Source organism: Symphalangus syndactylus, chromosome 8 (genome assembly GCF_028878055.3).
Source record: "Symphalangus syndactylus isolate Jambi chromosome 8, NHGRI_mSymSyn1-v2.1_pri, whole genome shotgun sequence".
NCBI lineage: Eukaryota > Metazoa > Chordata > Mammalia > Primates > Hylobatidae > Symphalangus > Symphalangus syndactylus.
The window spans coordinates 57866051-58132068 of NC_072430.2; the positions used below are offsets into that span (position 1 = coordinate 57866051).

At 39.8% G+C, this 266018-nt stretch overlaps 1 protein-coding gene, 1 long non-coding RNA gene and 1 pseudogene across 5 annotated transcripts; 2 read left to right on the top strand and 1 right to left on the bottom strand.

Annotated features, from left to right (window-relative positions):
• Positions 1 to 1551: 1551 nt before the first annotated feature.
• Positions 1552 to 184774, bottom strand: DAAM1 (dishevelled associated activator of morphogenesis 1). Of its 4 annotated transcripts, none has more exons than XM_055289210.2 (26): positions 184632 to 184746; positions 110647 to 110866; positions 83191 to 83280; positions 59112 to 59183; positions 53853 to 53947; positions 51200 to 51533; positions 50184 to 50294; positions 49968 to 50071; positions 48685 to 48751; positions 48343 to 48460; positions 47771 to 47909; positions 47427 to 47485; positions 43723 to 43910; positions 42904 to 43203; positions 42491 to 42598; positions 35989 to 36018; positions 34207 to 34313; positions 26457 to 26541; positions 20498 to 20604; positions 19130 to 19218; positions 17766 to 17934; positions 13696 to 13803; positions 12338 to 12398; positions 9429 to 9560; positions 5356 to 5526; positions 1552 to 4288 (listed from the first exon to the last, which is right to left on the bottom strand). In XM_055289210.2, the coding sequence occupies exons 2-26, from the start codon at positions 110827 to 110829 to the stop codon at positions 4079 to 4081; spliced, it is 3237 nt and encodes a 1078-aa protein (XP_055145185.1). In that variant the 5' UTR covers positions 110830 to 110866; positions 184632 to 184746; the 3' UTR covers positions 1552 to 4078. The 4 variants fall into 4 exon arrangements, with proteins under 4 accessions (XP_055145185.1, XP_055145184.1, XP_055145186.1 ...); XM_055289209.2 differs by having other exon boundaries at positions 184486 to 184734; XM_055289211.2 differs by lacking the exon at positions 35989 to 36018 and having other exon boundaries at positions 184632 to 184774.
• Positions 112915 to 117878, top strand: LOC134737401 (uncharacterized). The gene is made up of 3 exons (XR_010122288.1): positions 112915 to 113036; positions 114690 to 114795; positions 117673 to 117878. It is a non-coding gene; the product is annotated as an uncharacterized lncRNA (long non-coding RNA).
• Positions 184775 to 237750: 52976 nt separating the features above from the next.
• Positions 237751 to 238646, top strand: LOC129487822 (aldo-keto reductase family 1 member B1-like; annotated as a pseudogene).
• The last annotated feature ends 27372 nt before the right edge of the window (positions 238647 to 266018 follow it).

Here is a 266018-nt window from a genome sequence, read left to right on the forward strand (position 1 = left end):
AGAAAATACCTTTGTACAGCTGTGTTTTAAGGTTATTATAAATCAAAACATTAAGTAATAAAGTAAAAGTTATAGTAAGCTAAGTTTTATTAAAGAATTTAAAAAATAAATTTAGTCTAGCATAGATGTACAATGTTGATAAAGCCCACAGTAGCGTATGTCCTAGGCCTTCACATTCACTCACCACTCACTGACTAACCTGGAGCAACTTCTAGTTCTGCAAGCTCCATTCATGGTAAGTGCCCCATATAGATGCACCATCTTCAATGTTTTATATGGTATTTTTACTGTATCTTTTCTATAGATATGTTTAGATACACAAATATCATTGTTAAAATTGCCTATGCTATTCAGTGCAGTAACATGCTGTGTAGTTTGTAGCCTAGGAGCAATAGGCTTTGTATACCATATAGCCTAGGTGTGTAGTTGGCTATGCTATCTAGATTTGTGTAAGTATACTCTATGATGTATGCACAACAATGAAATCACCTATTGGCACAATTTCTCAGAATGTGTCCTTGTTAAATGACACGACTGTAATTGTGTCGAAAGCACAGTATTTTAATAAAGGTTATCCCTTGCCTAACAAAAAACCCACATTAGGTTATAGAAAAGAGGCAAAGTTCTAGATGGATCACGTAACTTCACACCTCTGTCAGAAGCACATTTCCTTCAGTGATCATTGTTTTGGGGAAACTGAAGACACTGAAGCATATGATCTGAAAATTTCACATTTCCCCCCCTTTCTATTAATACACCAAGGTCAACTGAGGATCTAGGTGGTTCTGTACATAATTCCATACCCAAATATACAAATAGGCAGTGGCTGAGTTTGTGGGTGGTAATGTAACATTTGTCTAACATGCAGAAGGGTCTCTCCTATCTGAGTGTCAGCTCCACAGAACGTTGTTACTATAAAGTCATGCAGTGACTTGATAAAAAAACAAGATGGTCAGCTATTACAAGAACATCATGAGTTCATTCCAAAGATAAGAAGAATTAGTGTTTGGACTGCTTGGGTATTTTATCAGTCACTGGGGCAGTTTTTTTCCAACGTGAACTTAAATTGAGCTAAGGATGACTAGGCAGCAAATGTGATGTAGGACAAAGGGAAAGTTTCAACTTTCAGAGGATACTGATAAACAAATTTCTTGATCTGTATGGGTGCCATTTCCCATACTGACCCATATCAAATTAATTTTTAATAAGAAAAAAATGCCTCAAAACAAAAAAGGTTTTGATTCTAGAGACCAGAGATTATTTTCTCTACTCCAGTTGAATAATTTCACCAGTAGCCCTACCACACGAGTTACCACAAGAAATTGTATAACTCATACATAAACCAAGTATAGAAAGAGGTGGCATATGATAACTTGAACATACTGAATGCTGCCATAATAGAAAACTATATTCTTCTAGGTCCAGTAAGTACAAGTTTAAAAACAGGTATATATTTCTGATTCAGTGAACAATTTGCAAAATTGAAATTCAACGGTGGAAACTGCAAAGAAGTTTGATGACACTGTTTTAATAATTCATAGAAAGCATATATGTACACCCAATGAATTCATCTCTTTATTGCATATTGCTATTTTTAAAAAAATGTACAGTCTCATAACACATACATTTTTTTTTTCTCAGTACTATCTAACAACAGTCTTGCACCTAAAGACTAAGTGGTTCCAACTACTAAGCTAATAAGATACAAGACATATAATTAAGTTTACAAATTACGCATTTTCTTTTTGGCATTAATTTAAAAAAACAAACAAAAAAAGTTTAAAATACACACCCAAGAGAGAAAAGTGGCTACTTACACCAGCACCAATCTAAAAAGTAGTTTTTTTTTTTGTTTTGTTTTTTCTTTTCAACAATGGCACATGGAATTACCTGCACACAGTTTTTGGGGAAAGAAACCAAAAATGGAAATGGCAAAAGAGGCCCACCAGGATGGCCATATCAAAGGAGGATGATTAAAAGAAGGGGCAAAAGGGACAGCTACACAAACTTGCTCCTTTATGTGACTTGCCCTCCACCTGTCTATTCCTTAAACTGTAAGACAAAGCCATTTTCAAAATACAGTTCCAAAACTGAGCCAGACCAAATTTATCCTGCTACAAATAGAAAAGAATATACATAGAGGCACTTTAGTTAAGGAACAGACAAAACCATCATTATATTCCAATCTTCCTCATCTCCAAGCCTTTTTGAGCCAAGTCTCTATCTGCACCTTTAAAATGGTGTTATTGCAGACCTGGGTTAACTCGGGATTGGGGGAGTGCAACCTCTGCTTTGTATTTATGACTGTTTTATTTGCTAGTCATTTATTTCCATATAGCGTGTAGAAAGTCACTAAATTTGCAATGAGGAAAAGATGTAAAACCACAGCTCTTGACAACTCTTAGAGCACTATTTCACAGCTTTCACATAGCGCAGATACCTCGCCATCTGTGCTAAGCATTATAGTTTATACAAATTATTTTTAAATAGTATGATTCCTGTACAGTGCACACATTGGTATTCTATTCATCCCTTAATATCCCCATTAGAATATAAACTCTTTGGGGGCAGGGACTGTCTTGCTTACCATTGTAGCCCTACTATGCCTGGTACATAGTAGGAACTTAATAAATATTTGTTAATTGACTGAAAAACTCAATTTAGTGAGTAATGTTCTAGTGCAACAGGACAAACTACTCTCTCCACAGGAAACCCAACCACAACAGGATCGATAGAAAGAAAAGAGAAAACATTAGCCCCCAACTACAAATAAATAAAGCAAAGCCAAAAAAAAAAAAAAAAAGTAAAAAAGTAACAGTCCTCTTTATATATCACATAATTTAAGGATATTAAGAGTTGGTAGGTTAATGGTAAGCATCTATATTTTATTTTCTAATGTTCATTGTTTTTATTCATGTCTCCCTGAGAGCTTTATTTTTTTGGACTGAAATTTTACAGGTAGCTTTACTGACACACAATTTTAAAATGACAACATATAAACAGCAATCACTTCAAATATACTTAGAGATAAATAGATCTGGGCATCTCTGCTGATGTTGACATTTTGTGCATTCTTTATGTATCCTTTAGTCCAGACCTATATTTACAGAAAATGCAGCTTGTCCTACAAAACAGAAAATAGAAAGTATAACAAAAAGGCACCCCATTAATTTTTTTTTTTTTTTTAAGTAATCTTTATCCCTTCAGAGAATTCTTCCTTTAAGTCTTGGGTGAGATATTTTATTTTTAAGGTTTATATATCTATATTGTTAGAACAAGCATACTCTGGCAATGTTGTTCTTTAAAAAAAGCATGGATTGCATTTATATAGTGTTTTTTTTTCCAAAAATCTGAAGAAATTATCAAGAGCACTTGGCAGAGATAACTTGATGAAATCAGGGGAAAAAATTGATGTCCAACTTTTAAATATACAAACAATTCTGATTGACATTCTACATAATTCAAATTGTGTGCAAGATGTTCTCAATAAACACTTACAGACTGTATCCCCATATCAATGTCAGAAATTCGAAGCTGGTCCTATTACTGATGTGATACATCAACATCACAATGTCAGCTATCAAAAACCATTTTAAATCTATATTTTTCCAACTCCAGTTCCATCAATGAAAATAATTTCAAAGGATATCGAGCTTGGAAACCATAAAATATTTTGCAAGCTTTTTTTTTGTTTTTTTTCTTCTGTTTTTCCTTTGAATCTAGGGAATGTCTCTGTCATCTCTTTCAGGAGATAGTATTGTGCTTCTGAACAGTCATGGCGTTCGGGGAAAGAAAATTGGCCACACTCAATGTGAATATATACACGAAAGGTTTTGGAGCACATACATTAACATAAATCTTTTTAACCATACGTATAGGTCTCCAGACAACACTCAGACATCTATATACATTTTTTAATATATACACACATACATTTACATACACACACATTCACGCATTCACTCACAGATGAAGGAAAAAATTGCCACTGTTTGCATTGCAAGGCAGTGTAATGAAACGTTCTAGTCACTTCAGAGGGCCGCTAATGAGCTTTCTAAAAAAAAGTATTCATGGAAAATTAGAAATTAAGTTTTGTGATTGGTCTCTCTCTGCTGCTGTCAGTCATCTGGTTGGTAATGCGTTTGCGATTCCGTTTCAATTTAGAAAGGTCTTTATCAAACACTTCTCCTGAGCGTAAAGCCGAAACAAGGTCATCAAACTCTCCGCTTTCTTCACTATTCTCTTTAGCTTTTCTCATTTTACGTTCCCTTTCACGTTGTTCTTTGAGCTGCAAATAGAAAGAAATAACCTCTTCAAGACATGTCAAAATGTTGCATTTTGTTTTCAGTAGAGGCGAATTCTGTGAAATATGGTAATGCTCCAGACACCAAGCTATGCTCATCCTATAACCCCTCTGGATATCACAAGAAAGGGGTAATTGGAACATGGGGTCTCCATTGCAGGAGCAATGGACAACAAACAACCACCACTCCCTTGTGGTTAGACCCTCACCACCTAGATTCTAGGTAAACTGCATGATATTCTAGTTAAAATAAGAGCAATTGAGGCAATTTGTGTTTTTGCTAATGAAAATTAAAAAAAGGTATCACTAGTACATAGACCCCAAATAACTAAAGCAAATGGTCATCAGGCCATTTTCCTTATATCAAAGGCTTAGCTTGTGTCTACTGTGGAAGCCTGAAACCTGATACACAACAGTTACTGTTATTAAAAGCCAACTAATACATACACATGGTAGACAATTTGGATAATTCAGATAAAAGGAAGGTGGGGGAAACATCTTTAATTCTACTACTGTGAACTTTTTAGATAGAGGGTTATCACACCACTATTATTTTCTATATGTATTAACACATCTTAAAAAACAAAACAGAAAAAGATTTCATGTAGAAATCACTTTGTAAACTTTTCTGTATCATTATTCTTTGAATACATGTCTTTTAAGGACTGCATTAATATTCCATTATATAGCTGTTATATCATTTAGAACTCATGCCCTATTGGGAAACATTTAGGTTGTCTTTAGCTTGGTGCTATTATAAAGAATGCTGCCCTTTTTTGTGTAAATTTATGATTATTTCTTTAAAATAATTGCTAAGAAATGGAATTCCAGAGCAAAGGATGTGGATAGATTTTTTTTTTTTTTTAAGGCTTTGAATATACACTGTTAAATAGCCCAAGAGAAACAACAGCAATGTAAAGTCCCACAGCATTCTAGAGGGTACACTGAAGCCTTCCTTCCTGCCAGGTCGGAGTGCTCTCTAAATACCTTTGGCTGGGCTGCAGCCATAGAACTTCTAGGAAGTGGAATTGATCAATTAATCATCCTCTCACCTGAGCTTCCATGCGAGCTCGACGTTCTTCTTCCTCCTTTTTCTTTCTCATATTTTCGTTTTCTTGTTTGGCTTCTGACACAGCTTGAAGAAATTGATCAAAAATGCCAAAGAACTCATCTGGTTGTATTTTGCCAGCCTCTTCCCCAAAGTGCTTCACTGCTTTAGTAAACTAGGAAAAAGACGGTTTTAAGAAGTCAATGTTTCATGAGAATTCCATAATCAATCAAATATAAATAACTTTAGAAAGACTAAAGCCCAGATTGAGTCAAACATAAGTTTTGTTTGCTCATTTATTTTTATTTATTTTTTTTTTTGGAGATGGAGTTTCACTATCACCCAGGCTGGAGTGCAGTGGCATGATCCCAGCTCACTGCAACCTCTGCCTCTTGGGTTCAAGCGATTCTCCAGCCTCAACCTCCCAAGTAGCTGGGATTACAGGCACATACCACCATGCCTGGCTTATTTCTGTATTTTTAGTAGAGTCAGGATTTTACCATGTTGGCCAGGCTGGTCTCAAACTCCTGACCTCAGGTGATCTGCCCACCTTGGCCTCCCAAAGTACTGGGATTACAGGTGTGAGCCACCACACTCGGCAGTTTTTTTTTTGTTTTATTTTTGTTTTTGTTTTAATAGATGGGGTCTTACCTGTTACCCAAGCTGGAGTTTAGTGGCTATTCAAAGGTATGATCACAGCAAAATACAGCCTCAAACTCCTGGGCAATCCTTCCTTTTAAGCCTCACAAGTAGCTGGGACTATAGGCATGTGCTGCTGTACCCGGCTGAGTCAAATATAACTGATGGATTTTTATCTTCAGCTACTGAACATGTCTATTAATCTTTTTTTTTTTTCTTTTTTGAGACGGAGTCTCGCTCTGTCGCCCAGGCTGGAGTGCAGTGGCGCGATCTCGGCTCACTGCAAGCTCCGCCTCCCGGGTTCACGCCATTCTCCTGCCTCAGCCTCCGGAGTAGCTGGGACCACAGGCGCCCGCCACCACGCCCAACTAATTTTTTGTATTTTTAGTAGAGACGGGGTTTCACCGTGGTCTCGATCTCCTGACCTCGTGATCCACCCGCCTCGGCCTCCCAAAGTGCTGGGATTACAGGCGTGAGCCACCGTGCCCAGCCGTCTATTAATCATTTCTAAAGTAAAAATTGTAATACTCCTCAGCTTTTGAAACCACTTATTCCTGTCTACCTCATTTGAGCTTAACATATATGATGACCTCCTATGACTTCTTATTAACTAAACAGTAGTAAAAACAAAATATTGTAGGGCACAGCACCCTAGACGTAAAACTAATAGCAAACTCAGCAGGGGGAGGGAAACTTGTACTTTTAACTTTTCTTTGAAGTAGTTTAATGTCATTTACTGGTGCCATATGGTAAATATAGAAAGCAAATGGAAGCCAGTGCCTCTTAGCTGCTTTTCCCAATCATAAATAATGCTGCTATTGTTCAGATATTTTCAGGGTCTCAACGAGAAAACAGCAACTGAGTATGGAATCTTTAATGCAACCCAAAGTGTATGACTGAGAATACAATTTTATTCCAAATTCTTTGCTTTAGAACTCCTTTCAATGCCAATCTTTAAAAAAGTTTTTTTTTTTTTTTTAAAAGATATGGGGTATTGCAATGTTACATTGCCCAGGCTGGACTCAAACACCTAGGCACAAGTGATCCTCCTGCCACAGCCTCCTGAGTAGCTGGGATTATAGGTACATGCCACCATGCCCCAGTGTCAATCTTTTTAAATGGCCAAAATGCAAAATACCAAGAAATTTTTAAAGTTAGATAAAAATATATGTATACAGTAACAATAGTGTATCCAGTCTCTTTTTAGTTCTTCCAGGGGTTATCTCCATAACTGAAGATAGTATGTTTTCAATAGTCTTAGCATTATTATAACTACCCAAATAATATCCAAATTGTTTGTTAAAATTATACTTCCTTCTGTAAGAATCTAATGCTATTACTCCTAAGCTACTAAGGATAGTGTTCCTAGCTTCACAGTCAAATACATTTTTCCCTACACCCAATCAACTACTTAACGTTTTCCAGATTTTAAGTTTTCTTCGTATTTAGACCATGATGTGTTTACGCAGTGCCCCCAAACAGCTTATAACTGGTTTTATTTTTATTGCTTTACTTGCCTTTGTTATATTGTTAGGTTCTTCTGATATCTCAGTAATACTATCTACCTTAAATATTTTCAACATTTATTTTTAAATAAAACAAGTACTGGCTTATATTTATATATATGTTACAGTTACTATTTCATATCTTTAAACTTGTAATAAGAGTGTCCTTTTTACCATTTCTGTCTTCATGAGGAGTTGTTTTCAATGTTTTACTTATTTAGAAATATTCTATTAGAAAAGAGTTCTTTGGGCAAAAACCTAACATTCTTCAGACGCCATATATAGTGCTCTAGCTTGCTCCATGGTTTTATACGCTAACTTATAAAAGTTCTGGTATGAACAAAATAGCAATAGACAGTCTACAATTGGATTTCTAAAACATTCTAGCAAGACAGTCTACAATTGGATTTCTAAAACATTCAAGTTCACGTACTTCAAGCCATCCCGAGTGATCTTTTTATCAAGGAATTCTATCAAAATCTTAGAAATCTAAAGAAAACTAGGCCCAGATTAAAGTTCCATCCCCTACACACACACACACCCCAGTCAGTGTGCAAGGGGGAAATTTACCAGGTCTTTATGTTCTGCTAGAAGATCTTCAACATCAGAGAAGCGTGACGCTGGCTACTGTGATGAACAAGCTGACAATAGCCAGTTCACACACAAAAATGTTTGAGCCCCTTGATGAAGTAGGTGCTATATTGCTCAGGTGGGATATCAGAACAGGGGGAGTCTCTTCCTTTATGAAGCACAAACTCTAAAGTGGTGAGGCATACATAAAACATGGATGGGGGCTCTTTCACAGTGGAGGTCTGAATGATGGTTGCTGACATCAGTTGACTGATTTCCACTGTGGGATATCAGAGGTTGGACCTCTGACAGCAGCCATTTGAACATAGATGGCCATTTATTTTATAAGGTTAGAGAGAAGGTTTAATGCTGAGATTAGCTAATGCATGTGAACAGCCTACTTCTGAACTTTAACTGGTATGTGTGTACATTTACATAAACAATCATCCATATCTACAACCAAACAGGTGACCAGAGAAAAATAACATCCATTTACAGAAGTTTCGAAACAAAAGACTCAAGTAAAAGCAAAAGAGTGTTGTGGCAACTGAGAGGTGGGTAGAGTAAAAGAACCAATGGGGTGGGGAAGAGTGTTAATATCATTTATAAAGAACGAGAAGAGGAGAGAAAATGAGAGACTGTGTACGTCTTGTATATGAATGTGAATGCATTTTGGAAGAGGAAACAACCTGAGATAGAGAGGAGTGAGGTGAAGCTGAGGAGCTAAGAGGTCATGGTTATTAACCAGCAAAAATTTCTCTCTGAGGGAACACAAAATGTGAAATAGCAGAAATCATAAAAATGTCTTACTAAAAAAAAGTACCTCTTGTAATGAGACTCTGAATTAAAATGCATCTCTTTTAGCAAGTTCTGCTGGAGATTTATACAGGTAGTATCCTGTCCTCCAAGGCTGTATCTCAGATGAGCATATTACAACATAGAGGTAATTTAGGCACATGGCTTTAGTAACACCTGATTGCACATTTGATTCTGCCCCTGGTTTTCATCATCTACTCTTTTCTGGTTCCCAGAGATAAGTACTTCAAGCCAATTTCAACCAAGAGAAAACTGTCAAAGTATTTGCTGGTCTTACACCATTCAGAGCCTTCAAGGAAGGCAACATAGGCCAGTCAGACAAAAAGGGTGTGTTCAGATTAATCAGTCTTGGAAATGAAAATACACCTATGTCATACAAAACAATGGAATCTGGAAAGTAATTATCTACTTTATTTCCCGCACCACGAAGTTTGGATCTCACTCCTGCTATTCCCCTCCCCCTCCCTCCCCCACAGAATAATAACAAAGTATCACGCTGAAGCCCAGTCCGGTCAAACAACACCCAGTGCACAAGGGGAAAACTCACCAGGTCTTTAGCTTCTGCTAGAAGGTCTTCAACATCAGAGAAGCTGAAGCTGGCTACTGTGATGAATTGGCTGACAACAGACACAAACTTATCTCCGGGCTGTGGGGGCTGAGACTTCTGATATTCCAGCTCCTTAAACACAGGAAATGAATAATGTCAGTGCAGGCTTCAAATACAGACATGAGACACACCTTGTCTCGTATTTCACATGCCTTAAATTTAATAAATCAGAATGGCAAACACATCAAAACTTGTTCTAAAACATTTTGTTATACTCTAGTGTCCCTGCCCTTCCTCCCACCATGCCAAAGCCATGCCCATGTGCACACGCATATTTGCGAATAGCAATTTACCAACAATCTAAGTACCTGATCTATGTGATTTCTCTTTCAGGCTTTAGAAAGCAAGCAGATTTGGATTTGGATAAAATTAATAGAAGTTAAACACATAATGGGGGCAAACTGAATTCTAAGGGTTTGTGAGTGAAAAGAAGAGACTCTACTTGTCAATATTCCATGCTTAGAATTCTGGTGCCTTGATTTTTTTCTTTCCCTCTCAGCCAAGTCTATTTACTTCTTAAACTGTGGGATATGGGTCAGTAGAATTTTGGCTGTAACATTTGGCACCATAATCTTCTACCATTTTTCTCTTGTCCATAACATATTGGTTTTTGTGAACAGGCCTGTAGGGGAATTAGTCTCTTGTTAATTATCCATATTCCCCATTATTACAGCAATGAACACAGATGATTCAAATCTAATGTTAATAGTTAATTTAATCATTGCCAGATGCACATTCTTATTTAAAGCTCACAACATCCCTATGAGTGAGGGATCACTATTCCCATTATACAAACATATAAATTAAGGTTTGGAGGGATATATTACTTGCCCTGAAGTAGTGCTGACCAGTGACAGAGCCAGAATTTGAACTCAGACCTGCCTGACTCCAGAGTCTTGGTAATAACTATGTTGTATACCAATTGACTTAAACTAGATTCTCCCTTATTTTCTTGCACTGGCAGAGATGTTCACAAGCAGGCGCGTAGTCGTCACAGTTTATGGGTTCTGACTCAGCTCTACCACTGATTTGCTTCTTAACCATGGCATGTTGCTCTGGACCTCAGTTTATTGATTTTTTTTTTTTGTAAGAGGGCAATATCTACATCATCACTACACTCAAATGAAATAACAGAAGTGAAAACTCATCAATTATGGAGCTGGCACTGATTGGAAGAAATTGCCATGATTCCAGTACTTTAGCCTGGAAAGTGAGTGTATCTGTGTTCAGTGTGGGGACCGGAAAGGCATGTGAAAGTGTTTCATTAATGTATAATTTCATAAATATTCATCTTTGATACCTTCAAACAATATAATTAATTTGTGTAAAGCACAATTAGAACACATATATATTTGGCCAGGCGAAGCTCTGCCCCCCACTATTTCCTTACAATATTACATCACCTCCAAGGGTAGGGGAGGCTTCTATAGCCCCTCTCCTATAAAAAGTGTGACACAGTGTATATGACCCAAGGGATAGAGTGATTTCAGCAAAACTATCCTTTAATAAAGCAACAACACAAAATTTCCCTGGAAGCCCCCACCCCAGGCCTTGCTCTGACCTGGCTCAGAAGCAGGGGTCAGAGCCAGGCTTTAGGGCCATCATAATGACCATGGACCCTCTGGGGCTGGGAGAAAAAGTTCAATCAGTAGATTTTTTTTTTTTAATACTGCCCCCTACTCCCTACATTAAAAAAAAAAAAGAAAAAAAAAAACCTCACATGCTCCTTAATTTATTGAAAACAAAAAATTAGACATTGTGACTTTAATTTTTATTAGAGGTATGTCTTTAATTAATTAATTCAACTACTTTCTATGGCAGTATTGTGATTAAAAAAAAGAAGGGAGAGTCCTCACAGCATTACTGATAAATGATCTGAAAGATACTTATGAGAGGCACCTTTCCAAGCTGTCTGCAAATCCGTCTCCTTCACCCAGAGCAGGCCCGAGCTATGTCTGCTCTGAGCACAGTCACCAGGGATGCTACTCTGCCAGCCTGTTCTCATCCCTGCCCCCTCTCTCGCTGGCAGCTACATCTGCACAGTACCCACAGGGCACTGTGCCAACAGGCACGTTTCATCTTACCAGGTCCAGTCCGCCAGCCTGACTGGTTTTCCTTCCTCAGAGGCCTGGGCCCAGGTTGTCTTGTATGCCTGGGATAACCTCCCTCTATGCACCTAAGTTTACCCCACCCTCTTAAGCCATAGCTCAAACAACTTCTTTTCCAAAAGAGAAGCTTCCTCTAATAGGGGCCAATTGTTCCTCATGCCTCCAAAGCACCCTCAACCCACTGCCTTCCTTAAGGTACCTCTGTAATCACTCTGCTTATCTGGATGCGGCCAGGCTGAGGGAAGTGGCTGCACCGATTATTGCAACACCTGGAGGACAAGGATTCTGAGTCATCGTGACCCTCAGCTAGAGCATGTACTACAGTGTCTGCTTAGTAAATACTCCCCAAAGGACCAAGTCAAAAACAACAGAGAAGTTCGATTGGTCTACCGAAAGTGAACACCCTATATTAGCAGCACTTGGAAACTGAGAGCATCCCTGAAGATCATCTAGTCCAGCCCACTCATCCTTATGAATCCTGCCTTACAGATAAATTGGTGGCACACTAGGTCCAGTTTCCAGTTCCTGCTGCAGTGACTCACCCACGACCCCTGCTGCCTGCAATCAAGTTGCCAGGCTGAACATAACCTGCCTTTGCTTCTTGTGGTGGTGGTTCTTATTTTTTAATCAATAAATGTTTATCCTGGGCATAGCACATGCCAACACAACCCAGCTGCTGAAAACCACCAGCACTAGAGATAGTGAAGAGACCAGGAATTAGAACAACAAAAAAATACTCACTGTCTCTACTGCTTTCAAGCCACTTCTCAAGGTACTTATTTCTTTGTCCAGCTCAGTCATGCTGTTGTAAATAGCAATGTTTTAGCAATCAACATGTGACTTACACATATTAAATATAAGATGGGTTTAAATATTTCACGCTTGGAAGTCCATACTAGTTTAATTTAAATGTTTAAAATTCCCTTCCATGCTCAGATCTCAAAGAAAGACAACAGTATTTTAAACTCATGAAATGTAGGTATAAAATTATGTTTGTTTTCTGTAGCCAGCAGGTATATTTTACAGGTTAAAAATAGCAGAATAGAAATATCTTCCATCTGTACAAAAATATTTTATGTTTCAAACTCAAAAAAATCTCACTTCAGCAAATTACTCCATGTAGAAATAAATCTCTTGCCATACTTGGCTCCCTTTGAAAACAGAAAACAAGTTCATCTGCAATCATGTTCACATTGTACTCTGTATAATCAGTGTTCTGCTTTTCACTAAGGCCCCAATAATATGAATATTACAAGGTTAATGGCTTAAGTTGCAATAAAAAATGATTTTTCTTCAAGTTGTATTAACTAGTTTTTATTTTCATCTTTTTTTAATAGAGAAAGGTTCTTGGGCTGCTCCCATACACAACACTTTCTATTTCATGGCTTTTAAACATTAGAGATTGAAACTTAATTCTCCCAGATAATTTACAACATATAAAGAAACTCACCAATACTTCATTTAATTTCATGCCTTATATAGTATATTTCCACCAGATTCCATGAACAGAGAGAAAAAATGAGCCTGCTCATTACACTTTTCAAATTCACTGCAAAAAGATGCAGTTTATGTTTTAAAAAAAGAGCCAAAAGAGGGAGGGAAAAACAGCAAGGAAAATTGCCTGCTTCTCAGTCTCTGAAATGTGGTGTGAAGTTTGTGGTAAAAGTTTGGCAACTTTCCATTTTATTTTTAGTTTCTTCATTTGCTTAAAGACTGCTTCCCATTAAAGAGCTGCCTTGGTTTCTGGGAGTATGTGTGCATATGTGAAAATTATTGCAATGTTCTGACACTTAGGTCTTCTATTTGCTTAGCCATGCATCTTTATTTAACTAAGGTGCTCCTACCTGTATTTAAAAAACCTGCCCTTTAAAAGTATGAAAGTTAAAAATTGCATGCAGTATTCCAAAGAAGCTAGAACAAACATATATTCAAAACCTTGTAATACATTTGAGTGATCTGGATGAGATTCAAACTTTATTTCATACAATGTTCAGGTGAAAACAAATAGAAGGACTGACTTCATGCAGTGCAAACTACCTCAATGGCTAACACACAATCCAAGTGATTTAAGAAACAAACACCCACTGTAAAGTACTTACTTTACTTTCGCAGCTTGAGGAATATCTCGCAATTCTTCATTTAGATTGAGAACACTGGGGTACTTATTTTCCACAATAGTGATGAGATAGTGCAAAAGGGTAATGTTTCTACAATTGAAGAAGGGGAGAGTATTAAACATTCAAATTATTTTCATTTAAACTACATAAATATATGAATAGTTAATATCTGCATATGATTTATATGCTCAAATGGCAGAACCCACAATAATGCTATATTACCTGCATTAACTTCAAAATTTGGAGGGTCATGTAAGGCAAGGATTCTCAAGAGACAGGAATAATGGGAGAGCCTCCATGGGGATTACATAGATATATGTCAAAAAGAAGCACACAATTTCTAAAAAGAGGATAAGAATTACATTTTTGGCCCATAATGTGCATCTTTCAAAATTCTGGGTAATGTGACGGGTGATCTAAGTGAATCTGAACCACTGCCAGTGGAGATAAGCTCAAGTTTACCTTCCCAGTGGATCCACCCTAAAATGGGGTGTGCAGGTTTATAACTAGTAGGCTTGGGTGGAGTGGAGTGGGGTGGGGTGGAGAGTGAGGGATGTTTATCCCACTGAAAAGGGCAGCTATTCTTAAGTCTAAAGTACAGAGCAGCAACTCACTGATGACAATTATTGATACTTTTTTTTTTTTTTTTTAATTGAGATGGAGTCTGTTGCCCAGGCTGGAGTGCAGTGGTGCAATCTCAGCTCACTGCAACCTCCACCTCCTGGGTTCAAGTGATTATCCTGCCTCAGTCTCCCGAGTAGCTGGGATTACAGGCACCAGCCACCATGCCCGGCTAATTTTCGTATTTTCAGTACAGACAGGGTTTCACCATGTTGGTCAGGTTGGTCTCCAACTCCTGACCTCAGGTGATCCACCCGCCTCAGCCTCCCAAAGTGCTGGGTGGGTGTGAGCCACTGTGTCTGGCCTATTGATAGTTTTTAATAAGGTTTCGGCCAAAGGGTGGTCAGAAAGTTAGAAAGCCCCCTTTCTCAGGGCTGAACCTGGAAGTGGGCCATAACTGCCACCATGTGATATCCTTGCAGCCTTGAATCCACTTCCTAATTTAGCAACACTTCACCTCCTAACTGCATAACTCAGTAGTTAAAACAGTTGGTTGTGCCAGCTCCCTCTCTGGTGGTGACAGGGCTGAACTCTGACTGACCTGGATGGAAAAGACCAGCGTGCAGGATAACAGTATCTTATTAGGCAACACTGTGTTGGTCTGATCCCATTGTCACTGACTGCTACACATTACAATCACCTGGACTCCAGATGCCTGGGCTAACCCCAGAGATTCATTTAATTGGAATGAGGTGGAGTCAGGCATGGGCATTCTTTAAAACTCCCTGTTGATTTTATCAAGCAGCCAGGATCAAGAACTACTTATCTGTTGAAGTTAGAATTAGGAGGGTAAAAATACATTCCTTTAAAAAACATTTCCATAATTTCGGCAGTTTGCTAATTCACAATGCTAAACCCCAGTATTCCAACTCACCTCTAACCAAAATGATCAGTTTTCAAACAATTTTCTTTACCTTGCATTTCATAGAAACAATGCAATCCTATAAATCCATATTTTTCTCACTCTCAGTCTCTCAATAATTAGAAAACAATTGCCCACCAAAGCAAAACAGTGGCCAATGATTTTGGCCACTTATTTTTCATATGTTCAGCTGCATCCTTCCATTTCATTTTTTTTTTTTTCTCTTTTGAGATGGAGTCTCGCTCTGTCACCCAGGCTGGAGTGCAGTGGTGTGATCTTGGCTCACGGCAACCTCTGCCTTCTGGGTTCAAGCGATTCTCCTGCTCCAGCCTCCTGAGTAGCTGGGACTACAAGCGCATGACACCACGCCCAGACAACTTTTTCTATTTGTAGTAGAGACGAGGTTTCACCGTGTTAGCCAGGATGGCCTCCATCTCCTGACCTCATGATCCTCTGGCCTTGGCCTCCCAAAGTGCTGGGATTACAGGTGTGAGCCACTGCACCCAGCCTCCATTTCAATTTTGCTCTTCACAGAACCTACCTGTCTGCCCATGTGATTCTTACCTAAGGGGCACAAGGAGTGAGCAAAATGCCAGCCACCATCACAGGAAAGAGTAAGGCTATTTTTTTCATTTTTTAAAAGAAATGCTTTGCTATTGAGAGACATTTCAATTAATTTCATTAACCATACACATCTTTCTTGCTATAGAAAGGTTTAAAACCACATCTGATCTTCATTTGCTTGTGATCCAAATAATACCTCATTTGACTAAATGCAAATTCTTAAAAGAAAGAACAACAACAGCCACACATTTGATTCTTCCCTGCTCATTACCAGGAACTCAGCCTTCAATGCTGAGTGAATGCACCCTTCCTGCTGACTGTCCCACCACCTACACTATCTGATTAGATTCAACTGAACAATGTTCATGGGTGACTGCTTACAGGCAAAGCACTGTGCTAGGCATGCAGGTGTATAAAGGCGTGGGCACTGCATTTGGGGACCAAATATTAAAGGCAGAAAAAAAAGAGGAAAAAGAAAGATCAGAAATAGTTGTAGATTGTTCTTTTGAAAAGGCTTGTACTTTATATAAATTCTGTAGTAACCTCAGTAAATAAGCAGATAATCACGTAAGTGCCAGGTTATTGGTAAGTATTGGGGATGGGTGATTGCTTTTGTGTGTGTATAGTTGAAGGGAATGCCCTTCCTTAAAAAGGTAGCTGGCTCTTTAGACAAAAATAAGATCTGCCATTCCCTACTACAACCTCCAAATAAGATCCTTCTGTTGCTAATAGAGCTGTGGATGGACCAACAACGCAGGTGTCAAATACCTGTAAGGCCAAATACCTTGCTTGTTGTAACCATAGGCAAGCTGAATGAGCCACCTGACCCTGAGTCAGTTTCTTACCTGACAACAGGTGACAACAGTATTTGGCTTGTGTACTTCACAGGCTAGTGGGACAATCAAATGTGAAAGTGCTCTGAAAAGGATCAAGTGTTTACATTAAAAATAAGGTGGCAGGGCTATAACAACAGCTGCTCTTCATTAATCTATCTCTACACGATGCAAAAACAACAAATTAACACATTGCTTATTTCTTCTTGGATGGATTTAAGGTTGCCAGAATACTATGCTTCACGAACCCTATAGAAAATATAGGGTAAAAGCCCCTATTAGTTAGAAATAATTAGGGTGAACAGCCCATATTTCTCAAAAGAATTTGGGTATGAAGAAGCTTACCTTAGAAACAATTGTGCAAGTTCCTTTGAAGTCAGTGAGAATCTCAGAGAAACAAAGCTCTCAAGGAAACTCAAGTTAATATGCCTAATGACCCTATCCTGTTAATGACACAAGAACGTTTTCACATCTTGGTGTCTTTAATGAGAATCTGTTCACCTAATATGCAGCATTGAACACTTTCTAGGAAGCATTTTAATGAGACCTGCAATGAGCAACTAAGTGTCAATAGCCAAAATGCATTTATACCTAAGTTTTTAATATAGTTGCTACCACTGTACAAATAAAAACATAACCTAAAAACCCCAAAAGCTTCATATTCTAGCACCAACTATCAGTTTTTTTCTTTTCTGTGGAAAACTGTTTTCTGTAGAGGGGTCATGGGGAGATGTCGAGTGTTGGTAGCATCCTGTCCTTGGTCTGGGTGCTGGTTATGCAGGTGTGTTTAATTTGTGAAAAATCATCAAGCCCAACATTTGTGATGACTGACCTCTTCTTAGTATATTACACTATAATAAAAAGTTTACAAAAAATAATTTTTTAAAAAGGCAAGACAAAACAAAAACAACAGCAAAACAGAACAGATGATGTCCCTGTGGACCAAAAATGGATGAAGGATAATTGGTCAAACAGGAATGTGGGAGATGCCTGTGGTCATGAGAGAGGTTTAGAGAAGAGTCAGTGCCAGAGAAGGGAAGAAAGTAGTGAGAAAGAGAAATTCCACCTGAAGAATGCAGTGTCATGAAGGCTGAGGAGGACCAGAGAGGCATAAATCTGAGCCTGGACCTACACACCTGGCTCCCCCAAATGTTGGAAGATCTCATACTTACTTGTCAATGCTGGATTTTGTGTCAGCAATTTTGTTTAGGCTAGATATCTTGAATCCATATGCATTCCCTCTTTGACCTTTATTCATATAATTTCCAAATGCCAAAACCACCTCCAGCAACTGCTTGAGGGCACCACTCCTAAACACCTCTTCTGAGCCAGAACGAATTGCTTCAAAACAAAACACATAAAAACACGATTACCAAGTGTTTTGTTGTTTGAAATCAAGACGTTTCAGTGATACCCATTCTAAATTCACACACTTAATAACAGATATTGAAGATGTAAGACTGAGTTATTGGGTTACCGAGAGCACTTTCAAAACGCTTACACCAGAAGCAAAGAACAAGGACAGGGAGAGCCAACTCAAGTTGTTACCAACACCCATAGACGGCTGCAAAATCCTATCCTTTCTCAGGCCTTTCTTGGCTGACTCATCAGTCATAAGCACTGAGGAATATCTAGAACAGCAATCCCATCTCCAAGATTTCTTTACAAACATTTACTTGTCTGGTGTGAGTCAAGTTAACAGGATTATTGATCAATTCCACTGACAGAAAACCGGTTAAATGTGTTACACGTTATAGCTTGCAGGTGTCATAACACAGATCAGAGCTTAGGCAGATGCCTGATTCCAGCCTGCGTTCCGTGGCTGTGCTCTTCAGTTGCCTTGCCCACATTTCAAACATTTACAAATTTTAAAAATCAAACGATACAATAGCCTCAAATCTTCCCTTTAAAAAATCTACTAAGGCTCTGTTGTGACGAAGCTAATTACAGGTTTAATGCTAGTAGCAGTGAGATTAACTCCCCACCAACACCCTCACAGTCACAAGCCCAACCCTGTAGAGGAGCCCAGGAGGCGTGCTGTGAGCTCCGAGACTAGGGCAGGGCATCAAGCACTGACCTTAAGTAATCACCTCTCAGAATTTTAAAAGATTTTGAGCCAAAAAATAAAATAAAAAATTACCAGGCCAGGCGCAGTGGCTCATGCCTGTAATCCCAGCACTTTGGGAGGCCGAGGTGGGCAGATCACGAGGTCAGGAGATCGAGATCATCCTGGCTAACACGGTGAAGCCCCATCTCGACTAAAAGTACAAAAAATTAGCCAGGCGTGGTGGCGGGCACCTGTAGTCCCAGCAACTCAGGAAGCTGAGGCAGGAGAATGGCATGAACCCGGGAGGCGGAGCTTGCACTAAGCCAAGATCGCGCCACTGCACTCCGGCCTGGGCAACTGTGCAAGACTGTCTCAAAAAAAAAAAAAAAAATCACCAAGGGGATCTTGTTTACTATATGCACTTGGATTGCACTTTTAAATGGGTTGTAATGATGAACATCATTTCCAATCTAGGCAGCTTGACTTTACCTTCCACTTTAGGTTTCACTTCTGCCACACGCTCTGCAAACTTCTTTTTGAAGTACAGCGACTGCAACCTTTGCTGATAGTGATTAATTCTGTAAGAGCAAACATGTACTAATTGATATTCATTTAATATATCTAGGTTCACTTGATAACAAATATGGAGGTGGAGGTGCCTAGAAGCACCTCCCCCAATACCCACCCACTCCCCCGACACACATACATTAGTTGTTCTCATGGACAGGAACACAGGACATTAAGCCAGCTTTGCCTGGAGAGCCCATTTTGGTCTGACCTACAGGGGCTATTTGGCCAACTGCAGCAAAGTCCTTAGCGCCAATCAAGGCAACTGCTAAAAGAAAGTGGGAGCCTGCTGCTGCTGCTGTTGACTGAAGCCCATCTCTCCTCCCTCAGAGTCCCAGGAACTCTTTTGAGCATAGAAGAGATAAAAGGGAATGAAAATGTAAAGAACACCCTACTGCAAATAAAGGACAGTTCCCTACACTTCTCCCAAATTCCAAATTTCTTAACTTTTCATTTTACTTTCCAAAGTAAAAACTGGTCTCCAACACCCGCTTCCCACATTGTCCTCTCCTCACTCCCATCTGCAAACCTCTCTCTGTCTTCACAGTGAGCACCCTCTCTGCTCCCCTAAAGGAGAAAGCTGTGCCCTGAGGTTCACTGAGAGTTTCAGGACCACTGGTCCTTCTCTAATGCGGAATCAATTTTCTAGGCCTGAGATAGCAGATCGACTTAGCTCATATGTCCAAACCCAATTTCAAAGCTGTGGCTGCCTCAGGGATTTCTGGAGAAGGGTTCAGAGAGCTTGCCAAGGCTTCGTGGGAAGAGTGCCATGATTGATTAGTGATGTCTGCATGTGTCATGATCTGACATCTAGAACCTGGTTGTTCAGTTATGTGGGCTTGAGGCTGACATTGTCAGAGTCTGTCCATATATATATATATATATATATATATATATATATATATATTTTTTTTTTTTTTTTTTTCTGTTTTACAACCACCTTGCCATGCTAAGCTACTTGGAAGCATGAGACACTATCCCAAAAAAACAAACTGGTAAGGAGAATAATACTGACTGCAATCAAGAAAAGTTATTACTTGATAAGGCCAAAGGGGCCCAGAAATACAGATAATTTTGAAAAAACCCTCACCCTGGCTCATCCATAGGCAAGAACTGATATAAACAGAACAATCAAATTCCACATCACTCAGACTTGAGAAGATTTTTAGAATGAAAAAGCTTTCAAATTAAGCCAGGTTAATTAGCCCAAACAATTCAACATGAATTGAAAATTCACGAAGCTTAGAAAGGGAAGGGACATCTTCACATTCCAAGCATTTTCAAACTCACCGGCTCATCTCAAAAAGGAACCTGTCAGCCTTGGCCATCCGATCCAGTTCGTGTTTATGTTCCTCCAATAGGTCAATGTCACTTTTTTCAGGAACAAATTTCAAGAGCTGAAAAGTACACATGAATATTAAAACTGAGGTTTATCACTTAAATCCATGTAGTAATTTTTCATCCTTTCAGTTAATTTGTCCCAAGATAAAATGTTAACTCTTGTTGAATGTATAAGCTCTGCTCACAGGTTAAGATACAATAGAAATGATTAAATCTTTTCATTTTTACTTAAAAGTAGTTAAATGGGTATAAGATTCATTCCTGGCACCTTTCTGTTCTCTACTGCCTCTCAAATCAGAATTGTGGGAGTTCTCTACTGGAACCTCTTTTTCACAGACCACTAGAAGGACCTTAGAGAGTCAATGCTCTCATCAGCAGATGATACAACTGGGGTCCAGGGAGAGTAAGCCACTCACCCAGGATTACAAAGCAAGTTTGGGTAGTCATTAGAAATAGAACCTAGGTCTCCTGACTCCCAGCTCTATGCCTTTTTCTGTTACATCATGCTGGAATGAATAATTCCATTTGTAGTTTCCATTCCATTTTCTTATTTTTCTGGTGTATCTAATTCAATCTTTTTTTTTTTCCCTTCCATGTAGAGCTGGGTGCAAGGAACACAGTGGGATTTGATGTTTTTAATTTCATATTTTATTTTGAAGGAAGAAATGAGCATGGGATGTGGAAGAAATAGTAACAATATTTAACACTGCACTGAAACAGTGCTACTGTACGTGTCTGATTTCCTTTCAAGGTACGCACGTTTTGGATGTGTATGCAAGACCTGTGGACTCATGCTGTTTTCTAGATCAAATGCCCTTTTTTTTTTTTTTTATTGTACTTTAAGTTTTAGGGTACATGTGCACAATGTGCAGGTTTGTTACATATGTATCCATGTGCCATGTTGGTGTGCTGCACCCAGTAACTCGTCATTTAGCATTAGGTATAACTCCTAATGCTATCCCTCCCCCCTACCCCCACCCCACAACAGTCCCCAGAGTGTGATGTTCCCCTTCCTGTGTCCATGAGTTCTCATTGTTCAATTCCCAACTATGAGTGAGAACATGCGGTGTTTGGTTTTTTGTCCTTGCGATAGTTTACTGAGAATGATGTTTTCCAATTTCATCCATGTCCCTACAAAGGACATGAACTCATCATTTTTTATGGCTGCATAGTATTCCATGGGGTATAGGTGCCACATTTTCTTAATCCAGTCTATCGTTGTTGGACATTTGGGTTGGTTCCAAGTCTTTGCTATTGTGAATAGTGCCGCAAAAAACATACGTGTGCATGTGTCTTTATAGCAGCATGATTTATAGTCCTTTGGGTATATACCCAGTAATGGGATTGCTGGGTCAAATGGTATTTCTAGTTCTAGATCCCTGAGGAATCGCCACACTGACTTCCACAATGGTTGAACTAGTTTACAGTCCCACCAACAGTGTAAAAGTGTTCCTATTTCTCCACATCCTCTCCAGCACCTGTTGTTTCCTGACTTTTTAATGATGGCCATTCTAACTGGTATGAGATGGTATCTCACTGTGGTTTTGATTTGCATTTCTCTGATGGCCAGTGATGATGAGCATTTTTGCATGTGTTTTTTGGCTGCATAAATGTCTTCTTTTGAGAAGTGTCTGTTCATGTCTTTCGCCCACTTTTTGATGGGGTTGTTTTTTTCTTGTAAATTTGTTTGAGTTCATTGTAGATTCTGGATATTAGCCCTTTGTCAGATGAGTAGGTTGCAAAAATTTTCTCCCATTTTGTAGGTTGCCTGTTCACTCTGATGACTTTCTTGACTTTGAGGCTTTCCCCAGAATTTGATGCTGGAATTAGATGATCCACTTAGTAGGTTTTCAAATGTTTGTTGGATTTAACTGAGGGACCTCAGAAAAGGCAGTTAGTCTGGGTGTCATCAGCAGAGAGAGGGAATTGGAATTACAGGCAGGTGTTGTGTGAGGCTGGAATACATTCCAGGCAGAGTGTATACTATGTGCCGGGGTCTGGAACAGGCAGGATAGCACTTATGCAGGTGGAAGGGCAGTGGTAACATCAGTGGAAGAGGGCAGGGCAGGGTAGGCAAAGGCAGGGAGTAGCAAGGCCTTATAAGAAGTTCTGTCTTTACTTTGGGGGCGCTGGGACATACCTTAAAAATCTCATGTAGGAGAGTGAGTTTACATTTTTTAAAAAAATCGCCGTGCTTGCAGGATGGAAAAAGAATTAGAAGAGATTAAAAATGAGAGGGGGTCATGATTAGATAGTGGTATAGTAAGTAATCTAGGTGAGAGATGATGGTGGCCTGGATAGGGTGGAGCTAGTGGATAGATTCTAGAGCTATTTATGAGACTAAAATGGAACTGGCCTGCCTTGATGGATTGTGGTATATGAGGGAGGAAGAGTCAAAGATGACACCGGGGCTTCTGGCTTAGACAACAACGTAACAGGGAACATGAATTGAAGGAAGAGAAGGCTGGAGGTAGGGTGGGCCAGGATGGGGAGGAGAAGGTGAGTTTAATGTTCAAAATGTTTGCATGGAACCAAGTAATGATTTCTAGTAGGCAGTTGGACAAATGGGTCTGAAGCCCTAGGAAGATATGTTTGGAAGCTGAAGCATGGCATTGGTTTTAACAGGTAGGTTACTGAAGGTGCGGGTGTCAGTGAGATTTGGAGAGGTGCCATCAAGAGAAAAAAAGCAGGGCTGAAGAGAACCAGCATTCAAGGGGCCAGGACAAGAAAAGGAAAAACCTTCAAAAGGAGGCCAAGGAGATGGCAGCCAGAGAGGCCTGCGTGGCTCACAGGGCCATGGGAAGACAGCATTTCAGCATGCAGCCATGGGTGCCAACACCCCAAAGAAACTAAGAAAAATGAGGGCCCCACAGTGTCCCCTGGCTCTGACACCAGGGAAGTTGCAAGTGCCCCTGAGAAGAGCTCTAGGGAGGGGAGGAGGACAGTGCAGCAGAGTGGGTAGAAAGTGAGTGTGGATGGCTTTCAAGACTCTGGCTGCGTGAGAGAGAAGACAGTAGCTAAATGGGGATGTGGAGTCTTGAGAGGGGCATGTGCATAAGACTGTGTGTGTGTGTAAGGGGTGTGTGCATGAGGGTGTGCATGCAGGGGATGTGTGCACACTGTGTGTGTAGGGTGTGTATGTGTGGTATATGTGTGTAGAGGCTGTATGTAGGGGTGTGTTTATGTGCTAAAGGCTGACACTTGAATGAGCTAAGAGTAGAGAGGGTGAGGTTGCAGATCTAGAGAAGGGGGCAGTCAATCCAGCTGGGATCCTGACTAGAAGGAAGGAATGGGGCCAGAGCGAAGGGAAGGGACATCCCCTCCATCCTAATGGGACGGAAGTGGGGGAAGATGGAAGTAGATGCCAGGGAGTTCATAGGTCTGGGGGCCTGATAGCTTCTAGGCATTTCTGTTCCTGAGTTCAAACGGTGCCACTGTTCAGGATGTATCTTGTTCTTTCTCAGTGCAGGGAAGTAAGGGAGGAAGGCAAGAAGAAGGGAAGAAAAAGAGAGAGGAAAGCATCACCCCAGCCTCCCTCAGCTTGGATTTTTTCACATTGGGCAAGGAAACTGAGTTCTAGCCTCAGGGATCCTTTCACTAATTTGCTCAGTCCCCTCTCTCCCTGCAAACTTGTGCTGAGCCCACTTGTCCTCTCTTCAGAATAACACAGTCACTACATCTCTTTTGTTACCTAAAAGCACACAGTAGGAGCCACACTAAAAACTCAGTCCCTGATCAAAGGAGAGTTGTGTAAAGGACCGTGCGTGGGTAGTTTTAACAGAGGATCGGGAGTCAGGCAAATATCTGGGAATAAGGATAAAGATATGTGTTCCAAGAAAGAAGAGCATATAGCTCTCATCTGAGATCAGAGCTCAGCAGCTGCAAGCAGCAAGAGAGGAGGGGATGAAAGCAGCCACCAGGCACATCCTAAATTGGAGTAAGGAAATGCTGGCATCAACACTTGTCTGGGAAGAGTGTTGTATAGAGGAAACGGAAGTAAAGAACAAATAGTAAAATGCGGAGGAAAAGAAAGAGCGTGGGAGATGACCAGAGAGCAAGACACACACAGAATTATCAGGACAGGCCAGGTCAAAAAATATCCTACTTGGCCAGATTCTGCTTCAGTAGACTGGTTTTCTTTCTTGCATTTATTTGAAGTACACTGTATTTGCACTGCAGGCCCTTTTGGCAAGATTTTGAAATCCTTTCCCTCAAGGAGGAATTTTGCTGGATGCAATTCTACAGTAAACAGATCTTGTGGAATTTTAAAACATACGACCTTGTCAATAGGAGCTGAAGGCAGGAGGACTAAAGTGGCTTTATACATAGTCCTTCACTTTGGGTTAGCACATTGGGTGCAGCAACTCGAAGGAAGGGTCACCTGGGAGGGGCAGAGCACTGCCTAGAGCTCCACTGTCCCAGAGCAAAGACTGTGTGTGACTGGTCTACAGCAAGGGAGGGAAGGGTATGTGAAGGAGCTAGAAAATGCTCTCAAAATAAATTTTGGGTTCAGGAGATACTTTTAAACCGTTCATACACAGAGCTCCCCAAGAGACTTGAGAACATAATCATTAACTATTTTGATAATTAAATAAAACCTTTAAAGGACAGCATGAAGAGTTTTTCCATGGCAAATGTGAGGGATTTCCCCCAGGACTATTCCAGCCGCAGAGGTTGCAGGGAGGGGGCAGGTCCATTAGGGAGTGTCTCTGCAAACATCATTCCTCCCTGCGTGGTGTCTGAGACCTTTGAGGACATCGTGAGAACCATGGAAAACACACTTGCAGATAGACAGGCACTCTACCCAGAGCAACTTCACCACTCAGGATTACTGTTAACAACACAAAATACCCTTATTCTCTGCTCTTGGAGCAGGGCACACCTACAGATGCAACCTGGAGTTCAGTCTAGAATCACAGTTGCTTGTGCCCACAGCTGAACTTAGGTAGACTTGGCTCTAACAAACGTGGACTTATTGACCAAAACCACTCAAAATGTGAGCCCATCCCCAGAACAATGAGACAGAAGGATGGAACGATCTTATAGCATTCTGAGACTATCACCACAGAGCACAGAAAAGTTAAGGCCCAGACCAAGGGGCAGGGGGCAGAGACAGGTGAAAATCCCTAGAATATGTGCGAGATCAACAACATTGTTATTTGGGGACAACTAGACAAAGATGCCAAACAGCCCATGACCCAGTTGGAGAGGCTACAAAGAAATGCTATAGAAATACTGGCTGCTTGGTCATGGATAATAAAAATTATATCAAGATACCATGGGCAAAGATGTATACTGACTGGGTGTAAATACCATTCTTGCTACCCCTGGCATTTAAATTTACTGCTATTTATGACACAAGAGGGTGCTGTACAATGTATGGAGGTTAAGACTTAGCCCCAAGACGTTTACAACCTGCCTTGTGACACATATGTGTATTTAGATACAGATGGCAGTGTTAGGCGTTTAAAGGTCATTTTCATGGTTGTGGGTCTGGTGACCAAGACACAAATTATATTTAGAGTTTAGTAATCAATCAGTTTTTGTAGTATAATTTGCAATCTCACAGTGCTAGTGAGATTCTCGATATTCCTGTGAAACACAGATTTTCTTCTAGAGCTAGATTTATATGATTTACTGAGGTATAATGACTTAATTGCAGCTTGAGGGATGCTGTGGGTCCCAGGCATTTGACAAACTTGATCTTCTTTCTCACCCATCAGTTTGGGAGGCAATGAGAGAATAAGGTCATTAAGTTTCCTAACAGAGTCACATGGGAACTTGGTTCAGCCTCCTCAATTCATAGATGAGGAAATGATCCACTGGCAACAACTGGATGTTCTCAACATCCCTCTCCCTGTTGATGGTCGCTTTTCACTTCTGCTCTCAGATACATCTGGTAGCTTACCTGTTCCAACATGTCCTTGGGCAGATCTTCCTGTTCGTCCATTGTTAGAATTGCCCGTTTGATTTCATCATTGGATAATTTCAACCTGGAGAAAGAATATTTTGTTATTAACTATATTGGTTTGAGTATTAAAATTTAACATAATTCATTTTGCTACCCCAGCTGCTGATTTTCAAGTACTTTTTTCTCAAAATCTCTCAGTGAAAGCTTATTTCCTGACAATATTGCACCTAAAAATAGGACTTTAAAACTGCTTTAACATTCTTTCAGGGCTTTGTAATGCTCTGCTGACACAGAGCACAAAGCTGCTATGTTCTACGATTTAGTTTCCTTAAGCAAGGGATTGGAAGATTAGAATTAGGGAAAATACCCATACACAATTGTTTTCTTTCACATTTAGGATCCATGAATTGCAGGCGGGAGGACAGAATTAAGTTTCTGACCTGTTTATACGTCAGGAGTGTTTAAAGTTTGCTATCAAGTAAAGAATGGATTTTGAGAAGTTTAGAAACTACATGTTATTGTTAAAAAGTTGAGCAACAGATAATATGCAAAGTAAAATCTGCAAGTACTTCATAGTTAAGGCATTTTTTTAATAGATGGAGAAACTGGGGCCCAGAATGGCCAAGTGATTTGTCCAAGGTCAAACGTAAAAAACGACAGTAACCACAAACCCACGACTCTTGATTGCTAATCTCAAACTCTTTATACAAATATTCCTTATCTAGTTAATGTCTCATAGGGAAAGATTTAAGCAAAAATACAAATCTGTTTTCTCTTTTTCTGTCTACCATCAACATAAATGATTTACTAATTTAATCAGGAATATGTGTCTTGATTGTCAGAACAACAAAGTATTGACTGTAAAATATAAAATATAATGTTAAAATGTATTTTTATTAGATATAACAATAGTCTTACCCAGGGGAAAAAATCTTGATCACATTATTAGCTGCAACAAGAGAATCACTCCTTTGTTTAATTTGTAAGCATCAGACCCAGACTTTTCCTTTTCTTTGACAGAAATGGGGTCTCACTATGCTGCCCAGGTTGGTCTTGAATTCCAGGCCTCAAGTAATCCTCCTACCTTAGCCTCCCAAAGTGCTGGGATTACAGGCGTGAGCCACCATGCCTGGTCTAGACTTATTTTTAAAATCTTACTTCCTTATAGCCTATAACTAATGTGGCATATTAACATGATTTGTTCTTTTAGTCTATGCTCTTGAAAAAGCACATATTTAAGACTGGAGATAAAGATGTAAACACACAAATATAGAGCAAGATGTGCACATGTCACATGCAACTTTTGAAGTAGGGGCTTTGGTGTGAGACAGGTTGGGCCCCAGTCCTGTCTCCGATACTTCCTGGTCAGTGTGACTAGGGCAAAAAATTTTTATTAAGCCTCAGTTTCCTCATCTGTAAAACAAGGATAGTAATAACTACATAACTGCATCCCTCCAGGCCCTATGCCCCACCAAAAAAAAGGGATTGTGTTTGTATGTGTGCACATGAGGATTAAGCAAATGAATGCACGTAAAGTGCTTAGCAAAGTTCCTGGCCATAGAAAGAACACAATAAACTATATGTACGTTCTACAAGGCAGACTTTTTTATACTAGAAAAACAAAGTAGCAGTACCTTTGTATCCTTAATGTTCATATGCAGCTAAGAACCCATTAAACAGTGCTTAGTATGGTAATTATGATCACTTTCCAAAGCACTGTCATACCCACTATTTCACCAGTGTTTCCTCTCTGTGTATGACACCCATGAGGCCTGGGAGTACTAAGAAGGAAATAGAAGATGAGGTCCTTATTTTAACAGTGATTACAGTCATTGGGAGAACCAGATGATAAGCCGAAATCCTCAAGACACAAAGGTGTGTAAAGCACACACTCACCTATGGGCTTGCAGATGAAGATGAGGGCTGAACAAGTGAAAGCGTGCACTCAAAGGCAGCGAAAGAGAAGGGAAGCCCCAGGTGAAGCTGGATCCCCACCAAGGATGCCTCTGGCTTGTCTTTTTCTCTAGATTTGGGACCTGATTATGTTAAAACCATCCATCTTGCTATTTAAACTGAATGTTATTTCATGTGCCATTAAGTAGGGAAGAGAAGGAAAAAATTTGGGAATCTTACTGTACTAATACCATTCTCTCCTATTTCATGTTCTCAAACCCAAATAAAGCATCTAGGCAAAGTGCATAATTGTTTAAGCTGACAAATTAAGGCCCGTTTTGTCACCTCATCTGAGCTGTGGTGCCATTATAACCTCTATGCCGTTACAGCAGCCCTTGCCCTGGCAGACTTCTTCAGATGGTTTTCGTCATTCTTGGGACAATCATTGCCTCATGAACATGTTCCCAGAATATCGTGTTAGAAAATTCCCCCTACTTAAATGGAACAATTTAGCTAAGTTGTCACGGGTAAAGTATACAACAGGGAAACCCAACTCGCAGCATCAGGGCCTCAACTGAGTAGCCCTAGACTCCAGGACACTAGAGGCCCTTGAGCCAATTTAAGTCCAAACACCATTGTGTGGCCATGCAAGGCCAAGGAACAGTAACAATAGGGAGGGCTGAAACTGCCACTAATGAAAACCAACTGGCTGTGAAAACATCTATAATCACGAGGAGAGCTCTGCTTATAAGAAAAAAAATAAATTAGTTCTGTGTCCTTTTCACACCGAGTTGAAGAAACCATTTTATGGTGTAGTTCTGCTGAGTCCTTCTGTTTTGCATTTAAAAGAAAAGGAGTTGAAAATCAGAGTGAGAACAATACTTGAAGTATCAGATTTACATTTCATTAGCTCCCCATATGGAGCACAGAACTTCTTGCTTTTGAAATTGTATATATTTATGCTCCTCAACCCCCAGAGGCTGTCTGGACTAAACACTAGCTCTAATTCAAAACAATTTTGGTTTCTCTTAATGTGGCCCACAAAGAGACTGGAGACTTAAATGGCTAGTACTTAAGAAAATCTACCTGTCAACATAATGCCATGCATGCGACCTGTTGGATCAAAGAAACCCTACCTTAAGGGAAAGGGGAGACAGGTACCCCACCCTCAGGGATGGTTCTATAGGTTGCAGAGTTCTTAGTATCATCTGTCATCCACAGAATCATTCTCTAATCTCTGTAATTAATTGCTTTTAAAGCTTGGCAGTGTTCTGAAGTGCTAGAGGGTGGCAACTTTTGAGATATCTACTCCAACTTTCTTTACAAGGCAGGAAACAAACCAGCCATCTTAAAACAGTATTCAACGCCAGGTTGCTCTATTCAAGTATTTCAAAAATTTGCCAAGAGAATTGGAACATCCAGGCGTAATTAAAATAAGTTAAGAATGGATGGCTAGATCAGCCTTAGCTCTGCTTCAGTGGATTTAGGCCAAATCCCCCTACTTTAGAGTAGCTTTTTGTGGTTTACTACACCCAGGCTGCTGTGCTAAGTGAGCATCTGGAAAAAAAGAACGGCAGAACACTTCATAAAATCGTGTTTTAGGTGGGTTCATTTTGCAATATAAACCTGCTTCCAAGTTTCTGTCTCCCCTGCCGCCACCCCCAGGCCTTTGGCAGAGAGGTCTGTTTTAGGGAATAAAACAGAGTAAATTTTAAATTGCTACATGTCACCCATACACACATACACAGTAGAAAAGTTGCTTATTCCCTGAGGACCTGAGGAATGTCTCTAAGATGTGCCCATTCTACTCTCTTCCCATGAAAGGTATGGTCCCTGGTGCCCTGGAGCTCCCCATTCAAATGCACACCTTTTAGGCCATCTCTTTCTGAGAGCTTCGAATGATTTGGTCACTCATGCTGCAAATATCCTACTCACTCAGGCATGGGGAGTGCTGGCGCCTCCTCCCTGCCTTGGCCTCTTTCCAACTGCCTGCTTGGCTCCAGACAAAGCTGTGGCAGGTGCCCCTGATCAAAAGGTCCACTGACATTTGTAAAATACGAAGAAGACCTTTAAGGTATAATCTTAAATACTGTGAACACAAGTGTTCATTAAAATATAGCCCATGGAATACGCTACAGGCTTTCACTGTGGTGAACTTTGGTGTAATGATGGCATTGCCAGGAAATAAATCCCTAGACAGCAAGATAAGAAATAGAGAAGTTCACCAGCCTCTGGGAATGAACTAATCAGGAAAGAAAGATAGTGTGAGAAGGTAGGAAATGCTGACATAGAAACATTCTTATTTATTGTTCCCAAGCACAAAATCAGCCTTCAAGGGCTTCTTCATCTCTCTCGAGGCTGTCGGCTGTCGTTAGTCATCAGGTCTCACCTGGACAACAGAGGCCCTTATCTGATGGCTGCCCTGGTCCAGCTGTTAACCCCTTCTAACCTGTCCTGCGAAACCAAAAGACCAAACTAAAAAACCTTGTTAAACAAACACACAGTGTCCTCCTACTGAACAAATGGCACCAGTTCTGATCCCATGGATACATAAATAGGACACTGACTGGGCAGCTCCCATGCAGGCACCCTTCCCGGGGCTGCACACATCCTAGGAGGAATTCTCACAAGCCGCTGCAGGGCTGCTACCCTCATGATCTTCATTTTATAGATGAGGAGGTTATGAAGTGATCCTGGGCTGACTCATGCCCTTATAAGCGCACAATGCCTGAATCTCAGGCTCTCCTGCCTGGTTTCATTCGATCCAATTGATAATTCTCTGCCGGGATTGCAGGGCTCTCTTTACTAGCTGTGCTTATGTCCTGCCCACATCTTTGCTGCTGCACGCCTCCTTGACACCACCTTCCCGGCCCCCCTTCTTGTCATATAACAGTCCTCGCCTCTGAGGACCACTTTCTACAATAAGCCCTGCTGGTGCCCCTCCTACATGGCTGAGCTCCGTGTCCTTCAGTCAGACCAGTGTAAGCCCTGAATTGCGCACGAATTTTCTCACAGGTGTCATTTTTCTTCTCCAATTAGCCATGTGCTTTCAAAGGCAGCAATGTTATCTTAACTTTTGGTATACATCCTATGGCACTCAGCACAGTGCTGGGCAAAAAAATGCTCCAAAGTGGTGACTAAGAGAAAAAGTATTGAACATGTTTTCCTATTTCTTTCTCCTTTTATGTCCCCAGCTCCTTTTGTGCATAGTAATAAATTGCCAACAAAAAGAGAAGAATGAAAAGTAAACTGCTGATTGGTTAAAAAACTAAATAAAATACAAATTATAATTAAATCTGCTTAATTTTTTCACTTTTACCACAACATTTAACATGTCATTCTGTGCTTTCCTGATGAGAGAGTAAAACAACTGACCAGTGAGCACAAAAGGACGGGGCACTGAATCATCCATGGGAGAGAGGGCTTCAGATCCTGATCAATGCAGCCCAATGGCCAGCAGGTCAAACGGGACTCAAAATTACTTTGTCACACACACTTTTAAATTGTGCTCACTGTAATAACACTTATACACTAAACTTGATTTTAACTGATAATCTGACAGATACAAGGCCAGTTCTTAAAACTATCTTAAGATAGTTTAGATACATTCAAGTTCTAAGTCACCTCGAAAGTGTCAGGGCCTAAGGCAACAAGGAGATTTACATACCACAAATATGAACTAATTCCCTCAATAACAGACTGAGAAATTTGCCAGAAAGAGATGTAACCTTATCTATATCTAGTGTAATTACCCTGGTTGGTACTTAGTACTACTGAATCATCTGTCAATAAGGAACGAGGTCACAGTTTTTACTCTAAAGGCATTTCAACGCTATAGAAATCCTGTGACAGCTCCCTTTGTCAAGTGTTTTAAAGCATTCGTCTGGATGGCACGAGCATAAAATATAGAGAGAAATTCTAGGATGTAAAAAAAACTCCACAACTTTCCCCAAGTTAATTTAATTTTGCTACTAGGGATACTACTTATAAAAAGGTAACAAAACAGATTGTTTACACTGTATAGCAGTCTTCCCTTACTGGAGGGGAATATGTTCCATGACCCCCCAGTGGATGCCTGAAACTGTGGATAGTATTGATCCTTACATAGACTATGTTTCTTTTTCTATACATACATACCTAGGGTAAAGTTTAACTTATAAATCAGGCACAGTGAGAGATCAACAATAACTAAAAATAAAATAGAACAATTAAAACAATATATTGTAATAAAAGTTATGTGGATGCAGTTTACCTCCAAATATCTTGTTGTAGTGGACTGTGAGTAACTGAAAATGCAGAAAGGGAAACTGTGGATGGGGGGGACTACTGTAGAAGAAAAATAAGTAGACCTTCAAGTTATTTTAAGTGGTGGCTTCCGGAGGCAGATATTTTATCTAACCTGAGCATAGTTCATGGAACAAAAGTCAGAATAAATACAGGGTATGGCCATTTACACAGTTTTCAGCCAGAGGCAGAAATAAAATGCTAACAGGATGGTTCAGGTTACCTTACTAGTTGCATTAAAATTCAAAGTTCTCACTAAGGTTAAATTTCTCTTCACTAAAAAAAACATTTGCTCCCTGAAGTAATACATATCTGGCTAAGAATCAACTTCCATGAAAACCAAGCACCAGCTCTTTGTGTTATAAGAAATTCATCTAAGAACATCTAAATAATAGGACTACTGCTTTCCCTCTCTTCGTAGTCCCTGAAAAAGAAGTCACCTTATACTAGCCTCAATGCATATACAACATTCCTTCCAGAATGTAACTTATCTTTAAAGCCCCAACACTCAGGATTCTTTACATCTTCACTCACTCCATAAGCATTAGGTGTCTTTGCCTAATGTGAAAGTTCCTTTTACAGAAAAGAAGAAATTAGATACAGAAAAGCTATCTGAGGCCGGGCGCGGTGGCTCACGCCTGTAATCCCAGCACTTTGGGAGGCCGAGGCGGGCGGATCACGAGGTCAGGAGATCGAGACCATCCTGGCTAACACGGTGAAACCCCATCTCTACTAAAAATACAAAAAATTAGCCGGGCGAGGTGGCAGGCGCCTGTAGTCCCAGCTACGTGGGAGGCTGAGGCAGGAGAATGGCGGAACCCCAGGGGGCGGAGCCTGCAGTGAGCCGAGATCGCGCCACTGCACTCCAGCCTGGGTGAAAGAGCGAGACTCCGTCTCGAAAAAAAAAAAAAAAAAAAAAAAAGAAAAGCTATCTGAAATGCCCAGAACAACCTGACAACATTGCCTGAAGCTGCAATCAGATTCCAGGCTCCCAAATTTCCTTTCCTCTTTTCAAGTTCCAAGGCTGTGATGGTTCACTAATTATGAGAAAGATTTCTGAACAGGGCTGAACAGGATAAATTAGCATTTCACAGAGGTTTGAGATTTACATATCCTTTTAGCTATAAAAATGCTCAAAAAGAGCATGAAATCATATAACCTTGAAATGAAAAAAGGTGACATTAGAAAGCAAAATAAAACAGTCTTCATCTGTTGGTCCTGATTCTGTGACAGTGCTACTAAATGACCAAAATATCTCTAAGGCCAAGAAGTGTAAATAAAAGTCAAGTCCATTTTACAGGCTTTCTGGGAAGAAAAGATTGACTTAGGGTGTTCTGCCTTTACATTTAGAGGTCTGTGGAAATTAAACTTTGAGAAAGAAGGCATCCAGCTCTGATATGTTCCACTAGGGAAAGTAAGCACCAAGAGCTGTTCTCATTTTAACAGAAGGGGATCCAAAGAACTGTACCTCAGCAGAGTACAATTAAAACAAAATCACTAACATGTGGTTTTGAGCCACAGAATGGAAATGTTGGTCCTACTAGAAATGTTTATTCAACATCAACAATACCTCGATAGAAGGATGTTGCAATTCTGAGCTCTCCGACCATCAATCACCGAAAGCTCTTTGACTTTAAGTTTGGAACTCAGAGTGTCATCAATGGCATCTGCTTCTTTCTGTAAAGAGCACGAAAGAAATCCATCAAAGTCCAACAGGGACATTCAGACTTCAGAAACACACTTTCCTTTACATTGTTGTTCATACACACATACACACACTCGTATACACATGGGCAAGGCTGAGATGGTGAGGTGGGGAGTGTGGAGAATGGTGGAATTGAAACAAAGGCTACAGTCTAGTTGGTAAATAATAAGAAAAGCTGACCACCCACATTTGAAAAAGCATTATTTGGAAGAACAAAGTGCTTCTAAGTTGAAGATGCTAAGTGTGCATAAATTATCAGTGAGTGGTGCCCTCCTTTTGTCCCCCAAATTCCTATGGATTGCAGACAGAAGAACTGTCACTATGAATCAGGCTCAGCTGAGGCTTGCCATTGCCGGTCCAGCCACTTGGAAGGCCCAGCCACTTGCAAGGCCCATTCACCCCAGAACCATTTGCATCGTGAGCACTCAAAAAAGCTAAACGATAAAACCTCCCAAACATCTTCATGTACAACAGGAAGCTCCCAAAGCCAGATGGCACCTTTCATTACTCTGGAGCCTGATGGACAATGGGAAGGGGCAGTTTGAGGCATGAGTTCAGTTATCTGAACTAACAATCAAAGGCTACTTGCATATTCAGTATAGAAATCCGTAAGCTATGATGGCCAGTTATAATTTCAGGTGGAACAGACAAAAAATATGTATAATATACTTTTAGAGTGAACTGAGCATCAGGAGTATTGGTAATAATAAAAAGTTCAAGGCTAACTTGATAAATAGCAAGTTTGATTTCATTAGCAGTGAGAATCAATTAAAAAGGTTACAGTGTTTTAAAAATGTAAGAAAACTGATTATTAAGTAGCTCTTTCTTTTGCAAAGTTGTATCTACATTTTACACAAAGATAAAGAATCTTAGCTGAATTATTCATTCAACTTACCTACAGAGTTTCCTCATTTGATGAGGGGGCTGAATTAAAGTAGTACCTCTAAAGTCTGTTTAAGTTCTAAAAATTCTACGTACTTTCCTACTAAGCCTCGTGAATTTATAGAGAACATCAAACATTATCAGTTCTACGAACTACAAAATCTTGGATCAGACTGCTGTTTTTAACATGAGTCTGTACTACTGTTTAAATTTTGCAGCTTAAAGAGAAAATGAATTTGTAGTGACATGACTGCAATCTGGCTTGCTCAGACACTAAGCATATCAAGCATCTAAATTCAACTGCAGCCTATGCAATCTATAAAAAGTACTTGATAATTATCAGAAGACAATACTCCAAATCTTATATACACCATCAAGCCTTTTTCAAATATTTCCCACTCAGGAATTAGGAGGAAAAAAACAAACAATTATGTAAATTATTATACCAATAACGGTAGCATTAAAAAAAAAAGTAAAGAAACCAAAGAACTCTAGAACTGTGTAACAGTTTAGAAAACAAAGGCAATATGGAATTTATAATATGAGGCACTAGGTGATCAAATGTCAACTGTCTCATGCTAAAATTTCAGGTGAACCTCTAGATACTCATTTAAGAGTTGAAATCCAAAGTGGAGTTACCTAGGCATTAGATTACACTATGTAAAAAATAAAAACAAAAACAAAACCCTGGGTAATGAAGAGATCTCAAGCTTACAGTGAGCCAAGGAGTTATATTAAGCAAGCTTTAGGTAGTAGCTCACTTACCTGCTTGGAGTTACTGTTCACAAAGAAATCCTACAGCCATGGCAGAGGCATGGAAAAGGCAAATCAGATATATGCAGTTCAGAAGTCACAGCAACAAATGGGCAAAAGTCAAAGCAGTCAAGGAAACAAGTGATGTAGGGTAAGAGATGATTTATGCCCCTGGGATCATCAATGAGAGTTGATGAAGATGAGAAAATTTGGCTGAATACCATGAAGAGCACAATACTAAGCATTGAGGGTAGAGAAAGACGATGACATCTGCTGTACCCAATTTTCAATGGTGGAAAATCAAATTCAGAAAAGACAGGGCTTAAAACACCTGAGAAAGACCCAAGCTGGGAAAGGAACAAATCCTCTTTGAAATGACCACTGGCTCCATTTATTCAACATGATGATTTTACTTGAAGCAGGAGAATATCAATCAATCCCATCAACTTGAGGAAACTATTCCTACTGTTAATAGGAAAACCAAAAATACATAAATAAATAAATAAACTTTTTTTTTTGATGGAAATAACCTCCTGTCATCTTGTGTTATAAGGAAGGATTGAGAAAAGACAGGTTGAACAACTCAAGTCAGTAATATTAACCCTCAGCACCCCTATAAAGTGCAAATAATGCCTGTAGGTGCTACAGGTAGGTATGAGGAAAAAGAACATGCAATTAAGAGAAAATCAGTGATATGTGTGTTGTGCAGCCATTCGTGGCCCTGTCCTAACTGCCCCAGGACTGTTCAAGCATACAAGGTCAACAGTCTCTTCTGGAAATAGTTTTTAGAAAAGACTTGGAGTGAAAAAGGGAATGAGGAAGAGGTAACTGACATGCTGTGAGAAAGTTACAGCATATGTTGCATATTTTTGCAATGCTGAAATGAATAAGGCTTTGGTGTGCAAAACACGCCCCAGTTTTCGGGCCAACAGCTTGCACAACCAGCATTTGCTCAGCAGATTCCTTAAGGTCTCATTGGTCTCAGCAGCATTGCCAAGGCCAATTTTACACAGATGAGCTGTTTCACATAATTCCTCTAGTGGGAAACAGAATGTGTCCTCCCCTTGCTCTAGCCATACAAGGGGGGACTGCTTTTCTAGAATGGCATTTAAAAAACAATGGATACTCCTCTGATATCCCAGTTTTCTTTTGTCTCTGTTATAACTGCCAAGTTGTCTACTCTGAAGCTCCTTAGGACTTTTCCTGTAAAAGCAGTTTCCTTTCAAGGGCAAAAGACTATGGCGAAGTGAACTCCATGAAGTCATCTTAACCTATTTTTTTTCTCTTAAAGAGAGAGTTGCTAGTTGAACTTAGATTCTGCTCTTACTGTCTGACTCTCAAAGAAGAAACTTTTTTGAAGTTCACTGGCAACTCATCCTATTTTATGAGTTCCCAGTGTCAGGAAATTAAGACTTCTGACCTCTAGTGTAGAGGCCTGTGGAATCAGGCAACTGTTATTTACCGGGTGTGTGGCTTGGGGCTCAGTCTATCTGTCTGTAAAATGTGGTTAACAAACAACTGATTGGTATGAAGATTAAACATGACAATCATGTAATGCGTTGTGTATAGTACCTGACACATAGGTATCTGACACATATATATGAGCTCTGTACTTGGAAGCTACAATAATACAATTATTTCAGCTTTCAAGCTGATGATCAAGTCCACTTATTCCCCTTTTGCTCTGCTTTCAGTTGAGCTGAAAAAACAGCTGGTCAAGATCTCCAATTTGTGACCACCATCAGCAATAAGTGTAATAGTTAATAACTATGTAATACATTTTCTTTCTAGAGGTGAGGATGAAGAATGCCAAGCAAGAGTTTCTTCAATTATTACCCTAAAGATTCCACTTCTTTAAAAGTCCTTTACTTGGCACATCAGAAATAAAATCATAAAGCTTATGAGTTTCATTCAAAGGGGCATGTTAGAAATAATGATGCTTCCAGGCCTATTTCAAGTAGGTGAACATTCTTTTTGAAAGCTTATTCACTGAAAAATCAGAGAGAAGTAACAAAAGATACTTCTAATTGGCTTGGGTCAAATGTGGTAGAATCACTTATATTTGGCTTCACCTAACAGGATGTCTAGTTTTTCCAGGCAATTTCTGGCATAAAGCTTAGGGCTTGGAGTATAAATAGGAAGTTGGGACTTGCATTTTCAGGAAGCAGTGCTGATAGTGCTACAGATTGAATTCCACAATGGGATAATGACTCAACACTTCACAGATAATCATAACTTTTACATGAATGGTTTTTAATCTTTTGGAGACTTTTGTAAATCTGGTAAAAATTACGAATCTCTATCCAGGAAAATTCATACACTATATTTATATAAAAACCTGCATCTGATTAACTCTTAACCATGAAGCTCAGTTACAGAACTTATATTTGGTCTTAAGAAAAAGAAAAAAAACCACCACTATTTATATTTCTCTCCTCTGTTTTCATGTGCCATGGCTAAGGATCAAGCCTACTGAAATAAATATCTTAAATCATAACATTTTTCAATGTGAAAATTATATCTATAGAATAAAAACTGTAAAGAGAATAAAAAAGGAAAATTCTTTGATAAGTTATAAAAAATCAGAAGATATCACTGAATGCTCTAAATGGAGCCCCCAAAATGTCTTGTGTATTACATATAAGCAGGAGAGGTTGGATCCTGGAGCCTGAGACCACAGTTATTCTTTGTTCCTAACCCAGAGTAGAGGCTTTGAAAAGTTTTACAATGTGATGACAATAGGATCCTTAAGGAAGGGCTGTCCTCAAGCAAAGACCAGGGGGAAGGAAGAGATAGTGAGCTGTGAATTTGTTGCTACAGAGATATGACTCCCTTTAGGTAAATGTAGTGCCTTTAGCTCATTTCCCCTCTATTCAATTGTATGGATAGAGAGAAATGAATTTATAGCATCCAGGGATGAAAATTTCCCATAAAACGGAGATGAATATTGTTTCATTGTACCTGAAAAGTACTGCTATGCAATGTGCTACCATTTAAATCAGTCTTTTGTGGCTGAGCTGGAAATCATGTATAATATAGTTTCAATGAGAAAAAGAGGACCTGAGATTCAAGACATTGACTTTCAAATGAACTTTTGGAATGTGAGTGGAGAAATAACTGCCTGATATTAGATCCCATTTCATGTGGCACATAAGCTTACATAATCAGCTCTGCACACCTTTGATAGTTACACTGAAAAAAATTCTGAATAGGAGTAGTCTTGTTCTTAAAGCTGGAGTTATAGAAAATCCTATACAAAGTCCGACATTTATAATGAATAAAAACCATGGGGAAGAACAAAGTGAAATTGGGAATTATGTCCCTTTGGAGTTACTAAATACACACCAAGCCATGTTTTTATTATCTATAAAATACAAATATCTACTCATAGAGTTGGGGGTGAGCATTAAGGAAGAAAATAAGTATAAGAGCTCCTTGAGAACTAAATCTTAAGGTTGATGAGATTGGGAACTGTGCATATCATACTTGGCATCAGGAATGTAATGGATGCTTGATGTTATCATCTTGTAGTCCATATTATAGTTATTTACAGCTTTTTCTCATCTCTGCTTTTATATTATAAGTTACACTGTGGGCCTGTGCAAAAATTGAACACATTTTCATCCTTTGAAGTACTTTGTATACAAAGCAGACAATATAAGTTCTGATTTTAATGATTCCTCAAATCAACTGGATATATTTTATGCAGATATGTGTAAGCGTATATGTGTGTGCATATACATGTATGTTTGTATATATCCCCTAAGTGTCATTTCTCAGTATTCATCTAAATTATACTAATCCGATATTACTGAGATTTTTCCAAAATCTTACTCTGTGCAGGGTTCCTGTTGCATGCATACAGGTAATGGTATTCACGCCACTACCTTTGTAATGTTCCTTTGCCTCTCTGAGAATTTTATCTAGCCAAACAACTGGCTGAAGTCCAGAGAGTTTGAACAGGGTGTCATGACTCTGGAGGGAGGAAAGACGAGACATCATGGAAAAAAAAAAGATCCCCAGTATTCATTTGGGAGTAGAAAAGAGGGCAGTTCAAGTGAATTATATAATGCACTGCCAAGACTGAAATGAAAATGCATAGGTCTTGAGTATTTCCATTGGTCATGAGATAAGGGGACATTCAATGACAGGCACCCCATTTCCTTTACTGTGTCCTATATATTCCAACTAAAGTGTCCACATCTTTGGATTTTCTATCAGAATTCAGTAATTTCAATAAAATGGCTCAAATTATCCTTATTTAGAAAATACATTTACAGTTTAAAAATTCTCATTTCAAATTCTTGCACCAAAAGGGAAAACCTACTTGAATTACTCAAGCTGATCAGGTATGCTGAAATTTTTCTCCAGGAAGTGCTATTGAAAATATGGTCACAACTGATTCTACTTACTGGTCTACTTAGTGTTAAGTATAACTGAAATGTTCTGGACTCTCCTGACTGGAATGCCTACTGATTACTTAAACAGTGTTGGTTGCTAGGAGACAATTACCCAATTGCTAGGCTTTCTGCAATCTTGTCTCCCAGAGCTCTTGAGAACTGTCCACATATCTGTCCCAGAGCATTTTGGCAGTATCCTTCTGCACCTTCTGCTGAAAGCCAGTTAATTATGAGTCTTGTAAACTTAGGTCTTTCAACCACCTGCCTTTATAATAAATGCAACCCACATGCTCAGACTTGAATAGCATCATTTGGAACAACTGCTGCTTTTCCTTCCTTTAATTTACTTCTCTACGTTCTCAAATCTTCATATTAGGCAACCAGCATGGAAAAGTATCAGTGATCAAAACTGAAGTGGGAAAGCAATGGGACATGTAGCCAGGTAAGAAGATTATTTGAATTATCAGGAAATTTGCTAAAATGGCTCAAGATTCCATGTCAACACCAAGGAGACACCTTCTCAGGACAGCAGACAGAGAAAGAGGCAGCATGTTGCAGCCAATCAGGAATGAGTCTGGTCACAGTCCCTGCCACGTGACGACTCTAAAGACAACTTTTGTCCTTTGAAAGATAAATTGTTTTGCTTTCTATTGGCCAATGCCTTATCTTCATTGTGTTTTTTTCATTTTCCCTTATTTGGTGTGCCTAACATTGCCCAAGTTTGCCTTTCTACTTACAGTATGGGTGGGCAGCTGAGGGCTCCTGTCGTAAGGGTTCATGTCACTATGGCAGGCAACGGCCTCTATTTTTGTATTTTATTAAACTAGCATAAAAGGCATTGCAGAAGAGCTTTCCCTTTCTTAAGGAAAAATATTCATTTAAATACTGGCTTTTTTTTTCGCCCCATTTCGGATGTATCAAAGGCCATTTTGAAAAACAAAACAAAATGAAACAAAAAACCCTTAGTTTTTGTTTCTCCCCCTTGCCTGAGTCCATCTACTCTTTTGGTGCTCAGTATTTCTTTTCTGATACACTCTTTCTTGGGGACTAAGCCAAGGAAACCAACTAGGAAGTCTGCTGCTTGTTTAAGGATGCTCCACCCATGATTCATCTGGGAGTTAAGGGCCTCTCAGTAAAGCCCAAGGAAAGCCCCGTAAGAGGCCCAGCATTCGTGTGTTCCTGTTTAGGACGAACTCTGTTCTCTCCATCATTCCACTTCTTCAGTCATACTTAAGAATCTTTCTTCTCACACTACTGGACTCAAGTTTTCTCTTCTCAAGGCTTTGATTATTTGGGATCCTACTCCACCTTTTCTTTTTTCTTCTGAAACTCTCCAGACCTGGCCACCTTGCTATGTTCTTCTGGTCTAACTTTAAGAGGCTCTATCATGATGCCCTCTTGAAGAGCAAGAGGTACCACACAGATGTGACTGGGGCTCACATAGTGATGCCTTGTCAATGTTGAGTGCCAGCAGGCACCAAATCACATGTTTTTGCTACCATTACAAAAGCTTTGCTCACTTTTCAGTAGCATCTCTGGTCATATTTGCACCATTGCCATCTCCCCACTTGCTCGGTCTTTACAACCCCACTTCTTTTCATGACATATAGTAAAAACTCCTAAGTTCCATCTACTGGCCAAATTATAGTCACTTAAAAACCTCCGTACTTCTAAAAATTCCATCCATTTCACAAAGAATTCTGCTTCAAATGGTAACCATTTGATATGTATTTTTAAAAAATTCAGATGAACCAAAATAGCTTTAGATACAAACATTGTGGGGTGACAATTTAAGTTATTTAACTCTTCTACTTTCTCCTGGTGAACCATTTTGACTAAATACAAGTGACAGCATACAAAACTCTTTACACCAATAGAGACAAGGTCTTAGACATATACCAGATATGAAACTCCCTAACAAGGAGCTTATATACCTTCAACTGTTCACATACAACTGACAGGCACTTGGACGGGGACATGGACATGCACAGGGTAGATCCAACAGCCTAGAATTCACATGCCTGTCACATCACGGCCATGCCTCAAGGGCCAGGGATCATGCATACGACATGATTTTTCTACCTTTTTGGTGTCTGGAGGGCATATGCTGTTACCTGCTGTCTTTGATAGGCAGAGAAGGTTCTTTCCAGGTCTTCAAGATCTAGAATTTTGAAGACTTTTGTATCATCAATTTCGGTCCATACTGTTCCTTCCAGTTTGTTCTAGAAACATCAATGTAATAAGTGCTATAGTTTACAGTTATAAATAAAAAGAACAGGCATGGTTATTTAAAAAGTGCTTCTATCCCAAATTTTTCAGTCTACCAGACACTCAAAGTGAGCGGGTTTCAAACAATGTGTCATTTATTTCAGAAGCTTTATCAGTTAAATATCTGAGCTAGTGAGAACTCTGGGTCCACACTAGAAAATGAAATCATTTAACAGCCAGGGCTGTTTTCCCTTTCAGTGATAACACAATGAGCTGCTAATGCTATCCATTAGAGGGAAAACTGGAACAAATGGCTCACCTCGGGCAGTTTAGACCAGTTGAAGGATTTCAGGGCATTTGTGGGCTGAGGAATGCTTTTCTTCTTGAGTGCCAGGCCCATTGGAGCACCAGGAGGTGGCATGATTGCCCCTAAGGGAGGAGGCCCTGGGGGAGGAGGAGGGCCACCTGGAGGGAGGGGAGGTGGTGGAGGGGGAAGCATCCCACCTGGTAGAGGTGGGGGTGGTGGGGGAGGAAGGAGAGATCCAGGCATAGAGGAAGGAAAGGGCCCTCCCGGTGCTCCAGGCGAGGGTCCACCTGGGATTGAAGCACAGACAGCCCTCTGAAAAGATAAAAATAGGAAAAGAAAGATCAATGGAAGAAGTAAATTCATTGAATGATTTAAGAGTCTATAACTTTGCCTAAAATGTATATTATTGAGAAATTCACCCTTCTGAGAATGTTTAAAGGACCGGTAAAGTCGAATGGACTCTTTTGGGCCTTCATGGACTCCATTGCATCAACCTTTGTACCTGACACTCAAGTACTTGTCTGGGATGCATTCATATCTCTCTCACTTCTTGCACAATCACAGAGAGTCTGGTTTTCATGAAGTCAGTTTTCACTTTAAGAAGCTAATGCAATTTCCTTTGCTCTTAGAGTCGTACAGTATTTAAAAATGCACCCCCAAACAGCCTCTGCTGCCTACATGATAGCAGAGGGAGTGAGTCTCCTAATTGTGATGAATCATGAGCCATTTCAGATTTTATTCCCCCAGTATGAAGTTGTCTACTTAAGGGTGAGGGGCTCTAGGGTCAGTGAGGCCTTGGCAGCTGCCCGTCAGCTGAGCGGAAGACCTCACCCTGCTGAGCTCATGGAGCTGTGCTGTGAGGTCCGCCACCTGCTGCTTGACTTGCTTATGCTCAGTAGTCTCCTTTTCAAGTTTCTCTTTCATTTTATTTAAGGTCTGCATCATCTCTTCCTTCTCTTGAGTCTTGGCATCACATTCTCGTTCTTTCTTTTCCAGTTTCTGTTGTAGCTCATTGTGCTCTACACATGAAAACAATTGGACATGAAAACAGGAGAGTCTTCAAAGCTGAAGCATTTTCTCTAAAAAAAAAATTGACTGAGGATGATGGCAGAGATTATGAGGATCTTTATTAGGTAAATATTATTCCTCTTCTCCATCAAAGGGAGCAACTCAAATGCTAAATGATGTTTGTGCTTGGAGTGGGCTTCGGATGAACAATGTTATTAACTACGTTCTGTAAGAGACTGAAGAAGAGAGCCTACGCTCACAGTTCTAAATACAGAACAAAAGTTTGAGTGACTTCTTGTGGAGGAGAATGGTACCTGTTTGGTAGTTGATTCAGAATCTTGTCATTAAAATGGTCCTTTAGCAACATGAGGAAAAAAATAAATATTCAAATGGCCTCTTTTCACAAATTAGAAATGAGACAAAGAGTAGTTCGGCTTTTATGAGTTAGGTTTGCCAGCTCATGTCCAACCAGCCGAAGGGCTGGAAGGGAGGGTCTCACCTGTGAGGAAGAGCTGCTGTCAGACCCAGGGTTTGTCCCCAGAGGGAATCACTTCTCCCATCTCCCCTCAGAAGGCTACTTGAAGTATTTTATGCTTTCAGTAAACAATTATTAAGGCATATGAAAGCAAATGTTATCATCTCAGTATTAAATATCTTAAGGGGAGTGGGGTCAGTAGAATGCGAAAATCATGGTAAAACAGGGGAGAAAAATATTGACTCTCAGCTGTAGTTTTACTGACTTCCTCAATCCTGCTATAATAAAGCAGGGCATCCAATTCAGCATAATGCATATTCACATTGCCAGTGAATATAAGCTTGCTGAAAGGAGTGATGAGTTTTGGAAAAGAGAATTAACGAAGTTTAGGCTGCGGATTTTTATTTCAAATACATGGCCCCAATTCCTATTCTTTTTATATCAATAAATCCACTAGAGGTATAACCCACTGGGACAGAGCTATACTAATAGAGCTGGTCTCTATTTCTGAATTTGGTAACACATTTAAATTCTTGTTTTCTCTCTCACCTTCTCTCTCCTGAGTTCCCCCAAATTAGAGTTTACAGAGAGGAGTTCAAGCCACTAAAATCCCTGGATTTTGTCAGCAATCCACTTCTACCACTCTGTTGTTGCCTCCTTAACTTCTCCAGAAATATATCTAAAAATGACCTCTCTATATCCCATTTTCCTTCTTTTATCTCCATTTCGTTCTTCTTTCACAATTTCAGGACTAGAAACTTGCCTTCCTCTCACTGGTCATTAGCTTTTGATGAAGCTGGCTGTGTCTCAGAATTATCTGAGAAGCTTCAGCATTTCAAGATTCCCCAGACACTATTCCAGGAAGTCTATTTTGTAGGTAGACTACAGGGCTTAGATGATCCTGATGTATGCCAGGTTTGGGAAGCTCCAGCCTAAATGACTCTCTCCACAAATGGTATCTATTTACCACTCAGTCACTAAGCTTTTATTGAGCACTTCCTGGGTGTGCTGCCCTAAAGAGAATTCTCCCCAAATATTCTCTACCTTTTAGGTCCATAGAACTTCTGTCTCCTTATCACTTCTACCCTTGGACTATTTTATTAAAATATGCCCTCTTTAATACAATTTTGTCACCTGAAGCTTCTAGAAAAAAAACTAACGTTTAACTATAATCTTTCCTCTTTTAGACTCTACCCATCATTTCATTTTAAAACACTAAAACAACGTGTTCCTCCCACTGACATTGGTGATTTTCTTTTGCACCATCTCAGCCACCTAAATCCTGCAACAGTGGCTATCATTTATTGTGCAACTAGCATGTGCCAGACACTATGCTAATGTTCTTATATTTGTTTTGTCATTTAATCTTCACAACCACGCTGTGAGTCAGGATTAATCCTCAGGTTGCAAAGGTCGAGACTGAGGGAGAAGAGAGGAAATGACTTAGCCCATTCACACAGTGAGAAAGGGGGAGAGTTGAGACTCAGACCCAGGGCTCAGCACAGTGCCTGACACATAACAGGCATTCAACAGGTATTCACTAAATGAATGAATGAATGAATGACTCAAAAGCTTACATCCTAAGTGCTCTCCTCAACCTGCACACTTGAGTCTCCATGCTCTAGAGTGTATTCCTAAAATATCCACTCATTGACGATTTTCTCTTTGGTTTAATCTCTTTACCCTGACTTTTAGTCAATGTTTCTATTATTTTTGTAGCAGTTTCTGAAATTTATTTTTTAAAATGCATGTGCAATATCACTTATTTGAGAGCAATCTGAATACATATGAGGAACTCATAACATAACAGGAGTTAGTTCACAATTGGTATTTTCTGATATCAGTTATGGCCCTGCTTTTCTGCTCAGTGGAAATGTGATGAGAGAAAAGGAAATGCTTAGGCATCTCCTGAACCTGCTTTTCAGCACATTAAATACTGGGGTGAATGCTATTTATTTCACTGGCTGTCAGTGAATAACTTGGACAAGGAAAAGGAAGTCAGTTAACCAGTATGGTGAGAGCATGGTGGCTGGCAGTATGATTATTTCTACAAAGAGGCCAACTTCAATTTGCTAATATTTTAAAACAGGAAAGAAAATTATATACATTTCTCTGTATGGCTGGTACACTGATGGACATAAATGTCTCTCCTATCATTTGATACTAAGAGATAATATCAAAGACATATTCAGATACACACTAATAGCTGGCCAGCTAATGTTTCATAACACATATCTCAGCAACGGTCACTGCTTTTCTGAATGACTTCTCTTTTTATAACTGGTACCAAATCAAGGTCATGGACAGAATTGGGTTATTGAAACCAAGTAGGCCGGGTGCGGTGGCTCACGCCTGTAAGCCCAGCACTTTGGGAGGCTGAGGCAGGTGGATCACAAGGTCAGGAGATCGAGACCATCCTGGCTAACATGGTGAAACCCCATCTCTACTAAAAATACAAAAAATTAGCCGGATGTGATGGCGGGCGCCGGTAGTCCCAGCTACTCGGGAGGTTGAGGCAGGAGAATGACGTGAACCCAGGAGGCGGAGCTTGCAGTGAGCCAAGATGGCGCCACTGACTCCAGCCTGGGTGACAAGGCAAGACTCCATCTCAAAAAAAAAAAAAAAAAAAAAAAAAAGAAACCAAGTGACCTGTTCTTCTCTTTTAAAATTTTGGATAATTCCTCAAGTCCCTTATTATATTTCTTAAAACCCAGTCTGATTTAAAGAGCCATGACGGAGTAGGGGAAAGGTTTGAATTATTAGTAGTTAAGAAAATTTGATTTAAGGAATACTGAACAGCAAATTCTATAAGCTTTTCAAAACATTTACATGATTATAATAAAAGGATAAAATATTTGAGAATCAGTATGACAACTAAAATAGCTCAATTTAAGAAACTCAGTGCAAAATGCCCTTAAAAGATGGAAACAGAAAGGCTGCTTGCACCAAGCTAACAAGAAACATCAATGTAAATTTCCGAAATATATGGAAATCAAGGTCATCCAATAACCAATAACACAGCCTCTTCTCTTATCAGGGCCTCATTATTTACCTTTTCTCATTTTTTCCGCTTGTTCTTTCCACTGCTTAACTTCATTTTCATTAACCAACCTGTGTAAGAGTTCAAGGAGCATTTATTACAAAAAATATAAAAGGTCCACTGCTAACTGCATTCTCCCTAGGTAAAAAAATAGTCTACCGCAGAGAAAATCCTCAGTGCATGCTTGAAATCCATTTAAGACCAGATGTTACTTAGATATAGTGCATGTGTACAGTAACTCATATTTGACCCCTAGAACATTTCAGCTCTCCCAGCTGTTACTCTGAAGTAGGATAAAATAAATATCTTACATTGTCACCATTATCTCACAGGCAGCAGAATAAGAAGAGACTTACATTCGTACGACATTCTTAATATTAAAGTTTTCCAAAGGTGTGGAGTCAGGGTCCTGTCCTTTGTCATTCTGGATAACTATCTGCTGTATAATTCTATCTAGTAGTAGCCAGTACTGAACAGTGTTGCCACTCCTCTTGTCTAAAAAAGAAAAGAATAGTGAAAAAAATCTTCAAGTTGTTTCTAAGCTAGGATGAATATTTGTCAATGGTGGTCACCCTTTAGAGCCACCAAACCAGAGAGATGTTTATAACATCTGCACCAATGCTTCCCAAAGTTATGGAATTTTGACATGCAATGATCATTTATTTGATTGAGAGGTACCCTCTACCCCTTTCTGAACAGGTTGTAAGGCATATTTTTTATTTTTAAAATCAAAATTTTAATTTGTTTCATTTAAAAAATGTTGTAACACCCCTTAAGCCATGTAGACACACATACTTGGCTGTCATAAAACCAAGGCTTGGAATCCCTAGTGTGCACCCAATGTAATCAGCACTGTGCAGGAGCCAGAACCCATCTGGACAATGTCCAAACATTCAGAAGCACACATGTGAGTCACAAACACACTTACAAGGCATTTGGAGGCAGTGGTGCAGGATGGACATGAAATGCGGGTAAGCTTCACTATGTGTCAGCCTCTTCCTGGTCAGCTCAAACATTTGAGTTGCACTTTTTGTGTCTATGTGAACCTATTTTATAGGAAAACGAAATCAAATCAAACATCTAAGTTCCTCAATTTCCCCAGTGTAAACTCAAAGCAAACAGAAGCTAATCCTGCCACTTAGGAAACAAAATAGAGCTTTAAGTTTGCTTTTAGGTTGCCCTAAAGTCCATGTGGACTCTACAACACATATTACAAACAGAAATAATGTGAACTGATGAATCAAACCAGAATAATTGTAAGCATACGTACCAGTTCAAATCTTTTGGCAAATTCTAGTTCATCTTCATTTCGGAGCATTTCAAAAAAGTCTAAATGCCTGAAAAATAATGAAAGAAAAGTTATTAAGTAGAACATACTACAAACACAGGTGCATAAGACTGAGGACATTAATATCATGGTTTTTCCTGACTTTTCAGAGATATCTCAAAAAGAAACAATGTAACAAAATTTGAAAGCTTCAACTTTGTTCTAAGAAAAAAAGACATCACCTGAGTGAAACAGATCACAATATGAGAAAAATTTAAAAGTCTAGGATGCCTAGCATACAGTAGGCAATTATTAAATTAAAACTAAATCTAAAAACAATCAAGTTCAGATTCCACTATGGATTCCCTTTACGGAAAAACATGCCCATATACCTACACTTAACTTCCAGCTGAATTAAAGATCACAAAATACATGATCATGCCATTCATTTATTCAGTCACATATTTATTGAGCTCCTACTATGTATTCTACACACCCAGGATACATTTTATGAAGACAAACACATCAGGGTAAAGGAAATAGAAAATGATGGCAGATGAGGTTAATAATGTACACACAGTGGTTAGAACAGGTCTCTCTCCAGGGAATTAGAGAACAAACAATTTGGACATCTGTGAAAGATCTTTCGAAGCTGAGGAAATAGCAAATGCAAAGGTCCTGATGCAAGAGTGTTTTTGACATGTTCATAGAATATCAAGGAGGAGAGCATGCTGGAGTATATGAATATACAGGAGAGGAGAGCCGTGGTAGAGAAAAGCTCTGAAAGCAAGTTGGGATAGCTTAGACACAGTGAAATGATAGCAAACGAGGAAATGAACAGGCACTGGAAATTAACATTCACAGAATGCCTATCAAAGGGGCTAAGTAATTCCACAGGTTTTATAGTCAATTTTTACAACATTCCTGGAAAATCACTGTCATTATCATCACCACCACCAGCACTATCTTTTGCAGTTATAAAAACAGCAAAATTCAGAAAAATTGAGTAAGTTCACCAGGATACACAGGAATAAGAGGCAGGACTAGGATAGGATATGAATTCAGGTCTAATGCTAAAACCCACATTAAGTTCTCTACATAATGTGCTGCTTCCCTCATCAACAAAGTCTTACTATAAAAACATCATTAGCTGAACTAACATTCTGATACAAGCTCTTTATGTTACAGACAGGGCACAAGTAACCACAGGCCAGCACTTGATGAAGTATTGCATTACACAGATGGAAAACACAGAAACTTTCTCACATCATAACAGTCTGACTTACCTATCTAATGTTGAATTTTCGTGTTCCCTTAATTTATCTATTACAGGTTGAATTCCTAACATCAGAAATTCATAGCGAAGATGAAGTCTAAAGTCCAAACTCTCCTGAAAGTAAAATGGCAATAAAATACATATTTGTGGTTTTTAGACTACATAATAATCACTTTTTATAAATTATTATTTACTAATATATTTTTAATTTGTAGAAGGTTCTTACCACTCCTGCACCTTGGCTGAGCACTGCATTAATGAAGGACATGATGGCAGTCTTGAGACTCACTTCATCTCGATACCGCCCAGTGCTTTTATCCAAGTCGTTAATTAATGTCTATCAAAAATATAAAAACAAAGGACTGAAACATTACTAACCTCATGCTCATTTTATGAATTTTTTTATACTCAAAAGTTAACATTTTTTTTTTTTTTTGAGACAGAGTCTTGCTCTGTCACCCAGGCTGGAGTGCGGTGGCATGATCTCAGCTTACTGCAACCTCCACCTCCCGGGTTCACACCATTCTCCTGCCTCAGCCTCCCAAGTAGCTGGGACTACAGGCGCCCGCCACCATGCCCAGCTAATTTTTTGTATTTTTAGTACAGATCGTGTTTCACCGTGTTAGCCAGGATGGTCTCGATCTCCTGACCTTGTGATCCGCCTGCCTCGGCCTCCCAAAGTGCTGGGATTACACGTGTGAGCCACCAAAAAGTTAACTTTTAAAATCTTACGTTTAGTCAGGATTACATTGACCCATAGAAAGCCATCCTTTTTCTCCTTAAGAACAGTCCTAAAAACTCTAATTTCAAAATTCTTACATCATACATACATGTATACAAAAGCCTTTGCTTCATTATCTCTGCTTGCTTTTTACATCTGAGTAATATAGTGAAATATGAAAAATTATTCATATTGATCCTAATTCAAGAATGGCAAGCTGTAAAATTTTCAGGGAACACCCAGTTTGGTGGGTTCAAAAGATGTGTGCTGTATGACATATAGGATACAAGACCACATTTTCAAGTTCTGCAAATCTAAAGGCCCAGATTCATCAACTATTGAAAGTATACTCTGTTCTCTGGTTCTTAAACCTAAGAAGAAGGGAATGTTTAAAGTCACACTGTGAGTAATCACCACAAGAGGACATCTCAAGTAACATTTCCCTTTCAGGGACACGAAAAGCATGTGTTTGAGCAGACTTTAAAGAAGGGGTGAGTGAAGAAGGCTGAGGGAACACCCACCTGAAAGCGGGTCCTTTCGCTGGCATACTTCTGGTAGTGCAGCATGGCCTGCAGAACCTTCTTGTGGCCCCCGGGAACCAGGCACACGGCGCCCAAGATTTCCAGCACGGCTACCTTCGTTTTAATGTTCTCTGTGCTCAGACTCTGAGCAATTACATTAATACTCTCAGAATGAGCCAGGACGTGAGCCCGGCCTTGAGAGTTGTTCATTAACGCCTTTATACAGCCAATGAGAGAAGTATGTATTCGAGACTCTGAGGTCTCGTAGTCCATGGTCTTTAGAAAGTTGAGGATACATGATAGGCCATCCAAATCGATGAATCTGGTTACAAACCTGTCACGAAGAAAAATGCACCACACTTAAGTGCCTTTGGGGTTTTATAATAGCCACAATATAAAAGTCTGGAGGGCGGGGGAAAGAAAGATTTAGTTCCTAAAGTGCCAAAAGGCTTACATTGATGAAGTCTTTTTAATTCTTTGCCTCTTCCTTGGCACAGACCCAATGGTCAGGTCTAACCAAAAGTGTGAAAAAAAAAAAAACAAACCCTCCATTTGTGATAAACATATCTCAGTGGGTACAAACAACAGATCATATATTCATAAAAAATTAGAAGCAAGAGAATACTCGGAATACATATCTTGTCCTAGATTAAAATCATCTGCTGCTCCTGTGTTATTTAGCATATAGTTCCCATGCCCCCTCCCCCCAATCCTTTTTTTTTTTTTTTTTTTTTAAGAGAGACAGGGTCTTGCTCTGTCATAGCTCACTGCAGCCTTGAACTCCTGGGCTCAAGTGATCCTTCCACCCCAGCCTCCCAAGTAGCTGGGACTACAGGTGCATGCCACCATTCCCAGTCAATTTTTTCTTTTTAACTTTTTTTTTTTTAAGAGACGGAGACTTGCTATGTTGCCCAGACTGGTGTTGAACTCGTGGCCTCAAGCAAACCTCCTGTCTCAGCCTCCCAAGTAGCTGGGATAGTGACTGACCATGTCTGGCCCATGCGCTTTTATATGTTGATTGCTGACGCACTTTTAAGTGCTGATCACTGACCCAAACACCCCAACAATGAAAGTCAAAAGCTTCCTTAAATTCCAGGATATTTGCTTGTTGAACAAATGATAATCTACATCCCTAAGGTTTTGTAACAAAACTCTTCTATGACATGCTACATGGAATCTCAATATTCCATGTACACTGAATACAATAATAAAGCAATATTTTATTGTTGCATATTAATGTTATTAATATTTCTTACACTTAAGTTAATCAATGAGATGAACTCACAATGCACATGTACATATTAAAGCCACCGAAAAGTTCAGAAGTAACATAACCTGTTTATGTGATAAATTTTCCAAACTTATTTAGGCTTGGATATCGATTAACATCTGAGAGTGCAGAACATATTGAGAGAAATGCTGATACAGTTAGGATAGTCTAGATCTCTGTCATATAACTACACAGTATTTTTCATGAATCAGACTTTTCTTAGTTTGCATTTTATAGTCATATAAAGAAAGGGAATCTTTATTTTCTAGCCTTTTCACTCAACCACATGACCCAGATATAGCCAAGCTCGTTAAACCAGCTGGCTTCATTCACAGCACCTGTGCTCATGTAATGTACTTATAAGAACCTCAACATCTCAGCAAATCCTAGAGGCATTAAAGGAATGAAAGTGCAGGAGGCACAACATAGAAGCTGATTATCAGAGAGGAAATGAATCACTATTGCCAGAAAGTCTACCCATCTTTTAAAAAAAGTAATAGTTATATTGAGAAATAATTCACATGCCATAAAATTCACCCTTTTAAAGTGTACAATTCAGTAGTTTTTAGTATATTCACAGAGCTGTGTGACCAACAACACTAGCTAATTTTAGAACAGTTTAATCACCCAAAGAGAACATTTTCCCCCACTTCCTCAGCTCCTGGCAACCACTAATCTGCTTTCTGTTTCTATGGATTGGCCTATTCTGGAAATTTCTTATAAATAGAATCATACAGTATGTGGTCTCTTTTGTTACTGGCTTCTCCCACTTAGCATATTTCAAGGTCATTTCATGTTGTAGCGTGTATCAGTACTTCATTCCTTTTTTTGTAGCCAAATTATATTCCATTATGTGGATATATAACATTTTATTTATCCATTCATCAGCTGATCAATATACAGGTTATTTCCACTTCTTGGCTATCATGAATAATGCCAATATGAACATTTGCATACATGTTTTTGGGAGACATGTCTTCATTTCCCTTGGCTACATTCCGAGGAGCAGAATTATTGAGTCATATGGCAACACTATATTTAACATTCTGAGAAACTGTTAAAACCCTTTTCCAAAGTGGCTTCACAATTTTACATTCCTAGCAGCAATGAACGAGGGTCCCAATTTTTCGTAGAAAAATTCTTGCCTACTAACTTACCATTGTTAAAGTCTCTCTTTTTTTTTTTTTTTTTTAAGCCATCCTAGTGGCTGCCTACATACCTTTTCACAGAAGAAAATAACTTTATTAAATGTTAATGATTAAAGTATGTTATGGTTTAATTTTATGGTTTTAACTTAAGACTTCCTAGAAGGTCTGACTATTGCAAAAAAAAGGAAGGAAGAAGGAGAGAAAAAAAAAAGCATGCCATCCAGGTGAAAATTACCTCATTGGTTTTGTCCTCAGTGCTGTCTTTAAACTCTCTATAGTTTTACTTCTTTCTTCTTCTTCTTCCTTCTCTAAAGCCAGCAGAGATTTTCTCTATGCAAAGAAAACAGAAGTTACTTCTTCAAATTCTATTTTTTAATTACAGTACAAACAAGACAAACCTACAGATTATTTGCTACTATCACTTTAAATATAAACAACAAATCTATGATTAAGTAAGCTAAGTCTTTCAAATTTTAAATAAAGCTTTAGGTAAAAGTTTAGAAATCTTAGTAGAGATGACGTTGCCCAAATGCTTGTATAACTATTCTGTAATTACATTTTGATGTAGATACTACTATTTGTATTTGATAGAAGTAAGACTGAACCTGTAGCTGAATACAACATTCTGGCAATTAAAGATAATAATACCATCACATTATCAAAAACAGGAGGTGGGCAGCCGTCCTCCCATGCTACCATTCCTATTCCTCAGCCAAAAAGTGTAATCAAGACCAAAGGGATTTTGTTACATCTGATTATTTTTTAAGAGGAACAATTAATTTGGAGCTATTACTAGGATAGACAATTCCTTCAGAGTAAATGCGTAACTTCTAGAAATTATTCAACACCATTTAGAAATCAGGATATGGAGTGAGTGTGAGTGTGTGTGTGTGTGTGTGTGTGTGTGTGTGTGTTTCTTGTTTCTACCCAGGGATCTGCTAGAGCAGTGCTTCTCAAACTTTAATGTGGATATGAAAATCACCTGAGGATAGTGTTAAACTATGGAGCCTGGTTTGGTATGTCTGGGGTAAGGTCTGAGATGTTGCATTCCTGACAAATTTCTAGGCAATGCTGATGCCGCAGAAGCAAGGTTCTATGTAAGATTGCAGTTGTTACTATAAAATTGTGAATGCCAGTAAGGTGTCTAGTCCTTTCCATTCCCTTTCACTCTGTGATCACCTGGTTGCACTAAAGTACCCCAAGTCTTATGACTCCAGGATCCTCCACCCATGGAGCTCCTGGTCCCTTTTCTTCATCCTATTCTGAACACATGCTTGTCTAGTTTAATCTTTTTACCTATTACAAATTCCGACAGAAATGCTTGGCTGTGAAACAGATTGGGGTGACTGTATTGAAAAAGAAAAGCCTGACTCATATCCATGGGTCTCAATGACCCAGCCTCAGCCTTTCTTTCAGGACCATAAATCATCAAGGATGACAATCAATAGTATCAGCATTAAGTAACTAAATGTTAACTAAAACCTAAATATGATTTCATAATGAGAAGGGTAAAGATCAAAGCAAAATAAATATAATACATCAGTATCATTTATGGCAACTGAAATAAAACCCACTAGTTTTCTCGGTTTTTAAAATCTTGTTATTGTTTCTGCAAAGTTGTCCTCTTGCTGGTGATGCTCACAGACAGCTGTCACCAGGGGATGGTGAGGAAGGAAGCTGGGTGCAGAGACAGCCAATGAATTCTCCCAAAGCTCCCTGAGACCCATCCCCTGGAAAATTCACACAAATCCAGCCAAGAACGTTTAATCTCCAGTGACATAGCTGAACTCGTTTGGACTCTTATGCAATCACTTTGAATCTGTAGCTCAGAATCCAGCCTTTTATGAAGATCATTCCTTGTTCCTAAGCTTAATGACACAAAACTATCCCGAAATTAATGACTACACATTTTACTGTGGGTCACTGGTACAAATAAAACTGCATGTATTTATCCTTTTAAAAATCTTGGAGAGGGTGGCACATTTGAATAGCAGCAGTCTATAGTAAGTTTCTTCATACTAGAGTTGGGAGATTTATGAAATGTCAAAGAAAATTAAATTGGAAATTCCTTTCCCAATACTGTGTAAGGAACATAACCTTTCAAAACAGAAGAGACTACAACATTTTCTATGTGTGATTTTTTCAGATTTGATTCTGAGATTATATTTATCGTGCTGAGGTAACTGAGGATATGTAGCTGAACTTGATGTTCTAAATGTGACTTTTCAAAATGAAATAATTTCTACAAAGTTTAAAGCTTTCAAGCCTCACATTTAGGAAGAAGGTTTAATTTGCAACTTTTAGTAGATAAGGGAGATGCCTAGATTTCTGAAGATGACTACTATGCCAAATATCTAGTATGCATAGGCCTTGTGGAGGCTTTTTAAATGCTCTATGCACTTACTAAATACCTGCTCACATGAGAAGCAGACAAAGGACAAAGCGCATCCTTGCAGAGGGTCTTTCTGTCAAAGCTGCTAAGGTGTGCATTGGAACATGTGGGTCTGACAGAGAGGCACAAATGTGGCCCAGAAGTCATTCCTGCTGGGAGTCTGAAACTTAGCTCCCGTTTGAATCGTTTCTTTGGTGGGAAATCAATAAGCCAGCCCACTAAGCATACTGAACTTCACCTCACAGTCTTCCTCCTTGAGAAAGCATGGAGAAACCGCATATAAAGAAAGCCCAGGTCCTTCTAGATGTTAGGCCACACTCTTTATTATACTATTTTTCACTCTTTAAAAGCCAACAGATCACTCAGGGGTCCTTTAAAGAACAAAGCATTCTTGTAATGAGGCTTACATAAAGTAATTGAACTTGTTCCACAAAAGGCTGGCTTCACAGACTAGTAAGTGCTGCAGTTCTCCACCTGGACTGTTTATCAGACTCTTAAGACATTAAAGAAAACAGATGCCTATCCCATCTCAGAAAAATCAGCCTTGCTAGGCCTGGGGGCGGGGAGAAGGTGGAATAACCAGGGCTCTTTCACATGCCACAGGGTTTCAAAATCTGAATTAGTGAGAGGCAAATTGGAAAGGAGTCTTTGGGCTTAGACGGATACGTTTAAATTCCCAATTAGATGACCACCTCCTAATTAGATAACCTTGGGCAAGCTAACCTTTCTAGAGTCTCAGACTCCTTATCTATAAATAGCACTTACAGCATAGGATGCTGGTGGGACCACAAACAACATATGAAGTGCCTGTTACCCTGCTTGTCATGTAGTAGTTGCTGCTGATTCTGCAGACAATGGGTGATGACAATGTGGACAAACACTCCTTCAAGAATGCCCTAAGCAGAGAACCAAAGAGTCTAGCTGCTGGGCCATGAAAGGATTTGGAGAACTTGTCCGCCTTTCCACTGCTCCAGGTACAATATCTCAGGATTTCTGCTGTGTGTTATCAAGAATTCTCCAGTACAGACATCATAGTGATTAGCCAGAACTACGCAAGGCAGTGGTGGCAATCAGAATGTTGAGAAAACAGAAAACCAGGCATAGGGTTTCTGGTCTCATCAGATCTCCTTATTCTCTGAATTATGCAGGAATTTTGAGGCCTCACTAATTCATGGACTATTAATGCCTTTTACTTTTGACCCTGGAAAGATGTTGGCTCAGTCCTAAAAGGAACATTAGAAAGCTTTCTTAGGTGTTTGACACAAAAAGTTATAGCAAAGTCACTGACAATTTAATAGACTTGTGGTGCTCTTGGGAAGGCTTTTGGATTGGGAACCAAACACACAACAGTTAAAATGTAGATCACTCAAGAATGTGGCAAAGAATTGTCCAAGAGCTGGATGGAGGAGAGAGGAGGCCCTTAAAGAAGGGCCACATGTTGGCATATCACAGACCCTGTAGCACACAAATGAGCCAGGTCTACTTCAGACAAGGCAGGGATTAAGTCACTAAAGGACAAATTAATCTAACTGTCCTATACTTGAAGAAAGGAAAAATCCATACAGTACTTAGTATTTCCCCATTTATAGAAGGGAATTCATTAACAAATAAGCAACTTCTCTTGTTAGATAAACAATGCAGATTTAATTAGAAAGAGAAACAATTCTTTTTTTCCTAATGGCCAGGAGCAAGAATTCAGAAAATAGCTTTATATGCAGGAAATATAAATGGCTCCAAATTATTATTGCTTAGGCAGATGCACAGAAAATCCCTGGTGGTCATCACAAATCTCACATTTTGTTAGCATATTCATACAAATGCTGAGATCACCCTTTTCTCATCTTTGGCATTGTGTGAAATGCCTTGAATAAGAAGGATTTGGTGGTTATTTTCTGTCCATTTCTGCTATGCTTTTAGACTAGAAACCCTTGGGGAAAAACTAATGTAGTTTCTTCTATAATTTATATATAAATTATAGGCTGTTTATTATTCATTGTATGACAACAGAAGAAGCATCTTGAAGAAAAAAGCTAAAAAAGAGGAAGTTACTAAAAGTCAAGACCTCTAAAAGTTTAGGAAGCGTGTGAATGACTCACATATTCTAATCAGTTTTTAACTATTCCAGCAGCAGGAAAATGTTATGAGATCATTTAAAATGCTTGTTTTGAGTGATAAGAAATTTATTTTCCATAAAGAGAGAAGGCAGGAAGGAGGTAGAAGAAAGTATTCTAGAAGCTATCATCTACTTGCATCTTATAAACATGAATATAACAGATTGACTCTTAAAACCATGAGTGTGCCCACTGAGACAAAGACTGCATTCTACTATGGGCAACCTCTAATTCTTATCAACAGGGATGGGTAAGCTACTAAGGCTCAAAGGTTGATGACTTATTTTCTGCTGTGAATTTTAGCTGTGATGAATAGGTGTCCCTCTCAAGCTGCTGGCAATGCTGACATCACAGACATCCATGTGATTAGAATTCATATTTTAGGCATTGAGAATATATATTAAGCAATTACTGAACCAACAATCCATGTACTAAAGATTTTCCAAGGACATCTCAGCACTATTATTATGATGCCTTTTCATTAAACCACTTACTTCATGAATTCCTGATCTATTATATGAGTAAAGAGTACTTGGTCCCCTGCAAAATCACGATGCCAGGAAATAACCAAGTTCTCAGTAAGAAAGAGAATGGGAGGGATATAGTAAAGAAATCGCTTAATCATATTATTTTAAAATGGTATTAACTTTTAAAATAGTGCTGCCATAACCAAGCTCCGAGTGACTGGTAAGAGCAATTGCAAGTTAAAGTTGAACACAAGCCAGATTTCAAACTACATTTTCACTTACAACATTAAACTCAATTATATTTTAGTGTGTGCTGATTTTATTTAAAACATAGTGGAAAAATCACTTTGCCAAGTATCCCTCCTATGCTCTTTCCTTTCCCCAGCATTGAATGTTTAGGATGCAGTTTGGAAAGGTACTGACATTTGGTAGGTCATACTCAATCGAATTTATTGTGCAACTGTGTACTTTGTACTACACTTGCATTTTAAACAGTGTGTCAAAGAACATAAAAGTCTACTTACAGCAGCCATGGAATTGAGCTGATCAATGTAGAATTCAGGCCAACTTGTAGCTCCCTTGTTTTCTTCCTGGTCCTAAAAAGGGGGGAAAAAAGGTGACATACCACCCAACATACACATACAGCACCTAGAAACACATCTGACTTCCAGAGCACCCAGACAATGACCCACTCAAGCCTTTAGAAGACATGAAGGTAGGACGTATTTATTTTTAAATGTTGGCTTTAAATGATCAGACTGCCTACTTGACTAGGGTGCTCTTCCCAGCTCAATTTCCACAGAGAATGCTGAAGTGTGAGTTAGGTATAACAAGGGGATATTTTCTGAAGCGTGGATCAAGAAGAATTTAAGTGGTGTAAAGTTGTTTTCCTTCAGGGGCTATGTCACACTGGACAGTACTGTTAGACTACACACCTGGATGGAATCCATAAGAGAAGGAAACTTGCCTTAGGTGACCATAGGATTCAGCCAGTTATTAATCAAATTTTTTCAGTTAGTGTATTCAGACTCCATCAGACAGTAAAAACTTAAAGAAGGGTTTCATTTGATGTGGCAAAAATTAAGTACTGCTTCAGATGAAGAGGTAGAAGAATAAAGCCTGACATTGAATGGAAGGTAGTAAAATGAACTCACATTAGTTCCAGGCGCAGCCCTCATGCTGTGACAGCTCAGGAGTTTTGATAGAAATAGTAGTGCCTCTGAGTGGAAAAGAATTGAAACCCAAAGAATTCAGGCACCAATTCTTAAACTGTCCCAGCCAGCCTTGCCTCTTATAGAGCAGGGTGACCTGGAGCCAGCCCCTAAGCCCCCCCAGGGCTTCTGTGGATGGGAGATCTGTGCCAACCTGAAGCCAAATCTCAAAAAAAAAAAAAAACAAAATCAGTTATCAGTTGGCTGTGGCCTCTGCTCCACCTGCACACTGAGCCCAGCAGAAGATGGCACTGTGGTCAGGAATTTCTATGCGTGTTTGCACATCTATGTGGCTGTGAGTCACTTGTGTGATCAAACAGACCAGAAAAGGAAAATTTTGGTTCTTTAGCTTCACATTCAAAGACCACCTGAGGACAATCAATATCCCATCCTAGTGGAGAAGATGTTATGCCATGTACACACAGCTACTGTCTCATAATGAAGCAGTGACTACCTACTAGGTTTTAACATCTCTTTTAGTAGAGCTCTATATCCTGATGTCAGAATCCCAACCCTCAGGAGAGTGGTTTCAAGGTGGGGCATTTAATTTCAGTCCTATACTGTGCCTCGAAAAAACACTTTCTGTAAGCAGATCTTTCCAGACAGGTCTACACAGGTGGAATAAAAGAAATGTAATTTCCAAACTATTTTTTAAGTAGTCACAACAAGGGGGCAAAGTAACTATTGCTTACAGTGCCTTAAAAGCTGGCAGTAACTGATACCTCAACCAAGGCAGTTGTGTGAATTTCCTCTGGAGATTGAACAAGCCAGATGATGGGGACTAAGGCTAAAGCAGAGGCTTTGAAGTTAGACTGGGTTACACTCCCATAGTTTCACAACGTTTAGGAAATCTGATGAGTTTTTAGAAACAGGCCTTGGTTATACTTTAACATGTTAATAAAATAGCTGTAGTGGTAGTATAAATGCTAAACCCTTCTTTCCTCTTAAAAGGGAGTATTAAAATTAGCAAAACCCCACTCTTACCAATGTATTAAACAAGCCAAAACTCACAGTGATATTCAATGGTATTTGAACCTATAAAATGAAGCAGAAGGTGTCAGATCTCTCCATCCCCCAAAGTAGGGCAAATTTCCAAAACTAAAACCAAATCAAGTCCCATGACTGAGGTCCCACAAGAGCCTGTCTGTTGTAAGCTTAATATTTAACAGTTACAGAAGAGAGACCATTCTTGAAACTGAAGATTGGTACACAGAGAGAAGTCTTTACAGTTTGGAAATGTTTTAATAATGCAAATAGATTAACAGCACACGTAGATATTGTCATCACAATAAGGGGAAGAAGGCTTCATTTTTATTTCACATGACTCAGTGCTGAGAAGACCAAACAAGCTAAAGTATGTGAAAGTTTCTTGTAAATGTACTAACGTGATCCTCAGAGTTCTTAATTTGGGCAATGTATCTCCAGTTTCCCCTGTGCAATACTGGTCCCTGCATGCAGATGTGTGCTGCAGGAGCCATGTGAAACTCCCATCTCTGAACCAAAACTCTCTCTCCTCCTCCTTTGTGAGGCATTAAGAGTCTGTTGCTCTGTGGAAACATAGGCCAGAAGGAGATGAATGCAATTGTTCTCTGGCAGGAGGAGAGGGGGGATCTGAACATTAATTTTATTATTTCTCTAATCCAACTCTTCCCTTTTCCTTAGGAGGTTGATAGACATCTATAAGAGAATATTCATGGACAAGATTTCCTGCTGGATGGAATTCACCTTGACACTTCTTGCTCTCAGCCTGCACTGACTACTGTTTTAACTTCTGTTCTAGATTGTATACTTTACTCCATTATCCCAAATTCTGTGGATGGGAGAGCCCTTCGCTAGAAAAGAGAACTTGTACAGTACAAAGTGCCTTCAGGAACACTGACTTTTGCTTTTTTAAACATCCAACTCTTTTAAAAGATAAAGAAATATACAATCTTTCTAGTTTCACCTCATTTCCAAATAGCACATTTTTCATTCCAAATTTCTGGTCAGCGGCTAGTAAAAAATTCTAAGAGATCCTCTCCCATCCTCTTTAAATGTACAAGGACGCATTTATTTTTCTCAACATCACTTTGTTGAGAAGAAATTTTACATTGTTTCTTCGTTCTCCGTCTTACTGAGGTAGACATTCGCAGCTATATCTGGGACTTCACTATCACCTCTATTCACCTCGAAGATGACTGTGATACACTTCTCTCACCACCAACAGCATTTGAATCCTCAGTCTCTCACTAGCTACGTGACTCTTAAGTAACCTCTTTGTGACTCAGTTTTCGTTTCCTTACCTGTGAAATAGGTGCCTGCCTCCTCATAGCATCTTTGTGAGAACTTAAAAAGTTGATACAAATAAAGCAAGCTCTGGGAAGAGTATACACAAACCACGCTCAATAAATGCTAGCTCTGACAATAATGATACTGTTCCAGAGTCTCCAGTTATGTCCATTCAGTGTCCTTGTAACTGGGACTGTAAAAATTACAGCAACCAGTTTGGAAGTAAATTTTGGTAGTAATTGTTCACATTTAAAATCCAGATAGCCTTTGACCCTGTAAGTTTACTTTCAGGAATTTAGCCTATAATTACATGTTCACACTTGCACAGATATATAATCACGAAAATTTTTCACTACAGTACTGTTTGAATTAACAAACAATACAAAGGAGAATAAATATATATAGAGGGGCTAAGTGCAGTGGCTCACACCTGTAATCCTGGCACTTTGGGAGGCCAAGGTGGGAGGATCACTTGAGGCCAGGAGTTCAAGATCAGCCTGGGCAACATAGCCAGACCCCATCTCTCCAAAATAAATAAATAAATAAAACAATTAGCCAGGCTTGTTGACACATGCCTATAGCCCTAGCTACTCAGGAGGCTGAGGTGGGAGGATCGCTTGAGCCTAGAAGTTCACCAGCCAGGGTGACATAGCAAGATCCCATCCCACACACAATAAAGAAAAGACAAGCAAATATATTGTTGGGGAGACAATGCTTCAGAATATCATCTTTCCCATCTGTAGGGAAAAATATGTATACACTACACACAAACATTTCCAGAAATATAAATAAAACTTAACAATGGCTACCTCTGGATAGCAGAAGGGAAGGTTTTCTTTTTTTTAACTTATAAACTTCTATACCATGCAAATTTTTATTTTACCAAGAACATACACTATTTTTACAATTAAAATAGAAGTTAAGTTCTAAAGTATTATGTATTGTCAGGAAAAGAGCTTTGCTTTGTCTGACGTTTGAGGGGACATGGAATGCATCAAGACCCTTTGGCATCTGGAATGTCTCTGTCCTCCACTCCTGGGGCACCCCTCCACCTCCCACAGCAAATAATTTAAACCATTTCTCTCCTAATTGTCTTCTCTTACTGGATTTCTATTTTTAAAACTCACCATAACCTCAATATCAGCTGTTTATGCAGAGAGAGAATCTCTGATTTGGGACAAGATTTGTATACCCAAAGCATGTTAATTTTCAAAATTTCTATACTCATATATTTAGAAATTTGTGTGACAAACAATTTCTTGGTAGCAGCTGAAGTCTTCTGTTGATATAGGTGAGACTGAAAATGCAGTTAGAAAATTAAGTCTTTAAGGAAGAATAACTTCTTCTGAAGTTAGCACAGGACACTTTCTTAAAGCACAGGACACTTTCTTAATAGGATCATTTCCCAAATAATAATACATAAGTATGTCAGAGTTTTTTTGTTTTTTTTTTTTTTAGTTTAAGATGTTCTTAGTAAGGCCCAAAATAAGCTATGCAAAAGGTCAATCAATTGTAAAGTCATGCTCTGCGGTTGTTCGCTAGACCACAAATCACAGGCTGAAGCAACATTCATTTAGTCAGCTAAAGCCATAAATCTCTATGTGTGCTGTTACGAATCGAGGAGGTTCTTAGATAATATCTGTCAAGGAAGAAAGACACACTCTTTAACTGTCTAGACTGGCTGAAACTCTTCTAGCAATGTATAATAATACCATCATCTCAAATATAGTGGAGATATAGTAAGGCTTAACCAAACAAATGTCAACAGCAGAAGAATACTGTTTCAGTATGACACAATGTAAATTTTATTGTGATCATTTTCATTACAGGGGAAAGGCAAATAATTGCTAATAAAAACCTGCTCTCTTTGCAAAGAACCTGCTTTTAGAAATTTCAAGTGAACTGTAATCACATATAGAATGAAAAAATTCTATCCATTGTTAATAAGCAAAATAGTCACCTTGTTCATTAATTTGTCACTACTGGCCAGGCATGGTGGCTCACACCTGTAATCCCAGCACTTTGGAAGACTGAGGTGGGTGGATCACTTGAGGCCAGGAGTTCAATACCAGCCTGGTCAATATGGTGAAACCCCATCTCTACTAAAAATAAAAATAAAATAATAATAATAATAATAATAAAAAAGTTAGCCGGGCATGGCGGCGCATGCCTGTAATCCCAGCTACTCAGGAGGCTGAGGCATGAGAATCGCTCGAACCGGGAGGCGGAGGTTGCAGTGAACCGAGATCGCACCACTGCACTCCAGCCTGGGCCACAGAGCAAGACCCTGTCTCAAAAAAAAAAAAAAAAAGGAAAAAATTTGTCACTACTATTCTAAGTAACACCAGTCCAATCCCATACACTAATGAATACAACAAACATTAAATAAATTCACTCTACACCTAAAATTTATACAGAAACCTAGGCAGAAAAGGGCAGATAGGCCAAAATAGTTTATTCTGTTAGGTTATATCTCCATGATGTGTGGCATCTAAAAGAACTCTTATGTTAGAGAATAGGTGCCAAAATGAGACCAGGTCCAAGCAACAGAGAAAGAGGAGCAGAGAGGATGAAGATGTAAAAATATTTGTGGGCGGCCTTGCTAGTAATTTCTGCTAACTTCCCCCTCTGGCTCATAACAGTGTAAACAGCATCTTCTCAAAGATGGCTATGATAAAGTGTGGAACAATCTGAAACAACCAAGAGTCGCAAACTTTTCCTGTAAAGAGCCAGACAGGAAATATTTTAGGCTTTGCAGACCACACAGTCTGTTGTAGCTACTCAGCTCTGCTGTTGTGTAGTACGAAATTAGCCACAGAGAACACTTGAATGAATAGGCAATGCCACATTTCAAAAACACTTTATTTACTAAAACAAGTGACTGGCCAAATTAGCCCATGGGCCATAGTTTGTCAACCCCTGTGTGCTAGATTAAGCTTGGCTCTCAAGAGGGCTGGATTACATCAAAATCCTAACTTGGTCACCAACTATTTTTCATGCATCAAGCTGCCGCTATAAATTAAGATAAGCTCATAAAGTGTTTAGAATTTGCCCAGTAACCTGAACTTTTTCTAGAGAAGCAGTGACCTACCATGCCTGTGAAGTGTACCTTCTTGCCAAGCTCACTGCTCCCTGAATCTATATTTAATCCTACTTTTTGAAAATAGCATAGCATCATTAGGTCCTTTAAATCCTGATATTTGCCCCCAACTCTTTCCATCTGGCTCTTCCTTTCTGGGGGCAAAAAAGTAGTAGGAGATTTAAAACTTGGAGTTTGGAGATTGTTGCTTTCCTCATTCCCTCCAATACCTAACTTTAACCCCTGGTGGTGAGCAAAACTATATTCTATATCTGAAGCTTGCCAAAAGAAAGGCAATTGGTTTCAGAAAATAATTCCTGTGTTGTCACATTCCAAGATAGCCATGTGGTCCCTGGGACTGCCAATCCCGGTTACATTTTTTGGCTACTGCCACAATTATATATCAAGTACATCTGTTGCCAAAATCCGGTTGGGCCCACACAAAGAATGATTACAGAACAGTGGCTTCTTCATCTGCAAGGAAATCCAACACCTCCTCCTAAGTCTCAGAATGTCAGTCATTTTTCTGGAAAGACTGAATGATGACTTGCAATAACAGTGGCTTTCACATGTAGCAGGAGAAATTATGGAAGAAAGAGTAAACCTTCTCCATTTTTCCTAATGTTTTAATAAAACATGTGCATGTTTTTAACCAAAGCCATCATAGGATTATAAAACTGGTCTTTGACCCTAGAGACAACCTGGGCTGAGTTTCCTCTCACAGGGGTCCCTTATAAGGTTACCAGCAGGTGATCCATCATCTGCTCTTGAGAAGGCTTCCAGAGGTCCACAATCTTCTGGAACTAGCACTCTCATGAGCTGTTAAAAAATTCACCGGACATTGAATAGACAGATGTCTCCCTGTAACTTCAAGCACTTGTTGGCTTTAGTTTGGTCCCTGGGAACTGCATGGAATAAGTTTAATCTCTCCTATGAACAATGACCCAGCAAATATTTAAACAGTTTGAAGCAAGTGATTATATCCTCCCCAAATCTTCCCTTTTACAAGCCAGAAATTCTCTACTGGCCATATAACACAAGTTTATCTTCCTCAATTCAGAAACAAATCTCACATTTTCCATAAGCTCATCATACCCTCATGTCCATTAATTGCAGGGATAACTTTAACAAACATAACTAAGCTCCTATAAAAGGACTATTTTCACATATTTGTATTAGTCATTCACAGTTCTATACAGACTCTACTGAGAGGGAAGATTTCTGTCCAAAATGTCTCTCCAAGAAGAAACAGAACAAGCTCTTACTCTCCTGACAGTTCTCACAGATAACATTTATGACTTAGAATAGAAGATACGTCATATTAAGTGGAGGGAAACTTGTATAGTCCTTGCTTTATTAAGTATACATATTTTAACAAAGTTGGCCATAAACTAAATAGCAAAATGGGTTTTCTCATTATAAGACTGAGGATGCTTCACATCTAAAACATAAATCTAAGTTAACAAAATTGAAACTACATGAATAGGACCTTGACTTGCCAGCTGTCAAGAAATTTGGGGGGACATTTAAGTCCCTTTAGAGCATTGTTTTTTACACCTCCAGATGACTTCTGCTATCTCCGCTATTCTTCTGTATAACCATCCGTTCACATATCATAGGAATTTTTTCCATGTATGCATATGACACCTGATACCTCCTCTGACCCCCCAGGGCTCTGCTCCTTCCTTTTCTTTGGTTTATGCAGGTAGAAAGACTAGCTAAGCCAATACAAAATGCCACGTTTGCCCAGAGAAAGCCCCTTGCTACCGTATCACGTATTCAAAAATAAAATATACTTGAAGATTTCAGATCACTTAGAATCAGTTAGCTCCCTCTTTATCAATTCTCTAAGTTTAAAATTCTGTATTGGTAAAGAATAATTTTTTAAAAGCATGGCATGAATCCATGTCAAATATTTTTTACTAAGCTTGCCAATAAATGAGAGAACTAGGAAGATGTTACAACTGGTTCAAAGGAGAACCCAAAGAGTAGACTTATGATAAGCATCATGATGTTTGAAAGAGTTTACAAACAGATGCAAAACTGGCCAAGAGGGCAACAGTCAATTGTATCAGACTCAATTTGCATTTCATGGATAAGAACCATTGGAAGTGCTATCAGGTTTTTAAAAAAATAATTTACAGATTTGTGAAATAAGCTTAAGACAAAAGTAGAGATGACGCTTAAGAGTGCTATAGACAGGATATTTAGTCTATCTGATATTTACTCCATTTCACTATAACTGCGGCTTAGCAAAACAAAAGAGGCATGACTAGTACTTCCTGGTTGAAGAAAACACAATCTATAAAGGTATAATGCAGAGGCCACACTGCATGACTAACACTCTGCTCCAGGCTCCTCGCATCTAAATTACCTAAATGCCCAGGCTTGCCCAAAGCTCTTACTCAAGAACATCTACCCCATTCTGACCATTACACCACAATTCTGTGTATTTCTGTTGCCCTGCCTAGGCTGCATGGTATGGTTTCTATCTGTGCATCACTGAGTCTCAAACTTCAGACCGCTGAGCTCCTGACCATTCCATTCCACCTCCCTTGGAAGGGAGCACTTGGTCCTCTATCCCCCTCAGGAATTTGTTGGTTAAGTATTTAGGGTATTACTAAATCTTCCTGCACTATTGATTAAAAAAAAAAAAAAAGCTGTGAACTCAGTGAGGTTAGACCCTCCAGCCAGAAAAGATGCTATACTCAACTGCTGCTCCCTAACAGTTTGGTCTAGAGCTGGATGCCATGTTAGAGTAACACACAGTCTACTAAATCTCCCAAAGACACAGCAGCATTTTAAAATCTAAATACTTGTGTAGACAGCCAAACTCTGTGACAGCATTAATACTATACTGCTAAACATAAGGCTTCTCAAGGACAGGATAGGAGCAGAATTGTTTTCACTAAGCCCATATCTACAATGCTGAATGGAATCTAAAAAGGCATTTGCTTTCCTTCTCATTCCTTTACTCATCTAACAAATATTTATTGAATTCTATTATATAATGAGCTAAGCACTATTCTGGGTGTTGGAATACATGAATAAAAGAACAAAGTTCCCTGCTCTCCTTGTGAGTGATACCTGAGACAGATTTAGCAGTTCCTAGACTTATACATTTCTGAACTTTAGAGGTGAGAGGTTCTGAGAAGATTCCAAGTTTACTCCAACAATAGGTTCTAAGTCTTTGCAAGTATAGCTACAAAAAAGTATGCCTATTTAAATACTTCACTCTCTCTGGTCATCATGTTTAAAAAAAAAAAAAAAAAAAAAAAAACAGTCAAGTGTTCATTAACTCTCCTGCCTTTTAACTAAGCCCTGGTTTTTATCAATTGATCTTCTAACTTCAAAGTAAAGATACAGTGCAAGCATTCCTGAACTCCCCTGGGAAAAAATCCTTTGACACATTTCCTTGAGAGCACAAAATGTCACATTAATATTTTCCATATATCACAAACTTTATTTACACTGGTAAAAATCATCAGAGTTTCTGAATGGCCTGAATGAAATAGCACATAGCTATTATTTTTGTTCTCCCCAAAATCACACACCCAGAAAAGCAAGAAAAGAGTGCCACTTTACAGAGACATAGTCACTCTGTGGGGAAGAGCAGCAAAGAAAAGAGCAACAATATCACCACATTTCTGTAAGAGTTCAGGAGCCCTCTGCTCCAACACCCTCTTCTTTCCTGAACAAGCCTCAGCTAACTTTGCAAGGAGCTGGGGGGTGGTTAGAGGGGATGTGGGGGAATACATTTTATGTGCACCTGGTATATCTAAGAAAGCAGCCACAACACTTACCTAGAACTAAGAACTGGGATTTTACAGTCCACTTCCCAAACTATGAGGCACTTACTTTATTTATTTTAACAAGTCATTATTTTGGCAAAGCACTTCACAGCATGGCATATGACTGAAGCCTAAAATTCTCAATCAGTACAACTCCAACATCTGAAACCAATTTATATGACAACTCCCCCTCAGTTTCATGGCAAAGAAAAAGAAATATTCTCCAATTATTAGTTTCAGAAATGATACAACCCCACATTCCCCTGCAGGCAGGCACTGTGCCTATGACACAACAGTGTGCAATGACATAAAACAAATTATTCCTACATAGCTTGTTAAGAGCCAAGTCTTTGATCCACATGTCACCATGGAGTGCTACAGACCCAAGTACAATGTGGTCCAGTTGGTTTGTAAATTAACGTATTTGGAGACACATCGCTAAACCCTTATGTAGCGTGCAAATTCAATCAGTGGTGTCAATGGCCTTTGCCGCCTCACATCTTGCTACCACATTTGTAGCTACCAGACCCACCTTTCAGAATGTCATAAAGCAGGTTTTGATGTTCTGTAACCAGCCCTTGGGAAAACAATCAAAGTGTGTTTATGATTTGCAATATAATGTTTAACACAAGGCTATAACAAGAGAGGACCCTTTGGAAAAGAGTAATTAAGCTAAAAGGAGAATCGGGGTAACAGCAAGCACATAAAGGCATATTCGCATCCTCAGAGTGAGAAAAAAGTGCTAATGCAAGGTTAACTGTCCCTGAGGACAGTCAGAACTGTATTCCTAATTTTAGACCACCATAAACTCTATAATGTACTCCTGAATTAATGACATCATTTTTGGCAAAAGAAAGAAAAGCACTAGTTAGAAGATATCACTGTATCAGAAACATCTCAATATGGAGACATAGGGAAGTACCTCTCAGAAATTGAAAAAACAAAATGCTTTTCCTTATGTATGGGGACAGATAAAAGGATACTGCACAAGTCAGTGTTGCTCTGTACCACGCTGAAGAATAACAGAATTTAAGACACTGTAACTTAAGGGTGGTATTCTTTGGTAGACTCTACTGTAACCCATTTCTAGTGCCACAAGTTACCAGGTTCCTAAAGTGTTAAGGAATTTTGAGAATCCCAAATTATTAGTGGCACATTCTAACATACTAGAAGCTCAAAGCTTCTCCCTACCCTACAAAGAGGAGAAATTCTGAAATGCACCAAGAATGGAATGATTCAATAGTATTAGGTGTGCTGGAGCTATTAGTGAAAAAATATATATAGGAAAGACACAGGAAACGTGTTTTTTGTTCCTCTTTGATACATCTTCTGAAGGGGCCATTTCTTTCCATATTGATGTCTTTCATAATCCTATCTTCTGGAGTTGGCGTTGGTGAAGTCAGGCAGCCTTGGGGCAGTCTTTCTGTGAAAGTATGGGCCATACCATTTGGATAGTCAGCCAAGAACCAGAAAGAAGCTCAAAGGAAAGACAGCATGGAATATGCTACTTGAATCTGACTATAATCTAGTGGCAAGAGGAGCTTTCAAGGACAGGGATAGCAAATATTTCCCACGTAAGCCACATTCTCCATCATGTGTCATGGCAGATGCTGCTATTTATTTTATTTTATTTTATTTATTTTATTTTTGAGACATAGTTTCACTCTGTCACCTAGGCTGGAGTACAGTGGTGCAATTTTGGCTCACTGCAACCTCCGCCTCCTGGGTTCAAGCAATTCTCGTGCCTCAGCCTCTTGAGTAGCTGGGATTACAGGCACACGCCACCATGCCCAGCTAATTTTTGTATTTTTAGTAGAGATGGGGTTTTGCCATGTTGGGTCCCAGGCTGGTTTCAAACTCCTGACCTCAAATGATCCACCCACCTTGGCCCCCGAAAGTGCTGGGATTACAGGCGTTAGCCATCGCACCTGGCCCTATTTCTTTTTGAGATCATTCATAACCTCTGAATGCTTCCCAAAGTGCTCCAGGCATCTACCCCCAATTGTTCAGAGCTAGCAATCAAAATAAACCTTTATGCCAGTTTTGCTTGAGGTTATTAGTACTCCATTGCTAACCAGGGCAAGAAGCCACAGTTCTAAGGAATGCTGTAACAAAAGGTATGCATCAGTCTAGCAAGTCTACTGTGTTGTATGTCCCTCGGGGGACCACTGGGGTGGTGGTAACCAAAATGAATAGCTACTTATGGATTCTCAGACGTGAGATACACACCAGAGACTATTTACTCAGATTACTGAAACTATTCGCTCAGACTCTATAAAGAAACTCACTCTGAGTTTCACAGGACACTATAGGAGTCCATTTTCATGCCTAGTGAAATTCTGCATTTGCAGATTGAAGAATTTTGGAAATGAAATGGAGCTATGCCCTTGTTCCTTAACACACACAGGCAAGGGGTTCAAAGGGCCTCACAGTCACATTTAGAATCTTGGTTCCACCATAGCACTGTTGATAAACATTCTGTGACAACCATGGAGGGCTCAAAGATAGTCACAGACTCCTACCTCGGCAACTGACACACAGCCAAATTTGTCCTGCACCAGAGCTGTTAAAATGAACCTGCTTAAGAATAACTTAGAGGCTGGCTGGGCACGGTGGCTCATGCCTGTAATCCTAGCACTTTGGGAGGCCAAGGCTGGTGGATCACCTGAGGTCAGGAGTTCGAGACCAACCTGACCAACATGGTGAAACCCCATCTCTACTAAAAATACAAAAATTAGCCAGGCGTGGTGGTGGACACCTGTAATCCCACCTACTCGGGAGGCTGAGGCAGGAGAATTACATGAACCCAGAAGGTGGAGTTTCCAGTGAGCGGAGATTGTGCCATTGCACTCCAGTGTGGGTGACAGAGTAAGACTCCATCTCAAAAATAAAAAATAAAGAATAATTTGGGGGCCAAAGATTGCTGTTCTGTGGCAGTCGAGAACCACTGTCCTCCAGGACTGCCATTCAGAGCTTATGTTCCAAGTCTACTCCAGGCATTGGAGCCAAGACAGGAGCATTCTTTCCATGGTGCAGCACCAATGCAGGCATGAGTGACAAGCCCTGAGTGAATGCTGAGGGAGTTGCCTCTCTAACCCCCACTTGAGAGGGAAAAAGAGAGCTCCACAGGACACACTACCTTCATGCTCCCCATGATTCCCCATTAATTGGGTTGTCCAACCAATCTGTCTTACTTTTTCTCAGCTGTATATTGCTAACTTATTTTTGTTATTGTTGGATTACAAGTGAACACAAACACAAGGACATTCTCTTCTACTCTCTTCCAGCCCGGTGTTCCCCAGTTATAGGGAGTGCAAGACCTTCAGTAAAAGGGTGTTACTCACTAAAGAAATGCAAGTTTGGGTTAACTAAAGTGCTTGGATATTCCAGAATTGTTTCAAATTTTGGATTTTTTTCTTTCAGATTTTGGAATATTTGCAGTATACCTACCTGTTCATCTTTCCTAATCCAAAAATCTGAAAATCTAAAATCCAAAATGCTCCAATGAGCATTTCTTTTGAGAGTCATGTTGACTCTCTCTTTAAAGGTTTAGATTTTAAAGTTTCAGATATGGGATACTCAACATGTATTAGAAAGCACAAGGAGAGATGGTATCCACAAAGCACACACATTTTTCACTGCTTTTACAATTCTGTGAAGAACAAAGTATTTTCAGGCTAAGGAATCAACAAACCCCAAATCCATAAATTGACTTGTCTGTAGAAACGAGCTCAAAATTTAGGAATGGGGGATAGACAGCAAGTTAGACCTCTCAACTTCTGAATATCCAAAGGAATCAAGGAAGAGGAGAGAGTCTCAAAATTTTTATAAAGAAATGCTCGAAATAAAGTTGCTTTGGCTAGAGGAAGAAGGGGCCGATTGCGTGAGCCCCAGCAACAGTCCATCTGCTTGCTTGTGCAGATGTGCTGATTCTGCACCTGCACTTTAGTCACCAACCAGGGAAGTGGCAAATGCCTCAGAGGAACTTCCTGTGTTCAGTGATGGCAAATATCAGTCAAGAGCTTGCTAAAGATGGAAACACAATTTGCCTGGTCTGGAAATCAGGGTGCAAAGAGTTCTAGATGAAAGGAAGAGTGTACTGTACACAGAGCAAACCAAATAAATATTGAGCAAAATGTTCATTTGAACAATATGAACAATTCACTCAATATTTATTTGGTTTGCTCTGTGTAGGGTTCACTCATCTAGACCTCAATATACTTCTAATATTTTGTACTTTTGTATGGCTTTGTGTATTTGAATAGAATACTTTTCATTTTCTAAACCTTGAGTTTTTGTTTTTAATGAGCACTTTATATTACAGTAATTTTTACGTCAATTTGATTTGTGAGACATATGGGAAAAAACTGAAAAATTTTAATGACAGTTTCTTATACTGGAAACATTTCAACTTTCATAAAATGATTGATCAGAGCAATGAGATATTAGTTTCCTTCCCTCAGACAGTATCAACTCTTCACATGGTTGACAACTAATTCACTGCAGGTATAAGTTATTATAACCACTTTGAAGAGCAATTAAAGGTGAAAATGTTCATATCAAACAACTCAATAACTACATGTCTAGGTGTCTATTCTAGATAAACTCTTGAACATAGGCACAAACATGTTCATCACAATATTTTTTAAATAGTAAGAAAAACTGAAAATAAGTATGGTCTAATGGGGATAAAAATAATTAAACTGTGGCATGTTCATAAAATGGAATACTATACACCAGTTAAAATGGAGAAACAGTATATATTGTTTAGAAATAAATGCGCATGGAGTTAGGCTATAAATATATGGGTAAGTAAAAGACAGAAACACAAACCACCTTCAGAAGAGCAGTCACCTTTGGGCTTCAACTATATTTATGTTTTATTTCTTTTTTAAAAAAAATATGAGGTGAATATGGTAAAATGTTATTAGCATTTGTTAAATATGGGTATTTATTATATTCTGTACTTTTTTGTATATTTAACGTTTTCACAATAAAAATTAATCAAATAGAAAGCAATAGTTTATCTCACGACTTGAGAGGAAAGTTATCAGAGGTTAGATCTTTCTTTTAGAAATTTTGAGTGTCAACTGATTGGAACCTAGAATGATTGCTCTGGTAATTAGGTTTAAGACTTCTAATAATACCATTATCTGCAAATGTGCTGAAATGTTATTTTATTATCTTTGCATCACTGAAGTTTTGTTTTGTTCACTTCAGAAATAACACAGCTAGAATGCTCTATTGAATTACAATGCTGCAACTTTGAGCAAATTTTGTGGCTTAACGGCATTTGTAAATCTGGCTCACTCCAACCTAATAACTTACTTATTTGTAAAAATTGGCTTACTTAATGAATTCTCTTTGTGTCGGTCCTATAAAGGGATTTTCCCCCATTGCAAACAACAGCAGCAGTAATGTTTTCATCAAAAAATACTCTCACTTCAAAACTTAAGATATTCATCAACCACCTACCTACCTTTTCTAGGCAGCAGAGTAGGAATTTAATTTTTATTTAAAAAGTAGCTAAACTCACACATACCCACTTTCCAGACTTGACTTCAGTTGGTATTGACAACTGCTTGCCAAGCAAACCCACTCGTGTGAGCTCCTCCATGGGCTACACCTGGTCAGTAGCATGCTGAAGCACTGTGGAGGGCACGTAGCTAAGAGGAAAAAAAGTGTGGTGCAGGCTGACTTTCTCTGAACCGGAGACTTCCCAGATATAAATTAAGGGTGTTCCTTAATTCTGGAAATCAGGTCCAGGGTCCCACCCAGAAGCCAACGGACTGCATTTTGTTCACCACTGCCCTAGACCTTTTGCCAAATGAGTCCTCCTTTTACCAGCTTCTGGTGCTGAGCATAGTGACTTTCTCAGTCTCTTCCCTTATCTGTAATAGAACCTCCTAACTTACTATTTCTGCCTCTGAAATATCCTGCAGTTCAACACTTTTGAAATTATCACTATTATTCTGAGAAAACCAGACATCAACATCACTCAAGAAAATGGAGATTAATCCCAGGCCAGCATACGGGTGAACAAGCAGAAACTCAGTTCATACTATTGTAAGCATAGTCATCATTGTTCCCATTGAGTATGACAACAGCTAATGTTACCATATGCCTCCAAGCTCTCCGGTAAGTACTAAACCATATTATTACATTTAATTTTCACTACAACCCCATAAAGTTAATCTCATTTTACAGAGGAGCGAGAAACTAGAAAGGTTAACATGCCCCAGGTCATACAACTAGTAAATGGTATCCTCCCTTCTAAGATTACCTTTTAGATGGCTTTTAACTATGCAAAGTATTTATTTGGCTTCTATTTACCTTAGAAAAAACTGTATTACACATACATCATACTATAGTTTGGAACAATTATGAGGGACAAACGTAATTCAGGAAAGCTACATGCAGATACCTAGATTGAAAGGCTTTTGGAGAAGATCCATCCCTAAGGAGGACTCTACAGAACCAGAATGTTACACCCCAACAGATGGCTCCAAGAGTTTGTCCACAATATTGCAGATTTATTCAATTCTCCAAGCACCAAAGAGAAAAGACAGCTAATGTTTTGGTTCAACCTATGAGTACATTCACTTACTGCTGCCTCGTTAAGGAGAATGGGCATCTACTGAGAAGCGACATTTATGAAAATGCATACTGTGAGCACAAGACCATTCTGGATACACAAGGCAGGGGTGGTTGTAGGGACACAGCTGGAATGACCCAAGTGGTAAAGCTGACAGGAAAACAAAAATAATACCCAACACTGATATCATTAAACAAAGGAATTAGAGGAAGAGGAGGCAAATAAATATTCAAAAACCAACTGCCTTTTGTTAGACTATAACCTAACATTGATTTGACTGTCAGAGGCAGAGGATCTTTGAATGAACAGTATTTCACACTTCAAATCTAAAATTTGGTGTTCATTTTAATAGTGCTGACTTTTGCAATAGAAAGGAAATGGATCACTAGCTTTGAGATTATAGCACTTAGGAATGCAAGGACAATGAGAAACATGCCCTCAGTGGGTTTCTGGGCAGAAAATCGAGGGCATCTCATCAGGGCCATATCACTATGTTTTCAGAGTCATTGCCTAAACAGGTAAACGGTGCTAAAAAAAACTGGGTGGTTTATGGATTAATCTTTGTTTTACTCCCTCTGGGGAAGAGTAAAAAGTGAGAGACAATGAGAAAGAGAGATTGAGCTGGACAAAGAAAAAATATGCCAACATTGTCTTGACAACACAAGCACTGGCTGCATTTTAAATATTTATTTTTTCCTCCTAATTTTAATGGAAATATGTGGTGGCTTTGTAAGGTTCAAGTTGGTTAAGCTGAACCACATCCGTTGAGACAGAGAGAAACAGACCATGTCCCAGTAGTCCCGCTTCTCTGGCTAAAACCTAATATAAAATACACTGCATGAATTTTTAAACAGAGCAATTTTATTTTTTGCAACCAGAAAAAACTATTTTAACGTAAGAGGGAGAATAACGTGCTTCATAAAATTTGGAATCACCCACAATCCAACCTCACAAGTATTTTTCTGTCCACCTACCTCTTTATATACACTTTGGCAGACATTTGATTATACTAATTACAAAGTTTTACACAGTAGTTCCCCCTTATCTATGGGGGATACATTCTAAGACCCCCAGTAGATGCCCGAAACTTCAGATTGGATAGTGCTGAACCCTATATACACTGTTTTTTCCATACATACATACCTATGATAAAATTTAATTTATAAATTAGGCACAGTAAGAGATTATCAACAACAATAATAATAGAGAACAATAATGACAATAGACTTTAATACAAGTTATGTGAGTATGGTCTCTCTCTTTGTCAAAATATCTTATTGTCCTGTAATCACCTATTTTTGGACCTCAGTGGACTGCAGATAAGTGAAACCATGGAAAGCAAAACCATGGAGGGAGGGGAGGAGGCTACTGTATCTTTTTAAAAATCTTGCCATTACATACTGAGCAGATTCCCATGTCATTAAAATTTCTTTAGAAACATGACTTTTCACTGGCTGCAAGATGCTCTGCTGTCTGCACGCACAGTATGACTATGGCTATAGGGTAGCTATCCTCCTCTAAGTTGTTTACAGTCATTGGCTTTTAGAGACAACATTGCCAAAAACATTCTCGCACATAATTCCTCTTCTGCATCTCTTATCACTTTCTAGAACAGGAATGTTCCAAGCTCTGGACACACGTTACCAAATGGCTTTGGTAAACATCTGCAGGTCAATGTTCAAAATGTTGGTCAACCGGTATAACAAGGGCATCCATGAATAAGAACCAGTGATGCAATGTGGGAATAGGGCAGCAAAGTTCCTGGCTGTGCCATGCCAGGAGTTAGCCCTTCAGTTCTAGAATCATGGGGGAAGAATGGTGGGCCCTTGGGAGAAGGGCCAGATTGGCAGGGTGGTTTTTACTGGGAGGGCTTGGGGCAGCTCCTGTTGACCAACTGGAATTTGGTAATATTTTGACCAGTAATACAGTTTCACTGCAGCATATCCACTGAAAATCAGCCAGTGTTGGAGTTTCCATCTTACTCTCTCTTTCTCAGACTAAACAAGCCTCAATTATTTTAGTCTTCCCCTGCACTGACTTCATTGTTCAAAAGTTCAAGCCTTTTACAGATTTCCTAACAGGCTCTACAAATTGTGTTTAGTAAAGATTAGATTTGGTCCATAGTCCAAACTTGACCTTTTAAGCAATGGCAAAAGGGACAGAAACAAAATAGAAATCAAAGAGGAAAGTGTACAGTGCATGTGAACACAGCTCAAATGTTGAAAAAGGAGCCAGTTTCTAGACCACGGGATCAAAGCACAACATCAACTCTCACTGCTGTAACCAATGGTGGGTCAAAGTGGTAAAAGAATGGTTGTCTCAGTCAAACACACACACCCCTAGAGGTTGGCTTCTCCTTCCTCTGTGCCCCAGAGCCTGTCTGCTTACCCTTTTATGGAGTTTATGACAACATTTGATTACTATTTGATTCTATCTGCTTCTCCTACCAGGACCATCCACTCCAAGAAATTTGGCTTATTTTTTTAATCATCCTCAGAATCTAACCAAGAGTCTAGATTCTCTGTCTAGTTTTCTCTGCCCCAGAGAAGATATTCAATACACATAAAACAAATCACACACTAACTTGCCTTGCCCTTCACCAACTGCATTGCTTTGGTGAGTGAAACACCAGATACTCCAAGCTTGTTATTTCTTACTGTTTCAATCTGGGCTTATACACAAATCCTCATCTCTCAATGCCAGGGACTATGTAGATAAGACAGATAATTTCAGAGCCTGCAGAGTCTAGAAAGCTGGTTGTCCTGCAGCTACTGTGCTTCCCTTATATAGTCTTTAGAGAGGTAGGGAGGAAAGGCAGACAAATTTCTTTCTAATCATTGCTACTTCTGACACTTTCTGTAAGCTCTTATCACATAAGAGCACAAATGCCAGTTTGAACCCATCACTGGAGTTGAAAACTCAATTGCAGAAGACTAAACCAGGTACTTCTGAAGAAGTCTAGTAATACTGTCACTGAAGTCTAGTTTTTTCACTTTTACTGGTTCCCTCTCCCAAATCTTAACACCTAGCAAAGTGGACACCTGGAAATCCAATGCTCACTCTACTGTATATTTAATCAACCACAGTAAAAGAAAGAAGAGGACATCTAACTTCTCTTCCCTCTCACATCTTCAGGCCCAGTGCTCAGCCACTGCTTCCCTTCCCAGTTTACCCCTTTTCTCATAAAGATATTGGGAAGAACTAGAAGACTGATGTCTCATCTTGTCTCCTCGTTTTCCAGCTACTTTGTGTAGAAAATGGATGGTTTCTTTTGACTTTAATTCCACTACTTTAACATGTGTTTCTTTAAATCTGTGTAAATCTGTGTTTTGATCAAGCTACTGCCTCTCTAGCACTGGAAACACAGGAGGGCTTCAGCTCTCCAGGAACTGAAAGAACTGCATCCCAATGGCCACACACAATACAACTTTAATCTTTTTGTACGTGTGGTGAACGAATTTCTTTTTGTGGGGAAGAGTCAGGAATTGATCCAATCAGGGTATACAAACCAAATTAAGGAATAAATGAAAAGTACTAGCTGAACTTTCAGCCACTTTCCCTAGATGTCTTCAGCATGTACCTAGCACCAGATCAACAGTTTGCAGAAATCATGATAGCTGAGCTGCAGCCAGGACAGGCAAGATTACTGAATGATTTAATTAAGTTAGAATCAAACACACACTCGGCAGCAGAGTAAAAATTCACCTTCCCCAAAGTAGACCTCAAAACATACAGAAATGTAATATGGACAATCTAATACCATTTACTTAAGCTTTGGCTTTAGAGATCAGAAACAAAGCAGGAAAAATTAGGCACAATCATCAAATCCTGATCTTTGCCTCAAATATCTGCTGTCATCACAGCTAGCAGTGTCTATATTCCCATTTACTTACTTGGCAAACTCTGAAGCCCAAGAAGGGGTACAAGTATTTTTCTGGATACTAATAAGGACTGGTTAAGTGATACAACTTGTACATTTGCTTCTGAGCAGAACAGCAATTAAAGATGATTTCTTCCTGTGCTGATAAGATTGCTGTCAGCATAATACATGTATACACCCACTTTATTTTCTCCTCTCTGAAGACTTACTCCTTACTGTTCCCAGGATTTAAAAATCATGTTAACAATAAGCAAATACAGAGTGGCCAGATGCCTTTTTGTGGTCAGATGGTTCATTGTTTAAAAAGCTTCAGTTTAAAATCCAAAAGATTGTTAACAGATGCAGTTTCTGGCTAGAGACTGGGAAAAACCTCATTTAAACAAAAGAGTATGTTGTGATTGGAACTAAAAAGGGAATTACCTTTAAAGATAAGAACCACAAACATTTCCTATTTGAAAATACCCCATCACAACTAACAAACCCTTTTTAGACCTTTCATGAAAGTTTACAAAAAAAAAAATGACAGTGGATTGCTGTCTATGACAAAGCAAGGATGACCAACCAGTCTGGTAAGTTTTAGATCTGTTTGGACTTTCAACAAGGCCTCAACATCCATCTCTTATGCTCCCCCGAGATTACTCAATTAGACAAAATTCCAATTAACTTCTTTTGAATCATTTTAGTCTAAGAAATATTTTCTGCTTTGATTTTGGCTCTGGAAATAGGTTTTCAACCAGAGACATAGATAGAGAAGTTTCATAAATGAACACTGAGCTTGATAAGCAGATAGCTGCTGCCGGGACTCAAGTCGCTGTTGGACAGGGAAACAGACACTGGGCTGAGCCAAGCTTGGCCCTGTCTTTAGGTCCCAGGCTCACTGGCCTTCACAACTTCTGTTCATTTTTACATGGAAAGTCTGCTTTTCACCAATTCACGCCATCTGTTTCGGTTGGCTTCAGTGGCCCCTTACTCTATGACTTTACTATGTGTGAGAATGTCTGTAATGCCCTGTGTTCTAATCTTGAAAGACGGGAAATGTGACAGAGCCCTGGGAGTGTAGCTTTCCTCCAGCCTGAGAAATGGATGTGGCTTGGCTTGCTGGTGATAAGCCTGATTTGAAAAGGCTAAGCAAGAGATGTTCCAAGGAAAATAACCTGTTCTTAATATTAAGGATGGCCACTACAGGGCTCTATTCTGAGAATGGGCAACCTGTCCTTCAAGAAATTACATTCTCTGAAGAGAGGTAAACATAATATCCTCCTGCTGGTTCAGTTTTCGTGTTCTCATATTCATTGTGTATTTCCCAATTTATTGCAGTGCCCAAAAAGTTCAGTTTCAGACCAAAGGCACAGTAGAGTTTTAACAGTGTTAGAAGCTCAAATTAAAATCTTTGGTGAAGCAATGCTACCACCCATTTTAAAGTGAGGCAAATCTAGAACCCATGGGATTCCCTAAAGAGTCAAAATGGCTTTCCCACTGATTGCTAAGTCATATAAGGAAGCCAAGCTGTTGGAATGAAGCTAGTAGGAGAAGTGCATTCTCAAAGGTCTGTGCAATCCAGCCAGGTACTAATAAGAAAGGCCCAGCCGTCAAAAAGTGGGATTCTGAAGCCAGTGACCACATCCATATCCATCCTCCTATAAGAAGCAAATCCCCCATCATGCACACTTGAGATGAGGTTTTCAAGGGGATTTGATAGGTGTGGAAATTGAAAAATGAGCAGCAGCTGCAAGCCCGAGGTCATTACTATTCTCCAGGGTTTGCCTTTTCTAATCTAAGGGGCAGTAGTTTCCATGATTAACTTGCTATTGCTGTCAAGGGTGTAATAAAATCTGGGAAAGAAGAAAACTTTCCCCTCAGTAAGCTGCTCCTATTTTCCTGCCCTTTTCTTTCCTCTAGTGAACATTCTCAATCCCTCCTTTGTATTGTTTCCTTATTTTCAGAAAGAATCTACACTAGAATGAGCCAAAATAGACAATGTCCTCTGTGTGTACCCGCAACTAGAGGATTTCTCTTTCTCGGTTCTAGCAGCAGATTTTTAAGATGGCAGTGCGAAAAGTTTCCTTGTTTCCAAAGGCTATATAATACCAGTTTCAGAACTGAGCACATTTTATTCCATTTTAAAATTCTTTCTCAGTGTATTATATTTGTTTCTTGAGCCATGACAATCAGTTCAATAAAAAAGAGGTTTTCTAGTTGGTTCAATGTATACAAAGAGAAACGGCAGAAGAGGAGAGGAAGACATTTATTTCACAATGACATTTTACTGGTTACTACTGGATTAAGAACTCTTAAGGCTTTAGTTTGGAAATAATCTGACAGAGGCTCAGAGATCATACTGAGGGGTTAAGGCTGACCACATTTCTCAGAAAAGGCCACCAGAACCGAATCTGACACATAGTTCTACCAATTACAATTGCCCAGCTGGAAAATTAATGTGCTTTAAATTTTTTGACAGTATTCAGTGTAACACTAATGACAATGCAGTGATTCCGTCATCATGCATTTATTTCAAAGTATCAGATGCTGGAGTTACAAAGATGGATAAGATATGGTGCCTCTTCATCAGAGGCATAAAGTCAGGTGGAGAGCCACTCACATAGGCTCACTGCTAGAGAGAGTCCCTTTACTGAGTAATGTAAGATGCTCCCAGGAGAGTGGCACAGGGCAATTACACAAGATAGCAAAGGGGGGCAGATGTGCTGAGAGATGCCACATGGGCAAATGGAGGTCCCAAGCTGCATATTGGTTTCACCTAGTAAAAGGCTTCCCTGACAGTGGTGTCTTGAAAAAATATTGGATTATTGTATAGTTTGTTCCTGTTTCCCTGGGTTGGGAGCAAGTCATCAAAGTGTCCACTAACTGATGGAGAGCTAAGTGCTATCCTTGACCTTCCCACTACCCCATCCTGGTTTAAATCTCTGTTGGAACAGAAGGGAAAGTGGCAAAAGGTGGCCATGAACAGAATTAGTCCCAAAAATGTGTGTAGGAATATCCTCAGAATCTGCTACAGGGTTTAAAAGATGGCACAGTGCACTCTGTTTCAGGAGATACAGTCACCATGGAGTGATGCCTGGTGCCACAGATACTAGGCAATAAGAAGAGCTTTGGTGTTTCACTGTCCCCTATATCCATTCTCCCCATCTCTTGAGGTAATAGAACCCCTAGATCTTAAATGGGAAGTGACTGCCCAGAATAAAGACTTTAGTCCTTTCAGTGGATGTGGCCATGCAACCAGCAGTGGGATATGAGAGAGAGTCAGCCATATAACTCCAGGAATGTGTCCCTCAAAGTGGGAGTGGAGGAGCCTGTGCTTCCTTTCCTTTCTTCCATTGTTGGTTTGGAACATGAAGGGGCTGGAGAGTTACCTTGGTGCATGGGATGGGGCTACACCAGAGAGATGAAGAAATGGAAAGTTGTTAGAAGGTGGTCGTAGAGGGCTGTGACCCCATACCTGGCTCTAGACCACCTGTATACAGACTGCTGTGTAAAGAGCAGGGTTGGGGGGAATTTGTCTTGTGTAAGCAAACGTTATTTTGGGTCTCAGTTACACATGATTATGAATGATGGTTACAGGTGGAAAAGAGCCCAATGAAGTACTGACAAAAACAACATCCAGAGAATTGACACTGGCTACATGTAGCACCACAGCCACAACATAACATATTCAATCTGGTTTTCACATTACAAAGAGCTGTCCAATTCTAGTGGTGAAATGAAAGAGCAAATGGAATCAATGATTATTTTCCAGTTAACCATAATCACAATGAAAATCTTACCTTTTTCTTGCTACAGTATATTTGCCATTTTTTCTCAGCTGGAAGTGCAAACATGGCTTCTCTGTGTTTGTCTGTGAGGTCCAGTTCATCCTGAGAAGACAGAAAATAATTAGTGTTTCATAGGATAAACATTATTCCTGTAGGGAACGTTATCAGTATCATCAAGGAAGAAAAAAACAAAAACACCAACACATATTTAAATGAACTTGAAAAAGATCAAGAAGCTAAGTTAGGTATGTTTTTCCATCACGAAGAAAGCATGTCTCTGGCAGGGGGCTAGGCATGAGGCACAGCAAGAGGGATGAGGCACAGCCCTACAGTCACAAAGGTCGGGAAGAGTGGACCAAGCACGGGCAGAATTATCCTGAGCTACTGTCTACTGCTGAGTATGGTCCATTGAGCAGCAAAAGCTGTCAAACTTCAGGAGTTTAGAAATATTGGTCATGTTAAAGATGAGGATTTGCTGGGGATGGCTTCACAAACACTAACAGGCTGGGCCCTGAGAAGGACTTGGACATGAGGAGGGGAGAAACAGACAAAGGCTGAGTGTGGTGACAGACAGTGTGTATGTGGGACAATGGTCAGCTTAAAGGAAGCACTGGGTTTCTGCAAAGGATCATCAGTTTAAAGGTTGGAGAGGTAGGGAGTGAACAGCGGAAAGCTTTAAATGCCAGAGTAAGGAGGTTATTTTCTTGAATGAATTGAGGCAATGAAGTTTTGGGCAAGGCAGTGACTCTCTCATTGCATAAACACTAACTGATATTTACTCAGTACATTATGTGCAGGCATGTTCTCATTTACTGTAGTTCTCACAACAACCCCAAGTGGTCTACTCATTACTACATCCACACTGATACAGCTTGCAAAAATTTAGGCTGAAGATTGGCCACATCAGCTATTCAAGACTGCACACCTAGCAAATAGTGGAGTCGTGTTTTAAGCTTAGAACTGTTGAACTCCAGAGTCCAGATGTTTAGCCTTTCAGATCAGTGTTTGGAAACGTTAACTTTATAGTGGCATACTGCTTAGACTGAACCCTAAAGGAAGGTAATTTATAAATGTTAATAACTAATGGATAACAATAACAGAATCATGAATATAAAGAGCTTAGAAAAAAGTTATTGGTGTTTAACAAGAACTTAATTCACAGTCTTTTATTTTTTTTCTACTTTTACTTTAGGTTCAGGGGTACATGTGCAGGTTTGTTACATAGGTAACTTGCATGTCACTGAGGCTCTGTGTACAAATGATCCCATCACCAAGGTAGTGAGCACAGTACCTGAAAGGTAGCATTCCTGCCAACACCCCCACCACCTTCCCTGTTCAAGTCCCTAGGTTCTATTTTTCCCATCTTTGTGTCCACGTGTCTTCAAAGTTTAGCTCTTACTTATAAGTGAGAACATGTGATATTTCGTTTTCTGTTCCTGGGCTGGTTCACTAAGGATGCTGGCCTCCAGTGGCATACGTGTTGCTGCAAGGGACATGATCTTGTTCCTTTTATGATTGCATAGCATTCCATTATATATATCACATTTTCTTGATCCAGTCCACTGTTGATGAACATCTTGGTTAATTCCATGTCTTTGCTATTGTGAATAGTGCTGCAATGAACATACAAGTGCGTATGTCTTTTTGGGAGAACAATTTATTTTGCTTTGTATATATACCCAATAGTGGGATTGTTGGGTCAAATGCTAGTTCTATTTTAAATTCTTTGAGAAATCTTCACACGGCTTTTCACAGTAGCTGAACTAATTTGCATTCTTACCAACAGTGTATAACTGATCCCTCTTCTCTGTAACCTCACTAGCATCTGTTGTTCTTTGACTTTTAAATAATAGCCATTCTGATGGTATAACATCTCATTGTGGTTTTGATTTGCATTTCTCTAATAATTAGTAATTGATATGATTGGGCTCTGCAACCCCACCCAAATCTCATGTCGAACTGTAATCCCCATGTGTCAGGGGAGGGGCCTGGTGGGAAGTTATTGATTATGGGGGTGGATTCCCCCTCACTGTTTTTGTGATGAGTGAGTTCCTATTAGATCTGATGGTTTAAAAGTGTGTGGTTGGGCCGGGTGTGGTGGCTCATGCCTGTAATCCCAGAATTTTAGGAGGCCGAGGCGGGCAGATCAGGACGTCAGGAGATCAAGACCAGCCTGGACAACATGGTGAAACTCTGTCTCTACTAAAAATACAAAAGATTAGCCGGGTGTGGTGGCACACTCCTGTAGTCCCAGCTACTCAGGAGGCTGAGGGAGGAGAATCGCTTGAACCTGGAAGGTGGAGGTTGCAGTGAGCTGAGATCGTGCCACTGCACTCCAGCCTGGGTGACAGAGCGAGGCTCCATCTCAAAAACAAAAACAAAACAAAACAAAACAAACAAACAAAACAACAGTGTGTGGTACTGCCCCCTTTGCTCTCTCTCTCTCTCTCCTATCATAGGAAAATGTGCTTGCTTCCCCTTCTGCCATGATTGTAAGTTCCCTGAGGCCTCCCAGTCATGCTTCCTGTTAAGCCTGCAGAACTGTGAGTCAATTAAACCTCTTTTCTTAGTAAATTGCCCAGTCTCAGGTAGTTCTTTGCAGTGGTATGAAAACAGAGCAGTACAGTGATTAGCATTTTTTCATATTGGTTGCATGCATGCCTTCTTTTCAGAAGTGTCTCTTAATGTCTTTTGCCCATTTTTTCATTGGGTTGTTTTTTGCTTGTTGATTTCTTGTAGATTCTAGATATTACAACTTTGTCAGATGCATACTTTGCAAATATTTTCTCTGATTCTGTAGGGTGTCTATTTACTCTCTTGACAGTTTCTTTTGCTGTGGAGAAACTGTTTAATCAGGTCCCACTTGTCAATTTTTGTTTTTGTTCCCATTTCTTTTAGAGACTTAGTCAGAAATTCTTTGCTAAAGCTGATGTGCAGAATGGTATTTCCTAGGTTTTCCTCTAGGGTTTTCATTGTTTTAGGTCTTACAGTTAAGTCTTCAATCTATCTTGAGTTAATTTTTGCTTATGTGAAAGAAAGGGGTCCAGTTTCAATCTTCTGCCTATGGCTAGCCAGTTATCCTACCACCATTTATTGAATAGGATGTCCTTTCTCTACTGTTTGTTATTGTCAACTTTGTTAGAGATCAGGTGGTTGTAGGTGTGTGGCTTCATTTCTGGGTTCTCCATGCTGTTCCATTGGTTTATGTGTCTGTTTTTGTACCAGGACCATGATGTTTTGGTTTTTGTAGCCTTGCTGTATAGTTTGAAGTTGGTTGGTGTGATGCCTCTGGCTTTGTTCTTTTTGCTTAGGATTGCTTTGATGGTCCATGCTCCTTTCTGGTTCTATATGAATTTTAGGTTACTTTTTTCTAATTCTGTGAAAAATGACATTGGCAGTTTGACAGGAATAGCATTGACTCTGTAAATTGCTTTGGGCAGTATGGTCATTTTAACAATATTGATTCTTCCTATCCATGAGCAGGGAATGTTTTTCCATTTGTTTATGTTGGCTCTGATTTCTTTCTGCAGTGTAATTCTCATTGTAGAGATCTTTCACTTCCTTGATAAGCATATTCCTAGGTATTTTATTCTTTTTGAAGCTATTGTAAGTGGAATTTTGTTCTTTATGTAGGTCTGAACTCGAATGTTATTGGTGTATAAAATGCTACTGATTTTTTCACATTGGTTTTGCATCCTGTAACTGTACTAAAGTTGTTTATCAGTTCTAGAAACCTTCTGGCAGAGTCTATGGGGTTTTCTAGGTATAGAAACACATCATAAAGAGACACAGTTTGACTTCCTCTCTTATTTTGATGCCTTTTATTTCTTTCTCTTGCTTATTTGCCCTGGCTAGCAATTCCAGTACCATGTTGCATAGAAGTGGTGAGAATGGGCATTCTTGTCTTATTCCAGTTCTCAAAGGGAAGGCTTCCAGCTTTTGTCCATTCAGTATGATGCTGGCTGTGGGTTTGTCATAGATGGCTCTTGCTATTTTGAGGTATGTTCCTTTGATGCCTAATTTGTTGAGGATTTTTTTTAACATGACGGGATGCTGAATTTTATCAAAGGCCTCTTCTGCATCTATAGAGATGATCATAAGGTTTTTATTATTCTGTTTATGTGGTGAATCACATTTATTGATTGGCATATGTTAAACCAACTTTGCATATCAGAAATAAAGCCTACTTGATTGTGGTGAATTAACTTTTTGATGTGCTGCTGGATTTGGTTAGCTAGTACTTTGCTGAGGATTCTTGCATCTGTCTTCATCAGAGATATTAGCCTGAAGTTTTCTTTTTTTTCTTGTGTCTCTGCCAGTCTTTGGTACCAGGGTGATGTTGGTTTTAGAAAGTTAGGGAGGAGTCCCTTCTCCTTGAATTTTTGGAATAATTTCAGTAGGATTGGTACTAGCTCTTCTTCATATATCTGGTAGAATTCAGCTGTGAATCTATCTAGTCCAGGGATTTTTTGGTTGGTAGGTATTTTTTTGTATTACTGATTTAATTTCAGAACTCATTATTGGTCTGTTCGTGACTTAAATTTCTTCCTGGTTCAATCTTGGGAGGCTGTGTGTTTCTAGGAATGTATCCATTTCTTCAACACCTTGTTTGTGTGCGCAGAGGTGTTCGTAGCAGTCTCTAAGGATTTTTTTGTTTGTTTCTGTGGGGTCAGTTGTAATGTTACCTTTGTCATTTCTGACTGTGTTTATTTAGATTTTCTCTGCTTTTTCCTTTATTAATCTAGCTAGCAGTCTATAAATCTTGTTTAATCTTTCCAAGAAACAACTTTTCGTTTTGCTGACTTTTTGTATGAATTTTCACGTCTCAATTTCACTCAGTTTAGCTCTGATTTTGGTTATTTCTTTTCTTCTGCTAGCTTTGGAGTTGGCTTGCTCTTGTTTTTCTAGTTCCTGTAGGTGCATCATTAGGTTAATTTGGATCTAACTTTTTGATGTAGGTGTTTAGCACAACAGACTTTCTTCTTAACACTGCTTTAGCTATGTCCCAAAAATTCTGGTATATTTTGTCTTTGTTGTCATTAATTTCAAGGATTAAAAGAAATTTTTTTAAACTTTTGCCTTAATTTCATTCTTTACCCAAAAGTCTTTCAGGAGCAGGTTGTTTAACTTCCATGTGATTTTTATGGTTTTCATAGATCTTCTTGGTATTGATTTCCATTTTTATTCCATTGTGGTCAAAGAGTGTGATTGGTATGATTTTGATTTTTCTGAATTTGCTGAGATTTGTTTTATGGCTGAATATGTGGTTGATCTTAGAGTATGTGCCATGTGAGATAAGCAAAATATATATTCTGTTGTTGTTGGATGGAGTGTTCTGTAGATGTCTATTAGGTCCAATTGGCCAAGCATTGAGTTTAAGTCTAGAATATCTCTGTTAGTTTTCTGCCTCAATGATCTGTTTAACACTGTTGGTAGGGTGTTGAAGTCCCCCAGTATCACTGTTTGGTTCTCTAAATCTCTTTGTAGGTCTCTAAAATCCTGTTTTATGAATCTGGGTGCTCCAATATTGGGTATGTATATATTTAGGATAGTTAAGTCTTCTTGTTGGATTGGGCCCTTTATCATTATGTAATGCCTTTCTTTGTCCTTTTTGATTATTGTTGGTTTAAAATCTGTTTTATCAGATACAAGAATAGCAACCCCTGTTCTTTTTTGTTTTCCACTTTCCTGACACTTCTTTTACTTTGAGCCTATCAGCACCATTACTTGTGAGATGGGTCTCTTGAAGGCAGCAGACAGTGGGTCTTGGTTCTTTATCCAAATTGTACTCCATGCCTTTTGAGCGGGACATTTAGCCTGTTTACATTCAGAATCCATATTAATATGTGAGGATTTGATCCTTTCATTGTGTTATTAGCTGGTTGTTATGTAGACTTGATTGTATGTGCATATGTAGACTTCATTATCATGGCAGGTATTGTTTTTCATTTCCATATTTAGCACTCCCTTTAGTAGATCTTGTAAGGCAGGTCTAATTGCAACAAGTTCCCTTAGCATTTGCTTGTCTGAAAAGGATTTTGTTTCTCCTTCACTTTATGAAACTTAGTTTTGGCAGGATATGAAATTCTTGGTTGGAATTTCTTTTCTTTAAGGATATTGAAAATAGTCCCCGAATCTCTTCTGGCTTATAAGGTTTCTGCTGAAAGGTCCACTGTTAGCCTGATGGGGTTTCCTTTGTAAGTGACCTTCCCCTTCTCTCTAGCTGCCTTTAAGATTTTTTCTTTTTCATTGACCTTGGAGAATCTGATGACTATGTGTCTTAGGGATGGTTACCCTGCACAGTTTCTCATAGGAGTTCTCTGAATTTCTTCAATTTGCATGTCAACCCCTCTAGTGAGACTGGGGAAATTTTTGTTGACTACATCCTCAAATATATTTTCCAAGTTGCTTGATCTCTCTTTTCTTTCTGAAATGCCAATAAATATAGGCATTCACATAATCCCATATTTTTGAAGTTTCATTCTTTTTTACATTCTTTCATTCTTTATTTTTGTCTGCCTGCGTTACTTCAAAGGAATGGTATTCAAGCTCTGAGATTCCTTCCTCAAATTGGTCTATTCTGTTGTTAATGCTTCCAATTGTATTTTGAAATTCCTGTAGTGATTTTTTTATCTCCAGAAGTTTAGTTTGGTTCTTTCTTAAAAATGATTATTTCATCTTTCAACTCCAGGATCATTTTACTGTTTTCCTTGGATTGGGTTTCAACCTTTTCTTGTATCTAAATGAGCTTCCTTGCCAACAGATTGTGAAATTCTACATCTGACATTTTGGCCATTTCAATAAAATATGTAAATTAAACACAGTAGGATTTAGATCTCCAAGGAATATTTTAAAAGTCCTCCTCTGAATGGCTCTTGCATATATCTGCAGTTCTATAATACTCATGGACATGTAGGCTTAGGATACTGACTTCACATCTTATATTCCTACCTCTATTTAGTCATCAAGTCTTGTTATTTCTTCCCTGAAAAACCTCATTTTTTCCCCTTTGATTTTCCCTTTCATTCTCACTGAAACCACGAACACTTATGTCCTAATAACCTCTCCTTGGCTTCTGGCTATAGCCTCCCAGTGTTCCTCTTTGTCTTTCCAATTCTTCCTGCTGAACATGGCCAGATTTCTCCTAAAGAAGTGGTTCTCAAACATGAGCAAGCATCAGAATCACCAGGACGGTTCCTTAAATCACTTATCCAGCATTTAGGATTGAACAGGGAGGAAAAGGTACAAGAAACTGCATTTTCAGTAAGTTCCCAGGTGTTGCTGCTGGTCCTAATACCACATTTTAGAACCACTGCCTTAAAAATAAAGCACCTGTGCTGTTTTGAGCTCCCAGTTCAAAAAAACTTTATTAGTTCCACATTGCCTGCAAAATTAATTCTCCACTCCTCAGCCTGCCTTTGATGTCTTCCATTTATAATCCCAACTGAGTTTGCCAGGCTTGCTTCTAGTTATCACCTTACACAGTATCTTGTTAACACCCACACCTCCAGTGCCTAGCCATGGCCTAAAATATGTTAGTTCCTTTGGGAAGTTCATGATCTTTTTAAGCCTCTATATCCTCATCTCCAGGAGAGGTACATCATTTCTCTTGCAAGGCTGTTGTGAGGATTGGCAAAATCAACTAAGCATGCAGTAATGCCTGACACAGAGGTGGCAACTGTACTGTTGTTATTTCATCATTTAAACACAAATCAATTGCTACTTTCAAGGGCAAGATAAACAGTTATGTCACTAAAACACACACAGACAGTATTACTCCCTAACCACAAAAACTAGCTATTAAGAATTTCAACACAATGAACAACCAGAGAAGTAATGAGGGATTTTTATAGAAAATTCCATTATGAGGGAACATGTTTAAAATGTTAGAATTTTGGCATACAGCTATTATATATGTGAAGTAATTATTTTTCTTCCTTTTTAATTTCCTGTTATTCATACCTGCACTTAACTATTGATGAATGGGAAAATAATGGTGACATAAATCACTTCTCAACAATCAGGTCAATTATTCAAACAGCTCAATAGTAACTTGCTTAGTTTGGGGGGTAACGTTTGGTTTGTGTGAGAGAGAACTGTGCTATTAGGAGTGCATCCTTTACTCCACTACAGCACAGTTTTTGTTAACTGAGCAGAGGTGTGAAGAAACATGTGATTCCTAAAACCTAGAAATTCAAAGCAAAGGGTTTTAATATTATATGTTTTGCTGTCGCAGGTAGATAACTTCTGCTTCTGCTGAGATGCAGAAATGACCAATTCTGAATTGAAAGAACACATATGAACTAGGAATTAGGGGCAGTTATTTCATGCAGGAAGATAATTTTCATTGAGCAAAAAAAAAATTACTGTAGGGTCTCTGCATATAATTTTGGATTACAGTAAGAAAATGGAAAGGAATAAATGGGTACTGCTAATAGTAATAGCTAACAATTATTGAGCACTTTCTGTGTTCTTAATAGTAGTGTTTTATATTGATGAATATACTGTATCCTTACAACAATCCTATAAAGTAGGTCATATCATTATACTATTTTCTAGAAAACTGATTCAGAGAGGATTAAGTAGCTTGCTCAAGGCAACAAAGCTGGTAAACAGTGGAGGAGGAACTCGAGTCTAGACCGTCTGGTTACACAGCCTGTGTTCTTAACCACAACACTGTTCATTCTGTCAACACAGGTAGGCAAAATCACGACACTGATACAAACATCAAAATGCATCCATCTACTGAGTGTCTCTTAGCAAAAAGAGTGGTGCTTGTTGTCAGATATTCCTGAGTTCCACATCTGGCTTTATGACTTATGTAACCTTGCACAAGTGACTCAGCCTCTGAACTTCAATTTCTTCATCTGAAGACAGAATAGTCATATATTCCTGATAGTCATCTATCAAAAAAATGTTGAATATCTATCCATTAAATTCCAGGCATTGTGATATGTACAGGTTCAAAAAGCTATCATGGAGCTCAATCCTCATGCAGACGGAGGGGAAATCAAACAGTCACACTAACTCAAGAATGATCAACACAATGAACAATCAGGGAAGCAATGAGGGTTTTTTACGGAAAATTCCATTATGAGGGAACATGTTACACACTAAGTTGAGTTCTGAGAGCCCACTTGTTATGGGGAAAGGTGGGACAGTGAAGGCTTTCCCCAGGAAATGTACAGAGCTTAGAGGTAAATAGGAAGTAAAGAGGTAGAAAGCACTGCAGACAATGAATAGCAGCCTTAAAAGCCACTGTGGACTTCTTTATCCTACGAGCAATCTGGATTAGTGGATTCTGAGCAAGGAGAGTTACACAGATTAAATTCGATAATAACTGGGAGAGCCTAGGCACAATGACCAGGGTATAATAATAAGATCCCTATCCCTCCATTCCAAAAGTATCTCTGCTCTGACTCATTTTGATTTCATAATATGGCTGAATCAAGCATGCAAGATTCTAAGAAACTATCACAGCCTTACGAGATCAATCAACACTTACTCACTGTCCTACCCATTCCAGGACCAGGGCCAGACATTATAAAGAATACAAAGATGAATAACAGATCCTGATTTCAAGGAATTTATAATCTAGTTAGGAAGACAAGATGATAGAAAGCTTTACAGGTTCCCATTCTTTCCAAGATAAAGTCCAAATTCCTTAGCAGGTAAAGGCCCCTTCATGACATGGCTTTTGCTGACCTTCCCACCTCCCCTCCTCCTCCTCCTCCTCCAACAGCAGCACCTTCTAGTGATCTGAAAAGCAGGTTAATTTCTCACTGCATGCAAAGTCCAATTAACAAGAGTGAGGTCTGATACAAGGCAAGTGAATTTACTCCAAAGCTAGCTTGGGGAAGGGGCACAAGGTGTCCTGCCTTTAAATATGCCACTTCACCTTTGGAGCAGAAAGCGGACACCTTTATAAGGTAAGGGGGTAGTGAGCAAGGGGTCCCCCTGCTAGCCTGGTGTCTTATCTACCGAACAGTTGAGTTGGTGCCTTTCTGAGCAGAAATAAGTTGTAAAAGTGGCCAAGCCAGCATACTTTTGATATGTCCTCCTGGTAGATGAAAGTCCTAAGGCAATCCCCCAAGGGTGGAAGATCTAACGCTATTCCCTAGAGGTGAACGTTCGATAGCAAGTATGTTTTGGTTTGCAAGTCGACTGTCAACTCTTGCAGAGAAATCTGTCTTGGGGCAGACAGTAGGAAGAACTCATCCTGCAGGAAATGTCTGGTGAGGGGAAGGTGACAGGTTATATTTGCGTTCTGAAGGGCTAATAGGAAACAGGGAACAGAGGGAAAGGGCAGAGGAGGAGAGAAAATAAAAAAAAAATAGTAACTCATGCCCTTTTTCTTAGAAAAAATGATAGCACTTAAAACTATTACCTCTGATCACAAGTTGCCAATTTCTGAAAGTTTGCACATGCTGTTCCCCTTTTCCAAGGGCCCACCATGTCTAAGAGGCAATCCTATTGATACAAGCTTTTACAAGGCATCAGCTATTCCCTCCAGGTAGCCTATCCTGCCTTTCTGGGGATGAGTAGCTCCTCTGTACTTTGTGGAATTTATCACATTGCTATATGTTATTGGTATGTCTGACTCTCATTGTGAACTCATTCCCAAAAGACACGAATTCAATTTGTTCTATTCATCTTTGCATTAGTTGCCAGTACTTAAAAGCAGTCTGGCATAGCAGGAATGAAAAAAAAGGGAAGGTGTGCAGAAAGTAGAGAAGATGGGGAAGCTGGGAGGGAGGAAGGGAAGGGATATTTCAAGATATAGTGAGGATTATTTGATTATTTTATTGCTTAGAGATAGGGTCTCTCTCTGTCATCCAGGCTGGAGTGCAGTGGTGTGATCATAGCTCACTGTAACCTTGACCTCCTGTGCTCAAGCCATCCTCCAACCTCAGCCTCCCAAAGTGCTGAGATTACAGGCATGGGCCACGGCACATGCCGAATGCATTTTAAAGATTAAAACCTATTATTTGAGGTGAAATGCACATACAGTGAAATGCACAGATGTTAGATATACAGTTTTTGAGTTTGGCAAAGGTATACATTGAAGTGATTGTAACACTTAACACCTTAGAATCTAGTGGTACCATCTTATACTCATGTCAGCAATACATGGCAGTTCCAGTTACTCCACATTCTGATCAACACTTGGTGCTGTTTTTTTAAATTTTAGCTTTTCTAGTTTCTGTTAAGTATGATCTCAATGCAGTTTTAGTTTACATTTTCCTAATGACAACTGGTGCTAAATATAACTTTTCACATGTTTACTGGCCATTCATACATGTTCTTTTGTGAAATATCTGTTCAACTCTTTTGCCCATTTTTATTGAGTTACCTGTCTTATTTTTACTGATTTAAAGGAATTCTTTATATATCCTGGAAACATGTCCTTTGTCAGAGGTATATATTAAGAATATTTCTCCTAGTCTGTGGCTTGCCTTCTCATTTTGTTAATATTTTGATCACCACGTGTTTTTTTAAATTTTAATGAAGTCTAATCTATCAATTTTTAAAATATAGTTAATGATTGTAAATCTTCTCTAAGAAATTCTACAACTTACAGGTAAAAAAAAAATTGTATGGTTTCTTCTGGAAGCTGTACGGTTTTAGTTTTAGCTTCTATGTTTGAATCTCCAGTCCCTCTCACAGACCCTACTTCTGGATAACACACAGTATTTCTTTAGTTACAAAACAGCTTGATTGTTTTTGCCTTGTCTCTTCTTACTATGCATATTCATTTAGATAGGCTGCCGGGCAAGAAGAGCAATGAAACCAAAGTTGATGCGAGAAGGAAAAAATAATGGATACAAAACAATTTGAAAATCATTCTTCAAATTACTTCAAGGTCATATTTCAGGAGATTTTTCATTTTGGTAATTAAATACTAAGGGAAGCATTCATGAAAAATAACGCAATTAGTATCACTGTATCTCAATAGTATCTCTTTATATGAATTTCTTAGAAAAAGTAGATCTACAGAGGCAGAAAGCGGATGATTGTCTGGGGCTAGAGGCAAGGGCAGGGATGACTGCAAATGGGCACAAGGGGAGATTGGGTGCTGGAAGTGTTATAAACTGGCGGTGCTGGTTAACAACTATAAACATTTATTAAAATTCAAACTGTACAATTACAAGAGGTGAATTCTAAAACATATAAATTATCCCTCAATAAAGCTGTCAAAAAAAAAAAAAAATCAAGCCTGCTTGTTGGAGCCCCAGGAAAACAAACAAAAAATTCTATATAGACAAAGTAGAAAAAATACAGCCTTGTACATACATAGTAAGAAAAGAAAATTCTGTTTGAACATTAGATAAACCAAGGAGTTGGCTTAAAAGAGAAACTGATTGGAAAGAAGTGTATGAAGAAGGAGGAAAGAAAACTGGGTACCCCTTTAAAGTAAGTAGCTCAATCTGGGAAATGTTACAGTTTCAGACACAGCATTCCTTTGAAATTAAAGATCACTTCCTTAAAATATCCTTATCCTTTCTTTGAAAGTTACATAAATTATATTAGTGTGTATTCCATTTAGGCCAAGCAACAGGCAATGTTTCTCCCAAGGTCCCTTAGTAATTAAGTGATATGTTAATATTAACAAGAAGTCCTTAAGAACCTTTTCAGTTTTTTCTGTTTTTCCCAATACTGGCTCTACAGAAAAGTATAGTAGTGCCCTCTTATTCTCTGAATTCTGAATTCGCTTTCTGCCATTTCAGTTCCCTCTAGCCAACTGTGGTCCAAAAGTATAAATTAAGAATTCTAAAAGAATAAATTCCAGAAATAAAAAATTTCGAAGTTTAAAATTGTGTGTCATTCTGGGTATTGTGATGAAATCTCACTTAGTCCTGCGCAGGCCATGAATCACCCTTTGTCCAGCATATTCGGGCTGTATACATTCCTTGCTTGTTAGTCACGAATATCTAACCATCAGCATCCTCATGGTTCCATGATCTAGGTTCACCCGCAGCAGATGATCTTCCTCCTGACATTTCATCTCCAGGTCAATAGTAGGCTAACACTACCTCGTGATGCCTATGTCATTCACCTCACTTCATCTGATCACACAGGCATTTTATCATTTCACATCATCACCAAAAGAAGGGTGAGTACAGTAAGACATTTTAAGAGAGGGGGAGACCACATTCACATTAACATTTATTACAGCCTATTGTTACAACTGTTCTATTTTATTATTAGTTATTGTTGTTAATCCCTTACTATGCCTAATTTATAAAGTTTAACATAGATATGTATGTATAGGAAAAAAAAACATAGTATATATAGAGTTCAGTACTATCTGTGGTTTCAGGCATCCACAGGGGAGGGGAGGGTTTTAGATGGGCCATATCCCCTGCTCGTAAGGGAGGACTACTATGCCAGATCATCTGTGAGTTAACAGCCAGGTTTTTCACTATGATTACAAACAGATGTAATTACTCAAACCCCAGGAAGCACCCTAGTTGAGTGTAGAATCTAAATCTTACTACATCTTAGACTTGGGTGGCCGAGCTCCTTTCATTGGTCACAGAATTTTTTTTTCATGTTATTCTTTATGGATAGTTTTAAAAGTCAAAGGAAAATGATTAAGCAAGAGATAAAAGGAGAAATCTTTGCATCAAGCATCATGCCTCTCCAGAGAAAGTTTTAGTTTCTCAAAAACTAAAACCAACAGATTAAAAGGCTTTTCTTCTTGGAGATGATATTAATTATACTTTTATATATTTATATATTTTACATATTTATAATATTTTGGAGAAAAGATTTTTATTATTAAGAAGAAAGGACCTCTGAGGGAAGCCCAGCTGTGGGAACTAAAGTTCTAGGCTTCATCCGTAACAAAGTGCATTATTAAGCTCCACTTCTAAGAGATTCTGTACAAAGAAACCTTACCAATTCCACACTGTAGAATAAGCAGGCAGGTCTATAGAGAAACCTACATAAATTAGAAAACAATTGGCATGGTACAAATCAATCGAAGGAAATTGATTCATTTGCTAGATAAAGCAAGGGAAGGAATTTTGAAATAATATACAATAAGGGTCTTGAATGAGTTTAAAGACTAACACTTTGGAAGAAAAAGCTCTTTTCAGAGATTTTAGCTAAACTGAAATATGGGATCATTTATAAAACCTCTAAAGCAATATCTAAAGCATTTATTATTTGAAAATCTACCTAATCAATAGATTTCAATGAGATAAAATACAAGTTTTTGGCTAATAAGAGAAGTCACTAAGAAATTCAGGATATCTATTTCTAATGAGTTAACTAACTCTTTACATACATACAAATATATATTTAGATAAGGTCTGAGGACACTCAAATAATGTTTGAGGTGGGGGAATGGGCAGGGGGACTAAGAAAAACGAGAGAAAGCAGCTAAGACAGGCCCTTGAGGTTAGCCTGCCAATCAACTTGCTATTTGTATGTGACTGTGTTTGGGGGTTTAGTTTTTTGTTTTCTTTTGTTTTGCTTTTTAATGGTCCTTGATAAGGTACCTGTCCATCTGACTCAATGTACAGAGTTCACAGAATTACCAACCATTTTCTTACTCAGACAAGTCTAACTTTTATTTTTCATATTAGATACCTCTGATATTTGTCCAGAATAAACAGGCCCAATTCACCTATCCTAACTCCACCCAGAAAGCGTTTCCCACAAGCCCAGCAGGCCGCAAGCCTTCAGTTCATCTCAAGGATACACTCAACATTAGCAGTGCCTTTTCTGAGTTTAACCCTCTCCTCCCACCCCACAACTCAACACTACCAGAAATAAGTTAAGCCCCTGGAGAGGCACCTGAGCAGACCTCAAGTCACATGACATGGTGATAGTACAACATCAAGGGGAAGAAGCTGTGACCTAAAGACACATGACGTGGTGATAAGTACAACACGAAAAGGAAGAAGCTAATGGCAGATTGAAGGGTGATGCTTTGGCAGCAAACAAACAGAAAACGTTTTTATAAAGTGCATGGAGAAAATGTACTATTAAGCTATGATAATTCATTAAATATATAAACATCCAGCCCCATTACAGCAAATGACCATCTCATCTGGGAATCATGAATTGCCAAAGAAGCACTTAAAATTTAACCACAATGACCCTGAGAATAATATTTTAGTATGATGGTGGTTAGAAATCTGAAAGCTAGATAAGATTTTTGTCAGTTTCCATAGAGGTGCATTCAGTGAATTATTACCTGCTCCCAACCAGTCAGGAAAAACAGAAATGGAAAACAAGAGAGAGCTTTAAGCCCTAAAAGGGATTGGTAAACACAGAGAACAAACCTTGGAGGTTTTCAGCCTGTAAAATTTCTGCCAATATTCTTAGTCATTACATGAAATACCACAATATGACTCACCACCACCTACACAGTAATATTCTCTGTGTCTGATAGACATGTTTTCATTCGATACATAAAAATAAGTGAGAAACACCACAAGCAAAGGCTAATAGAAATAATTTCTAGTTTCTCACTACCAATGGTTAAGTGTTTTTTACACTATTTCCTTTTTTCTCTTAATAGCAAGCAATGCAAACTATATTCAGTTGGCTAGACAAAGTCTGCAGCTAAACACATAGGCTTTTTATTCAGCTTTTTTACTGTTAAACTAGAAACTCATTAGAGTGACTTCAAGTTTTAATAGTCTGCATCACCAGCAGTTTTCTGGTAATCTAAAATAAACTTTTTTCTAAACATGTTAGAATCATCTCCAAATATCCACCCAAATTTCCAGTATTTACACCTATAATCTAGTACAACTTCAGTTGACAAGTCTTACTAAATTTTTTTTTTTAACTTTTAAGTTCAGGGGTACACGTGCAGGTTTGTTGTATAGGTAAACTTGTATTACAGGGTTTGTTGTACAGATGATTTCATCACCCAGCTATTAAACCTAGTACCCATAGTTATTTTTTCTGATCCTCTCCCTCCTCCCACCCTCCACCTTCTGACAAGCCCCAGTGTCTGTTGTTCCTGAAAGAGAGAATTTCTAAGCGTGTTTTCCTAATTGAATGGAAGTATTTCATCTCCAGGGATACAGCACCAGCTGTAAAGTGACAGACAAGAAAGGTACCCTAAGTCCCTGTGGGCGACCAACCACGAAGCCAAGTTCCACACATGGCCACCTCCTTCGATAGCACCAGCACTGTGCTCTTGCCGGCCCAGGCCCCTCCCACACCCTCAAGAGGCTTGTTTGGCTGCTCATCTGACACTTTAAAGCTTTAATTGGGTCAAAAGACAATCTAGCACAATAAGTCTTCCCACATTGGAGCTATTTATTTTACCACGTAATATACAGTACAGAGACTTTTAAAGAGAAAGAATTATTTCTTAAACATTATCACTCTTATCCTTTTAATCTGCTAACTTTCATGCCAGCCACTTTGATGTCCCCATTGTAACTAACATTTTAATGAGAAGGAAGAGTAAAACAGGATGACAGCAGGTGGATAGGGTGCAGGCAGAATATAAGAATCAGCCCAAACTTATCACCACTATGAGAATATTAAAATACAAACCCAACTGCTGCAGGATTCCAGTTATTAATTCATGCATGCATGCATACATTCACTCAAATACTTATTGTGCATCTCATGTGTTATGCTTCAGTAATCAGTTATACATCCATTAATTCAGGCCACAAACATTCATTGAGCACCTACTCTGGACCAAGCACTGCCCTAGGCCCCCAGGATCCTAAATGTGAGAAAGTCAGATATAATACCTGAGCCATTCTGCTCTCTGAAGGTGCAAAGGTGCATATATATATAGTGGATTAACACAATGAGTTATTCATATGAGAAAAAACTCAAACTATCTGATTGTTGAAAAGATGGCAAAAGATTCTGACTTCTCCTTCTACATCCAAGAAAAGCCCATTTTTCCTGAAAACAACTCATATTTATGTTATATATATATATATATATAACATAAATATATATCAAATATATATACATGTCACATATATATTCTGAGTTTTGAGTTATTTGGCTTAATTTAGTTCTTAAATATTGCACTGAGTAATGAAATAAACAGCTAACTGCTTTTGGATCTTGCCAACAAATTCATTTAAAACTGAACACAAGAAAAATATTGCAACTTTTTTAGGAATCTGGTTTGCCAAGGAACAAAAATTCTAGCTGTTCATCCATAAGCCCGAAAATCATAACTAAAAGATATAGCTGGTCACTGAGCTCTTGTAACACGCACCAAGAACAGCTTGAAATTCCAGAGGAATTCTGGGAATTGAAGGTTGGGGTGGGGAAGATTCCAGACACAGCGAGTAAAAATATTCAAGGACTGTTCAGACCTGAAAAACACCATCCATGGTATTGAGCAATTACCTCCCAAAGGCCATGTTACGTGTGTTTTCTGAGAGCAAACGATGGTGACTAGATAATTCCCAGAGCATCAAGATATATTCTTATGTACAGTTAATTGCACAAACTACCAGATCCTTCTAGCCATTACTGAAACACATTTTTTAAATTACGCTTAAAAGCTCGCCTAAACCACACTACTTATAAAGATCAAATTATTCCTCTAGCCTTTTGACACCTGTATTGGCTTATATGAGGACACATAGAGAATGGGAATGTCAGTATACTATATCGACTTTGTATAATTTGTACATGGTAGTATAAGGACTAAGTTAAATAGTCAGATTTTAAATTGTAGCCAAAAGCTAAGTAGGTCCATACTATCCAGGGTCTCTTTGGGATTCATTTTAATAAAAATCATCAGGACCAAGAGGATCCATAGCCATTTTGTCAACAGCATTATTAATTCAGAGATAGTTTTATAGTATAGTATTTCTATTTAAAAACAACGTTTTCATGTTTCTTTCCTCCACCTCTTCATGCCCCCACATTTCAGTCTCCTTGATCTAATATTAAGATATAAGAAGCATCCAGAAATAAATGATAATTGAAATGGTAACAAAATATTTAATATGAAGTTGAAGTCCAAATTTAACAGCCTGTAGGAAAGGACATTTGGAATGATCTTGGTAAGATAAAATATACATTTAGAATTAGAAGGAATAAAATGGTTTTATGGTCATACCTTAAGCTTTACTGGATGTGTTTAATGAATCAGAGGATTAGAAGGAAACTTAAGAAATCATATTGACCATTTTACTGTCTCTAAGCAGACGGGACTTCAACCAGTACAAAGAAATGTATAATGCCACTGAAATGAGAGTCTACTGCCAACCCTACTGTTTTAGGAACAAAGCAATGTTCTATTCAGAAGTACAGTAGATATCAGCAAGCAAAACCACTTATGTCAACATCAGCCTACATCATAAACCATCAGTTGTTCTCAGGGCCAAAATAACTGATCAAGTCCTGGATATGAGATCATTTTCTGTCACCTTTAAATTGACTGTATCTTGGCAGCAGTTCACATTTACTCCATAGGAATTTTAGCACTGCACACCTTTAAGCCCATATCTACATTCCAACTATTCTTTGTGATATACTGCATATCTTCCAACTGTTCTGAGCATTTTCCTACAGCATCATCAAAAAATGCTACACTGTCAAAGGAAGATCTCTCTCCCTCCCTCTCTCCTACATACATACACACATACATATGTGTGTGTGTGTGTGTGTGTGTCTGTGTATATATATATATATTTTTTTTTTGAGACAGTCTTGCTCTGCTGCCCAGGCTGGAGTGCAGTGGCCCATCCTCAGCTCACTGCAACCTCCACCTCCCAAGGTTCAAACGATTCTCGTGCCTCAGCCTCCTGAGTAGCTGGGGTTACAGGCATGTGCCACCACATCTGGCTAATTTTATTAACAGTAAAGATGGGGTTTCACCGTGTTGGCCAGGCTGGTCTCAAACTCCTGGCCTCAAGTCATCTGCCCGCCTTAGTCTCCCAAAGTGCTGGGATTACAGGTGTGAGCCACTGTGCCTGGCCAGCCACTGCACGCAGCCAATATATTTTAATTCTCTGTCAACTGATTGTTTCCTTTAGCTAAACAAAACTTTTCTCTTTTTAAGCTTTATAGGTTTGTCAAATAAAACCAACTTTTAATCTCATGGAAACAGAACAATTTTAGTATCAATTCCCTCAAATTTTGGCTTCCAGATAACTGAATACTTTGACACTATTGTAGACATGTATCTTTGAAGTCTTATACAGTCTGATTTTCTCTGCGTTAACTACAGAGCAATCCTTTATACTCTAATAAAGAAACAATAGATTAAAACTACGACTCTTTACAACCAGTTTTTTTTTTTTCCTTCCATCAGTTTATAATGGAATGTTCCTATTAACGCAATTCTTTTGTCTTTCTTGGGGACAAGCAACTGAATAGCTCCTGTAGGTTACTTTCTATTGTTAGTCATGGTCTTCACTTATAAGGCAAGTTTTAAAAATAAAGAGATAAAAAATGTTGAAACTTTTCATTGATTTTGGTAACAATAGACGTACTTTATTCTTAAAGGCAGCTTAAAATAAGCCTCTGTCATAAGAGAAATTATGCTGACAGCCTGAGAAAAGGAGTAACAATTCACAAGGCTGGTAGAAGAACAAAATGTGTACCCTGGTAAATCCTTAGGACTCATTTGGGTTCCTGTAGCTCCTTTCATATCAAAATGACTTCAGAATATATGAAAAATGAAGAGATTACTGATGTAGGTTCCCAAGTGAATTCATTTGGCACAACTTACCTTGACTGTGAATTTATCTAAATCTGACATATCATCTAAATTCTCTCATTTCTACTATCTTCATTTCTCAAATTCTATGCTGATGATTAATCCTGCGAAAGTCCTCAGTACTTAATAATATAGGCCTATAGTAATTATATTTATGATTATATTTTGATGGTATAAATCTTATCCTACAGTATCCACCATCACTACCTTCTCATTGGGATTTTAGTTTTCCTTTTAAATTTTCTCGGTAGTATAAATAGTGGTTTTCTGACTAGTGATGAATTTCACAACAAGTTTCTTCAAAATATTTTACATTTCCTGGAAGGCACAGCACTCTATTATCCTCAAACATTAGACCCACTGGCCTAATAAATGGAAGTCTGAGAATTGGATTTGAAAGAAGGCAGATTAACCAGAAAATAGTATAAAATGGAATTGGAAACATTTCAGGCTTAGAAAAACTTGGGTTCATACTGCATATTATTTCCAACTAGCCACAAATTCACAGTGATGTAATGTATTAGAAATGAAAGCTCTCCTCTAAAACTATGAAATGGATTCCAAATATGTGTGCTGTAAGAGGTGAGACTGACTATAATACACTTCAAAAATAATAACCAGACTTGTTTTAAACCTGGATTTTTTACCTAAAATCTCACACAGGAAAATCAGTTGGACATTTTGCATGTTTCACCCATTAAAAAAGCTGATGGTCACAGAAACAGAAACTGTGAGAAAGACACCCCAATTCCAATACCACTGTTGCTGTGAAATATTCTGTAGGAAACTCTTATTCTTGGGGTATGCAGAAGTCTATTGCAGGGGGGCTCCTGGTAATTCTCTTTGTCCTATTCTATTTCAAAATTCAAGTAGCCAGAGGAGGTGCATGTTGTAACAAAGAGGCACCTCACCTCAACTACTGAGCTCAAAGGAAAACATATTCAGAATTGCTATGGTTCGGATGTGTGTTCCCCTCCAAATCTCATGTTGAAATCTGATCCCCAATATTGGAGGTGGGGCCTAACGGGAAGTGTTTGGGTCATGGGGGAGGATCCCTCATAAATAGATTAATTTCCTCTCTCCAGGTTACTGAGTTCTAGCTCCATTAGTTCCCTGAAGAGCTGGTTGTTAAAAAGAGCCTAGCACCTGCCATCCCACCACCATTGCTTCTCTGGCCACGTGATCTCTGCACATGCAGGCTCTTCTTTGCCTCCACCATGAGTGGAAGCAGGCTGAGGCCCTCACCAGATGCAGATGCTCAATCTTGGGCCTTCCAACCATGAGAACAATGAGCCATAATTTTTTTCTTTATAAATTACCCAGCCTCAGGTATTCCCTTTAGCAACATAAAATGGATTAAGATAAGAATCTACCCAGGGATACATGACACCTATCACGAAACTTACCAACACCTCACAAATACTGAACAGAACCATGGTTATTTCTGTAAATTTAACCAGATAGCAAAATATTTTGATGTACTTCACTGTATTTGGTTCACTGAAAAAATCTGTAAGCAAACAGAGGCACTTTTCTCTGGTTCAAGGAATAATTTGATATATATGTTTAAGTCAACAATATAACCATCCCCAGCACACCTTTCCCAGGCTCGTCTCTCAGAATCTCCAATCCCTCTAGCTTCCTGTTTTTTATGCGTCATCTAAACTGAACTTCTTTCAGTTACCTGAGCCTTCCATGCCTTCTCTCACTCTCTAGCACTTATACATGCTCTTCTCACTGTCTGTAACACTCTTTTCTTTCCTTTGTGCCTGCATGATTCCTTCTTGTTTTTCATGTCTCACATTAAATGTCACTTCCCTGAGGAAGCCTTCCAAGACCCTTCACACTAGGTTAGGTAATCATGGGGGTAGGTGTTAGTGAACAGCACCCTCCTTCCCCAGCAAGACTAGAATTCACTGAGACCTAAGCTAAGGAATCAAGCCAATAGAAATCAAAATGCCCTTCGTTTTACTCATGTAAGCTGCGCTGGAGAACCCAACTTTCATCTGCAGATAAGTGGGGTCTGCAGAAATTTAATGCTGAGTTATGTAGATGTTTATCCACTGTCCCACGGGGCAGCTGGACAACTGCAGAGCTCCCCAAAGGGTCTCATTCCTGTATAATGTATGGCACCAAGAAACACAATGTGTTTTCTCAAAGCACGTTGACTGTTTACAGAGAGGGACTGAGCTGTGCATGTTCCCAAGAGGAGTAAGGAGCTGGAAGAGAGGCCGGGAATGTGATTCCAATGAAATCTCCCTCCTCATGAAAAAGGGAATAAAGCTTCCTCCCAGACAAAATGTACTGCTTGAGCGGCACTCCCATAGCACTTGATCACTAGATTGCACATTTAGTTGCCTGTCTTTTCTGCTAGACCTTCAGCTCCACAACATCATCAAGGACAGGACCATGTGTCTTTCGCTCACCAGTTACCTCAGGATTAGCAGACACAGGCTCTTAACATGCACACATCAAAATAAACGATCAGTCGATTAATGACTCATTCTTCTGTTCATTCCAAGGGAAATCGTCTATTGCTAATATAAAAAAGTTCCTTGAATAAAGACGATTTATAGAGTTGTCATGCTTAGGACTCTTTGGATAGGTTGGTTGAGATAATTTAAGACTTTTAAAAACCTGTAGAAAAGAATATTACTGAATCTGTTTTCAATAGGTGAGTGTTATTCATATTGGTTATATTTCTTTATTTTGACTGAGGCAGAGAGCACAGAGGAAGACTGGGAGAGGGGAGGAGGTAGAGGTGAGAGGGAGAGGAAAAAGTAAAAAAGAATTGATTCTCAAAAGGTATAAAATATATGGTTAGCAGAGATTAAACAGACTCTTAACTTAGGTTTTATTTGTAAATATCCCAAATAACTTAAAAATTGTTAGCAGGGAGACTATTTCTATTTGACAACTCACACACACACAATTCCCGAGTTATTTTGTCCTCAGTTCTTCAGGAGCTATAGAACAGCTTTAAAAGCAGTTGTCTTATCAGTTGGTAGGGGGTGAATAAGAACAAGTGTTGGCAAAGATGTGGAGAAACTGGAACCCTCATACACTGCTGGTGGAGATGTAAAATGGTGCAGTCACTTTGAAACAGTCTGAAAGTTTCTCAAAAGTTCAACACAGTGTTACCATATGACCCAGTTAATTCCGCTCCTACATATATACTCGCAAGAATTAAAACATGTATCGATGCAAAACTTACATATGGATATTTATAGCAGCTTTATTCACAGGAGCCAAAAACTGGCAACAGCCCAAATGTCCATCAATGATGAATGGATAAAATGATGAATGGATAAAAAATGTGGCAGGGGCCAGGCGCGGTGGCTCACGCCTGTCATCCCAGCACTTTGGGAGGCTGAGGTGGGTGGATCACAAGGTCAGGAGTTCGAGACCAGCCTGACCAACATGGCAAAACCTCATCTCTAAAAAAAAAAATACAAAAATAGCTGGGCACATTGGTGCGTGCTCGTAGTCCCAGCTACTCGGGAGGCTGAGGCAAAATAATCGCTTGAACCTGGGAAGCGGAGGTTGCAGTGAGCCGAGATCGCACCACTGCACTCCAGCCTGGGTAACAGAATGAGACTCTGTCTAAAAAAAAAAAAAAAAAAAAAAAAAAAAAAGGGTATATCCACATAATGGAATATTATTAGGCAAGAAAAAGGAATGAAGTACTGGTACATGCTCTAAGGATGAACCTTGAAAACACTCTGTGAAGTCAAAGAAGCCAGTCACAGAGGACCACATATTGTATACTTCCATTTATATGAGCTATCCAGAGTAGCCAAATTCTCAGAGACACAAAGAAGATTATTGTTTGCTAGGGGATGTTGGGGTTAGGCATGAATGAGGAGTGATGGTTTATGGATTTGGAGGTTACATGCTAGGGTGATTGCTAAAAGTGATTTTGGTAATGGTTGCACGATTCTATTAATATACTAAAAGCCACTGAATTGCACACTTTACATAGGTGAATTATATATGAATTATTTCTCAATAAAGCTGTTTTTGTTTTTTGTTTTTTTAAGTTAAGCAGGATGAGACTAGAAAGACAATGCTAAGTCCTGAGGTAGGACTAATTCTGATTCCCCTGCCTACAGCAGGGAGCCTACTAGAGAACAAGGTGCTCCATGCCGCCCACCTTCTTTAAAGATTCACGTGGCTGACCTCCTATTGAGGCTTGCTTTATTAATGAGGTGATACAGTTGCAGTAATCAATTCTGAAAGAAATCTACTTGGTATCACTTTTAAAAACATCACATGAGTGACTCATCAGATGAGGCAAAGGAAACTAGCTTACAACAACTAGCTCTGATGAGATGCTTTCTAACAGATACAGAGGTAAGATGGTCTGCAAGTTAGGATCCACAGTGGCCCGCTCATACCAGGGCAGATTTACTTTCAAGAAAAGGAAAAACTGAAATATTTGCTTAGAGTGTTGTGTCTAGAAGACACTAGAATTATCTCTCATCCCTCTTGCAGTATTAGTCTGTGGGGTGTAAATCATCTATTAGGTGCCAGACTTTTTAAAGTTTATCTTCTTTCACCTCTACACCAACCCTATCAGCAAGATGGTATTACCTCCATTTTATAGGTAAGGAAACAACTAAAATTCAAACAGAAATAATCTTAAAGGGAGATTTCCTAGGCTACAGAGCTGGCATTTGGGAAAAGTATTTGACTCCAGAGACCAGGCACTGTCCACCACCACATGTGGCCTCCCTCTGCTGTACCAGACCAGAGGCAGAATTGCTTCAGCTACTACTCAAGAGAACCTGGGGAAGAGGCTTGCAGCAGCTTTGAGCCTACCTCTCTTGGCCAGGCCACCCCTGACAATTGGATAGATTTGTGGTCTTAGTCCTTGAAGTCAAGAGTAGACAAAAATTCATCCTTCACTTACCAGGACAGATACAAACCTCAAGATAATTTGTTTTCCAATGGTTTCAGCTTAAAGTTCTGGTTTGGCATTGGCTTTCTCACAACTAGCAGCTGTAGGCAATTTTCACACAGAATAGAGACATCAATAAGGCAGAGAGAGTAGAATTTTCTCCCTTATGGATACAGAACAATGAGCTGTCTTCAAGATGTACATGAAGCTGCCACCACACGGGCTCCTCGTTCTCATTTTGGGAGACTGACAGAATATGACTGAAAGGACTGTAGATGTGGAATGCTTTGAGGGTGCCAGCTCTGCCTACCAGCTCTACTACCACTGAGGGCAGTCATTAGCTATCAGCAACACCTATGTCCTTTGGTTGACTTTTTTTTTCCTTTTTTAATCCAAACACCAACTTGAACCAGAGACTTTCAGTTTTAAAACATTTTAAGTAGGAAACCCTGCCTGTCAATGCATCATTATTGCCCTTCTTGATTGCTGTCTTGGGAGATGATTCACTGCCCCTCCCTAGAAGAGGACTATGTGTCATCTGCCTGCCCTATGACCTCAGGCTTGGCCACATGACTTGTGGTACCAGTCTCTACAGAAGAATGATGCCTCCTTACATGCAAACTCAGGTGTGGCCATGTGATCTGCACTGGCCAATGAAATGTGGGCACAAGTGACACCTGTTATTTCCAAGCATAAGCTTAGAGCCTATGAGTGGTTTGCCGGGTTTGCCTTTCCTCCTCCACCCTGCCTGGGTATTGGACAGAAGACAGGAAGGAACAGAACTACAGCAGACCCACAGTAGACACACAGCACAGCAAGCAATAAGCCTCCGCTGTTGTAACCACTGGGGTTTTGCTATCACAGCATAACCTAGTTTAAGATGACTGAGACAGTCATTAACATGGATCCCCCCAACTTTTCTTCTCACCTTCAATTCCTGCTGACAGCTCACTTCCTCCATAAAGTCTTCCCTAACCACCTTCCTCATCTCCTTGACCCACACTGCACAACACATATTACACACACAGGTAATTTGTGATTATTCTTTTGGTGCCATTATACCTTCTTCATAATGGATCTCCTTCTACTACTGTCAGATCTTTGGGGGGCAGGTTCTGGATTTCTATTTCAAACTTCCTTGTTAACACCTGCAACAGAGTTCTTCATGCAGTGGAGATTAGGGAAGGAAGAGATTCCTTAAACACTGAAAATATTCAAGATCATAAAGTGTAAGTACACTGGTAGGAGTCATCTTTCCATTTTCCCTACCAACTCTGGTTGGTAATAGGCCCATCGCTCCATGCAGGAGACCAGAAATCAAACATCAGCTTCATAACCTCTCTCATATTGGCTTATCTTTCTGCTTTATAAATGAATTCTGGTCTATAAGAGTTGGAGTGACATGATCAGTTCAGATATTACCCAAGGAGAACACTAACGCAGCCTACAGTATGTCCTTGACCAAAGAATCATGCAAAATGAATAGTATTCTCTAGTGTCTGTTGAACAATATAAATGGTCCGTTTAGAACTAACTCCATTACAAATGAGATCATGTCCTTTACAGGAACATGGATGGAGCTGGAAGCCGTTATCCTCAGCAAACTAATGCACGAACAGAAAACCAAACACCACGTGTTCTCACCAATAAGTGGGAGCTGAATGATGAGAACACATGGACACATGGGGGGAAGAAACAGACACTGGGGCATGTGGCAGGAGGCAGGGGGATGGTGGAGTGGGGAGAGTATCAGGAAGAACAGCTAATGGACGCCGGGCCTAATACCTAGGTGATGGGATGGATGATCTGTGCAGCAAACCACCATGGCACACGTTCACTTATGTAACAAACCTGCACATCCTGCATATGTACCCCAGAACTTAAAATAAAAGTTGAAGAAAAAAAAAATTAGAACTAATTCCATTACAAAATGCCAGTGGTGATCAAGGCAGGATACAGTATTCATGTAACATTTATTAAGCATGTTTAAAGGCCAGGGAGTAGGCCACTCCCACTCTGTACTGTTCTCACTGAAACATTGTATCAAACCTAGAAGAAGATGTTTTTTTCCTTCAGAAAACAGGAACAGAGAAATAACATGATTTTTTACAATTATGAAGATAAAGTCAAAGCAGTGATTTGAACAAAAGTCTTCCTAATTCCTATGCTAACACCCCTTTAAACTATGCCATAATATCTTCTGAAATACAGAATAGAAACACCACTTGATGCTTGAAAAGCTAAGCTGAAGAGTGTACTTACATCTCTTGATGAATGGGTCCTGCACTAGATGCATCCTTCATTTCAGTATACTTGATTCTAAAATATGATAGTATCTATAAAAAGATTCCCACAGAAGTTATTATTCTAATCCTATCATTAGGCTAAATAATGATGCTGTACTGAAGTAACAATGTCTTTCACCAAAGGATCAATGACAGGATGGGAAGTATGACTAATTTTTTAAAAATACATTAATACTGTACATTTGGTGTGGGGGTAGGGGAGCATTAGGGAATCCCAATAGGTGTGAAGTAAATGAAGGAATTATTTAGCATAATGTATAGACTAAGGATTGGGACGGAGACAAATTAGGACGGGCAACTTAAGATGCAGTACTGTCACATATTTGAAGAACTGAAGGTCTAAATCCCTCCACCCACTTAAAGCACCAGCAAAGCACTTGGATGTAGTAATACTACCCTCTTCTAACTCTTCCTTCTCCACAGGTTTAGTGCTGACAGTGAGGGTGCAGACATAAAGGTGAATGGGGGCCATTTCACTGAAAAGGAAGAGTCCATGTCAAACCAAACCAACTCATTCACATCCTCTCCTCTTCTCCTTCCCTGGCTCCCCACCAATGCCAGGATAGAAAACTGGGACTCACCACCAGTTCACTGAACATGACATCCAGCTCCTCCACAGGGGGCATGGGCAATGCTGGCTCCATGGTCTGAAGCGCAAAGTTGCTATCGTTTCGCAGCCGATACGTGATTTCTGGGTGATCATTATTTCGGAAACAGCAAAAGATGAATGAAATACCTCTTCCACCTCTCTTTCTTGGGGCCATGGCTGAATTCTGTTCTATTTCTTGATGTGACTAAACTCTGCAAAAAGAGGATATGACATGGTTAAGAGTACAGGAACAGACAAAATGATTTTTAAAAGGCCAGACCAACTCAAGAAACAGCTCCGTGTGCTGAAGGCATTGTGTGCGCCCTGCAGGGCACAGAGAGAACAACACCGAGTGGGTTTGGAGTCCACTTGGAAAGAGAACACACACCCTTCTATTCATTTGTTGACTGTTTCCTGCAATAACTGCTGAGCGAACAGGACAACTCCAGCCACTCTCCCGACAACATACACTCTAATTACACTGAGCTACTGTCTGTTCTTTGTACATCACATTCCCTTTCCTGCCGACCTAGTTTGTTCTTGTTACTCTTCTTGGAAGAGTGACCTTCTCTTCCTTGCCCCCTAGGAGATCTCTTCCTTATCTTTTAAAGTCTGATTCCAGATTGATTTAAAAGTCTCTTCCCTAAACAGAATGACATATATGCTATGACATATATATCCACTTTAGCATGATCACATTCTAAGCTCTTTATGAGTGTGTCTTCCTGTTAGACTGTGGTAACTGAAGTGAGGGGAAGCGGCTGTGCATCAAGTATTTTGTGGGCCTAGTGCCCTGCACAATCCCAGGAAGAGAGAAGGCACTCCATAAATGTTCACTGTATTAACTAATTTAAATTTACAATAAAGCCAGGACTTGAGCTAGATGGGCCAGAGATTTTCAAACTGAAAAGAGAAAATGAATTCACCAGTAAGGAAAGGAAATGGTTAAATTACACACACACACACACACACACACACACACACACACACACACACACTCTCTCTCTCTCTCATCTAGTAGAATATTATGCACTCATTTAAAAGAACCAAGGCATTTGTATATGTAGAAATGGGAAAATGTTGAAAATGCTACAGGAGTACATGATTTGAAGAATGTATGTATTTATAAACATATGAAAGAAACTATTAATAGCAGTGATCCTCAAAATAAAAACAGAGGGTTGGAGAACTATTCATTTTCACCCTTTTGAATCCACGTTTTCACCACAAAAATATGTTTTTAATGATGATAGAGGGTATGTTTTAAGTTCCAACTGTATATATTGCCTTGGAAAGATTTCCAGTTGATACTGTCTATTTAAAAAACCAAGTCAAAGAAGAACAATAGGCATAGCATGATGCCATTGTGTCTTTTTAAAAACGTCATACAAAAAGCCATACATGTAAATTTATTTCCACCAAATGGTCCAGAAGGATAGACAGCAAATCCCTAATTCCTCTCTTCTGAGAGTGGAATAAGATTAGAAAAAGGCAAGAAAAAGAATGTTCTTTTCATGCTTTTTTAAGAATACTGGACACATTTAGATGTATAACTGTTATAAGTCTTCAATGTTTAAAAAGAGATGAGGTTAAAAGAAAAAAAGAAGGTGGGATGAGAATTGGTCCTTCAAGAGATGGAAGGGCAGGGGAGGAGAAACATATCTTGGTCAGGGAAGGTGGTAGAACAAGGCTGTGAATGCATTATTTATACACTTAAATATAAAAGTATACACATAGAAGAAAGACTAGGGTCAAGTTTGTCAACATTTAACACATGTGGACAGTGAGAAAATAGATGCCTTCTTTGAACTTTTTTTTGTTCTTAAGTTTTAAAAGTAAACTCCAACCCATCGACTTACGGCATCTTCCAGATCAGATAATCCAACTCCAAAATCTGTACCCAATTTCTTGATTTTGTAATTAACAATACTACGTAAATAAGTAAATGCCCTCATGAACAACTATAATTTCCAGAGACTTCCACAGTCTAGTCCTCAGCTGACTTGAAGGCCAAGTGGTCTCTACAGTCAGGAACTGGGAGGTTCTGTGACGGGAAGGAAGGGAAAGTTTAAAAGCAGGGTGTCTATCACGGAGTCCACAATGATGCTCCAACTGGCTCTTAAATAAAGACTAAGCCAAACATCCAACATCCTGTTCTGTTGAAGCATATGTCTCCTGGCCTAGGGTGTACTTGTGCAAGGTCATACTGAGACATATGTCATAATTGGGATTCCTTTGGCAAATGTGCATTAATACCCACTATGCACCAGGAATGACAGTAGTCGCCTAAGCATATGGAAATGAACAGGTCACTCACCAGAAGCTCATAATCTAGTGAGAGACAGTAGTTCACCAGATAGTTATAATAAAGGTAATATGCCGGTAAGTGCCATGTAAACTGAGCAGGAATTACCTAAGAATCTGGGGGTGGTCCCTGATGGATGAGTGGAGTTTTGACAGAATATGGAAAACAGGGTCTTTAGGCAGAGGGAACAGTACAAGCAAAGGCATGAGGTAGGAAGGGGCATGAAGGGTACAGGGAATGAGTGGTATAGTACAGACTGTGCTGTATATACCACCATCTTCTCAGAGCAGAGCCCTGGCTCTCATCTCCCTGCTGAAAAATCTGCCAATGGCTCCCCAATACCATTCTAAATTGGCTTTCAGTGGATTTCAGCTCAACTTTTCTGTCTTTCCTACTTCCTCAAAAATATCCTACACTTAACTCAACAGGCCATTTTCCATGCCCCATAAACATCTTACACTCCTCTCACCTTCCACCCAAGTAGACTACTCACTCCTTCTCACTCTTGCCTTTGTCTAGCAACATCCTCCCACCCTGAAAGTACCAATCCTGAGAGTACACTCACTGCTACTGATAGCTGAAATTCAGTTCTACATTTCTGAAGGGCAATTCATCAAAGTCTTAAAATGGTCACACATTTTGACCTAGTATTTCTACTTCTGAAAATGTATGCTTAGGAAATATTCAGAGATATTATCAAAAATGTTTTCACAGAAATTTCCAAAGCATTATCTGCAAGAGCAAATAAGGGCACAGAATAAGTGCTTGTAATGAAGGACTGTACATAAAAGGTAAATAAATTATGGTACAACTAGATAACAGACTACCAAGCAGCCCTTTGTAAAATAATATTTAATGACATGCAAACACATAAAGAATAAACAATACAGTGTCCCATTTTTGTGAAAAAAAATTTATATATATGAGCAGGATAAAAGGACAAAATAAATATAACAAAATGCAGGCAGTAGTTAGTTCTGTGACAAATGTAGAGATTACCTTGTTTGTTTTAACAAACAAAAAGACTCTTCTGCACTTCCTAAGTTGGCATATTGAAGACATACTATTTTCACAATTAATAAAGTGAGATTTTAAAAACCCATTGATATGATTATCTGCTTATATTGGAGGGGGAAATGAGTATGAGTATGCAAAAATGTTCCTATCAAAAATATCCAAGTTAGGTTAACCTACAAACCAGCTTTTCAAACTATCTGTGGTAAAGGACTAGTTGTTTTCATCCAATCTGTTATAAACTGAAAGGTCTCAGCAATGTCAAATTGCTATAAAAGTTTAAATGCTTAATTTCAATTTTTTTTTTTTTTTTTTTTTTTTTGAGATGGAGTCTTGCTCTGTCGCCCAGGCCAGAGTGCAGTGGCGCAATCTCGGCTCACTGCAAGCTCCACCTCGCGGGTTCACGCCATTCTCCTGCCTCAGCCTCCCTAGTAGCTGGGACTACAGATGCCCGCCACCACGTCCAGCTAAGTTTTTGTATTTTTAGTAGAGATGGGGTTTCACCATGTTAGCCAGGATGGTCTCGATCTCCTGACCTCGTGATCTGCCTGCCTTGGCCTCCCAAAGTGCTGGGATTACAGGTGTGAGCCACCACGCCCGGCCTAATCTCAATTCTTGTACCCAACACAGGTAGGCAGCAGCAGCGCTGATGTACATTAGGACATAGGAGTCATTACTTATCTTATTAAAATCTAACTGTTAATATTTGTCTCCAGTATGTGTCCTCAGGGCAGGGACCACATCCCACTCAGAAGCCAGGCCAGCGTCCCAAATCTTATCCTTGGTAAGCTGAAGAGAGATCATTCTGGGACTACCAACAAGGTCTGTATGACTGTGGGAGATGGGGATGTGTTCCCCAGGAAGACAGGGCAGGAAGGCAGTGTTCAGGCTACTGGGAAATGAGGGCAAGAAAATAAAGTAGGCTAAAATAGGCAAGGACCAGCTCATGGAGAGTCCTACGGCCCACATTCAGCCTTCAAAGCTCATTTCCAGCTTTCTCTTTCAGGCAGTCTTGCTAATCTGCCTAACTAGATATGGTCTGGGCTCTCTTAGCATTTTGTGACCTCCATCATGTACAGCCAACAGTTAACTGTAAATCGAGGTCTGGGTCTTTATTCCCTCATTGAAGAATCGGGAGGAAAAGTGACATGGCACATGTCATTTAGTGTTTTGCACATAGAGGTACAATCAAAGTATTTACGGAATAAATAAACATAGCAATAGTTTTCCTTTTGCATGTTACAAGTTTCACTTAAACCCAAGTTATATTACATTCTGGTTGTACTGAGGAGGGGCGAGAAGTCGGGGGTAATGTTAAGATCTAAAAATCAGTCCAAAGCATTTTTCAAGTCTTAAAAAGAAAATCCCAACAGTTCTATAAACAAAAGAATATGAAGTTCTTGGCTAGTTTCGAAGATGGGTAATAAGACACAGAGTCTACTATATTTAAGAACCTAATTGAAATCCTTTCAATACGTACCAAAATATTGCCTTTGACAGGTAATTTGTATGTGAAAGCCTCAGTGAAACCCAAAGGCCAAGTTTTTATGTTGGCTCCTCCACAGATCCCCAAATACAAGGTCCTTTATTAAACCCATCCCTAAACTCTAGATGATGGCATGTGTTGGAGATTTCCAACAGGCATCCATTTTTTCCCCATATATGGAGCTCCACTATTCAGAGCCTAGTCTTTTAGAAACAGACCAAAACAGGAAACAAAAGGAATCATTCTGCTGGACCCCTCAGAAGCACCTGCCCACCTTAACTTCCCTAGCACTTCACTGACTAGTGATCCCAACAACTGCCCAGTATATATGATTTAATACGCATATTCGCACCCATCACTTCATCATCCCCATTTCACAGGTAAGACTTAAGAGGAGACCCATCACTTAATTTCATCATGCCTATTTCACAGGTGAGATTTAAGATGGAAGGAGGTGGGCCATCAGGAAGACAGAAGTTTGAGGGGCCACACACTGGAGAGGTCTCTGCACTGGCCCTTAACAACTTGATTTTCCAGCCCTCATCTCCCAATACCCTGAATGCTGCCCATGCCCATACACACTTGATTTGCTGGTAAAGGTAGAGATGTTTATGCGGAGAAGCCCATACAGCATAAAAGTAACAACAGCTGCCCTAGCCCATCATATCCATCCATTTCATCATTAAGTCAAATGTTTATCAAGTAAAAATTATGAGCCAAATATTCCAAACACTGTGCTGGGCACTAAGGGAAGAGGGATGAAAATGAGAAAAGATGCCTGTGTGCTTTGGGGAAGGCAGGAAAAAAATCAAGAAAACTAAAACATTATTCCTGAAGTTGGCTCATGTTACAGGGGATGCAAGGAAGAAAGTGAAGGGCAATGGTGGTAGTGGTGGGAGGGCAGCTCCTTCAGATAGTATGATCAGGGACCGCCTCTCCTGACCACAGGCATTTAAGCTGAGACCTGATGGATAAAATGGGACCAGCCCTGCAAAGTGTTGGGGAAGAGGATTCCAGGTTAAAGGAGGTGTGTGTGAAGACCAGGGCGGGTGGGGAGCCGACATGTTTTAGTCACTAGGGAAGACCAATGTGGCTGAAGCCTAATGAGCCATGGTGGATGCTGAGTCGCAGGGGCGCTAGGAAGGAAGAGGCTGAGGATGGCAGGGCCCAGATCAGAGGAATTACGTGCTGGAAGGAGGTCTCTGCCCTGACCCTTGCCAACTTTATTTTCCAGCCCACATCTCCCAATACCCTAAACATGCCTCATACGCAGGCACGTGCGTGCACTCATCAGACCCCGGCAATGGTCGCACTTTTCAGCCCACATGTCTACAGTGTCCTCAGCCTGCAGTGTCTTCCTTATCTGGCTCTCTTCCACTCACCATTCAAGTTTCTGCTCAAATACTGCTGCTTTGTAGGCCCTCAGTTTCCGAGGACAGTTACACATTTCTTTCTACACCTCTAGCATGATATACATACTTGAGTGCCTTTTTTTTTTTTTTTTTTAATGTCCATTTCCCCCACTAGACTATGAGATCCTGAAGGCAGGGATGAAGTTTTAGTCAATCCCTGGCACGTAGTATATTCTCAACAAATGTTTGTTGAATGCAAAAGTATAAATGCCTAAGTGAACAGATGGTCTCACCTCTGAATGTCAGAGATACATGACTGGGTGTTCTTCCCATAGTTGTCTGCAGATCTGTTTTCAAACCCACCAAGACATTTGAAGCCAATCAGATCATCAAGTTCTCCTTAGGCACTTGTCAAGCTTTCTGATGCTGACAGAAGCCTCATAAATGAATTCCATCCTTGGGATATTTGCAGCTTTCCAGCTTCCCAAGAGCGAGGAGTTTCTGGCCAAACTAGCTGGTGTGTGGTTTTTCAACTCATTCCCAAGTAAGTGCCATTGAGAAGAGACTCACTGATAAAATCTTTTAGACATTTCCCCAATATCTTATATTCAGTCAACATTTTGCCCAACAAAATATTCACTTACTCGGCCATCATGATCTGAACTTCCTCAATACACCCACAGAGTGTTAGGTACTGGAGACACAGACGAAGAAAACTCAAAATGCCATTTGGGGAGATCATAGTCTAGTGCAGACATACAGCAGGGAGGGGAGTTGGTCCTTTTCCTGTCCGATGAAGAAGGAATGCATAGCTTCTGAAACTAGGGACCTAGGTTTCCACATCGGTCTCTTTTTAATCAGATCAGCCTGAGGAAGAGGACTAATTCCACCATGACAGCTGGGCCCTGAACCAGAGCACATCTTCTAATCTCAGCTTCTGGCACTGTTGCAGAGGAAGAAGTCACTTCTGGGACATCCAAACTGCAATCCATCTATAACATTACAGATGACTATTGCTATGCTGTGCACAAGGAAACAATTAAAAAAGCTTCTTAAGATTCTGGAGCAGGTGCATTTTCCTTAGCAAAGAGTAAGAAATTCAATCCATCTGTGGCCTAGCTAGAAGTCAGAGTCATTTGTACTGCTCTTCAACAAAACAAGCAAGACTCTCAATGTAGCAACAGTCAAAAACTGAGGCCAAATTTTAGGGAATGTGGATGATGATAATTATGATGATAAAACACTGGAGAACAACCTACAGTCCACAAGAAAACCCTCCCTAACACTTTCCCTTTGATAATGCCAAGTCACAATATATGTGATATGTAAAGTTTGTTTTCCACAAAGCAAGGCACAATCAGTATTTAATACATGAGTGAAATGTTAAGGTTGTCATAAACAAAACAGATTTTCGCTGATACGCAGACCGTTTTAATTGGTTCGTCAGGACTTCTGCCACACGTTTATAAGATGACTGTCCAGACTGAGGAATCCAATTGCCAAGGTCTTCCTTTAGCCGGAGGGGTTTAGGGGAAATGGCAGTCAAGATATGCTGGAGGAAGGGAGGGAGGGACAATGAGTTCCTGAGAGCCACCAAATTGTTTAGAAGTTGCAAGAGTTTTTACATCCACTTGCAAAGTGCAGTGGGGACCATAATTGTTCTTTCCCACTTCTATTATATGAATCAAGATAGACAGCATTTGACATTGAATTTTCCTAAGAATTATAATCTCAACACTAAAATATAGTCATTGTTCTGGTACTATAAATGGTCTCTGGAATTTCTGAAACAATAGAATTCATGTCACAACCATAAAAAGAAGGACAAGAAAACAGAGTTATGCAATAAGAGCAACTTTAAAGAGAAAAGGTTGGGGGACCCTCCACTTTAGTTGCCACACCCATGTTTTCAGAACTGCAGTTTACCTCACATTTTGCAATTTTCCAGAGGGCCCTGATGTGTAATTTGCATTGCAACAACACAATAATGTTAACCCAAATTGTCTTATCAAGAAAAATGTGAAAGGAAAAAAACTGCTTTGCTTCTCTCCTTGGCCATCCCTCTCCTCTCTCACATTCCTCATGTCTGGTTTCATTTCCCAAATACACCAGATGCCAAATACTATCTGGAGCTTAAAAAAAAAAAATCACGGGATATAGTCTAAAGCTTATAGGAGAAACATCTGAAAGGGAATTGTGTGTTCCCCGCAGGTTTCAACATCCTCTCCATCAGGAAACGGAAAGGGCGTTTCTCAGTCAGTGCATCCAGTGAAGGGACAGCCCTGCCCATACACTTGGTCCCAAAAAGATGTTCTAACAGGGCACTTCTTGGAGTAGCTCCTACTTCACCCAGCAGTCGGTCCTCTCGACCCAGTAACTTTTCTGAGGCAAGAGGAAAACAATGAGAGCATCTATGCACAGGGAAATCAATATGCAAATGTCCAAAAAAGCCGTTAGCACCCTGAAAACACTTTCTACTTCTGTCTGCTTTCTCTGCCTCGGCATAGGCAGGGGACACAGAGTGGAAGCCAGAACTACCCACTTCCCTCCCCACTTTCTCCCTAGATAAGGGAGAAGGGCACCCAGGTGAAGTCTGTGCATACCCTCAGGCCAAACCAGGCGTCAACCAGCACGTAATTAACAGTCTTTCTCCAAGCCCTGCCAGTAACACTATGCCCAACCCCGCATGTAAGAAGCAAAGAAGAGGCCCTCCAAGTTTTGATCCTAAAAAGCTGGCAACAACTGTTCTGTGTCACATAATACCATAACCATGGGTTTAGGGTATAAATCCCTAAAGCCAATATAACAAGGTTCTCGAGTTAGGAAGTTTGTGCTGTTCACGTGACAGAAACCAGAGTCTGGAAGCCAAGACATCTCGTCTAGATCATCTGGGAGAGGAGCCAAACCCAAAGTGTCCTTGGAGCACCCGAAGACATCACAGCTCACAGAGAGCTGTGCCCTCCCCCTGCTGACCTGTTGCTAGTCTGTGAGTTAAGTCAATAAACAAATGTAAGCTGAAGTCAAAAGAAATGCAAATAATTTTCTCCCTCTGGGTTCCAATCTGCCTCTAAGGGATCCACTCAGATACTGTACAAAGACAAATTTAAATTGTGGAGGCTACAAAAACATAAAACATTACAACTCCACAGCCAGCTTTGTCACATCAAAGTGCTCTCTCTCATCTAAGAGGCCAAGTTTTATATTATATTAGCAAATTTTATATTTATATTTATTAGCATTTTTAACTTCCTCACAATTGAAATAATGCAGGCGAATTTTGAGAGATGCGAAGTTGAATAGATATATACTTAATTTCAACAATTATGTTTACCATATCTTGAAGCAAAGTTTACTATGGATTAAAGAAGATACTGGAGGTACTCTGGGCTGAGGGCTCACGGTCACACTAAGTCCCTCTCCCTGGTGAGGCCTAGACAGGGTCCCCTGGGGAAGTGAGTACTGCTCCCAGTTCTCACAGCCCCAAGCCAGATGCTGTTCAATATTGTTCCTTCTCAAATATTATAACTGTATTTTATCATGGAGGCATTTTATTGCCAAGGAGGTATAATTTTTATTTCTACACAGGCTTCTGTGGAGAAAAATGGCTCTTGGCATACTTGGTAAATGACAGTTTGCTGAACTGAAAATAAAGAAAAAAAATTTTGCCCAGAGGTCTTTATATGTTCATGTTTATACTGAAAGCAAGTTTTAAAACTCACTAATTACCTTCCTCTTTTTATGTTCTCCTACTTTTATGCCAAGATTAATACAATTTCAACAGGAGAAAATGAAACATCACAAAGAACAAAGATTCTTGGTTAAAATTAGCCTCACTCTCTGGTAACAATTAAAAAACCTCCAACTTTCTCACGCAGATGCCTGTGCTTTCCAGTTAGGGAAAAACTGATAGACACAATATCACATAGACAGCCGCAGAATTGCAACACAAGTTCAAATAAGAGCTCCACCACTTCTTTCTTGGAATGACTTTAGGAAAGACACTTACATCCTCTGAAACTCAGTTTTATCATCTGTAAAAATAAAGTTGTACATATTTTCGCCTCCCCTCTGTTGTAAGAAAGTGAATTAAGATGGTTTGCAATGAAAACACAATGAGACCAAAATTTCAACACAGAATGAAACACAGAAAGTCAAGGTGGGAGAAACCCAGGGGGCTGTACATGAAAAAAATCTAAGACTAGGTAAGCTAGAGCACAACACTTTGGTGTGAGCTTCCAAGCAGCCTATGCAAAAAAAGAAAATGGATGGATCATGTAGCTGTTACCCACTAATTAAAAGAAACATGCCAATTCGTGTTTCATGCCAAGGGGAAGATTCCTTCTTAGCCCAGGGAGAAACTGTTCACAGGCATAGTCTAAAGGCTAAATGAGATGCTCTGTCTCCTCACACCATCTAGCACCCCGAAGTACTCAAGAAATGTTTGATGGCTTTTGAGTGGACACTATAAAGGGAAGTGGGGACTACATTAAAAAGTTGGGGGTGAGGATTTATTTGTTAACTACTGTTTGGTGGAAATATGTTAACCAGATTCCTTTCTCTGACATTCCTGTGTGTATCAGCAGAGTAAATTCCTGGCATGAGACTGGTTTAATCTCTATAGCGCAGTTGTCATCACTAAATCAAGGGCTCTGCAGGTTGGTCAGCTTACCTGCAAATTGTGGGAAATTCTCTGAGGGTTTCTGAGCAGGATGGGAAAAGGCATTTTTTTAAAAAAAGCTTTCCTGTATATTTTGAAGAATTCAGCAGGTTTAATATTCCAATCCAAACAACTGTACAAAAACTCCCACATTTGCATACCAAATTTAGTTACTGCAAGGACACTGACATTTGCAATACTGATATGATTCCCCTTGATATCCTCAGTCACTGATCACATCTACTTATCGTTCTACTTTCTAAGTCTGAAGGTATCTTCTCTGGCCAAGAAGTGATGGTGAACTGATTACCAAGATAGAAAATCTACTGCAAACCCTCAAGATATAAGCACCCAGGGCCGCTGGCTTTCACACTTTTTCCTCAGAAAGATCATTCTGAACACATGTGGACACTGCCACAATTTGCCATTACAAATGTAAAAAAATGTTTAGAGAGAGCTAAGTATATGGTGAGTCCTGAGTTTAAAACTACAGTGTGGCAAGCTGTTTATTAGAGCTTGAGTCTCTCCACAATGCCTGCTGCTCAGAGGGGCTCATTTGGGGCAGCACGCTGAGCTTTGCGTCATGGCCAGCACTACACCACACCTCAGCTCCGGCTTTTCTTAATGCGTCCTGCTGATGATGCGGCAAGGAGAAGCCACCCAGAAACAATGACGGAATCACATTATAAAAACTGGAACTCCCTTCAAAAGCAGCACCCTGCCCTTCGTAAAAATTCTACTTACAAATTTTACATAATGGATGTTCAAAAGAGGCATATGGAAAGATGATGAACGCTTCAACTGTATGCAAGATGAAGTATAGAAATAAAGCAGTAGAGAGGACAGTCACCTCTAACACTGTCCTGTTTCAGGTGCTGTGTGGCTCAAGGAGGTATTGCTACACATCTTCTCTGATGATTAAAGTAAAGGCATTAAGTTGGTATGTCAGCTATAAAACTTCATTCCAAAGACACGACATTAAAAAGACTTAGAGAAATAACGCCTTGACACAGAACTTGCCCAACCTCCCTTCATGTTGAGAACTTTCATATGCATTTAGATATACAACCCTCTAAAAATACAACAAACTTAAAGGAAAAAAAAAAAAACATGGCGGAGTGAAAGATGACTGAGGGAAGAACCTCAGCCCCACAATGGGCAATCTCGTAACCTGTGGATGGGAAAGTCAATTGCACCACCTCAGTGGATGGCAATCTGACAGCGTCTGTTATTATTTTAATGCACGGGCCCTTTGATCCACATCTTACACTTTCTAGATTGCATATCTAAGAATTTGACCTATAGATACATTCATACACAGGCACCAAGATGTATCAACGAAGGTGTTCATTATGACCGTGAAATAGAAAACAGGTTTCCTAACTTGTAATAGAGAATCATGTGTCTTTTAGTAGGGGAAATGTTTTAATAAATGTTGTCTCATACTTCAATAACAATGCTGTACCACACACCAATAAAATCGGAATCTCTGATGTTGGGGCCCAGGCGTGGGTATTTTTCCAAGCCCCACAGGTGATTCCAATGTGCAGCCAAGTTTGAGAAATAGTGCTAAAGAACCCTATGCCCAGGGTTACAAAGAAAGTACTAGGTCCACAGGACTGACATGAAAAAAATGAACATATTCAGAATAAAAGACAGAGAAGAAGAAAGGTTTATAACAATATATATGTAGCACCATTATGTTTAAAAACTGTATTTGTAGCAATATGTATGTACATACCTCTATATGGGATGCATATACTTCCAGAATTGTTTCAAGTATTAACTGAAAGAAGGCTAAGGTATTTAACCAAGTGCTTAGCACACACAAGATGCTCAATAAATGTTAACTATTATTTCCATATGTACCTAAGTTTGTCTCTGTGGAATCTATATGGATTTTCAAGTGGCTAATGAACTCTCCTGAGTGCATGATGCAGGTGACAGTATCCTACTGAAAAAAGGATGTTTGCAAGCCTTCTCAATAACCCCATTAAAACTCTAAGTATACACCTCAATAACTCCTTAGTTGTTATATTGACTCTTTCATTTAAAATTACAGCTTGCTTTTTGTGCATACTTGAAACCCATGTCCATAAATGCAGACAGTTTCACTGTCAGTATTTTACTCATTTGTACATCCACAAAAATGGTCCATTTAAAAGTTTTTCTGTTAGCCAACAAATTTAAAAACTTCAATGTAATGTTAGATGCAAACTTGATGAAACAGAGAGAGGAAGAATGTTCCCCAAGGTTGCAGGGACCAGCTACAGGGATAACAATGGGACAAAGTTTTAAACAATGATTTGTTGTTTTAAATTCTGTATGTTCCAAGATGTAATTTTAAGAGACTGTCTAGTTCACTGAAGCCGTTATGTCAGAAGTTCTTCAAATGGTCTCAGGGCCAGTTAGAAGAGAACATGGGGAGTTCTACTAATTTTTTCCTTTTATTGGACTTTGTTTCAATTATAGTTCTATTGTGGATCAGAAATCATAGGGGTATCACAAATATACCCAAGAACAAGAGATTTTAGTATGTTCATAAATGAATGAAACTTACTACTTGGTACATTTTAAAGATGCAATCAAATATATTTAAAGTTTATATTTTTATAAGACTGAATTCAATATAATTTCCAAAACTCTCCTCTACTTCCAGGTACTGTAAAAAAAAGTGCATATAAGCCACATTTCATCCTACTTAGACACTGAATGTGTGGCTGCAGCAATTTTAAAGCTGGTTTCCAGTAATTTTCTCAAGTACATGCTCCTGAAGTTCTATCTTTAAAGGGTAAAATGTTTGGGGTCCTCCTTATCAATGAATAAAAAAGTCGTCACACTGTTTATAGAATAAAATGAAAAATGGTGACTGAACTTACAAGGGGAAAGAGATGGTCTTGAGAATGAGAATGAAGTTATGATTTTTATCAAGAAATATTATGAAATTGAGGTCTGAATGCTGACAATAGTCCTATAAGATCTCTAATTACTTCCTAAATACACTTCCCAAGTTTACTTAGTTGCAACCTAATTCCCTCAAATATGGCCACTTAATATTCATTACAGACAGCTGGAAAAGAAATCAATGATTTTGAGAACAGCAAAATGATTAGCAGTTTCATGGTATCAGTCCCAATGAAATAAAATTGCCATTATTTTGGAAGCAAATATCCACTGGAAAAGAACAATGGATTTTTCTGAAACTGTTACAAACTTCTAGAACATAAGTACACAGGGCTCCCAGGACAAGGATGCCAATGGAACATGCCTATCAAGCTTTGGGAAAATACCTAAGATGCCAGGAATTTGTTCTGCTGTGTTAATAGGCTCCTTTGGCAATTGAATTACAAGTGACTTCCGGAATGACCTAGAAGAACTGGCTAATGTCGTCATTTCCAGGTAAGAGGAAGCCACACAAAAGTAGAACCTTGAAGAAGTACAAAACTGAGGGATGGGCCAGGCGCGGTGGCTCACGCCTATAATCTTAGCACTTTCGGAGGCCGAGGCAGGCGGATCACGAGGTCAGGAGATCGAGACCATCCTGGCTAACACGGTGAAACCCCGTCTCTACTAAAAATACAAAAAATTAGCTGGGCGTGGTGGCGGGCGCCTATAGTCCCAGCTACTCGGGAGGCTGAGGCAGGAGAATGGCGTGAACCCAGGAGGCAGGCGGAAGTTGCAGTGAGCCGAGATCGCACCACTGCACTCCAGCCTGGGCAACAGAGCAAGACTCCATCTCAAAACAAAACAAAACAAACAAAACAAAACAAAAACATGAGGGATGTACTCTCAGGAAAACAAAGGAATTTCCTTTTAATCTGCACTTTAAACCTGCCTGCCCTATACAAAATAAAAATAATGCACAGACCTTGAGGATGGAGAAGGGGTAGAGCAAATTATAAGACTAGCAGCCAAAAACACAAAAGCACATGTGTTGAGTGTGTAAACTGGTCACATATATAATCTCTTTTCATTAAACAAAGCTAATCATCAACCAAAATAGAAATTACCAGCGGCGGCAAGAAAGAGTGTGTTTTCTCACTGGGGATTCCTCTCCATGTGCTAAATATCCTTGGGAAGTTATTCACATAGCTAAACAAACACTTCTGAAGCTGCAGGAGACAAACAATAAGCAAAGAAAGATCTTTACTGAATTTTAATTACTGTAAGTGGATTATTACTCTCTTTACTTAAGGCTGAGTCAAACAAAACAAAACATCATTCCACAGTCATCAAGAGGGAAATGTGAAGGAAGCTGATACTACCCAACATGTCCTCTCCACCCAACTCTGTCATTTTCTAAATAATTAGGTGTGAACACTAATTGCTTTATTGGATAATTCAAGACAACTAAACACTAAAGAGACTGCCTCTCTTGCAAAATTTTTTCTAAGTGAAATAACATGGAAAGTTCTATTTTAAATTATTACTCCTACTCACTTACCAAGCCAGAGTATTTGGACAGAAGTTAATATTTAGACTTCAGATTCTGAGGAATATTGTTAAACAGGCAAAAGTCATCAGTGGCTAAATACGGGAAGCTTTCAATACAGTACTGCTTAAATGATTTAGGGTACACTCAATTAAAAAATCTTTTCTGGTATGTTAAAGGAGTAACAATATTAAATAACCGTCCAAGTTGCATAACATTGTATATGATAAATGTAAAATGGATATACTTGTTTAAACATGTAAAGAAATTATTTAGCACGTGATAAAATAAGATACCAAAACCCATTAAGAGTGGCTCCTTCTAGAGAAGGAAATGGGAATTACTTTCATTGTAATTCCTTGTTTTTTTTAACATGAGCTTGGATTACATTTTTTCTCTTTAATTATCAACCTGTCTCTGAAAGTTTAGAGTGGTTTAGCTATTATTTGTTTGTAAAACTAGTCTTTTTAAAAATTAAATTAACTTCCTTCGACCAAGAAGGTGAAAAGCTTGTACACTGAAAACTAAAAAAACATTTCTGAAAGTAATTAAAGAAGACACAAATAACATCCCATGTTCATAGACTGGAAGACAATATTGTTACGATGACAACACTATCTAAAGCAATCTACAGATTGAAAGCAATCCCTATCAAAATCCCAACGACATCTTTGGCAGAAACAGAAAAATCCATCCAGGAAGCCATATGGAATCTCAAGGATTTTGAATAGCCAAAACAATCTTGAAAAAGAAGAAGAAAGCTGGAGGTCTTGTACTTTATGATTTCAAAACAGTACAAAAGTACAGTAATAAAAACAGCATGGTACTGGCATAAAGACAGACATAGAGACCAATGGAATAGAACAGAGAGCCCAGAAATAAACTCTCAAATATATGATTAAATGATCTTTGACAAGGGAGACTAGACCATTTAATGGGGAAAGGGGTCTCTTCAACAAATGGTGCTGGGAAACCTGAATATCCGCATGCAATAGAATGAGGCTGGACCCTTATCCTACATCATACATAAAAATTAACTTAAAATAGATTAAAGACTTAAACATAAGACCCCAAACTATGAAACTTACGGAAGAAAATATAAATAAACATTTTATGACATTGGATTTGAAAATTATTTCTGCTAAGGAATTAATATCCAGAACCCCTACAATCCAACAACAGAAAACCAAATAACTCCATTAAAAAATGAGCAAAGGACTTGAATAGACATTTCTCCAAAGATGACATACAAATGACCAACATGCATATAAAAAGACACTCAGCATTACTAATCATTAGAGCAACGCAAGTCAAAACCACAATAATATATCATCTCACATCCATTAAGATGACTACTATCAAAACAAAAAACCAGAAAATAACAAGCATTGGCAAGGATGTGGAGAAACTGGAACCCTGTACAGTTGGTGGGATTATGAAGTGGAACAACCATTATGGAAAACAGTATGGTGGTTTCTCAAAAAATTAATAATATAATTCTGCACGGTCCAGCAATCATACTTCTGGGAATACATCCAAAAGAATTAAAAGCAGGGTTTTGAAGAGATATTTGCATGCCCATGTTTATCACAGCATTATTCACAATAGCAGAGAGGTGGAAGGAACCCAAATGTCATCAACAGATAAATAAATAAAATGTGGCATATACATACAACGGGATATTATTCAGCCTTAAAAAGGAAGGAAATCTTGTCACATGCTACATGGGTAAATGTTGAAGACATTATGCTGAGTGAAATAAGCCAGACACAAAAAGACAAATACCGTATGATTCCATTTATATGAGATATCTAAAGTAGTCAAATACACAGAAACAAAGTAGAGTGGTGGTTACCAGGGGATGGCGGAGCAGGAAATGGGGAGTTTTTGTTTAGTGGGTATGGAGTTTCAGTTTTGCAAGATGAAAAATTCTCAAGGTATGTTTCACAACAATGTGAATATGCTTTGAACTGTACACATAAAAATGGCTAAATGGTAAATTTGAAAAATAATTTAAATAACTTTATCAACCCTCTTTAACATGCTAGGTACTTTCAATGCACTTTAAGTCCATTAATTATCTCAATTAATCAGAGATAAGCAATGAGTTCTTCAGCATCTCATTTTGTCTTTCTAGAAACACAGGCCACTGTTAATGAATAGCTATGCTCTGAAAGTAATTAAAGAATGGTTTATAGCATGCTTTCATTTCTGCAATTTTCTACTTTACTACACTCAACTCTACAATTGTTAGTCCTCAAAATGAAAACAATCTGTTCAACTGTACAACACTAATATGAGCAATGACTTTCTTCTTTTAAATTTGTCATCAATTCACAGTGGGGCGATGGGGGAAAAGCTACCAGACCATTCACTAGAGACAATTCTGTACATTAATGTCACCCCAATTCATTGCTTAGTGACAGAATGCTAGCTGCTCACTTTCACCTAAATGGTATAATTTAGAATTTTCTTAAATTCATCATATTTTTTTGCTACAGAAGTAGATATTACTATCCTTACCTTTAGAACATCTACTTGCTGGGTGGTGGCCCCAGGAATATTATATAAAAGACTAAAAATGTCTAATTAGGTAATATTTTGTTGGATATTTATTAGAAAGTTTGACTCCACAGGAATAAATTCACTTGGTAATCTCAAGGTCCTGCTTCCTAAAGACAGATTCTAAAGCTACTGAAATAGCAATACATTGTATCCTGTCACATTCATGGCTTCTGACCCAAACTTAAACAAGCAAGCAATACAGTAATGAAAGTATAAATTACAAAAGGGCACCAAATGGAAACACAGCAGCTGATCACAAACGATAAAGGCAAAGGACATGAAAGTTAATGCCAAAATAAGAGGTGGTATGACAATAAAAGAGACCCCAAAATAACAAAGGGAGGAAAATTAGTCTTTGCATTTCAAGGATGCATTTGATCTACGTGAAGACACAGAAGAAAAAATGTTTAACTCCTATACATTCATTTCATGATTTCTACATACATCAGCTTTCCCCTGGCCCCCCCCTTCTTTTTCCTTTCCCTGAGATCATCAGTTATCTTACAGGTGCCACTTTCCATTCCACAAAAATCACCAACCAGGACTGTCGGTCTTCACTGGGTCTCCTCCTACTCATCACCAGCAAGCAGAGCCGTGACAAATGTTCTTGCTAACCTGGTTGCTAGCCTTTACGGATACTCCTCTTAAAAACACTGCCCCACCTCACTGGGTAGTGTCATGTAAAAGCCAGTCCCTTTGTGGAAAAACATGCTGTTAACAACTGTACTTGCTCATACTGGAAAAGCAACCAGGACAGTGATGCCAGATACTTCACCAACCTAAATACACACACACACCACACGCACACATTCACACAGCTGTCAAACTGGTTTTTCCTCAAAGGTACAATTGACAGGCAGTTAAGAATCTCTCCCTGTGCCCAACACACACTCCCAGATTCACAAGTCTGCATGTGTGTACTAATTTGTATATTTCCATTCATTCATTCAAGAAGCCAGTGGTGTCCACTCCCCTGTTCATTCTTGGGATATAAGGATGAACAAAAGAGATGTGTGCTTTGCCCTCACAGAGCTTATAATCAGTTCACATCCACATACACCCCTGGCTTCTCAAGCCATCTCAGCATTCCAGGTGCTATGTGAGAAAAGAAACCGCGTGGGAGTGAGTGTATGTTGTAGAGGGGGTGGTCTGTTTTTCCATCTCATCTTCAACAAGCAAGAGCAAATATTCTGCTTGCTTCAAATAGTGTACTAGTCTGTTTTCTGGCTGCTGATAAAGACATAACCAAGACTGGGCAATTTATTTAAAAAAAAAAAAAAAAAAAAGAGGTTTAGTATACTCACAGTGCCACATAGCTGGGGAGGCCTCACAATCATGGCAGAAGATGAAAGGCATGTCTTACATGGTGGCGGGCAAGAGAGAACTAGAGAGCCAAGTGAAAGGGGAAATCGCCCCCCATGGTTCAATTATCTCCCACTGGGACCCTCCCCCAACACATGGGAACTATGGGAGCTACAATTCAAGATGACATTTGAGTGGGGACACAGCCAAACCATATCAAATAGCAATTTAGTCTACCAGTAACTTCCATGTTCCCTTAAATAGGGAGCATCAAATAGAAAGAAGTAAAAGGAAGCAGAGGGTGATATCTGAGCTCTTGAGAAACAGGGACATACAGGTATCCCTGGGATGCTAATGTTTGGAACTTCAAACAAGATGCCAGACTTCCACTTCCATTCCATGAAGGACTAACTACTATAGGAATTGCTCTCCCACTACAAATAATTAATAAACAGGCAAAATATATGAAACAGCTGTATTCAGTCACTGGACAAACGTACTACAGACCAGTGATTGCTGAGAGAAAGGAAACATCCAGTAAGGCAAGCCCTAGGATTGCCCTTACTCCAGGCTGTTGTGCAGAAATTGGAAATCCAAACCAAGTTCAAGGGTCTTGTTGAATTGAGGGATCAGAGATAAAAGTTCAGAGAATCAGAGGCAGCCATAGCTCTTGGTATCTGTAAAGGAGTCACACCTCAAATTATAGGCTGAGTACTGATCTGCACATGGATGTGGGGCTCACTCAGGGCTGGAAATGACTGGCATTTCCACCAGCCTGAGTAGAAGAACCTTGTAATACATAAACATTAGGAAGAGTATTCAAAAGGGTCCTAGACTCAGGCTGCTCTAGAAAAAGCTTAAAGGCAGTCTAAAAGGATCTGTGCACCAGAACAAAGTCCAACACTCTTTAAAGAAAGTTCTTCAGGCAGAAAGAAATTGAGACCAAACAGAAATCTGGACCTACACAAAGCAGTGAAGAAAGCTGGAATGGCTGATCTGTGGGTAAATACAAAACCAGATACTGCCTGGACTCTGAATTTCCCTAGCCACTCACCTTTTGGATGTGCTTTTATAGGAATCCACCAATGACACTAACGAGGTCACAGCCCAGGATCAAAGTAGTTCCCAGCCCTACCACTAACTATCCCCCTAACTTTGGTGAGTCTCCTTAAACTCTCTGAGCTGCGGTTTCCTCAGAAAAATACCATCCCTTATTGTCATCACATTATATAATGAATATGAAAGTGCTTTGAACTTCAAGGATTCGTTCTTTCATCAAATATTTACTGAGTACTTCTACATGTATTTCTAGGCTCTATATTCTGGCAGCCCAATTTTCTCATCTGTAAAATGAAAATAATAATAGTACCCAGCGGCTGGGTGCAGTGGCTCACACCTGTAATCCCAGCACTTTGGGAGGCTGAGGCGGGCAGATCACGAGGTCAGGAGATCGAGACCATCCTGGCTAACACGATGAAACCCCATCTCTACTAAAAATGCAAAAACTTAGCCAGGCGTGGTGGCGGGCGCCTGTAGTCCCAGCTACTCAGGAGGCTGAGGCAGGAGAATGGCGTGAACCCGGGAGGCGGAGCTTGCAGTGAGCCGAGATTGCGCCACTGCACTCCAGCCTGGGCGATAGAGCAAGACTCTGTCCCAAAAAAATAATAATAACAGTACCCAGCACACAGCGTTTTTGTTCAGATTAAATAAATATCTGTAAAGTATAAATAATAATGTCTGGCCACAGTAAGCTCTTCTATAAGAGATCAGTCACTGTCCAGGGGATGGAGTGACTTGACTGGCAAAGCCAATGCCATTTGCCCATCTCTGGTTGTGACATGTGCCCATGTCTGTTGTTGTTGTTGTTACTATTGTTATTATTCTACCCCTGCTGCTGCTTCTAACACTGCTACTAGGCATATAATAATGGAAAAGACCAATTTGGTTCTTGCCTTTAGAGAGATTATATTTGAGATCTATCATAAAGAAAATAAAGCTGTTGGGATATTTGTTAAATTTTTTCCTGAGAAGATGTGGGATAGCTGGAAAAAAATATTACTAGTCTAAAGGGAAACCTAGGCTCTAGTCCCATCTCTGTTCCTCTTAGTAGCTTTGTGACTTTAGTTAAGATACATAGCCTGTTTGAACCTGTTTATCCTTAAAGATGCAGGATGAAAATCTTCAAGGTCTCTTCCAGTTTTAACACCTAATGAAATAAAAGATAATCCATTTTAGAAGCACATTGTTCCTGCCTTGATTTGAGCAATTTAATCCTTACAGCATCAAATCCTTGTATAGGTAACAACTAATTTTGAGGAAGAGGGGGAAAAAAAGAGAGAGAGAGAGACAGTTTGTGATTTAAGAAAGCCAGAAGAAATAAGCCCCAGATCTAGGATTAGTATAAATGTCTACATGTAACTCCCAAGTCTAGAACAAAGGTCACATAATTTATCCCTCTTAAAACAAAGAGTGCCATAGCCCATTTGTTTCTATCCAGTGCTGAGTAAACCAATTTGATCTTTGATAAGTTAAATAATATAATTAGAAGACACAGGGAAGCTCTTCCTTCTGCTTCCGATGTTTGAATTGGGTGCAGTAAAGCAGAATTAAGGGGCAAAATGGCAGTACACAGTAGAAGTTCCTCATGCAGAAGAAATAACAAGAAATATGTAAACAGCTAGTTTCTTCTACCCTTTGTTTATACTAGCATGCACCACAACTGGTAAGCTATCAACTACAAACACAAAAGCTCCCACAAAAGTAATTAGTTCAAATTTTAAAAAACACAGATAATTTTAGCCAAGTCTCAAAAACCAATGTTTTCCTTTTCACTCTACTTAATTCAGAAAGAGGTCCCACTGGAAGAAATAGGAAGTATCTGAACCATACGGCTGATGTTCCAAAAATAGTTGTGAAAGGACCTTTTCTAAAGTTTTCCCAACACTTTGCAGAAGACAAGCCAGACCTTGCAGAATTTTATAAAGTAAAAATCCCCTAGTAATTTTATTGGAGAGAACATGTTGTATAACATTAACTCAAAAAAATTTTTTTCCTGTACATGCATACAAAATGCAGTATATGATTTTAGGAAGTTCTCATTCCCCCTGCAGTACACCACAGGCCTCAGCAGAAGCACACTGAGATTAAAGTAATACACAACCATAACATACTGAAGACATCTTTGAAGCATATATGCATGTACACACATATACACACACACTGTAAAATGTTACAGCCAGCTGTATCTGTCTTTGGGAACTCTGATCACTAGCTCTAATGGACATGTCTCTTACCTATTTGCCTACTTTGCATACCTATGGGAACTAGTCCATCTCCTTCACCATGTGATTCTAATAAAGTGGTTAACCAAATGTTTCTGCCTCTCCATCCAGAGATGGACACATGGCATTGGCTTCACCAATCAAGTCACTCCATCCCCTGGATAGTGACTGATCTAGGGATGGCACACAACACAAAGACGACCAGAGGTCTTTATGTGGCTGGATGCCGCAGATGAGAGGGTGCTTCTTTTTTGCCTGGAATCATGACATATAAGCACCATATAACACCAGAAATTTACAATAGTTGCTTTTTCCACCATGTGTTAGAAGCTACCCCAAAATGAAGCCAGCATAGATAAAAGCAGAACTGAGAGATGGGACAAGGGAGGTGGGGAGTGAGGAGGTTTTGATGACATCATTTAACTACTAGATATACTGGGCCTCAGTCAAATACCCCTTGAACTTTCCATTGAGTGATTCAATGAACTTTTTTCCCCTTTAAGCCAATTTCGATGGGACTTCTGGCCCATAAAGATTTGAAGAACCCTGATTCATGGTCCACTTGACTAAATGAGATGGGAACTAACATTTACTGAGTACCTCTCAAAGGTCAGAGACTACATGGGACCTTCAACAAGCATCATTTCAGCTCATTTGTATATGCATGATAGGAAGATATCATAGTTTTACAATAAAGAAAGATCTTGAGAGATGAAGTAATAATAAAAATCCATAGAACTAGGAGTGGTCAGCAAGGACATAAACCCTACCTGTCTCATCTCAAGCCATACCCCCCTCTAGCCACAATCTCACATCTTTCAAGCTACAGCATTATTATTTTCCAAGAATCAAATTAACAGTGAACTGAAAAATTGAGCCATAAATCCAAACACAAATGTCTTGTTTTACAGAAGGCTGTATTGGTTTTACTGTTCACAAATTGACAGGAGTAATGTAACACCTCCTTTCTCAAAGGGTTCCCATTTTGGAAACAAATTTTGCCAGATTGACTTTCCAGGAGGCTTAAATAAGCCTATCAGGGAATCATTCCTTGGAGCTTGGAAGTAATTCAAGTTTCGGTATGTATGGTGCTAAAAAGATAAAGAAAAGTTGCTAGAATGTAAAAGTCATTATTGTTGCTGAGCAGGGAGCTTTTAGAAATAACATTACTCCCCGTCCTGGCCCCCGCCCTGTCATTTTCTCAAAGATGGCCACAATCTGAAACTTTTAGCCATTCATGTCCAACTCCATCCACAGCAGAATTTGAGGGAGACAGACTGTGTGGTAGGGAAGGAATATAACAAGGACGGGGGTGGGCGCACGGTGGGGAAGCATACAACAAAACACAACGTAAGAAAATGTCAAGAATCTAAAAATTCTACCATTGAATTTGTCAAAGAAAAAGTGCACAGGTAAAAGAATCAAGCTAGTTGGGGCAGGGGAGGAAGAAACCGATGGAGAACCTGAACTAGGTAAGAGTGTGGTGAATAAAACAGAGTGTTCTGCTCTTGACTTAAAATTCACTAGCTACACCTCTCTGTTTTTCCATCTAGAAAAAAGCTAGCGTGACAATAAGGAGACTGTGTTTAAGTATTATTATCATTTTTTGCAAGATTTGGGTGTGACAGGTGGAACTTGAGGCCCTATTTGGGTAACAGCCAATTGTCCTAATTATAGGTTGGATTACTTATTTTATATAATCACAAAAAAACTAAGTGTTAGCACCATAGGGCATTACCCTATTTCACAACAGCGTAATAGTATATTACCTTCATAAAGTAATTTATGGGTTTCTAAGTGCTTTTGTATGCACAGTATCATTTTATTTTCCCAACAACCCTGAGAGGAAAAGAGAGAGGCACAGGCAATCAGATATTGCTTTTATTTCTACTTTACAGCTGAGTAACTATCTGAGCACTTATGTGACCTGCATAGGGTCACCCACTCCTAAGCAGCAGAGCAGGGACAAATTCATGCTGTCCTGTTTTCGATATTCTGCATTGCCTGCCAGCCGGCCCATCTTAGAATTATCTAATAAAGGGTAGCCTTAGGCTCCTTCTCTGAAAGTCTCTGATGCAAGAATACCATTCAAATTATGTTTGAAATAAATGATTACCATGTGTCAGTGATACATTTAATGGTTTTAAGAACAATATGTTATACTTCCAGGAGGTGTCTAGAGAAGCAAAAAAAATATTCAAAAGTAATATTATAGTGTTTCATTAGGTCAGTTACAGCTTTACTCACTCTGTTCATCTGAACAGTCAGTAAGCCGCTATATGACGTGAAGGGTTAGGAATACAAAATTGAATAAGCTATACTCTGTTCCTTTCAAAAATCAAGAACATAAGAAGAGGCTGACCTGCCCCTGATCACAGTAAGTACAAGTGCTATGGGAACACAGAGGAAGGAGGAACTGATGCTATCCACAACTGTCTCCAGAGGGTGGGAAACAAAAGAAATCACACTTGGTTTCAGTTACTGTGGAGCTGACGCCCTAGCTGAGGAGAGACTAATGAACAAGGCCACCATACAGAGCAGTAACTACAAATGCCACAAAAGAGTGTTCAGTACCATAAGCGTTCAGAGGACATAAGGGCACTTCCAATTAGGATGATCTCAGAAGGTTTTTTTGAAAAGGGGGAAATATGAATGAGGCTTTACAGGACTGCTAGGTCTTAGTGGAGCGGAAGGCAAGGGATTTGAAAAGCCACAGAGCCAACCAGCCACTCCCTATCTCTACTGAGAAACATCCTGAGAAATTCTTGAGTTGTCTGTGGATCTGGGACAGACGTTTACCTCGGTCCGCTTGAACTTTCTCTCATTTACAAGGTCATGAAGACATCTCATTTAAAAAAAACACAAAACACAGATGAAAGACATCCAAGACACTCATTTTACCATGACCTGAGCCATTACAGTAACCTGAATCATTTGTGCCTCTACTATTTCTCTCTAAATGGCTTCAATGATGGAAAGATCTGAGGGAGCAAATATCCTGCTCTTCAAAATTATCATTTATATCCCCAAGAGCCATTCTAAATAGAATATTTAATTTTGAAGGAGAAGCAAGTTATGAATATATCATCTAAAAACATGCTAAGAGCTTCAAAGGAATATATGGGACTCAATGGAAAAGTAAGTCCAGAGACTGTTCTCACTGACCTACTGGCTCCTGCTTTGGTGAGTGTTGTGGAAAGTAGGGAGAAGATCCAGGGACTAACAGTTTTTTTGGCTAACAGGAAAGCTCAGACATGTGGTAGTGTCTTATTAGAGGCAATAAGGCCTATATCAATCCTGGCACAAAATATTTTATAAATTCAAGTTTTCAAATGTAGGCCCAATAGCATAAATATCCTTGAGTTTATTCTTCCTTCATTAGAAAAAGTATATGACAAAATGCTCTATGAGGTCAGATCACTTCATTTTCTGAATTCACTGCTTATGTAAATTATTCCACATTAGCCTAAATGCAATCCTGTATTGCTTAGCTTGCTCAGGGGTGGTCAAAATACACTTTTTCAACTTTCAGTTCTTAGAATTATTTCTCTTGTTATTTCCACAATCCTGCAGTACTTATAAGTGCTTGATCAGTATTTAATTTTTCAACAGCCTCTAATATGTATTCCACCACCTGCGGGATATCTCTCTTTTGGAATGTTTCTATCTCCATCATGCTACAAATAGTTTTCACTACACATTCTCTTCTGACAGAACAAGAATAGATGTTCACATTTCCCTAGCTGAAAACTAAATGAACTGAGCTTGTAATCAAGACAACCACTCTTCCAATCCACCCTTTCCAAATATATTCCACGATGTGTAGGTTAAAACTGACTCTATGCTAGGGGTGTGCAAATTGCAGGCCAAGGGCTAAATGCTAAGTGCCCCCTCACCAACAGTTTTGGTAAATACAGTTTTATGGATAACAGCTAGGCTCCTGTTTACATATTGTCTGTGACTGCTTTCCAAGTAGTTGTCTCAGAGATCTTTTAGCCCCCAAAGCCTAATAAATGTACTACATAGCCCCTTACAGAAAAAAATTGCTGATTCCCACTCTCCATTAAGTACATGAAACGAGAAGTTTGGGAAAGTTTTCAAAACCACTTATATTACAAATAAATTAGTTAATTTATTCTACAAACATACACTGAACACCTTTGGGCACTGTTCTAGGTGTTGGAGGCCCAGCAATGAACCAGACAGATGAGCGCTCCCCACCCTAAGTCATCACAGAGGTCACAGTTTAGTGAGAGGAGACAGACAAAGATAATCACTCTAATTTCAGATGTATAAAACAGGATATTTAGAGAGCTTGGCCAGAGATGCTAAAGGAAGAGTGATTCTTTAGAAAATGCAAAGTCATGAAGATAACATCTGGGAAGATGGCACCGAAAATAATATTTAAACGACGACAAGAAGACAGCCATGCAAAAATCTAAGAAAAGAGTGTTCCAGCCAGAGAGCAAATGCTTGAAGGGAGAAAAGGTGAGGGATGCTCAAAAACAAAAAGGCAGCGAATGTATCTGAAGCACAGTGGACAACAGGAAGAGGCATGAAGCCAGGTCACAGGGCTTGGCAAGAGCCAGACCATGTGTGATGAGTAGCAGAGAGCATTATAATTCTAATGATTTCCCATCTTCAGGTCCTTAGTTATTAAACAAAACAAAACAACACCTACTAGATAGAAAACTAGTCATTCTGCTACAACTTCTTCCCTTTGATCTGCTAAAAATTACCTGAAGATTCAAAATGCCTAGCAGCTCAAGAAAGAACACTATTAATGACACTTCATACTAAAGAGGCAATTCTCCAAAAGTAAATAAATTAATAAATAAATAAGTAAATAAATAAATAAAATGGGTTGGGGGGAACAAAATTTAGGGCTCTTCTCATTATAAAGCCATGGAGTAACCATTTAATATGGGATTTTTTTTAAGAAAGGGAATTTCCCATTATTAAGCATATCAAGTCTACTTTCCTAAGTATACCAAGCTATTCATTTGACGAAGTGAGGTCTGTCTCCACTCCACCTCTATGCACCAGCTGCATGCGTGTTCCACCATAACTCTTTCAAAGCAATTGGCTGGTTTGGATGAAATGCAATATATTCACATACCAGAATCTTGGGGACACAGCTAAAGCAGTGTTAAAAGGGAAGTTTATATAACTAAATGCCCACATCAGAGAGCTAGAAAGATCTAAAATCAACACCCTAACATCACAATTAAAAGAACTAGAGAAGCAAGAGCAAAGAAATTCAAAAACTAGCAGAAAACAAAAAATAACTAAGATCAGAGCAAAACTGAAGGAGACAGAGACATGAAAAACCCTTCAAAAAAATCAATGAATCCAGAAGCTGGTTTTTCGAAAAAACTTAAAAAATAGATAGACCACTAGCTAGACTAATAAAGAAGAGAGAAGAATCAAATACACACAATAAAAAATAATAAAGGGGATATCACCACTGATCCCACAGAAATACAAACTACCATTAGAGAATACTATAAACACCTCTATGCAAATAAACTAGAAAACCTAGAAGAAATGGATAAATTCCTGGACACATACACCCTCCCAAGACTAAACCAGGAAGAAGTCGAATCCCTGAATAGACCAATAACAAGTTCTGAAACTGAGGTAGTAATTAATGGCCTACCAACCAAAAAAAGCTCAGGACCAGATGGATTCACAGCTGAATTCTACCAGAGGTACAAAGACGAGCTGGTGCCATTCCTTCTGAAACTATTCCAAACAACTGAAAAGGAGGGACTCCTCCCTAACTCATTCTATGGGGCCCACATCATCCTGATACCAAAACCTGGCAGAGACACAACAAAAAAAAGAAAACTTCAGGCCAATATCCCTGATGAACATCGATACAAAAATCCTCAATAACATACTGGCAAACCAAATCCAGCAGCACATCAAAAAGCTTATCCACCATGATCAAGTCGACCTCATCCCTGGGATGCAAGGTTGGTTCAACATACACAAATCAATAAATGTAACCCAACACATAAACAGAACCAACGGAAAAAACCACATGATTATCTCAATAGATGCAGAAAAGGCCTCTGATAAAATTCAACATCCATTCATGCTAAAAACTCTCAATAAGGCTAAAAACTCTCAATAAACCAGGTATTGATGGAACATATCTCAAAATAATAACAGCTATTTATGACAAACCCATACCAATATACTGAATGGGCAAAAGCTAGAAGCTTCCCTTTGAAAACCGGCACAAGCCAAGGATGCCCTCTCTCACCACTCCCGTTTAACACAGTATTGGGAGTTCTGGCCATGGCAACCAGGCAAGAGAAAGAAATAAAGGGTATTCAAATAGGAAGAGAGGAAGTCAAATTGTCTCTGTTTGCAGATGACATGATTCTATATTTAGAAAACCCCACTATCTCAGCCCAAAAACTAAGCTGATAAGCAACTTCAGCAAAGTCTCAGGATACAAAATCAATGTGCAAAAATCACAAGCATTCCTATACACCAATAGACAAGCAGAGAGCCAAATCATGAATAAACTGCCATTCACAATTGCTACAAAGAGAATAAAATACCTAGGAATACAGCTTACAAAGGACATGAAGGACTTCTTCAAGGAGAACTACAAACCACTCTGCTCAAGGAAATGAGAGGACACAAACAAAAGGGAAAACATTCCATGCTCATGGATAGGAAGAATCAACATGAAAATGGCCATACTGCCCAAAGTAATTTATAGATTCAATGCTATTCCCATCAAACTACCATTGACATTCTTCACAGAATTAGAAAAAAACTACTTTAAAGTTCATATGGAACCAAAAAAGAGCCCATACAGCCAAGACAATCCTAAGCAAGAAGAACAAAGCTGGAGGCATCATGCCACCTGACCTCAAACTACATTTCAAGGCTACAGTAACCAAAACAGCACAGTACTGGCACCAAAACAGACATATAGATCAATGGAACAGAACAGAGACCTCAGAAATAACGCCACACATCTACAACCATCTGATCTTCAACAAACTGGACAAAAACAAGCAATGGGAAAAGGATTCTCTATTTAATAAATTGTGCTGGGAAAACCGGCTAGCCATATGCAGAAAACTGAAACTGGACCCCTTTCTTACATCTTATACAAAAATTAAGATGGAGTAAAGACTTAAATGTAAAACTCAAAACCATAAAAACCCTAGAAGAATACCTAGGCAATGCCATTTAGGACATAGGCATGAGCAAAGACTTCATGATTAAAACACCAAAAGCAACTGCAACAAAAGCCAAAATTGACAAATGGGATCTAATTAAACTAAAGAGCTTCTGCATAGCAAAAATTACTAGCCTCAGAATGAACAGGCAACCTACAGAATGAGAGAAAATGTTTGCAATCTACCCATTTGACAAAGGTCTAATATCCAGAAAATACAAGGAACTTAAACAAATTTACAAGAAAAACACAAACGACCCCATCAAAAAGTGGGCAAAGGATATGAACAGACACTTCTCAGAAGAAGACATTCATGCAGTCAACAAATAGAGGAAAAAAATCTCGTCATCACTGATCATTAGAGAAATGCAAATCAAACCCACAATGAGATACCATCTCATGCCAGTTAGAATGGCGATTATTAAAAAATCAGGAAACAATAGATGCTGGCGAGGCTGAGGAGAAATAGGAACGCTTTTACAGTGTTAGTGGAAATATAAATTAGTTCAACCATTGTGGAATACAGCATGGCGATTCCTCAAGGATCTAGAACCAGAAATACCGTTTGACCCAGCAATCCCATTAATGGGTATATATCCACAGGAATATAAATCATTCTACTATAAAGACACAGGCACATGTATGTTTATTGCAGCACCATTTACAATACCAAAGACATGGAACCAACCCTAATGCCCATCAATAATAGACTGGATAAAGAAAATGTGGTACATACACACCATGGAATACTATGCAGCCATAAAAAAGAATGAGCTCATGTCCTTTGCAGGGACATGGATGAAGCCAGAAGCCATCATCCTCAACAAACTAACACAGGAACAGAAAACCAAACACCACGTGTTCTCACTCATAAGTGGGAGCTGAACAATGAGAATACATGACACGGGGAGGGGAACAATATACACCAGGGCCTGTTGTGGGGTGAGGGGCAAGGGGAGGGAGAGCATTTGGACAAACACTAGTGCATGCAGGACTCAAAACCTAGATGACGGGTTGATAGGTGCAGCAAACCACCATGGCACATGTATACCTATGTAACAAACCTGTGCATTCTGCACATGTATCCCAGAACTTAAAAGAAAAAAAAAGAGAAAAATTAAAAAAAAAAGAAATGCAATATATTCCTCTAAAGCCTGTAGAGATACACTACATGGCTTATTTTATCATTCCGAACTAACCAGGAGACTGTTTCAGGGTACACAATTTCAACATGTTGGTGAAGAACCACCGTATCCATCTCCTTTGTTAATGTCCTTGCCCCTCTGATTTTTTAGGGCATTTCTGAATCTGAAAAGACAACTCTGCATTTTTAGATTCAAGAATAAAAGAAGTCAAAGGTCTACTGCAGGAAGGCTAAGACAGAGGTTCTCTGATAAAACCATGACTCTCAGTGACCAGTATACATTTAGGAAGAACCAGTAGTTTCGATATTCTCTGGAGGTGTGACATCCAGCTGGCCTTGACAATGCTTGGATCTGCAGAACAAGCTCTCTTCATGGTAAATGCTGTGTGGTGACAGGTATGAGTGTTTATAACCAGACCTGAATAGGCTATAGAAAAACAAGGTGAGAAATATGCTGAAGTGCCAACCTTTAAGCAGCAGCACTGCTGGAGAAATCCAGCGCACAATTCCCAAGAGAATTAACTTGCTATCGGTTTCCTCTCTGTAAAGTGGGGTAAAATAGTACTAGCTCTCAGGCTGGAGCATACTTCACTAAGTTTTCAATAAATAGTATATTTCTCAAATGTGCCCACCACTTCACATGCTGAGTCCTCATAAAATTACCTCCCAAAGACTCCACCTCCAAATACCATCACACTGGGATTAGGATTTTGACACAGACATTTTGAAAGGACACATTTAGTCCACTGCAGAGGTCCACTTACATGCTTTGGTAGACCTGCTTGGTGTTGATCAACAATATAGTAGCTAAAGTTTGTTAAGCGCGTACTGTATGCCGGGCACTGAGTTCTTCTAACGGATTCCTCATCAAGTTCCCTACATCCGGTGATGTGAGTTTTATTACTGGCGTGTTATACAGTGAGGATCTGAGGCCCAAAGATTAAGTATACTGCCAAGGTTGCACAGATAATGAATGGTACAACTGAGATCTGAACCCTGGCTGTCTGACTCTAGAGCCAACGTCTTAATCACTAAACAAAATACTTCCCTTAAAAAATGTGTTCTTAAATGTGGTTTTATTAATTGCCAAATAGCTAGACTTCCATTCGCAAGCATCAACAAATCTGATGCTGAGTTTGCCATGGTCCCCACTACTCCCTACCCTTTCTTAACCTCAAGGGTAGGGGTCATTCACCATTTTTCATCATTATTGTTTGCACTTTTCCTACTTAGAAAAATTAGAAGTAAAATATTTCTTGTGCTTGCATTTGTATCAAAGGTGGGGAAATATAAGATGGTATGCCACATGTTAGTTTGATTTAATCATTCTAGATTGTATACATATATCAAAACATCATATTGAACCCCATAAATATATACAATTATGATTTGTCAATTAAAAATATTAAGTGGGAAAATAATATGCTGTGCCATATGTTTGAAGAAAAAGTAAGTGGAAATGAATATATTCTTGTGTGTTTAATAAACAAAGTAATATGTACTTTCCTTCCCATGCTCCGTACATCACCTGCCTGCTTGAAATATCTCAATTTGATCTGTCTTAGTGTCTACATAATTTTAAGCAGCAAAAGACATTGACAGCAAGTGCACAGTTGTTCAACAGAGAACATTTTTAATTCTGGCAACAAAGATAACAGAACGAATCCCACATGCCATATAACAATGCTTACAAACTTTTTTATTTTTAATTTTTGTGGGTACATAGGTGTACATATCTGTGAGGTGCATTAGATGTTTTGATACAGGCATGCACTGTGAAATAATCACATCATGAAGAATGGAGTACCCCTCCCACACCTCCCCTCAAGCATTTATCCTTTGTGTTACAAACAATTCAATTACATTCTTTCAGTTATTTTAAAATGTACAATTAAGTTATTATTGACTACAGTCACCCTGTTATGCTGTCAAATAGTAGGTCTCATTCATTCTGAGTTTTTCTGTACCCATTAACTTTCTCCACTCCCTCCAAGCCCCCCACTACCCTTCCCAGCCTCTGGTAATCATCCTTCTACTACTTTCTAAGTCCATGAATTCAACTGTTTTGATTTTTAGATCCCACAAATAAGAGAGAACTTGCAATGAATAATGCTTTTTCTATTTACATAACTTAGTAGTCTCTGGTGAATTTAATTAATATCTGTTATATGTTTTAAGCACTTAATTTGTTTGGATAGAAAGAAACCCAGCCCAGGAAGAGACTCCATGTTAACCCCATGGCACACCAATGTCTCCTGGGTAAGGGAATCCTAGCTTGTGGAAAAAAAAAAAAAAAAAAAGCCTCTAAGCATCACCCCCTCGGCTGCAGTGTTTGCTTCCAGTTACAGGAGTCTCTGTGCTGCCCCAATCAGACTTCCAAGTAACAAAGGCTACTGGGAGTCTAGTTCCATTGCAGCCACCTGAGGGGACCCATTTGTAAGGAAGTGGTAAGAGGCACACCCAGGTACCTGCTGTTTCACAAAGAGAAATGACGGATCTGTTGTGTGGTCTGTCTCAACTACACCATAGCTGAAATTCAATTTGCAAGGGTAAGAGAGTTAATAGTGGGCCTTAAATTTAAAATCAGCTAAGGTTTATGCTGGTAGGTTGACAGTGCTAAATTTATTTACCCTTATCACTCTTCCATTATCTCAAACATTCTACTATTAAGATGGGTGGTGGTGGGAGAAGCTTATTTGGCATTCATTTCAACCTGGTGAACAGTTATTTATAGACAGGAAAATAGCCATGGCCACCTATCAGGATGGAAACCACCAGCCAGAGTCACGCCTTCACTGAAGTGCCTCTGAGGGCTTGCTAAAAGCAGAAACTAACCCACAAGGTGGGATTAAGCCTCCTTCTACTTAATTTCAACCAAGAAGTTTAATCAACCAGGTTTTACACTACTTTATTTACTCTTACCATGTTTTTAGAACTTAGGACTCCACTGTTGGCCCTCTCTTAGGAAGTAAAGAAAGAAGAAATCTTTCTACTGGATTTACTTCAAAAATGAGAGCAGAATAAATACACAAAGGGCCAGGACAGATAGTAAGTCAATGTGGGTCTTCATTTTAATCTTGTTTGTATGTTTATTCTTGGTTTTACCCACACCTTCTCTTAAGAGCAATGTGAAGTGAATTTATAAATCAAGAGTATTATATAGGCTTTTAAAAGATATCAGTATGTCATAAAGACAAATTAGTAAATACCTGACATGCAATGCTACATCATTTAGGGTGATGCTTAGGGTTAAATGCTTGCTCGATGAAGTCACAGTTTAGGACTAAAGAGGTAACAACTCACAAAAATCAAAAGCCAAATGATACACTGGCCTCAAGGAAGATCTCCTCTAACCATAATGAAAAACACACTACAAAATGCATCATTCGCTCAATGAAAAGTGGGAGTGTCTTTGGTAAAAACATACTAAATCAATATCTTCCACTGCTGACATGTAGGGCTGCGCAAAATGGCACACATGGAAGAAACACCCTGCGAGGAGTCTTCGAAATCAGCCCATTAAATGCTTTTTAGTTTAATACCTGCTTGCTAATCAGAACTACAATATTCACAACCAAATCCTCATTAAAAGGAATTTGTTAGACTATTTCTCTAACATTTTCTAATATAATGTAACTTAAAAGTCAATCAAAAATTAAAGTGTTTTAGAACTCAGGGAAAAGATGGAGACAGTATTCATTCTACCAATGGACTGCCACTAGAATCCAGGTGAAATAAATTATTTCAAACCATAGCTAAGTCCAAAACAAAGTAATCTTTTGATCTACAACACTTGGAGGAAAGGCAGAGGGAAAAGGTAGGCAAGGAAAATACATGATTTATTCAGATTATAAATGGACATGTGGACTGAGTGTGCTGGCCTCCAGGTGGTTCTGAGTGGAGAATAGGAAAAAGCCATCAAGCACAGAACACACAAATACGACTCTGGCCCTGAGGGAAAAGAATCTGAGTGATGAAACCCAAATATATGAGTGAAATCTAAAAATAGCCCTGTTTCTACAGAGGTATTTTCCTTTTAACATTCATTCAAAATGTGTGGGAAGACAAAGCAGTTGGAGTTAAGTGAATTTCCAGATTTCATTAAAAGTCAAGTGATACTCCGAACCATTTTCAACCAATAGTAAAAATACAATTTCCCCTTCCTTTAGTTTTTTTCTTGGAAGTTGGGGAGCAGAGGAGGGAGACACGATACTGGGCAAGAGTATCATTTCTAAATTTTCTGAGAAGCTGATATTACCTATAGGTTACACATCTTTAACATCTAACTTATGTCATGGGAAACAATTAGATCCTTGGAACTTTGTCAGTGAAAACCACCGTAATTATTTTTTTCCATAAAGAAAGATGAATAGAGAATGACAGAATGCTGACACTGTGATTACATTTACCCATCATGCCACAAATTTAAAAGATTTCATTATTACAGCCTATGATTTTTTTTTCTTCCCTTAAGATTTAGAAGAAAAAAAAAGTGGTAAGAAAAAACAACTTGTGGGATGAAACATGTAATTCCAGCACTTCTTCAAAAAAGTTCAAAGGGTTTCTACTAGTAACCAAGTTCTATGCTCTACGTTGTCTTTACTTGCAGGTAAACCTTTTCTAGAAGACTCCTGCCTCAACTGTTTCAGTGTGTGGCAGAGATACAAATCGGTAGCAATGACTAGGGGTAAGAAGTCCCTGCGCCTCACTGGGATAGCCTGCCTGTGGAACAAGGAGTACCGTCCATTCATTAGTCCTGGGTGCCCCATGGGTGCTCTACTGAACTCAAACACATTTGGACTACGTGTCCTCTGTGTGCCCAGCACTGATGGAAACACAACCTATCCCTACCCTCAAAAGAATCAAGTTTAGTGAAAGAGCTTACAATGTGAACAGCTTCTCCTAATCATGTTCTGGAGCACCAGATCTGGTCTGGAAAACTGGAAAAAGTGGAACAAGCATGAGGTTACAGATAATCGAGATAATGAGACGTGGGGAGAATCCGGGCCTGTATGTGAATCCTCCCATTTTTCTGCGTATTTTATGCAGCACAAGATAAACACTATAGGAATATTAGGTGTTGGAACAAATTAAACTTGCAAATCATACTTCTAGAACCTGGCCATCCCAAACAAGTCCTTCAGGACCGTCACACAAACACAGGTCTCACAATCTCATGGCCGTCTCAGTGAAACTACCTAAGATAACAAGAAGGTGACCTACATAGTCAGTCTGTAATGGGGAACCGGAGACTTTTCCCCTCCTACTCCCTGAAAGCACACTTTCAGGAGTAAGGGGCGAAGAAAAGGAAATGAAAAGGTACACCACACCATCCTTGTTCACACCATCCTTGTTCACATGTAAGCCCATTTCTGTACAGCAAGTCACTTTATGAAAGCACCAACAGTATTTGTAAGGGAGTCTGTGTAAAGAACCAGAAGCTTAAATTGGAATGTAAAAGAAGTACTTTAAAGGTATATCATATAATCATTTTATTCTGGGCAACTCAATATTTTAATTCAAAACAGTCAGTTTTACTGGAAATTCTATAGATGTATGCTAAGCATTTTAATTAAAGTAGAAAACAAGGTGGGGGGGGGAATCTGACAAACAGTCAGAGACACAGAAAGGTGGAAACTATAACTTATACAACTCCAGAGGCACTATTCATGCTGCACTTTATGTGACTGGAGTTGGGCAATGCCAGCCTATGTAGCCATCCACAGGACTTTAAAATAGTACAGGGATGCTACTTAGTGTCCCAGTCCATTCCCAGGTTCTAATGAAAGGGCCCTCCTATTGCATTTGCAGGGCAAATGCTTCCCAATCTAGTGATGATCCTTCCCTCTTCCATCTTTCTAAACTTCTACCTCAGCAAAAATGAAAAGGCAGCTTAACCCATGCTAGTGAACAAGCATGTTGAATTGCCTCTAGTTTCAGACAACTAAGAATCCTACTGAAATCTGTTGTTGTTTTTGCCTGCCTAGCATACAGAGATTGACTTTACAAGGAATGACCTACCTCCATTCCCTGCACTCTTGGTATCATGTCAGGCCCATCCCACCCCCAATCCTGCTAGAAATGTGATGCTGAGCAGACCTAAGATGCAAGAAATTGACTTTCTTCCTGGAACCCTAAATGCCCAAAGTCTCCTATGCTTTCCAGTCTTCCTTACAGATACAAAGACTGCCCCATATTCTTCTGCTATGTATGTGTGTGTGTGTGTTTGTCTTAAATTTAGTTTCTCTTGCTTGCAACCAAAATAATTCTGATATATCAACTAAGAGGAAAAGAACAAAGAAATATCCCCTTTGGTGCTACTTGGTGCCTTCTCTATGCTCTTACAGAGGTACAAACCAAGTCAGTAAAGACAGCAATATACTAAGGAAGTAGGTATCTATCTGTTCAATACCCCTCCATCAAGCTGAAAGTCCCAGGCGATGTTCTACCAATGCATTCCAGTGAAAAGTATCCTAAGTTCCAGTCTGAAACTACTTGAAAATAATAAGAGGTCTCAGGTTGACTACTCAAATATAAAAAAAGAAAATTATCATCAGGCAACTGAAACACATTTCGAGTATATGTTGCATTAGACTCCTTAGAGTTGTTCTTAGTTGCCCCAATGTCATGGGGCTTGAGTTTCTTGCCACATCAGTAAGAGGGTTCAATTAGTATATATATCAATTCATGGATATACATGGACAACCTATTATTATTTTTAATAGCAGGATCTTATATTTTATAGTGCTATGCAAAGTGATTCCATGTACTATTTCTCCTTTGATCTTCACAAGCACCCTCTTAGTAGTCAGGAATAACAGGCATCTTAATACTTTACAAAAAAGGAAACTAGATCAAACCTTGCCCAGAATCAGTACTGGCAGGGCTAAAGCTGGCCCAAGGACAGCCTCAAATCAAGATCTCTGTCCGCCAGATCTCTGTGAGCACTCTACTGCACCACCCTGACAAATCCAGAATCCCAGAGCCCACATTGTACCTAGCCTCAGGTGTCCTCACCAGCTAATGGAAGAAGTGGTACTAAACAAATTCATGGAGTAGGATGGAGGAGAGGCAAATCAAAGGCACAGAAAGAGGAGGCTCAAGTCTCAACTTGCTTTAGACAGGGAAACACTTGCTTCAGTGCTGCCTCACTAATCACATTTATTTTTGGCTTCATTGTAAGAGCTATTAACTATCAACAACAGATTCATAGTCTTAGGCAATTAAGGCTGCTACAGCAAATTACCTTAGACTGGGTAACTTTTTAAAAACACAAATTTATGGTTGGGCGCGGTGGCTCATGCCTGTATTCCCAGCACTTTGGGAGGCAGAGGTGGGCAGATTACGAGGTCAAGAGATTGAGACCATTCTGTCCAACATGGTGAAACCCTGTCTCTACTAGAAATACAAAAATTAGCTGGGCATGGTGGCGCACGCCTGTAGTCCCAGCTACTCGAGAGGCTGAGGCAGGAGAATCGCTTGAACCCAAGAGGCAGAGGTTGCAGTGGGCCGAGATTACACCACTGCACTCCAGCCTGGTGACAGAAGGAGACTCCATCTCAAAAACAACAACAAAAAAACCCACACAGATTTATTTCTTACAGTCCTAGAGGTTGCAGAGGTTGGGAAGTGTGAGGTGAAGGTGCCAGCATACTCGATGTCTGGTATGGGGCTACTTTCTGGTTCATGGAATGGTGCCTTCTCACTGTTCCCTCACACAGTGGAAGGGGCAAGGAAGTACACTAATCCCGTTCATGAGGGCAGAGCCCTCATGACCCAATTACCTCCTAAAGACACCACCTTCTAATAGCATCACCTTGGTGATTAAGATTTAACATACAGATTTGGGAAAACAAATTCAGACCATGGCATTCTGTCCCTGCCCCTCCAAAATTCATGTTTTTCTCACATGCAAAATACGTAATTCCACCTCAATAGCCCCAAAAGTCTTAACTCAGTCCAGTACCAACTCAAAAGTCTAAAGTCCATAGTCTCATCTAAATGCCATCTAAATCAGATATGGGGAAGACTCAAATGTATGATTCATCTGAGGCAAATTCCCTTCCAGCTGTGAGCCTGTGAAATCAAACAAGTTATGTGCTTCCAAAGTATTACAGTGGAAAAGGCCAAATGGACATTAGAACTGCCTCTACCTAGGACAGTAAAGTCCAAAGCAATACTGCATTCCTAGAGGGTTTACAGAGATGTGCCACCATCAAGGATTTGAAAGTTGCAGGGGTGATGATTCCCACCATATCTTCCAATTCGGCTCTCTCATTTGACCTGTGCAGAAGACAAATGGATCTTGGAAAAGGACAGTGGACTATCACAAGCTTAACAAACCAGTGATTCCAACTGCAGCTGCTGTACCAGATGGGGTCTCATTGTTTAAGCAAATCAACATATCACCTGGTACCTGGTATGCCGCTATTGATCTAGCAAATGCCCTTTTCTCCATACCTGTCCATAAGGCCAGCCAAAACCAGTTTGCTGTCACCTGACAAGGCCAACAATATAACTTTTACCATCCTGCCTCAGAGGTACATCAACTTGCCAGCCCCATATCATAATTTAGTGTGCAGGGATCTTGATCACCTTTCCCTTCCACAAGACATCACACTGGACCATTACATTGACGACATTATGCTGACTGAATCTAGTGAGTGAGAAGCAGCAACTACTCCAGACTTACTGGTAAGACATTTGTGTGTTACAGTGCAGGAAACAAATCTGATAAAATGCAGGTCTTCCACCTCAGTGAAATGCCTATGGGTCCAGAGGTGTGGGGCATGTTAAGATATCCCTTCCAAGATGAAGTACAAGTTGTTATATTTGGCCCCTCCAACCATCAAAAAGTGCAATGACTAGTGGACTCATCTGGATTTTGGAGGCAACATATTCTTCATTTGGGTGTGTTACTCTAGCCCACTTACTGAGTGACCCAAAGAGCTGCTAGTTTTGAATGAGGCCCGGAATGGGATAAAGCTCTGCAATAGATCCAGGCTTCCGTGCAAGTTGCTCTTCCACTGGGGCCATATGATCCAGCAGATTCCAACACTGCCTGAAGTGTCTATCAGTGGCAGACAGAGATGCCATTTAGATTCTTCAGCAGGATCCTACAAATGAATTGCAGCACCAGCTTTTAGGATTTTACAATAAGGTGTTGCCATCACCTACAGATGACTACTCTCCTTCTGAGAGACAGCTCTTGGGCTGGGCCTTGGTAGAAAATGAGCGCTTAACCATGGGCTACCAAGTTACCATATGACCCAAACCGCCCATCATGAATTAGGTATTATATGATCAACCAAGCCACAAAGTTGGGCATGCACAGCAGCACTCCGTCATCAAACAGAAGTGGTATATACACGATCAGGCGAAAGCAGATCCTGAAGGCACAAGTAAGTTAAATGTCATCATGGCTCAAATGCCCACAGTCCCCACTCCTGGTACACTGTCTTCTCTAGTCCCAGCCTGCAACTATGGCCTCATGGGCAATTCCCTACAATCAGCTGACACAGGAAGAGAAGACTTGGGCCTAGTTTGCAGATGATTCTGCACTACATGCCGGCACCACCTGAAAGTGGACAGCTGCAGTATTATAGCCATTCCCTGTGACATCCTCAAAGGACAGTGGCGAAGGGAAATCCTCCCAGTGGGCAGAACTTCAGCAGTCCACCTAGTTGTGCACTTTGCTTGAAAGAAGAAATGGCCAGACATGCAATTATATACCCATTCATGGGCTGTAGCCAATGGCATGGCTGGATGTCCACAGGCATGATTGGAAAATTGGTCACAAAGAAATCTGGGGGAGAGGTATGTTGACAGACCATTCTGAAAGGGCTAAAAACATGAAGATATTAGTTTCCCATGTGAATGCTTACCAAAGAGTAACCTCAGCAGAGGAGGATTTCAAGTGGATAGAATGACCTATTCTATGGATGCCAGTCAGTCTCTTTTCCCAGCCACTTGTCATCGCCCAGTGGCTCATGAACAAAGTGGCCATGGTGGCAGGGATAGAGGTTAGGCATGGGCTCAACAACACAGACTTCAACTCACCAAGGCTGACCTGGCTACAGCCACTGCTGAGTGCCCAATCTGCCAGCAGCAAAGACCAACACTGAGCCCCCTTTATGGCACCATTCCCCAGGGTCATCAGCCAGCTACCTGGTGGCAGGTTGATTACACTGGACCTCTTCCATCAAGGAAGGCACAGTGTTTTACCCTTGGATAAATATCCAAGGATATCCAATATCCTGGATATTGACTCTGGAGATGAATTCGCCTTTCCTACATGCAATGCTTCTACCAAAACTACCAACCATGGACTTCCAGAATGCCTTATTCATCATCATGATGAGTAAGAAGCATTGCTTCTGACCAAACAACTCACTTCACAGACCACGAAATGAGGAAACGGGCCCGAACTCATGGAATTCACTAGACTTATCATGTTCGCTACCATCATAAAGCACCATCCTGAAGTAGCTAATTTGATTGTACAACGGAACAACCTTCTGAAGACTCAGTTACATGCTATGTAGCTGACAACACCTTGCAGGGCTTGCAGCAAGGTTCTCCAGAAGACTGTATATGCTCTGAATCAGCATCTGCTATACGGTAGTACTTCTCCGACAGCCAAGATTCACAGGTATAGGAATCAGGAGTGGAAATGGGAGTGGGTGGCACCACTCACCATTACGCCTAGTGGGTCACTGGCAAAATGTTTGCTTCCTGTTCCCACAACTTTATGCTCTGTTGGCCTTAGTTCCAGAAGGAAGAATGCTTCCAGCAGGAGACACAACAATGATTCCACTGAAATGCAAGTTGAGGACACCAGGCCACTTTGGGCTCCTCATGCCTCTGAGTCAGTAGGACAAGAAAGGAGTTACAGTGTTGGCTGGAATGACCCATCCAGATTATCAAGGAGAAATTGGACTACTGTTCCACAGTGGAGGTAAGGAAAAGTATGTCTGGAATACAAGAGATCATTTAGAGCTTCTCTTAGTATTACCATGCCCAGCAACTAAGGCCAATGAAAAATGACAACAACCCAATCCAGGCAGAACTGCCAGTGATCCAGACCCTTCAGAAATGAAGGTTTAAGCCACCTGACCAGGTAAAGAATCATAACCAGCTGAAGGCGAAGGGAAAACAGAATAGGTAGTAGGAAAGCTAGTTAAGAATACCATCTGTGACCATGTGACCAGTTACAGAAAGGAAGATTGTAATTACCATGAGTATTTCCTCCCTATTTTGTTATGAATACGTTTGTGTGTATATAGACATATATTAAGTAAATATCTTTGTTTTCCTTCCTCTCTTATTCCCTTATCACATAAGATGTTAATGACTTTATGTCAGTATTTCAGTAATGATAATTTTCTATACTATTTAAGTTACAGAGTCTCAGGAGAGGAGTAAACATCACTCAAGGACTTCACTTCCTCTTCCAGAGAAGGGATTAGTGCACTTTCAGTTGTACATAGGATCGCTGTACCTTGTTAGGTGGAATTATGACCTTGTCATTGTCTTTATTTAGAGGTTAAGTATGGTTTAAGAGGATGTGTATGGATGTTAAGTTGACAAGGGGTAGACTTGTGTAATTTGACTGGGTTAAAGGGTACCCAGATAGCTGGTAAAACATTACTTGTGGGTGTGTCTGTGAGAGTGTTTCTAGAAGAGATTAGCATTTAATCTGTAGAATCAGGAAAGATCCTCCCTCACTAATGTGTGTGGGCATCATCCAATCGGTTTAGGGCCTGGGTAGAACAAAAAGGTAGAGGAAGGGTGAATTCACTCTCCGAGAGCTGAAACATCTATCCTCTCCTTCCACTGTACACTGGAGCTCCCCTAGTTCTTAGGTCTCTGGCTCTGGTACTTACACAGCAGTAAGTCATCCCTGTCCCCCTCCGCCAGCACCACAATTGGCTATTGGCTCTCCTGGTCCTCAGGCCTTTGGACTCAGCTAAATTACACCATCACCTTCCCTGGTTCTCCAGCTTGCAGATGGCAGATGGCGGGACTCCTTGGCCTTCCTACAATAAATCCCCCTGACAGATTTCCTATTGGTCCTGTTTCCTTGAGAAAACCAAGACTAATAATGTAAGTATTGTTGGGACAATAATTGTGGCTATTGAGGAAACCATGTCATAAGCCTGTTCATTCTTCAAAACTAGGCAAAACTTATTTCTAATACAGAATATTTAACTTCTACCTCCCCTAAATGTTGGCAAAAATAAGACCAAACAACAATCCACTCAGCAAACATTGAGCATGTTTGCTCTAGAGTTAATCCATGTGCCACTTATAGGTTAAGTATAGGTAACAAAGTAAAATATATCACCCTTGCCTTTTAGGAGCTTAAAGTTTAATTAAGTTCCATTACACCTGAGAATAGAGCAGCCAATTCTCTGACTTCTGCGTCTCTCTTCCTTTATCATTGTATTTCCTGCCAGAAGCTTCTGGCAAAACAAAATCTTGGGATGAGAGACCTTGAAATTTGGTCAAATGCTTAAAATCAAGAACTGAAGCCAAAACAACACTTTTCACTGTAGTTCAGTGACAGGCAATGGATGCCATCCTGGAAAAAAAAAATCTGTATTTTTCGAAACAAATAGCTACATCCATAGCAGGAACCACTCTTGAATTCAAACACAATCTATAGCTGGCACCCAGACAAGGTAAATGTGAGCTTTTGGAGCAAGATGTTGGACCACAGCTAAGAATGAATAAAGGCATGGCTATGCCAAGAATAAAAAGTGTTCTTGCTATACCCAGAAGAAACCAGGGAACAAGAATCAGGATACTGACTACACCATGCCGATGTCCCCCCAGAGGCTTATGCACAAGTCCTGGCTAATCATCATAGAGTAAGTTTTCCTAGCCCTCGAGAAAACACTATTTAAAAAAAAGAAAAAAACCCACACAATTTCATCTACAAAGTTTCTGAGGATAGGCTGGTGATGGGGTGGTGGTGGGAAGGTAGTAATTTCCTCTTCGGTATTACACACTGGCTGTAGAACAGGCTTAAGTTTGGGGAAGACTTTAGATAAAATTTCAGTGTAGACACTATCACCACCAAATGCCAACATTAGAAAGAACACAGGTATACATTCCCAAGCCACTGAGAATTATTCAAGTTAATGGAAATGAAAGAAACAATGCTCACATAGCCTAGAAAGAGTCTTTCCAATAACTGCCACTCCTCTGTCCTTTTACCTGAAACTTCCTAGAGCACTAACAGGTTATGTGTCCGTCATATGGCTTGTAATACAGTCCCAGCCCTTGCATATCAGTCATATAAAAACATTAATAGCTTGGCAGTCATGTGTGGAGGGCCGGGGGAAGGGAATATTTGTGCTCCATTCTTCTATTTATAAATTTATAACTTGTGAATTCAAATTTCAAGGTAAAGATAGCTAACAAATGCTGAGACTTAAAAATATCTCCAAAGAATCAGAAACCAACAGATAGACATTAAAGCCAAAATAAACTCTACTCCTCCAAAGGACAAAGCCTACATAAGATGAAACTCATACATGTGTGTGCCATCAGAAAATAACAGTGATAATCTAATCTTAGTGTAATTTTAATTTATCTTGATTTCACTCTTGGACATGGAAGTATCAGTTCTAATGTCAAGGGATGGTAGATAATAACTGTTTACATACTATTTCAGATTATTTAACTTGCATTTGAATATGAGCAAGTCCCATTACTGAATATTCACACCCCTTTAGAAACATGAAATCACAGCAAGGAAACACTACTCAGAGAAAACTGGAGCAAAATGGCACATCTATTTATCTCTCTCTAGGCTAGGAACAGGCAACAGCAATTTTCCAGTACCTGAACTCATCTAAGCAAAGCTTCTGTTTTGCTGTGATTAATGTCTTGCTTGGACCCTCTGGGGCAGAAAAAAGTTTACGGTCAGCATTATCCAGTAAAAGTTTTTGTGATGATGGAAATGTTTTATCCCTGCACCATCTACTACAGTAGCCACTAGCCTACACGTGGCTAATGAGCATATATGAGATGGCTAGTTTGACTGAGGAAATTGATCTTGAATTTTTTTTTTTTTTTGGAGATAGGATCTTCCTCTGTCACCCAGGCTGAAGTACGGTGGCCCAATCATAGCTCACTGCAGCCGCCAACTCCTGGGCTCAAGTGATGCTCCTTCCTCAGCCTCCTGAATAGCTGGGACTACATGCACATGCCAGTATACCTGATTCTTTTTTTTTTTTGAGACAGAGTCTTGCTCTGTTGCCCATGCTGGAGTGCAGTGGCGTGCAAACTCCACCTCCTGGGTTCAAGTGATTTACCTGCCTCAGTCTCCCAAGTAGCTGGGACTACAGGTGCCCACCACCAAGTCCCGCTAATTTTTGTTTTTGTTTTTTGGGTTTTTTTTACTAGAGACAGGGTTTCACCATATTGGCCAGGCTGGTCTCAAACTCCTGACCTTGTGATCTGCCCACCTCGGCCTCTCAAAGTGCTGGGATTACAGGCATAAGCCACCATGCCTGGCTCATTTTTGTATTTTTTTGTAGAGACAGGGTCTCACTATGTTGCCCAGGTTGGTCTCGAACTTCTGGCCTCAAGCAATCCTCCTTCCTCAGCCTCCCAAAGTGCTGGGATTACAGGCATGAGCCACCATGCCTAGCCTTTAACTTTAATTAATTATAATTTAAATAGCTACATACGGCTAATCAATACCATAACAATAGCATAGGACATGTTATATTTTAAAAAATCAAATGTCAAACTTTTACCAACTCTGGTTACACCACACTGATACAATCAGAAGCCCATCAACAGTGAAAATCTCAAAAGACACAAAAGGAAGATTTTCAGTAGTAAAATTGTAATGCAGATAATCTATTCAGAGTACTCAAGTTGAAGGTGGGTACATGAAGTGTTATGGTGATGGTGCTTGATAAATTCTAAATCCTTACTGCCCTACCTCACCCCTGCCTCCATGAAAACCAGCCCATTTCAGACAGTTTCTTTTTTCTCCCAAGACCAGGTCAAACACCATGCAAGACAAACAAACGTGGATCAAATATCTGTTTTAAAAAACTGAAAACTGCTGGAAACTCCTATATTGGGGTGTTTGGGGAGGTATTCTCTCTCAATTTTCAAGCATCGCTGGGCCACAAACAAGTAAAAAAAAAAACTATATATACATACATATAGTATATACTTAAAATTCAATTCTTTATAGTTCCAATTGAGGTCACTAAGCCAAATACCTTAATTACTACAGAAATCACACAAGTGGTTAGTAAACAGGAAACACATCAAGTGTTACCCTAATCTTAAAGAATTCCAATACTTCATGGTGACATGAAATTGACTTTGTTTTTCTTTTGAGACGGAGTCTTGCTCTGTCCCTCAGGCTGGAGTGTAGTGGTGCAATATCAGCTCACTGCAACCTCTGCCTCCCAGGTTCAAGCTATTCTCCGGCCTCAGCCTCCCAAATACCTGGGATTACAGGCACATGCCACCACACCCAACTAGTTTTTGTACTTTTAGTAGAGAAGAGCTTTCACCATGTTGGCCAGGCTGGTCTCGAACTCCTGACTTCCAGTAATTCACCTGCCTCGGCCTCCCAAAGTGCTGGTATTACAGGCATGAGCCACTGCGTCCGGCCTGAAATTCACTCTTGAAATTGATTAAAATCCTTTTTTTGCCTACTCTATGAAATACAGACAATGTGCATGAGTATAATAAACAGGCAGCTGTCCAAAAATATCACACACACACACACACTCTCGAAGTCATTTTAATAAAAGCATGATATTGACTTGACAGAAATACAGAAATAACACAGTACATTGAAAAACTGTGCCTGAGACAGGTGGCATTAATGGAGAGGAGCTCAGAATGTGGGGTCCTCTCCTCATGTGAGTAAGGCATTTTAGGGAGGGACCCTGGGAAGTCAGAGGAGGTACGGCTGGACAAGACTCAAGGAAGAGAAAATCAGCTCAAACAGGGCTGGGAGGCCCTGGGGACCTCACCTTCTAGACTCCACTTGTGTGTGGCAAACTCCACCCACAAGAAGAGTGACTGGGTGTGCAAGGTGCGTGAATGGAATGGAAGAAATCTACCCTCACAAACAAGCCTGTCATTCATATGGTCCTGCACAGCAAGAATAAAAATGAGAAGAACGTGAGAAAGGCTGTCCTAAGAGGCTGACCTCTCACGCTATAGTGTCATTTCAGCAGGCAAATAATCAAATTGCTTACTGTCAATATATGACCCAAAGCAATCAATTGCATCCAGAAGGCACTTGGAGTTATCAATTTATGTAACACAAATGACATTCCTTGGTGTTTCCTTCCTTATGTACCTCAACCCCCACCCTAGCCTACTCCCCACGGCTGTGACACAGGGCAAAGGAGCTGGGATTTTGCCTTTGGCTGGTGTACTGGGACATTTCCAGAGCCACCAGACTTGCCTGCTTAGTACCGTGGTGGATTATGAAAGGCCTTGTTATCCTCAGCTCAGACAGGGCAAATGCAAACACTTCGGCCTGGTGCAGGCCTTTAACAAGCCTGCAGCGGCTGCCGCCTGCAGAAAGCATGGTCGGTGGCGAGCTTGCCAACAGCCCAAGCCAGCTGACCAGCATCCAGCCACCACTTCTTTTCCAAACACTGACTGAACAAGCCTTGATTCAGCTCTTATGTTACACTCTGGTGAAGAACACTGCAGAAGCACCAAGAGAATCATTTGAAAGGAACTATTCTGGGCATACACCAAGCACATGTTCCCATGGAATTGTTAATAACTCAGGGGTCCTTTATATTTGTTTGAACCTTCCATGTCTAGCTGTGGAAAAGACATATTTCTTTTTTATCTCCAGGGACAATAAAGGCAGGAAAGTAAAACTCCTGGTAAAGTCATATCCAGTCAAACAGGAAGGTTTGTAGGCTCAGGGCTGAAAGGTTTCCACAGCTACACTGAGCCAATATGAAAATAATTTATTTCACTTTCATCTGTTTCATTTCCTCCAAAATTATCAATAAGGTCCCTGACTCCCTCATCTATGAAGACAAGAGGAAACATTTTGTAAACACAACAGAATACAGTGTTTAAAAAACACATGAGATACGGAGAAACCTGAACTTTCACTCATTGCTGGTGGAAATATAAAATAGTGCAGTCACTTTAGAAAACCGTTTGGCATTTCCTCAAAATGTTAAACACCAAGTCTCCACATGACCCAACAACTCCATACTTAGGTATTTACTCAAGAGAAGTGAAAACACTTGTTCACACAAACACTTAAACACAAATGTTGACGGCAGCATTATTCATGATAGCTGAAGAGTGGAAACAACCCAAATGTCCATGAATTAAAAAAATGTGGTATATCTATAAAACAGAATATTATTTTGCAATAGAAAAGAATGAAGTACCAATACATGCCATGACATGGATGAACCTTTGAAAACATTAAACTAGATGAGAGAAGTCAATCAAAAAAGACCACATATTATATTACTTCATTTATATTAAATGTCCAGAATTGGTTTATCCATACAGACAGAAAGCAGATTAGTGGTTGTCCGGGTCAGGGTTGAGGTCGATCTGTTAAACTACATGGGAAGAAACGAAGTTGAAACTATTGCCTAAAGTGAGATATCTGGCTTTTCCACAGTTAATAGAAAAGTATCTCTTCAAATAGGATGACCTTCCTGAGGAGAGCAAGGAAGAAAGAAGCATGTCAGGGGTCTGCGATAGCAGCCAGGCCTGCCTTGCACCTGCCAACTTGGAAGAATCTAAATGCAAAACATTTAACATCCCTCATAGTGATCCACACGAACTTAAATCAACGTATACAAGAAAGACAAAGAGGCTTCTCATGCCAGGCACAGAATTTAGGTCTACACAGCATCCTTTGCAAACTGTCACCAGACACCTGCTCCAGTTATCTTCAATCACCTACAGCCCCAATCTTCCAAAATAACCTGAAGCAAAGATCCTCGAAATCACAGTGAACTTCAAAGGGAAATTTAGCTTTGTGCTAACGCCTCAGATGAAAAAAGGCAGGCCAAACCAAACCAGGTAGGTTAAGTGTGATAGCTGCCTGATATCTTGGTAGCAAGTTGATTTAATAATGGAAATAGGTGACCACTGCTGAGAAACAAGCTCTGAGGTTGCCCTTTGATAGATGGTGAAATCCAGGAAAGATGGCAGATTCTGCTTGCCCAATGCTTAAAATCAGGACAAGGCAAAGTATGTTACAAACACAACAGGGAAGGGGTCCAGCTCCGGGAGAAAAATAAACTGTCTTCTGACTGCAGCATCAGCTCTTCTGTGTTTTAAAATAAAATTTATAAAAGTAAGCTTCACCTTCCCTCCACCCACCGTAAATAGTGAGAGAAGGCCACACATAGGCAAGACAAGCATTTACATATATGTATACCCTGCAACCCTTTATTTAAGGGCTGAAACAGATTTGAGTCCCCTGGTATTACAACGTAAACAATTTTTCTTTCCATATAAGTATGTGCTGCACTCACAGCTGGTGGTGGTGTCAGTTTACATCCTCCTTTAGTTTTAGGAATAGCAGTGGGTAGAGGGATAGTGACCTGCAAGTCAGACAATCAGAGTCCTCAACCTGGCTTCAACATTAACTAACAGGATAACCCCAAAATACTCTGAGCATTGCATTTAATCATGTGTGAAACAAGGCGGGATTATCAGTGGTTTTCTCTTTCCTTTTTTTTTTTTTTTTTTTTGTAAGCTGTGAAATCATTTATACAAATGAAATCTCATGGAGAATCTCAATATATATAAGAGCTTAAAGCAGACAGGCTGCTTAAAGCTGGGAGGGATACGGCGGAAGGGAGGGGTCTCCCTTGAGGCATCTTCTGGAATCCTGGGACTCCACGGCACATAATATGAAAACCACTGACAAGTTCCCCTGAATACAAAAACTCAATTCCACTTTTAGTAAAATACTTCTTTAGAACTTTAACTGAAACCACAGAAGACAAAATGGAAAGACTAATGGTTTCTAATCCCCACTCCTGGGGAGGGGGTGGTGTGTGGAATGGGGGGCAGGGGCAGAAGTATTACAAGGGGTCCTTCATTCATAAGCATGGAAATGTCTGATACATATACATATGCCTATTTTTCCAATGAATTTATATGCTGCGACTGATAAAAGTAAAATTCATTTAAAGTGTTAAAGAAATTCAAGGTCATGTGAGAATCTGATTCTTTTTTATTAAAAAGGAACATTCTAAAAGATTGGGAGCCACTGCGACAGAGAAATAAACAATATTCCATTTGAAATAAATGATGTAAATTGATCTCTTAAAAATACTAACAATAGCCTTTAAAAAAAAATTTAAAGATTCTACTACCCACACTGACAAACTAGTTAGATCCCTTGTTTACTAGCTGTGGCTATTAGAATGTTGCTTGGGCAGGATTATGAGGCATGTCCAAGCTGGGTAGGAAAGAATGTCACGTTTGATAAGCAATGTCTAGCATGGCAGTAGAAGGAATAGGAAGTGGGGGAAGAACATGTCTCCTGTATTTGGTACTCCAAGCTATGCCAGACAGTCATCTTTATCAGGCAATCATCTAAGATATGACATTAGCAGAGACCTGAGTTCTAACTTGACTCAGACATTACGCTAAAACACTGGAGAGTTTTCAACAGCATAAGCCATAACATGTGCTTCGAAACTTTGACTTAATTACTTATATTTGTTCACCTTGTGACAACTGATAGTATAAGAACTTCCCATTTAATACTATTTAAAAAAACAAACAAGTCTGACTTCAAAAAAGTTTATACCTCCCAAACAGATGACTATACTAAATGAATTATGGCATTATTATAATCGCATACTTTGTCATATATTTTTAAGCCTAAATAGTAGAAACATGAGAAACTCAGTAAACACAAGCCAATAACAGCTACCAGTCATGGTAAAAATTAATGATGTTTTATTTTAGAAACTATGTATCAAAGTTTTATCCACTTAGAATCAGCCCCATTAAAAAATGAAACCTACATAAAGAAAGTTACAAAATGTGAATCTAGCAATCACATATTTCACTTAAAATAAGAATTAACGAGGAATGGCTAAATCAGAAAATAACAGGAGTGTTTTGTATTTCTTAAAATTTATCTTTGAGAAGTTCATAATATGGAACTCATCATTAATGAGAAAAATATGTTTGAATATTTTTAGTCTACAACTTTACTAGCCATAGCAGGGGACAGGCTGTTTAAAATCATTATTCTGTGTTATATTAAAGATTGTTCACAAGATTTTTTTCAGTGCAAATTCAAGAAATATAGAAAATTAAGATAAAACATCTCATAATCCATTTTATGCTGGAGGTGTTATTTATTCACAGAATGTGAGTGAAGTGTCCGATTATTTTACTCAGAAAGGCAACTGGCACTCTTGGAAATTCTGTTCCTTCGGTCAATTGTATAGAGTCCAATCATTGGCATTTGAATGATGCAAGAAATTAACAAATCAACAGGAGAGAAATATTCATTTCTGCAAGCTAGGAAGACAATGAGTTGATGTTTTGGGAGAAGCCAAATGTGACTTCCTCCTCTGCAGCAGCATCCTTACTCCAGAGAATCCTCTTGTAACAACTATTACACCACTGGGTCAAACATGTCCCCCAAACAAATGCACAGGGACCTACCCACCAACACCTGCCCTAGAAGAGAGTGCCACAGGATGTGTGTGCATGTATGTGTTTTATTTCTTAAAGACAGATGGAGTACTTTAAAATAGAGTCCCAGAAAATAAAATCTGAACAGAACCATAATACTCAATATGTCTTCTCTAAAGTGTGCTGGGAAACACTGCATTATATTCTATTACTGGGATTATTACAATCATCTAAAATTTTAAACATGAAGCTCTCTATGCTTGGAAGAAGATTTATTTCTGTTTAAATTACCTAAAGCAAACCTAAAGTGCTTTACCAAACCTAAAGCATTTAAAAGAAAACCCATTTCTCCTACAATATTGGTTTATGATATACTGACAAAAAGGCAATTGGACCATAAGTACAGCATTTTGTAAAATTTAGGTGCTGTACAGGCAATGCTGTAAATATTTTAGCCAAGCATTTGGATCTGTTTTACAACACCATGTATAAACAAAATGTACTGGGCATAACATTTCTTTTATCAATAAATCATTATAATATAAACTTCTCCCTCTCTCCTCATAATATTTGGATTATTTCATTGTTCTACCTCCTTATTTTCCAAACAAGTTTAGTCCAATGGAAAAACTATGTATCATTTCCCTGGTTTTTATGCTTTCAGAAAAGCCTTCTTTGTAGCAGTCACACCATCAGCAGAAAACTACTAAGATTAAGAAAACACTAAGGCAAACTCCAGGAAATGCAAATTGGCAAGAAAATGACAGAAGCTAGCCTGAGGCTTCCCTCCAGATAATGAGGAGAGGGTATGTTAAGATAATTAATTATGCAAAACTGAAGCAAGAGACCCTTAATCACAGAGAAATATTTTAGATCATTTAAAATGTACCTGCAGATATCATAAGTTTCCTTCCAAAGGGTTTAATGATTGCTTATTATATTTATGAAACGTGTTGGCTTATTTGCATTGCTAATTATTCCCATTTCTGTTCATTTCAAAAATATTGAGATTTAAATAGATAAATTTGCAAACAAGCCATTTAAGAAAGGAAAAATATAAATGACCTAGGGAGGAAAGTTGTATTTAATAAATTTTTAAAATGCAAAAATACAATGTGATAGCTTTTGCTAGTTGTCCAATCACAGATAATTGTAATATAATAATACTCATTGTAGGCAATGGTGAAGTGAAAAATGCTTTAATGCTCTTTTACTGTCAAGAGCGTCAATTTGCAAAACTTTGTTGTTGTTTTGGTTTTGGTTGTTTTCTCTTTTGTTTTAGAGACAGGGTCTCATTCAGACCCTCGGGCTGGGGTGCACTGGCTGTATCATAGCTCACTGCAGCCTCAAATTCCTGGGCACAAGCAATCCCCCCACCTCAGCCCACACACCCCAAGTAGCTGGGACTACATGTGTGTACCACCATGCCCATCTACTTTTTTTCCTATTTTTTTTTTTTGTATTTTTGTAGGGGTGGGGGTCTCCCTATGTTGCCCAGGCTAGTCTCAAACTCCTGGACTCAAGTGATCCTCCTGCCTTGGCCTCCCAAAGTGTTGTAATTACAGGCATGAGTCACTGTGCCTGGCCCCTGCAAAACCTCCCTTGAGGAAGATTTGGTCGTATAGATGTTCCTTGACTTACAACAGGGTTACATCTTGATAAAGCCATTGTACATTGATAATAGTGTAAGTTGCAAATACATTTAATACACCAACCTGAATACTATAGCTTAGCCTAGCCTACCTTAAACATGCTCAAAAACACTTACATTACCCTACAATTGGGCAAAATTACCTAACACAAAGCCTATTGTATAATAAACTGTGGAATATCTCATGGAATTTATTAGATACTATACTGAAAATGAAAAATAGAATGGTTGTGTGGGTATTCAAAGTACAATTTCTACTGAATGCATATCGCTTTCCCACTGTGGTAATATCAAAAAACTGCAAGTGGAACCATCGTTAAGTTGGGGACCATCTGTCCTTTTAGAAAAACGAAAATTACACACCTTTTGTCTCATTTATTTCTATGAATTTATCCTAAGAAAATAATCTAAAACATGGAAAAGATGTTCATAATTTTAATGGAAAAACAAAAATGGTTATCTTGTACTGTGAACTGAAGAATCATAAGGTTCATAAATTTGGAAAGGAGAGCTTTATTTCTCATAAAAGATAACAGCCTGCAGGCTGGCCATCCTGCAAGCACTTGGAGGGAGGAGTAAAGGGAACAGAAATGTATGCCAAGAGGGATGGTCAAATATAAGTATTTAACAGATTATAGGAGGAGTCCTGAATATTTATGAAAGGAGAGACATGCACATGCGCAACTAAGCTTCATGCCTGTATTGGGAGTTTTTTTGTGTTGTTATAAAGAAATATCTGAAGCTGGATAATTTATAAAGAAGAGAGGTTTAATTTGCTCATGGTTCTGCAGGCCATACATGGACGGCACCAACAGTGCTGGACTTCTGGTGAGGCCCAGGAAGCTTACAATCAGGGCAGAAGGCGAAGAGGGAAGCTGGTACATCACATGGCCAGAGAGGGAGCAAGAGAAAGATGGGGGAAGGTCCTAAACTCTTTTAAACAACCATATCTTGCTTGAACTGAGCGAGAACCTACTCGTCACCAAGGGGATGGTGCTGAGCCATTCATGAGGGATCTACCCTCATGACCCAAACACCTCCCACCAGGCCCCACATCTAACATTGTGGATTACATTTCAACATGAGATTTGGAGGGGACAAACATCCAAATGATACTGATGCCTATTCATGGGTCATATGTTCAAAAAACAGTGGCATTAGCATGATCTGATGGTTGAGTTTTCAGCCCTCTGATGTCAAAAGGCAAAGCAGAGGACGTGAAAACCCTCACTGGACCTCCTGGGAGAGTTGGCCAAAACCTGCCTAGAGATGGTGGTCAGTTTTTAGGAAGGGATGCATTGTGAAACTAGTGAGCTGCCACATCGAAACTGCAAAGATGGGGAGTCCGGCCATGGCCTCAGATGATTGGCTGAAGGCGATGAAGTTATGACTCATTCGTTTCTTGTTTTCTGGAGTCGGCTTCTGCTTACTCCTTAGGAAGGAATGCTGGTTAAAGGCTCATAAGGAAGGGGCATACTAAGATGCGTCAAATCTCCCATTCCATCATGGCCAGGAATGCAATTTTTAAGGTTTCTCTGGGAGTCCCCTTGGACAACAGGGTGTCTGTTCGGTCAACTGGGAGGCTTAGGATTTTATTTTTATTTCTCAGTACCATGTATAAAATGAAAATAAAGTGAGCCATCTAAGAGTTTTATTAAGAGTTTTAATTACATGAAAAATGCTTATGACAATATTTAATTGGGGGGAGAATGCAAAAGAGTGCAGGTAATGTATAATCAAAAGCATTTTTAAAACTTCATTAAGATTTTTATCTATTTCTATGTACTTTTCTGCGTTGTTTTTTTCCCCCACAGTGAACCTAAATTAATATTATAACCAAAAAATAAGTTTCTGACTTAATAGTTTCAGAATGGCCTTGAAAATTCCCCATGCTAGGCACGGCAACATTTCTCAGAGAAGGGACTACTGTCAGGAAAAAAACCCAAGATTCAGAAGTGAGCAAAAGAGATTACTGGGTATCCTCTCAATGGAGTGCGATTTGTGGTCTAAGAGGCCCTCCAGGGATGATCTTTGACTTTTTTGTTTGTGATTAGGCCAGTGGTTCTCAAAGTATGATCTGAGGAGTCCTGGAGAGCCAGAGGACTTTTCAGTGTGTTTGTGAGTTCAAAACTAATTTCATTATAACACTAGGATGTTGTCATTTTCACTCTTACTCTCTCAACAAGCATACAGTAGAATTTTTGAGGAGCTTTAATACCCATGATGAAGTCATCATTCACATAACATGAAATAGGTTTCATTATTGATATGTTTTAAATGAAATGAATAGTTTTAAAGCTTCTTAATTCTAATTTCTGACATGATAAATATATTACATGGTAAAAATCTCTTTGGGATCTTCAATTTTTAATAGAGTCAAAGGTTCCTGAAATCGAAAAGTTTGAGAACCTGTTGGACTAGACTATCTCACAGCTCTGTAGAGGCAGAAACTCACTTGCAAAAAACACACAGTAATGTAAGGCCTCTTGTCCACAGCAAAACAAATGAATTTTGTCTGGTAGTGATATAATTGCCTTACATGCCTATAGAAAAGATAAGCAAACATTGCATTTTACGGCCCTTGAAAATATTAACCAGTGCTGTATACACTAGCAAATTTATTTCAGCATTTCTGATTGTAGATAGATGACAGATACACAGGCAGACATATAGGTACCTGTTCTTCAAATTCTCCTGTGAACGACCCTTAACATCTTACTGGTTCCCTCATTAATTAATGAATTAAAATTGTTGGCATGTGTTTATAATTTTGCGAATCTTATTTTTAAACTCTTTGAGAATTATTCTTTAGCACCAACTATCTACCAATAGATCAGTTCCTGCATACAGGCCACAACACTGATTAAAAATAAATTAATAATTAATCAAAATATGTTTTAAAACAAATGTAAGCTATGATAAATAAGTTTTACTAATTCAAGAAAACAAACCCAGTCCAGACTCTACTGTAGTTCCTAAATCTACTAGAGTATTTTTTGCTAAATGTAGCTGAAGATAATACAAACCAATTTGTCAAAATTTCAGAAAAGTAGACTTGATTCCCAATATTTCTTACTACTTTCCTCCTCGAAGTAGTTTGATCCTAAAGAGTTTCTACTGTTAACACCCTGCATTCTAGAAGATCTAATCTTTTTTCCAATTAATTTTAAACACTGGAATAAGAGTGGGATAAGTATATCTTATTTTATAGATGAAATATCTGGCCGGGCTCAGTGGCTTACGCCAGCAATCCCAGCACTTTGGGAGGCCACGGTGGGCGGATTACAAGGTTAGGAGAACGAGACCATCCTGGTTAACACGGTAAAACCCTGTCTCTACTAAAAATACAAAAAATTAGCCAGGCATGGTGGCGGGCACCTGTAGTCCCAGCTACTCAGAAGGCTGAGGCAGGAGAATGGCATGAACTGGGAGGCGGAGCTTGCAGTGAGTCAAGATCGCACCACTGCACTCCAGGCTGGGCGACAGAGCGAGACTCCGTCTCAAAAAAAAAAAAAAAAATACCTGAGCCCCAGAATGATCAAGTGAATTACACAATCTCACATGTATCAAGAGAGGTTAAGGAAAAATCTCTTCAGGTTCTCCATTTGCGCATAGTTTAGAACACTTTGAGGGCCAGGTGCAGTAGCTCATGCTGGTAATTCCAGCAACTTTGGGAGGCCACGGTAGGAGAATTGCTTGAGCCCAGGAGTTCGAGACCAGCTTGGGCAACATAGTGAGATCCCTGTCTTTATGAAAATTCTTCAAAATTTAGACAGGCGTAGTAGTCCCAGCTACTCAGGAGGCTGAGGTGGGAGGATCACCTGAGCTCAGGGAGGTCTACCCTGGACCCTGTCTCAAAAAAACAAAAACAAAAACAAAAAAACTTACCACTAGAACCTTTAGAGAAAAAGTTGGCCATCCTCTCTTCTAACCTACTGTATTCTTATTTATCTCATCCCAAGGGTATCTTTTCCTACAAAATGAAGTTTAAGTTAGATAACCTCTTCTATTTTCTTTCAGTGACAACCATATGAAATTATTCTCTTAACACAATATAAAGTGTTGCATTTTTAAAAATAGAATATTCCAATGGTAAAGATTTTAAATATAGTATATCATGTCTTTAAGGACAAAAGACATGTCTTTGGAGAACCTACAGATATGAAATAACTAGCAAAGGCTCACTATAAAAAAGCAATTATTTCATGACCTCAATTTTTAAATCTAGTCATCTTCCAAAACTCAAAACTCAAATGTCTTTCTCCTTTAAGAATTTTTTTTTCCTTTTAAAGAAGCTAAAACCTGATTCAACAAACACACTCAGGTCAAAGATCTCAGCAAATCCAAACATCACTTAATATTTTTAAATGTTATCTATTTTCTGTAAGAACCTTAACTGAACTAATTAATACACTGTAAATATATAAATACTTAAACTGTTCTCAATAATAGGAATCTGGAAAACCTGACATTTGCTTTATTGTGAAATGTATATGCTTCTTGAAATATATATACATGGACCTAATAAATTTTGCCAATACACACTGTTTATCACATAGTTTTTCTACCTCTAGTGACCAGATAGTATAAGACATCAATTATTTCCACTGTAACAAATTTACAGGAACTAGAGTAAACAGAAAATCATGCTGTAACAAGAGTTCCAGACTGTGGAAAATTCTACAGGACAAAATAACATGGAGGATTCTCATACTAGTTATATTAGTTTCTCTATGTATATGTGTAGGAAATGTTCAATAATAAAATGTTTTTAAAATCTTCATTTTCACTCCACATAAAACAAAAAAAGTAGCAACAGGAAGCAATAAATCTGATGGGGGGATCATTTTAGGAAGACAGAGGAAGTCGTGAAGCATATTTGTGAGTTGCCATTCATTCTGATGATTTTTATATATTTATTTATTTTTTTTAAGAGAGAGGTTTCTGCCATGTTGGCCAGGCTGGTCTCGAACTCCTGACCTCAAGTGACCCGCCTGCCTCGGCCTCCCAAAGTGCTAGAATTACAGGCGTGAGCCATTGCACCAGCCCCATTCTGATGATTTTTTGGATTTTGTGTTTTCATTTTAATAATCATCAAGAGTATAATGGTATAAATGTATGTTACCTGATATGACAGGCAGAACTTTAAATGATACCCCATTACATCCTTGCCCTTATATAATTCCCTTCCCCACTTTAAATGTGGATAGAACCAGTCACTATGATGAGATACCACTCTCTTGATTATGTTTCATTATATGGTCAAAAGAAGATTACTCTGGGTGGGCTTGGCCTAATCAGGCGAGCCTTTTAATATCAGCCTCTTCTCCAGCTGATTGCAGGGAAAAAAATCAGAGAGATGTTCTCCACGTGGCATGGAAGAAAGCAAACATCCACACTGTGAACTGCCAATGTGGGCCATGTGGAACAGAATGTGGGTGGCCTCTAGAAACTAAAAGCAGTCCCTGGCCCACAGCTAGTGGTCCTCAGTCCTATGGTCACAGGAAATAAATTCTGCCAACAATTCATGAGCTTGGAAGAAGCCCCTGAGCCCCAGCTGAAGACTACAGCATGTCGGCTGACACCTGGAGTTTTGCCTGCTAAGACCCTGGGCAGAGAATCTAGCCACAGCATGTGCAGACTACTAAGCCACTAAGTTTGTGGTAATTTATTATGCAGTAATAAAACTAATACACCTTCATAAGCATTTTATAACCAAATAACACCACAGTATCTCAAGGCCTACCTTTGCACATGGGTTTATGATCCCATCAACACCAAGTGAGCACCTAAACATTTGGCAATTTAACTTTTAATACAGTGTTTCACAGACGATCATGAATCCAAATTTGAGAAACCTTGAGCTACATAATCCCTGTTAAATAAAACATTTCTTATCCAACACAGTTAGTTTTATAGGCAAGAGTTCATACTTGAATGCTTTTTACAATATGAAGACTTCTACAGCAGAAACATGCTGCAAAATAATCAAATGAACACATTTAAAGCACATTGTGACCAAGCCAAAGGCATCACCAAAACCTTAGCTTGTCCTCACAGCAGGTATAAAGTATAACAAAGCTTTTTATCCTCTAATACCCTAGCTCATGATTAGGATGTATGAGAAAAACATAGACCAGATTCCACTACAACAAAAATTTCTTTGTAACAAAGATTCTCATATCTCAAGTGGTCCATAAATATTAAGGAATTGCCACATCTATCCTTTGTGCATGTCATATTCTGTTTATTTAGAGGAAAAAATGAGATGTACATGAAGATAACAAATGGGAAAGTAGTATTATCCCCAAGGCCTAAAAATCTAAGATTCTACTTAGTCTGATTCTTTTAAATGTTTTTTAATAATAGCTTTATTTTGAGATACGGTTTGTGTACCATAAAATTCATCCATATACACTGTACAATTTGGTGGGTTTTAGGAGATTCACAAATGTGTCACTATTACCACTACTTTTAGAACATCTTCATCATCTCCAAAAGAAAGCTATTCACGCCTGTAATCCCAGAACTTTGGGGGGCCGAGGCAGGCGGATCATGAGGTCAGGAGATCAAGCCCATGCTGGCTAATATGGCGAAACCCCGTTTCTACTAAAAATACAAAAAAAAAAATTAGCCAGAAGTGGTGGCGGGCGTAGTCCTAACTACTTGGAGGCTGAGGCAGGAGAATGGCATGAACCCAGGAGGCAGAGCTTGCAGTAAGCAGAGATCGCATCACTGCACTCCAGCCTGGGTGACAGAGCGAGGTTCCGTCTCAAAAAAAAAAGAAAGCTCATGCTCTGTCTTTAACTGTCCTTCTTTCTTCAATACTATGTTATGCTAATACATTTCCCTAGTAGTAGAAAGCCTTGGGCATTCAAGACTCAAAATCAACATTTAGGAAAGAAAAGAACAGGTGGTAGATTTGACCATAGGCATAACAAATATCTTAAAAACTGATTTGGGATTGTAGAACTTCCATAACTGATGTTGTAAACATTCCTTTGAAAAAAATGAACATGCTCCAAATAAGCAAAACATGAAAGCACCTGCCAGGGAAAGCAAAGAGCATTTCATTGGGGAAACTCTTCACCTATTGCACAGGTAATGTTTATTTCAGAAGCTGAAGACAGAGGATAATCTGAGCTTTATTTAAGTAAAACAAGACTTCTGTACTACAAAGGAAAAAACTGGGGATTTCTCTAAGAACATACAGCATTCTGAAATGTATACGCTCAACACGAAAAACATTTTTTAAATGGCAAATGAACAAATGAATGATGTTTTAAGGTGTTGCTTTTATGGTTTATGGGATAGTCCACAAAATGCCAAGTATATTTTCCCCTAAAAATCAGCCATTTTCCTTTCTTCTGCTATGCTTGCTAGAAGCCTGGATCTGAAATTCTGTCTGAATGTTTTTTTAAAGCCACTTTATTTGATCTCCCATCCCCTTGGGTCATTATAACTCTGGGCCAAAGACAAGGTCCTCCATGAGATGTAGTGCTGGCAACATGAAACAGACTGAGGGAAACTTGAAACGGACCTGCCCACGTCTATGACGCCAGAGGAGGGTCTCCCAGGAAGCTCACAGAGGTAGCTGTGAAAGAACCTAGATCTTTTCTAGATTATTTTAGATCCTTCTCTAGAAGGAAGGCTAAGAAAAGCATTTATTACTACTCTCCCGCTGAATTTTTATCTCAAGGATGTTCATGGTACTGATTATTTGTGAATGGGTAGTTTGTTTCCTTCTTTTACACAGTAGATTAAAATGTAAATTGATTCATCTACAGATTTAGAGGTTTTTCAGTAAAATCTGCCAAAATATAATACAACTTCAATATTATTAGAAGCATTAGGTTCAGTGTATTAGGTAGTGCACACTAGATGACAGGTAAAAGACCCTTCCTTTTCACAAATTCAAAATTCTAAAAAAATCTTTTTAAATAGTCACACCAAAATGGACATGAATTTTTTTTTTTTTTTTGAGACAGAATCTCGCACTGTCGCCCAGGCTGGAGTACAGTGGCACCATCTTGGCTCACTGCAACCTCTGCCTCCTGGGTTCAAGTGATTTTGCCTCAGCCTTCCGAGTAGCTGAGACTACAGATGTGTACCACTATGCTCAGCTACTTTTTTTTAGAAGCGGGGTGAGGCGGGGCGTGGAGATGGAGTCTCACTCTGTCGCCCAGGCTGGAGTGTAGGAACACAATCTTGGCTCACTGCAACCTCCACCTCCCGGGTTCAAGCGAATTCTCCTGTCTCAGCCTCCCGAGTAGCTGGGATTACAGGCACCAGCCACCACACCCAGCTCATTTTTAGTAGAGACAGGGTTTCGACATGTTGGCCAGGCTGGTCTCGAGCTCCTGACCTCAGGTGGTCCACCCACCTCAGCCTCCCAAGGTACTGGGATTACAGGCATGAGCCACCATGCCCAGCCAGACATGGAATTTTTAAAAACAAAGCTGTGTACTTAACCAGCTAGGCAGCCAGACCCAGCCCACATCTGCAACTATAACTACATTTCCTGAACCCAAGATATTTCACTCTTCTCACCTATTTTCCCCTTTTGTTGAATGTCAGAATTACCTGGGGATTTTTTCTTTTTTTTTTTTTTTTTTTTTTTTTTTGAGACGGAGTCTCTCTCTGTCGCCCAGGCTGGAGTGCAGTGGCACAATCTCTGCTCACTGCAAGCTCCGCCTCCTGGGTTCACACCATTCTCCTGCATCAGCCTCCCGAGTAGCTGGGACTACAGGCACCCACCACCATGCCAGGCTAATTTTTTGTATTTTTAGTGGAGACGGGATTTCACCATGTTAGCCAGGATGGTCTCGATCTCCTGACCTCATGATCCACCCGCCTCGGCCTCCCAAAGTGCTGGGATTACAGGCGTGAGCCACCACTCCCCGCCTACCTGGGGATCTTTAAGAATCCTGTAGAATGGGCCCCAACTCCACATCTACTGAGTCAGCATCCCTAAACATCTTTTTTAAAATCCACTGCGAACATTCTGATGCATATCCAGGGCGGAGAACTACAAGACCAGACAGAGCAGAAGAGGCTTGGATATCCTCAGAAGTCCCACCTATCGAACTGCGAAGCAACGTTGTTTTACATTTTACATGAAAATATATGCTTCCTTAAGCATTATCTTTGCATTAGTTGCTCAAGAAAGGAACTTGGGTTGGTTTTTAAAACCTTGTAACATTTTCATTTTGTACCCTGAAAATCTTATCAATGTTTTTTCTGAAAGGCAAGGCAAGTTTCAGTGTTGCCAAAGCCCAAGTTTTAGAGTCAAGCTTAAAAAATATTCTTGTTTGGGGGAGGAAAAAAAAAATGGAACATCACTGTGCTAATCCTCTTCAGAGCCCTTCCCACACTGCTGATTTGAGATAAGCTGTCATTTTTAAAGCTTAAGGTTTTTTTTCTAAAGCATTTTGGCATTTCACAATAATGACAGAGTTGGCCTTCCCTTTCCCCAAAGCCTCATCCTCCTTACCCACAGATAGCATTACTGACCTACCAACACAGGCCATGGGCTTCAAAGCTGTTTACCTACTAGATCTGCTGGGCTTACCCTGACCCAGCATCAGTGTCTCACAAAGTCTCCTGTTGTGACCAAAGACATGTCCTTAAAATGTGGCTGGCCTCCCAGGCTGTGGTCATGGAAGAATGGAGAAGTGACCCTAAAGGGTCTAATCCACTGACCTTTACTTTGCTCTAACCAACTGCCCAAATAAATAAAAACGGCAGGGTGGCGCAGTTTCCCAGATGAATGCCAATTTATCCCCTAAATATCCAGGCTTGGTTCAATGATTAAAGTCTTCAGACCATCCAAAACTCTGTCAAAATCATCCCCAGGGGTGATTTTGCCCCCAGGGGACATTTGGCAATGTCTGGAGACATTTTGGGCTGTCACAACTGGAGGAGGGGATGTTACTGGCATCTAGTGGGTAGAGGCCAGGGATGCTGTTAAACATCCTACAGTGCATAGCACAATCTGCCTCACAACAAATAATTATCCAGTTTCAAATTTCAAGAGTGCTGATGTTGGGAAACCCTGGGTTAGAGTACAAAAATGGGTCATCTGCCAGCCCACTGCTAGATAAACCTTTGAAGAGACATTCATCCCAGTTTAATTTAGTTGAAAATAAGAATCACAAACTCAATGCCTTCAAGGGCCAAGGAGATAAATATCACATAAACTAAGTGGCTGTGCATTAGGCACTAGACTATGGTAAGGTCTGTGACAAATCAGAACATAAATGCTCACTAAAATATCACTCCTTTTTAAAAATAATACTGTACTGGCCAAGCAAAACATGGACAGCTGGCTACATTCACTCTGTGGACCCCCTGGTGGTCAGACTCCAGTTGAAAGTGATGATCAGCCCGGCACGATTGCATGCGCCTGTAATCCCAGCAACTGGGGAGGCTGAGGCGGGGAGGATTGCTTGAGGCCAGGAGTTTAAGACCTCATGTCAAATTTAAAAAAAGAAAAACAATTAAGTAGAAACTAAAAAGTGATGATCAATTTAAACAGAACTGTATGACCACCAAAAGACTCTGTCGAGTTTCATCCCTTATATCCTACAGAACTCCTGAGTTGTGCAGTTGAGAAGAGACTGGGGATCAGATCATGGGGCTTAGCTCCAGCCAAGAACAGGATCTCAGGACACTGTGCCAAGGCAGGGGCGGCCAAGGTTGAAAACTGGAGGCGAAAAATTGGAGTCCTCCCTCACTGATCTCCATTTTAGGGAAACTCAATGGATATTACTTTGATATGTACACAGTGCCACATAAGTGAGGTCATTATTTTAAGAGGATACTGTCTTCCCAAAAATTTAGAATTTTTATCCAGAAGATAGCTTATTCTATGTGAATATACTGTGAATGAGGAAAGAGAGGTCCAGAAAGTTTAAAGGAATTGCCACGATTACCCAAACTGAACCTAAAGTCAAACAGTGTGTCTTTTCCTCTGTGCAACTGCAAAGCACCAAAAGACAGGTGAAGAGATTTCATTCAAGGTGTCAAACGTATGATTAAACGCTCTACCAAACAGAAGTTACATGTAAATTGAATCTACATTTACTCAGCATTATCCTCCTTCCTCATTAGAAAAGTCATCCACATGTTTGCCCCACATCACTGTTTTAAAATCTCTTTATCCCCTAATAGAAGCATTAAAAGCAGGTTAAGTATTTTCACCCCTCCTTCCAGATTAGGCTGTAGAGAAGAAAGGCAAATCAGCAAATGGGGCCAGGCACGGTGGCTCATGCCTGTAATCCTAGCACTTTGGGAAGCCGAGGCAGGCGGATCACGAGGTCAGGAGTTCAGGCGGATCATGAGGTCAGGAGTTTGAGACCAGCCTGACCAACAGGTTGAAACCCTGTCTGTACTAAAAATAGAAAAATTAGCTGGGCATGGTGGTGGGTACCTGTAATCCCAGCTACTTGGGAGGCTGAGGCAGGAGAATCGTTTGAACCCAGGAGGCGGAGGTTGCAGTGAGCCAAGATTGCGCCACTGTACTCCAGCCTGGGCAACAGTGCAAGACTACGTCTCAAAAGAAAGGCAAATCAGCAAATGGAAACACAAGAAGACGGAAGCCCCGATACGAATGTCCCCGAGTGTACACATGCTTTCTGTTGGAGGAATTCCTGGCCTGAAGAGACAGCATAAACAAAGGCCATCCAGAGGGAAACAAATGATAAGATAAGTGAAACCCAGCAACTCTCTCTGTCCTCCCCTCTACCTACTTCCCTCAACTGGTTCATCAGAAAAACAATCTGAGCTTGACAGAATTACAATGTAAGCCTTCCTCTCCCAGCTGCCTCACAGCTCTCATTCTAAGTTAAAGGGTTAAGGGGGAAAGACATGCTTTTCTGTAAGGTCAGTGATGGGGCTCCCAAGATATGGAACTTGGCAGACTGGAGACCGCCATCTCACCCTGCCCACAGAGAAGCCAAAAGAGCAGAACTGTCAAATTGCAACGCAAGGAGTATAGAAAGAAAAGGTAAGGCATGGAAGAAACGTAACTTCAGCCATAACCTGAAAAGAAATTGGGTTAAATGTAAAACTATATACATTTTTTAAAAAATGTTAACCAGCCCTTAGCAGAAAATATCACAGGCAAGGCAGTTTCCTGCCACAGTTCCTAGAACTTCTATAGTTGGAAGTATCACCTACTCACAGAATCTCAAGCCCTAAATGGGTCATAGAGTATTTGCAGTTCAATCTCTATTCTTGATTTTTAAAATACGAAAATGTAATAGCAGGCGTGTTCATTTAACCTTCTGAGAACATGGTGTGGTCAGTCTCAGCCACTGGCTTCAATTCTAGCATTTATTTATTGCACGTCCTCTGACTTTTAGTTCACATTACCAACAGTGCTGAGCAAAGTACCTCTAACGCAGAAATGATTGCCACACAAACAGGATGGGGAAACCAAACAGAAACGGTATTGTTGTTTCTTTTCCACCATCAGCCTAAATCAAATAGCAGCCACTAATAATGAGTTAACTATAGTTGCATTTGAAAAAATAATTCCCACAGTGGCTCACGCCTGTAATCCCAGCACTTTGGGGGCCGAGTCGGGCGGATCACGAGGTCAGGAGATTGAGACCATCCTGGCTAACACGGTGAAACCCTGTCTCTGCTAAAAATACAAAAAATCAGCCGGGCGTGGTGGTGGGCGCCTGTAATCCCAGCTACTCAGGAGGCTGAGGCAGGAGAATGGCAGGAACCTGGGAGGCGGAGCTTGCAGTGAGCTGAGATCACGCCACTGCACTCCAGCCTGGGCGACAGAGAGAGACTCGGTCTCAAAAAAAAAAAAAAAAAAAAAAAAAAAAAAAAAAAAAAAAGAATTCCAAATGGGTTGCCTTGAACAGAAATGTATGACATTTTCCATATTCACAATTTCACCAACTTTCAAAAATAAAGAATGCAGCAAGGTTCTTCAAATAGTTTAAGCTGCCTGTTTCATTTCCTTTAATTTCTTACAATTAGTTTGTTTGTTTGTTTTTTTTTTGAGACGGAATCTCGCTCTGTCACCCAGGCTGGAGTGCAGTGGCACAATCTCTGCTCACTGCAAGCTCCGCCTCCCGGGTTCACGCCATTCTCCTGCCTCAGCCTCCGGAGTAGCTGGGACTACAGGCGCCCGCCACCATGCCCGGCTAATTTTTTGTAATTTTAGTAGAGATGGGGTTTCACCATGTTAGCCAGAATGGTCTCAATCTCCTGACCTTGTGATCTGCCCGCTTCCGCCTCCCAAAGTGCTGGGATTACAGGCGTGAGCTACCGCGCCCGGCCAATTTCTTACAATTAGTTTTGTAGTAAATTCTGGGGATTTAGAAGGGTTCCTGGTCTAAACCTCTTGTTACAGAACTGCGGGTTCTAACTTGTGTCTAAACATTTCACTGCTTGGTTTTACCAAATCTCTATGAAACTAATACAAATTTAAGCTTGGGCACATATGAACAATCTATCTCATCTGGTGAATAATGTTGACCACCATCCTTTACTCTTCTCCTTGGGCACAAATATCCAGAACTTTATCGAAGAGTAAGCCCAGAAGTAGCACCCAAACACACATTGATGGCATCTGTCATTCTGCCAAGAAAGGAAAAAGATCAAAGCTATTGGCTTTGGCAAACTTTCAAGAAGCTGCCCCTAGTCCTGACCTAATCTTCAAAGGAGGACAACTGTCAGAAGCATACGGTTCCTTAGCAAGCTGCTGGCAGTCTTGCCTCTCACTTACAGGGTTTCTCTACCAGTTCACTTTAAAATATGGCACCTTTTTTTGCCCTTAGTAGTGATAGCTGTGCACTGATATGTCCACAATGTACAGTCTAGTCCCCAAGAGCATGATTAATTAAAAAAAAAAAAAAAAAGAAACAGAAAAAATCTGACTAGAATTACAGGTACAGTTTGTGGCTCCAAAACAAGGCAACGCTAACCCATGCCCTTGACCTGGTTTGTACGTCACTAACAAACTGAGCTAGCCAACAAGCCAGAATATAAGAACCTATCTCAGAAAATAAAAGATGGGCATCTGTATTACCCCAACAATGCCCAAAGCTAGGATCTGGGCTATCTACTCTTGTAAGCCTAAATTCAGGAAGTCTATCAGATAGGCAACATTTTCCAATCACACTGCAAGTATTTTTTTTAGACACAAAAATGACAAAGACCAGTTTAATAGGTGACCTTAATTGTGTGCCAGCAAAAATACAGGTAGCCTTAAAACCCCAATCCTGGTGTAATTTATAGAACAGAATAAACCCAGGTTATTACTAAAGGGGAATGACATACTTAAAAAGTATAACAAGATGAGGCCAGGTGTGGTGGCTCATGCCTGTAATCCCAGCACTTTGGGAGGCCGAGGTGGGCGGATCACGAGGTCAGGAGATCGAGACCATCCTGGCTAACACGGTGAAACCCCATCTCTACTAAGAATACAAAAAATTAGCCGGGCATGGTGGTGGACACCTGTCGTCCCAGCTACTCGGGAGGCTGAGGCAGGAGAATGGCGTGAACCTGGGAGGCGGAGCTTGCAGTGAGCCGAGATCGCGCCACTGCACTCCAGCCTGGGCAACAGAGCAAGATTCTGTCTCAAAAAAAAAAAAAAAAAAAAGTATACCAAGATGAATGATTAAGAAAAAAAAAACAACCTTCTGAAATTAATGTCTGTTCAAAAAATTTTATGATTGTGTAACCTAATGGCTAACAAACCTTTTGTTTTCATGTTTCCCTTCCTGGCAATATGCCGTTAAGGCATAGCTTTCCTATTATTTCCTTGTGTTTTAGTCAATTGTCTTCATTAAATATTGTCTAAGTGGCACAATATTTAGTTTTAAGCCAAAAGGAAAAGATCTATTGTAAGTCAGGAAATCGCACCAACTGCTTTGGAAATTGAACTTGCTTCCCTAGCTTTCCCCATTTAATTCACAACTGTGGCTATGGTTTAAAAGAATAGAAATTGTTTATTTGGCACCAAATTTGCTCCACTGTAAAAATAAATAAAAGTATCTCTTCTGAGGTGGGGGGAAAAAGTTTGTTTTAATATCTAAGGCTATCCAATATTAGATTACATGTTTGACTACTGCTCAAGTGTTCATTATTTTCTTTTCAAAAGAGCTTTCACAATTTATGTTAAAAGACTACAGGGAAGAGGGAAGCTGAGAAATTATGGGCTGTCTTAACTCTCAACACAGGCTTCTGTGGCCCTGTTCTGGGTGAGAAGATCTTTTATCAGATGAGGGATTCAACCAAGTGAAAAGTTACCTCACTTAACAAATAAGGTCTAATGCTGGACAGGCTCCAAACAGATTTAGAGCTATAATATAAGAGCATTTCCTTTTTCAAATAATGTGTCTATCGTTCATACAGCAAAAGAGAGCTCCAAAGGTTTATAATTTAAATACTCAAAAACAACATTTTTAATCTCACGCAACATTTTCTGTTCCAGAAAATCAGGCTGTAAGAACCCATGACATGAAGAAGTCATTTTACTCTCAATTAATCCAGGACTTACTGACCCAGCACTGTCTGAGAATTAAGAGACTCAAAGGAAGCTGTGATTCCCCCAACTCAAGTTGCAGAGAAAAGAATAATGTGCCGGAAAGTCAGAAACCAGGCGACATCAGGATGTATAAAGAACTAGACTGCTTGAGTCCCTAACCTGGTCTGCCACTTACAGGCTGTGTGGGCTAAGCTAGGCAAGTTCTTTAACTTCTCTGTGCCTCAGTTTCCTCATCTAGAACATGGCAATAAAAGTATCTATCTTGTATAATTATGTGTAGTCAACGACGTAGCCCATGGAAAGTCTTAGAAAGGGCTTTGCATGAGGTAGGCACCTCACATACAATATCAGTATCAAATTAGCTGTAAGCGTTGTGTGGTCAGGCTAAGTGCTTTAAGGAGGAAGGGCAGGGAAGGCTTCCTGGAAGCTGTGACACCTGAGCTAGATATGAAAGCACAAGATAATCCAGACACTCAGAGGGATGCACATTCCAGACGTGGACAGCCATTACTGCAGAAAATCACGGACGGAGTAAAAACCAGGAACACTTAAACATCAATGGGCTGAGGGTGTATTTGGTAACCCCAGATTAATTGGGAGTGATGGGGAAGGCTCTGTACACTTGTTGCTGTGCTTCTAGGACTTAACATTCAGTTCATTTTTAGACACATGTTCTATGTATGCAAACTTGTGGACTATGAATGCAAACTCTCCCTGAAATGCTCTGTTCTCCCCCTGCTCCTAGAACAGTGGAAAGGATACTAAAAAATTAAAAGGTAACCTTTTATTTCTGAAAAAAAAAAAAAAATCTGCTGGAGTGAAATATAGGTCACTAAAATCAACTTGAATCTCATGTTCATCTGTCCCTGTTTCAGTGGGGCTACAAACAAGGTGACAGCTCAGAGAAGGGGGGTGTACTTCAGATCCACGCTTCAACGCTGGTCTCTATCAGCAGCCTCAGCCACTCTAAACAATACAATCTACATAAAAGACAGTACCCTTGCTAAGTGAATGCATCTTCAAGAGGGGTATCATCCACCCTAGCCTGATCTGTCAACCAGACATTACTTCCAAGCCACATACAGAAATAGAGAAAATGCTCTCAGTACCAATTTCTTAAATAGTACCTGTGCAATCAATTTCCTCTAAACTTTGAGGTTTTTGTTGTTGTTGTTGTTGTTTTGAGATGGAGTCTCACTCTGTCCCCCAGGCTGGAGTGCAGTGGCGCGATCTCTGCTCACTGCAAGCTCCGCCTCCCTGGTTCAGGACATTCTCCTGCCTCAGCCTCCTGAGTAACTGGGACTACAGGCACCCGCCACCACACCCGGCTAATTTTTTTGTATTTTTAGTAGAGACGGGGTTTCACCGTGTTAGCCAGGATGGTCTTGATCTCCTGACCTTGTGATCCGCCCAACTCGGCCTCCCAAAGTGCTGGGATTACAGGCGTGAGCCACCGCGCCCAGCCTAAACTTTGAGGTCTTGAAACCACTACAACAGATGCCGTGCGTATTTAAGATTGGTATTCACTTAGAAGATTACCTCTATTACCAAGTTAGAAATTGTAATACCAAAATAAGTCACCATATTCCTCATCCAAAGAGGAAAAAATCACAATAGAATACAGAACTTTTATTTTGACTGGTGTCCCCTCTAGAGAGAAAACAAATTTGCTAACCGAAGTTGGACACCTTGCTTTGTTTCCAGCAATATAAGGATAGACTAGAGCACGGCTTGAAGCCAGGGAGGGCCCCACAGCAGTTACAAGTTCTGTGATTATTTCCTGAACCAAACACCTAGGGCACTCAAGGATACCAAGCGTTGTTGGAAAAGCATGTTTCCTCTGGTCCAACAGCTGCGACTTTAAAGTGTTTTCACACAAGACCTCAAGTTTCTCTTTATGCCGTCTCCCAAATATTTACAAAATGAAACACTTTCAATCAGAACTGTTTTGTTTGTAAACACCTTATTTGTTTTAAGGACCACAGTGCCAACACTACAAGCAGCCTTTTAAACAAAGTAGCTCAAAACCACACACACACACACACACACACACCCCTTAACATGCAGAACATGTCCACAAAACAAGAAAGCCAGGATTCAAATTCCCTAGCACCTATTCATGGAGCTCCTGTAAGCACCACCCAAGGATGTGACCCACCACACCCTCTTCATTATCACACCTCCTCACTAATTTACTAATTTATGCTCCTGAAAACCCACAGAATCCGACTACTGGATGGTAACATGTTACAAATATTAGGCAAATGTTCTTTCACATTTCTTTCACATCAACCAGCCTGAAACAACTGATCCTGTTTACAGAACAGCTCTGCCTGAGGTGAGAGGACTATTGTCTCCCAGCTCTTCTGGGAGACACTGGTGGCCTGGCAAAAGCTTCCGGGTATCTTTCTCTTGGTGTCTCTCCCTATTCACGTGTCATACACCTCCTGGGAAGATTATCTGGGCCAAGGATAGTGCAACTGAGAGAAATCTAGAAATGCCTGGTTCAGGGGTAATAAGAAATGGTAACTACAAAGAAACAGTCGATATGAGTGAATGTATTCTAAAAGCAAATAATTAGGAAATATGTCTATTTCAAATACATAGAAGGCCTTTTATGCCAGACAAGTTTTGGTTTATGATGAAATGAAACTGCTTGATAGAAAGCTAAGGGGAATATTACCATGGATGACAGAACTATCAGTGGAAATAATACAGACCTTGGATCTCCAATCATAGTTCTGCTAGTTAATATTCATTTAACATATATTTATTAAAGACCTACAAATGAACAAACTGCTCTAAATGCTGGGGAGATGGAAAAGGACAAAACAAAGACCCTGCCCTCAAGGAGTTTATAATCTAGTAGGGTAGACAAGCAGAAGAATGAAGGAAATTTTGATTTAATGTTAAGTTCCAGGAAAAAAGTGACAACTTCTGATCCTGTTTCCTCATGGGGATATAGTTACCTACTTAAAATAAGATGGTAAGTGTCAACCAGCAAGCACACAGCAATCCCAAGCATTTACCTGACTATGGATACACATGCATAGACACTCTCATACACACTTTCCCCCATAATTGCAACATCTGTGATAATGCACATTGGTATAAAATGCAAGCAGAGGGGAAATAAAATATTTATATAAGTCAATTACATTTAATGCAATTACAAATAACTGCATTCATTAGGAATCTATAAAAAGGCAAAACCTAAACAATTATTTATAATACTAAAGTATAATTAGAAGGGTCCAGATACTGAATAGTAGCGGTAGTATAAACAGTATTATAAATAGTCACATAGCTGTCTTGTCCATATAACCTGATGGCACAGTATCAGAAGCCAAGTTTAAACCCTTAACTTCAGATTACTTTGGGGTCGGGGACGAAAAAGGGCAATGACCAAGTCTATCTTGGAATCATAGGCTACTGCACCTAGAATTAACGTTAGGAAACCCTCTCTACCCTTTCCCCACATTACCAAAGAGAAGACTGAGGTCCCCAGAGGTAAAGGGTTAACCTCAGCGTGGAGTAGCCAGTGCCTGACAGAGCCAGAGTAGGACCCAAGTCTCCTGGTTATGGCCCTGCATGCTTCACCCTCAAGGACCTGCACCCTCTAGCCTGGCTTTAGATTTTATGAGAACCACAAGGGACTGCAGTGTCTTCCAACTGTTATTAGTTGTCCCTAATCACTTCCAATCAGCTGCACCTAGAGCAAATTGAGAGCCTTTACTGGTGACCAGGGGGCTCTCTTTATGCACAACAGGGGAGGGCGCCTTTCATGACAAAGCTGCCTCCAACACCATAAACTACCTTATTGGGGAAATGATGCGGCTAGCCCGAAAGGGGGACGAGATTTTTCAAATTATAATTTTCAGAGTCTGCCTCAGGAAAAAGGCGCCAAACAATTAGTTTCAGGGAGAGAGGTGGCGTGATGAGGTGTGGCACGGGGAAGGGAAACAGGTCTAGAACTGTGTCCAAGCTATTTAGGAGAGAAAGGGGAGAGTCCCGGGGCTGTGAAAGGGGCGAGGAGGAGAGAGTAGCTGGGCCAGGGCGAGCGTTTGACCACACCCACTAGCCACTCCCTCCCAGCTGCCCGCAGAGCCACATCGAATCGAAACAGCAGTGGCAGCGGCTAAGATTCCGAAGGCAGGAGTCGCCATGGCAACGGGATTCATCTTGCAGGCAACTCCGCTTCAATTCACTGGGTCCTGCTCGAATCTCAAGAAACTACCAGCAAAACGGTCACGGGTGGCATTTGCTCTTGATGCTCTCCAGAAAGAGCAAGGCATCACTAAATATGTTATGGGGCGAGAGGTAGCTCCGCAAAGCCAGGCCGTGAACAACTTGAGACCTTAGCAGGGCTTGATGAATGAGTAAACGAACAAATGAAGGTACTAGGAAAGGGAAAGAACATCCAGAGGACTGAGAGCTCTGGGCCTCGTGCACGTCTCCAGTCAGAGGGCAAGCCGATCACAAGCAGTTGGCTTTCAGAACCAGCTGGGTAAACCCGATTATCCAGCCCTCCTGCCCCAGAGCGAGCCTAGTTATTAGAATATCCGACACCTCCACCCCCGCGCTAACGCCTCCTGGCCCAGGGCTTCAGGGCAGGCGCTTCGCCCCAGCCCAGGTGCTCTATACCAAGGGACCGTGGAGACTGAGATGCGCCCTCCCGAGAGGGACCGGCGGCAGGAGCCCTCTGCGCGGTGCCTCACAACCGGGTCCGCAGGCGGCGCAGCCTCCCCGGCCGCCAACACCCTGCTCTCCCTCCGCAACGCCGGATTTCCCTTCTCTCTGTTTTGAAACATTTAGGTCCAACTTAGTCTGAATTACAGGCGCTCCGTCCCTTTCGAATGGGGCTGGAAGTGAGGGTGCCAGGGGTACTGGGGGCTCTGCTCGGACGCGAACGGGTACACGAGTCCCTCCTTCCCTGTCGCCACCGCCGTGTCCACCAAGCCTGCCTCGGGGTTCTCCCTCTCGGAGTCGCCGGGCCGGGAGCTCCCGGACGCCGCTGCAGTACCCGCGGCCCCAGCCCCGGGGAGCCTGCAGCAAGGCGGCGAGTGTTATCCCGCCAGCTCCGCGGCCAGCCGGGCGCCTTAGAAAGAAAGGGAGGGACCCCAGTCCTCAGGGGCGTCTTCCTCCCTGCTGCCTCGGTTTGCGTTGCGCTGCAGCCATTTTCCCACCCCCAGCGAGGCAGCCGAGAGCTGTCTCGGTCCCGTTCCCACCCAGACCCAACCTGAAGGACGGGTTTAATATTTACCTACTGGCCCGGGAGCTCCGGGGAGGCAGCGGGAGGGCGCGCCGCGAACCCAGCGCCCAGCCCACGGAAGCACGCCCACCCCCGCACCACTGAGCAGTGCCACTTAATGAATGAGTGCGGCGGGCAAGGAGGAGCGTCCCCCTTACCTGAGCAGCCCCTGCATGCTGGAAAGGCGGCTCTGCACTCTGGGTACAATGGGATCCGGTTAAACAGTTTCCTTCACAGCCGCTCGTAGGTTACTAACTCGCAGGTGACATCACCCTCTCCTCGCCTGATAGGATACAAAGTGGCTCCCACTGCGCATGGACGCTCCGGTCCGGCGCGCAGACTTCTGGGAGTAGTAGTCCCAATCTATTAGCGGAGCCGGGACAGTTTTGCTGTCGGGACTCGTAGAACCACATCTCCCGACACACGCCTCGGCTCTTCTGCCCCGCCCCTTTTTCCCGCCCCCTTCAGGACCCGCCCCACTCCCAGCCTTGGACAGCCTTGCAGCGTTAGCGGTGGTCGTTCCGAAGCCCAGCTGCGGACCTCACAGGAGAATGGGAGGGCTGCCCTCCGGTCGTGCCTGTTGACTTGACCTCTACTTTGCCCGGCGTGGGCTCTGAAGGATCGGAGAGGTCCGGGGCTCGCGTGGTCCGGCCAGGCTCGCTCTAACTGGTCTTTCTTGGTCCCTGCTGGGAAGGGACGATTAAGACTTTTTCTGCCTTCCCCAGGCGTAGCAGCTAATTCAGAGGGCTTACTGTTTTCTGGGTTAAATACGGTCCTCGAATTCTCCCCGCTCAACACTTCCCAGAGGATGGGGCGACGCCAGTCCCAAGGCGAAGGAATCTCCTTGTACCCCACTTGGCTCAATTCACCTTTCTCTTTTCTCCTTCCCGTTTAACGGAGACAAGGTGACCAGGCAGAACGCGGGGAACCACTTAGTCGGCTGAGCTGACAGAATAACGGAGGTTGTCACTACCAGAAATGCGGTGTGATAGACTAGACAGTCGCCGCAACCCTCTGTCAGGGCGCCTGCTGCTGCTGCAAAGATAATACTATCGTGCAGCCATGCTTTTGTTCATCCCTGCAGCAGACTTCCCGCCCTGGTGGCTCTCCACTCCCAGGAAGAAAACGTCCTTGTCTAAAGTTTTAATAATTGTGTATCTATGTATACACATGTTTTTAAATCCACAACACTCTCCCCTCATTTTCCATACCTTTCTTTTCAAATGTTTTTATAAAGACATTAAACCAAACAACATCGTGCCGTTCAAGAATTGCCCTACTCTTAACACACCTAAATATTTATTTAAAGGTAAGCAAAAGGTGTGTAGCAGAATTCTGACCCTTTAGGCAGGTTGTATTGTTAATACATAATTTTTTCCGTGGCATTTTTCATTATTCAGTGAATACCAAGTGTCTTTTAATATGAAAAGAATCAATGCATTTAGTTACTCGAGTTGTAAATGTAAATTTTAATAGCATTTGATGTGTCTCAATTTCATATAATGATCAGCTCACACACCCGTTCCACTAGCAAAATCTCTAGAAGACTGTGCATCTTGTGAAAAAAAGGTTCACAATTAAGGTTTCAGACAACTCCCTACTGAAGTGTTGGTGGAACTCTTCTTATTCATTTTCTACTTTCATTCTGCAACACTAAGTTGGGTTCAAGTGAAAAAATATTTATGAAACTAGTTGAGGATCTCAGGGGAGAGGAAATGCTTTGTTTTGCTCAGAGAGATGTTTAGCGATGAATTCTGATTTTCTTTTAACAAGCCTGTTCTTTATAGACAAGACCCACTTTTCTCCCCCGAAAGAAGATAGCTTTGAATGTTGCTCTTCTGTCCTCAGCTATTTCGTCCGTTTCAAATATTATCTAAAATGAACTCTGACAATATAAATTTTCCCCTGGCCATCAGATCAAGGGTATAATCACTGATATTCTAACTAATGGGTAGACTTAATGTAATGCAGTTCATGGTGGAGAAATATTCAGAGAGAAACTTGACCTGGGATGATTCTAAAGGCTCTTCTAATTTTATAACTGTGTAAAGCTTTTAGATCGAAACATAATCAGTGAGCCTGAAATTTATTGAGTCAATAAATTGAATGTGCAGCCTTTCCGTTAAGACAGGGCTTATCCTTGTAGATAAAAGTATGTTACTGAGGCACACTCTGTGGAGTAATTTTAATGGAGAAATCACCTTACAACAAGTTCTCTTGGCTCTTCAGTAATGAAGGAGAAGATGCAGTCTGTCTGAAAACAAATTCCATTCTCTTTAACAATATTATAGGGATGTGCCATGTGACATAGTCATCTCCATATAAAGGACAGCAGACACAATAGACTGTAAGCACATAAATGTGGAGAAATGCACATGTGAACTGCTCTTCCTATCTAATAGCTATAAATATAGATAATAGATACAGAAAGAGGGCATTGTGTTTGGAAAAATTCTCTGCAAGTGGTGATGGATTTGAACTGATCCCTGCACAGTTTCATTGGTAACCAAGGGAAACAAAGATGGCTCTTTAACATGAGAAATACAGTCTGTAGAACTAGCAGCAGAGGAAGCTTAACCACTTCTATGGAGACAGTAGGGAACTCACACACACACTCTCTCTCACTCACTTTCATACACAATCATTGTGTATGTTTGCATTTAATTTTTTCTAGGTGGCCAAGTAGTCTCATAAATCATCAAAAACACCCACTCTGTCTAGCTAATTGATATTCTCAGTCAAAATGGGTTTCTTTACTTTCTATCTTTTCATTTTACATAACTGCTGCTGTTCTGAAGACCTTATGAAAAGCCCTGCCTCATCCCATAATCGTGGCCTATTAATTGGGAACCTGTGAGACCACTAAGAATAGATTTAATTGACAGTCTGTACAGGTAGGGGATGAGGAGAAGGCACCACAAAGCATTTTCATGATCTTTTAAAATCACCTCTCTCAGTGCTGGTTACAAGGTTTTACTCTAGATATTGGATTTTAGATAAAGGAGGAAATGAGTTATCAACAGAGAGAAAGAATTGAAAGTTTGTAGCCTTGTGTGTACTTTCATGCAATAGCTTGGTGTTTTGCAACAATCAAGGTTGTGTGCTAAGCCCAGGTTTGGGATTGTGCCATTCCATTATTTGTGATCCATGTTACTTTGCATATTTATGTTATTTATTCTCTCTGAGCCTCAGTTTCCTTATTTATAAAATAGTTAACAATAATATATATTTCATGAGGTTTTTGAGAATTAAATTAAATGAAGCATGTAAAAATATTTTTCGAACTGAAAAGCACTATACAAATGTTAGTTCTTGATATCATTTGCAATTTTTCCCAAAAGATTACTCAGAAATGTCAGGCCTAATTATGGAACAAGATAATAAAAACCCATTTAAATTAAAAATTCTTTTTCTTAACAGAGACTATTAGAAAGAATATAGCACGCACATATTATCTCACTCTAATTGGTAAGTAGGCAAAATATACTTTGAAGACTAAAATGAGAAATGTCCTCAGTAACATAGGGAGCTTTTCCCAAGCTTCCCAGCATGGAGAGGCACTGCTGGGGGATTGTAGGCAGGAGGAAGGGAGAAGCTAGGGAATTTCTCCACTTCCTCAGAGGTGCATTGGGTGATGTTTCTGGCCATGGCAGCAGCATTTTCCTTGTTGGACTGGTCTGTCATGGTTCCACCTTCTTCCAGGTCACCCTGGCCTTGTAACACCACCTTCTCCCTTTGTCCCTCTTGCCTAGCGGTAGAGATAGCTTCCTGCTGTTACTAATCTCTGCACTGGGTGTTTGGCTTCACAGATCTTCTATCACAATATGGCCAGTTCTCTGGACCACATTATCTCTGTTTTAAATACTACTTAGAATCGTTTCTGTTTTTTTTTGGTGGAACACTTTAACTGACATACTCACACTTTAGTTAAAGTTCTTTTAGGGGCAGACAACAAAAACTTTCTATGGTCAGTTTATGCAAACAAAGAATGTAATGGGATTTATTCAGAGGACTAGACAACCAAGGCTCAAGACAAACAGGAACCAGACAAACTAGGAACCTAAGCAGTGGTAGTTTTCAGACCTTCTCTCCAAAGCACTGGTCTACTAGCACTCAGACTCAGAGCTCTTTGTTCCAAATTTCAAATTCCTGAGAGAAGCTTATTGTCCTATGTCAGGCAACAGTCCCTGACTTAATTATCTTAAAGTACAATCCCCAGACCAGCAACATCAGTATCACCTGAGAACTTGTCAGATATGCAGATACTTGGGCCACACCTACACATCTACTGGAAAAGAAGCTTTAGGGATGGGTCCCACCACCTGTGTCTTCACAAGTCCTCCAGCTGATTCAGACACTCCTGCACGTTTTTGAACCATGGATCTACAGCAAGCATAATAAGATTGTGTGGCTCAAATGTGATCACTCAGGACCCATCCCCGTGTGTCTGGGAGTCTTCTCAAAAAGGAGAAAGTGTGAACCTGGAAGCCACCCCAAGAGGTGTCAGTTAAAGCTGGCAAATCTGTCAGGATCTTAATGGTAAAACTTGGTTCTTCCTGAGGGAGAGGACTTTGTAGCATTCTGAGCCAACTGTTCAATTTAGTCACTAAAAAGGCACTTGGAAGAGATTAATTTCACTGTGTTTAATTGAGAGCTCAGAAAAACTGAAAAACCAGCATCGGAACAGAACAAGGGAGATGGAGTCATCCAGAAATGTGAGAATGGCAACAATACTAAGGTTAGGCACAGTAAGAGGAGGGGTGAAAATACCTCCAGCCACCCAAAACTCTCTCTAGACCAATCTTATTTGAACAGCTCCTCAGAGTTCCGAAAGAGAAACTCTCCTTTGACATCTTTTAGCTGGTCTTCCTGTATCAGCTTCTTCATAACTGGCTTACTCTTAGCCCATCTGTGAGACCTGCGCTGTTCAATTCTGTAGTCACTGGCCTCATGTGGCTATTTAAATTTCAGTTAATTAAAATTGATAAAATTTTAAAACTCAATTACTCAGTCACAGTAGCCACATTTCAAGTGCTCAAGAGCTGTGTGAGGCCAGTGGCTACCATACAGGACATCACAGATACAGAGTATTCCCATTACTTCTTCAGAAAGTTCTACTGGACAGCACTGCTACACATTTGTTCACTAATGACTGTTTAGATTCTTTCATGCTGAAATCCACTTTCTTTTCTTCTTCTTCCCCAAGTCAAATTCTGAAGAGAGAGAAAATGAAGAGACAAAGAGAAAGGATATATAATTGCTCTAGTTCACCAACTGAAGCTAGAACATATAATAAATCACTGGCCATCATGAAAAAGACAACCCAACTAATGCTTAAATTCATTTGTCAGCAGGAAAATATAAATTAAGACTATAATGGGATACCACTACATACCCATCACATTGGTTAAAATTAAAAGGACCAACTATACTAAGGATTGCCAAAGATAAGAAACAAATCTTACACTGCTCGTGAAACTGTAAACTGGTAAAACTGCTTTGGAAAAATCTTTGTTAGTATTTGCCAAGCATGAGCATACACATCCTTTATGGCTGAGCAGTTTCACTGCTAGCAATATACCCAACAGAGTTGTGTATATGTGTTCACCAAAAGATACCTATTCAAATGTTCAGTTATGCTATTCATATATTCATATATGTATTCATATAGCCTAGGCTTGCCATGCAATATTTGGGATATACTTACACTAAAAATAATTATTGTTTGTCTGAAATTCAAATTTAAGCAGACATTAGGTATTTTTATTTGCTAAATCTGGCAATTCCATGATAGCCCCAAACTAAAATCAACATAGTTGCTCATCAACGGTACAGTGGATAAATAGATTGTGGCATAGGCACATAATACTATATCGCAGGGGTTGGCAAACTTTTTTCTGTAAGGGGCCAGATAGTAAATATTTTAGGCTTTGAGGGCCATATGATCCCTGTTACAATTACTCAATGCTGCCATTGTAGCATGAAAGCAGTTGTAGACATAAAGGAATGAGTATGGCTGTGTTCCAATAAAGCTTTATTTACAAAACAGTCAGCTGGCCTGTAAGCCTGTAAGCCATAGTTTGCCAACCCGTGCTATCTGGCTATGAGAATTAACAAGCTATGTCTACATGTGAAAATATGGAGGAACCACACCAAAAAACATTGAGTAAAAAGAGTATATTCTGTATCCACTTACGTAACATTTTTTTAAAGAGGTAAAGCCATTGATAGTGTTAGAAGACAGAGTAACATTACCTTTAGGGGACAGTAATAGAAGAGAGCATGAGAGGTCTCTGGGATGCTGGTATTGCTCAATTTTTTATCTAGGTGCTGTTTATGTGGCTACTTTATTTTGTGAAAATTTATCATGCTGTACACTTAAGACTTGTGTCCACTTATGTATATACATATTAAAATAAAATATTTCTATGAATTAAATACTAGGCCAAATTATCTCAAGATCATTCCCATAAGAAATTGTTTTATGTATTCTGGTACCCAAGTTTTTTTAATATATTTTTCTAATTATAATGGTTATTCATGTCTTTTGTAAAGAATTTAGAAAATATTGCTACTTAAGGCCATAAAAATCACCCATGAGCCAACAAACGAGGGAGAAATATTAACATTTCTCCCTCCACTCCCCACCATCTTCCCTCTCATTGGATTTTTTTTACATCATTAGCATTTTGATTGCTATGTGATATTTTATTTTGGGAAGATAACCATTTGTTCTTGTTATTTAGTTTTTATTTCATAATTGTAAACTTAACTCTGTAATCAAGCTAGACTTAGAGAATAAGGAAAATATGGAACCCAAAGAATTGCAACAAGAGCACAAAGATAATGGACATTGCAAGCAGATGGGATGGAGGGATACTCTCTTGAGCTACAGAAAGAACAGTGTGGTGGTGAAGATAAAACACAAGCCAAATTTATTAGAGTTGTCCACAGTTAGCAATGGCGATCTTCTTGTTGGTCTTGTCATTTCTGGACCCAAAGCACTCTGTGCCTTCCAAGATATTCCTTCCGTCTTTACCTTGCCAAAAAACCACATGCTTGCCATCCAACCACTCAGGCCCAGCTGTGCAGATGATAGACTGGAACCGTTTATGTTGGGTTCAGAATTTGCCATGGACAAGATGCCAGGACCTGTATCTGTCAGGATGAGGTTCTCATCCTCAAACTTCTCCCCGTAGATGGACTTGTGTCAGTACCACTATGGCATATGAAGTCACCACCCTGGCATAAAACCCCTGGAATAATTCTGTGAAAGCAGGAATACTTTTCTCTCCAGTGCTCAAAGATCTAGGGGGTTAGGACTCCAGCATATGAGTCAACATATGAATTGGGTGTGGGGGAATACAATTCAACACATGATAGTCAGAATACAAAAGTTGTCTGCTATCTCTGGAACTGTCTGCAAACAGCTCAAGGAAGGAGATATGGCCCCAGGGCTTGCCATCCACTATGACGTGGAAGAACAATGTGGCTCTATAGCATATGTTAGGTGTATTGGTTTGCTAGGGCTGCTGTAACAAAGTACCACAGAAATGTATTGTCTCACAGTTCTGGGGGCTACAAGTCCAAAATCAAGCCCTGTCTGTAGGGTTGGTTCCTTCTGAGGGCTGCAGGGGAAGGATGTGTTCCAGGCCTCTCTCCTTGGCTTGTAGATGGCCATCTACTTTCTATTACCCTCCTTCTATGTATGTCTATCTCTGTGACCAAATTTACCCTTTTTATAAAGATACCAGTCATACTGGATTAAGACCCACCCTGGCCAGGGGCAGTGGTCCATGCCTATAGTCCCAGTGCTTTGGGAGGCTCAGGAGGGAGAATTGCTTGAGTTCAGAAGTTCAAGACTAGCCTGGGCAATATAGCGAGACCCCGTCTCTACAAAAAATACAAAAATTAGCCAGGTTCAGTGGTCATGCTTGTGGTCCCAGCTATTTGGGAGACTGAGGTGGGAGGATCACTTGAGCCTGGGAGGTTGAGGCTGCAGTGAGCTGAGATCATGCCACTGCACTCCAGCCTGGGTGACGCAGTAAAACCCCGTCTCAAGAAAAAACCAAACCAAACCAAATCAATAAAACAGCAAAAGACCCACCCTAATGACCTCACTTTAATTTGACTGCCTCTGCAAGGACCTTATTTCCAAATAAAGTCACACTCTAAGATCCTGGAGGTTAAGACTTTAGCATATGAGTCAACATATGAATTGAGTGTGGGGGAATACAATTCAACCCGTAATACTCAGTAAACACAAATAAGGGAAAACTGGCCTTCTAGGTCTCAGCACCAGTGTTTTGTATGTTATAGTCACATAGATGTTAAAGCTGTTGAACATCTGATTAGGAAATATAGATAGGATCAAAAAACTGAATATAGCAACCTGAAACTTTTCAAAAATAATGGAAACAAAAAACAGAGGGTGCTTCCGGAGTTATGTGGAAGCCATGGTGCTGTTTTGGGGTGTGAAGGCTGAGGTCTTGCCTCTAGGTATCCAGCCCTGTCACTCTTGATCAGGAATTCTCAGATGAAGACTCTACCGACCTTCCACTGGTAAAAATTCCCTGGTCATACATTTTAGACAAACCATCCCAAGTTAGCTTTCAAAATATCCCCTATTGAGGGTGTCACACAATTTTCATTTTCTTTTTCTCTCCAAAGGTCAAATCTCTGCATGGGCTCTTTAACCCTAAAATGGGCAGTCCATGTGTGGCAAAACCTTGTCTACAAGTAAAAGATGGGCTGAGTGGAGAGAAATAAATCTGTTTACTCTTTTGGTTTCTGTAACTTTCTTTGCCAGGAATTATCCTGGCAGATGTGTTCTGTTTCGTGGCAGAAATATTACAGCGTGTAGGATTTATTTAAGAGGCTTGTTTCACAGCAGGTTGTGCTAGCACTTAGACATTGGATTTGAAGATTAGGGATGACTTTAGTCCTGTATTACATGAGAACCTTGTGATGGGGAATTTCTCATGGAAAGCCGCACTTCAATACAATATGTCATGGCATATTATCTTTGAGAGTATTTTCTCTTCACCAAACTGTGATTGTAACCTTTTCTCTCAGGTTGTCTGTGCCCTCTCCCTGTGTCTCAAGCTCCTAAAATAATATTTTGGGTTGTCAGAAGACCAACCACCCAGTTAAAGGGGAAAGGGAGATATTGGAATGCTTCTTTCTTGCTTTGCTTTCTTGCAAGTGACAGGTTTTCTTCTCTGGGATTTATGTTATTGTTTTAGAAAATTATACTAATTTAAATCTAAACATAGTTAATGCAAGCAAAATATAATCCCATTACTTTTCACACACATGTAACAGTGATTCTGAATAACAGGGTCAACTCCCTCTTGACTTATGCATGTAAGTTAACTATGCATGTAAGTTAACTATGCTTGAAGCTACACTACCTCTGGTTACAAGCACGCTAGAATTTGCAAGTTGAGTAGCTTTGAGTAAGGTCAATGCTAGGATGGGAATCTCTAACAAAAACCCAGATGTATCAGAGATGAACACAGGATTTTAAGTGTTGATTGTTTCCCAGTTCACTTGTGACAGATCCTTACAGCCATCATTTCAGAAAGCTTTGTCACAAGGCACATCCCTACTTAACGTGCAGGTGAAGAGTTCCCTGCTCAAGGTAGATGCACATCGGTGGTGTGCTGGGAACCCACGGCCCTGCCTCACAAAACCCATTGTCAAATTTGGGAAATTTTATGAGCCAATTGTTAAACACAGCTGATATTAAAAATTAAATTGTATAAATATAATTATACTGAAAACAAAGGTAATAAATACTCTAAGCTCATCACTTGTTAATTGTTACTCATTTTACTATTATTTGTGCTCTTGTGGTCCCTCTGAATGTGAGTGCTGAAAGGACAGTCATGATGTGCTGCTGTACATCTCTCCCCAACCTCACATTCAGTGATATCACACTGGTAGCAAGACATCAATCATAATGGGAGTATTTCCAACAAAGAAATCTGCAAATGCTACAAATTAGGGCTTCCCTGACAGATCCAGTTGTTAAATGGCTACTGGCATCCCCATCCTCTTGTGTTTGTTTTTTTGTTGTTGTTTAAATAATTTCAACTTTTATTTTAGATGCAGGGGGTACAGGTGCAGGTTTGTTACATTTGTAATAGAAGAGAATAACACCCCTCTAACCGCTATGCAATGCTCTGCATTTTTCCCTTGTGATTTCATTTTGCTGTCAGGTTCTAGAAATGGAGATGCTAAGCATGTGTCATTGTACTCAACTTGGGCAGAAGTAAGGGTGACATTGTATCATGAGCTGAGAAGAGCCCAGTTCCTTAGTGGGTTCAAGAGCTGAGCATTTTCCCTCAAACAGGAAAGAGGCATTTGGTGATAGGTTTCACAGTGGGTAGTGGTTTTGAACCAGGAAGAAAAGGAATTCAGCCTGGGACTGTTGTAGGTATCAGATGGAACGCAGAGAAAATTCCCAAATGGCGGCACTAGCACTGAGGCTGCCTGACCACACAGCACTCCACATGCTATCCTTAAAAACATTTTCACGAATCTGCAAAATAATGATGAAAATAATCTTAAAAAGACAATGTAGAGAATTTTTTATGAAATGAAATGTTTTTATATAAAGGACTATCTTTATGCTGGGATCATAGGTTAACTATGTCGAGTTATAAAAACTACTTTATTAGAAGCCTGAGGCAATTAAGAGGATGCAAGTTATATACAGCCATGTGCCACATAATGATGGACTACATATATGATGGTCTCATAAGACTCAAATACCATACTTTATATGACGGTCCATATATGGTGATCACATAAGATTATAATACCATCCCATAAGATTATAATACTGTATCTTCTCTGTTTACATGTGTTTAGATACACAAATACTGTTGTATTGCAATTGCCTGTGGTATTCAGTACCATAACATGCTGCACAGCCCAGTCACATGCTCCTAATGCCTAGAAGCAATAGGCTATACCATATAGCCTAGGTGTGTAGTGGGCGAAACCATCTAGGTTTGTGTAAGTACACTCCATGATGTTCACACAATGAAATTGCCTAATGGTGTATTTCTCAGGACATATCTTGTCATTAAGCGATACATGACTGTATATGAGTTGTTTATATCTTAAGAATTATTTTGTCCTAAAAGTCCGTTTTGGGCCCATTTCCCCCACTTGCATTAGGGAATATCTCTTTTTTCTTAAAAAAAAAAAAAAAAAAAAAAAAAAAATCAGTGTTACAAATAGTGATCAAGTTCCCAGGCTAGACAACAAAAGCAAATGCATCCTAGAAGAGAGTTGAGTCATAGCGTTTATCTTGGTTGCCTGAGGTCTGAATGGTTGGGGAAGGGAGAAGTCCTTGCAGGAACGAGAGGCATGAGGGAGGAAACAGCATATATTATCCTTCTTCTAAGCCAATGGATGGTGCCCTAGGAAAACTGGAACCAGCTGGAGTTTGTCCTCAACATTCCCCTCACCTCCCTTTATGCCTTGCTTTCAGCAGCTGGTATGCCTTCTCACAAGGCCCTCATTCCCTCCTGGCACTCTGCATTCTCCACTATGGCACCTTGCAGGTCTGTCTGAATTCCTAAAGTGCTACAAATTCCAAAAATTACTTGCTCCCTTCTCTTCGCAGTCAGCCCATCCATTTATTTTCCCAGCACAGCATCTCAGGTGTTATTGAACAGATTTACACAATTATGTGAAGGACTGATGGCCCCTAAATTCACAGAATTATTTTTATTTTTAGGAATCTTATAATTCAGATTATCTCCAATTGGCAGTATATTATGAAATTTAAAAAACACACACACACAAGACAGAGTAAGAGTTTGGGAGCAAAGAATATTGGAATAGGGAGGAAAAGGGCAGGTCCTACAGAGAGGCACATTGTTAATGAATTGCTTAATCTCTCAAAATGTGTTTGTGATTTTCAAAAACTCCTCCCTTTGACCCATAGATTTTCCTGAACTGGCAAAACCTGGATTTTAGCTAATCCTTGTTTTGATAATTGCTCACTGGTACAAGCAGCCCCAGAAAAACAAATGTCTCAAGATTAAACGTTACAATCCTCTAAACTTTTTCAGATTCATACTTGAAAAGCTTCACATTTCCCATAAGTGGTTCTTATGGGAATGGTGAAACCTCCAGCTATAAAAGGAGGGTGGTGTCAGGTGAACTCTGCCTGTGTGTGTGTGTGTGTGACTGCACATGTGCACATATATGTGCTGGGGTATGTTGCAGATGTATGGGTACATGCACAAGCTATTTATCATTTTATAAGAAGTGCTCAATATGTAATTAAACACACAGAATCACAATGGGTTCTAGCTTTCCCCAGTCTGGAAGATACGTCTTAGCTCTAAAATCCATACTCACATCTGAAATTCCTTCTGTCCAGCTATTACCTTCCTAGATCAAGTTCTTCCCTCTACTATTACTGAATGTGTATTCTATTTATAATTCTAATCTCATTGCTTCTTTTTTTCTAGCTAAATATATTCTGGCTGGCGTGGTGGCTCATGCCTGTAATCCCAGCATTTTGAAAGGCTGAGGCAGGCGGATCACCTGAGGTCAGGAGTTTGAGACCAGCCTGGCTAACATGATGAAACCCCGTTACTATTAAAAATACAAAAAATTAGCCGGGTACAGTGGTGCCTGCCTGTAATCCCAGCTACTTGGGAGGCTGAGGCAGGAGAATCGCTTGAACCCGGGAGGCAGAGGTTACAGTGAGCCAAGATTGCACCATTGCACTCCAGCTTGGGCAACAAGAGTGAAACTCTTATCTCAAATATATATATATATATATATATTCTTATTCCCCAAGTTTTCTAAAAAACAGGTGTCTTTGAGTGCTTGAATTGCCTTGAGTGCTATTGTTCAGCATTAACCAGAATTCTAGTACCATCTGTAGAACAGCATTTACTCATTAGTAATAAATGCTCATCATCTAGCAATAATTCTTCATCTACAAATGTGAACACTAATGAAAAACCACAAATACTGATGAGCAACCATCTGGTGGAACCAATAGAAGAGAGTGTGCACTGATGGTGATCATTGTGGTTCATCTCTGATGTATGGCAGATCTTTATCTTACAGGCATAGTGGGTGAGCAGCCATGCAACGAGCGCATAGAGTGCAACATGGTCCCCGATCTTGAGGAACTGAGCAACTGAAAACTAAAAATAAGAGTGCATCTCTCATTTCACCACAGAAAACTTCAGCAGAGAAAAGGAGGGAAATCTCTTAGCAACTTCAGTGCAAGTCAGACAGAGACATTTTCAAAAGCAAACCATGTTTCTGTTTGGGCTAGGTTAAATGGCAATGGAGTGGCCACTGTCTATTATATTTTTTGCTAGGCAGCACCTGCTTACTTTTCAATCGAGAGGATTGCTGTCAGAAATATAATACAAGCTGCCACATGTGTACTTCAAGATTCTCTAGTAGTCATGTTTGAAAAGTACAAAGAAACAGAAGAAATCTATTTTAATAATATATTTAACCAGATACATAAAAATATTACTTCAACACACAATCAATTTTAAAATAATGAAATCATTTACACTTTTTTTTTTACTAAGTCTTCAACGTCAGTTTGTTTTTTATACTTATAGCACATATCAGTTCAGACTAGCCACATTTCAAGTGCCCAATAACTTCGTGTGGCCAGTGGATACCAGAGGGAGCAATGCAAGTCTAGAACATTCCACCCCAGAGGGTGCTCCGTGTGTACCACTGCTCACATTTACTGAGGATGAAGCACTTCACTTTCTTGTTCTATCGCCACCTCCTATAGCCAGAAATTGGCTGCAGGCAGGAAAGGGATAGTGAAAACCTTTTTTTTTTTTTTCTTGAGACAGAGTTTCACTCTCATTGCCCAGGCTGGAGTGTAATGGCACGATCTTGGCTCACTGCAACCTCAGCCTCCCAGGTTCAAGCGATTCTCCTGTCTCAGCCTCCTGAGTAGCTGGGATTACAGGCACATACTACCATGCCTGGCTAATTTTTGTATTTTTAGTAGAGATGGGGTTTCATCATATTGGTCAGGCTGGTCTCGAACTCCTGACCTCAGGTGATCCACCTGCCTCTGCCTCCCAAAGTTCTGGGGTTACAGGTGTGAGCCAGAGTTACAGGTGAGCCAATGGTTTACCCAGCCGGGAAAACCATTTAAAACGTCTTCACAGAGGCCATTTAGCAATGCTTGTTATCATCTTAAGGTGCGTGAGACTGAAGAGGGTCCTTTGTCAGAAGCAGACTTTCTTTTTGATGGATCAGAGGCATTCTCTGCATTCTAGGGAGTTTGATCCATGTCCTGGCATGCTCATCACCCATTTGATGGGCCTGGGCCTGGCGTTTTACACAGTCTTCTCTGTGGTTTGGATGCAGAGAAATCCCTTACCCATATTATCTTTCCTGTCTAGAACTACTTAAAGATAATTCACATTGGAAGCATTTCCTTCAGTCTCTGGCCCTCTTTAAAATGAAATGTTCCACCTCTGAGATAGTTTGACTGATAACAATAGCTTTCACTGGTGTTTGGATTTTTTAAAGCCAGCTCAAGGGTTCTACTGTGTATTATCCTCATAACAATTAGGATCAGCACTTTAATTAAGAATCAAAGTTTTTTAAAAAAAATCACAGCAATTTGAGATGAGTCTTTGGCACAAATTTTCAAATTTTAGTGTGCATAGGAATCTGTGCGTGCCAGGGTCTAGCACATCCTGAGAGTCAGGCCCCGTGTGAAGCTTTATTTTTAACAAGCACTCTAGGTCATTCTGGGGAAGGAGGTCTGGCTCCCTGTCATTTAGAAATAACTGGTGAGGACTAGAACTCAGGTTCTTATACCTGGAACTTGTTGCTCTGTGTTGTCAGTTGTCTCATATGAGGAGGTAGCACAACAAATCACTTGCATTTTAGTAGGAAATTTAGTCTCAAATTATTTTTGCTCATCAGAAAGTTTCATTTGGCAACATGAAATTCTGTGTCTCCATGGGAAAAGCCACTGCTAGACAGGTTTTTAAGATGATAATGAAAGGAATTTATAGAAGCAAATTAAAACATTGACTATCACCTAGGGTGATACTAGGTTTAATATTGACTTCTCTTTTTTTCCCTATTCTTGATAGACTGTTTATTTCTTTGATTAACTTTATTCCTTAATTAGTGAGGCTCTCCAGAGAAGCCCTTGAAATGTAGCTAGTCTGAACTGAGATGTGCTGCAAGTATATGCAGAAAGGAAGTTACCCACGGGCCCATCACTTGGAAATGTTTGCTTCTTTTTCACAAAAATGGATTCCTAACATAAATTCTGTCTGCACTTGCTTTTTTAAACTAATAATTATGTTAAACTTTGCTTTAGTTTTTAAATGTCTGCATCTATATTATTATTATCTATTTATTTTTGAGACGGAGTCTTGCTCTGTCACCAGGCTGGAGTGCAGAGGTGCAATCTCGGCTCACTGCAACTTCTGCCTCCCGGGTTCAAGCAATTCCCCTGCCTCAGCCTCCCAAGTAGCTGGGACTACAGGCACACACCACCATGCCAGGCTAATTTTTTGTATTTTAGTAGAGACATATTTTTACCATGTTAGCCACGCTGGTCTCGATCTCCTGACCTCATGATCTGCCGCCTCAGCCTCCCAAAGTGCTGGGATTACACGCTTGAGCCACTGCGCCTGGCCCATTATTTTTAATAATAGTTTCTTCTATGGTATAAAATAATTTAATTAACATTCTATTTTGGAACTTTTAAGTTGTTTTAAATTTTCTTTTGTTTTCTTTTTTTTTATAGAGACAGGGTCTCACTGTGTTGCCCAGACTGGTCTCAAACCCCTGGGCTCAAGCAAAAGTGCTGGGATTATAGGTGTGAGCCACTGCATCTGGCCTTCTTTTCTTTTTATTAACAAGGCTGTGGTAAAGATTCTTCATATGCATCTCTTTGGGTGATGAGCTTGGATTTTTAATAAACAAAAATGTGGAAGCAGAAACTAACACTCATTTTCCACTACCCAGAATTAATGACTGCTAATGTTTCAACACATCATTTCCCAGCCTTTTCACATATATAAATATACAAATATTCTTCTTTTAAAAAATATAAAAATATACAAATATTTTTTCTTTTTCTTTTTCTTTTTTTTAAAAAGGTGAGACTGTTCCAGGTAAAATGAAAATTCCCTTTGGCCACCACTTACTATTCTGGTCCCCTCCCTTCTCTCTTCAGAGAAAATAACTCAGCTGGTACATAGTGCAACCCACTTTTATACATTTATATTATATATGTATCAAAAACATTTACTAATGCCTTGTGTTTTTTACAGAAGTAGTGTTGTTCTGCAAATGATGCTGCAGTTTGCTTTTCCCATTCAGAAAGTTTTTTGACATCCATTCCCATGTAATTAGACATATACGTAATTCATTCCTTTATTGTATGACTTCATATCTCTTATTTATCTCTTACATGTGGAAATTTAGGCTGCTCCCTGTTTTTTTCCATTACAAATAATACATGAACATGCATGTGTTTATATGTTTTTATTTGTGAGTGTGTATATTTTTTCTAGGTTAGACACCCAAAAGTAGAATTATTGAGTTATAGAGTATATTTAGTATTTTTTTAATAGGCAGTGTCAAATTTGTCTTCCAAAGGGAGTACAGTCATCCCTCCTTATCTGTGGTTTCATTTTCTGTGGTTTCAGTTACCCACAGTCAACCTCAGTCTGAAAATATTAAATGGAAAATTCCAGAAATAATTCATAAGTTTTAAATTGTGCATCGTTCTGAGTAGCATGATAAAATCTTGCACTGTCCCACTCCTTCCTACCTGGGACATGAATCGTCTCTTTGTCCAGTGTATCCATGCTGTATAGTATGTACATAGAGGAAAAAACAGTATATATAGGATTTGGTATGATCAAAGGTTTCAGGCATCCACTGAGGGTCTTGGAACGTATCCCTCACAGATAAAGGGGGACTACTATATACCAATTTAGCTTTCAAAAACCAAAATATATCTGTATTTTCAGAATCTTGCTAGTGCTTGACATTGGAAAAACTTATAACTTTTGACAGTCTTATGGATGAAAGATAGCATATTGTTTTGATTGGAGTTTCTCAGATTAGTAGTGTTGGGTAGCATCTTTTCAATCTTTGTTAGCTAAACATACACTATGTACAATTATCTGATTGTATTCTTAGAAAAAAATTCTCAACTGGTCAAAGGCTATATTTTAAGGCTTTCAGAATATAGTTGGAAATTTCCATCCCAAAATTTTGTAACTGTTTATACTGTATTTATCTTGTCAAAACCATGATAAATAATCCATTTTCCAGACTGTCACACAACTCTGGATTATTCACTTTAATCTTTGCTCATCCACCAAGTACAAAGTGTAAATTGCCTTAATTTTTTCATGTATTTGAGTACTGGCAAGGTTAAGTAGTTTTTCTATTCAAAAATACATTCACATTTCTTCTTTTATATATATCACAGTTCATTACTTTAGCCAACTTTTATATTGGGGTATGCTTTTTCTTATTTACCCACTGTCATATAATTTATGAATATCTTTCCAGTTTGACTCCTCTTTTAACTTTGTTTTTGGAAGGTTTGTTATGTCTATATATTTTTAAATTTTTAGGTATTTAAATATTAATATAGTTCCATAATATTTTCTGCTTTCTCTTTTATTTTAAAGAACTTTTATTTCTAATCTCAAAATGCATTTTTTATTATAAAAAAAATGTTAAAGGCACTTTGGGAGGCCAAGACGGGCAGATCACGAGGTCAGGAGATCGAGACCAGCCTGGCCAATATGGTGAAACCCCGTCTCTACTAAAAATACAAAAATTAGCTGGGCATGGTGGCGCACACCTGTAGTCCCAGCTACTCAGGAGGCTGAGGAAGGAGAATCGCTTGGACCCAGGAGGTGGAGGTTGCAGTGAGCCGACATTGTGCCACTACACTCCAGCCTGGTGACAGAGCGAGACTCGTCTCAAAAGAAGGAAGGAAGGAAGGAAGGAAGAAAGAAAGAGAAAGAAAGAAAGAAAGGCAAGCGTGTGTTTATTATTATAATATATGATATTATACATATTATCATTATACATGTTGTATGTACATATATTTAGCTTTATTGAGATATATTTTGCATACCTTAAAATTCCTCCACTTACAGTGTATAATTCAGTGACTTTTAGTATATTCCTAGTTATGCAACTCTCACCACAAGCTAATTTTAGAACATTTCATCACTCCTAAAAAATACCCTGTACCCCTTAGCAGTCAGTCCCCATTGTCCATTCCCCTTAACCCCTGGCAACTACTAATTTACTTTTTTTGTCTACAGTTTTGGCTATTCTGGACATTTCACATAAATGAAAACATACAATATGTGGTCTTTGTGACTGGCTTCTTTCATTTAGTATAATGTTTTCAAGTTTCATCCATATTTTAGCATGTATCAATACTTTATCCCTTTTTATGGCTGAATAATATTCTGCTGTATGGATACACTACATTACTTTTATCCACTCATCAGTTGATACACATTGGGGAGGTTTCTACTTTTTAACTATTATGAACAATGCTGGGGCCAGGCACGGTGGCTCACGCTTATAATCCCAGCACTTTGGGAGGCCGAGACAGGCAGATCACCTGAGGTCAGGAGTTCGAGACCAGCCTAGACAACATAGGGAAATCCCATCTCTACTAAAAATACAAAAATTAGCTGGGCATGGTGTTGTGCACCTGTAATCCCAGCTACTCAGGAGGCTAAGGCAGGAGAATCACTTGAATCTGGGAGGCAGAGGCTGCAATGAGCTGAAATTGCACCACTGCACTCCAACTTGGGCAGCAGAGCAAGACCTGTCTCAAACAAAACAAAACAAACAAACAAACAAAAAACAATGCTGGTATGAACACTTATGTACAAGTTTGTGCATAGATATATGTTTTCAATTCTTTTGGAGATGGAATTTCTGGGTCATATAGTCACTCTACGCTTAAGTGCCAAACTGTTTTCCAAAGTGGCTGTATCATTTTACACTCCTATCAGCAGTGTATGAGGGTTCCAATTTTTCCATATCCTCCCCAACAGTTGTTTATATTATTTTTAAATAACAATTTTTTAAATTGTATTTTTAAAATTGTAGCTATCCTAGATTGTGTGATAAGGTATCTCATTAGGGTTTTGATTTGCATTTCCCTAATGATTTAAGAAGGTTAAGCACCTTTTCTTATATTTAGTGGCCATTTCTATGTCTTTGGAGAAATGTCTATTCAAAAGTTCTTTATATATTCTGGATACAAGTCCCTTCTCAGATACATGATTTTCAAATATCTTCTCCCATTGCTTGGGTTATCTTTCACTTTCTTGATGGCGTTTTTTGAAGCACAAAAATGTTCAATTTTGGTGAAGTCCAATTTACCTATCTTTCTTTGGTTGCATATGCTTTTGGTGTTGTATATCTAAATCATTGCTTAACCCAAGGTATATTAGTCTGCTCTGGCTGCCACAACAAAATACTACACACTGTGTGGCTTAAACAACAGAAATTTATTTTTCCACAGTTCTGGGGGCTAAAAGTCCAAGACTAAAGTGCCAGCAGAATTGGTTTCTGGTAAGGCCTCTCTTTTGGACTTTCAGATGGCTACCTTCTCACATGACCTTTCCTCTGTGTGTGTGATGAGAGAGATAGCTCTCATGCCCTTTCTTCTTCTTATAAAGACGTCAGTCCTATTAGATAAGGGCCCTACCTTCATGACTTCATTTAACTTTAATTACCTGCTTCAAGACCCTATCTCCAAATATAGTCATGTTGGGAATCAAGGCTTCAACATACAAAGTTGGAGGGGAACACAATTAAGTCTATAACACAAGGTAATGAAGATTTACTTCATGGTTTCTTCTAAAACTTTTATAGCGTTAGCTCTTACATTTAGGTCTTTGATTAATTTTTAGTTAATTTTTGTGTGTGGTGTGAGGTAGGGGTCCAACTTCATTCTTCTCCTTCATTCTTCTGAATGTGAATATTCAGTTGTCCTAGTACCATTTATTGATAACACTATTATTTCCCCCATTGAATTGTCTTGACACCGTTGTTGAAATCAATTGAATATCAAGTTAAGGAGTTCTGGGACTTTAATTTTTTTTTTTTTTGTAGAGACAGGATCTTGCTCTGTTGCCCAGGCTGGAGTGCTGTGGCATGATTTTGGCTCACTGCAGCCTGTAACTCCTGGGCTCACCGATCCTCCCACCTCAGCCTCCTGAGTAGCTAGGGCTACAGGTGCATACCACTATGCTCAGATAATTTTCATTTTTTGTTTTGTTTGTACAGAAGGGGCCACACTATGCTGCCTGGGCTGGTCTTGAACTACTGGCCTCAAGCAATCCTTCTGCCTTGGCCTCCCAAAGTGCTGGAATTGTAGGCATCAGCCACTGCACCCTGAGGAGACTTTATATATATAATGTTACTATAGCAATTATTATGTTGACTTAATGTAATAGAATGTAAGCTTCCTGAATCCAGAAATTGACCATGTATGATGATGGAGGTAGAGCATAATGCCCAACATAAAATGGTACTCAATATGTGCTCAATATTTAAATATATCTTATGTTTTCACTGTTAAAATGCAAATGATACCTGGGAAAGGACATAATTCTGTAACGTGAGATAGGTTTCAGATTAAAAGATAACAAATTCTAGGAAAGGAGACACAGGATAGATGGGTTTGATGGATGAGAAGAAAATATCTTTAGCATTTGGTTTTGCTTGGCTAAAGGAATACCTTGGCCAATTAGCCGTGCACATTCTGGTGTTGGGTCTTTGAGAGGGGCTGTGACACTAGAAAAAATACAAATTAGGATATGACAAGAAGGAGCTGAAGAATAATTTACCTAATTGACAGCCTTATCAAGGGATCATCCATTTTGGGGGAAGGCAAAAATCGGAAAGTTATCAAAGGAGATTTGCCCTTTCTTTTCTCTTTCTTTCTCTCTTTCTTTCTTTCTTTCTTTCTTTCTTTCTTTCTTTCTTTCTTTCTTTTCTTTCTTTCTCTTTCTGTCTGAGTGTCTGTCTGTCTTACTCTGTCACCCAGCTGAAGTGCAGTGGTGCAATCATGGCTCACTGCAGCCTTGACCTCCCCAGGCTCAGGTGATCCTCCCATATCAGCCTCACGAATAGCTGGAACTATAGGCATGCACCACCACATCCAACTAATTTTTGTATTTTTAGTAGAGTTATGTTGCCCAGGCTGGTCTTGAACTCCTGGGCTCAAGCAACCTGCCACCTCAACCTCCCAGAGTGCTAGGATTACAGGTGCGAGCCACTGTGCCTGGCCTTGGCTTTTCAATTAAGATGGGATCATGAATACTTGAGAAACAATCCTTGAATATCTACTTAATTGAAGTGAATATGATGGTTAACTGTATGTGTCAACTGTACTGGGCCAAGTACTTGGTTAAACATTATTTTGTGTGTCTGTGAAGATATGTTTGGATGAGATTAACATTTGAATTGATAGACTGAATAAAACAAATTACCCTCCCAAATGTGGATGGGCCTCATTCAATTTATTGGAGGCCTGAATAGAATAAAAGGGGGGTAAAGGCAAATTCATTCTCTTAGCCTGACTGTTTTTGAGCTAGGACATTAATCTTCTCCTACACTGAGACTGGAACATACACCATGGATTCTCCTGGTTCTTAGACCTTTGGATTTGGACTTGAACGATACCAGCAGCTCTCCTGTGTCTCTAGCTTGCAGACCACAGGTTGTGGGACTTCTCACCTCTGTAATTGTGTGAGCAAATTCCTTATAATAAATCTCTTTCTATACATATGTGTATATGTGTATATAGCCTATTGGTTCTGTTTCTCTGGTGAGCCCTGACTAATACAGACAATAACAAGTTTAAAAATAAACATAGAGGTAATACAATTAAGAATCACAGCTCTATTGTAAGTGCAAACACTAATACAATTTTAACCTACTTTATAGCTTTATTTAAGATTCAGGTATTATAAAGGCAAACAAAATCCACTTGCCAAGTTTTGTTTTTCAAAATCATTTCAGCATTTCTTACCTCACTGTTAATGTGTGGTACTTTAAATTGTCTTCTGAATCAGTTGTAATCTCTTATTGGTTGACTCTTAATGAGTTGAATAAAATTTTTTAGTCTGGGCTTGCTGGCTCACGCCTGTAATCCCAGCACCTTGGGAGGCTGAGGCAGGCAGATTACGAGGTCAGGAGATCAAGACAATCCTGGCTAACACAGTGAAACCCCATCTCTACTAAAAATACAAAAAAAAATTAGCTGGGTGTGGTGGCGGGCGCCTGTAGTCCCAGCTACTCGGGAGGCTGAGGCAGGAGAATGGCGTGAACTCAGGAGGCAGAGCTTGCGGTGAACCAAGATGGCGCCACTGCATTCCAGCCTGGACGACAGAGCGAGACTATGTCTCAAAAAAAAAAAAATATTTATGTGTTAATTTTATATTTCTTTGAAAGTCATGATTTTATCTTCTTTTCTTTCTTTCCTTCTTTCTTTCTCTTTCTTTCTTCCTTGCCTTTCCTTTTCCTTCCTTCCTTCCATCTCTTTCTTTCTTTCTTTCTTTCTTTCTTTCTTTCTTTCTTTCTTTCTTTCTTTCCTTCTTTCTTTTTCTTTCTCTCTCTCTCTCTCTTTTTTTGATTTTGATGGAGTTTCGCTCTTGTTGCCCAGGCTGGAGTGCAATGGCATGATCTTGGCTCACCACAACTTCTGCCTTCCAGGTTCAAGTGATTCTCCTGCCTCAGCCTCCCAAGTAGCTGGGATTACAGGCATGCACCATCACGCCTGGCTAATTTTGTATTTTTTAGTAGAGACAGGGTTTCTCCCTGTTGGTCAGGCTGTTCTCGAACTCCTGACCTCAGGTGATCTGCCTGCCTCAGCCTCCCAAAGTACTGGGATTATAGGCAAAAGCCACTGCACCCAGCCGATTTTATTTTCTTTCAAAAATTATTCTTGGCCAGGTGCCATGGCTCATGCCTATAATCTCAGCACTCTGGAAGACTGAGATGGATGGATTGTTTGACACCAGCCTAGGCAACACAGTAAGATCCCATCTCTATAAAAAATAAAAATTAGCCAGGTGTCATGATGTGTGCCTATAATCCTAGCTACTTGGGAGGCTGAGGTGGGAGGATTGCTTGAGCCTGGGAGGTGAGTGAGCCATGATTGCACCACTGTACTCCAGCCTGCATGACAGGGCAAGACCCTGTCTCCAATATATACATATTCTTTAACACATGCAACACTAGGAATAGAGTCTCCCTACTTTATGTTACATGATTTTTGTGCACTGACAGCACTCACAGGATGGGAAACAATAATTTTTCTAAACTGCAGAATAAAAATTCATTTTTATCTTTTCACTCTTTTCAGCACCTCCTCTTCCAAAGGGTATCATTAATTATCTCACAGTCACCTGCTTTAGGTACTGGAAATAATTCCTGTCTGTAAACCTTTAAAAGGGAAATTAAAAATTTTAACATAGTAACAGATTTCAGTTTTGTCCATCTTAAAAGTAAGATTAGTTCATCTCCTTAGTTTTTTTCTCTTCATGTCTCAACTCTCTTGGCTCTGCTCTTAAGATTTTAATTTCCAAAGGCTCTTTTGTTGTTGTTGTTCTCTAAATTTTTTTTTTTTTTTGAGACAGAGTCTTGCTCTGTTGCCCAGGCTGGAGTGCAGTGGCACCATCTTGGCTCACTGCAAGCTCTGCCTCCCAGGTTCACGCCATTCTCCTGCCTCAGCCTCCTGAATAACTGGGATTACAGGTGGCTGCCACCATGCCCGGCTAATTTTTTGTATTTTTAGTAGAGACAGGGTTTCACCGTGTTAGCCAGAATGATCTCAATCTTCCTGACTTCGTGATCCACCTGCCTCGGCCTCCCAAAACGCCGGGATTACAGGCATGAGCCACCGCGCCCGGCCATTCTCTAAAATTTTTATAGCATTCTGTTCTTGTTTCATGGGTATGGTATCTTCCGTAATCTCAATTATAATATTAATCCTGATTTTTAAAGAGTTCTCTTTGTCCTATTTGTATCTCCTTAAAGTTTTTTTTTTTTTTTTTTGGTATGTTTTTATGTTTGGGGCTCAGTCTTTCACGTTGGGAGCTTTCCTTAGAGGGTGGCAATCCCTGGGTGCTTACGTTTGAGAGCAGGGAACTGAAAGGTGCTTTAGAAGCTCTAGGTATGTTGTATTTGCCTGGCTCTTCTTCCCTTCCCACCCCTATCCAACCCCTTAACACACTTTCCACTCTCCCCTTCTCCTAATCTGGTTGATTCGTCTTTCTCTCAAGATTCAACTCGAGCATTGACTCTTTTTGGAAAGTGTTTTTGGTGTCCCACTCTGCTGCAATACTTTAATATACCCCTGTTACTGCTCCACACAGATTGTGAACTGATTGAATGTAGGGACCCAATTCTAGCTCTCCTTTGTGCCCCACTATGTATGGCATAGTCACATACATATTGCCAGTGCTCAGTAATTGTTTGTGGAGAGAATGGATGTATGAATGCTCACCTCCACCATGCACTTTATGTGCATTACCTATTTTTATCCTCGCAGTAACTCCATGCCACTCTGCTTTTTTCACGGTTTGTCTTCAAATGTGGAAATATGGGAAGAAAAGACAAACAACTGATAAAATGTTGAGTTAAGTGAATGTATTGATATGAAAACGAACAGCCTTTATATTGCCATATAGGTTTAAAACAGAGATGTAGGCCGGGCACAGTGGATCATGCCTGTAATCCCAGGACTTTGGGAGGCCAAGGTGGGTGGATCACGAGGTCAGGAGATGGAGACTATCCTGACTAACACAGTGAAACCCCGTCTCTACTAAAAATACAAAAATTAGCCGGGCGTGGTGGGGGGTGACTGTAGTCCCAGCTACTCGGGAGGCTGAGGCAGGAGAATAGCTTGAACCTGGGAGGTGGAGGAGGCAGTGAGCTGAGATCGTTCCACTGCACTCCAGCCTGGGCAACAGAGTGAGACTCCATCTCAAACAAACAAACAAACAAAAACAGAGATGTAAACAACAAGGGAATGAAATTGATGAGATAGAGAAAAGGCTTAATATGTACCTGGCACTGTGCTAAGTAAGCAATTTGTATACTTTATCAGTTATTTCTCAAAAAATCCATTAATTTATAGATGAGAAGCTGAGGTTCAGAGAGATTGAGTACTTTGTGCAGTTCACACAATTATGTTTTAACATCAGATTTCTCTGGACCCCAAGCCTATGCTTGTTGGTGGATCAAGACAGGCAGGGTGTTCACTTTGGTGGCACCTTTGGTACCCTAACAGGAGGAACCCCTCTCCAGCTCACCTAAGTCCCTTGTGCCTGCACTTAGTGCCCTTATGTACTTTTTATTTATAATGTTGCTCTGCTTCTGGACCAAGGCTGTCAGAAGAGCCAGACAAGCAGCCTAAGTCGCTTGTAGTGGAAACCCCTGATTTGGTTCTGTTTCCACCCTGGTGAATATCTGAACTGCTCAAGGCATAATTCCTTATAAATGCCAACTTTGTATTTATCAGCATGATTCTTAGCTATAGCAATCAATAAGACATACCCTTCTTTTGCTAATGGCTACATTAAGAGGCATCTGTCCCTTTGCATTAAGGAATCACGTTATACTTGTCTGCCAATTGACCGAAATAAAGCATTTCCAGTAGCTGTATCTCTTAAAATGCTGCTGTTTTTCCTTTAGATTTGATACTAAAAATGCAGGTAAGATCAACAGAATGAGACTCCTAGTTTGCTCACCTCAACCGCTACTTACATTGGCACTGACCAGGGGTCTAAACCAATAAATAAGCTTTTCCGGCATAAATGTCATGTGCAGCACTTCAGACATCTAGGAAAGTTCTAGAACTATTTTCTACAAGCCATTTCTCCACTTAGCACTGTGAAAGAACTCATCTAAATATGTGATTGAACCTGGGAGCCCAAGGAAATGGAGCATTTGTGTTATGGATAATAATTTTTTATATTTTTTTTCCCCACATCATTGGATGTAGGTCCAACTTAATTTGAGTAGGTCCAAGGCTAGACTACAGTTATGATCTTCATTAGCAAAGCAATATTGTATATTCTCCTCATAGCTGATTAATGGATTGTTTCCTTACATATATTGTAACTTTCTCTTTTTTTTCAAGCCATTAATCATTTAACCTTACCCTCAGGCATGAGACAGGGTTTTATTTTTGTGCTTCTTAAGAATATTCTTTAGACAGAATAAGTCATAAAAGCTCAAGTGCATACCTTCTCTTTTCAATTTGTGGATTTAATCCACCATAAAGCATTCTGACTACATAAAGAAATGAACTGTGTTAAAAGCAAGTATTATTAATGTGATACTTCCTCTGGGCACATTTGCCAACCAAAATATTAAACTTCCTTTAAAGAAATTCTTGAGAATTATTAGTTTGTCATTCAATTAAGGGTTTACGTGTGTAGAAATATTCCAACCATGATAATATGCCCTGCAATGTAATGTCAGATGTAGTTTTCCAAAAGGGATATTCAGGGGTCTATAATTTCCCATATTTTGGAGGTGGCCTAATTTTTCTCAATTAATAGAATACTAGAAGAGTGTGCTTTTAGCATTTTAGGCTAGTATTGGATACAATAGTCAATGTCCCTTTATGTTGAAAATATGAATGGCCAAATTGAATAGTTTCTATTTACCGCTTTTCTGTTTGAACGTGTGGCCCACATCTGCTATAATAATAAATGAAATACACTAAAATGTTTAAGCCCAAATAAAAATCACTACCCCAATTTGTTTTCTGTAAATGCTCAGAGTATTAATTCTGGCTCCCTCTCCCACCCTGTTCCCTTCCTCTTTCTTTACTTAGAACTAAACATGAAAAGTCATCTGTTTTTTTTTAGTCTAGAAATAGAAACCACCCTCCCACCCCATGCTCAGCCCAGGGAAGGTTACGGTGAGTTTGTGGCTCAGCAATGCAGGGTCAGACCCCATCTATGTTCCTGGAGGGGGATGGATAGGCACTGCCAACACAATGCAACAGCTGTTGCAGAACAGTCTCTTTCTTTCCCAGCAGAACACGGAGGGGACTGAGTCTCACTAGCTGCACTGGACATCTACATTTTAGTTTCTCTGAAAGGACAGGTGGTCCTAATACAGCCTGTCTCCAGCCCACCCTTTTCCCCTTTGTTCCTGTGAACGTTGGTTTGCCCATCCCCAAGTGGTGCGTTAGTCATTCAAGGCTTTGGGGTGAAATATGATGCAAGAGGAGGAAGGGAAATCTTAGACACAGAACAAAGCCATTTGAGAGCTGTCACATCAGCCTAGGACTTTGATTTTGTGTGTTTTTGTCTTAAACACTGGTTACTATAGCTACCGTGAGCAACACATATAAAGGAGCCAAGCAGTGGCTTTTCAGAAGAATTGTGTAATACGTTTTCTTTTTGAGCTTTTCTTGCACTGAATGTCAAGTCAAGGATACCACTTTAATTAATGGTTAAATTGGAATTGAAAATGAATCATAATTAAGTACCTGACACTGATCATCTACAACCTCAGAGTAAGATTTTCAGTACTTCAGTTTTCTGCCAGATGTAGAAGTGTGCATGATACAGTTAATCAGGAAGAGTCTCAGAAACCCATTTAAAGCTTATTAACAGTGATATTTATTCAGTTTTAAATACCCAATGTCAGATTTATTCTGTTAATTTCAGGAAACAATTGGTAGGAATAACCCTTTTCGCTGCTCTTCTTAAATGATTAGATATGCATTTTTTCCATATCATTAGACATTGCAAAGGTTTAAGAGTATGAACCGTGCAATCTTATGTAGAAGCTATAAAGACTCTTTATAAAAGCTGAAGATCAACCTGCAACTTTCGATATTTCTCTACTTTATAATCTGTTTTCTCTTTAGTGGCCTGCGCACTGTCTAAATAGCCATTGCAAACTCTTAATTTCCCTTTTGCTGAATTACTCTGCTCTCTGATCAGAGGCCATACTATCTGTGAAATTTTGCTTCAGAAAAGCCTGCATTGCAAAACCAAACAATACAGAGATGTATAAAAGATCTCCTCAACCTTAACAGAGAAGCAAAAAGCAAAACATCTTCTTTGCTCCTGATGGAAATGATTACCAATTTAAGATTTCCCACAGAGAAGCCTCTCTCCATGATGCATGGAAAAATTTCCAGAACATAATCTAATAATAGCAAAATAAATAGAAATACTAAATAAATATGCCGACAAACCCATGGCTGATATCACTAATGGAAATCCAGAGTGCTGACAGTATGTGGGTTTTTCCTGTGACTCAGAGCATGTAAGAGGTATACACCCAATCTCAGTGATACCATATCCAGGTGTGGAATGTCACTGTGCTTTTCCATATGGAAAAAGTGAGGTACAGAAAAGGGATACGGCTTGTCCATGGCTATCTCGCACACAGGAGAGTTTATTATGGAGGTAAGCATCTTACTGTTTGGCTGAGGCTTCTAATATATTGCCTGTTCTAAACTCTTTTTACTGTGAAGCCTTATTGTGCTTTTCTTACATCTCACTGAACCTAGTGAGGTGATCAGGAAATAATTATTCTCATAATAGCTTTTAAAATGTATGCAAATAATACATATTCATGATAGAAAAAACTGAAATTATATTGTAGAAAAAAGAAAATAAACTCAACTGTAATTCTATCACTTGCATTTTAGTGCATGTCCTTTTAGATATTTTCCTTGGCATATTCATTGTATATATATATATATATATATATATATATATATATATATATATATTTTATATATATATATATATATATATTTTATATATATATATTTTATATATATATAATATATAAACTTTTTTTTACAAAAATGAGACTGTACAACATAATTTTATTCTTTTCTTTTTTGGCACATTTAGACTGCTAATATGTAAATATGTTAATAAATGTATTTCTATAACTTCATTTTTAATAGCTAAATAGCGATCTATTATTACACATAAATTCAGTAACTAAGTTAACCAATTCTATAGGGGCTGTGCATTTAGTTTGTTTCTACCTTTTTTATGAAGTAGAAACACTAAAAAATACTAGAGTGAACATTTTTGTAGTTAATGTTTGCAACCATGCTTAATTACAAATACATAATTATTGGTTGATTAGTATTAGTCTAATGATGTTTCCTCGCTCAGCAACTTACAGACCATGAATGACATAAAGTACATGCCTCTGAAGGATCTATATCCTACCTACCCACGGCACCATACCAATAGGTATCTGTTGAAAGCAATTTTGAACTTTGCAGTCAGTCCTACCTTGGTAATATTGGCAGGCAGGATTTTAGCACTGGGGAGAGGAGGAGAGAAGAGTTAAAAGTTCTGACTAAATAAAAAGATTTTTCATTAGTGGAAGAGTCCAATTCCATTCCCTGCAGCAAATACTGAACAGGAATAGTCTCTAAATGCTCATGCGATAGAAAACACTATCTGTGCAAAGGGACAAATTGTGGGGAATAAACTGTGAAGGTCAGATTATCTTCTAAGAAGCCACATGGAGAAAGAAAACCCCTGATGACAGAATCCCATCAACCAGTAGTAGATCAGCCTTGAAATATGAACTTTCATGGGATATCACGAATCCTTCTAGGAACTGCAAATCTCCTTGATTTTTCTGCCTGCAGTGTTTTGGAGATGTTTACAGTAAAACTGTAACCTAAGACTTGCCTTTCAGGAAAAGAGTAACTGGTAATCTGATCCTAGAAAGCTTTCTGCACTGGGCTTTTTAAATAGTAAGCAGCGAGTAGAGGGATTTTCCTCCCACTGTGCCCCTATGAAGGGAAAGAGATGGGAAGTAATATGCATTCAGTCACTTACTCTGGGCCAGGCATTATAGTAAACACTGTACATTCATCATTTCATTGCTTCCCTCCAACAACCTCATGAGTGCCTCATTATTATCCAGTTTTATGTAAGAGGGAAACACATTCAGAAAGATAAAAAATGTGCCTCAAGTTATAAAGCTGGTTGGTGGCAAAGACCAGATTTAAACATAGTCCTGCCAAATTGTAAATCACGTGTTTTTCCTACCATACATACGTGTTTTAAAAACCTTCCCTATAACTTTCTTGCCTAGATCTTGTTAATTCCTCTTTGACATTAAAGCACATGCCTTGGCTAGCCAGGTAAAGGCAACTTTGTGAGTCTAGACCCTACTGTTTTTCATGGTAGCAGCCCTCAGAATATAGGCACAAGGTTGCCTTTGGCTTGAACAGAACTCCTCCTTCTCCAGTCACTTCAGATTCAGAGGGGGTCATAAGCCTGCGTATTTCGTAAGGGCATTTGTGTAGGAGCCTTTCAATTGGAGGCTGTTGATGGTTGCTGCTCATCTGAGGCAAGGCCTGCCGGTGTACTGGGTTTTCTTTGCTAACTTGATAGGGACACAAGGCCCTCATGAATTACCGAATTATCACACCTGAAGGGGTTATGAGAATCTCTGAATTTGTAGCCAGTCAGTCAGAAGCGTGAGTATCCCAGGGACCCTTGAAGTGTGGCTGGCATCTGCAGTGAGGGTAGTCTTGTGGAGGGCTACTTTCTATTTCTAGAAAGAAGCTTAGAGATAGCCACATGTTGAGGAAGACCCTTACAAAACTCTGATGAAAGGATTACAGAAAAATAGTTAAATATTATTTCAGTCGTTTATTTCAGTAATTCAATCAAGTAATGATAACCCTAACAATGATAGTAATTAAAAGCAATAGGCTGGGCATGGTGGCTCATGCCTGTAATCCTAGTACTTTGAGAGGCTGAGGTAGGAGGATTGCTTAAAGACAGGAGTTCGAGACCAGCCTGGGCAACACAGCAAGACTACATTTCTTAAAAAAAAAAAAAAAAAATTAGCCATATGCAGTAGCATATACCTGTTGTCCCAGCTACTTGGGAGGCAGAGGTGGGAGGATTGCTTGAGGCCAGGAGTTGGAGGCTGCAGTCAGCTATGATTGTGCCATTGCACTTCAGCCTGGGCAGAACAAGACCCTGTCTCTAAACAAAAATAAAAACAAAAACTGAAAGCAATAATAGCACATAGCTTTCATTGAACTCTTACCTCATGTCAGGTACTCTTTAAGCATCGTATACATATTCCAAAATCATCTGGTCTATTGCCTCCAATTGAAAGGCTCCTACACAAGTGCCCTTACAAAATATACAGGCTTATGACCCCCTCTGAATCTGAAGTGACTGGAGAAGGAGGAGTTCTGTTCAAGCCAGAGGTGACCTTGTGCCTATATTCTGAGGGCTCTCACCACGAGGAATAGTAGGTTCTGGACTCACAAAGTTTCCTTTACCTGGCTAGCCAAGGCATGTGCTTTATGTCAAAGAGGAATTAACAAGATTCAGTTCTGGCATTAACCTCCTAAAGTTGATGCAGACCCCACAAGTTGAAGGCTCAGCCCTCCACAAGACTACCCTCACTGCAGATGCCAGCCACACTTCAAGGGTCCCTGGGATACCCACACTTCTGACTGATTGGCTACAAATTCAGAGATTCTCATAACCCCTTCAGGTGTGATAATTCATAAGAACAACTCACACAACTCAGAAAGGCACTACACTTAGGATTAGAGTTTCATTATAAAGAATGGAAATGAAGACTATCTCAATGAAGACACACAGAGCAAGGTCTGGGAGGGTCTCGAATGCAGAGTTTCCATGCGTTCTCCTTCTGGGATCAGGATGTGTCACCCTCCTGGCACATCACTGTGTTGATCAACCAGGAAGATCCACTGAGCTTCAGTGTCCAGAGTTTTTACTGAGGTTTCATTACATATTGAATCACTGAACACACAGCAGAACTCAATATCCAGCCCTCTCCCATCCCCAGAGATCAGGAGATCGGCTGATATCACAGGGCTTAAAGCCCCAACCATCTAATCACATGGTTGGTCTTTCTGATAACCAGTCCCCATCTCGGACCTTCTCTGTCTCATTAGCATAAACTCAGGTATCACCCGAGGGGCTCATGAAAATAATAAAGACACTCTGACCACTGGGGAAATTCCAAGAATTTTAGGAGCTTCCTGCCAGGAATCTAGGACAAATTCTTTATTATACAACAATACACATTATTTAATTTTCCCCTCACACCAGTTTATGGGGTAAGAATTATCTTCATTTTATAGGTAAGAAAATGAATGCTTCCAAGATGTATAGACTTAGTCAGTTAGAGATGCAGGATCAAATCAAACTCAAGTCTTCCCAGCTTCAAAGTCTACCTTCAATCCATCTTAGCCATTAAGGAATATTGCCTTACATATAAGCCCCTAAAATGTCTTAAGAATGCTTGTGTATGACTATGTACACACACACACACACACACACACACACACACACATTCTGAAGCTTGTCATCCTTAACTAATATGGGAGAGACTGCTAACTAAATCCCCAAATCCATTCTCCTTTGAGCAGGGAAACCCCTGTGTTTTAGATGGACACCTGAATGTTCAGTGTCAGAATGACATTTCCCAGCTCCTTTGTGTCTAGCTGTGAGCATATGTGATGTATGCAGTTTCCAGAGCATGTCCTTGAAAAAGAGGTTGGTTGTCCTCTCCTTTTTCATTCCCTGCTTCTGAGTCTGGTGCTGCTAATGAGCCACCATCAGTCATGAGGCTGAGGGCAACACCTTAACAGAAGGTGGATCAACAAAATAAAAGCAAACCTGCCTCCCTGTCTGTCTTTGAAATAGAGCCACCCACTTGCCCCAGAATGCTCAACTATTACACCTCTGGGCAGTAATGTGTGAAAAAAGCAAACTCCCATCTTACTAAAGGCACTGGATTTGAGGGTCTGTTTGTTACAGTATTTTGGGCTCTATTCTAACCACCACAACTACTAAGACAAAGGCTTCCTACAGGCTTCTAGCATTGCATAGTAGTGGGAATACTTCAAATGTTCCTCTTATTCAGCATTGGGGTCAGGCTGCATTCCTACCTGTGGTCTCTTGAGTGCTTAGCTGTGGATTGCTCTTGATCTATCCTTGTTTTATCAGCTTGAAATGCTTATGTATTGAATTGTTTATCTTCAGGATGAAGCTCGTTATTTCTTCTGTATAAATGCAGTTTATCATATGACAGTTACATTCTTTTTCCCATTGTGAAACTCTGCTGATAAACCTCAACATGGAGAAAAAAAGGCTATAAACTTTTCTTCCCACAGTAATTCAGACTTACACTCAAAATGCTACTTTGTTAAATATTATTTGTGCAGTTATTGTTTTGTATCATGGCCCTGTCCCTAAACTGAGTTTGGCCTGACACTAAGTTAAGCCAGTTTGGTAACTTTTGCTCTTAGAGTTTAAAGTTTGCCTGGAACCAGTATCCTTGCCCTTTGTTTTTATTTCTTTTCTATAGGCTCAGACACACTTTAAAATAGAACCTAACCCAATGTATCTCATTGAAAAATAAAGAAGATATCTAAAGGACACTACATCACAATTATTTTTTTTGAGATGAAGTCTCACTCTGTCACCCAGGCTGGAGTGCAGTGGCGCAATCTCGGCTCACTGCAACCTCCGCCTCCTGGCTTCAAGTGATTCTCCTGCCTCAGTCTCCTGAGTAGCTGAGATTACAGACGTGTGCCACCACACCCAGCTAATTTTTTGTATTTCTAGTAGAGATGGCGTTTCACCATGTTGGCCAGGCTGGCCTTGAACTCCTGACCTCAGGTGATCCACACGTGTTGGCCTCCCAAAGTGCTGGGATTATAGGCATGAGCCACCGTGCCCGGCTGGCACAATTTTTAAATATATAAAGTTTGCAACACACACACACACACACACGCACACACACACGCACACACAAGGATTACCTTGCCCCCCAACCTTTTTTTTTTTTTTTTTTTGAGACAGGTTCTCACTCTGCATCTAGGCTGAAGTCCAGTGGCACCATCATAGCTCGCTGCAGCCTCGAACTCCTGGGCCTGAGGGATCTTCCTGCCTCAGCCTCCCAAAGGGCTGGTATTATAGATATGAGCCACCAGGACTAGCCTTGCCTTGGCCTTTTAAAACTCAACTTTTGTTTGCCCCAATGAATTCTTTTATAGCTGCACATTAAAAACAAATACTGACAACATGGTATGGGGCTATTTTTAAATTGAGTTCAATGAAAAAACAGCACACATTTTCAGTGCTGGCCTTTTCTTTCCAAAAGGTCTTTTATGGAAGTAGTTTAGTTTGTGGATATTTGAAACTTAGAGAAGGGTGTGGTTATTTACATAGTTTGGGATTCCCAAATTACCTACAGTATCTAAAACCAGAAAGATTATTATATGTATAAGAGTAGACAAAATGAAGTAAAAATCAAAGCTTTTTTACATTCTGTTTGGGTTTCAGAGGGACCATTTCATGGGAGTAGATGAAAGAGTAACTCTTTCTGAGGTCTACATATAAGATCATCAAAGAACAGTCACATTCATATTAGAAAGGCTAAGATTAACCAGTCAGAAAGCGTATTGCAAAGTATGCAGTAAACAGGAAGGTGGGAGGCATTCTTTCAAAGGTGGGGTGCCCAGTTGTTCTTCCTGTTTATCTGTCATGGGAAAGTAGATAACCATGGAGAGGGCCACTGAGAAGCCTATTTTATTCTTTTTCTTCCATATTTAATCTAATACTCTTTTACAATATAGCATTAATGTGAACTACTTTCATCAGCTAGATTTTATTCATTTCTAGCTAAGGAAAATGTTTTTGAAATGGAGTATGGAAAATGAGAATGGCAGTATTTTATATACATTATTTTATAGGATACTTGGAGAGGGTGGTGGGGTGTGAAACCTGAATGGGGTTTCAATAAGAGGTTTTGCACAATGGATGATAACTTGAAGCTCAGTATAGAAAGTGTTGTGTAGATGGTAGGCTCAGGGTCAAAAAAGAGGTGAGAAGGCAGCAAAGATAAGCCTCCTCCTATTCAAGTAAATTTTGTCAAGTCTCTGATAGTATCAGAGGTTCAACAACCTCTGGCTTTGCCTATTACTATAAAACACCCTCACCTTAGCAACAACTGTTTAAAGAAGGCAGAATAAACATCAAGAAAGGTTTTTTTTTTTATTATGAAGGTAGGCTTAAAAACAGATTAACAATGCATAGCAAATGTTGGTCGCATATAGGCTGCTTGTTGTTGCTGTTAGAAATGCAAGTTTGGTGAATTAAAATTGCACGGAAGCATCTTTTTCTTTAAACAGTGTAATTATGGTGGGTTCATCTTTATAAAATGGGCAAATGAAATGAATAACAGCCCAATTTAACTAAAATATTCAGGACATATAATTGTAGACCAAATTGGTTTATTTTGGCTTAATCCGTCTGAATAATTACATTAGTTCTTCCATCGATTTAAATGTAAAATCAATCATTCTGTCAACCCATGCATTGTTCTGGAGTTTCCCAACTCTATTCTCCATACTGAAGGATTTACTTACATACAACTGGTAGGCATCTGCACTTAGAAAACCCTCTACCATTACAACATATAACATTATTAACAAGTAAAAGTCTGAGATGAGTTTTATGCATAAATAAGAGCAAACCATTGGGGAGATGATCATCTATACCTCCGCTGATGATACTCTCTCAGCCTTGGGCAAGAAAATGATCAACATCATCAAATATTTATTGGCACCCGTAGGAGTGCTGCTTCTGCACTGGGATTGCCGCTTGCTCTCTTCTGGGGGTTAAATAGAGTTGAAACTTCAATCCCTCAAAGAAAAACTAAAAATTTACGTGTGAACTGAGCTTTAAAAATGAGCATTTTTGCATACTTCTATCTATCATGTACACACTTATACTGGAGTCAAACTCAAAACTCCAAATCCTTAAAACCATCAGAAGGTATATTTCCTTGTTTAAATATCAGATGATTGAGAACTATGATTCTTTTGGATTAGAGTGGTGATGAATGTTCAGGGTTGAGGGAAGCAGTCAGGGCTCTGGATAGTCTATCACCATTATCAATTTTATGTTTCTATACATGTATAATATATATAATGTTATATATCATAATATTTTATATACATATATACTTAATCATTATATGATTCTGCTGTTGATACCTTATCCAGTTTTAAATTTTTCTTGGCATTCTTTTTTTTTTTTTTTTGAGATGGAGTCTCACTCTGTTGCCCAGGCTGGAGTGCAGTGGCACGATCTCCACTCACTGCAAGCTCTGCCTCCTGGGTTCACACCATTCTCCTGCCTCAGCCTCCCAAGTAGCTGGGACTACAGGCGCCCACCACCACACCTGGCTAATTTTTTTGTATTTTTAGTAGAGACGGGGTTTCACTGTGTTAGCCAGGATAGTCTCGATCTCCTGACCTTGTGATCCGCCTGCTTCAGCCTCCCAAAGTGCTGGGATTACAGGCGTGAGCCACCTCATTTCTGGGCATTCTTAGAGCCCATCAACAAATAACTTTATTCTCATTGAATTTTCATCAGTTGTGTGTAATTACCTGCCCTCATCAGGTCAAGTGAAATTCCAATACTTGCATCTTTTCTTCATAAGAATAGTTTATTTCAAGACTATTCTTCCTCCTCTGGTTGTGAGATCCATGTTGGTGATTTGGAATGGTTAAACTTAACCAGGACAGCATGGGAAAGACTAGAAAGGGAGGTGGGCCTGGGATGAGCCCTACTTACAGACACAATGCCAACCCTCAGAGGCAGACCCTGCAGCAATGCTAGGAGGAAGCCAGGTAAGCAGAATGCATAACCTGGAGTGTTCACAAAAACCACTAGCAGAGCATGTTACAAACATGAATTCCCAGACCCCACAGCTAGAGAGAGATTCTGATTCAGTGGGGTTATGTGGATCAAAATAAACCACATTTTAAACAATACTCCAGGGTGATTCTGCTGCAGGTGGTCTCTGGATCACACTTTGAGAAATACTGATCTAGTGGGTTGTAAAATAGATGACAGCTGATAGGAAAGTCAGTTGGCAACAGGAATGTCACATCCTGGGAATGGGGCATTGTGGGGGCTGGACAGAGCCTTGGCTGAGGAATTCAGATACAGACAATATTTTGAGAGCTGAACTGGCAAGCAGTGTTAGTAGGAAAGTCCCAAGGATCCCATCTCTAGCCTTTGGAAGAAGGGCTGTGAAGAACCAGGCAGTGCCACATCATGGAGGACAAGGGCTCCGGCCCAGGGGACAAGGCATCCATCTGACCCAGAGCATCAGGGGAAAAATGGGGCTTGGACTAAAAAAGAACTCCTGTTATGTGTTGAATTTTGTCCCCCCAAAAGATATGTTGGAGTCCTAATCCCCAGGACCTCAGAAGGTAAGCATAAGATTACAGTGGTAATCAAGCTAAACTGAGGTCATTAGGGTGAGCCCAAATTCAATATAACTGGTGTCCTTATGAAAAGGAGAAATTTGGATATAGAGAGAGACACCTGGAGGGAATGTGGATGTGAAGACACATAGGGAGGAGACAGCCGTGTGAGTGGAGTGGTGCACCTGCAAGTCCAGGAGAAACAAGGACGGCTGGAAAACACTGGAAACTAGAAGAGGCAAGGAAAGGTTCACCCCAGAGTTGTCAGAGGAAGCATAGCCCTGCCGACATCTGAATTTCAAGCTCCCAGCTTCCAGAACTGTGAGATTGTATATTTCTGTTGTTTTAAGCCACCCAATTTATGGCACTTTGTTACTGCAGCCCTCGCAAACTAATACAACCCCTTGTACTTCTTCCCTTCCCCATCGCCACTACCCTGGCTCCAGCCACATTACTCTCTGTGGCAGCTTCCTGATGAATTCCTCCTCAAAAGCTTTGCCTGCCTCCTCTGCTTTCTCACTTCTGTGGCCGGAGTGGGCTTTTTAAACACAAATTGATCAGTTTATTTGCTTGCTTCAAACTTGGTTTCACTTCCCATTTGTCTAGTTAAGGATAGAGTCCAAACTGCATAGCATGGCTTATGGCCCTCTTTGGACTGGCCCTGCCCACTTCCCCATCCTTGTCTCGAGATTTACTCTCTTTCTCTTACCCTTCACTCCTCACATTTACCCTCCAAAACTAACAGTTTTTAGAATATGTCATATTTTCTTTCCTTCTGACCTTGGTAGATACCGAATGTTCTGCTTTGGAGTCTTTTCCCCTGCCTCTTTTGCTACCTAAGTCATACCGTGCTTTAGGTCTTGTATCTATCAGTGCTCTCCAGATAAACAATACGTTAGATGGATGGAGAGATGGAGAGATTACATAGATCGGTAAGAGGAGATTTATTATGGGAATTGGTTCATGCAATTATGGAGGCTGAGACGTGCCACGATCTTCCATCTCCAAGCTGGAGAACCACGAAAGCTGATGGAGTAATTTGGCCCAAGTTCAAAGGCCTGAGAAACACAGAAGCTGATGGTGTAAGTCCAAATCCAAGGCCAAAGGCTTGAGAACTGAGGGGGCTGCTGCTGCAAGTTCTGGAATCCAAAGGCCTGAGAACCAGGAGATCTAATGTCCAAGGGCAGGAGAAGATGGATTCCTCAGGTCAAGAAGAGAGAGAGAATTCACTCTTCCACTTCCTTCTTGTTCTATTCAGGCCTTCAGTGGATTAGATGATATCCATCCACATGGATGAGGGCGGATCTTCTTTACTCACTCTACTGATTTAAATGCTAATCTCTTCCAGAAACACCCTGACAGATGCACCTAGAAATAATGTTTTACCAGCTATCTGGGCATTGCTTAACCTAATCGAGTTGCACAAAATTAACCACTATGGGCCTCATTTTGGATGTCATTTCTGTGACATTTGGATTTGATGTCCTTCTTGAGCATTCATAGCACCATGTAATGACATAGTCAGAGCTTGTGCAGTACTGGGTTGTCATTGACTGCTTACTTGTTGGTGCCTGACCCACTAAATCTAAGTTCTATGAGTACAAAAATCAGACCAGTGGTAGTTCCGATATCTCTACAGGAGAGAATTTGAGTGACAATCTAGTGAAAAGAAGGGCTAGGAGTGGCCAGGCACGGTGACTCACACCTGTAATTCCAGCACTTTGGGAGCCCAAGGCAGGTGGATTGCTTGAGCTCAGGGGTTCAAAACCAGACTGGGCAACATGGTGAAACCTCATCTCTACAAAAAAGACAAAAATTAGCCAGGCATGGTGGCACACATCTGTAGTCCTGGCTACTTGGGGGTTTGAGGCAGGAGGATCGCTTGGGCAGGGGAGGTCAAGGCTGCAGTGAGCTGTGTTTGTGCCACTGCACTCCAGCCTGGGTGACGAAGCGAGACCCTGTCTCAGAAAACAAAAACAGAAACAAAGAAGGACTAGGAGTTTATTTGGGCTGAGGAAGGGGCTAATGGAGATTATGGTATATCTAAGGCCTCCCGAAACTATCCCTTGTATTGCCTCTAGCAGGCATTATGTCTATCTTGTTTACTGCTGTGTCTGGCACATAATGGGTGCTCAAAAATGTTAAGTACACGAATGACATTGAATAATGGGAAGTTTCATGATCAGTTATGCCCAAGGTCAGAGCCAGATGAACTAATTTCAAATGGAACAGAAACATCTTAAAATTCTTCTTGCCTAAGCTCAGGATTGGCCATAGGTAAGGTGGGCTACTGGAGGAAGAGAGAGGCAAAGACTAGGAGCCAGGCTAAGCTCCGTTATAAGAAAGGCTGACTAGCTGTTCCTCATCAGTTCCTCTGACCTTGGTCTTTTCTGTTGTTCATTGAAAGTGCAGCTCTTATTATCTACTATTTACCAGCTGCTCACTTCTTTTGTAGCAAAATGAAAGAGCACCATTTCTCTAAGATAGATAGTCTATGTAAGAATGATTTTATTTCTCTCTAAAGATGCTTTACACAGAACTCACACTCTTGCATGCTTATTTAATGGACTTGCCTCAGGCATGGCCATTCCAAATCCCATGAAATGGTATCTTTTCAGGGAATGGTAACAACAGCATTAAAAGGGGACGTTAAAATAGAAAGGGATTGGAAGGGATAATAAACATAACTGAATGATGGCTAATGAGGGCAAACTTTGGAGGAAGGATTTATATGGATTTTGAAGAGAACTAGACTTACTAAGAGCATAGAATCCTGACAATTACATTGTTAGATAGCCACAGGAATTTACTGAGTATCTTCAAGGAGTAGTATCTCAGAAATTAAGGAGGACATGGAAAAGGAGTGAGAACTTTCCTAAGCACATTGTATACATTAATGGAATATATACAACGGGAAAAATTTATGTGTAGCTAATACTGCATTTCTATGATGTATATTTGGGAGAGAAATAGATCAGAGGAAGAGACTAGCAGCCATGTAACATTGTACTGTTCCCTGCATTTATCTTTTCCTGTGGAAATGTAGGTTGCTCTCTGGGCCAGGAAGGCAAATTGGTTTCATCTTAAATGCCATCTAAGAGAGATAATAGCTCATATCAGCAGTAGTGGTGTGGGGAAGAATTCTGAGTGTACATCTAGGCTCACTGCGAAAATAGCATCATGATTAATTAGTGATGTCTGCGAGTTAACGGAGGGAAAGGAGGGAGAACAAAGGCATTATATATTTGCATAAACTTGCCATCCCTGTTCTGGACCATTGGCAGAAATCTGAGTATCCTCAGGGGCTTTCAGTTCCTATTTTCTTCTTTAAGTATAAGCCAGAAGTTTGCTCTTCTAAGACACTCTTTTGATGAGATAAAAGATCTTGTCTTCAAGTTTGAAAAATACGAGATTCAATGAAAAATTCACATATACTTATCCTAATTCCCAATTCAATAAGATTGCTCATTAATAATAAAATAAATTTTTAAAAATGCTTGAAAACACCTATCAAATATTAAAGATGAAAAAAGGGAAAGCAGCATTATTTGAGAAAGTTTAGGGAATTGTATAATCTCATACAATACTGACTAAAGTGTAATTTGGTATAACCTTTCTGGAAAGCCATCAGGTAATATATATTAAGAGCCCAGAATATTCATATCCTTTCATTCAGTGATTTCAGTAACCAAAACCTATCTTAATCATGTACTCAATTAGAAACATAGATTCATATTTAAAGATATTTAATACAGGGTTTTTTAAATAACAAATAGTTGAGAATAACCTAAATATCCAACAAGATGGGATTGATTAAATAATATTATGTACAATTAGCATATTAATATGGCAGCCACCAAAAAGTCCTCAAAGATTATTTTTTAAAAAATGTTGATATTATCTATTAAGTGAAAAATACAAGCTAGAAAGTACAATGTAGAGTATGATTGTAATTTACTAAACACATTTTTTTCTCTTTAAGAGTGTATGTATTAATAGTGTGTCACAAGCACATGCAGACACACACACACACACCACACCACAGACTAAAGGGACATATCCCAAATATCAACAGGGATGATGGGTGAATTTTTATCTATTTTTATTTTTTGTACTTTCTGATTTTTTCACAATAAAATGTAAAACAGGGAAAGAAGATAATTACTTGTTAAAAATTTACCAATGTTCCAAATTACCTTTGGGTGGTCTAGCCTGTCATTTATCTCCAGCTAGGACGAACAGAATTCTTTACCATAGTTTGCTATCTCAGCATACATTGTACAAAGCATGCTACAAATAATTTTCTGTGATTTCTATAGACAAAGGGATTGTAACATTGGAGGGAAACAGGGGGCATAAATAATTAGGGTAAAGCCAGGCTGGAGGTCATTGGCAAAGCCTTAAAGAAAATTCAAGACTCCAGCTTTCTAGCCCCAAACTTGAATCCCTCCACCACACTCTGTTCTATTGTTCAAACTCATTTGGCTGTCACATGCCCTCTAATCAGTTAGAATTCAGTCTTTGCAGAATTGGAACGTGAATGAAAAGGTTTTTTTTTTCCTTCTGTTTCAACTGCTGTTGTTGAAGTCATCTCCTCTGAGGCCTTCGAACTAAATGGCTTTCCAACTTTAAAGAGCCCTCCTATTTTGTGTGACTACAGATTGCTTGCATCTGGACTTGCTTCATGTGGCCATTTTATTTCCAGTCAACATCAATGTTAACTTTGTTAACATGTTAATATTGACCTATTACACATCATTGGCGTATGTAATTTTGAGGTAACAGATACTTCTAGATCTAGGTTTTGTAAGATAGTTATCTTACTAGTTGCTGCAAGTGAAAATGACAAGATGAGGACTTCTTTTTATATATAAACAACTCAATTCCATCAAATTGGTAGAGCTGGTTATGGGTAGAGAGGCAGCCTATTTGTGGTGTAACAAAGAAGGAAATAATAGAGCTGGAAGCACAAAAATCTGTCCATTCTTTGTCTGATTTAATCTCTAACTTGCCCATAACTCAAGTTGTTCTTTTCAGTTTCTCAGAGACCGAGTGTCTCAACTGTAAAACAGCATAATTTATGTCCTTCACATAAAACACAGGATTGGGCTAGGCAGCTCAGTCAAAGTGAAGATTAGCTCAAAGTAACACAAACGCCTTGCAAGTTCTATCAGCTTAGAAGAGTATATCAAATAGTAAGGTGTTATTAAGTGACTTCAACATTTTGATTAAAGATAATACTAATACATCTTACATTTGCATAAAACTTGTTTTTGGCCAGGCTCAGTGGCTCACTCCTGTGATCCTGGCACTTTGGGAGGTCGAGGCAGGTGGATCATCTGAGGTCAGAAGTGGGAGACCAGCCTGGCCAACATGGTGAAACCCTGTCTCTACTAAAAAATACAAAACTTAGCCAGGCATGCTGGCGGGTGCCTGTAATCTCAGCTACTCGGGAGGCTGAGGCAGGAGAATTGCTGGAACCTGGGAGGCAGAGGTTGCAGTGAGCCAAGACTGCACCATCGTACTCCAGACCCGGCTGACAACAGCAAGACTCTGTCTAAAAATCAAACAAACAAACAAACAAAAAAAGAAACCAAAACAAAAAAAAAACCTTGTTTTTAAAGTAATATAGTAAAGTAAAAATGTGTTCTCTGTGAAATTTGTCAAATACTAACTTTTAAAAAGCCTTTCTAGGCATTTAACATATAAAGTAACATGAATTTAAACACTATGGGTGCGTTTTATGTGAATTTGAATTATTTCAATTTAAAATTGTACAGTATACAATAAACTTTAATGCACAAAATTTTAGATCATGAGAATCCCCAAATTAAACATTAATCACAAATCACGTGATTGAAAAACTGGCAGGCCCAGTGGGTCACTGATACTCTTTCATGGCATATGATGGCTTCATTTTAGCTGATAAACAAAAATACGTTTTCTGTCCCGTCAGGACTAGTTCTGAATGATGGAGCTCTTGAAATAATATGAGTACTAAATTAATCAAGGTATCTGGACATATATTCTTTGTATATAGCATGCTCCTATGGCTTATATAAAAACAACTATGGGATATCAAGCATTTATTATCTAAGATGTCTCATTTTAAGACTTTGAATTAAAATTTAAAAAGGAAACAGATCAAGCAATGCCATTGTCTGGAATCAGCTAACCACATAGTTCTGAATTTGTAGGAACACCAATCGTCTGGCCTATATATTTTTAAGAACCATAGTAAGACTCTGACAGCCTTCTTCCAGCACAAAAGTAGTTTATTTCTAATCCCAAATAGGCTCTGATGACTCTGAGATGACATTGACTTCCAATGCTCCATTTCTACTGTGCTAATGGCTTTTTAATGCCTAAATCCAAAGAGCTATATTGGATCCTCTTTTGCTTGGCTTCCCTGTACATTTCCTTCTTGCACTGCCTCCCTTTGCTTCCTGAGTACAGCACTCTCAGTTCTCCTACCACTCGGTCCTCTGCTTCTGTGAATCTCCTGCCTACTCCTCTTTCTCTGCCCAGGCCTTAAATGCTGGTGTTCCACAGGGTTCCAGCTACTACTTTTTTTTTTTTTTTTCTCTTCTAACACTATAAACCCTCCCTGAGTGATTTCACCTGTTCCCTTGATTTTAACCTCTGTCCACATGGTAATGACTCTTATGACTATCATTAGCTCTGCACACGTAACTGAATGACCCCAGGCACCAAAACTGAATTCATCGTCTCCACTGGCCTCAAGAGCTTGTTCCCAGCCTTTTTGTCTTCCTGTACTCTCCCTTCTGTCAATGGTATCACTCAGGCTCCAAGCTAGAAGACACAGGGTCATCCTTAATAACTCCTTTTCCCTCACCTCTAACTATGCAGTTTCTTATCTACACTTACTAACATTATTATAAAAATATATTTAAAGTTGATTCCTTTTCTGCATCTCCACTGACCCTGCCTAAGTAGGGGTTTTCATCACGTTTTGCTCAGACTGCTGCAGTAGCATCCGAAACAGTGTCCCTGACACCAATCTCTTCCTCCACGTCATCCATTCCTTACTCCACTGCAAACCTTTATAAAAAACCAATCTGATTACTTTTTAAAACTTCTGCTGGCTGTTTGATCAACAGAAGTGTTTGAATGAATGAACAATGGATTTCTTTAGTAGAAAGTTCACATTGTATAATAATGAAGAATTCATATTCTGGAGTCAGACATGGTTTGACGCAGGAGTTTCTCTGTTTATCATCTGAGTGACTGTGGACCATCTCTCTAAGCTTTAGTTAGACATCTATGAAAATGAAATAAAAATATTACCCACTTCATAAGTTATTGTGAAGATTAAATGGGATAATGTGTGTAAGGTACTTAGCATAGTAAGTGCTTTGTAATTGGCAACTATAATAGTTATTATTAGACTCTCAGACATGGGGGCTCAGTTGTTTTACTTTGCACTTTTCATGAATCCCAGTGTGACTACGCCCAAACTATAAAACATTTGAATTTACCATTATTTCGCTCAGCCTTGTGACCCTAATGACTGTGTAATGTTTTTCCTGATGCTTATTCATTGGTAGAGTTTTACGTAATATAGTGTATTTCACACAAGGTGATTTCATTACTGTGGTACTTTTCCCCTGATTTTTGAGTAGAACTGTATCTAATCCCTTAAAACTTTAGCTAATAAATCAGATTCTGGAATCTTTTTTTGGGCTCAATTTTGAAACAAAATGAATTTTTTTTAAATTCAAAGGATTAATTTACTCTATTGCCTTGTGTACATTTAATGGAAAAATATACCCAAACTACAAGGCAAACATGTTGCAAATATTTTTTTTGAATTTAATAGTTAAAATACAGACATATTTTGCATATTACCTTAAAACAGTTTCTCCCATGACAAAATTAGTTCAAATCCTCGTGAAGCAACATCCATAAAATCATCCAGACATTTTTCAAAAGCTCCTTTTCATTTCACTGTAATGTACATTTCACTGTAATGTACAACTGTAATGCAATAACACAGGTAGAAAAATTTTAGAGCTGTTAAAATTGACAGCAGCCATTTCATGTTAGGGAAAAAGAAATGAAGTGGAAGGCCAAGGTGTGGCTTGTTATGCCATACCAGTGTATACTTGGATTTCCCAAGGAGCTGGTTATATAGAGAAGGATGGGTAAAGCAGAAAAAGGCATTTTTAAGAGGGCTCGTTGGCATCACCTATGTTTGATTTGCACTGGATGTACCATGCAAATAGTTAATGATGTTTATTTATAAAGAAAAACTAAGTTTTCCAAATGGCCATCAGCCATGTAGACTCTTTTCCACCAGGGTTATTATTTAGGAATGAAAGTCTGTTTTAGTTGTTTGGTTGCAAATACATCTATTTGATCAATTTGCCAATGCTGTCATTCTTTTGGGGTGGGGAGGAGGTGATGGTGGCAGGAAACATTGCAAACCCTGCAAAGGGGTTTTAGCAGTAGCCTTTGGGAGTTCTTTTTTGTTTTGTTTTGTTTTTGAGATAGAGTTTCACTCTTGTTGCCCAGGCTGGAGTGCAATGGTGAGATCTCGGCTCACTGCAACCTCCACCTCCTGGGTTCAAGCGATTCTCCTACCTCAGCCTCCCAAGTAGCTGGGTTTACAGGCATGCACCACCATGACCAGCTGATTTTGTATTTTTAGTAGAGACAGGGTTTTTCCATGTTGGTCAGGCTGGTCTCGAACTCCTCATCTCAGGTGATCCGTCTGCCTCGGCCTCCCAAAGTGCTGGGATTATAGGTGTGAGCCACCACGCCTAGCCTGCCTTTGGGACTTCTTTGGAAGCCACACGCACTGAGTAGCAGTTTCTAGTGATGCAGCATGAGATTATGGGAAAGGGTACTAGATTTTGTTCAAGTCCTGGCTCTGTTCCTATCTGTGTGATGTTGGGCAAACCACTTTCTTTTTTGAGCTCCCATTTTATTCTACCCTATCTGTAGGACTTTGATGTCTGCCTTCTTGAGGCCATTCTTTAAAACATCTTTTCAGAAAATTTCTCTCTCGATTCTTGTATTCTCCTCCCCCCACTTTCCTTTCTTCCTTATTTTCTTCCCTTCTCTCTTTTCTTTCCATAGGTTTTATTAATTTAGCACAATTTAAGCTTTGCATCATTTGAGAATATGGTAAAGATTTTCATTCACTTTAGTCTTTCATAAGCGTGAGTATGGTATTATATTTCTAGGGTAACCACTAAATTATAGAAACAAAACGTACAACTTACCAAAGTAACAGAGGAAAAAAATTTAAAAAAGAAGAACCAAAATAGATTTGGGGGGAAATTTTTATTTTAGTAACTGTCTGATCTTTTTCAACTTTGGAGATGGAATAAGTTAGCAATTTGCTTAACTTAAAAAACTTTTTTTTCTTCCTGCCTTCCTCCCTCCCTTCCTTCCTCCCATTCACTCTTCTTTCCCTTTCTCACATTGATCTCTTTTGCCACGTACGTGCAAAGCAGCCCTTTTGACTGCTGTGCAGATGAACAATTATTAGAATGTAGTTCTGTGATTATACCATATAGTCAACTTGTAGAGTTCTTAGTTGATATAATGCCTAGCCAAATAAGTTTCAGAAATAAAAGATAAATTGTCAAAGGAATGCGATTAATTGAAAACCACCACAATTCTGGTTGCATGTATTCCCACCCTATCTTTTCAGTCACAGTATGTACTCATTTCCAAGAGGTAATCAAGATCCGAAATGTTCATATATTTGTTATAAATTTTAAAAGGACTTAGCTATTTCTCAGAGGATTACAAGCACTTATTGAGACACTAGCTCAGCTTTCTTTGCTCCACTTCCAAATAAATTTCTTGCACACAGCTCTGCAGTCATAAATCATCCCGAGGATCTCAGGTCTGGAGTCTCCAGAGCTGTAGATCATCACCTGAACATAATTCTCAAATCTCTGGGCACCACTCTGCATATTCTAGCCCCATGTTACTTTGACCTTTCCTTTGATGTCCAGAATTTGTTGTCTCCATGTGAACATCCTCAATGATTTTCTGTTTTCATTTTTGGAGAGGAAGGTGTATTAATGTATTTATAGACAATTATATTTCTCTTTTTCTTTCCATTTTTTTTTTTTTTTTCTCTGAGACAGTCTCGCTCTGTCACCCAGGCTGGGGTACAATGGTGCGATCTTGGCTCACTGCAACCTCCGCCTCCCGGGTTCAAGCGATTGTCCTCCCTCAGCCTCCTGAGTAGCTGGGATTCTAGGCACGCACCACCACGCCCGGCTAAGTTTTGTATTTTTAGTAGAGACGGGGTTTCTCCATGTTGGCCAGACTGGTCCTGAACTCCCGACCTTGGCCTCCCAAAGTGCTAGGATTACAGGTATGAACCACTGTGCTCGGCCCTCTTTTTCGTTTTTTTTTTTTTTTTTTTTTTTGAGACGGAGCTCTGTCACCAGGCTGGAGTGTGGTGGTGCGATCTCAGCTCACTGCAAGCTCTGCCTCCCGGGTTCAATTGACTCTCCGGCCTCAGCCTCCTGAGTAGCTGGGACTACAGGCATGTGCCACCATGCCCAGCTAATTTTTGTATTTTTAGAGAGATGGGGTTTCACCATGTTGGCCAGGATGGTATCGATCTCTTGACCTCATGATCCACCTGCCTTGGCCTCCCAAGGTGCTGGGATTACAGGCGCGAGTCACCGCGCTCGGCCTACGTTTCTTTTTCAGTAATAATTTCTATTCATGAATTACTATGAGGCATCCACTGTTTTGGCACAATCTTTTAATGAACTTAGAGTTATAAAACAGATGAGCTAGAAGGGGTCTTCAGAGACCCTCTGATCCAGCCCTCTGCCTTTTGGCAGTCGTCATAGCCTCTTCTCTTTGGGAAAATTGGATGATTTATTTGTTTCTGCCACACCTGATCAGCAGGCAGTTTAGTGCAAAAAAAGTTCAAACTAGTTTAAGAAGAAGTGGGCTTTGGTCAGAGGAAAGGCCATATACTTTATGTCAAAGGAAATGGATGTTGGGAGTAGATGAGCATATATCACAGGTCTGAACAACATGTTTCCCCGGGGCGGACTGGAATTCCAGTGGTTCACGATCCTGTCAAACTCAAGTGGTTGAGAGAAATGGGCTCCAGATTTCCTCCGTTACAACAGAAACTTGCAGATACTAGTCCGTGTTAAAATGAGAAATAGTAGGACCTCGGTTTTCTCTCTTGTAAATTATTATTCAGGAAGGAAAATAAAGATTATTGATCACCGGGTTACAGCTACAAAAGGAACAGGTGTTCTGTGGAGAAATCAGTTTGATTTTGTGTGGAAAAGCAGACCATCCCAGGAGCGATGGTGCTAATACCTGCTAAGCCACGTGGTAAAAGAAAGCAAATTCGTTAGCCATATGGGATCAGTCAAGGGAATCTGATTGTTTATAAAGGTCTTGGTGTCAGTCCGGGACTATTTGATAGGGTCTCTAGTACCTGACGCTGAGGTCTTTTATGCATTTCTTGCACATTTACCATCTGCTTGAGCCTGTGTTTCTGGAGTTAATTTATTTCACATGGAAGAAACCTTAGAGATCATCTGGCCTCTTGTTGGCCTATTAATGTACCTTTAAGGGCCAGAAACTGATGTAAATATGTAACAGTGCTGGGTATAGATGAGAGAAAGTGGGGGACTAGGCTGGACTGGAGGGTGATACACCCACACACACACCCACACAAAATGCTTGTCTAAGCTTGTATGGGGCCAGATTTGAACCATAGGCCACAAGTTAGCAATGATTAAGCCTCTAACCCCCTTATTCTATAGACAGAGAAACTGAGGTCACCTGTATGGTTGATGGCAAAGCTGGGAATAGAATCTCTGTCTCCCAACCAGGAGGTTTAGGGAGTTGCGTATAAGACATACGTACAAAACACAGTCATGAGAGCATGTTATCACCCAAAAATACTGTCACTTGGTGTGGCTGGTGTGTAGCCTTCAGAGAGAGAGAAAGAAGTGATAGGAGAGGGGCTAGAGATGGAGCCAGTGACTGGACCCTGAAGAGTCTTCTCTGCCATTGAGTTTGGACCCAATCCTGGGAAACAAAACAAAACAAAACAAAACAAAGCTCAGGAAGCCACTAGATTTTAATATAGAAACTCGTCCCTGAGGGAATGCTACAAGGAGGGACGACTACTTCACCACTGGCCAACCCCATAGAGTGTGACAGGCGAAGTCACCCTTAGGCCAGGCTAGGAGGCCAATTTTCAGAGGGTGTTCTCTTCTCTTCACAGACTTTGTTCAGCCCCTCAGGCCAGTGCACAGGCTCAGTCTCCACTATGCCAGTGGAGTTAGACACTGAATCCAATGCGCAAGCAATCCTCCTTGTTGGTAGTGTTGGGCAGAAGGGCTGCTGGGGGATGACAATATCACAGATCATAGCTAATGTTCTTGAAATTAGAAGCAGACAACTTTAAGGCCGGGCGCGGTGGCTCACGCTTGTAATCCCAACACTTTGGGAGGCCGAGGCGGGCGGATCACGAGGTCAGGAGATCAAGACCACGGTGAAACCCCGTCTCTACTAAAAATACAAAAAATTAGCCGGGCGTGGTGGCGGGCGCCTGTAGTCCCAGCTACTTGGAGAGGCTGAGGCAGGAGAATGGCGTGAACCTGGGAGGCGGAGCTTGCAGTGAGCCGAGATCGCGCCACTGCACTCCAGCCTGGGTGCCTGGGTGACAGAGCGAGACTCCGTCTCAAAAAAATAAAATAAAATAAAAAAATAAAAATAGAAGCAGACAACTTTAAAAATTCATTGGTATTAAAGAGATGATCTATCTAAATAATTTATTATCCAGAGGTGAAAATTCTCCAAATTCATTTTCTAAGGCTCTCATTATTCAAAGTCTTCTTATTGCCTCCATCCTAAAATAACGTTCTTTTTTAGGGATAACTTTATTTACTATAAGGAGAATTATAAAAGTAAATTTACAGGAAAATGGCCAAGTATAAATTGTATAAGAATGTCATTGGCCGGGCGCGGTGGCTCATGCTTGTAATCCCAGCACTTTGGGAGGCCGAGGCGGGCGGATCACGAGGTCAGGAGATCGAGACCACGGTGAAACCCCGTCTCTACTAAAAATACAAAAAATTAGCCGGGCGTGGTGGTGGGCGCCTGTAGTCCCAGCTACTCGGGAGGCTGAGGCAGGAGAATGGCGTGAACCCGGGAGGCGGAGCTTGCAGTGAGCCGAGATTGCGCCACTGCACTCCAGCCTGGGTGACAGAGCGAGACTCCGTCTCAAAAAAAAAAAAAAAAAAAAAAAAAAAATGTCACAACCTCTGTCTCTTATTTAGTGTTACTCTCTTGCAGTTTGGATGACAAGAAACCATGGCTTAAGGTAAAGTGATTAAAGGTTCCCCAGGAGCTCCAGCTGTCAGGGTAGGGACAGCCTTTTTCATCATGGATTTTCTCTTTCCATACTTACAGTGTGTTCCTCTTTTTATTCTTTGTCCACTGTGAGCAAGACATCTGTGAATAATGGGGGAAATGCTTACAACCGCTATGGGCAGCATTCTATGACCTAATCAATCTGCGGAAATTTCAGTGTTTAATTAGTATCAAAGAAATAGCAAGCATTTCTGAGCCATCATTTACAAGAAAACACTGCTTTTTTTTTTTTTGAGACAGAGTGTTGCTCTGTCGCCCAGGCTGGAGTTCAGTGACACAATCTCGGCTCACTGCAACCTCTGCCTCCCAGATTCAAGCGATTCTCCTGCCTCAGCCTCCCGAGTAGCTGGGATTACAGGCACGTGCCACCACGCCTGGCTAATGTTTTTGTATTTTTTGTATTTTTTTTTTTTTTTTGAGACAGAGTCTCACTCTGTTGCCCAGGCTGGAGTGCAGTGGCGTGATCTCTGCTCACTGCAAGCTCCGCTTCCCGGGTTCAGGCCATTCTCCTGCCTCGGCCTCCCGAGTAGCTGGGACTACGGGCACACACCACCACGGTCAGGCTAAATTTTTTTTTTGTTTTTAGTAGAGACGGGGTTTCACCATGTTAGCCAGGATGGTCTCGATCTCCTGACCTTGTGATCCGCCCACCTTGGCCTCCCAAAGTGCTGGGATTACAGGTGTGAGCCACCACGCCCGGCCCAAAAACACTGCTTTACGGGAGATTATAGGTTATTTTTTTCTTCTCCATAAAAAGTTATGATAAGAATAAAAATGTCTTCTAAATTTGCCTTTTTTTTTTCTTGAGATGGAGTTTTGTTCTTGTGCCCAGGCTGGAGTGCAGTGGCACAATTTCAGCTCATTGCAACCTCCGCTTCCAGGTCCAAGGGATTCCTCTGTCTCAGCCTCCCGTGTACCTGGGATTACAGGCACCCACCACCATGCTGAGCTAATTTTTATATTTTTAGTAGAGACGGGGTTTCACCATGTTGGCCAAGCTGGTCTCAAACTCCTGACCTCAGGTGATCTGCCCACCTCGGCCTCCCAAAGTGCAGGGATTACAGGCATGAGCCACCATGCCCAGCCTAAATTTGCCCTTTCTAAGACTTGCTATAAGCACTCTTTCTATATAGGTCCTGTTATTTGACTTTATGGGATCTCCTACCTATTGATCTCTGTATTATCCCTACCTGTGAGACGCTGTGTCTTTACCTTTCTCTTGAATTTGGCTTAGACTTTACTGCCCATTGTTCCAATATCACTCTTGCTCACTCCCTTGTCAGTCTTCTTTAGTTGCACCCGAACTGATTAGTGGTTCCTAACTGCTGCTGCACATTACTGGAAAACTTCCTCAGAACACAAATGTCCTGGCCAACCATCAGGTTTACAGAGCCTGGAATCTCAAGGACATAGTCCATGCAGGTGTGTGAGTGTTCCCAAAAAATTTCCAGTGTGATTCTGACACAAATCCCAGTTAAATAACCACTGATCCTAACCAAACCCTCTGTTGGCTAATCTAGCTATTTTGTCATCTCTGTGATTGCATCAAACAGCTGAGAAGTGCTGGGGAGCTATCACACACAAGTGCCCATTGTCACTACAGTTTCATAGTCACCAGCCTCAACTGGGCACTCCATGCTGCCCGTGCATCCTACCAAGTTTCTTTAATTGACTGGCCCACCACTCTCTGTAATTGCCATTTCAAACCTTCCACACTCTTTGGCTTCTCTTCTCTTCCTCTCAATTTCAGCAGATGATTTTTTGCTTCCTAAGTGGGAAATTCACAATTTATCACAATACAATTTATAAACCTACTTGTATTAGCACCTATTCTCTTCTCTCCTGTTCCAATGGAGGAGGAATCTCTTCTATCTAAAGCGAATCCTTTCATGTGTTCTCTGGATCCCATTCCTCCCCACCTCCCCTAATAGACAAGAAGCAGAATTCAACTAATCTATACATTTAGCTTAACATCTTGATTTCTTAGGGCATTTTACACAGTTTACTCTGTCCTTCTTGAGCCCCTCTGTCCTTTTTCCTTAGCTGTTGTGATAATATATACTCTCTTGGTGTCTTTTGTACCTTGCTGTCCCTCCTCCAAGTCTTTTTTTTTTTTTTTTTTTTTCTGAGACAGAGTCTTGCTCTGTCTCCCAGGCTGGAGTGCAGTGGTGCAATCTCAGCTCACTGCAAGCTCCGCCTCCCCGGTTCACGCCATTCTCCTGCCTCAGCCTCCCGAGTAGCTGGGACTACAGGCACCCACCACCATGCCCGGCTAATTTTTTTGTATTTTTAGTAAAGATGTGGTTTCACCATGTTAGCCAGGATGGTCTTGATCTCCTGACCTTGTGATCTGCCCGCTTCAGCCTCCCAAAGTGCTGGGATTACTGGCATGAGCCACCGCGCCTGGCCTCTTCCAAGTCTTTCTTTAGTGATTTTTCCTACCTAACCTTTAAATATTGAAGTTTCTGTGCATGTTTCTGGGAAGGGGTCTGGGAAGCACTGCATCCATGGCCAGCCACCTCGTGCTCAACAATGGCAACAAGATGACCATCCTGGGGCTGGGCATCTGAATGTCCCCTCCAGGCCAGGTGACCAAGGCTGTGAAGGTGGCGATTGATATCAGGTACCGCCACATCCACTGAGCCCAGGTACGAGAATGAGAATGAGATAGGGGTGACCATTCAGAAGAAGCTCAGGGGGCAGATGGTGAAGCATGAGGAGCTCTTCATCATCAGCAAACTCTCATGCACGTACCATGGGAAGAGCCTGGTGAAAGGGGCCTGTCAGAAGATGCCCAGTGACCTTAAGTGGGGCTACCTGGACTACTACCTTGTTCACTGGCCAGCCAGCTTTAAGCCTGGGCAACGTGGTTCCCAGTGACACTGACATTGTGGACACACGGGTGGCCATGAAGAGCTGGTGGATGAAGGGCTGGTGAAAGCTACTGGCATCTCCACCTTCAACCATCTCCAGGTTGAGAAGATCTTAAACAAACCTGGGTTAAAGTATAAGCCAGCAGTTAACCAAATGGAGTGCCACCTGTGCCTCGCACAGGAGAAGTTAATCCAGTATTGCCACTCTAAAGGCATTGTGGTGACTACCTCTAGTCCCCTTGGCTCTCCTGACAGCCCCTGGGCCAAGGCTGAGGACCCTTCCCTCCGGGAGGATCCCAAGATCAAGGCGATCATAGCCAGGCGATCCAGGTTCGGATCCGGTTCCCCAGGCAGAGGAACCGGATGGTGATCCCCAGGTCTGTGATACCAGAATGCATTGCTGAGTCACAGACTTTGAACCAAGCAGCCAGGATACTACCATCTTATTCAGCTACAACAAGAACTGGAGGGTCTGTGCCTTGGTAAGCTGTGCCTCTTACAAGGATTACCTCTTCCATGCAGAGTTTTGAAGGGGTGGATGCCTGCTCATCCCCAGTGACCTACACTTGTTTTTCCTGCTTATTTTTTTCTTGCAAATGTAGCATGGCCTGTGCCACTCAGTGGTGGAACAACAACCTCTAGACTGACCAGCCAGGGCTTGTCTAGCTTGATGTTGGGTCTGAGGAGCAGTGTCAGTAGAGTAGAAGTCTATTCCAGTTTCCTCTGCCCTTTTTTTTGCCCAGCTGGGGAAAGTGCGCCTGCATATCCTTTTTTTGACCAAGGAGAAGCAAAATCTACAAGGTCAAAATAGTGCCACTAACAGTCACGTTTTGACTGCTTGTAACTTTTCAGCAAGACTTCTCTTTGCCTAAAAAAAAGTGCTGTTGTGAGCTTAAAAATTTTTTGACATTTCTTAGGCTGTGTACTACCATTTTAACTTCCACTCCCCCATTTTCTTCAAACCTCCATCTTTGTATTATTGTGTGTGTGTATGTGTTCACTTATAGGAATTTGGGTGTGCAAAAGTGTAAATTTCTTTTTAAAACATTTCTCATATTCTCATTTCTGCTGATAGTAGTAACTCAGTTACTTTGGCTCAGGGTTTCTCAACCTCAATACTCTTCACATTTTGGACAGGATCATTCTTTGTTGTGAAGGTTGTCCTACATGTTTTGGGATGTTTAGCAGCACCCCTGGCCTCCACTCACAAGATGCCAGCAGCCTCCTGCCCTTGCTAGTTGTGCCAACCACAAAATGTCTCCAGACCATATCAAATGTCCCTGGAGGTGTAAAATTGTCCTTGGTTGAGAACCACTGCATTTACCTTAAACTCAGTCTCTTTGGGGGTACCTAGTCATTTTGTTTCACCTTACCTTCCTTTTCCTTCCCATCTCCCTGGGAATGGTCAGAGGCTCTGGAGGACTTATGCATAACCTTGACATTGGCAGAGAAACCTTTGATCTGCAATTACTTCTCCACTGGCATTCACTGTTGCTGTCACTCAAAGCCTGTTCTCACAACAGGCTCACTGCAGGACCATTGCTCTGCTGGGTTTTGGCGTCTCCCCTGTTGCTTTCACATAGTTCCTGCCTCAACATTGGCCGGCAGCTCTCTAGCTTCTGAAACTCAGCAACATTTTTCCATCTCAACTCTGACTGTGGCTGCCCATCCCACAGCCTCTACTGTGAGAATCTCTCTTCCTCTTCTGCAAGTTGATATTTTAGTTCCCTCCGTGCTCACTCAAGTCCCTGATCACTTGCAGGGGCTCCTTCAAGGTGGCATCTGTGTATGAGGTGGGGTCTCATCTCCTTTCTCCTTGAACCTGCCTCATCCTTTCCATTTTAGTGCAGCTACTCCATGTTGGCATGGGGTGCCCTGAAAGGCGGCTTCCTCCTAGCAATTCAGACACAAAGTCCTCTGCTGCCTTGTCTTCCTGCATCTTTCTGAAGGTTTCCATCATCCCTTCTTTCCTAGGGTTTTGGACCGAGAGGGAGCAGCATGTGGAACCCTCTTACAGAGACCACATTAACTCCCTTTAGCTGGTTGACTCCCCACATTCTCTCTAGCTCCCTCCCTCAAGTCTTCTTATCATCTCTCTATATTTTGGGACAAGTTCTTTTGCAATCAGAGGTTAGACTTTATTGTAAAACACTATGTTCTGAGTGCTTCATGTACTTTTCCTTCGGGAGCTTAAGAAACCTTCCCCCAACCTCCTTCAAATCTGTCTCTGCCATAGGCCTAAAACCTACTTTGGAACTCAACATAGGCTTTCGAGCCCATTATTTGATTCTTTCATTCGTACTGGGATTTTTGGTGTTCCTTCTTCATTGGGATAATAAGCCCTAGCGTTAAGGTTCAGTAGAAATGACAGAAGTACTGGACAATAAAAAAAAATTACCAAGAAGAAAAAAGATATAAACTATTATTCCACTACCTATGACTGATTGTTTAACTTTTGCACTTCCTTTTGCAAAAGCCCTGTTCAGGGCTCACTAAATATTTTATTTCCATCAGAGCTTAATCTTTTCAGAGGAAGAAGGTAATACTACCTATTGCTGACTTTGAATGGGAGTTTGCGGATATGAGGGTCACAGAGAGATGATTACTGCCCTCTTCCTCCAAATTGTGGAGCTGACCATGCCATAAAACAGTTTGAGTCATCAGGAATGAGCTTCGAGAGGAACCACTGGTGTAGAACTTTCAGTCTATGTGGACATAACCAATAAAAAATTTGGAGGGGGTGTAAAGTGTATATATATGTGTTTAAAATGTTATTGGCAAAGCCTGGTTGTTTTACTGCCAGTAATGGTCATTCATTTTTTCCCCTATAATTCTATTCAGCTTCATTCTGGACTGATTCAAATAGGAAGCCGACACGATGTCAACCAAAAATCATTTTAATCTCCAAGTCCCATAAAACAATATAAAATACTCATATAACTCACTTTCCTGGAATGAAGTTTATAGCAACTAAAGTGCTTCCAATTTTATTTTTAGAAACTGCTTCATGCATTTTACATTGAATTAAGTCTAGTTCTTTTCTGTGACAGTTGGAGAGATATTTTAAATCTCAGCCAGTGGGCAAAGAATAATTTGTTTCTGATCTACATTTTTGCTTTGAAGAAACCATCGACTCTATTAATAAAACAAATGCTGTTTTCTTTTCCTTGAGAATCCACAACCTGCACAGCCTCTGCTTGACAACCTGAGACAAAATAAATGTGATAAAATGGATTTTATATTACACTGAGCCAACCTGACATGGAAGTCAAGGGACTGGTCCCAAAGAGTCACAATTACATTTACTGTATTCCAGAATCAGCAATGCATTATGGTCCCTGCCTGCAAGTGCTTCTGAATGGAATTTCAAAGCCCTTGCAGATCCATATGTAGCCTTTCAAGATAAACTGTACATCAGCTAGTTCCCAAACCTCAAAACTACTTCCCACAGACAAAAGCATAATTTAGAAAAGAAACTCCCATAAAAATACACAGATGAAATATAGGTTGAAAATGGTGTGTAATTACCAGTACATTACTGGTCATTACTGGTGTGTTAAGAGTCTGCTCTGATTAAAGAGATAATAAATCTTCAAGGAATTAAATAATTCTTAAAAGGCAAAATGACACTTAATGATGGATTTCTATGACCCACTAGGAAAAACAAACAAACAAAAAACATTGTATGTGGGTAATTTAAAAAAAAAAGTTTCTTGAAAGACAGGATAAACACTGACTATCATATTTGCTACAAATGTGGAGATCAAGTAACAAGTAAATCTTTGGTAAACCCCTCGCAGTCTGGAATCAGCTCAGAAAAAACAGAAAGGAGAATTCAGAAGAGCCACAAGGATGAGAACTGTGGGCTGATAGATGACAACCCCCAAAATACAACTGCTGAAGAAGTTTAGATGCAAACCTCAAACCACTTGTATTAACTAATTGACCCTCAGCATTTGCCACTGATCAATCATTTACATCCTGACTGGTGAGTTCTTTTAAAATGATCGTTTTTATGGTTGTATTTATTTTCCTCAACTTTTTATTTTGGAAACTTGAAAACCTCCAGAAATGTTGAAAGAATAGGAGGATAAAAACCCTTATATCCTTTACCTACATTTACTGATTGTTAACATTTTATCACATTTGTGATACATTTGTGCACTCTTTGTATATATTCCCCCAATCATTTGTAAGTAAGTTGCAAATATTAGACTCTTCCTGTTCTACATACTTGAGTATGTATCTCCTAAGAGCAAGGACATCCTCTCACATAGCCACAATACTGTTATCACACCGGGAAATTTAACATTGTTATAAATGTTCTGTCTTTTATACAAAACATATTTGCATTTCCCAAATTGTTTCCAAAAATGTTCTTGATAGGGTTTTTTTTTTTTTTCTGATCTAGGACCATCAAGAATCATGCACTCTATTTGGTTGTCTTTTGCCCTTTAATTTAGAACAAGGGTGAGCAAACATTTTCTGTAAAGGGACAGATATGAATACAAATATTTATATTTATGAAGAACATATAATAATATAAATATTTTAAGCTTTGCAGCCCATACTGTCTCTGTTGCAACTGCTTAACTGTGGTGTTGTAGCACAAAAACAGCCATAGACAATATGTAAAGGAATGAATGTAATTGTGTTTCAATAAATTCATATCATTTTCAAGTGCCACGAAATATTTTTCTAATTTTTTCTAGCCATTAAAAAATATAAATATACAAACCATTTGTAGATCACAGGTCATCAAAAGCATAGGTGGCGGGATTTGCCCTACAGATCATAATTTGATGATACCATCTCTAAAGCAACCCTCTGCCTTTTTTTTTTTCAAAGGAAACATTTTACTGAAGTATATGGAAATGCACACACTTTCAAGTGGAGAGCTTGACGATTTTTCACAAGGTGAACAGGATCATGTAACACAACTCAGAATAAGAAATAACTGCGACTTTATTTCATTTTTTAAAAACTCCACTTATTTATGTTATGTATGTGGATTCAAAGGTGGTTAGCTAAGTGTGCTATTATAGAATCCTTCCAGAAATGGTTTTAACTCTTATTATTAGAGTCCTCATCCTCTGCAGTGAACTGAATATCTCAGTCTTGACAATGATCCTGCCTTTTGGGCCAGGCGAGCTAATATGTGTGACAAAGTCATGCACGGAACCATTTCAGAAAATATGCCAATCCCTGCAGATTCCATGAATGATTTCACCCCTTTTTGTAGAGCTCTCTTCCGGCTTTCTGCATTACCTCGGAGGGTGCCCAGGCCTGACAGGCAGGAAGGTGCTGCTTAAAGAATGGACTTAAGAAAGGGTAGACGTCAGCAGGGCCCGGGATCTGGGAGGTCTGGCTTTGTTCACAGGCTGGAGGGAAGCCAGGAGCCGTCATCCCTGGTGGGTAACTGGTTGATGAGACCACTTAAGACAGTTCTTTTACCTTGTTTGCTGCATTTTATTTACCATGGGGTGCAAAATTTCTTGGCTTTGTAAAAGCAAAACTTGGAAAGTTTCCTTTAGACATGTGAATGGTCATGGGATCTCCTCCTGGTACGGAAATAAGCTGCCTCAGAAGTTCCTAGCTTTTCTATTTACTCCAGGCATCTTCAATATGTTTATAATATTTCTAGAGATTATCCCCAGTGTGAAGTGGGGATTAATCCATTTTTTTTCAGGACACAGAGCCAAACGTCAATCAGTTTTTCTGAAAATGGCAGAATTTCTTGGATGATATGTGTCCTAGGCATATTGATATCAATATGTGTCCTAAGCAGTCATCCAAGGGCACATAATTTTTTTTTTTTTTTGAGACGGAGTCTTGCTCTGTTGCCCAGGCTGGAGTGCAGTGGCACAATCTCGGCTCACTGCAAGCTCTGCCTCCCAGGTTCATGCCATTCTCCTGCCTCAGCCTCCTGAGTAGCTGGGACTACAGGCACCCACCACCACACCCGGCTAATTTTTTTGTATTTTTAGTAGAGACGGGGTTTCACTGTGTTAGCCAGGATGGTCTCGATCTCCTGACCTCATGATCCGCCCGCCTCAGCCTCCCAAAGTGCTGGGATTACAGGCGTGAGCCACCGCGCCTGGCCGGACACATAATTTGGGAGAGGTACAATCAAATAAATGGTGGTCTCGCCTTGAGGCTTAGCATATGAGTTCAGTTACTTTCACATTGGTGAATTTGTTTGAAGAAGCTTAATCCCAGGACAATGTCCACTGCAGATTTATAATATTCTCCTAGGAATATCACACTCACATTTCAGAATAAAGACCCCTCTGTAGGTCTAACTTTGAGAGACCTGAATCAACACTGAAGAACTGAACAGGCTCAGAGCCAGCTTTGCTCCTGGGGTTCTCAGGCTCTTTCTTTTTTTCTACGCTCAGACCTAATTTTATGTTAATATCCATCACCTCCCTCTCCCTTAAACTATTTCTACTTGGCTGAAGGCATTTAACTATTAATTCTTCGATTTTATTGACATTTTTTTTCTATGTTCACATTCCAAATAATAAAATGGCACAATTAAGCTAATCAACATGGCAAAGGATCTATCCCTACCAAAGAACAGAAACCAGTCAGACAGCACATACTGGGGAATTCCAGGTTGGGAAGGAAAAAAGTTGCCATGAATCCTGGTAGCTTCTTCTTTTAAGTTTATTTATGACGATGTAGCTTGAAAGATGATTGAGCTTTCTTCTTGTAATTTATGATACAACAAGGTTATCCGTTTTTGTTTTTTTTTTAAGTAAATCCCTTTCTCTGGCTTTCTTATTTAGCTCGTGTTTCCAGGATCAAAGCATCATAAATAACCAATGATGAAAAATACCACCTAAACATTAAGAGACAATTTCCATAAACATTCACATTAAAAATGCATGACTGGTATGAAGATTTAATGGTAGTCACAGTGTAGTTTCTGTCTTTGGCTGCGGTCATATTTTCCTTTGTGTTGTCTCTCCTACTTAACTTTGAAGCCCACTAAAGATGAAAAATGGGCATTCATGGAGCAGGCGCATATGGCTTTAGCTGTTTGGTGGCGGATCTGGCGTTTTCCCCTCTGTAGCATCAGCCTTTGTGTTCTCAGCAATGAACTTTAATAAAACAACCTCAAATCTGAGAGATGGTGGAGAGAAGAGAGAGCAGTAGATGTAAGCTGACTCTAGTATTTGTTTTGTCTGTAAATGTGGTAAAATAGACTAATGCACAACTAACCACTCCTCCTATCCCCACTATGTCATTTCCAGAGTTATGTAAAATTGTGTCAGAGATACTCAGTTAATGAGCTTTCTGAGCCATGGTAGTAATATAGATGTGGTGTTCATACAGTGACTTTCATTTAATCACAACCAAACAAGAACCCTTGCATGATAGAGAAAAAGACCCTACAATAGACTACTAATTACTATCATTATTGTTGTTGTTGTTGTTTAGGCAAGCTGAGGAGAATAAAAGAACACTAACCATTCTTTTTTATAACATATTAGTAAACATACTAAAATGTAGTTGTGAAATGGTTAAAGTTGTGGGGAATATAAGCAATATAAGCCTTTTTATTCTTTTTTTTTTTAATGTTGGCTACTGGCCAGGCACGGTGGCTCACACCTGTAATCCCAGCACTTTGGGAGGCCGAAGCGGGCAGATCACGAGGTCAGGAGATCGAGACTATCCTGGCTAACACAGTGAAACCCCGTCTCTACTAAAAATACAAAAAAATTAGCCAGGCGTGGTGGTGGGCGCCTGTAGTCCCAGCTACTAGGGAGGCTGAGGCAGGAGAATGGCTTGAACCTGGGAGGCGGAGCTTGCAGTGAGCCAAGATCATGCCATTGCACTCCAGCCTGGGGCGATAGAGCGAGACTCCGTCCCAAAAAAAAAAAAAAAAATGTTGGCTACTAAATTTTGTTCAATGTAGATAGGCTGCTGGGGTTCCTGTGGGAAATGTCACATTGGCTAGTAAGCCTTGGGAGAATTGCAACGCTCAAGTCAGGCCTCCTACCAAGATCTCAGAGTTCACAACTATTTGGCTGTCAGGGAAGAAGGGTTGAGAAATGTCCCCCTGGTTTCCACTGGGAAAGGGCTACCTAGAGACTTGTTTTCTTTGCCTTCCAGCACCAGAAATGTAAAGTGTTGAGATACTTCAAGTCAAAGAAGTGAAAGGGGTAAATAAAGCATGTCCATGATAGGCTAACGATGAAGAGAGACCTAAGGGTTAGATGAGAATTGACTAGTTTAGTGTCTAAGAGGAGGAAAGATCTAGAAGCATCTAATTAGATTGAGGCCAGGAATTTTAAATGAGAGACATTCTGATAATTTTATGTATATAGTTTTTCTTCCCAGATATATCCCAAATTCCTTAAAGGCTTAGGTCCTTTATTTCCATTTGTCTTCCGCATAGAACTTCAGCAGGAAGACTTGCACAAAGTGATGGATCAATACATTTCTGTCAACTCATATCATACTTTAGAAGAAAAATATTTTGATGATGTTTTACCTCTGTGTATATTTTGGGAATTATTTGATATGAATTTTGCAGTAGATTGAGACCATATTGTTTATTGTGAATGGTATATGTGAATTAATTATAGAATGGGTCAAGAAATAACCTCACCTGGTTTTTAATCCTGACATTCTAGAGCCTGTCTGACCTGTGAGATGTTTGGAGAAACAACACTGCCACCTTCTGGTAGATACATGTCATCTTTCTCTCTGCCCACCAATGGCACCCTGGCTCACCCATGTTTACATCAATAGAGACCTAATTTGATTTGAAATTTTGCAAACTTTAAATCAAGTCTAAATAAAATCTTAGATAATAAGGCTGAAGATCAAAGGTCTGGAAAGAAGGCCTCTAGCTTGTATTTTTTTTTGGAAAGGGTTATGATTTTGCTATCAAAGAAAATCTTATCCCAGGCCTACTGTGATGTGATATTGTCTTTAAGACTTACTACTTTACTGGGGTATTCTAATAGACCTTCAAATGACCAGGAATGCTCCAGCCTTAGAGCTGGGGATGATGGGAGTAGGCGGAGCAGGAGTATGGGGAAAAATTCACAGACAAGTTGTATCAGCCATGAAAAAAACAAATGGGTGAGTAAACGGCCTAAGTGATGAACAGGTGAACAGAATTTTCCACCCTGTATTTTTGGATTGGTAGTTTATCTTGTTTGGTGTTAAATGTCTGTAGTCATGGTTACGTGACTAGTTCACTGGAAACCCATGTAGACCCATAGTTTTCTAGAGTGGGGCATATAGTAGGTGTCAATAAGAACTAGTTACATTAATTAATAAATGAGAACATATCTTTGCTTTTTTTTTTTTTTTTTTTTGAGACGTAATCTCACTGTGTCACCCAGGCTGGAGTGCAGTGGCACAATCTCAGTTCACTGTAACCTCCACCTCCTAGGATCAAGCAATTTGCCTACCTCAGCCTCCAGAGTAGCTGGGATTACAGGTCCATGCCACCGCGCCTGGCTAATTTTTTGTATTTTTAGTAGAGACAGGGTGTCACCATGTTGGCCAGGCTGGTCAACTCCTGACCTCAAGTGATCTGCCCACCTCGGCCTCCCAAAGTGCTGGGATTACAGATCTTTGCTTTTATATTTCATCTCTGAAATACTCTGCTGAGAATGAGGCTGGAGAGAGTAAATTTTAATTTTCCTAATCTTTCTTACTCATTCCCCAATCCAAACCCTATGGCAACTGCTCATAAAGGTAGGTCAGTACTAACGAATCAGTTCTATTGATTTTTTCACCACTTGATCCATGTTAGGAAACAAAATTAGCTGGGCATGGTGGCACGCACTTGTAATCCCAGCTACTCGGAGGCTGAGACAGGAGAATCATTTAGAACTCGGGAGATGGAGGTTGCAGTGAGCTGAGATTTCGCCACTGCACGAACAATTGCTTGGGCAACAGAGGGAGACTCTGTCTCCAAAAAAAAAAAAAAGACATTGGAATAAACAAACAAGATTAATCAGGATTAATGTCTTTTCAAGGTAATGTTCAAGGTAATGCTATAACCACTGGGGTTTATGTTCCTATCTGAATATGCACCTTTGTCTTTGACTAGGCTATCTTATAATTTTGTAGGGATCAAAGTTAACTTGTACAAAACTGATAGCAATGCAAATATGCCCATAGGCGTATAAATAAATTCTGTCCAGTGGAAAGTTAATTGACTTCTCCCCCTGTCCACACACACAAAAGCACCAATTTTGTTTCCATTTGCAAATCCATTTCACTCTTCCTGATCTATAAATGTCTCTGCTTTTTGGCTTTCTCTGAACCTGTTGTTAATGAAGCCTTATTCTCTCAATCACCATGCAATTGAGCTATGGGATTTCATGTTGAATTATTAGCTTCTACTATTATTTTACCTGTTACCTCATTTAATGAATGAGTTAAATGAAAATTTGACATAAGCATGTTTTATATTTGCATGAGAATCATGATTGTCCCTCCTCCCATCCCCAAAGATCCTTCAACACCCAATATTAAGTAACAAGCTGAAGGAGAAGTCTGGGGGACTTTTCTTACTTGGTTTTTATGGGAGTTGTGTCATTAGTAATCTGAAGTTTTGTTCCCTTGCCCTCCCTGAAGTAGAGGGTACAACTGAGAGTGACTGAGACTATGCACCTCCCCACGTGGTCTTCTCATGTGATCACTCACTTGGCGATCCTGTGTTTGTGCAAACCATTTCTGAAACCCCTCTGCTGGAAGTACCTTCAAAATCTGCTGCAGAGTCTTCAGATTTGCAGCATTGTGTAAATTTCACTAGACATTGGGCTTTGGTATTGGTCAGACCTGCTTCAAATTCTAGCTCTCCTTGCACTAGGTGGAAGTTATCAGATGTTTCTGTTTACTCATCTGTAAAATACAGCTGTTATAGAGTGAATGAAACTATGCGTATTGTATCTGGCATGTAATATGTTCTCCATAAATCTTACCTATTATTGCTACATAGAGAGAAAAACACAGGACCTCCTTTCTTCCTTGGTCCTGCTGACGTGTAGCTCTGCAGTAACATCTCTGGTGCTGATGTTTGAGGCCAGATTGACATAGACAGGACTACACCCATTTAGGCCTGGGTAGGGCCTGAAAGATCTAGGGGTCTGGGTGAATTGGATCAGGAAATTTCCTGGAGTGAGTAGACCCAGATTTGACCTTTCAATTTCTTGATTGTGGGAAAGTCAAGGCATGGTGAGTGGCAGATGGTAGCTAAGGCAGTGGTCACGTAACAACTGCTATGGAAATTTTACAAATTTAATAATTATTATGGCACTGCTGAGTAAAACAAAGCCCTGGGAGAGGGTAGGTGAGCTGAATTGGGAGTAAGGGGACATCTTTCCAGACACCCTTAAAGTGGATGCAAAGATGGCCATAGACAGCCAGGTCATCAAGCAAAGAACTTCTTTGCCTTCCTTCTGATGGGTTTTGTCTGATGGGAACAGCTAATATGGAGAATTTTTTCAGTTGTGGGCTTTACCATTCCACCCTTCTAATATAGATTTCAACTGCTGGTAGATTTTACTATTGAACCAGGACAGAAACAAAAAGGAAGCTTAAGTATCACAGCAGCCAATGACACCGCTGTTCCTTTGAGACGCCTCAAAGGTGACAGTTATACAAACTACATTTATTCATTCCTTTTCCCTCAGCAAATAATTTCCATATAATATGAAGAAGTGACTCTGAAATTTGCATTTTAGGCAGAAAAAGGAATTCTGATACCAGTGAACCAATGTATCTGAATTTTTATTTAAAGAGGCTATAAAAGAACATTCTGGATATTATATGTATCATTATTTTGGTTACTTTGCAGTGTTATTGATGTTTAACTTCAAATATCCAGTAGAGGGCATGAAAGGAATTGGTTTCGTTTGGGCTCACTATGCTGAAGATAGAATTTGAACAGTGGAAATGAAAAAGCAAATGGATTATATATTGCAGCTTTCAGACAGGGAATGACAAATAAGCTTTAGATATCAACCCAATATATATTGCAACCTTTCTTTTTTCTTATATCGTATCTTATATCCTTCATTTAAAATTACTTAATCCTTGAGAATTAGATTTAGCTATTGAACAAAATACATATGAAATCATTAAATATCACTGATTTGTATTCACATCTATTAGAGACAAACCTGAAGAATATACCAAACTTTAGTACATGATGACATAGTATCCATGAAAAGCAAAGTTCTACCTTCTGGCGGAAAGTCTTCATCTTTAGAATGCAAGACTGCTGTCAGCATCCCCTTCCTCCTTCAGATCTCAAGTCAGGTGCTGGAAGCAGGACAAGAACCTTTCACAATCAGCCTTAGTGCCAAGCTTGACTCAGGATTGACTTAGCAATTCTTGCTTTCTCACTCATTTGTGACTTTGGTGGAAAGACACAAGAAAAGCGCACACCTGCACTACAATTAATGAGTGCCTACAGTGTGCTAGATACTATATTAGATACTTGAAAAATAATTTTAATCTTTATAAGAACGCTACAAAGCCAACTTTATTATCCCCATTTTTCTGAGGCTCACAGAAGTTGCAAATTTCACGGCATCTTCCTGCATGCTGGTCTGCTCTATTTCTCATAAAATCTTTGGGAAATAAGAAATAAATCTTTATGAAAAGACTGGGATCTGGAATTCTTAATTTAAATAATAAAATGACAAACCAGGTCACTTCTATATCTATATATTTTGGATATTATCTTCCCCTGTATTTTTCATAATCCAGTCCCACATTTGGTTGATAATAATGTGTGCTTCTATTTTTGTTGTTGTTTAAATTTCCCTTTCTGATTAGCTTCTATAGTAGCTCTTCAAATTAACTGACACCCCTACATTTTGTAAAACTATAAATCTACTCTACAGTGGCCACCTTGTCACTGCTCTTATATCATTCTTTGTATAGATTTTATTCTTTCCTTGTGTTCTTCAGATGAGTTTTAAGGACCACCAGTATTTAAAATACTTTCAGAGTTTGTTTAAAATAGAAATTATTGGGCCTAAACAAAGATCATTTGAACTAGAATCTTTTGGGCTGAAGCTTAAGAATCTGCATGTTCACCTACTCCTCAAGTATCTCCCATACACATGAGATTGATGCACTGGCTTAGAAAATGAGAATGACTGAGTTCAGGCAGCACTCGGCAAACCTTAGTTGTCAATGACTACGACTTAGGTTTCAGGCCACTTCAATTTCCGTGTGTTATTTGTTGGCTACCATGCCAACTACACAGGTTAGTAGAAAAAGCATGGCTTTAGGAAGCAAATGTACCTAGATGTTGATTGTTTAGCTTCAGTTTCCAACACTTGTAAAATAATGTCTAATTTGCAGTAATTTTTGAAGATAAAATGTAATAATACAGGTCAATCGCAAAACTAGCACAGTATCTGGCCCATATTGGAGTCTCAAATAATGATAGGTTCTAATAAGCATGATATCCCATTAATTAAATACAGCACTATTACTTGGCGTTTGAGAGAATAAGCCTCAATTTATAAAGTGAGATGTTTATTGGGAAAGCTTATCATTTGCATTAAATTTAAATTCTAAAGAAAGACCATAATTAAGTATATCTTCTGGAAACAGTTTTCCCAGTAAAGTGATATATAAGTATAATTTGCTTCTTTTATATATATACAGGTTGCCAGATGTTGGGAGATAATTCTTAAAAGATCTCTCACATTGCGGCATGTTTTGTGAGCAAGGTATTGGTTGCCATTTGTTCTGGACTGTCTCTTCAAGGATGTTTGTATAGCAAACAGCCTTGGCACATAAGATGTCTTCCCCTAGAGCAGGCATGCTTATTGCCCATTGGAAAAGATTCAGGTTCCCTAAACTCAAGAATTCCTATCCTAAAATGCAACTGTGTTCAGGCTTCCTTCTGGGTGCATATGTGTCACTCCTGTACAGCTCAGGAGCAAGAGGTGCTGATTCAAATATGCCGACTCTCATGCTGCTTGCTCTGTTTGCCTCTGACCCCGGAATCTCATGTTTTTTGTCAGCATCCATGACATCGTGGCTGACCAGCTTATTAGATTTCAAGTTGGGAAAAATCTCAGACCCATTCATAGTCCTTGACACTATGTAAAAGTACCTTTAGCACAGGTTTAATACTTTTTTTTTTTCCTAGCCTACGTACTTGTCTGGTGAAATCCACAATGACACCTGAAGAAGGAGGTGACTTGACTCAGATTACAGAGCAAGTTCCAAGCTGAGTCTAACTCCTGGACTCATGCTTCTAGCTTTCTGCTCTTTTCTTCAGGCATTGACACTTGGCTAAACATCCGAGGCAAAGAATATGCAGAGAGAATATGAGTTTATCAAGATAGGTAGACATTCTATCATGGAAAAAGAATGTTTTCTATTGAGTTATTGGGACTTGGGCAAAGCCATCCTTGGCTAATTCTTTTGCTAGCTTTTCCATGAAACAATTGATGGACTGTGCTTCTTCGGTGGTATTTTCATAGAAAATTCAAGTTCATGAACTGCCCAATGATATACAGCACCAAAGTTATATGATGAAAAGCAGAGTTACCAACATTGCCAACAAGCCTTGGGATGAATGGATGTGCTCAGCTAGTACATAAGAAAGGAATTCTGGGTTCCATTGGAATCAGCGGTGATGGAATTCACAGGTACTTAGTGGATGGACGGTGGGAAAGAGGACAGGTTATGTTTGGGGTGGATGGTGCTGAGGGCCACCTAAAATTAGGAGGTAAATACAAGAAATAATTTCACTCAAAATACCATTTCCTTATAAGCTGTTCAGTGCATTTTGGTCCACAAAAGAAAAAGTTAAAATCTTGGAAGTGAAAACAGCTGGAGATCATTAAGCAATCACCAAGAGTTTGCAGACCACGGCAGCAAGAGTTTGGGACAGATTTTTGAAAACAGAACTCTTGATTTAAAGACCTGTCAGGGAACTTGGCTGTGTTTTGGACATTGCCTCTACGTAAGTCTTAGAGTTCCAGTCAATAAAATAAATGCATATTCTTTACTTAAGCTGAGAATATTCCTGTGCCAGTAACATTCTCTGGAAGGACAAGAAGAGTCCTTCTTTAGTTTAGTATAATTAGTTCATCAGGCAGCCAGAGGCTCCAGACTGAACAGACATGGAGAGTACAAATGGTGCAAAGTGTCTCTGTCCTTGAATAGCTTACAGTTCAGTAAAGGGAACAGATATATAAGTACATAATCACAGTACAGTGAGATATGTGCAATAATAAATATATTTATAAGATGCAGAAGTAGATCATAAGGAGCATTAATTCTACCTTGTAGTAAAGAGTAAAGAAAAGCTTCACAAAACAGGGGACATCTATGTTGGTTTTCTTGTTTTCCCTATTTAATATGAGCCACCAGTAGACCCTTTGTTTCCTTCTTTTAATATGACCTAAAATGATCTAGTCTTCCCTGTTAATAGCATAACCCTCTTGAAAAAGTGGATGGTCTCTTTCTTCATTTCACTTCATGGAGGAAATAATTTAAAGTGTATAGTAAGTTTTTTTTGCCTATTAGAAATGTTTTTCAACTGTACAGATTTAATAATACTTTGTGCATATGATTACACAATTTCTGAATGATTGTACAATATGAGTTATTTATCACGACAGTTCGCTTCTTTTGCATAACTATGCTGCAGACCAATTTATTTACTGAGTGCAGGTTCGAATTGAGCTTAACAGGTGAGCCACTGAAACTTAGGGACTGTGAAGATCCTACAATATCTTTTGGAACTAAAGTCTCACACCATGGGTACCTCTGATCTTGATGATGAATGTTCATTTGGGTTCCACAGAAACATAGAAGTTGCTAGCTTTTTTTTTTTTTCCATTTTAGTCAGTGTAATCTCATGTACACTCTCCACTTCTAACCACAGAGGGTTGGATTGGAAGTGGATTCCATTCTGTTAACAGAAAAGCAATTACTTAACTTATAAATTTAGAAAGGAGACTTGATTTCTTATAAAGGGTTACAGCCTGCAAGGTGGCCATTCTGAAAGGCTGGGAAGCATAGCCTCTGGCCAAAGCCCAGACACAGGCACTTCAAGGGAGGGAAAGAGGGGACAGGAATTTATGCTGATTTCGATTATTTGTGATAGTGCTTAGTATTTTCATAGATAATCTTCCCCTTTGCTTTTGGGAGCATCCTCTGGGTAAAATGCCCAGGCACTTGGAATTCACTTCCTCAAAATTCTTTTACTTTTCCCTAGGGACTTTAAGCATAGCAAGAACCTTATTTATTTGTTATTTCTCTTCAACTTCCTTCATCAATTTTTTCCACAGTTTGTCCATGTAAGTGTTTGAAGATTGACTTGTTCTCCTGGGAGTTTAGGTTAAGGGGAGATGGGTGGGAAAGGCATTCCAAGTAGAAGAAATAGGATGCACATACACATAAGGAATTTTTTAAAAAGCAAGGCATTCAATAATACTGGGGAACAGTATGCAAGGGGATGAGCAAAAGGGGGGAAATAGGGCCAGAAAGGGAGGCAGGGACCAGTTATGTAAAACCGTGTAAACTATTTTGACCATGACATCAACATAGGTTTCTAAGGTGGGGAGAATCAAGATCAGATTTATGTTTTTAAAAGATTGCTGTGATGGCAATGTTGTGACTAAGATTAGGCAAAAAGGGGGAATTGTCTGGGAAATGGCAGGGACAGAATTCCAGTCCTTTAGTTGAGAGACAGTGAAGCCTTAACTAAGGCAATGGAAATGAGATCAGGGAGGGAAGGAAAGGTTTGAAAGCTACTTCAGGAGGGAAAATAAGAGTTTTATAATAGAACTGGTTTAAGTGGTGAGTGAAGTCAGGTAGGAAAGATCATCAGATTTCTGATTTTGGTCAGTGGCCAAATGGGGAAACCATAAAAAGGAAGAAATATGGAAAGAGGTACAGGCTTGAGGGACAAATAGGCCTGACATCACCATGGAGTGTCTAGTTGAAGATCAGAGGAAGTTGGAAATGCAGGTCTGAAATTGAGACTAGAACTTCGGTTGACAATATATAGGTGTGGAAAACATTAGCAGTGGAAAACAGGAGGACGTCTGCTCAGCCAATAAGCTAGGCATCAGGAATTATGTCTTCCTAACCACAGCCTGTGCTGTAGAGGTGAGCCTTAGACAACGTTGTTCTACCATTATTTCAACATTCACTTGACAAGTACTTTTTGAGTCCTTATTGTGCCAGGCATGAGTGATTATATGGTGACCAAGATGGACAAGGTCCCTGCCTCCTGGAGCTCACATTGTAGTTCATGATACAGGTGGCAGGAACAACAACATATGCAGTGGGCCTTAAGCAGAAAGAACCTGACATGGTCTAGGAACTTCATCATGAAATGAAGCTTGAGAGGTGGGCCAGGGCCAGATCATCTGCGGCCTTGTAGGTCATGCTAATGAGAATAGAGTTCTTTCTAAGTCTCTGAGGATTTGCAAGCAGGACAGTATTGAAATGGACTTTATCACATGTTCATCTCCACTTCTAACCACAGAGGGTTGGATTGGAAGTGGATTCCATTCTGTTAACAGAAAAGCAATTACTCAATTTACAAATTTAGAAAGGAGACTTTATTTCTTATAAAGGGTTACAGCCTGCAAGGTGGCCATTCTGAAAGGCTGGGAAGCATAGCCTCTGGCCAAAGTCCAGAAACAGGCACTTCAAGGGAGGGAAAGATGAGACAGGAATTTATACCGAACAGGTTGGCCAAGTATACATATTCAATGGGTTATAGAGGAGCTATGAATATTCATGATGAGGGTCATCATACATATTCAGGTTGAATAAACATGTATGTTACATACAACCCATGTTCACCCTGGGGTGGAGACTTAACATTTAAATGCATTACAACTAGGCCAGATATGTCAAAAGGTGAAGCAGAGACAGGAAGGCACTCAAGTACACAGCCTGTAAAACCTGCCAGAGCCAGTCCATGGCTGGTGGTCTCTAATCAGGAGAGAATTACAGAAATCAGTCTCTTGTTCAATCAAAGCTGTAGTTGTGGCTTGTGAAACAGGGAGTCAGTCAACATCTGATGGTGGGTGAACTGCAGTTGTTTCAATATTGCTTATTTTGAGGTCAGTGCTTCTTTAGCTTCAGAGTAAGGAAAAACCTTGTGGCAGTTAGAACCTAGTTTATTCTTTAAGTGTAGGGGTGCATGACTTAACCCTTGCCTGGTGTGGCCTTAGATCCTATTTAGAATTTGGTATCTTATTGCCATAAAGAGTCCATTCTGTCAGCCTTATTTTAACATTAATGCTGGCAAGTTGTTGGGTCTAAACTGCAAAAGGGAGAGGGTATGTTAAGGCTTGTCTGATGTCCTGACCCACCATGGTCAGGAACTCAGTTTTTAAGGTTTCTCTGGGGTTCCCTTGGACAACACGGGGTCCATTCAGTGGGTTGGGGGGCTTAGGATTTTATTTTTAGTTCTCAATCCTTAGGCTAGCTGGTGATTTCTGACAAAGCCTAGTGCAAAAAGATTATCTGGACCAATCAAGACTTTTTTTTTCCATCAGGAGTTTATATTGATAAACATTGAGTAAATGTGGCAATTTGTAGAGGTTGCTGAAACTGACAAGATGCTGCAAGATAGAGAAAACCATTATGGACCGTGTACAAACTAAAGTTGTGAGAAAGCAGAAAGCATCACGCAGCGTAAGTGATGTGGCACAGGAAGACAGAGCATGCCCCTGTTCTTTCATTCCTATGAGACATCTTTGTTCTTTATTGCCCATGTGTGTCATTACAACAAACTCTTTCTTATTTGAATCATCTCTGTGAACCTCTCTTATAACTGAAAAGGCCCAATTAAAACACCTAAGAAGAGTGGGTAAAGAGAGAAGGGGACAGAGTTCACTGCTTTACCCTCTGTGACCCCGTGGATGAGTCATATTTTTATTATAGCACTTAGCACTTAGAGGTTAGATTATACTTGTTTATTTGTATGCTTCTCCCATGATTTGCATGACTTATTCATTTTGGTATCTACAGTACTGACCATCATGCCTTGCACATTATTTGGTGCTCAAAAATGCTTATTGAGTTGAATTAAGCATGGAACCCTAAAATTTTTTGAAGGTTGAACTAAGGAGGGAAAATAAGTACAAAGAGCAGTTTAGAAGAAGGAATTACAGTAGCGGTACACGGGGAACCAAAATGGAGTGGCATCTGGAAAGACAAGGATATGAGAGAATATCATAAGAAGGAGTGGTCAAAAGGACCAAGTGCTGTACAGAACTTAAAATAGCAGGGACTAAAAATGCCTATTGGATTTACCAATGGTTTTATCACAGAGATAGAAGAAAAGGTCCTATTGTCATCTACTGAAAAAGTATAGTCAGCAGGGGTGGATGATATTTAATAATTTATCACAGCATATGCTGATCTTATTGATTCCCCAAAATCGAATTACAGACTTCCATTTATATATAACTGCAAAACAAAGGATAAAGCTTTGGTCATTGAAAGGAGATGCATAATATTTTCTATAAATAAACAAATGAAATAAACATTAAAGATTCAATATGCTCAGGTTAATATGCATGCTCATCAATTTTTTAGGCTTTATTCTTTAGAACAGTTTAACATTCAAAGCAAAATGAAGAGGGGGGGAAGGTGAGAGATTTCCTAATACCCCCTGCCTCACACACGCATAACTTTCCTCATTATCAACATCCCCTTCCAGAGTGGTACATTTGTTACAATTGATGAACCTATACTGACATGTCATAGTCACTCAAAGTCCACAGTTTATATTAGGGCTCAATTTTGGTGTTATATATACAGGTTTGAACAGTTAAGTAATGACACATATCCGTTACACTATCATGGTGTAGATTAACTGCCCTAAACATACTCTGTGCTTCTATTCATCTGTCCCTCCCCACTAGCCTCTGGCAACCATTGATCTTTTTACTGCCTCCATAGTTCTGTCTTTTACAGGATATCATATAGTTGAAATCATACAGTATGTAGCCTTTCAGATTGGCTTCTTTCACTTAGTAACATGCATTTATGTTTCCTCTATGCCTTTTCAAGGCTTGATAGCTCATTTATTTTTAGTGCTGAATATTCCATTGTCTAATGTTCCACAGCGTATTTATCCATTCACTTACAGAAGAACATCTTGGTTGCTTCCAAATTTTGGCAATTATGAATAAAGCTACTATAAACATATATATGCAGGTTTTTGTGTGGACATTTTCAATTCCTTTGAGTAAATACCAAGGAGCACGATGGCAGGATCATATGGTTAGAGTATGTTTAGTTTTGTGAGATACCTCAAAATTGTCTTCTAAAGAGGCTGTGCCATTTTGCATATTCTCAGCAATGAATGAGAGCTCCTATTGATCCTCATCCCCATAAGCATTTGATGCTTTCAGTGTTCTGGATTTGGTCATTCCACTAGGTAGGTAGTGGTATCTCATTGTTTTAATTTGTATTTTCCTGGTGACATATGATGTGGAACAGCTTTTCATGTGATTATTTGCCATCTGTATATCTTCTTTGGTAAGGTATCTATCTATTGAAGTCACTGACTCATTTTTTAATTGGGCTTTTTTATTGTTGAGTTTGAAGAGTTCTTTGCATATTTTTGATAACAGTTCTTTGTCAGATGTGTCTTTTGCACACATTTTCTCCCAGTCTGTGGCTTTTCTTCTCATTCTCTTAACATTGCTTTTGCAGAGCAAAAATTTATTTTAATGAAGTCCAGCCTATCAATAATTTCTTTCACAGATCATTCCATTTGTGTTGTATCTAAAAAGTCACTGCCATACTCAAAGTCATTGCCATTCCCAAAGTTGTCTAGGTTTTCTCTTACGTTATCTTCTGGGAGTTTTATAGTTTTGCACTTTACATTTAGGTCTATAATCTATTTTGAGTTAATTTTTCTGAAGGATGTAAGGTTTGTGTCTAGATTCTTTTTTGCATATTGATGTCCAGTTGTTCCAGCACTGTTTGTTGAGAATACTCTTTGCTTCATTGTATTGCTTTTGCTTCTTTGTCAAGGATCAGTGGACAATGTTTATGTTGGTCTATTTCTGGGCTCTTTATTCTGTTCCATTAATCTATTTGTCTATTAATTCACCAATACCACACTTTCTTGATTACCATAGCTTTAGAGAAATACTTGGAAGTTGGGTCGTGTTAGTCCTCCAACTTCTCTTCATTTTTTTGCTGTGCCATCTGAATCCTCACTCCTCCTTTTGGCCCTCTTTTTAAATTTGTTTTTGAGACAGAGTCTTACTCTGTCACCCAAGCTGGAGTGCAGTGGTGTGATCTCAGCTTACTGCAAACTTTGTTTCCGTGGTTCAAGCAATTCTCATGCCTCAGCCTCCCGAGTAGCTGGGATGACAGGCTTGTGCCACCACATTCAACTAGTTTTTGTATTTTTGGTAGAGATGGGGTTTCGCCATGTTGGCCAGGCTGGTCTCAAACTCCTGACCTCAAGTGATCTTCCCACCTCGACCTCCCAAAGTGCCGGGATTACAGGTGTGAGCCACTGCACCTGGCCTCTTTTAAAATTTTTATAATTTTCTGCTGAATGTCATCAGAAAGTCCTTGGAGATAAAGTTCTGGAAATGGAATATATGTGGGAGGAAGATTAACCTTTGACAGTCTTTGTTTTTTGTGTTTTTCCTGCAGACTTACATCTAATGAAGGAGGTTGTACCTGTGTCTGAATGCAGGAGGGGTCCTATGACTCTGGTCTTGCTATAGAGTCACCAACTATAATCAGCCTCTTTTCTTTCAGATATTATTTGACTTCGAACTTTTTAGCTTTTAGTTGTTTGCTTGCTTTATTTCCTCCTTCACGATGACAAGGAATGCTACATCCTTTTTAGACCTGCAACTTTGGTTGCCTGTTTTCCTATTTTATTGCTTTGCAATCTTCTGGGACTTTGCATCCAACACATGGCTCTCCTGAATTTGTCTTTTTCTTATATAAAAACGTCCATGCACTTGGGTTTCTTTCAATGGCACCTGAATTTCTGGCAGGTGATTTTCTCCATTCAAGGTTGTGCTGTGAGTGAAACAGCCCTCAGCCATTAATATCATTTGCAGAAGGTTCAAATCTGCTATCAGGTGGCTCTAGCCTTATTTATGTTCTGCTTGGGTTTTTTTTTTTTTTTTTTTGCTATATTTTTCTATTTCACCTCACTTGGATAAATGGCAGTCTTCTGTGGCTACCTCTTTGTAACTAGACAGATAAAGCTGACCAACTTCATGCCTTCAGGAAGTTTCTCCTCTACCTTTTTAATGAATAGAAGTTTCTCTTTGTTTTTCCCAGCTTTTCGTCTCTCTTCATAAGCCAGACTTAAAGAGAAAAAAATGTATAATTTCAGTAGATTCCCACAACCTGGTGTGGGAGTGGGAGTTGAAAGGGTGTTAGGGATGACCTCAGGTAGGTGGCTCACAGGGATCTTCAACAGGACTCTGTAGCGAAAGTCCTTCTCTTGACCCCAAAGACAACTCTGAACCATTCTTCCACTGCCATCAGCTTGTCACTAACTTTAGCTGTGAAGACTCAGCAGTTGCCAGAGTGGATACAAGGTTAAGGGAGAATATTACAATGAGGAACACTTGAACTTAGCTGGACTCTGGAAGAATCCAATAGAGAGGGAGAACCTGAGATGGAGAAGAGTCCTATCAACCTGAGCTAGTAATTAAGATGCCTTCACACAGCAACTGATCTCTTGCCCATATCAATAATTTTATCACTACTATTAGTTGGGTGGCTTTGGGGAGTTAATGAAGATTATGGGATGAGCGCTAAAGATTATGATGATGTGGGTTGTCTGTTTACTCTGCTGATTGTTCTTTTTTGCTGTGAAAAAGCTCTTTAGTTTAATTAAGTCCCAGCAATTTATCTTTGTATTTATTGCATTTGCTTCTGGGTTCTTGGTCATGAAATCTTTGCCTAAGCCAATGTCTAGAAGGGTTTTTCCAACGTTATCTTCTAGAATTTTCATAGTTTCAAGTCTTAGATTTAAGTCCTTAATCCATCTTGAGTAGATTTTTGTATAAGGTGAGAGATAAGGATCCAGTTTCATTCTCCTACATGTGGCTAGCCAATTATCCCAGCACCATTTGTTGAAAACGGTGTCCTTTCCCCACTTTATGCTTTTGATTGCTTTGTCAAAGATCAGTTGGCTGTAAGTATTTGGGTTTATTTCTGGGTGCTCTATTCTGTTCCATTGGTCTATGTACCTGTTTTTATGCCAGTACCATGTTGTTTTGGTGACTATGGCCTCATACTATAGTTTGAAATCAGGTAATATGATGCCTCCAGATTTGTTCTTTTTACATAGTCTTGCTTTGGCTGTGCAGGCTCTTTTTCAGTTCCATATTAATTTTAGAATAGTTTTTTCTAATTCTGTGAAGAATGATGGTAGTATTTTGATGGGAATTGCACTGAATTTGTAGATTGCTTTTGGCAGTGTGGTCATTTTTACAATATTGATTCTATCCATCCATGAGCATGGGATGTGTTTCCATTTGTTTGTATTGTCTATGATTTCTTTCAGCAGTGTTTTATAATTTTCCTTGTAGAGGTCTTTCACCTCCTTGGTTAAGTGTATTCCTAAGGTGTTTTTTTTTATTTATTTTATTTATTTTTGCAGCTATTTTAGAAAGGGTTGAGTTCTTGATTTGATTCTCAGTGTGGTCACTGTTGATGTATAGAAGAGCCACTGATTTGTGTATATTAATTTTGTATTTGGAAACTGGAGTGTTTAGAGTTTTCCAGGTAAACAATCATATCATCAGCAAACAGTGACAGTTTGACTTCCTCTTTACTGATTTGGATGCCCTTTATTTCTTTCACTTGTCTGATTTTTCTGGCTAGGACTTCCAATACCATGTTGAAGAGGAGTGGTGAGAGTGGGCCTCCTTGTTTTGTTCCAGTTCTCAGAGGGAATGCTTTCAACTTTTCCCCATCAGTACTATGTTGGCAGCGGGTTTGTCATAGATGGCTTTTATTATATTGAGGTAGGTCCCTTGTATGCCAATTTTGCTGAGAGTTTTAATCATAAAGGGATGCTGGATTTTTTCTAATGCTTTTTCTGCATCTATTGAGAGGACCATGTGATTTTCGTTTTGAATTCTGTTTATGTGGTGTATCACATTGGCTTGCATATGTTAAATCATCCCTGCATCCCTGGTATGAAACCCACTTAATCACAGTGAATTATCTTTTTGATATGTTGTTGGATTCTATTAGCTAGTATTTGTTAAAGAACATCTATGTTCATCAGGGATATTGGTATGTAGTTTTCTTTTTTGGTTATGTCCTTTCCTGGTTTTGGTATTAAGGTGATACTGGCTTCATAGAATAGTTTAGGGAGGGTTCTCTCTTTCTCCATCTTGAGAATAGTGTCAATAGGATTGGTACCAATTCTTCTTTGAATGCCTTGCAGAGTTCTACTCTGAATCCATCTGGTCCTGGACTTTTTTTGTTGGTAATTTTTAAATTACCATTTCAATCTTGCTGCTTGTTATTGATCTGTTCAGGGTATCTAATTCTTCCTGATTTAAGCTAGGAGGGTTGTATCTTTCCAAGAATTTCTCCCTCTCTTCTAGGTTTTCTAGTTTATGCGCATAAAAGTGTTCATAGTAGCCTTGAATGATCTTTTGTATTTCTGTGATGTCAGTTGCAGTATCTCCCATTTCATTGCTTACTGAGATTATTTGGATATTCTCTCTTCTTTTCTTGATTAATCTTGCTAGTGGTCTATCAATTTTATTTATCTTTTCAAAGAACCAGCTTTTTGTTTTATCTTTGGTATTTTTTTTGTTTGTTTCTATTTCATTTAGTTCTGCTCTGATCTTGGTTATTTCCTTTCTTCTGCTGGGTTTGGGTTTGGGTTTGGTTTGTTCTTGTTTCTCTAGTTCCTTGAGGTATGATCTTAGATTGTCTGTTTGTGCTCTTTCAGACTTTTTGATGTAGGCCTTTGAGGCTATGAACTTTCCTCTTAGCACTGTCTTTGCTGTGTCCCAGAGGTTTTGGTAGGTTGTGTCACTATTGTTCAGTTCAAAGGATTTTTAAATTTCTATCTTGATTTCATTTTTGACCCAGTGATCATTCAGGATTAGGTTGATTTCCATGTATTTGCATGGTTTTAGAGGTTCCTTTTGAAGTTGATTTCCAGTTTTATTCCACTGTGGTCTGAGAGAATGCTTGATATAATTTCAATTTTCTTAAATTTATTGAGGCTTGTTTTGTGGCCTATCATATAGTCTATCATGGAGAAAGTTCCATGTGCTGTTGAATAGAATGTGTATTCTGCGGTTGTTGAATGAAATGTTTTGTATATATGTGTTAAGTCCATCTGTTCCAAGGTATAGTTGAAATCCATTGCTTCTTTGGTGCCTTTCTTTCTTGATGACCTCTCTAGTGCTGTCAGTGGAGTACTGAAGTCCCCCACTATTATTGTGTTGCTATCTCATTTTTTAGGTCTAGTAGTAATTGTTTTATAAATTTGGGTGCTCCAGTGTTAGGTGCATATATGTTTAGGATTGTGATATTTTCTTGTTAGACAAGGACCTTTATCATTATATAATATTCCTCTTTGTCTTTTTTAACTGCTCACTTTTGGTGTCCATTTGCATGAAATGTCTTTTTTCACCCTTTGCCTTAAGTTTTTGCAAGTCCACACCTGGCTAATTTTTTGTATTTTTAGTAGGATGGGGTTTCACTGTGTTAGCCAAGCTGGTCTCGATCTCCTGACCTCGTGATCCACCCAATTTGGCCTCCCAAAGTGCTGGGATTACAGGCATGAGCCACTGCGCCTGGCCTGTTTCCTGAAGATTTTATTGTTTTTTATTTATGCTGTGTATTTCCTTGAATATTTCTCTCTTCACTTCTTGCATCATTTTTTGGATTTTCTTAAATTGGGCTTCACCTTTCTCTGGTGCCTCCCTGATTAGCTTAATAACTAACCTCCTGAATTCCTTTTCAGGTAAACCTGGGATTTCTTCTTGGTTTGGGTCCATTGCTGGTGAGCTAGTGTGATTTTTTTGGGGTGGGTGTTAAAGAACCTTGTTTCATCATATTACCAGAGTTGGTTTTCTGGTTCCTTCTCATTTGGGTAGGCTCTGTCTGAGGGAAGGTCTAGGGCTGAAGGATATTGTTTAGATTCTTTTGTCCCATGGGCTGTTCCCTTGATGTAGTACTCTCCTTTTTTCCTATGGATGTGGCTTCCTGGGAGCCAAGCTGTAGTGATTGTTCTCTCTCTTTTGGATCTAGCCACCCAGCAAGTCTACTAGGCTCCTGGCCAGTATTGGGGGTTGTCTGCACAGAGTCTTGTGATGTGAACTGTCTTTGGGTCTCTCAGCCATGGATGCCAGCACCTACTTCGGTGGAGATGGCAGGGGAGTGAAATGGATGCTGTGAGGGTTCTTAGCTTTGGTGGTTTAATGTACTATTTTTGTGCTGGTTGGCCTCCCGCCAGGAGGTGGTGCTTTCCAGAGAACATCAGCTGTGGTATGGGGAGGAACAGACGTTGGGCAGGGCCCAAGAACTCCCAAGAGTATGTGCCCTTTGTCTTCAGTTACCAGGGTGAGTAGAAAAAGACCATTGCGTGGGGGCAGGGTTAGGCATGTCTGAGCTCAGACTCTCCTTGGGTGGGTCTTGCTGTGGCTGCTGTGGGGAATGGAAGTGAGGTTCCCGGGTCAATGGAGTTACGTTCCTAGGAGGATTATGGTTGCCTCTGCTGTGTCATGCAGGTTATCAGGGAAGTTGGGGAAAGCCAGCAGTCAAGGCCTCACCCAGCTCCCACACAATCTGAAGCGCTGGTCTCACTCCCACTGTGCCCCCACCAACCCAACAGCACCAAGTGTGTTTCCAGGCAGTGGGTGAGAAGGGCTGAGAACTTGCCCCAGGCCACCCATCTCACAGCTGCGAAAGCAAATATGGCTTTCCTTCTTCCCCGGCTTGTGGAGTCTGCACACTGGATTCACAGCCTCCCTGGAGTTCTGGCCAGGAGGCTCCCCAATCAGTTTAAATTGTTACAAAGTTCAGCTGGAGATTTCCTTCTCCCTGTGGCCTTTTGCCCAGCCCGTCTGGCTGCCCTCCTGGAGGACCCCTGTGAGGCCAGGCAGAAATGGGTTGCTAGGAGACCCAGCAAGCTCCCAAGGTTTTCCCGCTGCTTCCTCTACCCTTGTATTTTGCTCAGCTCTCTAAATTGACTCAGCTCCAGGTAAGGTTAAAATCTTCTCCCATAATCTATGCCCTCAGTTTCCCCAGTGGGAGTGTGTTTTTGAGGGTGGATGATCTCCTTTTCCTACTTCCACAGTTTGGGCACTCACAGTATTTGGGGTGTCTCCCGGGTCCTGCAGGAGCAATCTGCTTCCTTCATGGGGTCTCTGGGTCCTGTCAGGTTTCTTGATTTATTCCTGCCGTTGTTCTGGAGCAAAAATTCATGATGCGAGCCTCCACACGCTGCTCTGTCCATCTGAGTCAGAGCTGCAATCTAGTTCTGCCTCCCATCTGCCATGATCCCTCCAATCCAATACAACTTCATTGTATCTTAGTTCCTTGACACTATCATCTCCAATGACCTTATTCACTGCTCCTCAGCCACCCTTTCCTAAGGTCATGCACTTGCTTACAAGAGTCTACTTGGATAAATTAGTTTTTGACTACCTCTTTGTATACAGCAGCTCTCTCCCCTTCATTGTCTTTGCTCCAGTCTTATTGAACACTTTTCACTTCCTATAAGCCATGTTATTCCCCAGCTCAAGGCAAGATTTGAGGGAACACATATGTTACCTTTGCTTCAAACAATTCCTCCTCCCAACACCAATATTCCAGCTATTTATCTAGCTTCTGCTTACTCATTAAGTTTGACCTTAAGCAGTGCTCTCTTAGGAAAGCCTTCA

Excerpts from the sequence above, each read along its gene's own strand:
- DAAM1 (XM_055289210.2), bottom strand. The coding sequence starts at position 110,829 with ATGGCCCCAAGAAAGAGAGGTGGAAGAGGTATTTCATTCATCTTTTGC. Across the intron at positions 51,534-53,852 it reads CTGAGGACAAAACCAATGAG|GTTTGTAACCAGATTCATCG; the intron begins GTAATTTTCACC and ends TCTTCGTGACAG. Across the intron at positions 50,295-51,199 it reads GCGAAAGGACCCGCTTTCAG|ACATTAATTAACGACTTGGA; the intron begins GTGGGTGTTCCC and ends TATTTTTGATAG.